The 288,358-nt window shown below is 40.6% G+C and overlaps 1 protein-coding gene across 1 annotated transcript; it reads left to right on the plus strand.

The window, feature by feature from the left end:
• The first annotated feature begins 27,157 nt into the window (after nt 1-27,157).
• Nucleotides 27,158-179,452, plus strand: KCTD8 (potassium channel tetramerization domain containing 8). Its single transcript, XM_067531158.1, has 2 exons — nt 27,158-28,022; nt 178,216-179,452. The coding sequence occupies exons 1-2, from the start codon at nt 27,158-27,160 to the stop codon at nt 178,674-178,676; spliced, it is 1,326 nt and encodes a 441-aa protein (XP_067387259.1). The 3' UTR covers nt 178,677-179,452.
• The last annotated feature ends 108,906 nt before the right edge of the window (nt 179,453-288,358 follow it).

Consider the following 288,358-nt stretch of genomic DNA (forward strand, 5'->3'; position numbering starts at 1 on the left):
CCATATGTCATTACTAAGCATAGGTTCTGGAATTAGGAGTGCGGGGGGTGAGGGAGGGGAAGGGTGCTGATGCATCCCTTGGCTTGAAGTGATTTCCATCATATACAGAGTTTACAGTTTGGTTCAATGGCTATCAGCGTCCTCACTATACAAATTGTTCCAGCACCCCTATTACTAAGGTAATTTCCTCTAACTTTGGGATAAGATCTTGATTTTGACCCATGATTTCACTGTCATGAGGTATTAAAGATCTCTATATAAAAATGATATTCTTGTGTATTTTTCTAGAAAATATTTACAAAGATAACTCATTTAGGGGAACTCATACATATTTTTCTAAATAAATCTTCTTTTCATTGGGACAGATTGTGCCCCTGAGATCTGAGTGTGGAGGGGAGCCTCTTAGCAGAGGTGCAGGACAGGTATTGGATGTTTTCAGTCTGCAGTGTGGGAAAAGTCTCCTGAATGCTTCATCTTTGTTTCCTCTTCCCCCATAGATGTTGCAGAAGATACAGTAGAACAGGACTTGAGTGCTTCATTCTGGTCTAGTGTGGGCTCAAACTGTTACCTCATATCTATCTGTCTGTTTACCTAGATTTTTAACACCAAGCCTGTCAATGTAGTAGCTAGGTAACAATGGAGCACCTTACCTCTGTCAGGGCTCCATTATTTTTTCCTTTAGTTACAGTGGGAACACTAGCATGGACAAATTTTCAAGGGCCACTAGAGGGTTAACCAATGTGTTGTCTTGTCCTGACTTGCTCCAAGCAGGATCAAAAGGTAATATTTAAATGGCTGTTAGTGTTTGTCTAAACTAGTGCTCCCTCTGTTTCTACCACAAGTGAAGCTGCACCGGAGGTGGTAATAATGGGGAAATTTTAGGAAAAGAGGCTAATGTAAGCAAGGCACAGAGAAAAGATCAAACCAAGCTCCCAGATTGCAGTCTCTGCAGCTGATAGCAGATATTTCTGGGAGTTTAGCAGGAATGCCTTTCCAGTATTCAGAGGAAATCAGTTAGTTTTTGTTTCTCTATGCTTACCATGTTTGGGTTTTATATATTTACTTTGCAGAGATCTTTGGCGTTTTTTCAACCATCAATTGATTTCTTAACTATTCCAATTAAATTCAAAACACAAATGCATGAGATTTAAATCTGGTGTACTACGAGTTGATGGGCTCTTCCTTCAAGCCTTTGGGATAGTGTTCCCTTCACTGTCTCTGGCTAAAGATTGCTTTCTCACAGTAAGAAGAATTAGAGAGTGAGATAAAAACTCCCCAGCTTGGGAAATATACATGGGGATAGTGTGAAAAGCTAAGGCAAAGAATGGGTTACAGCTGGTAAGGAATATTAGACGACAAGAAGAGGTTCTTCAACATGCCAGACAAAAAATCAAGGATGGTGTGGGTTTGCCACTCAATGAAGAAGGTGATCAGGTAACGGAAGATGATAGGAAGGCAGAACTGCTCAATGCCTACTTTGCTTCAGTCTTCTCTCAAAAAATAACACATGATCGGACGACTACAGCAGACAATAAAGGGGAAGGGATGCAGACCAGGATAAGAAAGGAATACATCAGAGATCTTCTGACCAATTTGAAAATGAATTCAATTAGTGTGGCCTGATGGATACTAAAGGATACCTGAGGATACTAAAGGAATTAGCTGAAGAAATCTCAGAGCCACTGGCAATAATATTTGAAAACTATAATAATATAACTACAATAATATTTGAAAACTCATGTATGACAGGAGCGGTACCAGGAGACTGGGGAAGGGCTAACATAATGCCCATCTTTAAACAGGGGAAAAAGGAGGAGCCGGGAATATATTTTGAAAACTTCATCCACCAGTAGGTAACATCCCTTGGTATTGTATTATTTGTCTGGCATAATGCCCAAAGGCCATAATCAACTCTTCTGTGCTAAGCACTTTACAGACACACAAGAAGACAGTCTCCATCCTGAGGAGCTTGCAGTCCTAATTGCTTGTTTTATTGCTGTTGTGTATCATCTCTGGGATGCACATACGCTTTTTCATAGGCAGACCTTTGGGTGTGATATTATGGAAAGTTTCACCATAAATAATTCTGCAAAGAATAAGCCAAGATTTTCAAAGAGACTAGTAATTTTGACTTACTTAGATTTTGGGGGACAACCTTGAGACACTCCAAAGGGGTCTGATTAGCAGAAAGTGCTGAACATCACTTCTTGAAAATCAGTCCCCATTAAAGTGTCTCAGGTTGGACATTCTAAAACTGATGCACCTAAAATCACTAGTTAATTTAGAAAAAATCTTAGACATAGTCAATACTTTTACTCTATTTACTAATGGCATTGATTATATATTGTGACAACTTGTACTAGGGCTATATTTTCTATATACCAATTAATGGCTTTATACAAGCTGGCTGATGCCGAATTATTGCCTGTACTTGTATTATTATTAATAACTTAATAACTTATGGTAGTAATGAATTACTACTATTAAGTGCAACTGTTATTTCCAATATCTAAAAACAAACAAGTTATAATTAATGAATACTTTAAAAATTGAATATCACTTATAATAAAGATCCAATTTTTTTTGTCCTTCAACCTTCTTTGGTGCCTTATTATTTCCCATCTAATTGCAACAGAGAAACCGTAGTGCAGCAGAGTATTAATCCTAAAAGATTCTATTAAAAAGGTAAATTAAAGTCAGCATTACATTAATGAGAAAGCTCAGAACACTACTGGTGAATTAACGGATAGAAAGGCACCATAATATGAATGCAAGATGAAAGCAGAAATATAAAGATGCTCAATAACCTGGCAAAAGTCTGCTAAAAAAGTGTCTTATCAAAGAGAAAGGAACAGGTTGACAGAGACACTGATGTTTCCCTCAGATTTTCTTAGTTTTATTTCTAACTCCAAGATCTGATTGTTGCAGGTGTGGTGAGGCTGTGCTGGGCACAGCATTTCCCCTTCTGGCATCAAGGAGCTGGAGTGAATCAGTCCCACTCTGGAGAATTTTTATTCTTCACTCAGGTTTTTATTCTTCCATATTTGCAAGGTGGGTCTCAGGGTAGACCTAAGGAGTACTTTTCAGCCAAACAAAAAGAAACAAGTTCATAACATGAAAAAGGGACTGCTTTTCCCTGCCCCCTCTTTGGCGGATTGTCTCGTTATTCTGGCCTCTGGGTACCAGTTTCTCACCAAGCAGTCCATAAGTATAGTTCCTTCCCCTATAGCAAAAGCAATAGTCAGGAGAAGCCTTTTATCCTGCTGCTATCCTGCTGCAGCTTATCTCCTTCCTCTCTCACTCCCACCAGGAAAGGGGGGGTGGGTTCTTAAAGGTCACAGGCAGCCCGTAATTTGACTCAGGTGTCTCCAGTTGTCCTAAGGTAACCCTCTTTTCAGCTCACGGAGAACAGGGTCTTTACCATTCTAGTCTTCATTTCCTGACCCTCATATGGCGGGATCTTTTGCCACCTGTTGAGGGTTAGGAACCCCGGTGGGCCAGTCCACGTTCCACCTTGTTCCCATAGCCCACAGCCTGCCAGGGATATTAGTTGGGAGCTCCTTCATGGAGCCGTGAGCACGGGTTTGTATCTGGCGCGGTTCACCCTTCCTTCCTGATACCTGCCCCTTTTGCGGCATGACAGAGACCCTGGCACACATCTACCTGGAGTGAGCCAGGTTGCTGCAGCCCCTTTTCCGGCTCCTCCAGGATCTTCTGCTAAGGTTCTGACTGCGCTTCTCCCCACTCCTCCTGATATATGCACACCTGATCTGTGGTTCCATGAAGTTGTGATCCTTCCTCATCAGCTTCCTTCTTGTGCTGGACAAAGTGGCCATCTATAAAATGAGGGAGAGGATGTTGGCTGAGGGTGTGCTCTGTGACTGTGGGGCCTATTTCTGTTTCTCTGTCCATTCACGTATCCAGGCACAGTTCCTTTGGACAGTGTTTGCTGGCTCCCTAGACACCTTTGAAGGACAGTGGGCACAGTCCGGGGTTCTCTGCTTGGTGTCCCCTTCAGGTTCTCTTCTTTTGACCCTTTGACCCCCTATACCTGTTCCTGTTTTTTCATTTGTTGCTTCCCATAACTAGTTGAGTCCCGGGCTCAGTAGCTCGTCCCCTTAGGCTGGGGAACGGACCTTCAGGTGTGGTGGGCTTTTGCCCGTCCCTATCCTGGAACCCAATAGGACCACTTTCTTACAGATGTCTGGGCTGACTTTGTCACACACAAGGGAAAGCAGTAAGGAGGTTAAAAGGTAAAATCTCTTCCTTTGTTTTCATTCTGGTGATTAGTTGTCACCATTTCCATGCTCCACATGTCTTTTATTATTTTTTCCCCTTTCATTCATTTTAATCTTGTTATATTTTGTCCTTTTTAAAATGTTTCCTATATACACTTTTATCTTCTGTTCACCTTCTTTGTCTATTTTTTTTCTTCTATAGAGTTACTGTATTTCTTTCCCCTGTTGTCTACTCCATTATTTTCTCCTTTGTCTTCCTCCTCATCTGCCTCTTCCCCTCAATCTATTCTCTTTGCTGGCTGGCCTCCATTGAAAATATTGCAGTATTTTTTTCACAATGTTTTTGCCAGTAAGACTCTATCCCTGACAAAGAGGAAAAATAAGTGCTGCTCTGGAGGTAGTCAGGGAGCTGGCACAACACCAGTGAACATAATACATCCCTGGCAAGGGACATACTAGATGACCTAAGCAGATTTCCCTACATCTAACGTCTATGATTCTATGGAAACAGTAAGGGAAATGGACAGGATCCAAAACAACCAACAGTGTCATGAATATCCAACTCATTTGTAGAGGAGTTTGTGGTCTCTTGGGACGTCCAGATCTGAAACAAAGGTTTCACTTTCTTTTAATAATGTTTATTTTGCATTTCATCTTACATATGGAATAATAATAAAGTATTCCCTTTGATTTCTTTAACTAAATGCTGCACTTTTATTAAAATAGATGAGAAGAGACTCTTTGCTCAAAACACCAAAGGGCAAATCCAGCCCCCTCTTTTGCTGTGGTGTAGGAGCCCTTTAAAGAGATTTCTGTGGGTGGATCCTGGATGTGCACCCTCTCTGTAGCACTGAGACTAGTTGTGCAACACAGATAGATCAGGGTATGGAGGGACTAGAGATGGGCCAGGGCCAGAGGTTAAGATAAGGCCCACAGAGTTTATTTTCTCCTGGACTGGAGCAGCTATGGAGCAGATCCATTCCATTGTGGATTTCTCATTCCCATTCCCTGTGTATCGGCCCAGTATCCAAACCAGTTCCTTGGATCAGGCACAGTCTCAAGATTTCAACCCAGATGTAATGAACCAGGAGTTAGAATCACTCTTCACCTTTATTTAACCTTGATACATCCAGTCAGTAGTTTACGCAGACTTCAGCTTAGCCCATTAGTTTCTGAAGTCCAATATTTTGCCCCACACACAACAAAAAGACATAACACATAGCAGAGACTTTCTTGGTATCTATCAGAATTTATAAAAAGCAAAATTTCCAGAGGGGTAGCCGTGTTAGTCTGTATACAGCAAAAACAATGAGAGTCCTATAGCACTTTAAAGACTAACAAATTTAATTTAACAAATGTAACCCACTTTGTCAGAAGTAAGGAATAGAAATCACATAGGAGTTATATATATACATATCCAAGGGTAAATAACAACAATGGGTAAGGTAGATAAAAGCAAAGTCCATTCAGTTAGAGTAGTTGAGGACTATTCACAACCACTGATTAGGAGGTGAGAATGTGTGAACAGTGGCAATTACTTCTTGTAATGAGATAACCATTCCAAGTCCCCATTCAGACCCAGTTTGATTGTGTCAAGTGTGCAGATGAGTTCTAGCTCAGCAGTTTTTCTTTGAAGTCTGTTTTTTAAGTTTTTTTGAAGTATGGCCAACTTTCAAATCAGTGACAGAGTGTCCTAGGAGATTGAAATGTTCTCCGACTGGTTTATGGATGTTACTATTTTTTATGTCGATTTGTGTCCATTTTTTTTTTAAATAAAAAGCAAGGTATCCTCTTAATATAGTCTTTCATTACAGGATACTGTATGCAATGTGCAGGAGGTCAGACTAGATGATCATAATGGTCTCTTTTCATCTTAAAGTCTGTGAGTAACCTCGAGGGATGTCAAGCTCATTTATAAATATGGAAACTAGATAAAGAGGAAAATTATGGAGACATTACCACTAAATGCATTGAAACAATAAACTAGAAAGAATGTTTCACAAACCAATACAGTTTGATATTTTTGTTTTATTTCCTCAATTTATCAGCCACTTAACAATATGAAATCCATAGATGATAACTTGTTTTATTTAATTTTTTTAAAAACCCCACATACCTATGAGAACTAGCCACCTGGTTAGAAAAAAATCACTTAAATTAAAAGAGGTAAGACTCCCCAAATTTAAGGCTAGTTTGTGCCATTTAAGTATAACCATTAAGGTCCCAGTATCGAGCCTTGTATTTGCATTTCTCTATGTCTCTTAATCAGTCTGCTCACATTCTCCAAATTGGTACTAGTTAGTTACATTTCCTACACTAGTTACATAGTCTACACTGAAACAGGGAATGAACAGTGCTGAACACCAGAAGAAATCCCCTCTACCTCATAGTACTAGAGGCAAGGAACAACCAGGCATAGTTCTAAAAAAATATTATGCTAGGGCTTGAGTCTTTTATTGTGATAGCAGGTTTCTTACTGTGATGCTGGCAACATTAGGCCTTCTTTGTTGAGTGTTGCAGTGCAGATCTGTACTTCTCTACACTACATAAGTGTGTGGCTTTTGGTTGCTGTACCAGCCTTTCTAGAATTTAAAAAATAAACTCCCAGTAGTCTGGTTCTTTGCCTTTTAATCTCTGCAAAGATTTTATTCTTGCATTTTCCTCTGAGTTTTTCATTCATTAAGAACAAGGCATAGGGTTGCCTGATGCATCTGTGCAGGGGAGTAAAAGGGTGTATTCCTCTAGTTGGACTACATTCACCACAGGCACAGAACTTGAGGGTCAGGGAAAAGCAGCTTTCCTGGAGTTTACCCATCCTCCCACACAGGTAGGCAGGCAGTAAGGGGGAAGGATTGGGGGAAGGATGAGCCTTGACTCCTCGCTGCCAACACTGATCAAGGCAACTGAGCTGGGGGAGAGGGAGAAGTAATGTAGGCCTTCTCAAGGGTTGACAGATTACCTCAGGCACAAAGCTAGGAGAGAAGCAGAGACCAAATCGTGACTGTCAGAGTCATAATTTGCTCTTTGGCCTGCTCCTCGGACAGTACAGTTATGAGTTGCCCCTTACTTAAGGCAGAGGGTAAAGTGGCAACATACCTCTAAATAATTAAAATGGGTGTAGACTTTGAGAATCAGAAGATATGGATCATTGGGTAAAACCTGACCCTGGGACTGAGCAGAGAAAATATTAAATATAGGGTCATTCTGATGCAGTAACATCTTTAGAAAATAAGAGGGTATCTATTCCTGAATGATCAGATACTGGATTTGTGAAATGCCTAATGGAGAGCAGAAACCACACAGTGGTCTTAAAGTTGCATGCCAGATTAAACATAATACTCTGTTGTATTTAGCTACTAATAATGCAAACCACAGAAAAATATAGCAAGGAGAAAGAGTTAAAAATACATTCTCTGGGACTGGGAAATTACAGTTAGTATATTTACAGGAAGTAAATGTCTTCCTACAAATAAATCAATACGACAGCAACTATGCACACATAATTCTCATTAATATCAATGGGAGTCTTCTCTCTTAACCCACATAGCACTTAAGATAAATAGGCTTAGTACAAACAAACATCTTTCTCTTAGGCTGCCCCTACACTTGAGATGAGCTCCCTGTTAACAATGGCAAAGCCACTTCATTGTTCTCCTTCAAATCCCTCTTTAACATTCTCCTTTCCCAAGATGCCTGCAAAAAACTTAACAGTTGAACCGCTGGCATGCTGATACCACTACATATCATAGAATCATAGAATATTAGAGTTGGAAGGGACCTCAGGAGGTCATCTAGTCCAACCCCCTGCTCAAAGCAGGACTAACCTCAACTATATCATCCCAACCAGGGCTTTGTCCTGCTGACCAGTATTGCCTCATTGCTTCCTTGTATTCCTCTGTCTGTTTCCATCTGTTATCACTTGTCTTGTACTTAGATTGTAAGATATATGGGGCAGGACTGCCTCTTTTGTTCAGTGCTTAGTGCAGTGGGGTCCTTGCCTATCACTAGGGCTCCTAGGTACTACAGTAATACAAACAATAGTAAGAGGTTCATTGATGAAGATGGGTAAACTTGGCTCCTCATCAACACACACACACAGTCCATGCTTCAGCCCTTCCTCAACTCCTGATCTATTCCTTTGCCTGTCCACCCCCAACATAGCAAGGATCTTACCATCTCTCTAACCCTCCTGATACCATGACCCTAACTAGACCTCCCTCCACTTAATTGATCCCCTCATGCTATCAGGCATCTACTTCACCATCCCTGCTAGCATTTCGAATTGCTGTTCTTACAGACTTCCTCTCAGATTTATGCTCTGACCAAACTCTCATGCTTCAGATGATTATTCTCCCCATAGTTGGGTCAAGAACTAATAGTGGGAAAGCAGGTATATGGAGAGAACAGGTCAAATATCAGTTAGGGTATCTGCAAAAGTGAGGGATTCAAACAAAGCAAATGTTAATGTGATGTTTGGGATACATGTATTTGCTCTTCTGCTGCTTTCAGTGTTGGTAACTGCAATAAAGGAAAAACAAACTGAGAGCAAGCAATGCAAAAGTATTATATGCTGTAGCTACACATAATTATGATACAAAATTACTCAAGATAGTTAAGTCCAAAGCAGACTGCAAAGAGTTACAGAGGGATCTCACAAAACCGAGTGAGTGGGCAACAAAATGGCTGATGAATTTCAATACTGATAAATGCAAAGCAATGCACTTTGGAAAACATAATCCCAACTATACACATAAAATGATAGGGTCTAAATTAGCTGTTACCACTCAAGAAAGAGATCTTGGAGTCATTGTGTTTAGTTCTCTGAAAACATCTGCTCAGTGTGCAGTGGCAATCAAAAAAGCTAACAGAATGTTAGGAACCATTAGGAAAGGGATAGAGAATAAGACAGAAAATATCAGATTGTCTCTTTATAAATCTATGGTATGCCCACATCTTGAATACTGTGTGCAGAACTGGTCGCTCCATCTCAAAAAAGATATATCAAAATTGAAAAGGTATGGAAAAGGGCAACTAAAATGATTAGGGGTATGGAAAAGCTTCCATATGAGGAGAGATTAAGAAGACTTGGACTTTTCAGCTTGGAAAAGAGACAATTAAGGGGGGATATGATAGAGGTCTATAAAATCATGACTGGTGTGGAGAAAGTAAATAAGCAAGTGTTATTTACTCCTTCTCATAACATACAAACTAGGGGTCACCAAATGCAATTAATAGGCAGCAGGTTTAAAATGAATGAAAGGAAGTATTTCTTCACATGAAGCACAGTCAACCTGTAGAACTCCTTGCTAGAGGATGTTATGAAATCCAAGATAATAACAGGGTTAAAAAAAAACTAGATAAGTTAATGGAGTTAATAAGTTAGTAAATAAATAAGTTAATGATACATCAATGGCTATAGTTAGATGTGCAGGGATTGCTGTTTGCCAGAAGCTGGGAATGGCCAACAGGATGGATCACTTGATGATTAACTGTTCTGTTCATTCCCTCTGAAGCTCCTGGCATTGGTCACTGTTGAAAGAAGAGATATTGGGCTAGATGGACCATTGGTCTGACCCAGTATGGCCATTCTTATGTTCTTATGAGAAAAGACATTTCTTCTGTTTCTTCTGCATGAATATATATTCCTTCATCAGTTCCTCCTTCCCTCCAAGTCCCTAGGGAGATGGGGATAGAGGAGGAAACCCACCGCTATCATCAGCACCTGTCTAATCCATGGACAAAAGATCCCAGATGCAACAAAATAGCCCTGTCAACATCTTCTGTTCCTGTATCAGGGTGGGGAGGAATGAACATAGGCGATGAAAGGAGAGAATCAGGGAGGGAGGATGGACAGGGGAGAATGACAGGAGATAAAGCTGGGAAAGTGAGAGAGCAGCTGTGGAGGAGGACTGAGGAGAGGTGGACACTGGAGATTATGATGGAGGAAGGTGAGATAATGAGAACTACAGAGAAAACTGAAAAACCACAGAAAAACATTAGACAGAGAGAAGGAAAGGAAGAATGAAGTGACGTAGGGAAAGGAAGACAAACAGCAAACTAGGGAGACAAAGTAAATAAAAAATATACATTAAATTCCTGTGTAGAAAGTCTGGTGCCAAAATATTGTGCTAAAATGTTTTAATATAAGTGTTAGGGGACATGATCATGTAAGAGAAGATGACTGAGAGACCTGGCCTTTGGTGGGGGATAAATGAAGGAGACCATTATGTTAACAGCTAGAAGAAATCCACAAGTTCTCCTTTCTAGAGTGGGGCCTTCTGGTTTCAGTGCCTTTGGTGTATGGCTGTTGATATTTGAATAGAAACTAGTTAGGTTTAGATTTTATTTTGCATAAAACCTTTCTCCTGAACTATCTTAAAAATCTCCTGAAATGCAGGAAATTGCCTCAGTATTTCAAAAATGCCCCGAGGTACGGAGCTCCAGACCCCTCAATTTTATTTATTCATTTTACATCAGTGCAGATTCTCCAGTCTGATCAAGTCTAAATGACAGTCTTTATTGGAGAGAAGGCGAGGAGCCTCCCCTGACTCACCCCTGCACATTGTTCATAGACACAAACACTTGCTTAACTGGCTAGCATCCTGCATGAGACAAAAACGCCTTTCAAATATACTTCTTTTGTCCTAATCCTCTTCCCATGGTGCATCCCATCACAGCAACATGAGGCAATCGCTCATCTGAGACACCATGACAGCCACCAGAATAAGTAAGTTCCCCTTCTATCCTGACCTCCTACTTCTTTCACCACTGCTGAGCTACACAAGAGAGGTGATCCTTGCACAGCTTCTGAGGTCCGCAGAATCAAAGCTGTTGGGCAGTTCAGTTCAGATCTCTAGGACTGAAGCCTTGTGATAAATAGCAAAGCTCATTATAGTTGCAGGAGCCAGTCCAGAAAGACTCTGTATGCAGACTTCAAAGCCTAGGGAACCAGCTCCTTTCCAGTTATTCAAAGGTTCCCAGCATCTTATGAGACTTTGGAAAATGAGGGTTGCAATGTGGGTGGGTATAGGACCAGTTTTGTTGTACCATACCAGATTTTCCTCTGACAGAGTTTGTATTGTAATCCCTTATCTTCTTGGGGATGTAATTGCCTTTGCACTGCAATTCCATCAGGGTACACAGAAACATTAACAACTGTTGTGTTGAAAGAGGTCATTTTCTTTTATGCCATCAGACAAAAAGAACGTTCCCCTCACTAATTTATCACATCATTTGCTTTTGTAAACCAGACAAGGGGGATACATTTTCATACAAGTTGTCCTTTTCCACCTGCTTTTCTGAGTCTTCACTAAATAAACCTGCAAAATAAATAGTATCAGAAATGTTCTTTCTTTGTTTTGTGTAACTATTGGTTTTAAGAGAAGGTTTGAGGGTTTTTTTTAAATGGCTTTGTACAAGGAGATCAGATAAACAGGGTCAATTAGGATTTTCAAGTTACATAGCCCTGGAAGCTCATTACTTCAGCTTCATTTAACTGATCTTTCAATTTATACCACTGTATAAAATATCTCCCGCTGCTAAGTGATATGATTTTGTTTCAGCTCTCTTGTTTTGCCAGTGTTCAGGTATACTCCTAAATGAATCCCAACCTCTTTCATTTATCGTCTTGTGACCCAGTCTAGGTGTTTTTATAATTAGACCTTCCCAGGTAGCAGGAAGCAGGAGCTTTGCATCCTGAGTTAGCAGCTGTGATCCCAGCTGGATGTGTTTATTATAAATGAAAATGACTCCTTAAATTTCCATTGTCTGCATGACCAAGCTTGGCATCAGATTCAGTTTCTGGACGTCACTGAAAATAAACACTAAAAGCTGTCTGAATGTTGGATCATAAAGCGTTGGATGATATAATGTACCATAATGATATATTTCTAATTAGGCTATTTAGTGCTACCAAAGAATCTTTTAAATGAATCATAACTTGTCATTTGAATGTAAATGTAGCCTAACTCAGACAAATCTCTGTATAACGAACATATGCACTACAGAGAGTGCAAATGAAGTGAAATATTTGTCTGTGGGATGCAGGTGATAGCAAACGATGGAGCATTGTTGACCTGTAGTGGTGAGACCATTTTGCTGCTCATTTAAAATAATAATAATAATGACTTGTATTCCAACCTCATTACAGAAACAAAAAATGTGCTTACATGGCATAACGCACAATAGCTGCACAGCACTTTATAGTCCCACTTAAATCCAATATTGAAGGTTTAAATGAGACTTACATCATACACAGGCTCCGTATTGGCCCTTCACATGAGAGAATTTCATCCATTAGTAGTCAGAGATCAGCCCTCTATAAAATCAAGGGGGCAGGAATTAAAATTCCTTTCCCGTAAAGTCTCTAGAGTACACTCTTACAGTTGGAAGGTTGATTGTTTAGCTGTTGTTGTTGTTTTCCTAGGTGATATTTTAGTGTGTTCAAAAAGTGATTCCTTTTCTCTTTTCTAGTCTATTTAACAGCCAATATTTCATTTTCTAGTCCCCCTCTCTGTGTAGCTCCTTGTGCTTTCAATTCTTTTTTTGTATGATTCATTGATCTTTTGGTCTGAAATATTTAATTCAAATGTAGAGAATCCCTTCAGGTCTAGAAAGGATGAGGAGTGGGAAAGGAAGTTATTTAATACCAGGGTTAAACTCTTTAGGGTTAAACTCTGTTACAGTACTCACCAACTTGTTCTCTGTTGTATCACACTTCAGAATATAATTTTGGAGTGCAGTGGTGCTGGATTAGTTTAAAGACACTCTCTCTCAAATTATAGAACCATAGACGATTAGGGTTGGAAGGGATCTCAGGAGGTCATCTAGTCCAATCCCCTGCTCAAAGCAGGTCCAATCCCAACTAAATCATCCCAGGCAGGACTTTGTCCAATCCATGAGTGAAATACCATTGATGGCAAAGGAAGTTTTGCAACGGACTTCAGTGAGGCCAGGAATTCACACCATTTCTTTACTCTCCACGTCTGTAGCTAAAACTCTCCCTATGTTCTAGTTGTTTCTCATCTATACTGCTGTATCCTCCTCTTCCTAGGCCTCCCTGAGTCCAGTCTTGCTCCTCAACAGTCTGTCCCAAATGTTGCCACAAAAGGAATCTCTCTTCCTTTACACAGACCCTGTCAGTCCCATCACCAAATCTCTCCAATGGCAATTTATTACATCTTTAGTTTAAACTCTTCACACTCATTTTCAAATCTGCTTCAGCCTACATTTATTATATAATGTCTTCATATTCCCTACATCCCTTACTTTCCTTACTTCGTTAATACCTCTGGATAGATCTTCAGCTGGTATCAATTAGCGTAGCTCCAATGTCTATCATTGCTTTCAGTGGAACTACATTGACTGGCTCTGGACTGTAAGTTCTACTGGGAAATGCTTGGCTCCATTCAACATCCTGTACAATCCTGAGTTCCTTGCCATCACCAAACAAATAATGATAATACCAAAATGACAGGTCACATAAAGCATATTCCAAGTTTTTAAATAAACTTTCACTACGTTTTTTTTCATTTTTCATTTCATTTTTTTAAAATGGAAGGGTTTAAATATGTAGCATAGTGAGATGACATCATGGAAGTATAATGTATGTCATCTTGTATGGTCCTGGGTAAAAGACACTCATCTGCAGCCAGACTGGGTGTAAATTTAATGCTATTAACTAATTTGCTAATTTAATTTAAGAAAGAATGAATAGATGGCATCCAATTAACTCTCTACTACATTTAAAACCAGACTCTTTGATAGTGGATCGCTATGAACTAAAGCATGGTGCCTACTGGGTGAATACAGTACTTTAGACTGTACTCTTTCTACAGACAAAACCTTAGCTAAATTCCTCCCTCGCATAACACTGTTGAGTTCTGGGCACTATGCTCGAGATAAATATGGTCACTTGGATCAAATTCTGCTCTGACTTACACTTTGTGCAATCCCATTGACTTTTATTGGGGATCAGATCAGTACAAAGTGATCCTTCATTGTATTGTATCGTAGCAGTGTTTTCCTTTGATATTACACTAAATGAAAAATGATGCATTTAACTTCAGAAAATGGAAATTATTCAACAGCAAGCATTCACCAATGTGCAAGCTGTGAAGAAAGTCATGAAACAGAAGAATATCTATGTATCAGATCCTAAATATATAGAACCCAAGAAAACTATACTGATTAATTTTTCTGCATTGTTCTCCAACTGAATTATATTAGCAATACTTTCTTGAAGATTTTAAACACAATGGGTGAATGGGAGGCACTTAGTGGAAAACCCAAAGCATGTGGGGTACAAAGGTAGTTTTAAGCCCCACTGATCCTGGGACCATCCAGGGACCAGGTCAACCCTTGGCACAAATTAAGAGCACCCACTGGGCTTTTTTGAGTTATGCTCCTCTGCGGCAGTCCCTTAGGGAGCCATTGCAGTAGCCTGGGATTGTCAGAGTGCTGCAGCGTGCTCACCATACTCCCTTCTGCCATGCTACATCCCTTATGCTGGGGAGCTAATTGGGAGTGGCATAGAGTTGGCAGTACCACATAGGGGTACTCCTCAGCCAAATGGTAAAGCTGGCTTTGCAGGTCCTTTGTACCACGGGAGCAATGCAATGGGTCTGTACTGGAACTGAGGATCTGGCTCAATAATTTTACATTTTAAAAACCTATGACGTGATGAGTGATACACCACATACTCTTGCTGTGATGATAGTAAAGCTTATACTCAATTAGTCTAGGACAACTATATGCATTGGGCGAGAGGGGAATCGGATTTGAATCCTTTCAGTTCACAAGACTGAGATACAGATAGAAAACAAACATGTTTAGTGTTTCATGATTTGTTATATAAAACATATTCAGTCCTTCATATATTTAAAATCAAAATGAACAAAACATTGAATACTTATTTCACTAATCAGGTCCAAAAATATGCAGGTTTATTTTTAAATACTATATTAATTCATTTATTAATATTTTATTTATAAGCATCTCTATTACTCTCATTACCTTTTTGCAGCAGGGAGTGTATTCAATAATTTTCTTGAAACATCTCTCACACTCCCCAGTACCTCAGTCCACGAGATTTTAATCATCAGAGCATGTAGCATTTCATTTTGCCATCTAATAGTACATGTGTCTGTGTTTCACCTTTAACTTTTTCTGAACTCAGTCTTAACCCCAACAAATCTGTCAGAATTGCCCTCCACATTCTCTCCTCCTTCACATTTTAGTCTTGATGGGATTTGCCACTGTCAATGTTATTCTTCTTCAAAGTCTTTTGAAACATACGGAGTTGAAAAGCTATCCTGTTCCACATCACATACATACTGCTAGCTTCATTTCTGCCATTTAATTCAATCGCATCTATTACTAGGTTAAGAAAATCTCCCATTACTGCTCCAGCTCTCCTGACCTTTCATATGCTGTTTCATTTACTCAGTCATTTCACAGTCCAGTTGTTCTTTTTGGTGAAGGTGAAGTATAAAATATGCCTGTTACTAGTTTATTCTATGAAACCTCTTCAAATTCAATCCATAACAACACTTCAGCACTAGTAACTATCAGTTCCTTCATCATCCTTCCTTTAACAAAAAAACAAATCCAGGTCTATGTCACTGTCTAGCATAGAAAATCATGCAGAAGGGAAAAAGTAGAGCCAGGATACCCATGGACACACTACCATGTCATCCCTTTTGGGGGCAGAGGGACTTGTGGGCGTGTAGTGAGAGCAGGGGATGTGTTCCTCCAGCATGTTGATGTTGTGAGGTCTGCACAGACGGGCCACGCCTCTGTTCTATCCCTCCAGAGTCCCCCTTTGCTCGGAGGTATGCCGCAAGTGGCTTGCCACCCACAACTGTGCTTTCCCTCCCTCCCTGAGACCGAGCAGGAATTAAGATTGAAACTGTCAGCGTTAGCTCTCACAGGAATTGAGTCATAATACTTAGCTGATACTTATAGTCCTTTATATCCATAGATCTCAAAGTGTTTACAATTGAAATTCTCTGGGTTTGCCATGGGCTGAAGTTCCACAGAGTGCCTCTCTGTCCCTCCACTCCAACCTCTTGCTGATTTCTCCCCTGAGAACTGAAGAGTCCCCAGCCACTTGATTTTCATATAGCATGGAATCTACCAGCTTGGTGGAAGGGTCAGAATGATGCTGCTTTGTCTCTTCTTCACACCCTCGGAATGTACTGGCTGATTTGACTGGTATTATGGCAGCTTTCTTCCCCTCTCTGCCTAAAGGTAAAAAGGGATTATGTGATCCCACCCCCATTGCTCATCAGAAAGGCCTCACCTCCCATTTTACAATCCTGCCCGCAGCATCTAATCTATATCCTTTGTTTTTAATAGCTCAGTTAATGTAATCTTCCAGCTAGGTTTAAGTTATGCCCATAATATCCCACTTCTCTTCGTACGACTAACCCTCTCATTCTCCTACTTACTTTGTGAAACTTTCCATTTTTATGAAGGCATTTTAACAGCCTTCTGTTACTGAGCTTACATTCCTGTATATTAACATCTATAAATTCCACATTAATCTCTTATATAGCACATTTCCCTTTTAGCATTTTCTTCATGAACTCCTTTTCTTTTCATTTCTTCTATGTACATATTTGCTAGAGATGCCACACTCAATAAAGATTAGGACTTCCTTGCTAATTTATAGATATGCTATTTTATTTATCAAGAGATGACCAAATCTTCCAACAGGGATCATTCAGCATGCAAAAAATGAGTTATTTGTACAATGAGATAATTCCTAAAAGTCCTTCCCTCGTCCCTCCTGCCCAATAAAATATGTCAGGTCTTGAAGAGCTGGCAGGAATTGAAAGATTAACAGGGTAGCTGGATGCTCTTTAATATCTTTAGTATACAATGTACATACCCTTTTTCTATTGGACAGTTCTTCTCATAGTTTAGTAATTACTTGCAGTTTAGTCACAGCATTATATAACTTAATGGTAAAGTTCATTTTAAATGAGAGCCTTGTTGTCTGAAAATATTTTAACTGAAAATTTATGAGACTGTGGTGGCTATTTCCATTTAGTTTTCTCAAAACTGACACTTTGCTGTCACAGGGAACAGTAACATACAACTTGGTCTGTTAAAATACATGTTGCCTTCATGAAAATTCGTATGTTTATCTGCCAATCACAGCAGTTATAATTTTTCAGTATAACAACAGGAAATAAATGAAAACGTACAGTATTATTCCTGAAACACATGATTCTCAATACTATTTTTCCCTCCCAAAGACATCTTTTTGCATTCTTTTTGGCTCAAAGTCTGTTCTCATTTACCCCAGCATAACTCCACTGAACTCAATGGAATTATTCTGCATTTACACCAGTGTAAGTGGGAGTAAAGTTTGGTCCATTGTATTCAAAAGATTTTGATTATTTTATTTGTATTTATTTACTGTCTTTTATGTGGTGGGATTACCAATTTCCAAATCCCCCTAAACGGTTCGCTACCAGAAATTTCACTTTATTCCATTTTCTTTGATTGTCAAAATAATTGTAATAAAAACAATGTCAACAGCTTCCTAGCGGTAAAATTACATTTACATTGTTACTAGTAGATACCATTGAATTTTACACGCAGATTTGTTAGCTGATTATGCTGCTCTGTGGAGCCTTGTCACTTTTATCATCCCTCTTGTATTCCAAAGCTATCATTAATTTGTCATTACAATGCATTCTGCAGGTTTCTTTTTTGAATGCAGAACCCTGCAAGATGAAGACATTCTATCTTTATGCTCTGATTTGGTACTTCAGTGCAACATTAAGAAAAAATACAAAGAATATAAGGAAAAAGCAAAATATTTATATGTAGATGTTATAATGAAAACCCCAAAACCAATATAGTTCACTGTACCATGTTGTCTCTTACAGAGGCAAATAAATACATATTACGCTCTAAATTATTATTTTATAATTACATAACATATATACCATTTAAAACTGTGCATATCAAAATTGTTCAGGCCCCACGCCTATCAAAAACATCAACATAACTGAGACAGAAACAAAGATTTCTTATCTGCCTTCTCAGTTTAGTTCTTGATCCTGAAATACAGATGCATGAGTAACTATGCATATGTGAATAGTCTCATTGAGCTGAATGGGGTTCATCATAGGTGCCTACTCTCTTACGTGCCTAAAGTATTTGCAAAATCAGAGCCAGAACCTGGAACTCCCCTTCTTTTGTGACTTATTTTATTAGTCATACTCATTGTATCTTTAATAGAAGGCTGTGGCTGACAGATAAAATGCATAACAATCGGGAAATTCAGAGTTATGGTTCCCACAGCAACTTTAGCTTTGTACCTGGCATGCATCTCATGTGTTGGTGTGCATCTATGTCCATACCTATGTATGTACAATGTGGGAGCCAGAACTTGGAATTTCCTGATATTTATGCCAGGGTCGTATTATCCATTAGGCACAATAGGCACAGTACCTAGGGCCTATGAAACTTTCAGGGCCTACGGAAAAAAAAATTTATATATAATTTTTTATTTTTATTTTAAAAACTATTTATTAATAGCTTAAAATCAAATTAGTTATTTCAGTCGGGGGGCTTATGAAGGCAAGAGTGCCTAGGGCCTACGAAGGTCTTAAAACGGCCCTGATTTATGCATGTACATTCTCAATTATATAACTTTATGTTAACAATGCTTATGTATTACATTTCTCTAGCTTTTTTCTTAATAAGGAAAAACTAAAGATAATTGCCCAATCTAACCAAAATTAATAAACTACATCAGGTAGGAAAAATCTGCAGTCAGTTAGATGGAGTGCAGGATTAGTCGCTCTTTGTGTAGAGTACATGAAATCACCAAAGTACACACTGCTGTGTCAATTTCTGCGTGCGACTGAAGACATATGCCCACTCAGACACCTGGGGCCTGATTACTAGAGGTGCTTAGCACCCAAAACACGAAGTGAAGCCACTGGAGACTGTGAATGCTCAGCATCTTAAGAACATAAGACTGGCCATACTGGGTCAGATCAATGGTCCATCTAGCCCACTATCTTGTTCCCGATAGTGGCCAGTGCCAGATGCTTCAGAGAGAATTAACAGATGAGGACAATTATTGAGTGATCCATCCCTGTTGTCCAGTATCAGCATCTGGCAATCAGAAACTTCGGGACATCTACAGCACGGGGTTGTGTCCCTCACAATCTTAGCTAATAGCCATGGAGAGACCTAGCCTCCATGAACTTACTCAATTATTTTTTGAACCCAGTTTTACTTTTAGCCTTCACAACATAGGAACATAGGAATCCCACATTCCTATTACCTGTCTCTTCCTAATAACTGCAGTCCCCTCCCCTGGAGGGATATTGTCAGCGTGACAGCATCTGGAAAGAAAGTCTCAACTATGGGATTGTTTCCCTCTGCTACAGTTTGATGTTCTCCTTCTCTGAGATTTTCCTCCTCCTCAACAGCACAGAGGCTGTCGGACTGCGGGTGGCACCGCTCTGTTGTGTCTCAGAAAGTCTCCTCTATGTATTTCTCTGTCTCCTTTAGCTCATCCAGTTCAGTCACTCTGGCCTCAAGGGCCCATATTTGGTCTCTGAGGGCCATGAACTGCTTGCACAGAACACTCACATATGCCACTCGCCCACAAGGCAGGTAATCATACATGCTGCATTCAGTGCAATAAACTTGATAACCCATACTGTGCTGCTGGACTTCTGCCTGCATTATTTTCACTCTTGCAGAATTTTTTGGTTCTGTTTTTTCTTTTTTTGGAGGGAAGTGGTGTTTATTGTCCTGTGTTTAATGTTAGGTGTGTCTGACTTTCATGCTCCCTCTCTAAACTCCCCTATTTGCTGCTCCTGTTTGCTTGCTCCTCCGGTTGCTTAGGAGATGACTTTTTAAACACCCTTCTCCCTGCATAGTTCCGCCCCCTATTAAGGGATTCTAAAGGGATTAGGGAGCAAATGATGGCAGGCTACAGCCTCTTGAGGAAGCTCTCAGCCTTGCCTAGCAGACTGCTAGGCTCAGCGCACTCAAGCTCAGAATTCTGGCTGCTCCAGCACTGCTATGTGAGGCTCTGCTCTTCCTTGCACATCTGTACGGATACACTCAGAACCTGAATTTGAATTGTGCATGAGTATCAGGGAGGAACCTTAGTGGGAATCGTTGGGTGACTTGATTCCATGCATTGATGATGCATGTATGTAGGTGCCAAATGCCAATAAAATAGTCTGATGCAAGTTCAGTGCAAATCCTCATCAAAATGTCTCACTGCTGTAGAAACTAACCAACAGTCTGGCTAGACTTTTGGGAAAGTGGCTTTTGAGATTTGCACTCTTTCTGTCGTATTTAGTTTTACTACAGTGATGTTCGAGAAGGGGAAAAAGGAGATTTTATAGGTCCTTCTTCATGTGACAAACATAATGACAATCTCATACACTCCACACACATTTGCTTTAATAAAAATGTTGTTTCAACCGAAATATTGTTTTAATTATGCTAAATGGGTTTGGAAAAACATGCCTTTTTATGGGTATATTGTGATGCAATAAAAGGAATAATTCAATCAGCCACAGTATCACAGAACTGACTTTACTGCAACCTTTATAAATGATTTTGGACCCTAAGAATACATCAGCCTTTACAGATGTAAGCTCACATAGTCGTAATAGGAAATAATTCAGGCAAACTCATGCAGACACAATACAAAAGAGCTTACTTTACAGCAATCTTTGTAAACGCTTTTGAAACATGAGAACACGCAAACCATTAAAAACCAAAACTCCCACAATCCTTGTGTAGCAAACTTCCCAAACTTTTCTTGATTAGCCTGTCTGGTTAAAGTTAACATTTGATTTCTTGTGGACCATGTGAAATCCTTTTGAATTCCAAACACAATAAAATATAGATATAGCAAAGTTTTTAACCATACCTAATTTTAGAACAATCAGTAACTGTTGTGCAAAATTAAGCACTCGGGACTTTTTCAAGGGGAAAAGGCAGTATGCCGCATTTATTGACAAAAACTAAAGTAATAACTAACTTAAACCTACACACACACACACACACACACACACATACACGCGCCCAAACATACCAGAAAGCGTTCTATAGTTATATATAGCTACCAGTCCTGATTGTGGCTTGAGATCGTAGCTAGGGTTCGTTGCTGGAATTCGTGGCTCGTGGCAGCTACCTGGCCAGGGAAGCTGGGCACGAGGAGAGCAGGGTCCTTGTCGGGCGCGCACCGACGCTCTTCTTTAGATGATATGTAGAACGCTGTTTTTCCCCCCAAAGCCTTGAAATCTCACCCAGTCTTTTATAGGTTTTTCAGTTCTGCTGTGTCACGTCGCTTCTCTGTGACCCTTGATTGCTGGTACAATAGCAGACGTGACTTTCAGCTTGTTCTTTGATGTCTTTGATTAAGTTTGATTAAGTTTTTCTGGGGTGGATCCTTCTTTGCTTTTTGGGGCTATGTTCACACTCTTCAGCCTAGGATGGACTTCACACTTCATCAGGACAACTTCATCAAGACAAGCTGGCAGTTTGGGTCTGACTCACACACACATACACCCTCCATTCATACCTTGTTCAGATAACTATCTTATTCATCTAAAGGTTTAGAAAGGGTTTGACACAAGATGGAGTACATAGGGTCAAAATGGGGTTTTTACACAAGATGGAGTACATAGGTCAAAATGGGGTTTTACATTCACAATATGGAGTATGACTGAGAGAAGTTCAAATGTTACATGATATCAATAATAACCATATAGAGGTTGACACAAATAACAGTATGAATAAGGATATGAATAAGGGTATGAATAAGGATATGAATTAATCTACAGGGTTACAATTACAATTAAAAGCTATGAATTAAGCTACAGGGTTACAATTACAATTTTATTCCTACATAACTATGTACTCTACAAGGGAAGTCTGTTTTTTCTTGAAATTAAATGTGCATGCTAGTTTATTCTCATTTCAGTCCCACCCGTGTAATTAACCAATCTATAATATTAATCTAAACATATAAAATGTTATGCAAATTTACAATACTGCTTAGGGTCCTGATCCTGCAGATTCCCACACAAGTGGCTTTACACACATGAGCAGTCCCATTGAACTCAAAGGATTACTCATGAGAGTAAAGTTACTTACATAAGTGCTTGCAGAATTGGGCTCCAAATGTTTTATTATAATGTAATATAAACATACTTATGCTGGCAATAAATGAATTGGGCAGTTAATTTTGCACTTTAATCTACATTTTTGTTGTCATTTGTTGGAACACCAATCATGTATGATTTCTATATTTACTACAGTGCTAAACTCTGTAGCATATTTATCATTTGGGACTTTTACTGCATGATAAACTGCTCTTCAGGCTTGACCCTACAAATCCATACACAGGCACAACTCCCACTAACTTTAGCAAAAGCCTGCCAAAGCAGCATAGGACCAGGCCCCTTACTAGCAGGGCATTCAGGATGTATAATTCACTCATACATGAAGGCTATATAGAATTTTCATAGTTCCTTTCTGTCCAGAACTATGACCCAAATTTCAATTGCACTTTTTGTTCTTTGCCTGAAACGTGTAAAGAATTTTGTTAATTTTCTGTTGCTTTATTTTGAACTTATATACGAAACAGGTTAAAGGTGACTATACATCTTTCATTTATCAATTTAAATTCAAATAAAGGTATACATGCTGTAAGATTGTAATTACCTTGGACTATAACAGTGAATGAATATTAAAATTAGTGTCATTCAACTATTTTCTTTAATCTGGATTGCTTTTTTGTGGTAAAGTCATTCCTCTTAAGAAGAATTTACTTCCAAATATTTAAGTATTTACTTAATTATAAAACTAGTTAAAAGCAGAGCTGGCTGAAACTTGAGAAAAAAATAACGAAAAATTTTCAACCAGCTTTACTTGATTGAGCAATAAATCAGACAAAAGCAGATCTTTTCATTCCTACCATATTCTGTTTCCATTTCAAAACTGGTGGAACCGAGTGAGGTCATAGCAAAATTTCCTCTAGTCATGCCGTGGTTCCCAACCTTTTTGAGTGAAAGTACCACTAGTTAACACTAGGTAAAATATGCACGCCCCCCACCTCCCCAACCCACCCCCTCACTGGCCATAAACACACATAACCCCTAAAAACACATATAATGATAATAACACTCAATTATATTAATAATTAATAATAATAAATTATAATAATATAATAATAAATTACTCTTACCTGAAGATAAGCCATCCATGGTGCAGCCACCACCACACGCCCCGTGTGGCCTCACCTCTTCCCGTCCCTAATGGATGGAAGGTAAGTGAAGCAGCAGGGGCTGGCAGGCTGGTCGGGGCTGCTCCAGGCCCCTACCGGTGTGGGGTTGCTCCACTCTGGCTGGGTGTCCGGCCAGCTTGGGGCTGGGGGAGCTGCTCCTCCAATCTGGCCGGCACAGAGCCTGTGGCTGTTGTATCCCACTGGAGCGGAGCTCAGGGCTGCTGCTCCCTCGCGGGGGGGGGAGGGGGACTGCTCCTCTGCTCTGGCCAGTGCGGAGTTCGGGGGCCCGGGAGGGAGAGAAGGGGCTGTGCCCAGCTGGCACAGGACTCAGGGAGGCTGCTCCTCCACTCCAGCTGGTGCAAGCTCAAGGCTGCTGCACCCAGCCAGCCAGAGGGTCAGGGGGCTAAATGACCTCAATATTACTGAAGCCTCATGGACCCCCTGTAATCTTTGGCACCCCCCCAAGGGAGTCGGGCACCCCAGGTTGGGAAACGTTGCTCCAGTGCTCTTTCTTCAATCAGGAGCCTTCACTTAATAGAGGCATAAGATTATTTATTTTTATATATTTATTTCTTTATTTGTATTGAGTTAGGCCCAGGAACCCCACTCATAGGCCAGGATCCCATTGTGCTAAGCACTAAGCAAACACATAACAAAATGATGCTGCTTCCTCTTCTCCGCCTGAGTATGCTGTCTCCATACCATTTGTACCTGTTCTTGCTCCTTTAAAGTCCTTTGAACTTTTGTCACTGACTACAGTGGGAGCAGAATTGGACTTTAGTACCTGGATCCTTAGCATAAAAGAAACATTAAGCCAATCTGATGAGGGAAAGTCAAGTGTGATCTTTAATAAATTAGTGACTAGCATTAGGTATAAAGATTATTCAAATTACTGAGGCTTTGACAGAGCATAATATGGAAGGAGTCTCCCTCCTTCCTAATAATCCTGAAAGGAAATGTGCTCCTTCTTGGTGTAATATGTTAACATCTATTTTACACACATCTTTGCATAACTTTGACGTAAGTATCAAATGAAACCTGCTGAACTCGGGAAAACCTACATGGTGAACGATCTTATTTACATTGTTCAAGTTAAACATCCTTAGAAGTCTAACTGAAGACTGTTAAATATGTAATGCTTCTGGAGCCAGAGCACCTTGGAGGCTGAGGGGGAGGGACGGGGGGGATGCATTATTTCCTTAATGGTAGCTGGAGGACAGCAGGCAAGAATAGGCATATTGCCTCTGGGAAGAAGAGCAGGTAAAGAGAGAGAGGTTAGCTCCCTAAAATCCTTATTACACTTCAGTCCTACACTGCAACATCCCAGCTATTTCATGTTCCTGTCCTAGGTCTCTTAAATAGAAATCTGATGCAATTGTCAATTGCAAAAACCAGCCTTTGAAATCCATGGCACAACTCTCATTGACTTCAGAGGAGCCAGTATTTTAGCCAGGCACTAGAGCAAAACAATGAAATCATTTTCACTGGTGACTAAAAAGGGCCAATAAACAAATCAACCCCCATGTCTGCCAATCACCCAGCCATTTGAACAATGATCTTTCTGACCTTCATGAGAATTTCAGACAAAACAACCCAGGAACATTGGAAAAGACAGGTAAATACATTCCATTTCTTGTGAAACACCCTTTTCTCTAGATCATTCATTCTTAGGACCACTTATCAGTTTTTTTAAACCCACAGTTAGTGGTCAAGATCACACTAAATCAAGCCTTGTAAAAGTAGTACCAGACATATCTGAAGTTTAATCCAAACTCTGTCACTCCCACCCACTCCTTGTTTCTGTAAAATGACTGATTGAGTTTTTTATGGTTCTCCTTGACATTTCCAGAGCAGGCACTTGGTGATCAGTGCTCCCCTAGTGGTTGGGTGAGAAATGCCAGAGAAAGATACAAATGGGATCTATCTCTGGCTTTTGCACCCAAGCTCTCAAATTCCATTACCTATATGGAGAACAAGTCTATCTCCTATTATACAAAAATACCTTGAGCAACAGCACCAAAATAAAAATTAAAAAACAAACCCTAGATGTGGCCTGTGGATCTTGTCAGTTGCTGGCTCAAATTCCCAAATTCTATTAGCTAAATAGAGAACAAGTCTAACTGCTCCTATTCTATGAAAAAGAATTCCAGACTGACATATCCAAGCGCAACAGTCTGTAAATGCCAAGATCTGGCACCTGCAGTCTGATGGGCCCAGCCGATTGAGGCCTCAACCGCCCTAATTCTACCATACAAATAAGGAACGTATGTAGAAACTCATTTTACATGAAAAAATCTAGACCCCCTACATCCTATCATGAGAGATTGCAAACATACAGATTGGGAACCCAAATCCAGCCAGCTTTGGGTTCCCACTTTGCAAATTCCATTGCTTAAACAGAGAACAAATTTGGCTGCTTCTATACCAATAAAAATTCCAGATGGCAGAGCAACCAGGTTCAACCAAAACCAGGATCTGGCACCTGGATCTTGATGGAACATGCCATTTTTTTGTCTGAATCACCCAAATTCCATTGCCTACATAACAAACATATTTAGCTGCTCCCACTGCACCTTGAAAATCCAGACCCTGATGCACCCAATTGAAACAGCACTGCAAAAACTCAGATCTGGCATCTGGATCCTGCCAAATTTTAAGCACAAAACCAGAAATGGAATAGAGAAGATCTATTGCTTCTTCCATCCCATCAAAAAAAAAAAAAAAAAAAAAAAAAAAAAATCTGCCCCACTCCCAACATAGCCTGTTATAAGAAAGATGGGAAAAAATATTGGTCACCGGTAGGTAGCCTGACGGATCTGGCTAATTTTTGGTTGCATACCCGCAATTTTAGAATTCAAATTTAATAGCTATGCAGCTTCCCCTAGCACCAGAATAATTTAAGCAGTAGAATTTTGGGGACTCGGGACAAAACCTGGCAGGAGCCGGGTTTTACCCACTCCTAGTAACACCGCCCAGGTTGCCCCTTTAAGTGACAGCTGTTTGCAAAGTTCCAGCCAGCCACTTCTCCTTGCCGCCTGGGCTTGACGTCAGCGCCGCTTTCCCGAGCCGCTGCTGCTGCTCAAGCACAGCGGGGAGCTGAGGCAGCGCTAGTAGCAGCCACAAGAGTCAGGGCTGCTCGGTGCCAGAAGGAGCCGGTCCCACACACGCACATCACCGCTCCTCGCACTCCTGGAGACCGGGGGCTGCACGGCACGTTAAAGGGGCTGCTGCTGCAGCTGCTGGACACAGCTGGGGCGCAGAGGGGAGCCCCTGCCTTGGAAGAGCCCTCCAGCTGGGGCGCAGAGGAGATCTGGTACCTGAGGCGAAAGAGCCCTCTTTGGGGGCAGGGAGTGGAGCCCACGCCTGGGAAGACGCTTGCAACGGGGAAAGGGAGGGGGCGCACTGAGGGGAGCCCCGCCCGGGAAGAGCCCTCCTGATGGGGCAGTGAGGGGGGCGCGCCCCCGGGCAAGTTCCCTGCAACTGGGGCACGGAGCGGGGCGCCCCCGTGGGCCGAGCCCTTCCACCGCTGGCGGGGAGAGCCCGCCCGCCTGAGCCGAGGCGCGCCGTCCAGGCAGGCGAGGGGGGCTTTTGCTTGGAGGAGGCAGAGCAGCTCCCTCCGTCCGCTGCAGCCATGGCTTTGAAGGACACGGGCGGCAGCATCCTGCCCATCAGTGACATGGGGGCCTGCGCCGCGCCGTCCGGCTCGCCCTTCCCCGAGGTGGTGGAGCTGAACGTGGGCGGCCAGGTGTATGTGACCCGGCACTCCACGCTGCTCAGCGTCCCGGACAGCACCCTGGCCAGCATGTTCTCCCCGTGCCGGGGCAGCCACGCGGCCACCAAGGAGCTGCCCAGGGACAGCCGGGCGCGCTTCTTCATCGACCGCGACGGCTTCCTCTTCAGGTACGTGCTGGATTATCTGCGGGACAAGCAGCTGGCCCTGCCCGAGCACTTCCCGGAGAAGGAGCGGCTGCTGCGGGAGGCCGAGTACTTCCAGCTGGGCGAGCTGGTCAAGCTGCTGTCCCCCAAGGTCACCAAGCAGGGCTCGCTCAACGACGAGGGCTGCCAGAGCGACCTGGAGGACAGCACCTCGCAGGGCAGCGGCGACCTCCTGCTCCGGGCGGCGGCCGGGGGGGCCGCCCTGGAGAAGCGCTCGGGCTTCCTCACTGTGGGCTACCGGGGCTCCTACACCACGGTGCGGGATAACCAGGCGGACGCCAAGTTCCGCCGGGTGGCCCGGATCATGGTGTGCGGCAGGATCGCGCTGGCCAAGGAGGTGTTCGGGGAGACGCTCAACGAGAGCCGGGACCCCGACCGGCCACCGGAGAAATACACCTCCCGCTTCTACCTCAAGTTCACCTACCTGGAGCAGGCGTTCGACCGGCTCTCGGAGGCCGGCTTCCACATGGTGGCTTGTAACTCCACCGGCACCGCCGCCTTCATCAATCAGTACAGGGAGGACAAGATCTGGAGCAGCTACACCGAGTACATCTTCTTCAGTAAGTTGTCCACCTCCTCGCACGACTACCCGGGGCGGCAGGCCAAGGGCCTGGTGTGGGCGCGCGTGTGTGTATCATCGTAGGGCTGTTGTTTTCCTCCCCCAGGACTCGGTCCGGGTTGCCATGTCCAGGAGCAGGGTCCAGTTCTGAGTGTGATCTGTACATGACTCATTGCGAAATCCTTCCGTATAAGATACTTTAAACTATTCACCCCCTCCTCCAAGGGAGGGAGGGAGACAGACACTTGGCAGCCTCTATCTAGAAATGTAGAAAAAGGACTAGCTGCCCCCTTCAATCCCCACACGGCAGATCAAATCCCACTTAGTTTTGCTGCTTCTTGGGACAAAGCAAGAAAACTGCCTAATATCCCCCTCTAAAGTGCAGCCAGTCTCCTAGAATCAAATCAACCCTAACTGAGGTGCCTTTGGAAGAAATAGTAGATTTTGTTCCCTCTGCTTCTAATTTGTTCAGATCAGACGCTGTTTCCCCTTTCAAAATGCCCATATGATTCCTCCTCATACAGTGTGTTCAGTTCAATCATTCAAAACTCATAGCTTTACAGTGCAGTGGCGTGTTTGTTTATTTGCACCATATGTAAAAGCACTTAATATGGAATTTGTAAGGAGAAATTGGTTCTGGGTCTAGTGCATAGGCACTGGCTAACAGCAGGGCTGATGCTTGACAGGTGTTATCAGTGTTAGGAAGCTGGGGAGAGGCTCACTTTTGTTTGTAGAATCCTTAGAATTCCACAAGAAATCCTTAGATATTTTTACATCATATGTCAAAAAGAGAGTTATCGTTAGTCAAAAGCTGTCTAGAGGAACAATCATTATCTTTGCCTTTATCTCTTCTCTTTTCAAAGATGTACGTGTGTTTGGGAGAGAGCAATCATGTCTGATTGAGCGTTTCACGGTTTTTGTTAGGCTTTGCAAAGCCTAAGATTAAAACAGCAGTGCTGGAAGTAAGGAAGGGTTTTAATATTTTATCGCTACATTTCCTTCCGTTCTCATTAACTGCAAAGTAAACAGACTCCATCTGGGCACATTTTCAGTGAGGAATAGAACTGAACAGTAATGAGAGAATCAACTTTCCAAAGGGTATTAAACTCTAAGAAGAAAACTCCATGGCATGTTCACGGTCCCTTAAATAACTCTTTTATAGTGCACTGTGGTATACTTACAGATTTCAGGTCTTTTGAAAATCGCAAAATGAAATGTGGACGAACGTTGTTAGACTGCACACTTTAAATCACACCAAGTGCAGTATGTAGGACGATGACTAGAGAGTGATTTGGACTAATGAAAACACAGCTGGATAGAAAACACAAATCATTTGGCAGAGATTTTTCTTTCAGACACAAGAAAGCCTTAAACCTTTTAATGTGTTGGAGGGTTGAGTTAAAATCTGTGAAAGATAATCGTTTTCCATTCAGTGGCTTCTCCTGTGTCTGTGTGCTTTCATGCTTTTTGAGCACAGGGAGGAATGTTTTAGTAAAACATTTGCCTATGGGATTAGGAGGTTGATACAACCACTCCTAACTTCTCCAGTAGTGAGACTAAATTAAGCAACCTGTTTTGTGTCCAAAACTATAGCTGGGCATAGTGTTTAACAGAGTGGATAGACTTCAATAGCTTGCCATCAGAGGGGAAATTAATTTAATAATTTATACTACAGTGTGTTATGTAGATGGTCAGCACCATCGTGCTGCTGATCAGTTTTCAATAAGATAGATAACCGAGTGTATTAAACTAATATTTGAAAATTAATTTCCAAGATCTATCAAATTGCACCGCTTCTAACTAAGGAGACATAAACACTGAGTTTTAGCAGGGCTTTCGTTTCACTTTTCTGGATTGACTCTGTAAACTATTTTTATAATGATTAGTTTGTGTGTTTTGTGTTGGGGGAGATACGCATAGATACTTCCAAATATGTAAGAAATTTCTGAAGGTTGTTACTGAGACTGTGAAAATATCCAAAGTTCTGTTTGTTTCAGAAATAGTTTTCCAAGTATGAAAAGTTCCAGAGGGGTAGCTGGGTTAGTCTGTATACAGCAAAAACAACGAGAGTCCTATCTGTGATTTCCACTTCATGCATCTGACGAAGTGGGTTGCAGCCCACGAAAGCTTATGCCTGCAGAAATTTGTTAGTCTTTAAGGTGCTACAGGACTCTGGTTGTTTTTCCAAGTATGTAATTATATATTTGTGTGTGGGCATTGATCCAATAGTGATGTTTAAAGATTAATATTCAATAATACAGTACACTGATTGTCTTTTCACATTTGAATAAAAATCAAACAGAAATATTATGGTTCTATTAACTATATTTATTAACCCATATATTTTCTTAGAACTTTAAGATCGTTCATGTTCACTGAAGCACTGCAGACTTAGAATATTCATGACAAAAGAGTAATCTTTATTTTTTTGGTCAGAATGTCACTTTACCTTTAAATAATATTGGCTATAGGTGTGATAAGCCTCATGTGGGTCAAGAGGATCCTGTACATGGAGGGCTTACAGGATCAGACCCTATATTAAATTAATGTCCCTTAGGGCAGGGCTCGACAAACCTTGGGCACAAGTTCACCATGGCGCCTAGGAATTTTATTTTGGCACCTAGTATTTTGCCCAGTGAAAGACTGGGTCCTGGGGGGAGTGGCTGCCACGCTCCGGCCAGGGCGCCACTGCGTCCATGTGGCGGAGGGGCTGGGAGGGGGGAGCGCTGCAGCTGCTGCGCTCCAGCCAGGGCACCCAGCCGCTGGGCCCACATTGTGGGAGAGGGGCAGGGAGAAGGGGCAGGGCCTGGAGGGGAGAGCGGCTGCTGCGCTCCAGGAAGGGCGCCCCACCTCAGGGCCCACATTGTTGGAGATGGGCGGGGCTGGGAGGAGAGAGCAGCTGCTGCGCTCTGACCAGGGTGCCCCGCCACTAGGTCCACGTTGTGGGAGAGGGGCGGGGCCAGGAGGGGAGAGCGGCTGCTACGCTCTGGCCAGGGCGCCCTTCCGCCGGGACCACATTGTCTGGTTCCTTAATTTTTGGGCTGGCTCCTGGCTAAAAAGCAAATTTGTCGAGCCCTGCCTTAGGGTCAAATCCTTGTCCCATTGAAGTCAAGAGGAGTTTGCCACTGAGTTCAGTAGGAACTGGATTTGGCCTTTAGTGCCTGATCCAGAATTATTTATTGTCCCAAACTCTATTTGTAGCTTTCTGTTAAGTGATTTTCATAACATTTTTTTTTGGAGTATGCTGTGGCAATCATATATGTTACTGTATAGAACAGTGCTCTGCTTTAAATCATTGGGTAAATTAATCCTTGATGTTATTCCACTGGCTTCAGTGTAATTACACCAGGGTTGAATTTGATCTCGTAATTTTTTTTTCCATTTTATTAATTTTTAAAAATAGAACATGTGGTTAATTTTTTAGAGTTGACACTGGCAACTTAAAAATTCTCCTCCTCTCTGAGGATTTTATTTTTTACCTACTATTGTTAAAAGTAACTCCTAAGATTCCTACAGCTGAAAGAGATTAGAGAAAAATGCTTTTCCTATTTTTTTCCTGTTTTGGTTTATGCATTTGATTGAACTTTGTTCAGAGTAATTTTATGGTTTCCTTTGTATAATTAGACAATTTTCCTTTCTGGTTTTGTGGGGCTTTCACATAGCAACAAGGGAGACGAAAAAGTGTTGTAAAATCACAGAAACTGGCAGACAAAGGCCCAGTGAGCTACTTGAAACAGATTTTAGATCATTTTTTGAAACTGACTATGTTTCAATTGGTGTAGTGTAATTAACACCTTTTGTTAAATTGAATAGTCTGATTGGTTACCTTGCTTTAGAAATGTAAATACAAGATTGTGCCTGGCCTAAACACAAGTATGCAATGGGGGAAGGGCTATTCCTTGCACCCCGCCTTTGTCCACTCACCTGGAGTGGAAAGACTGGTCCGGAGCATGGATACTGCAGTCTTTTCAAGTGTGGCACAGTAGCCACACTTCCGCTATGCATGTTGGAACATGATGAGGTGGCATTGTGCCTGCTACAAGGGTGATTTTCCCAGAACTCTCACTGAGGAGGCTGGCTGGTAGTAGTCACATGGCACTCAACAGAGAGTGATGCCCTAAAGGCACAAGAGCCCTTCATATTTTTCACAATTAAAACACTAAAATAATTGAGTCTGACTCAGTTATAAAATTTTGTATTTGTAATTTTTCTTTTTGTCCCACATTCAAATGTTAATTTGGTGTTATGCAGGAAAGAAGCCTAATTTTCTGTTATATATTCATACTTTCATCTTTCAACAACTTAAAAAATCCTTTAGCTATCTTGTTGTTCATGTTAGTGTCAGACTTACCGGGCTCAGCGTTAATAATTGTACTCTAATAATAAAATAATCACATAGACTTCTCTTTTGAACATTAGTCCTCAGGATTTGTAGACTGTGGACCTTTAACTGTTTTCTAGGAATGGCAAGCTATACATTGATTAGTAAGATATATTGATCCATTAGATTAGTGAGAAATATACTTCCCACCAGCTTCCTTAGGGCCAGATCCTGCCGTTGGACAAGCACTGATCACCCGTAGGGAGCTACTGATGTAAGTTTGAAGGCAGAATTTCTCCTTTAGTCTGTGCATGGTACCATTAACGTCATGCTTTCACACTTATTTTTGCTTTTCATTATTAGTTAAACTTACAGTAATAGTATATATACCTCCAGCTTTACTAGGTGTTTTAGTTTGAAATAGTCAGCTATAATTTTAATACAGTTAGTCCTTTTTTTAAATCTTACTGCAGATAAAATCCACTTATGACTGTGGTTTATTTATGTAATTTAGAGAATACTTATCCATAGTTGGGTTGATTGTTGCAATCTAATTTTGATTCAAGAACCAAAATTTGTTTGACGCTGCACACGAGGAAGTTGTATTACAGCCTTTGTCAACATTTCCTGTCATTTCTGTCATTCCTCTTCAGTGTTGTCCATAACGCTAAAAAATCAAGTTCTAGTGTCCCCAATAGTGTGTAGGCTAGTAGGTATGTAATGACTGCTTCATTTTTGCTATATGACCAACATTTAATTTTAAAGTGTGGCTCAGCTCTGAAAAGTGCTCAACAGATCTGTTCCTTGTAAGTATTATCTATTTAGTGATCAAAAGTAAATTATTACTTTTTATTCATGTTGGCACTGCAAAGCCTGTACAGCTACAGGAGAGTGCACTGCATCCCCCCACCCCCTCTTCCCACATCCCCATACCTTAAATACAATCCCCCTATGAAACCTAAATTCTGTTTTATACTTGGAAGTTATCTGTCTCCCCCATGCCCTAGATGACATCAGAGTGACACAGCTTACTAGGTATAATGAGGCATGCACATGGAGTTAGGGAGAGAGAAAGAAGGAGCCTCAAGGTGGCTCCTGCAGTACACTTCCAAGCCATTATCCAAAGGCATTAATTGGCTGGGTGTGCATAGTATATGATGATCATTAGCCTTCTCTTTCTGTTGCCTCACAAAAGTGTTTTTCATATTAAAAGAGTGGGCCAAAGTTAGTTTTTCACTTGAAATGACTGCAGGCAATGCAATGCTGAGATCCTTCTGCTGGTTGCTCACTTCTCAGACAAAGAGCTCTATCTGACTCTTTTGTTTCTCTTGGTGCTATTATGTAATATGGGATTGCTTCCACATGCTATTACTGTACTTTGCTCTGGAAAACCTAATTGGTCTTAATGGATTTCACATTTAAACATCTGCTACTCAATCTGAATTATGGGTGTTGAGAGCATGATGCTCTTCTGCATTGACATGTTATTATAAGAAAGATCCAGCAATGCTCTGTGAAAAACTTGGACATTTTTTTTCTGTTTAGACATTTTTGTTTCACATATAACATGTTCTACTTTCTGCTTCCCTATTTTCATTTGTAACCAAGTGACACTTGCATGGATTTATGCTGCTTGTTTTCCACCTGCAGTCATAGCCCTCTGTGAGATCACTATGCTTGCTGTGGAAATTGTCACAAAGAAGTGATAATGACTTCATAATCAGCAGGGAATAACCAGCAGGAAGAGATGAATTTTTAGGAAATAAATACTGTGTTTTTATAAAAATAGTCCTTTTGTGTTCATAATAAAAAAAGAAGAAAAACTGAAAAGTGACATTTTAAAAGAGGAAAAATGCACATTGGTAAAATATTATGTGAGGTGTCAGCTTCTGTTAAAGTGCCAAATCCACAGCTCAGTGCCCAGCATGAGTACCTGGGGTGGGCGGGTCAACAGAAATCTCCAGAGCCCTCTCCAGGCCACAGAGTGATAGCAGAGCCATTCAGTGGAGATTTCTCTAATCAAAAGGCTAAAGTAGCATCTATGAGCTCTTATGTAGCACCACCTTGGAAGAGAAGACAGGTGGAACCACATAGATGTAGATCTTTCAGACCCATCCTCTGACTCACAGCAGCCTGCCGGTCAGAGAGTGTGCAAAGAGCAGAACTCCATGCCACACAGATGGCAGACGCCTTGTGCAGTGCCCCTCACATCACCTCCACTCGCCCCATGCAGATGAACCTCATTGGTTTTGCTATCTGAGGAACCTCCATGGACCTAGAAGAAATTTGGCTCTATATGTGGAATATACTGTACTATATCCTGAAAGTTATTAGCTTGCAAAAATAAAAACAAGAATATTGCTTCTCTGTGACAGTGTAAGATAAAGTTCTGTCAGAACCATCACCAATTTATTACTTCCTATGAACCCATGGTTCCAAACTCCCTCACTGCTGTTTGCCTGCATTTAAAACCGACCATACAGTGTGAAAACAATTCAAAATTTCTGATCATGTCAGAATCTAGGCTTGTTGGTTCTGTAGGACAGTTGTGCAGGACCTTTCCAAAAGTATGTCTGGACATAGCCAATTTTATCAGTCTCTTAAGTTTTACAAAAGAAAAGAAAAGTAATTATTGGATATCCTGCATTGCTATGGTGACAGCTGACACCTTGATTCAGTCTAAAAATAAATAAATTATGCATATCCTATCTCTTGTCATTCTTCCAAAACATAAGTCTTTGAATGCAAAGGGATGATCAAACTATGCACCCGTAAGTCACTATTATAGGAACATTTCTTTTTCTGCCACCTTAAACAAACCAAAATGGTATATCTTATCAAGTCCAGCATTCTGGGACATTCATTTCATTTGTTAGTCAAATAAGAAGGAGATTTGGTTTATGTATTGATTTCAAACCAGGCAAGAATAAAGAATATTAGTGTCCTTGAATACAATATTGTGTTTACGAGTATGTTCTTCAAATAAATGAATCAAACATAAAAACAATAAATTAAATTAATTGCTGCAATTAAAACTCTATAATGAACCTTTTTAATTTTGTTATACTTTAATAAAAACAAGTAAGACCTAACAGATGATTTTTTAAAAGGATGTTGGTAAGGTCCAGCTTTGATAACTTCCACAAAAAAGTCATATTTAAAAATAGGGTATGGTCACCTCTTAGTTTGGAGAGAACAAATGGAATTTTTGTGAGTTACTTTAAAAAATAAAATCAGAGGTTAGACTGACTGGGAAAAAAACATTCTTATTTGCATCTTATAGGCTAAAAAAGGTATTAAATGACCAATATGTAAGTTGATAACTCATTTTTATGTGTGGCACTGGAAACCATAGGCACGCTGGTTTTGATGTCATTCCAGAAATGTACAGTCTGTGGATGAGTCTACTACTGGGAATAAAACTAGAATATCAGGGAAGCTGACTTTGCTGGATTTGTAACATTTGCTGGATCTGTAATATCGTCTTGTAGAACTGCTTCTTGATGTCAGATCACTTCAGTGTGTTTGCAAGGATTTATCATAATACTTGCAGGGAAATTTTTACTTTTCCATAGAGGAGTTTGTAAACCATATTATATTGTTATTGAAAACATGAACTTCTACAAAATTACTGCTCAGATACTGAGATTACTGTAAACAAAACAGACTTTTTCTTGAAAACATGACAGTATCTAATGTTGATTCAGCCACATGATTTTAAACATTCTTCAGAAAAATAGTCAGGTTCTTGTAACAAAGTTTCACTATACCTTAGTTTTCCAGGTATCTGCATGATATCTGCTATTCTACTATTGGTCCTTCCCTGTGCAGCGAATGCTATATGTACTAGACCATGAAGAGGATATGTGTGGTGAACAAAGATTCACTAGGGATTATATAGAGTGAGATCATAAATATAAATTTACTCTGTAATCCCATGGTTAAGCATGAGTCCCCAAAAGAGAAAGACCAACATACCAAACTGAGTATGATGCCGTTTTAAAAGGTGCTAAAAGTATTTTTTTTCGAGATCATAGAAAGGCAGCTAAACATAGGCTCATCCAAGCCTTCCTCCTTAGCCATCCTTAACACTTTGCTGCTAACACAGTTTAGTCAAGGAGACCAGAAATACATACAAACATTTGCCTGTTTCATCAGTTTAAAGGCTAGATCTTCAGCTGTGTCTTTAAGATGAGAAGGGAGGAGAACAAAAGTGGCTGTGTACATCTTTTGCACACCTCCAATCTCATGGACAGCTCCAGGCCAGTTTGGCCCCTGTATCATTCAAAGCCGATTTAGGACTGAGCTAAATTATTCTAGTTTGTAGCAGTCCCCAAGGTGCCAACCCCCCACCAGAGCTACGTAAGGAGGCCGCAGTCTGGGCCAGGATCTGGACCAAAGTTACCAGCCCACTTCTCCATTTTCCAAATTGAATACTCTCCATGTCATCCTGTTTAATTGTTGAAAATGGTCACATAGCATAACATCCTAGCCGTGCCTAAACACAGGCTGATAGTTTAATTTCCAGAATGATCTTAGCCTTTGTTTCCTTACAGAGTGGGAATCCTGTAGTCCTTCCAAACGAAGCTCTTTTGCAAACTGGGTCAGGTCCAAGGTGGAAGAGTATGTTACATTTCAATCTTTGCAAAATTATGGTGCAGTCTATTTGCTTGAACCTACCAAAAGTATCACAGTGTATTTCTGGGAATGTGTTTAACGCTAGTTTGACTGTTTTGTGGGTTAGGCTGATGTAGCTGCAGTGCTTGGGGGTGTGAGTTTTTCACACCCTTGACCATTGTAGCTATGTCAGCCTAAGTTTGAAGAGTAGAGCAGGGCTGAGGGAGGACTTTGCACTACCCACAAACTGGCAGAAAGTGGCAAAAAAGAGCTGAAACATCCAGGGAGAAAGCAAAAGGACTCAGCATTGAATCTGGTGAAGCAGCCCCTAACTGCTTATTTACAGGGTCCTTCGATTGGAACCCAAAGTTCTTGGATTGGAACCCAATGATGGATGGCCTTGGTTCCTCTACCTACCCCAAGGAAGGGGATGTAAAAGACCATGGATACAAAGGAAGACAAAGACTTTTGAACCCAGGCTGGGATAAGATTATTAGACTTGTTTTATTGGACTTTTTATTACCCTGGAAGGGGGGGGACTATACATGATCTGATTGGAGGGCTAAGTTGTGAGAAGGGGTGAGCCACCCCAGGTTCCGAGTAGCTATTGACAGGTGGTGCCAGTTGAAGAGAGTGCTACACCATGCTTAGCCATGAGGGGGTGCACTGGCTGGTGGGTGACCACCCTATACTCCTCAGAACTTCCTGGAGGAACTAGGAACCCAATGCTGTTCTCTTCTCACATGAAGGCAGGACTGCGACTTGCATCCCCTGGAATAAGGGGCAGCACATACCTGTGCCATCCTAGGAGAAGTCCAGGCAAGTAATAGTCACAGTTTCTTCCCTAATTTCCCCCTTACTCCAGACGAGAAGGAATCATTTGCTACTGATCCTTACCAGGAGCAGATTACCCCTCCTCACACTTCTGTGAAAGCTGTGCCCATTAACCCACACCTCTCCACCCACTCCTTGGCCACCTGTGGTGGGGAAGTAGTAGCTGTACAGATGCTGCTCTTCCTCCCCCTGCAGAAAGGCTGTACAAGAGAGTACAGAGGTGCCTAGGAAGTTATAACATGACCAGCTCAAATGGTCTAAACTGTGCACACAGATGCCAGGGATTTTTTAATTGAATTAGCTTGACTTGATTGAACAAACTCAGTTGCATAATGCATCTTTTTGTCCATATAGAAAAACTGCTTGTTTGCACAATGTTTAGTGCAATGGAGAGCCAGTGCTGTTTCAGACCCTTGGGCACTATTGGAATACAAATAGTAAAACATAAAGACCCTTAACGTGTTTAATTTTAGAACTTATAAGGAACTCTGATATTGCAGTGGTGAGCTCATTGGAAAATTTTAGTTATCTAGAACCCATGGATACAGCATGCTGACCATTCCTTGGAATGAGTGTAACACATTTCATTCAAGTGAACATCAGTTAAAGTGGCCCTTCTGTGAACGGGCTGAGGTCTGCCTGCTTTTAAAATACTTCCTCTTTTTTCTTATACACTGTACTGTAAAATTTAAAAGATACAAAATTAGGAAATTGAAGAACTTGAATATTCCTTCGCTCCACTTCCCTTATAGACTTAGCATACGTGGTTCAGATGAAATGTTTACTATACTGAGTACCACTTTACAGTGTTAGAACAGTATTCTGTGTACTTAAAATTGCCTAATGTGGGAGCCTCTGAATGGATCATGATGTGGATTGCAGTCACTTGCACACTAAGAATTAGTTTTAAGTATTGTGGCAGCTTCAGCTCAGAATAGCTTTGCATGTGCGTTAGTTCTAACATTCTGTTTATGTAGTCATTCTGTTTTAATATTGTTTTTCACATGCAGACATTTGGCATACAATTAAACATACTGGATCTCAGTCCCCACTCCCTTACATTAGCGTTAAACCAGTGTAACTGCAGTCATTCAATGAATTTTTCATTTTTGGAATACATTACTTTACAAAAGAGAGAGATCAGGGTTTAAAAACAAATAATCAAAACCTTATGCTCACAAAGCCAATTCAGTTAACATACTTTAAACATAATTCCAAACAAGTTCAAGTGATACAGATTAAAAATACTTTATCTGGCCCACAGTAGGGGGTATATGATGTTATAGATGACAAACAAATCATTCATCCAGCTCTTTGTTACTTCTCTATTTGACTATGGGAACTTTCTTTTCTCTAGTTTCCTCCCACTCCTGTAGTATCTACCAGACATAGATCATCTTCCTCACCCAAGCGAGTCAGCAACAAATTATATGTATTTTTATAGCTTGTCTTGTACAGGGCTATTCCTGGGATACAAGGATATTCCTGGAAAATTTTGTAAATTATAGTGAAGTGTGGAGGGAGTGTTATTAAGGTTCAGTGAAGTCAGGAAGAGAAGCACATGCAGCCTAGTTGTCAGAGGTGACATTATAATACTGAATGTATAATGAAATGTTTTTAGTTGCTCTTCCTCATGCAACAATCTATCAAAATTATGAATGCTTGCTATATAGCAACATCTCATGACATGGGTGATGGCTCCACAGATGTGATAATGATAAAATTGAACTCTATGGTAATTAAATTACTAATGTTTCAAGATTGCACTTTACAGGGTGTCGTGTCAGCCAAAGGAATTACATAGTGCCCAGTGGACTTAGGTTCCTTTTCTAGGTTGGAAAAGAACTTTCCCTAATTTTTCCTGTCGCCATTTATATTCTGTTTTATGCTGGGATTTTAAAATATCTAATACTGAGTAGAAAATAAAGCCTGATTTGCATTTGTGTTTTTGACAACCTTGTTATCATTCATGATAATTTTCTGAAAACTGGTTGAGCATGAACTGAGTTTCTGCATGCTCATCTCTCACACATTAAAAATATATATTTACAGTAAGTAGTTTTAATTAGTTTTTTCTTGATGGGTCTACTAATTTATATACATTCAAACAGTGATTTTCAAAGAGTGAAACTAATACTGCACTTAAAATGGCAACTACCAATTGACTTTTTGCAAATCACATCAATGAAAAGAGAGAACAGGGTCAGAGATCAAAAATCTCTCAGTGCTATTTAAAAAGCATCTTGTAGGACAGTAAACTGCATGGAGGGAAAGTACTGATTTTGACACTATTTAATCAATACTGGGGAAAATGCTGATTACTGCACCACTGTTCTACTCTGCATGTTCTGTGTTTTGTAAACAGCTGAATTCTGACACTTTTTCATTTTTCCTGAAGCACAAGTAGCTTTAGTTATCTTGATGACACTGACAAAGTAAGTTGAATCACGAACTGGAAGCTGTGATTCTAGTGGGGGGGATGATGGATAAAATCTATGTTCCAAATCTATGGAAAGAGACAAGAATGGGCACAAAGGGAAGAGAAGCCTAATTATACCTCTCAGGGTTGCTTTTTAGCTCACAAAAAGCAATGGCAGTGTCAACAGCAATAGAAACAATAACCTAGCTGCCTGGAAAGCCAGATTGTAAATTTTGCACACCCCTGATTTATGTGTGCAAGCCAAAAATATATATTTCTCTGATTTTCAAATTCTGGACCTCAGTGACTACCAAGAGAACCTACAAGATAGTCACAACACTACTGTCTTTCTGAATTTTATCACCATTTATGTTAATACATGGATTCAATCCTGTGTACATGTGACAAGTTAAAAATGTGAAAACTTGAATGAATATTGTTCGCTTTTGTCGAGTCTATAAGTTTCATGCTGTAGTTTTGTTTATTAAAGGGGAAAAGAATATGGAAAAAACAGATTATTTTATGTAGTTTTTGGATAGTAGAGCTGTCTGGTATCTAAACAGTACAAAACTGTAACTAGACTGTTTTTCAATAAAAAAAGGCTAATATCAAATTTTCTTTAAAAATATCGGAGAATTATTTCTGTAAATATGGAAAAAAATTTGGGAGGAGGTGTTGGCACAGCTCTGCTGCTCTTCTCCTTTCCCATTCTGAGCAGTTTCTGCTTTTGCTATTTCTATCTGCTCTTATATTCATGCAAGCACAATGCATTTCTCTGCCTCTTAATTCTGTGACATTGTGCCAGAGAACTTGCAGTAAGAGAAAGCAGAGGGGTGTGAATGCAGGAGTAAAAGTGTTCAAAATCTAGTACTGATGTTAAAACATATTTTAACTAGAGCATTTTAAGAGTTCCTGCATGTGCATATTCTTAGATAGAATTATTCTAAATTGAGCCAGTCAGATGCATTGAGAAAGTCTTCTTTTAGTTAACAAGAAACCTTTCTAAACATCTCTGGTACATTGACAATACAGGAAAAGATTTTCAAAAGTCCCCAAGTGACTTTGAATCCTCTCCTATTTAAACTCACTTAGGGATTTTACTCATAACCCAGAGAAAACGCAGTTAACTAGCTATTTAGCCACCACTTTTTAGCCAACCCTCAACCTAATATCCGGTACTTACACCCATGTGTACATCAGATTACATACCTAACTACCTTTTAGCACCTGCAACTGAGGTAGTTAGGCATCATAATTGGCAGAATTATGCTTATAAATAATAGCATCTATGTGACAGGGTGATGGGAACAGCCAGGCTGATTCAGCCCCCTGCCACTGGTGCCCTAATAAGAAGAAATGGAAAGAGGCTGAGTAAACCCTGCAGGGGAGGGACTGATAAGGAGCAGCTGCTGGGCTTGTTAGGCCAGGCTCCAGAAAAGCTCCCAGGAAGGAAGTGCAGGGGGAGGGCAAACAACCAGCAGAAGGAGAAGCTGCAGCAGAGGGAGAGCGTCCCCTGACCCGTGGTGGGAGCAGAGGGGCCCCTGGGGCTGTTAGGCTGGAGTGTATATTAGTAGATGGTGGCGTGTAATAAGTTGTAAATAAAGAGCACTGGTGGGAGCACAAGGCTGACGTCCGTGCGTGATTTGTGGGCACAGAGGACCTGACCAGCAGGCCGGCCTGCGCGAACCAGCTACAATCTACAACTTCACTCTCCTCCACCCTTGACTCTTTTGCCCCTGTCTCCCAGTGCAATGTGCCCTCCCAATCCCATGCCAACCTCATCCCTTTCATCTGCTTCCTGCACACCTGGTCTCACACGATAGAGCATCTCAGGTGCAATTCCTGTGACCAGGCTAACTTCCTCTACTACGAATTCATTCGCTCCTCCTTCAGTTCTGCCATCTTCCTTGCGAAACAACTTTATTTCTCCAACTTCATTGAATCTCACACCTGCAATCCCAATGGCCTTTTTCACCACCTTTGACTCACTTCTCTAACCATCACCTCCTCCTGCCTCTGTTGCTTTCTTCGTGTAGGATCTCATCTGTCTCTTCTAAGGGAAAATTGACAAAGTACCTGACCTTCCTCGTCCCCTCAGCTTGGCTTCTCTTCCCTGTGGCTCTCATCTCCTTCTCCCCTATCAAACATGCAGATATTTCTCATCAACTTTCCTCCTTTACCCACTCCATTTGACCCAGTCACCCTCTCCCATCTCTTGATCTTCCTTGGGCCCACTCTCATCCTCTCCCTTACCCTTCTCCTTAACCTCCCACTCTCCTCTGGCTCTTTCTCTTCACAATATTAGCATGCTATAGTTTCTCCTATCTTAAAAAACTCTGCTGTTAGCCCCATCTCCCTTTTCCATTTCATCTCTAAGTTTATTGCATGTGCCGTTTACAATCTCTTTCTGGAATTCCTTTCCTCCAGTTCCATCCGAGACCCTCCAATCTGGCTTCTGCCCCTTGTACTCCACTGAAACTGCTCTTGCCAAAGTCTTCAGTGACTCTTCCTGGCCAAAGCTCAGAACCACTACTCCTTCCTCATTCTTCTTGACCTGTCTGCTGCCTATCACACAGTCTACCATGCTGTTCTTGAAGTTTTGTTCTCCTTCTGCTTCCATGACCCTGTCCTCTCCTGATTCTTCTCTAATCACTCCTCCTACCCTTCCGCTTAGACCCAACATGGCTAAAACACTAGAACTCTTAATCTTCCCCCCAATGTTTCCCTGCTACTTCTTTCTTGATCATTAAGGATAACACCACCATCCTGCCTATTACTCAGCCTCTAACCAGGGTGTGACTCAGATGTCTCTCTAGGACCTTATATCCAGGTTATGTCTAAATCTTGTTAATTCTTTCTGCAAAACATCTCTAAGATACAGCCCTTTCTGCCATTTACACAGCTAAACATCTCATCCAGGCTCTCATCTCATGTCTCAATTGCTGCAACATACTTCTCTGTGGACTTGACAAATGCAATCTCGGCCCCCTTCATATCCATTCAGGATGCTGCTGCAAAGATCATTTTCCTGTCCTGTTGCTTTGATAATGTCACCCCTCTTTGCAACCAACCACTAGGTCACCCTTCTCTATCACATCAAACATAAGCTGCTTTTTTTCACTTTCAAGGCTCTTCATTGCCTATCCACACCCTATATGTCATCTGTCATTCACTATCAAGCTGTTGACTGTCATCTCCAATCAGCCTATCACAGCAGCCTCCATCACTTATTTGTTAACGTTTCAAACAAGGACCTTCTTGCTTTCTCTCATGCTGCTCCTCAGAGTTGGTTGGAGGTTCCCATACACATCTGCAAAACTAACTCATTATCTTCCTCAAAACAATCTTATTTTCTGTGATGCCTACAAAAAACTTCATAATGGTTAGGCTTCTGGTGTGCTGAGATCACTGCCTAGAATGCTAACTAATAATGTGTTATTTCCTTGTCCTCCTCTGTCAGTTGGTTTGTATCCACTTGCCTCTTGTCTTACACTTGGTCCCTGCCTTACAAACTGTCTCTGCATTTTGCGTCTGTACAGAACCTTGTATGTTGGTGCGACCCCTAGGCACTCTGGTAACACAAATTATAATGTGACCACATTTAATTGTGTGAGTGCCATTTTTTCCCTCCAATTAGTGGAAGCTAGATTGAATCCTGGTTAAAAATCAGAGCCAGATAGTATTCAGATAGCATTTTATTAAGATGCTATTGCCATAAATACGATAAATGAAATCTACCTGATCTGTGAGAGTACATACCTGATGCACCATTTTTTAGAATAAACTTTTTTGTTTTTCTGCTTTGATTAGTACAACATGTCACAGAAGAGACAGTGAAATTGCTGATCACCACCAGAACCATATTTGGTACTAATTGCTAATTTAAGGAGCGAGGCTAAGGTCTGACCTCTCTTGAAGGTGGTCCATTTGTGTAAGGATAGATGCTTATTGGTAGGGATGTATGGGAAAAGTTGCATTGTTCCTGAATCTAACCATTTTTATGACTATAAGCAGGTAATATAGGTCCCATATTGCAAAGACGTACATTCATTCTTAACTGTATGTGGAGTGAGGAGTGCTAATGACCTCAGTAAGACCACTCACATTGCACAAAATCAAACACATGCATAAATCTTTCCAGGATTAGGATCTTAAGTCCTAAGTCTCTAAATGCCAGGGCTGTTAAGCTGGCAATTTTCATGAGCAGTACAAGTTCATGAACATTTTGAAAATATAAAATAGGAATAGCTCCTAAGATTTTTTTAAATCAATTCAGTGCTTCAGTTTATCCACTTTTAAAACTGGAAAACAGAAAGACAAAAGTTCTTGCTTGTAGGTAGGCAAAGAGGTATAAACATCCCCAGGTTGAATAAACTGAATGGCACACTATTCCCGTATCCCAAATCCTGCTGTTAAATATTGAAAATGAATTAAAATCAGGCTGCAAGACATGGAGCAGAGTAGAAAATCTGCAGATGTCTTGCTCCTGGCATATGGTAACCTGGAAAACTCACTTTGGAAATTAAATGATTTCAGGTGCTTTCAGATGTGTGTGAAAAATAAGTTGTTAGTACTATGGGTGATATGTAGCTATGGACAAACTAATCTTTATTGTGTTTAAAATGCATGGTGTTTGAAAGAGCTGTGTAAAACTGGTTTTTCTTATTGGAAATGTCTTTCACAGTTTGACAAGATTTGCCATCCTTTTGCTATTTTTAATGTATTTTTTAAAAAAGAAGGTTATTTTTGTAGTCACAAAACTACTGATGAATAGTTTTTATTGTTTTTTATGAGCCAAGGCCAACATTTTAATAAATAATAATCTAAAATTAGGCTCCTAGATCTATACTTAGGTACACCCAAAAGTGGATAATTTTCTAAAGGCTCAGTGGAGTTCAGTGGGAAGTTCCAGGTGCTTAGCACTTTTAATTAGTAAGCACTAAGTAGATTTAGGAGCCCAAGTTGAGGCTGCTAATTTTGAAAAAGTTGTCTCTAGTGAATAGCCAGTACTCACTCACTCTTGGGGAGAAACTTCACCTATTTTACTGTTGGCTACTTCTGTTGATTTTGGAGGTTTAACAATAGAGAAATTATGGCATTTTTACTGATATTCCCACTATTTTCTAGCAGTGATTAGTTCTCATTCTGTAATTCACTTAAAGTAATCGGTCAACCACAGTGAAATTACTGTGCAAGTACAGTGGTGATAAAAGTGATCCAACACATAGTTACTCTTTCAGATGGAAATGCCATAATGTTACTGCAAAGTGCCATGTGGTATTTAAGTATAACTCAGTTGTATTTGAGTATAATTCAGTAAGTGAAGCATATTAAATGTTGCACCTTGTAACCCTATAAAAATTACTGCTTTTGAGCTAGTTAACAGATTTACAAGTTACTTATGTGTGTAAGTAGTTTTACTGAGCATTTGTCTTTTGAAAACACTTCACTTCCGAAGGAAGGAAGAGTGAACTGTCTCAGATAAAAATAACTGGACCAAATTTTATTTAAAACTCTGACTTGAATATTTCCTAAAGTTCAAAAAGTCAACTTTGTATTTTAATTGTTATACTTTGCTGCATTTCCCACTTATTGCTACAGAAACAGAAATGCTATTAATTTAAAGAAACTTCAAGAGAAAAGTCTTGCAAGATTTCTGGCCCAATTTCTTAACCACAGAGATTTGGATAAATTTCAGATACTAATAGGAAAGGAGCCTTCAAAATCTTTGTAACTAACTCATTAAGATAAGAACATAGGAACTGCCCCATTACAACAGACAGTCTAATCCAGTATCCTTTCTATAATAGCAGCCACTGCCATGTGCTTAATTGTAAAATTCCAGTAATGCAGCTAAATGTAAAGAACCAGTAATGATATACTAGAGTTAGGGAAAAGGGAGAGCACAGCTTCTTTCTGAACCCAGGTGATCAATTCATACTATTCCCTACCTCTTTTTTTATAGTAAATTTGTAAACCTTTTGAATCTGGGTACAGCACATGCATACCAAAGCCCAGGAAGTAAAAAGTATGGGATAGAAAAAACAGCCACTGCCGTAGGGATGCCAGTCCTTCAGGATAGTCCTGGAGTCTCTAGGAATTAAAGATTAATCTTTAATTAAAGATTATGTTATGTGATGAAACCGCCAGGAATACATCCAACCAAAATTGGCAAGCCTACACTTGGGCCAAGAAACATACGCTTTCCATGATTATCTCAAAGTCGTCTCCTCTCCATCATTTTGTAGACTTTAATTATCTCTCTATAATCTTGGCTAGCTGTGTCCTAACTGATTTAATACAGTATGCTTTGGCTATCTCACCTGACTATGTTCCATGAAAAAGGAGTTCTGTTCAAATTTGCTGTTGTAGTTTAAACATCCTTACTTTTAGGATGTGAAATCTATTTTTAAGCACTCGACATCACAGTGTGGACATTTTTGGTAGCTTCATTTTATCAGAGCTTTTTATAATTTTGAATCATTCCTTTTAGATGTCTGAGTCTTTTCTTTTCCATGAGTATAAGATCACTTTTTTCATCTTTTCCTAATAGCAAATATAGCAAACCAATATTATTCAAGCCTAGAATCATCCTGCTTGCCCTACTTTACACATTTTACAAATATATGGCAGGCAGCCCTTTTTTTTTTTCACTTTTGATGTTTTGTTTAGTTTTGAGTTGCTTTAATATGACAGTTCAATTCCTGCCTAAACGTTTCAGCTAGACATTCCTCCTCCTCCCCCACACACACTCTGACACTGCTTTCATTTGAAAAAATAGTTCAAATTTCTTTCGATAAAACTGCAAACTTTCTTCAACTGTGGATGAATCAAATATGAACAATCCAAAATTATCTTTAATGGTTCTACTTGAACTGTATTAAGATGACCATAAAGACTGAATGTTGGTTAGTATCTGAGGTTATAAAAAACTATTGGAGGGTAGCAATGGTTAAATTGTGATGTCAAAGTTACGCAGTTTGATCTCCTATGGTTACATGTAAATGTGAATAGGGAAATTCCTATTAAAACAAAGTGGGAGTTAATGTTTAAAAGAGACATATGTCCATATGGAACAGACTATAGATGTCTTTGAAAACGATAGAGACCAGGAGGTGAATCAGAGAGTTGATCTATTCCGCTATATGTTTTATTTATAAATAATAGAGTCAAAATCCTCATCTGAATTACACGGAATGGCCTTGCTTTCTTAGTTCTCACTAGTTTACAGAATAAAATCACCTCATAGTCTGGTATAATTGGCAGTCTCTACTCAATAGAGGCCCATGGCTGGAATAACATTTGGCATAATGAGGACCAATAACTATTTATTTTCTTGTTGCAGATTGTTTAAAATCTTGAATTGTTCTTTTCTCCTGTATAAATAATACAGTTATTAAGAAAAAAAAACCCAACACCTTAGCATATGTAGTGTGACATGTTTCACAACTAACACTGGTATTACAAACTCTTGGGCTCCTTTTTAAAATCTCAGTCTAAAGGAGATAAGCACCAAGCTACTCTGAAAATCCCAGATTTAAGGTTTGACCATGGTCCTATTTAAGTCAATAGAAACAGTCACATGAACTTTAATGGTGCAGGATCAAGCCCCTCACAACTCTTCACTTGCATTAGCACTCTTTCTGCCAGCCTGCATAATATACAATGCACATAGGAGATAAAGACAGTGTCCTGCAAAGACTTACACACATGCTTAACTTCAAGCGCACAAATAGTGCCTTTGGCATCAGTGAGCATGTAACTATTTGAAGAATAGTGTTTTGTAGAAGTCTTGACTTACACAGGTATGGCAAAACAATGTATAATGTGAAATGATCCCTTCATGGATGACATTGTAGTCTGTTCTTAAGGCTGACATGCCATAGAAAATAAACTGGGTGTCTATCCTCTTGTCCCCTTTTTTTGCTTCTTTGATGTATAAAGAAGGCCTAAAAGCTACCTCTCCTCCCATTTTCCACACTGGGATTTCCGGCCTATCCTAAAAGACTCTCTAGTAATCGGGGAACGAGAGAAATGATATTACAAGAGTCAACCAAACTAATTCTTTGGGGTCAGAAGGAAACTTCACCTATGTGCAGGTTGTTCCATAATTGTCTACCATAGGATTTTTCACATCTCCCTTTGTACCATCAGACACAGGGCACCAGACTAAATGGACCACTGGTCTGATCTCGTTTGTTATTTTCTATATTCCTAACTATACAGACTACCTTAGCAAAGCATCTGTCAAGAGGATCGGACAGCCTTTTTGCCAGCCGGAGATGGGAGAATATATTTTTTGATTCCTTGGGTTACCTGGGGACCCATATATAGTAAGGAGTCCAACTCTCTACACTATGTTAATAGCCACAGGGCTGATGCTGTCAGTTGTGGTCAAGTACATGGTACCCACCAGTTCCTTGAACCATTTTCCCCTCCTACTTAGTGCACGATTTCCAACCTAGAAGAAGCATGTTTTCTTTTGTTCTAAACATTCATCTTGGGTTATTAGTTGTATAATTGTAACTATAATTATAGTTGTATAGTTACCATTATATTATAATTACCATTATAAAATAACCTTGTCAGGCTTTAAATTATATGGTCCATAAATGACAACATGAGATATGTGCAGCAACTTCCACACTTGTTTAAAACATGAAGAACCTTTTTGTGTGCTGGTGTAAATGATATAGTCCTATTGTCACGAGTGAGATTTTCATTCACTTCTGCTAATGCTGAATTACGCCCAGAATCTTTTAAAATACACTACATTAGAGAGCAGGAAAGACTATTCAAAGTGCAGCAAGATGATTTTATTATACAGTAAATTACACTGGTTTACAGCCAGTTATCATGAGACGTGCAGTAGAAGAACAGAATTCTATTGTGAAATATGCATAATGAAACTATTAACTTAAAGAAAATGACTACATTCTGATTTCTGATGTTGAACTGTAATTTATTAATACCAATGTCAAGAAATGCAGTAAAATATTTGGAGTCCTCTCAATAAAACTCAGAAACCAACAACTCTATACATTAGTATAGTGGTTCCCAACCTGTGGCCCCGGGGGCCAAAAGTGGCCCGCGGCTCCCCTCCCACTGGCTGCAGGAGGGAGCCTGCCTAAGGACCCAGGTTGAGCATGTTTCCACGGGGCTAAAAGACCAGTGCAGGCTCCTTGCTGCAGCCAAGGTGATGGGAGATCAGCGCTCCCCTCTCCGTGGCTGTAGCAGGGAGCGCACCAAAGTGCTTCGTCGAGGTCCATAGGCTCTGGGGTCCCTGCTGGAGCCAAAGGGAGGGGAGATCAGCGCTTCCCTCTCCCGGCTCCAGCAGACAGCAAAGCCCTCTGTCTGGGTCCCTAGGTGCTGGAGTCCCTGCTGGAGCCAGAGGGAGGCGAGCATTGATCTTCCATCCCTCTGGCTGCAGAAGGGAGCCACTGCTTAAGGACCCAGGTGGAATGCATAGGACTACAGGACGCATGCGGTTTCCCTGCTACAGCCAAGGAGATCAGCGAGGAGGCAGCTTCCTCGCTGAACTCCTTCCATCTGCAATGGCAGGGGCCTGCTGGTAGAGACTGGTGGCCCTTCAGGGTTGTAAAAATGATAACTGTGGCCCTTGAGCCAAAAAGTTTGGGAACCACTGAATTAGTACATTTAACATCCTAGTATCCTCTTTGGAATACTAGAACTGAGTTCAGTCCATTAGACCACAGTTAAGATCTTTTTGTTAATTTTATATTGATGATAGCTAGTGATAAATGGAATGGATTTCCAGTCCTTGAAAGCTTCAGGCTTTGAAGTTTTACTAGAATGTGCCTTAACCTGAAATATGAATATTTTTTCATGTTGGACAAGCACAATCACTTATAACTGGGAAGGAGTAAAATTCAAAGGATATTTATGAGTGTACTAAATTCTAGGGTTTCTTTGTTTATTACTTTGGTTGCTAAAAGTTGACACTTCGACTCTTTTCTTAAGAAATATTCCAGACACTTTTCTTTGTTTGAGGCTGTCACTTTCTGAAACAGTTCTGTGATGATTGCTTCTCTGTACACTCAGAACTAACCTCTCATTCATGTCTCTTTAATTTCCTTTTTCTCTTCTGATATACTCAGTGTTCCAAAGCTCTTCACATAGGCTACAGTGCAGTCATGTTAAGTGCTGATGATCTTTTAGGTTTTGTACTGTCCCGTGTTATGACAGCTTTTGAAGCTTTGTCTCTGTTTTTACCTATGGAATGCCTATTTGCACACTGCCTGTGTTCATATAGGAATTTGAATATGGAAACGAAGCTTTGAAAGCTTCAGAAATGCTCCATGAGTGTGTGGCTCATCAGTGAGTTTAAAAGGACGATGGTAGTAAGGTACACAGCACTTTGCAGGATTTGCAATACAAGCTATTGTGAGAGTTGCAGGTATGCCACACTTGAAGTGGGAGTCTTTGTTATCCAATTTGGGGCTTGTCTTCACATACAGCACTACAGCAGCACAGCTGTAGTTCTTTACTGAAGATGCTACTAGGCTGATGGGAGAGCGTCTCCCTTGTGGATTTTTCACACCTCTGAGCAACATAGTTATACCGATATAGGTCTGTAGTGTAGACCTGGCCTTGAACTCTTCTCTACTTCCGTGTGGATTAAGCGTAAAATTTTCAAAAATATGTAAGAGATTTAGGCTCCTAAGTACCATTTTCAAAAGTGCCTAAGTCCCATTGATGTTCATTATATGATATGATTTTAAGTGGACTTAGGCTTCTAAATCACCTAGATTCTTTGAAAACTTTACTCTGTGTCTAGTTCTTCACCTCTGTCACTTCTCATTATCACTTCCTTGACAGTCTTTAACTTACAGCTTGATTTACCATTATAAATAAATGGCCACACTAGTGCACTTTCTTATGTTTGTCCCTAGCCATTTAGAATCTTCCTATACGGAAAGTTGGATTAGTCTACATTTTCTGTAATACTCTTTTTTTAAAAATACAGTAGTCATGTTAGCTATTTTCCAGTGCCATCTTGCTATATCTCCTGCTTCGAGTGAAGATTAAAATATTTTGTCTGTTGGTTCATTTATTTTGCCAGTCTGAATCTGAAGCATCTCGGTTTTAGGTTTGCCTATAGGATCTCAATTTCTATCTCGTTTGTTCAAGCAGAAAGTAGAGCATAAAATATTGACTGATGCAGATATTTAAAAGGCACCTTTCAAAGACATCATCTTCAAAATCATGCTTTCACTGGACAGATTAGAATTAAATTAACATTTGACCCAAGACTACTTGGTAAAATGAATTTATCTTTTAGATGACTGACTTTAAATTAGGTGGCTTATCAAGAAGACACTGTACTCTTTTCTTGCCTTTACCACACTTCTAAAATGATTGCTAAAGTAAGTCATCAGGAATTTTTACTATTAAAATCCTCTTATGAAAATAAGCTAAAACTAGAAGATATTGCTTACAGCAGCTGAAGTATGATGTGTATTAATAGAGAAGTAAACTAGAAAGACGTTGGACAGATCATCCGCTGGTGTAAATTGTTATAATGCCTCTGAAGTCAATGGAGATGTGCAATTTACACCATTTGAGAATTTGTCCCATTAAGAGGTATTCTATAGCTGGACATGTAGAGTGAATTTCAGCATCTACACTGAGCCTGTGTTAGGCTAGACTCTGTGGGGAAAGAGCCCAGCATAGCTCTCTTTCTGGTAGTTACAGTGGAAGTGACTGTGTCTTCACCACTGGGTCACCTACATCTCCTCCGAGCAGGTCTAGATGACATGGTTGTACCAGGGCTGAATGAAGGCAATCTGGTGTCCATGACACAGGGCCTAGGGGTTGCACCTTTGACGTCTTTCACTATGGCTGGGTCCCGATTTGGATTAGTGATCACTGCGGTCTGTCTTCTCTATCAAAAGGCATGAGACCCTTTTTCCCATCCAGGAGTGACAGCTGGCCCCCATTGGGAGAAACAAGGTGGCATCAGGGGATCCCCCACCTTATCCTTTGGGATGGCAGCAGGAACCCTCCCTCACTCCCCTCCGTACTCATCCCAGTGGCCAGATGGTATCTGCTTGGGTTGGTAGGCCAAGCCCACTGCTCTCTTCTCCTTCTGCCACACACAGTCCTCTGTAGCGCTGGTATTGGTGAAGTCTTCGGAGTAATGATCTTGGAGATAGCCCATATTAAGGCTATTATTTCAGGCTCTCTGTGGACTCTGGTGGATGTTACTACATTGGTTACACTTTTCCAAGCTTTTCTTCACAATCATGAGGGCTAGAAACCTTCATTTTTAAAAATGAAAGTTGATATGCTGTTATCGCACAAATCTAAGACCTGGTGCCTGAGGCATAGGCCTGGGGTGCCTATACCTTAATTGGGACTGTGTGGTAAAACTTTCAGTGCCCTGTTTATACTATTGCTCTCACTGTTACTACTACCTTTAGAACTGTGTGCCAGCAGCACAGCAACAATAGGGATGATAGGGTAATTCCAAATAAAGCCTAATGTAAACAAAATCTGATTGAAAAACACTGTTGAAGCTGGCACACTACATAAAATTAATGAAATGATGTTAGCAGTAGTCTAGTGGTTGAACTTAGTTCTAGTATTCCAAAGACCAGATAGTGTGGTGTTTATTTATTTATTTATTTTTTTTTTTTGGGGGGGGGGGGGGAGAAAGGAAGGGAGAATTACCTGTATATGTTGACGTTCTGTTTTATTCCTGTTCTATCACTGACACACTGTAATTTGGGGCAAGTCACTTCACTACCTCATTTTTTCCATTTATAAAACTGGGAAATTTTACCCACCTTTGTAAAGAGCTTGGAGAATTTTGAATAAACACTGCTGTTTATCTGCATAATATAATTTTTATTTAGTATATTAAATGATCAAAGAAATAGCTCAGAATCCTCAGATTCCATAGAATGGAGAGAATATTTAGAAAGTTAATTATTTTGGAGTTTTTATAACAAAACAAACTTGCTAGATTATTACAGTAGTATAGAAAAATGAAAATTGATTTGGTTCTGGTTCAAAACCTGTTTTAGGTCAATAGGTTTTTTTTGTTGAGTTCAATGTTGTTTGCATCAGAAGATGTAATGACTTGGAAAGGTACTATAGATTAATTTATAGAAAAGTCTTCAAAAGATCCTGCTTATGTACAGATATTTCAAAGCAAATATTGATTCTGAAATTGTTTTTTGTTATGTATTCCTACACTAAATACATAACATAATCTATTAAAGAAATGTCAAAATAATTCTACTTTTGTGTATGTTACTGTCCTCTTGCTGTTTACAAATATTCAGTCATCTTTTCTCTCTCTATCTTTTTTTGTGGTAGCATGTTTTACTAAACCTCCTTTCGTAGAAAAGTGGTCTCTGTGTCACTTAAACCTCTTTTCCCTCTGTTCCCTTGTTCCCCAAAGAAATACTGCTGAATTCAGCATTACTGGAGAGGAAAATGACCATATTTTAAATAAACAGCAGAATCCTGCCATATGGATTTCCAACGCCATTGATACAGCTGGGAATCTAAATATAGATATGCTGTGATGAGGGGTGATATTATGTCTCTGCACCAGCCAAGTAATCTGAAAAAGTGTGTCTCTAGAGTTCTGAAAAGAAGTAAAAACTCAAATGTCACTTGACTTACAGAGCTGAGATAGGAAACATGTTTGACACTTGGGATAAACACTGTAGGTTACGTTCGTCTCTGGTCTTACTCCATTGACTCCAGGAATGAATTTGAACCAGTATATTAGTAATATTAAATAACTTTGCTTTTCAGCCTGGGTAAGTTTGTGATTAACTAGTGTTGTACCAGACTGTGAAATGTCATTGACATTTGTGCATATTAGGGAGGAAGGTGGAGAAATTATTCTAAACTTGCCCCCAAACATTGTTCTCACAGTCTCTGTATATCATTCCACCCCCCTAACATTAGCATTGTATCAAATCAAAAGTTTTGTTTTTAAATAGTTCACTGGCACCTTATTCACCACCAAATCACTCCATTTTACACCAGTACGACCCTACCGATTTCAATGGAATTACATGATCAAAACGCTTGTGTTACACAGTGGTGACTAAAGGCCTCTGGTCTTAATTTCCATATATAGTTGTAAAGCTCTTTTTTAATTTTAAACATCAGCAAAACAGTTCATAAATATTAACTGATCCTTACAACAGCCCGGTGAGATACGTAAATATTATAGACACAGAACCTGATTCTCCACTGCCTTAAACCATGTGTAGTCACTTACACCCGTGTAGAGTTGGTGCATGTACTACCAAGTCAGATGGAATTCTTTGTATGTCCTTTGCACAAGCGCAAAATAACTATACAGATTGTAAAAGAATGGAGAATCAGATCTCAAAGGAAGTTAGTGGCAGAGACAGAATTAATACTCAAGAGGAGTGTAAAGCTGTCCTGCAGTGCCTTAAGAGTGTGAGTACCAATCTCAGGGCAGATAGTTAAGAAGCAGGCCACAATTCCCAAACTGGTTGTAGTTCTATTGTTAGATTTCACCAACCAATTATCAATTGTGAAATCCTCAAGTACTATAACAGCCTTAATATGGAGTCACAGACAGGCCCCTTGGGTACTCCTATCTATTTTGCCACCTAGGCAAGCTTGCCTTTGTGATAGATGGTCCCTTACACCGAAAATTACAACAATATTCAGGTTACTCTCAATCCCAAAACACTGGTTACTTACCTTGGATCAATTGCAATTTAGATTTTACACCAAAAACAATGCTTGTAGCCAATCCTATAATAAGCTAACTAAAGATTTCTTAACTAAAAAAAAGAAATCTCTTTCTTATTGACAAGGTTAAAGCAGGTAAAGATATATACACAACATCATTTGATTTCAATTGGCCTTATTATTGGGCAGGACCCAACACCTTCTGTAGGAAGCCAGCATTTTACACTAATTAATTATTCTTTCCTGTTTGACTTACACAATTACAAACCCTTAATATAAGTTTGTAACATGGGGTACAGATGTTCTAAGAGATTAATATATGCAGCAACCTACAAGCACTTCATAAAGTTACTAAACACATTCTGATAAACTTCACATCTATTTTAACAATGCTAACACTCAGGTGAACCAGACTAATTCAGTTGAGACTGAGGGGCCTTGGCAAGAGCATATCACAAATTCTTGATTTTCAGTCCTATCCTCCATCATTAAATTCTGCTGCTTTCTATATAACATATTAAATGTGTAAGTTATTGACACTCTTGGAATTGCAAATCTAAAATAATATATATATTTTTAATTGAAAAAATCAGCTTTTCTACACAGTGACCACTTTCATGAAAAGCTGTAGAATTATTTTTAATACACCAATTGACTCTTCAAAAGAAGAGCCAGAGACTGAAGGCTTCCTAAATCCATACTGACGTTACAGTACAATGGCTCGGAAGCCATTACATTCTATCATGTCAATGAGCTCACTATAAAGGATTCCTCTGGTGTTCTCTTGAAAAACCATGAAAAGGAAAGGACTTGGAAGTAGTTTTTTAATAAAAATTAAAGGTAAAAGAAATGCCATTGATGCAAGCTAGACATGCCATGTTGTCAACCTCCTTTTTTCTGTCTCTTTGTTGTAGTTATATTGATTTTCCACACTAGATGGCAGTACATTAGAACTTGTGTACTACAGGGGCTTAATTTACTTTGCCCAGTGGAGGCAGAAATCCTATTTCACATTTCATTTTGCATTGAGAACTAAGAGAATTGCTGATACAGGACTGGATTCTGCTCAGCTCCTGTATGGGTGTGCAAAGAAAGGTGCAAATAATTTTTTCGCCTTTGTGCAGGTCAAAATCCCACTGAGGAGTACAATCTCTGTTGCCTGTGAGAATGGGGCTATAGCTGCATACCTTTGCCTTCATCTGCTGCCCAATACTACTGAATAAGCATGGAAATTAGAGTATGGGGTGACACGAGTTACAATCTTAGAGACTCTAGCTACTGCAGAGTCTGCCCCACCTAATGCACAAAGGACATAATCTAGCCCACAATCTTTATTCTACACCTATCCTCCAAATTAGGATATGCATTCTGATTTTCCTATTCTGTGTGTTTTTTCTGTGGTTACTGAGGTACTCATCGGACTCCCATTACCATAGTATCAGAGCTCTTGACCTCATCTTTAATTTGTTTATCATTATACCTTGCCTTTGAGTAGGAAAGGTTGCTATCCCCATTTATATATGGAGAGTTGAGACAGAGAGACTAAGCAGGTTTTGGCAGAGCAGAGAATTGAAAACAGATATCTCAAGTGCCAGGCTGGCACCTTAATCACTGGACTGTCCTTCATGCATTTCTCTCTTCCCCCACACCACATTGTATCAATCTTTTCCCCTCCTCCACCGAAAGGTTCAGTTGTTGAAGTTACCTTCACTCCAGCCAAGAAGAGTTAAATGTAGCTTTCTCTAGTGTTCTTTTGATCAGTGGTGGAAGTTCTGCCAAAAACAAAGCTAGCTGTTCTCTTAAAGGGTAGTAAACTGCACTTGTGATTATTCCAGCTCCATTGGAGTCAGAGGGGAAGGATATGAGTTTGGTCCCAATCATTGATACATTGTTACTGAGTTACTCAGCTAGCCTCCTCCTTTTATTCCTTTTCTCTTCCTCCGCTGAGTTTATTTGTCCTTAGGCCAGGTCTACACTACAGACTTATATCAATATAACTACATCGCTCAGGGGTGTGAGAAATCCACACCCCTGAGCGACATAGTTATGCCAGCTACCCCCTGGTGTAGACAACACTAAGTCTGTGGGAGAACTTCTGCTGTCAACATAGCTACCAACTCCCACAGAGGTGAAGCTCTCCTGCCTGCGTAGGAGCATCTTCACTTAAGCGCTACAGTGATGCAGCTGCATCAGTGCAGCTGTGCTGATGTGGTGTTTTAAGTTTAAACGTGCCATTAGTCTTCCCCCCTCCCCCCATAATGTCATGGTTGTCATTGTCATCAGCAGAGGTAAACATTCAGCTTAACTGCAGGGCTCTTTAGACCAGCCATTACCAGGTGACATCATCATCACATTCCGTTTAGTAAAGGGCAATGGTGCAAACACTCACTAGCTATAGTTTATACAACTTTTCCTTCTGCTAGTCTCTCCTTCACCACTGCAGAAGACCAAGCCAATGCTCCTGCACACAATACCTTCTTAGCACAATCTGTGGGACTGTCACAGTGGGACTGATGCAGTTCCCATCAGTTTGAATCATCTTCTGCTCTTCCACTGGGGGAATATTCTGTGAAGTAAACTAGTCACAGGGTAATCCTCCCCTACAGGTGAAACACAAAGGAAGAGGAATAGACACATTTCTTATATAGAGAGCTGTTTGGAAAATTGTTAATATTTTCCACACAAAAAATTGGAGAGAAATGAAGAAAAATAATTTTCTTTAATTTCTTCCCACTGTTTTCTGTTTTTTCATTGAAAAAAACTATATTTCTACAGAAACAAATTTTCCAGGAACATTTTCTTTTTGAGAAAGGCCATTTTTTGTTGAAAGAACTTTTTTCAGATAAAATTCTTTGATCAGCTGTACTTATTGGTCTATTTCCACGAGCATCTTCAGGATCAGACTTGTGCTTATCTTCCTGCATGTAGCGCTTCAACCTAGCAGGAGCAGACAGTAAAATGGATGAGACTCGGGCATTCAGGGAACTGTGGATAGCAGGATAGCAGTAAATGCACCTGTGAGGTAATTTGAAAGACATGAGTAAGGGGGAATGAAGGATTCATGTGCTGAATTTAAAACTACTATATATTGCTAGTTTAGCACCAACCAGTGGAGCTTTGATGAAACTGCAAACAGAAAGACAAAAGAACAGACAAAAGGCTGGAAAATCATAACATGGCAGTTCTGCATACTTCTTTTATTGGCAGTATTTATTATTTTTTTTACATGATATCAAAGGAGCTTTCAAATATTTTGGACTTGATGATTCTCTAAAACACAATTCACATAAGGATTCCTTTATAGGTGCTCTTTGGAATAGTAGATTATAATGGTCCCAAGACATCCTAGTGTATCATGTCAGTATGAAATTAGGAAGCTGGTACCTGGATCCCTTATTAGAGGCACTTTATATATTAAAAAGTAGTCACTATATATTAAAACTGAAACATGGTCTTTCAACTTGGAATTCAAATGCAGGGTGTATATTTACAGTGGGCGAAATGCTGAGGACTTTAGGCTTTACTCAGAATTCAGTTGGGCAAATTTCCAGTGAAGCTACCAGGAGATTCTCTGAGTAGGAAATAAGTGTTAGTGTGGTAGAGTGCTACTCAGCTGTCTGAAAGCATTCTATGATAATTTTTCCATTCCAGGTCTTCAGAATTTGGCCCCTAGAGAGCTAATGATGCGCCAAGTTTCACATATAGACCTGGAATGGGAAAAACTGTCAAAGAATGCATCTGCTGAGTAGTTGCTAGGATGCACTCATACAAATGTATCCTAAATCATAAGATCTTCAAATGAAGTATTCCCTAAATACAAAATTGTACATTTCAAAGTCACTGCTGTCTGTTGCAACAATAGGAGGTGAAGCATGGCCGTAGAAGATTAAAATGCTTCAGATGATGCAGCGTGGATGACGGAAATATCGGCAGGTTATGATTCTTGGGGACATTGACTGTTGTGATTTTCCTTAATTTAAAGTCTATTTCTTCAGTCACAAACAGGATTGTGTCTCAGTCCACATTTATGGGGAAGGTAGTGCATCTGCCATTTGAGGTGCAGATGCGATTCAGAGTGGAAGTGAAAAGCTAGTGGTTCTTCAGTTGGATCCTTGACGAGGTGTGTGTTTGGGACATTGGTGTCCTTCCACCTTGCTCACCAATGATCTATAGCAGAAAACTTTGAGCCTTTGATCTCTTGCCTTGCAAGTGAGAAATGTTTTCTGGATTTGAGTTGGAACTTCAGTATATTATTCAGGTCTTCATGTATTGGAACGTCCTCATTCCCTTAAATACAAAGGAACTCTCAAAGGATTTATTCATCACAGCAGATTTGTGGTGGATGGATGTTCACCATTATGGGAAGTCGCAATTGTGACATTGATTTTATTATGCCTGGAATAATTGGCATGGTGATGTTGAGTCAACAACTGATGAGTGAGAGCTATGTGCTCAAATGGGTGAGCAGTGTCATGTAGTAGTGAAACGCCAGTGAAGAGGTCTGTAGAGCTTTTGCATCAGTTCCCCAGGTTGTTCCTGTGAGTTTCTAGATGAGATTTACATGCATATTTTTCAGGTGCTGGTGGTATGTAAGGCTTTGATCTAACATCACACCAAGATGTTTTCAGGTGGGATTGTATTTTGTTTGCTGACCAGAGAAGTCCATGTGCAGTTCCACCCTAGCCTTTCAATTGTTTAGATGAAATGCTGACGTGACAGTCGTGGTGTGATTTGTTTTTAGCTTCCAACATAAGAGATGCTCTTTCATGGTTTTAAGGTCCTTGGTTAAGATTTGTTCTATGATAGGTAAACCTTTGCTTGTGTAGTCAGAGCAATGTCATCAGCACAGACAGAACTATGTGATGACGTTTGGGGAAGGACACTGATGTAGATATTAAACAGGATTGATGCTAGGACTGATCCCCATGGTAGGCCATTGTTGAGGGTGTACATGGCCTGCTTACCTGGTCACAAAGGAAAATGTGAAACCTTTGGTTGGTCAGAACTTGTCCAAAGAATTGTATCATTCCATTGCATGAGATAATATTGCTGGCTTTCCAGGAGAAGGCCATGCCTCCATATGGTGTTGTAGGTGGCAGATAAGGCCAAGAAAGCTGCTCCAGTCTTGAGTTTTTACTGGAATCCTGCCTCATTGTGTGTTGTTAAGTCTAATACTTGGTTGGTACAGCTGTGGTCTGCTTGGAAACCCACTTGTTCATTCAGCAATGTTACTTCTACAAGTGGCATGATTTTTGCCAGTAATATCTCCATGAGCTTATATGACATGCAGAGGAGTGATATGGGCTGGTACAGTGAGAAATTGCTGGTTGGCTTCTCAGCTCTGGCAGTGGCAGTGGATCCTAAGGAATGGATATTAGAGAACAGTGTTGCCAGCCATTTCTTTCTTCGCCATGGTTTTTAAGAAATTCTGAAGAGACTCCATCAGGTCTTATGGCTTTCGTGAATGAGAGTGCCTTGATTAGCTCCTCAACAGTGAAGGGAGAAGATTAGGAGGCTGTAGCCTAATTGATAGGTTTAGAAATCAATTGTGGGCTGGTAATTTAAACTGCAGTAGTCTGAGAAAGTTTGGCTTCCAGATTGGCTAAAGTATCAGGATTATCATCAGAGTAAGACACCCGATGAGCACATGAGAAACAATTTAGACAGATTAGGTTTTCCTTTTCAAATAGGACCAAACCCACAAACACTAACTCGGGAGAGAAGCATAGTACAGAATGTTAATCAGCATGTGGTCATCCATCTGGCATGTCCCAATGTGCCCCAGAGTATACAGGCATGGAAGCAGCTTTTAAAATGGATTGTGAAGACCCCCACTTTACTGTATACATATTCATAATGAGCTCAGCCCCTTATCCTTATCTGTGCTTCCACACCCTATTAATGATGGGGGTCCTGTCTCCTACTTAGTTACGTCACACTCAGCATTTACAGTAGTTAGTTGCCATAGCCATCCTGCAGTTAAACATCTGTGAGTTTCACTTATTCCCATTTCTTAGGACTGCCCTAATAATTGGTACCAGCTGGTATCTTGTGATTTCTAATTCCATAGTCATCAGCATTTAGCAAATCTGCTTACGGCAACACTTTATCTGGTGACTCTAGTTCACTGATTGGTTAGTTACTTGTGTCAGCCTATTGCGGCCTTAGGCCTTGATCCATTTGGCTAAAGTAGCTATCTCACAGGCGTAGGGCCTGTAGGTTTTTGCATTATAGCTTTAATCAATACGATATCTTACTTGTAAAACTTAAATATACCTTATCCCTGGCTACAGGGGCTGAGACAGGTAGTGAGCTGACTATTTGCAGAGCTGTCTGTGCACTTTGCTTTTAGTAGGTTTGTCCCCTGGTGCTTTTGAGTTCATAAGGAGAGAGGGAGATAGTGACTGGAAATAAATGGAAACTGGAACTGAAAGAGTGGAGATGGACTGAGAAAGTAAGAGACTTGGAGTTATAGGGCAGAAAGTTAACTTGAAATAAACAGATACGGTGTTCAGAGTTCATGAGTTCAGAGTTCAAGAAGACCATGAGATGTAAAATAAAACAATAAAAAAGAAATTAGATCTTTTTTTTTTTTTTTTTTTGCGTTCTGGTTTTTGAGTCTTTAAAGTTCATATTTTCAAGCCATTCTCTGCCACGACAAGGGCTACCAAAAAAAAAAAAAAAAAAAAAGCCTCATTCAAAAACTGACTGTTTCAAGTTTCAGTCACTTAAACTCATATGGAACAGCTCAATTTTATGTGATGCCTCTAACTTACTCACTGATATAAGCATTCTAGTAGCCTGAGGCTGGGAAAGAATACTGCCATAAACACATTTTTTAAAAGAAAATTTGACTGAACTTGCATACTCTTGGGTATATAGTGCATGTAGCTTCTACCTTATTTTTTTAGTTTTATTTTCTTTGCAACACCAACATCAAGTAAGCTGGAAAGGCAGCAAAGGGGAATATAGGAAAAGAAATTCCACCTTTACTCTCATTGGTCTCTTCTAGATCTACAGTCCTAATTGAGATTCCATCACTACTGCTTGGAGGCCAAGGAATTGCGCATCCTGTCTGTCACTGTGGGATTCACAACCACTGAAATTCCTTGCAAAATAGGCAAGTGTTTTTGCAGCTATTTCATGCACTCCATGGAAACTTATTCCCACCTGCAGTTTATTGCATGTTTCTGCCAAAGTACAAGAAACAGATGGCTTGCCGTAGTAATGCAACAAAGCTGTAATGGATGGTAGGTCTCAAAGATGCCACTTAAATAATTTATTATTTATTAGTGAAAGCATCAGATGGTTCCAAGTCTGTTTTTAACATGAAATATAGATGCTAATTCATGGTGGGAGAGAGAGGCTGTAAAATCTCTAGGATAAATTGCTTAAGACAATATTCTTTCATATGGACCAGGATTTGGAGAGCTTTTGGGTGTTTTAAAAATATTTGATCGGGAGTGAGCAGATGATGGATTGGAGATGGCTACTGGGTAAAGGCCTTTGAGAAATCTGGAAAAAGACCACTATTGAGAGAGTAACGGAATTCCTTCCAAGAGACAGTGGTTTGTGATGTGTCACTAAAGCTGCACAAATTGAAAAATATAATGAAGCACGGTACCCAGGAATAAAAGGCAAGCATTCTAGGCAACATTGGTCTTCCACATTAATCCCACCAGGTGCAAATGTAAGAAAAGTGCCATATGGGTAGCACGGTGGTATTCTCACACTGACTCCACTAATCAGTGTGAATGATATGCAGATCAAGTGGCTGTTTAAAAGAAGGCAAGTATACTGCAGTCTTTTAATCGGAGTCGATCAAAAGGACACAACATCCACCCTTCTAAAAATATAATAGAGTCCTGTTAAAAATTAGGGGAAAAAATCTGACTATCCTATTGGTATTTTTACATCCAAACTAGAACCATCCAACTGACATCCTGTAGAATTTTTATTACCGCAATCCAAACTGCATTCTTCCAGAAATTCAAATCTCTTCAAAGACTATTCCCCTAAAATGTAGTATAATAAAACCAACTGGAAACCTAGAGGTTCATCTAATCCAACCTTTTGCCTTGCCATATAGGCATTCATACCATTTTATTCCTCAGAAAAAAAATTCCTAGGGTTCTTCCTGAGACGGAAGTCAGGTTTACAGCTTTTTAACTATTGCCTTCCTTATCTCATTTACCTTATTCCAGGCCTGAAATACCATCTCCATATGGAGTGATATTATTGTTTATTTAGTTTTGGAGGATTTCTGGAATGGTTCCCATTTTGTCCAGGAAATTATCAATCAAGTTTCCCAGATTGCACTTGAGTCTACTTTCTGCCATAATCTGGAAGATATCCAGATTCCCCAAGCCTGGTACAAGCTTCCTCTCATCATCAGCTTGTCTTCAAATGTTTTTCCTGTCATAAATATACCTGCAACATCTTTATTTAGCTCTTCTGCTATTCTCCCAGGCTCTGCCTTTTTCATTCTTAATTGGACCTACAGTGTTCTTCCTTTAATCACCTTATTTCCCTTTATATACTTAAACTATTTTATTATTCCTTCCAATGTGATGTTTTCCTTTTACTCTTCTGTCTGCAGTTTTGATTTTCCTCCTCTACATTCTGACTTTTTTGTTGCTGCTTTTGCATCACTGTCTTTTATGGATACCTTATTTTTAATATTTCCTCCATTACCTTATGATTTTTTCAATGTAGCAATCTCTTTTTTCTTGTGTAATTATTTCTAAATGGAATCATTTGTTTTCTGAATTGAATAACACCAATTAAATTCAGTGCCTTCCATGTAGAAGAGTTCCAGAGGGGTAGCTGTGTTAGTCTGTATACAGCAGGGGTGGGGAACCTTTTTTCTGCGAAGGGCCTGATGGTGGTACGCGGAAGACGGCTGAGTGTCCACCGCCGAAAAGGGGCAAACGGCTGCAGGGTTTCAGCGGCGGGCACTGCCCCCCCCACATGGAACCCCGCCGCCACCGAATTCCCCGCCGCCGAATTCCAGCCAAATTCTCCGCCGCCGCCGAATTCCCTGCCGCCGCCGAATTCCCCCCTGCCGCCAGGGCCGGACCAAATGGTCCCGCGGGCCGGACCAAATGATTTCGCGGGCCTTATACAGCCCGCGGGCCGGACGTTCCCCACCCCTGGTATACAGTAAAAACAATGAGAGTTCTGTAGCACCTTAAAGACTAACAAATTTAATTTCAGCAGGCATAAGCTTTCGTGGGCTTCATCTGAGGAATTGGGCTGAAGCTCATGAAAGCTTATGCCTGCTGAAATTAAATTTGTTAGTCTTTAAAGTGCTACAGAACTCTCGTTGTTTTTACCAGTTAAAAAGTAGCTAACCTTGTCTCCCTGTCACATGTATTGTAAAATACAATCCAGTTGGGTTTTACCCCTTCATTCCTTCAAAATTAACTTTTTTTTTTAAATGGGGAAAAAAGTTGTTTCTTTTACCCCATCTCTCCTCATCCTCTCCCCTTTAACTTGAATAAACTCAAATACGGGTTTCTTGTTTACCATTTCCTGAAGATTCCTTTACTTTCACTACCTTTTAATATTTCTTCATAAGGTCAAATTCTATTCTGAGTTGCACTGATGTAGCTCTAAGAGCAGAATTGAATCTGACACATACTTTGTTAAATGAAGCTGAGGATTGCTTCCTCTCTGGTTGTTTTCATTGCTGTTTGCATTTAAAAACTACAAAAGAGTTCCCCTTTATTCTGGAAGACCTAATCCCACTAAGTAAAGCTGTCTCTTTTGCTTTTTCCATGAATGGTGGTCTGCAACAGACTCTTATCAAGATATTTTATTTATATCTACTAGTTGCTGTCACGGGCTCAAAGCTTCAATGCAGCCCCCAGCCTGAGAAGCTAGACTGGTTGCTAGGCAGATGTAGGAGGGGCGGGGTTAAGGGGGAGTAGAAACCTTCCAGTGGCCATAGAGCAGTTGTGGAGCAAGTAATTAAGGCAGTGGTTTCCTACCTATTTGCCATTGTGGGATGGATATGCAGCTCTCTGTGTGATGTGGGCCACATCCACACGATATATATATTACCTGTATGGCCCTGCGGATGTCAAATGGGCCGCTGCTGTGTGCTGATTGGGCTGCAAGCAGCTCAAGGGCCGCAGGTTGAGAACCGCTGCATTAAGCGTTACTACAGCCCAATAGCTAAGATCGCACTCTCTTTGCCACCATTCCAACCTCCATAGCGTGAGCAGTGGATAATCTGTGCAGGGTTTATGTATTCTAGCTTTGACTTTCTTTTCTTCCTACACTGCTGTGCAGGAGCCCCATTGAGCAGATATGCAGCCTGCGAGTCCCCCTTCCCCTATTGTGTACAGCAGTTGCACTGTCAGAGGACTCTCACCAGCCGTTTTTATGCCTCTGTATTCTAGGACAGATGATGATTTTCTTTTTTTGCAGTTATTCATCTAGTGATTTCTGCAAAGGAATTCTTGGTCTGTAAGAATTATTGCAAGCAGTTCATTGTGAGTATCTCATACTCAGAATTAGAGCTGTTTTCATTGGACACATAATCACATAAAATGTTTCTCTTCCCTGATTGGATGAGTGTAAATCCTAGAAGCCCTGATTCAGCAGAGCAATTAAGCATGTGCTTCAAGTTTATCATATGAGTAGTTCCACTAAAGTCTATGGGACTACTCATGTGCTTCAAGTGATGCATGTACTTAATTGCTTAGCTGAATCAGGGCCATAATCATGTTTCTGGTGTAAATGCTCATGATTATAAATTTGAAATTTACTTTCTCAGATTATTCTGCCATATTCACACTAAATACCCTTTCTAAAATAAAAATAATATTCCTTTTAGTACATGTATTAACCAGGTCTTGAGAGTGCAAAGAGGAATAGGGCAGGAACATATCCTAAGAAAATCTGTTTTACAATGTCTGTCATAGAATCATAGAAGATTAGGGTTGGAAGGGACCTTAGGAGGGCATCTAGTCCAACCCCGTGATCAAAGCAGAACCATCCCTAACTAAATCATCCCAGCCAGGGCTTTGCCAAGCTGAATTTTAAAAAACTCTATGAATATCTGTAGAATCTTATGTGAAGAATTCATCCAGCTCTAGCAGTAACCCTTCTTCAATGTGTGTAGGACAAAAAGGCCTGATTTTCCACTCATTGACACAAGACTTGTGTTGTTGTAACTCTGATTTCAAGAAAGTAACTCTAGATTTTCACTGATGTAAATAAAAGGAGAGTCATGGTGTGACACTCTGCACAGTTATCCAGGGTTGCAATAAAGCCACCACTTCCTGCTCTTAGCGTGAAGGAGTCTTGTCTGTGCCTGCTGTGAATCAGCTCCCTAAAACCAGCATCCTCTGGCAGCACAAGCACTGCCTGCCAGGCCTCGGTCTCTCTGCACAGGTAGCGATAGGCAGACACCAGCCCCTAAATACTTGGCAAGTTCCCTGCAGTGTCCAGCTCCTTATCCACTGAATGACCACAGAATTACCAAACCTGTTGTTCCAAAAGGAACAGTACACACAAGTTCGTAAGTTTCAACTCAGCACCATCACTTTGTTTAACAACACAGCACTTAGGTACATTTTTATAGTGAAAACAAGAATAAATTTATCAAAAAAACCAAAGATTTAAGTGGTAGCAAGTAAAAATATTAGAAACAAATGGTTACATATACAACAAAATGATAACATGCTTTCTAGAGGCTAAACTTAACTAACAGGTTAACCTCCTGTCTAAAGAAGTTTACCTCACCCAAAGTTCTGTTCAGTGTTTTCAGCCAACCCTGGGTAAGACTCCCTTTATCATGAATCAAAGCTACTGTCCTTTTACTTCTTCAGTGAAGGGTGCCCGGGTGTCTTCTCTGTCCACCGAAATACACTCAAGCAAACCTTTCTTGTACGACCAAATAATGTTCTCATCCCCCTGCTGTTTTTCTCTGCCTGTTAGATTCTTTCTAAAGTCTCCACAACCTTTCATTTGGATTCAGTTCAGACTGGGGATGGGACACCCATTGTGAATGAGACCATACTCAATTTACATGTAAACAGCTAGCTGGATATACATCTCTGGTCTGATAAGAAACCTGTTTTTTACCTTTTCTGGTGATCACCCCCTCACGCACCAATAAAGATAATAAGAGCATATTTTTTGTATATATACGTAATTCCTTACACAGCATCTGTGCACAGATTTCACAATGATATTGATGACCCATGTGGCACCCGCTTTCATTTGAGACCTCATATGACACTTTTTGGTGAACTAGAACGTATATGTCAAATCCAAGAGTTCCCTGTCACCCCTCTGCGTCCCCTTGCTAGCTGGCATTAAAAAGTTCTTGGGTCAAACATGGCCTAAGCATTATTTAAGATTTTCAGAAACACTGAGCCTTGGCCTGACTTGGTAAAACTCCCTCTGAATTCCGTGGAAGCAGAGTTTGGCCAGTGCTGTGTGTGTATGAAAATCATACTCCTGAATTTAGATTCAAGACAGCTATTGAACGTTAAATTAAATTGTTTAAATTGCGTTAATTAGGAGTTAACAGCTAAGATCTGTGGCATCATTTTTAATCCTCAACAAAACTCTGTTTTAATATCAGTTGGCATTTATATTAACTTCCATCTCCTATTAAATTGTTTATTTTTAAAAAAAATCAGAAGTAGAATATTTCACAGCTTCCTCTATACCGCACAGTTTGATGTAGCGAGGTAGACATGTGCAAATGGATGATACATTTTAGTTACATCTTTCTCACCAGCTTTTATCTGCCTTCTTTTGTCAAGTTTTGCAAATTTTTCTGTCAGAAAATCTCCCTCTATCTCTCATTACTTATCTAACCCATAGTACTTGAGCACTGTGAACTGTTCTTTAAAAATAATCTAAACATCAAGATGTATGAAAGACCAGTCTGTTTTTTTTTAACTTTTATTCTCTTTTAAAATGTCCATTGTATTTTTAGATCAGATTGTGTTTGTGAGGATGAGGAGGAATTTCAAGTTTTTCTTCTCTTCTCCCTTGCGTAGAAAGTCCCCTTCCTTTGTCTAGTTTTCTCTCTAAGTGGGGTGGCTATTGCAGCAGGAAGCTCTGTCCACCCAAGGAAAGCTGACAGTGGTTGCCAAAATCAGGACTTGTAGAGCCATCCAACCTAGCCACCCTGAGGAGTGTAATGACAATCAGTTGATTTCAGTGCCATCATCCTTAACTAAGTGTAACATGCTACTTGTGCTCTGAGCTATCTTGCAAAATTACCTCTATTGAACCATCAGTTTGCCTTTTTTCCCTACTTGTTCCCTTTGATCCATATCCACACAGATTCTTAGATGTTTAAGTCCCAATCTTAGGCACCACTACAATCTGCAGAATCCCCGCTTAGCTGCTGCCTGACAATGTAGATGCTTAAACTCATTTGGTGCCTAAGTTTTCAGGGTATAAATTTCGTAGGCACCTATGTTTCTGCTTGTGGGCATCTCATCTTTGAAATCTGATTTAATAAGTGTGAGAAAAAGCTGCCTATGCAATCCAGTTCCATTCAAAACCTGGCTGGAAGTGGTGCCGACCTTATAAGGTTTAGCCCAGTGTTTAGAGAACTAATCTGGGATGCGGGAGACAAGAGTTCAGTTTGCCCCTGAAAGAATTTGAAAAGGGGTCTGCCTGCTCTGCGTGCCTTAACCACTGGGCAATGGACATTCTGTGATGGGTTTCTCCCATTCTTTCCTGTTGAAGTTGTTCAACTGTGAATAAACAGTCATTGGAGCAGGGGGAGTGGACCCTCCATCTCCCACTCCAGGTGGGTGTCCTAATCACGAGACCATAAAGGTGGGAGACCCTTGTTCAAATCCTTTCTCCCCCTGAGGCAGAGGTGGGAATTGAACATAGATCTTCTGCATCCCAGATGAGTACCCTAACCTAAAAAACTGTTCATGCAAAGGTTATCTGGTATAAGTCCAAATAAATATTAAAATTGCTAAAAATTAAGGTTCCCAGAGCTATTTTCACTTATCATGTTACATTTTCTATTCCTGTTTTTCTAGTTAAGTGTTTAGCTTAATATATTACTGGGTATTCTATAAAAAACTTATACTACAAAAGACACAGGATGTGAAATAATGCTTCTGGAAGATTAACTTTTGCATTTCCTGAGTGTAACTTTTACTTTGCAAATTTAATATTGAATTAAGTTTGCACTTAAAATCATCTGTATGAAGACAGCAAGAGCATCAGAAAGGATTATAGTTCAAGAGGAATTAGTTTTGTGGGGGAGGGGAAGGGGTAATAGGAGCATCATACTCAATCTCTGGTATCCTAAACAGTCTGCAACAAAAGACAGAACATATTTAACTAGAATATCCACAGTATTATGTACATAGCAACTAAAAACAGAACTGGCATTTTAATTTAAATACTCAGAATAGCCAGTCCAAAAAACCCCACCACAAATAGCACACAAGTAATTACTGTTTGTCTTGCTCTGAAAATGTATTACTAAGAATCCTCTATTTCAGATGTTATGTTGAGTGAGTCTGACTATTTCACATAGCTGTCTGATTTGCGACTCGGCTCAGATTGCTTTGCTCCTGCCTTATCAAAGTAGGAGCTGTAGTTTGAGCCCGTGCTGCTTTTGCTGTGATTGGCATCAAGAAAGCATGCTAGCATGCCAGCATCAGAAAACTGGCTGAGATACTTGTGTTAGAGACAAATAAGCAATCCAGGGAATGGTCAGAAACAAAACTTTGAGACCAAGAATATAAAGGCAATTGAGGGATGGAGCTCTGTTTCTATTTCTTTCTGTTTTTTCCACAAAATATAACTTTTTAAATGAAGCAATGTACCTTATACAAATCAAACTAATGGTACAAATCCAAATAAAATTAACAGTAAATTTTAAAAATGTGTTAAAACATGCTTTAATTTTGAACTTCATGGGATAAGTCTGTTATATCATTTAAATTGTTAGTCCACTTGCTTTATTTGATATCGCAAGTGGCAGATGTGTTCCATTTTGCCAAGTGAAATTCAAACACTAAAAGCTTCTATTCCATTATATATACTTACTTCCATGCCTTATAGTCAGATCCTTATTAACATTATTTACTGTACCAAGAAGGCTAATCTTAAAATCCTTTAGAAACAGCTGAAAGTTCTTGTGTGATACAGTGAAGAAAGGGGTAAAATTCTGAATTTGCCCTTCCTCTTTTGAAATCTGCATCACACTGAATCTTCCTCTTTTCTGTTTATATTTCTCAAATGCATTTTTTGCATGTGTGGTTCATTCATTAACCCATGTAAACTTAGATTATTTTCCAAAAGCCATAAGGGTCTGGTTGCTCTCTATTGGGTCTGCTCCATCATTACTCCAACACTATAATTCTACTTTCCTTGGGCTGTACATATACTACATACAGTATTTGTGAACTGACTGAAGATTCTGAACTGACAAGGAAATGTTGCTTCTTCTTAGAGAAGTTTTCAGCTGTTTCTAAAGGATTTTAAAATCCACTTTCCTGATAGATGGGCAACATATTGTCTAAAAGAAGAAAAAAAAAATGGAACTGCTTAATAGTTTTCCATAGTAACATTTGTACCACATTTGCAAAAATTTGGTTTTTATTATAAAATCCTGTAGTCTTGTACTGCATAGATCAACTCAGCGTTATGAATTGTGCTTCACTTTTTCTGAGTTCTGACATGTAATGGCAGTGTAAATGCCTATCAATATGACATGCGTATGAAGGCTATTCTGTTCAGAAACAATCTCAAAAGACAACTTTAACTTCACATTGTCATGAAAGTTTTATACTTCCACTATATTGTAAAGTAGAAAAATTGGCAATCCTGAGCTTCATTTTTTTCCAAAAGGAAATCCAAGAAATATATTTTAAGAGTGTATGAAGTCTCAGAACATAATTTTTTATTTGCTCTCCCATTGACTTCATATATTTTTAATAATGTTTTGGGCACTTACTGAAAGTTTGGCTGCGTCTGGCAACAGAATGTTTATATTGCAACCTAAGAATATAACTTACTCAAAGTACTCAGAGGGAGGTGCCTACTTCCTTTTCACTTCCTAGAAGTGATGCATCTAGAAAAACAATAGCTTCTGTAAAGCTGATTTAAATCCTCTAAGTACCACATTGGGGACCAATACTACAAACTGTTAATCATGTGAGTAGTCCCACTGGGTAAGAGTTTACAGGCCTGGACACTTAATGAGTACAAGTACTAGGAATTAGGTACAGCCTAGTGCATTACTACATATTCTAAAGGGTATCTGTAAGTAGTAGGTAACAAATAATAATAGTACTTGGCATTTATATAGCACATACTCATTAAAACTTCAGATAGGTTGAATTTATGCTGATAAATAAAACCCAGACCTTTGCCTAAAATTCCACACTGAATCTCTTTGAGGGTCAATAAAGTGTGCAAAGCAAACCAGAAACATAACCTTTCCCCTTTCCCTTTCAAACCTCTGAAAACAGAGCAGCAGTGCAAAGCAGCCTTAAACCTGACTTAAAGGGACACATGGATTCTCCAGGGCTAGGAGAATCCTCATGTAGTGTATAGTCTCCAGAGAAGCTCTTGCATCCCTCCTTCCCCCTGTTGCCTGCTGGATGTAGGGCATGGTTGGGGGAAAGAAAGGAATGGCCCTCAGCTAATGAACATTATGCCATATGGAAGAACACAGCAACTGATGGCAGAGTTTGGTACACCCTAAACTGGGATGGGCATAGAATAACCGGATCTAAGAATCTGGTCCATAGTTCACACTGCCACTAGCCTAGTCACTCCCATGCTAGTAACCTGATATGTGTCCTTACAGATACTACAAGCGATCCCTGTATAATGCAAGGAATAGTCACACAACATGACTGGCTAGGATTTTGTCAATACTGGCACGGCTTGAACCAGACCAGTCTTTTCTCAATTACAGTTATCTATTCAGGGAGCACAGCAGGTGATAGTGGTTGCTGGGAACTAAAATAGATCTTTAGTTTCTATCAATGGCGTCTGGTGAATTTTGGAGCAAGTGGGGAGATTTAGGGAGTAGTTGGGAGGAGCTTAGGGCAGTGAAGGGTGTTGGGAGGAAAACAGGGGCAATGGGGGTCCTGTCCCTCCCTGCCTCCTCTTTATTTGTGCCTAGCTCCTCCTCCGTGCAGGGAGCTTCACTGTCTGAACAGCCTTGCTACTAGGCTCCCAACGTCGCCCAGCTCCAGTTCTAGCTTCATCTCTGCCCTGGGCTCCATTGAATGACCTCCCCTTTTCCAGAGCCTTGGAAACATGAGGTTGGACATTGTCTTATATTTTTCAAATGCAGTCATGTCAAGTGTATCTCCCTTCACACAGATTTCACCACCGCTTTCTTTTAAAGCCTTGGGAATGTAGCCCTTTTACATCAGCTCCTAGACTTATTTTAGGCATATGTGATATCAACCGTTGCTGATGTTCAGGAGAGAATTTTGTTGGGGAAGGCATATACAAATGGTAGAACAAAGCTGCCAACAAAACTGAACACTTCTTACTCTGAAATAGGATGCGAATTTGCTACAGTACATAGCTTGTCGTTTCTGGCGTATTTTTATAGGCAGGCCAGCTGGCATTCTGATTGTCACTTTACTGTATGTAGATTAAGTATGATGTCTGGAGGAGAGCAGCTGACTGCTAGGCTTTCAGAACTATCCGTTAGATGCTTCTTCTGCATGTATATTAACTGCCGAAAAGGCTGTAACTGAAACTATTTCCCTGTTCTGTATTGCCGCCTTAGTAATGTTTATCACCTAGAGTGCTTTATTACTCAAAGTACTGTAAAACATGAAGCTTCACAACATTTTTGTCATAGGAAACTAATAGTGTCCCCATTTCAGTACTACACTATTTGCCCAATCAGTGTGAGAGCAAGGATTAGAACTCTGAAGGTTCTATCTCCCATGCCTGTGCTTAGTCTACTATAGCATATTGCTTGTCCTGCCACTTAATATGCAGCAGCTGACAAAGATGATGAATCAAACGTCAATCTGGTGTTTTCATCAATGCCCGTGTTTCACTTCCATATATACATACAAAGTTAGTATAATGGTGGTTCTATAGGTCCATAGCTTTGTGGCAATCTTGATGTCACAATCTCCCCACAGAGGCCCTGGAAGGATCTGAAAAGTGGCATCACCTCTCCTATATAATCGTCCACATCTTTCAAGCATTTTCACTGTCTATGGCATTACCCAGGTATTTGACAATTGCCACCTGCTCGATGTCCTGTCCAGATAGGCTAATACTTAGCTGATTGTCATTTGGAGTTTCAGGCTGCTTGGTGGTAATGGCCAGGAACTTCATTTTAACTGAATTAATAACCGGACCAATGTGTGCTGGTTCTTGCCTGACCAGTCTGGCCATCAGCTGCAGCAATTCACCAAACTGTGCCAACAAGACAATGTAATCGGCATATTTGAGATCTCAGAGCAGAGTGGTATTCAGCTCAGTGTCCAAGAGCTGCCTCCTCAAGCTTATCCATCAATGTCAATGGTAAACAACAATGGTGACTAGAACCCTTGCCAAACTCCTGTGGAGACAGACTGCTATGCCATGCATCTGCCATTAACTTGAATGTAGCTTTCCATTCCATTATAGAGCTCTTCCATCAATTACATTTCTATCATTACATTATCTCCTCAGATCCTACAAGCTTGCCTGATGCACTGAATCGAAGGCTCAGGGAAGTCTATAAAAAGTGCCGCACACGAATTGTTTAAATTTGGCCATCTTCTCTGTCTCAAGATAAAAAACTGTCTCAAGATAAAGATCTGGTTGACAATAGAAAGACCAGGCTGAGGGTGCACTGAGAATCCTGGCCTTTGCCAGTGTCACAAAATGCATCGTTGATTCAAGATATTAACATTGAAATGAATACTTTCCCTGGAACAGATAACAGCATAATACCTCTGTAGTTGTTACGTAGATCCTTATTGCCCTTTTTGAACAAAGGCAGAATAACACCCTTCTTCCAGTCCTCGGATGACATTAGTGTGCCAGATGGTCTGAGAGAATCCATGCAGCCAGGTTACCATCAGTGCCCAAGCATAATTTTTTTGGGCCCAGTACAAACTTGTAACACGGACCCCCTCCCACACACATACCCATGAGGGTGCAGCCTGAGCCGGGCCCCCCTAGGGCCTCTGGGCCCCAGTGAAGTGTACCCTTTTTCCCCTTCATATGGGAGCCCTGGTACCACCTATCTTCAACAATTCAGTGATGATATTAAAAACTCCTGGTGCCTCCTACACTTCATCAGAATTGCTGGGCGGCCATCTGAGGCAGGAACAGATGTGTACTGGAGCAGTGTGGAAACGGGCTAGTGTGGAAACAGGCACAGGCTAGAGCGGGAGCATGCTGGAGCAGGAGCAGGAGTAAGGACAGTCTGTCAGAACTACTGGGCAATGGCTTGAATCAGTTTCAATATCCATGTTTTCCACACTGACTTAATATTTGCAGCTACATGGACTGGTTTGTCCTTTAAAGTCACATAAAAATATTTAAGTTATAGTCCACATTTTACTTGTCCTTCTGTTACTTGAAGCCAGAGATACCCATTAAAAATGAAATACCGTGCTTCCAACTTAAATTGAGCAACGATTTTGATATCTGCTGTGCGTGTTCAGAGCACTGTTCCCAACTGTGATATTAATATTGCATTGTTTATTAGGAAGGTAACTTGCTGGCTTACTTCAAGTTAAAGGCCAGGATTATGTCCCACTGAGATAATAATGGCATATTTCTTTGCAGAAAAGTATTGGTCTAATTATTTTTTTAACTGTACCACAGTACTATGTGGTTGCATACATTACAGTTAATGTGACTTTAGTATGCATTTGGCACCAAATTATCATTTTGTTGATATACTTTCAGATCTTAAAACAGCAAGTCATTGCCGAATACATTCTTATTCTTGAACTTTAACATAAGGACACAGGACAAAAACCTGCATAGAATTCTTGAAGGCTGGAATGAGTTTCCTCACAAAATACTTTAATAAAATAAATATTTTCTCTCTCATCACTAATTTTCAAAAACAGTTGCAAATTAAATGTTGTGCTTATGTAACAATTCTCCAGAACATTGTATATTGTACCCTATCAAAAGTCCACTACTTCCAGGTCATTTGCATTCATTGATTATCCTGTAAATGCAAAATCACTCAGATTATCCAGATGTTGTTATATTAAAGATTCAAGCACTTAATCAGCCATTGCTTGGTTTTTAATGTTTTGACCTTATTCCAAAAATGTTGACATTATCTCATAAAAGAAAATGTAATTGAGATAGAATTTGACATTGAGTGAAAAAGTAAAATCAACATGATCATGAACCAGCTAGTTTGCAAATCCAGGGATACCCTTCAGTCATCATATCAGATGTTTGATTGCTGGTGCCATAGACTGTGGGGAAAAAATATTTTTTGATCTCTCAAAATAGCTTGTCAGTATGCTTCCTGTTTCATACCTGAGGAGACCTAAAGTTGCTGAATACTCCTGTGAATGTTAATAGAAGTTGAAAGTGCTCAGCACAGTACAGGACTGTGCTGAAAGTGAAGAATGACATGAAGCACTTGCAGTAGAAAAGAAGGGAAAGAAATTATAATGGGGAGATGGTCAAAGCCCACAGAAGTCAGTACAAATTGCTTGATAAGGTAGAAACTTTCAAAAATTAACAAAACACCAGCAACAGCAAAAAACAACCCTTCCCTCCCCCCAAAAAAACCCATAATAAAGCAATAGCCATATTACTGGAAAAATTACTTTGGAAGAAATTATTTCAGACTTTGAAACAGAAAGAAAAATATTCCGCAAACTAGTATAATTGTTTAGAAAATGCTAAGTAGCTGTAAGACTGAGTTTGAATTGCTTGCTATCTCTAATTTGATACACATGATATAACCAGAGAACATTCACAGGCATAAGTTTGCCCAGAGGATGGTTCTTGTTTGCAGTGGCTTGCCTAAAGGTTTTGGAGGTGAACAAATTTGTGTTACTTACCTCTACTGTATAGATCTAATCTACAGGTGACAGGTTTAATAGATGAAAGCCCCCCATCTAAAAAGCTGTTTTTTTCCTCTTCACATTTCTTATGTGTCATTTTGCAAGGAGACAATATACGAAAAGTTAAAATAAAATGAGAAATGCTAATTTTCAAAGCTATAACTTGCATGTGACTCCAGAAACAGGCTTGCTGCTGTGTTTTGATAATGGAATTAATTATCTCTTCTAGTGGCAAAAAGACATTTTTACTACAAACTTGGAAGTTTTGCTTGCCTTGGGCTTTTGATGCAAAGTAAATTTTAACCATCGTTGCAATGTAATTCTGCTGCAGAAAATTGATAAGGCTGTATATTTTAGAACTTCACATGGAGTAAATGCACTTTGCAATAAATAGGAAGTAGCGTCAGATTCGAATTTCACAGTTTTTTCAAATCTCTTCCAAAAGTAAATATTAATTCTACTCTATGATATTTGCACACTTACACTGATTATTTTAAAATTCTCATCCACTGTTTTGAATGGATATTGCTTATCTATCATTCCCATAGTTAGAGTGGCAGCATTAAAAAATAGACACACTTGTTTGCTCGGGAACAATACTTAACTGTAGCAGAAGGTATTATTGGCACTATCAGATCTGAAGCTTTGCACATTGCTTTTCAATCACAAATTCCACCCTGTATTTTCTGCGATATTTTCTGTATCTATTTGTAGAAAGTATTGTGAATAATTATTTGAGAATGGAGAATAGGAATCCATTTACAAGACATGTTTATGTTGCTTTTAGTTTATAGGACCATATATATACTAATATGATGTGCCATTTAAAATAAAAGACATTTTAAATGGTAAGTATAGTTGCAGATGTTTGAAATATATTGTAAAATATGACATCAAATCACACTCCCATTGAGTTTGAAAAGCTTTACATTTTTCCTATATCTATAGGACTTCCATGTGTTTGTGTTTATTACACCATTTACTGTCAGTTTAAGGTAGCAGAATTTCCTGAAATCTTTTGGATTTTCTCCCTGAAATGTCTGTAACTCAGTTGTTAGTTTAATTGATGTAAAACCTCAGTAATCATGACAGGACTTATACATAGTTAACACCATCAGTGATAGTGATAGTATTGCATCCAGTGACAGAAACCATGTGAAATACATATCTAAAAGGTTAAAATCTACATTTTTTTCATGTCTTTGTCAGAGAATACCTAAGTAAGAAAAAAGAACAGCACATTCTGAATAATAATCTTTTCCTCTGGCATTTAGTTCCACATAATATGCTAAAATGATAATTGCCTTCAAAATACCAAGCACATTTTTCTGTGAAAGACTTCCAACTTTTTCATCTAATATGTAATGCAAAGGCTACTGTTGAAATGGAAATAAGGTCGTATCAGGATTTTTGCCTTAGTCCACCTGTAAGTCAGTCCACTTGCATATGTCCCTCTGGACTTTGGTGTAATGTGCAAGCTGGTCTTTTTGTTATGAGGTCAGGGCATTTTCTTAATAGTACTGCTGTGCCTCCAATATATTGCCAAAGATTCTTAAAAGCCTCCCCCTTAGTCCATAAGCCATATGAAAAATTGTAAGAATTGCACGTCTTCAAGTGCTTTGATGTTTCTGGTAAGACCATAGTTAACATTTGTTTTCAGAATATATGGTAAGAAAGATAAGCAAAAATTTCATATTTAAATATTTAGTTTGCAGGATTCTTCATCACCAATAGTTTCTCCTCTGACAATAAACTATTTGTTTTCAATTCCCACTTTTAATAATCCTTAGTGATTATATATAAAGGATGATTAAAATGAGGAAATATGTACTAGTGGTATAATTTCAATGTAAGCACTCTGTAGATACCAACTCCTCATTCTCATCCACCTTCTTCTCAGTTTTGACTGCTGGCTCTCTGTCTTTATCTCATCAGACAGTGCCACACTTTTTCTTGGTGACTTCAACTTGCATACTGATGATGTATTTGACGCTTTAGATGCCCATCTTCTCACTCGCACCTCCCTGTATGATCTGCAGTCATCTGACTCACCAAAAGTGGCTATTCATTTTACTTGTTCTTTACCAAATACTACTTCCCTGAATGCTCAATAATCAAATTTCCCTTCTACAGCCATCACTGGTCTCTTTCATCATTGCTCATTTGTCTCCTCTCTCTTGCTCTGTCATCCAGCCATCAGAATTAATGACCTCTCTTCCACTCTCCTCTTCCTTCTCCCTGCCCACCATTCAGAGTCTACCCACCATAATCGGTCCTTCCTTTACCCTTCTCTTCCTTAGTTAGGTACACCTTGCCAACCCCAGCCCTCACTCACTTCCTATATCTGTTTCCTCTGCTACTGTTCCCACACAAGTGAGCATCTCTGGAAATTAATTCTGACAGTCCAACAACCATGCTGACTTTCTACTCCAAGTTTGTTTTCTCCTTCCCTTCTGGCATTTTCCTAGTCAAATAACTCCATTTCTTTCCCCAATTTAGGATTTAGTGGTCATAGTGGACAAACAACTCGGCTGAGCAGTGTGATGTAATGACAAAAAGAGTTAATGTTTGGATATATAAACGAGGGAGTAGCACATAGGAGTTGAGAGGGACTTTTTTTACCCTCTGTATATGATCTTGGGTGAGAATGACCCTAGAATACAGCATAGAATTTTGGTGTCCAGTTTATAAAAAGGATGATGAGAAATTGGGGAAAGTGCAGAAAAGAGCCACAAAAATGATCCAAGGGCTAGAGAAAATGCTTTGCAGTGAGAGACTAAGGCCTTCTTGTCTACGCTACACAGTTTTGTTGACAAAAGTTTTTTCGTTGATAAAACAGTGAAATGCTCCTCCCAACGATGTGACTCCCCTGCTACCTGACATAATAAAACCACCAAGACGAGTGGCATAGGGCTTTCTGCAATGCAGTTAGAGCAACGCAGAGTCAGTGTAGACACTGCGCTTTGTTATGTGGCCTCCAGGAGGTGTCCCACAATGCCTATCCTGACTGCTCTGGTCAGCAGTTTAAACTCTGCTGCCTTGAAGATACACAGGTATGTGCCCCTCCCCCATGTAAAGGCCCAGGAATTTTTAAAATTCCTCTTCCTGTTTGCTGGGTGTTCACAGTTCACACAGCATCTTCCCAGATGACTATTCTGGCTTTCTGCAGCAGACGTGCTCCCATGTGGAGTACCAGAGGTGTTGGATATGCTGGGTCTATAGGGAGAGGAAGCGGTGTAGTCACAGCTTTGCTTCACCTGTAGGAACTTTGATACCTATGGGCTGATTGCTAGTGGCATGCAAGAGAAGGGGCGCGAAAGGGACACACAGCAGTTGAGGAGGAGTTGAGGGAGGCATATCAGAAGGCAAGGGAGGCCAACAATCACTCTGGTGCGGTGCTGAAGACATGCTGCTTCCACAAGGAGCTCAATGCCATTCTTGGCAGTGACTCCACCTCCAGTGCCAAGAGCCCCGTGGATACGTCGGGGGGACTGTAGGCAACAGCCAGCAGACTCAACCCCAAGGATGAAGTGGTGGACAAGGAAGTGGAGCTGGAGGACAATGAGGAGCACATGACAGGGGCGTCTGGTGGCGTGGCGAGTCAGGAACTCTTTCTGACTCTGGAGAGGTCAACCCAGTCCCAGCACTCTGGCATGCATGATGTAGGAGAGGGAAGCTCCAGTAAGTGCTCATTTTGCTTTGGTATCGCATAGTGAAAGGAGATTGAGTTCTCATGTACTTTGTTATATGGTAGAGGAGGGATAAGGGACAGAAATTGACAATAGTGCACCTAGGCAGTGAAGGCCCAGCAGAAAAATTGGTTAACGTACCCGGGGATGTCCCAGGAATCCTCCTTAGGTATCTATAGGAAACTTTCCTGTAGGTATTCTATGGCTATTATACTCAATGCCCCACCCAAAGTCATCTCCTCACTTTGGTGATGGACATACCTGCTACAAGTCTGTTCCAGGATGCCCTTCCTCTCATCTGTGCCAAGTGTACAGTCATAACGGTGTCACTCACAGGCTGGGGCACTCACATGGGAGATCACATGACACGAGGCACATGGACCATGCAAGAGGCCAGGATGCACATAAAGATACTGAAACTTGGAACAATGCGCAAAGCATTCCTCGTGTTTTTACCAGCTGTCTGCTCTTGCCATGTCCTTGTCATGTCAGACAGCACTACTACAGTATACTACATCAACGAACAAGGAGATACGAGGTCCCCAGCACTGTTCATGGAAGCAATACACTTACGGAAATGGTGCATAGCACATCATATCCTTTTATCGGCAGTTTACCTGCCCGTCACCTAGCACGTGATTGCAGATGCCCTAAAGAGGAATTGTACAACCGACCATGAATGGGAGTTGCACAACATGGTAATCACGGACATCTTTGGCCACTGGTGGACGCTGGCTAGAGACCTCTTTATATAACACACCAACACCAAGTGCACCCAATATTGCTCAAGAGGGGGACTTGGTTCCCACTCACAGGGTAATGCTCTGGTCATCAATTGGTTGGACCGAACAAACTATGCTTCCCCCCCACTACTCCTACCGCATGCATTCCACAAACTCCGGTGGGAGAGAGCGACGGATATTCTGATTGCCCTGTTCTGGCACCAGTTCTGGTTCCCTCTTCTCCGCATGTCAAAATATCCTCCACTCTTGCTCCAGACATTCCTGGGACTGCTGACACATCACAACTAAGGATTCAGGCACCCAGATATATGTATGGTATATGCAGATATATATAGGCAGATATATGTATGGTAGCCATATGGAGTTCGGAACACACCTTTTTCTCCCACTAAACTCTAGCATGTGATTCCATGACAGATGCCTCATTCAGCATACAGGTCCTCCATTCTATGGTTCCATCATTTTCCTCGCACTCTGTCCTTTCTAAGTACTGCTTCTCAATCACCCTCAGTGCAACAGGGATCACCACTCAAGGAAGAAGGGGAGGTTACTTACCTGTAACTGGAGTTCTTCGAGATGTGGGGTTCCCATCGGTATTCCAATCCCACTCTCCTTTCTCTCTGCTGCAGATCTGATAGGTCTGTGGTGGAGCAAAATGATGAGGCAATACGGGGCGCATGCATGGACTGCCAAACGATACTACTTTCAAAAGCTCTGGCTCCGGGTGCATGACTCTCAGTGGAATACAGATAGGTACCATACATCTCGAAGAACCTCCAGTTACAGGTAAGTAACCTCCTCAAACAATGTTACCTCTTCTCTACCAATCACTCGCTCCTTCTTACCATTCATCAACACAAATTTCTTATTTCTCCTCCTCTAGTTTGTCCATCTGCTACTATGTCCCCCATTACAGCCACTTGACATTGGTTAGGCAAGGGGTGAGCTGTGTCTTCTGCTTGTCTGCTAAACCCCATTCATTTTATTGTTACTTCATCCTCCCACCAAACTCCACCATGTCCATATTGTCCAACTGTCATGTCATGACTCACACCTAGTTTTGTAAGCTTTAGGGTAGAAATTGTCTTCTTTCTTCATTGCCTTACTAATGCCTAGTGCAATGGGGCCCTGAGTCTTGACTGAGGTACACAGATCCTTCTGTAATGATAAGAAGAAGTAATATATCTACTTCTGTTTTTTTTAATTTATCTAAAATGTTCATGGATTGTTGCCACAGCTGGGCACAAGATCTACATTAAAAGCTACAACATTAATGAAAACTATCCACAGAATACAGCACTCACCTGACTAGCACCCCTTACCCACCATAAGCACAACATCACCACTGATGATCCATAGTGAAATAAATATGTGGATGTATAATGCTGGCAGTGTGTTTAAAAATGCCTCCCTTCTAGCAGGTCAAATGTGAAGTGTGTTTCACTGACACACTATTGGAGATGGCTTTTTCCCACGTAGCTATAAAGGAGGTGGGAATGGTTCTTTCAAAAGTAATGTGGAGAGGGAATGACTGAGGTGGATTACTTCCCTAGCCTTTCACCTTGTAGGAGACTTTGAATTAAGTCATAAGTGTAAAGTAATTTGATGGTTTCAGTTGTCTGAGGTACAAAAACACTACAACCCAGTTTGGCATAATTAGCAATCTGTTTGCAGCAGGCCCCCAATGAGAAAAAGGTGATGATTTGTGGAAAAACTTAACTTACCCTACTGAGGACAGCTGTTTTGTTTCAGGAACACCAAATTCACTCTCAGAGGTTAGAAAACTGGAGTGCCCAGATGATTAACTTTAGTGGCTTAGATGAAATATAGGTTTGACTGCCAGCAGTGTCAATAAGATTACCCTGATAACTATTTACTAAATCTTTTCAGCATGAATCTGTATTGTCTTTATGAACTATATCTGTGGAGATTTACTTTACATAGCAATACTGAAAGCTTGATTGAACTCACTGTATTTCTAACATGAAACCTTTCTGGTATACCTTTTGTTATCTAAATATGCAGCATTGCAAGAAGAAAGGAAAGTACAGAGCTCTTGCATTAGAAGCCTGTTATTTCTTATGTTCTTTCATATAATAAAATATTGAAATTATTCAGTTATGTATAGGATTTAATCTGAAGTTGTTGCAGCAAAATAATTTATTGATGACATTATGGACACCGAAAAGAAACGTGAATAACAATCATAATATATTATTGGGAAACTATTTTGTTTTTGTCGTAGCTATGATTTTTCTTTTTGTTTATTTTTTTGTGTGTATGTAGATCAATTTTAAGTTTACTAAAGTTAAGTCTAGATACTGAGAGTAGATGACATCTGTGATATGGTGTCCTTTTGTCACATGTTCAGATATGGCCCAAATCACTAGTAAATTAAAGTCAATGAGAGCTGAGCAACTAACTCCCATTTGTGCCTTTAAGAATCTCCCCTATTGTCATTATGTATGTGCTTTACTGTACTAGAACTGCTGCTAATGTTTCAGCTATGGTACCTGTGATGAAACTTCAGGGCAAATTTATGCCCTTGAATGTACACATGCAGTTTTACTTGTCTCTAGTAAGGGAGGGTTGCATATATTCAAGGCTACAATTTAGCCCATAGAATTTATTACTGAAAAACTATTTAATATTTTTAGGGTAGAGTAATGAAACTAATTGTCATAACCTCATATGGGCCCTCTATCCACCGTGAACAAAAAACACCAAAAGCAGATGTAGAACATTTTATATGGCAGCATCAAGAAAATCAAAGATTGTCTGCTGGTGGAAACTGCCATATTGGGCAAGATAATGTGTAAATTGTACTCGGTACCTTAGATTTTATGCTTCTCCCATATATAGCCAGAAAAAATCTCTTGATGCTAAACATCGGAGTAAAAGAGGCAGTTGGAGGCAAAAAGCATCCTTTAACAATCATAAGTCAAATCCCACTGAGGAGAATAGAAAGGAGCATAAACTCTGGCAGGTAAACTTTGTAAGAACAATAAGGCAATCCAAAAAAGAATTTGAAGAGCAAGTAGCAAGAGAGACAAAACACAATTTTATTTAAAGTGCAGTAGTGTTAGTCACTACAGGGCTTGAACCCTTGTCCATGGGGCTTATAAAGGCTAGATAATCCTATCTTTCCACCTAGTGAGCTGTTAACAGTTCCTGCACTAGGAGCTAAATTTTAACAGAGGATTCCAGTCCTGGGATCTGATTGGTGGAACCCTGGGGATCCTGATTGGTCCCCAGCCTCTATTTAACCCAAGCACAGGAACAGGAAGTTGCCCATGCAACTGTGACCCAGTTGTGTGGACAATGTCACAGTCATGCTAGTTAGAGCCAGGAAGCCTGCCAACCAATCAGCGGGGACACTGGGTGACTGAGATGCTGAAAGGGCACTCAAGAAAGACAAGGCTATTGGGGAGAAGCTAACTGAGGTCTTTGCACTGGTCATCCCTGCAGAAGGTGTAAGGGACATTCTCACACCTGAGCCATTGTTTAAGTAACACATGTGAGGAATGGTCCCAAACTGAGGTGTTAATAGAGGAGATTTTAGAACAAATAGATAAATCAAACTGTAATAAGTTACTAGGACCAGATGGTATTCACTCAGAAGTTCTGAAGGAACTCAAATATGAAATTGCAGAACTAGTAACTGTGGTAACCTGTTGCTTAAATGAGTCTCTGTACCAGATGACTGGAGGATAGCTAATGTAACACTGATTTATAAAAAAGGCTCCAGAGGTGATCATGGCAATTACAGGTGAATAAGCCCAATTTCAGTACCAGGCACATTGGTTGAAATCATAGTAAGGAACAGAATTATCGGACACACAGAAGAACATGATATGTTGTGGAAGAGTTAACACAGTTTTTTTAAAGGGAAATCATACCTCACCAATCTATTAGAATTCTTTGAGAAGGTCAGCAAACATATGGACAAAGGTGATTTAATGGATATCCTGTGTCTGGACTTTCAGAAAGTTTTTGACATAGTCCAACACCAAAGGCTCTTAGGCAAAGTGAACAGTCATGGGATAAGAAGGAAGGTCCTTTTGGGGGTCAATAACTGGTTAAAATAGGAAACAAAAGGTAGGAATAAATGGTTAGTGTTCACAATGGAAAGATGTAAATAATGGAGTCCCCCAAAGACCTGTACTGGGACCAGTTTTGTTCAACATATTCATAAATGATCTGGAAAAAGGGATAAACAGTGAGGTGGCAATATTTACATATGATACTAAATTACTCAAGAGAGCTAAAGGCAAAGCAGACAATGAAGAGTTACAAACAGATCTCACAAAACTGGGTGACTGGACAACAAAATGGCAGATGAAATTCAATGTTGATAAATGCAAAGTAATGCACATTGGAAAAAATAATCCCAACTAGACATAAAACGATGGATTCTAAATTAGCTATTGCCACTCAAGAAAGAGATCATGGAGTCAATGTGGATAGTTTTCTGAAAACATCAGCCTTTTTTGATTGTTGAAGCACATTGAGAAAATAGAATGTTAGGAACTGTTAGGAAAGGGATAGATAATGTGACAGCAAATATCATCAGGCCACTATATAAATTCATGGTACACCCACACCTCGAATACTGAGTGCAGTTCTGGTTTCCTTATCTCCAAAAGGATATATTAAGATTAGAAAAGGGCAACAAAAATGATTAGCGGTATGGAACAGCTTCCATATTAGGAGAGATTGAAAAGACTGGGGCTGTTTATCTTAGAAAAGAAGCGATGAAGGGGGGATATGATAGAGGTATATAAAATCATGAATGGTGTGGAGAAAGTGGACAGGGAAGTGCTATTTACCCCTTCACATAACACAAGAACCAGAGGTCACCCAAAGATATGAATAGGCAGTGGGTTTAAAACAAACACAGGGAAGTATTTCTTCACACAATGCAGTTAACCTGTGAAACTTGTTGCCAGGGAATGTTGTGAGGGCCATAAGTACAACTGCATTCAAAACATTAGATAAGTTCATGGAGGATAGGTCTATCAATGGCTATTAGCCTGATGGTCAGGGATGCAACCCCATGCTCTAGGTGTCCCTAAACCTCTGACTGCCAGAAACTGGTACTTGATGATGGGATGGACACTTAATAATTGCCTTGTTCTGTTCCTTCCTTCTGAAGCATCTTGCACTGGCCAGTAAGAAGACAGGATACTGAGTTAGATGGACCAGTGTTCTGATCCACTATGGCCATTCTTATGTTCCTTATATTCAGATTGTAGATTCAAGCATACTTTTCCATAACCTCTACATGTATATTTTTGGTTAGCATTTGGAAAAGAGATTTTACAGACAACACATTAATCCTATAACTGCACATTGCTCCCAAGAGAAAATCTCTTATCAATCGAACTTAAATCAATATGCTTTGTTTATGTTCTACTTAAGTTTAGTTTAGCCATCTAAAATCTATCTATCGATACTATTACATTTCACTTTTAACTTTTGAGGAAACCCCATCATTACATTTTAAAACTTGATTATTTTACTATTTAGAAAATTTTGAAGCACCAAAGCATGCCACCAGTATTATGAGTAGAACTAGTAAAATAACTCAAAATTTAATAATTTATTTGGTAGAATATGTTTTTCTCCTTATTCATTAATATTCCACACATAAATTGTGTTTGTCTCAAATTTATTTGTTCAAAATGAATCACTAATTTATATTCACTTCATAATTCTTCGTCTGTGGCTTGTCAGAAGTTTACTGCAATCATTCAATATGTAAAATCTGAACTGTTTTATTTGGACACATAGGATGTTTTTTATCCCTTGACTGAAACTCTGAGAATTATGTCTGAGTGCAAATAATTGAGACTATGATTTTGAAATTCACTTTCTGTGAATATCTGAAGACCTATGGCTCCTGATATGTCCACATTTTCATTCATAGAGTTGTCACAGTACGTGGTCAGTAGTACTGGGATTCGATTATTGGCTATTCACTAACAATTGAATTTAACAATTCCTTTTAACAGTGAGTAAATACAATGAAGCTTTGTGACTGTGAAAGAAGAGTTTTTGGTATAAATGTGTCAGGACAGGGCATGGGCAGTCTGACCTAGGGGTTGGAGCAGGAGTTGGGAGTCAGGCTGGATCATAAACGAGGAGGTCAGAGTCAGGGGCAAACCAGGAGTCACGTGTCAGTCCTACCAGGGGATCAGTAGGAGCAGGTATTGCAGAGGAAATAGTCCTAAGTAGGGAGAACCCAGCTGTATGGAAAATGTCCTGTTCATGTGCTTGGTTTAAATAAGAGTTGGGAATCAGTAATGGTCCCCAGTGTTCCACCAATCAGACCTCCGTACTTGAGTCCTCTGTTCAAATTCAGCTTCTGTTCTCGCAACTGATTAGCTGGTCGCTGGATGGCAGGTTGGAACTGCCTAGCTGTTAAGAACCCTGTAGACCTGGATTCAAGGCCTGCAGTGCCTGACATCACCTACTCTCCAAGGGGTGCCCTCAGGGCAGTGTGGGGTCAGGCTCTTTGGGGTGATTCCTAGGGAATGCTTGTAGGAGTGTGTACATTTTCCACAGACTCCCAGGTGCACTCCTCAGGACCATACCCTGCCCAGCCAATAAGATACCAAAGCCTGCAACATTTACATTTAGAGTCCACAGTCTCAAGAACCAGGTATTCCTTGTGACCCTGTACCTGTACTGGTGGAGGAAGTGGATGGGTCATATGAGGGATAGGGTTTTCTTTATAGGGTTTCAAATGTGATACATGAAACAGCAGGTGAATCTTCAGAGAGCGGGGTAGTTGGAGTTCCAAAGTAACTGAATTAACCTGTCACAGGATCTTAAAAGGGCCACATAATTGAAAGTCCAGCTCGAGAGTAGGTCTGTCTGTGTGGAGTTGCTCTGTGGAGAGCCATACCTTTTGTCCCATTGAGCAAGTGGGGCCTTGCTGTTGATGCTGATACACATACCATTTATAGTCTGCTGCTTTCTCCAGGTACTTCTTCTTGCACTCGACAGATCTGTTGCACTAGATCTGAGGTGGTGGGAGAAGATCCAGGTAATTGCAGGTGGAACTTGGGATGGTATCTATACTTGGTTTTAAAAAGAAAGGTGGGGCGGATGCTTTGACCCATAGATATATGATCTGCGTTGTTGTAGGCAAACTCCATGTCACAGAGAAGGGATGACCAATCGTCCTGGTGAATATTGATGTAGCATCTTAGCTTGAGACTCTGGTTGGCCTTTCTGTCTGGCTGTTGGACTGGGGATGGTAAGCATAAGAAAGACATGTGCGGACTCCCAGCAGGTGCAGGGCCTCATGCCAGAACAAGGCTGTGAACTGAGACCTTGATCGGAGGTGATGCACTCTGGAAGGCTGTGGAGGCGGATTACATGGCTAATCTGTAGCTGGGCTGTCTCTTCAGTGGAGGGGAGGCCTGAGGTCCACTAACACTAAAAATTGTTGTAAATCTGTTGGACTCTGGTAATTCTACAATAAAGTCTATGGCGAAGGTTGAGGTGGGGAGTCCAAGGGCTGGAGGAGACCACTGAGCTTCTGGCATGGGTTTTTGGCCAGGGCACAAACATTGCAAGAAGAAATGGACAACTATATTGTCAGGCGCATCCAGGGCCACCAAAGAAGCAGCATATTAGTCCTTGAGTCTTGAAGCACTCTGAGTGTCCTGCTAGGGGAAAAGCAGGGCATAATTGCAGGACGGCTACTCTTGTGGGTCCTGGAGGCACATAGACATGGTTCCTTACATACATGATCCTTTCCTGGGAGTCATATGGTTGTTTGTTGATAGCTAATTTGTCAGGTGGAATTTCTGAGGCAGAGGCACAGCGTATCAATCTGAGTATATCTTGGTGATGAACTGCACTGAGAATGTTACAGGATTTGAGAATGAGGGTTGATTCCTGGCTGGGGCCTTGTGGGTTGTATTGTGCCTTCAGGACAGGGCATCCACCTTACCATTTTTGGATTCAGGGCAGTATGTGATAAAGAAATCAAATTGGGCCCACTGAAGCTGCTATTGTTTTAAGGCTTTCGTAGATATTCCAGGTTTTTATGAAATACCTAGAATGGGTGGCGAACTCCTTCCATTTTGCAAAGGTCCCTTTTATTGCCAGGAGTTCCTTATCATGTATTTCGTAATTTAGCTCTGTAGGGGTGAGCTTCTCTGAATAATAAGAGCATGGAGTAACACTTGTTTGGGACCAAGTTGCTGGAAGAGTACAGCCCCAATCGTCGTACCAGAGTCACCTTCTACAGTGAAGGTTGGTATCACATTGAGGTGAGCCAATATAGTGCTGTAGTAAAGGTGAGTTTCAGCTGATTGAATGCACAAGAGACCAATGGAAATGGGCGTTTTTCCAGAGGAGAGTGGTAAGAGGGCTTGATTTGTTTTGAAAAATTCAGGATAAATTGTCGATAAAAATTGGCAAACCCCAGGAACTATTTCAGATCATGTACTGTGTTGTGCATCAGCCAATATTGGATGGCTTGTACCTTGTGTGGGTCCATCTGGATCCTTGATGGGGATAAAATGAAGTCCAAGAATTCTATGGAGGCCTGATCAAAGGCACATGTCCTGAGCTTGGTGTAAAAGCCATGCTGTCATAAGCATTCCAGGACTGTTTGGATCTGAATGATATGCTGTTCAGCATTGTCGGAGAAGATTAATATGATGTCTAGGTAGACTACTATGTACTGGTCCAATATGAGTCAGAACACATCATTTATAAACTGTTGGAAGGTGGCCAGAGTATTTGGTCAACCCAAAAGACATTACAAGGAATTCATAGTGACTATACCAGGTCCGGAAGGTGGTCTTCCATTTGTCCACTTCCCTGATTTGCACATGTATGCCCCCTGCAGATCCAACTTGGTGAATGTACAGGTAGCCCACACATGGTCCAGCGGCTGAGGAATTGGGGTAATGGGTAACAATTCCTGATAGTTATCTAATTCAATGAGTGGTAGTCCATGCAGCGTCAAAGACTGCCATCTTTCTTCTTGATGAACAGCACTGGTGCACCAGCCAGCAAGGTCGACTTGTGGATAAACCTTTGAGCCAGGTTGTCCTGGGGTTATTCTCGGAGTGCTGTTAGCTCAGGTTCTGAGATGGCATAAATCCGTCCAAATGGTATTTTGGCTCCTGGCTGCAACTCTATTGAGCAGTCATAGTCCCGATACAGAGTTAGGATTTCTTTTAAAAAACATCAGCATGTTCTTGGTATTTGAGGGGAGTTCAGACACAGCTTCAATGGAACTGGTACATCTATGCCACGTCATTCCCATCTGTATCAGCTGTGAAGCAGCGAAATTGCGTGGCATAGACTACAGTGCCCTGCCCCTCTTGGAGCTTCCTTAGGACAGTCTTTGCTGTTCTAATTCAGTGTGGATCATCAAACTGAACTGACGTGGTTTGAAGGAAGACCTCACAGTTTGACAGTATTGGGCTGTCATACTCCAAGAAGGGGAAGACACAGTTTAATGCTTCCCTGGACAGCAGGCTGATGACCAGGCTCACCTTTGCACAATCAATAATATAGGACTGAGGATGCATCACGAACAGGAGGCAGCACTGGTTTATAAAACCCCAGAATCAATGGCAATTACCATCAAACCATTCTGGTAGCTCTATCGGGAACAGGGCTGTGCAAGCCACATCTGGAGTGCAGTGTTTTCAGCATGCAACTGTGTGACTTGCTTCTGTAATAGCTGGTTCTCCAAGATTAGCTGAATGATTCCCCCTCGAGTGTGTCTGGTGCTCCCAAAGGGTTAGCCAGGTCCATACTGCTGGCACTGGGCCTACTCCTGTGCCTAAGTGATCCATGTAAACTGTCATGACTAATGGGGTGAGTGGACTGACCTAGTGGTCGGAGCAAGCGTTGGGAGTCAGGCTGGGTCAGATCAGAGTTTGAGAAAAACCCCCAGTATTCCACCAGTCAGATCTCAGGACTGGCATCCTCTGTCAAGAGTTCAGCTTCTATGCTGGCAACTACTTAGCAAGTCACTGGATGGAAGGTTGGAACGAACTAGTTCCTAAGAGCCCTGTGCACCAGGGCTGTTCAAGAACTGCAGTCGCTAACAAGACGTTTGTAAAGTTATGGTAGAGGCAAATGAAACCTGAATAGCAGAAGGGAAGGACAGATCAGCAAATCATAGACACTGAGTGTAACTGCGTTTTGAAAATTTTTTTAGAATTCAAGAGAGAGGGCAGTTCTCCCCCCTACCCCATCTCTTCTTCAGAATATCAAAGAGAATACAGCACTTGACCTGTTTACTCGTCCATGGCAGTGGCATTGATTAATGTCTGATAGGTTCTAGACGAGCATCTGACCTTGAGGGTGATAAACAATCTTGCTATATGCTTTTACATTTTAAACAGCATCAAAAATCTAAAGGTTAAAAACATGGTTCTGAGTTAGAAAAAGTGATGGTCCTGTCTGCCTTTGAATAGAAAGGTATTTTAAAGCTCTCTAGCCTTGCACACTTAATTATTTATATTTTATGTATATATTTTTTTCTAAACCCATACATTTGCTGGAGATATTAGACATGAAGAGGGGTGTTCTTATACTGTCTTTCCAGTAATATTCATAATTTCAATTATCATTTCAACATACTACCCTATAAGAGATTTATTTTGTTTGTTTTTTTACTGCAATATGACTGCTACACACTCATGGACAAACTGGGAGATGAAGGCTTCCTGCTTCATTTGGTTGAACTTAGTGGTCCCTGACTTCAGTGGAACTCCCCATAGGCAACAGGGTTTGCCTGGTCAGGGCCTAAATGATGCTCAAAACCTAACCTCTTACAGTGGGTTTGAAAATAAAAACTGGCTCAAACCAGTCCTGCACTCTGCTGCACAAAGCATGAAATTTTATAGCACGGTGTACCCTCGGTCACTGGTGATTTGACATACTGGTAACATGCAGACAGCTCTCTCTTTTTCAAAAGCACAGACTCAGTCTGCATTTACATGACAATGAAATCGTTTTGAAAAATCTAGCTTTTAAAATAGAAGGCAAAATATTGCATAAAATGAATTTTGAAAAAGGAATCAAGTGTGTGAATCAATTATTTATGTCTATCCTTCTTGCAGCTTGAAAAACCTTTGGCCCAGAAAAATACAAATATTGGCAATTTGAGGCAATTGACAAGACATCAAAGGCAGAGCAGTATAAAGCCCCTCCCCCTTTATTTTTAAAGATAGCCTACTACAAATTTGGCGTTTCAGACATTTAAAAAAAATCAATATAAGTGTTTACCAGATGAGCTCAATTCTGCTTGTATGGATACAAAAACGTAGGATACCACACTGGCAGAGAATGGGACAAATGATGCCAAAGGTTCACAGAGGATTTTTCATTAAAACTCTCCAGCAGAAGATTATTTCTGCATTTATTAGACAAGCCAGGTTGAAGCAAACTGAAATTTTAAAAGTAAACGTCTGGAATCATATTTTTTATGGCAAAAGTTACAATAAATACATACATTTCCTCCATGTAGGAGGTGTCAGTGTATAAAGCTGATAGAGCCGGCTCTTGTGCCACCTCCTTGTCTTGGCCATGGTGTAAGGAGTGCGCCAGGGATAGAGCGTGTGTGGCTGGAGCACTGATACACTCTGCCAATTCTCAGCTAATGGATAGTTCCTTGGAGACCTTAGGTCACTTTAACATGTCATAGCTGGGGCTATGCAGGACAAGAGACTCAGGGTGCTATCTGACAGCTCCCTGCCCACCCTTCTCTTCTGCATACCCTCCCACACCATGCTAAGCACTCCTCCGTCATGTGCATCTCCTGTCTGCAGCTGATCTAGAGACTTTAGTCCCTAGCTTTAGTGCTTAGCAAGTAGTGATTAGTAAACCGTGGTTTTATGTAACAGAATTATGTTCATTTTTAACTCTATGTATAAGATTTAAAATAAACATTGCAAGATATTGCATGCAATAAAAAGCTGCCCTTTGTACAAAGCTGGAGAAGTTGTTATAGACAAGTTAAATCTGTGACTGTGAGAGGCTTCATTCTGGAGGCAGAGTGGCTTAGGGGATAGGGCCCTGAAATAGAATTCAGGAAATCTGGATTCAATTCCTGGCTCTATCCCTAGTCAAACTGGCCTCAGTTTCCCATCTGTAAATTGAGTATAATGATACTGACCTGTCGTGTAAATTGCTGTTGGGTGATTATGCAGGATGGTTTAACAGTGTAGTTTGCCAGCTCTGAGTCTTGTGCTATTTGGTGAGTGTTCATTTTTTTTAAAGACCCAGCTCCTAGATTCATTTGATTACCTGAGAATCTGAACATTCAGTTTTTTAAAGTGACTTTCTTGACCTCCTGGTTGTGGAGAAAAGTTTGAAATCATGTATCAAGTGCACATTAAAGGGTTAGAAACCAGAGGACAAGTAAAATGAACCCCCATTTTTTAAAATCATTATTTGTAAGCCAATCTTGTGATTTTTTTTTAAGCCCTGACTCGTGACTTTGAAAGCTTGGAGTTGGCAATAATGGACTTGAACAATATTTTTATTACCATAAACTGGCAATTAAGACCCTGGTCCTGAAATGTAATCCACCAGTGTGGACTCTTGTACTAGACATTGACAGGACAGAGTCTAAAAGAACGTACATTGAAGAAGGGCCTGTCTACCAGGGAATGTCACCAGAACAGCTTCCTGTATGGAATAAATAAAGGACTTCATTTGCGAATAATCACTCTGCTTTGTAAGTGCATTAATTATTTTGGAATGAGGTGCAGACAATCCCTAAGTCAATAAGAACTAACAGTTTTAATAACACTTACCTCTACTCGCTGCACACATTGGCAGCAAATCACTGAAATCTGGCTCTCTCTGCAGAAATAGGAAGCCATGAGTTAAATCCTCAGGAAAGGTTAACAATCAAATGAATTGTCTGATTGTTTCCTAAAAGAAGTTTCAGCTAATTAACTTATCTGAATGGCCTGATTCTGTGGCTTTCAGCTCTTTTTCGTGGTGTGGGGAATCGTGAGTAATATCAATTATCTTACCCACCCACTGGAAACCTTGGCTCCAGGGGACCAACTCTGCATTGAGTGACTTCAGTGGGCTTGCATGGGTGCAACGGAAGGCAGAATTTAGCCACAGGCTTCTGTTTTTGGTATGTTTCTCTATTTATCTTTTTTTTTTTTTTGTCTGATCCTGATGTTCCATTTATACAGAAGACTGGCATAGCAGATTGCAAGCAGCTTGCCCCAAGCAGAAACAGCAAACTTACTGTGCAAATTTGTAATTATAACTTACCTGAAGCTTCTGTGAATAACAATCCCATTAATTTGATTTTTGAAACTCTAAGATTTTAACCAGACAGGAAGTTTTAGGTGCACAGAATAGCAGAATTGGGTGCACACAGAGACAGGGTGGGTGAGTCTGAAAGAGGAAGTCTAAAACTTAAAAAATGGCTTTTCAGTAATTCTACTAGCATAATATGTCTCAAAACAGAGGGCAAAGTATTGAAGCACTGAAGTCATTGAACACATTTTTTCACACCATTAAAAAAGTGCGTCATTATTGCAAAAAACCTCACTGAAATGGAATACGGTGTTTTACATCTCATTCAGGGGTTCTCAAACTTTTTTTCTGGGACCCCTTTGAAAATATTTCAGGCTGTGATGACCCCCCATACCATGCCAACCCCATCCATGCCATGCTATCCTTACTTCTGTGCTGCTGCTGGGGGCGGCACTGCCTTCAGTACACTCAGCCAGCAACCGCTGCCCTTTGGCCACCCAGTTCTGAAGGGCTTTGGTTGTCAGTCATGCACGGGGCTGACAGCCACAGCAATGGCATGTGTGAGGGCTGACAGCTCGCGACACCCCCCCCCCCAATAATAACATCATGACCCCTTGAGGGGTCCTGACTCCCAGTTTGAGAACCCCTGCTTTGCATATAGTGATAAATAGATCTAAACTTTATGATCAAAGGAGAGGTTTTCTTTAGCAGAATTCCATTGTATATGCCAACATAGTCAGAACCCAGCCTTGTGACTGTAGAAAAACACATAAAAACAGACAAAAATCTTGAACTGTGCTAATCCACTCATCTTCAAATTTGTGCAGTAGAGATGTCCTGTCCCCATTTCCCACAGATATTTAATATTGGAGAGAGTGCTTTATAGTGAGGTCACATACTATGTTCCCTCCCTCCCAGATCTGAGCATTTATGGACCCTATCTTGATCCATGCATGCCTGTGTTGTGGTATATGTTTTTCTCATTATGTTTCCTTTATTTGTAATAGGAAATAACAGAAATACAATGGTAAAAGCAAATGTAAAGTTCAGCAGTTGCTAAGCTTGTATAGTGTGTATTCATATGATAAAAAATCCATATTCTAGCAATTTTGTATTGGGATAATATTGGCCAAACTCAGCCCTAGTTTAAGTGTGCGCATTTCCATTTGCTTTAATGGTATTATGCCCCCTGCCATACTATAGCTGAATTTGGTCCTGTAAGTTTGAAGGTATTTGGGATCTCGGTCCCACTGGCATCAACGACAAAACTCCTTATTGTTTTCAGTGGGGCCATCTTATCCAAGGTATTTAATAAGTAAATACATCCTTAAAAATAACCATCATATATTAATGCAAGAATACTTCTTTCTTTAATGGGATGAAAATACAATATATAAGGAGGTTGATTGTGTAAACTTCCACTACAGTACCAATGTCATATATTTGCATATATTTATATATTTTCCTCCTCCAGAGTTCTTCCTTTGTGATTTTTTTCAGCCATCTGATACTGAGTATTTGTCTAAAGCAGCAGTTTATGAACACTTGGAATTTAGATAGTAAGATTTTAATGAATCTCAAGATTTCAGCTCATATAGTAAGACTGACTTTACAATGGTGTTAAATATTCAAAGTTCATTTTGGAGGGCAAGATTTCTGTTTCTCCTGATTGTCTTTAGAGTTACAAAGGCATGTCTGGCTTTCACTATTCTGGCTTTAATGTCTTTGTCTGTTCCACCTGCTGCACTTACAATGCTGCCAAGATAGGTGAAATATCAGATCTCTTCTATGTCAGTGTCAGAAATTGTTACTGGTGTTTCTTGTTATGTGTGGATTCTCATGGTTTTAGTTTTCTTGGTGTTGACTTTTAGCCCTACTAATTATGCATAAGCCTGGAGATGATTTGAAACAGAAACCAACAGGACAGGAAACTGTGGAACAAAAATGGAAATGGCTAGGTCATAGATGGTGTTAAAACCTGAATAACATAAAAAGACAAGCATTGGACTGGAACCCCACGACAAGCAGTGATGAGGTAGACCAAGGATAATATGGAAACTCACAACAAAAGCAGAAATGAAAGCTATCAAATGAAATGGGGAGAAGTTAAGATTGCAGTAGGAGACTGGTAAAGATGGAAGGCAGTGATGAAGGCTCTATGTTCTACCTGGACTAGAGAGGCTTAAAAGAGAGATTTGTATATTTTATATAACCAACAAACAAATTAAACTATTTTCTGTTTTAAAAATATGCATCTATTGCTAAAATGGCTGCAAAAAGATCTTTTAACAAATTAAATATCTATCTGATTTATGTATACTTTTTACTTCTCAGTGTATGTAAAATGTGCCCATTTCACTTTTGTCATCAGAACTTCCTCACTTGAGCTTTAATACCCTAAAAGTGCTTGGTTATGGAGAACAGCAAATATAACTTGTGCAGGGTTGAGCCATGCAAAAAGAGACTGGTTTCATCAGCGGGCAATTAAGATAGTAAAATTCATGACCTGTGAATTTTACTCATTAATTTTATAAATAACATTTTTGTTTTGTCTCTGAGACTCAAAGGTCAGATTCTTCAAGGGCCTGTGCAATTAGCACTCATATTCCAGAGGGGTAGCCGTATTAGTCTGTAAACAGCAGAAACAACGAGACTCCTGTAGCACCTTAAAGACTAACAAATTTCTGTGGGCATAAGCTTTCGTGGGCTGCAACCCAACTCTTGCATCTGACGAAGTGGTTGCAGCCCACGAAAGCTTATGCCCGCAGAAATTTGTTAGCCTTTAAGGTGCTACAGGATTCTCGTTGTTTTAGCACTCATATTGTTTTCCAAAAGAATTGAGGGAGTTCATATCCTCACTGAAAGCACTTAGCATCTTACTGGATATGGCCCCAAATCTCTGTTGGAGCCTGTTAGAAGAATAAATCTTCCCTGAAAATGGTGTAAATGTTCATTTTCATTCCTGTGCAAATTTGTTTCTTACAACTTTAGAGATATCTGGGGCACATCAGAAATTAACAATAAATAGATGAAATAGAAACCGAGGGCCAGATTTTTAAAGGTATTTATGTTCCTAACTCCCATTGGAATCAGCGGGATTTAGGCTCGTGAATACCTAAGACTTGTTTTCTAGTCATTCAAAAGAATTGAAAAAGTTATAAATTTGGAATAGAAATGTACAGCTGCAAGGGGACTCAAGAGGTCATCTAGTCCATCTTCCCATGCTGAGACAGGATTGAGGATACCTGGGCATGTGCTGATTTTACCTGGAATCCATATCCACTAATCCTTTCGGAGATCTGTTCTAGATTAAAGTCACATATCAGACAACCAAAATATGATGTATGCTAATATTTTTAATTATTTTATAGAAAGCTTTCATTCTCTAGCAAAAATGTAGTAAAAGGTAATATCCATACAAATAGTGTTAATAACAGTAAGTGTAATAAGAGTAAATAAATACAGTATGATAGTTGTAATTTATGACAATCAAAAAACAGTCATCTTATATTGAGAAATTCTACAATAGACCTATTGTCTATGGTAAACACAGAATAATGTTACGTCAGGCATCACCAGCTGACACTGTTACATGTGTAACAGTCTTCTAAGTTCCTTTTTTTCAGCATGTAAGACTTTGCTCTTGGGAAGACATGCTGCTTGTTTGGGTGATGCCAGGTTCTGGTAGAAGGTGAGGTGACAGTTTGCTATCCACCTTGGTCTCTGATTAGTGTCAATTTTGGAGGTGAAGTAACTCCATGGACCCCAGGTATGGGTGCTGGACTGAGATTCCAGAAGGAATTTCTCTGCAGGCCATTTGACTATCCCGTTTCAGGACTGATATAGATATAAATAAAACAAGTTACACTTACAACATATCCAAACTCCATATCACAGATTTCTCCTCCACAGGAAATCACCCAGCAAGGCCCTGCAATTTTGCAACCGCTCAGTGCACGGGGTGATACTGGTGTCAGAAGAAGGGGCAACGATAATAGTTCCTTTTACAGAAGGAATAAATATATTTTTTTTCTACTTATATATAACATAGCAAGTACAGGACAAGCCCCACCAAAGTCAATCTAGTTGGAGTGACACGAACAACAAACTATAAATTCTTGGTTAGTCTTGAATGCATATCTTTGCTAGTACAGGTTTGTTATAATTACATGACCTAGAGAAGTACTAACAATAGTATCATGAGCAAACCAAGCTATCTGGCCACCTATCTAGGTCCTTATAAGGCCCCACTTGTAAAGGATGAGATTCTAGGCCCCTACAGCTATGCAAAATGATCTATATAGTCTTCTGAGGATTCCTCTGGGCAGGGATTCCTCAGGTGGCAGAAAGGTGACCTCAGCGCAGTTGAGAATTCAGCCCCAAATATTTAAAAAGAAAAATAACCATGCAAATCTGTCTCTGTCTCTCTCCTTCTCCAGAATGTCTGAGTAATAGCTTTATTATAGGAGTTTGAAAACATAGATTTATTTATATGCATGTCTTTCTGTGTGAGAAGAGTTTTTTGAGAGAAAACCAAGTCCTTGTGTTGATACCTTGTGAATGTTAGCTTTCCTGCATTCACAAGTCTCACAAGTCAGAGGAACATAGCTGTTAGGAGAGATTATAATATTGGGAGAGAGATGTGAAATTTTGGTTAGGTGGGTCCAATCTCATGGACATCTTTGAATATCAGGACAAAACTTGAACTGGACTCTGTTCTGATGCACTTGCTCCCCATTGAATAATGCCCTGTCTGTGGCTTGCATTACCAAGCAGATGGGCCACTACATTTTAGACCAGTGTGTGGCTCCATTCCCAAAATATGTGTTGCAATAATTAATCATGGAGGTCACACGTATGTTATCACTGTAGCCAAGTCTGCGTCTGGTAGAATGAAGCATAATTTCCAAGCCAGATGGAAATGTTTATATTTTTGCTACTGAGGATATTTGGGTATCCACTAACATTGTGGAATCCCAAAGGCTGTGAACCAATTGGCATGATGTTGATTTATTGATGACTTGTGCATATGCATGAATGACTATGCTCTGTGAAAACACATTCTAGATGTAGAGTGGGGAAGTAAATGGTTGCATAAGAAACTTTACTGAAACATCAGTACTGGTGATGTTTGTATAATGCAGTACAAGAAGACTTCTGTTATCCAAAAGATAATCTGGACTCCAGTGGAAAAATCAGTGGGTTAATGGAATTTAATGGAGTTACACCATATGTACACCATTGCAATTAGATCAGAATCTGGCCTTACCTTTCTAAAGCATGTTATATTCAATTTAATTGGCAGATTGGCAGATTATGGACATAAAGCTGGTGTAGGGGCCACAGGAGAATCATTCCTGAGTCAGTGGATTCTCTAGTGATGTAGAGCTGGAGTATTGGCTCTAATGTTTCCTACCTTTGTGCTGCTGGCATAGGAGGTGTGGTCAGGGCTTCCCTACCCCCAACTAATCTCCAACTGGACCATTAGCACCTTTATAGCTGTTAGCAGATGGTGAAGCGGAGAGCAGTCTCATTATCTTGCATCCAGAGACTAGAAAGGACACATTTGCATGTACCCCTTCTAACCTGCACTGGGCTCTCTGGTCCATAGTATGAGTATATCCCAATGTCAAATTTTATATTTTAAAATTTGCTTCATGTTCTATTCCTACATAACTATGCAAATGTTCTTTTTTTCCCAAAATATAATTAAACCATCTAATAATATACTTTATTACTTGGCATACTAGCAATATCTGTTTTCTGGAGGGAAAACTTGTTGGGGCAAGAAGGGGTTACATATAGTTAAAAGTGCTATAAAATTGCTTAAATTAACATTTTGAAAGTCAAAGAGCCAGGAACCTTGGGCTGTACAGTAATAAATATTGCACATCCAAGTTTGTGAGCAGCTTTATGACTGTTGCTCTGCCTTATGGCATTTGGAAGTTCGGAACATTTTTGGAAAGCGTGCTCCTGGCCTATTAGGGGAAGACCTTGGTCCTATCTTTGGGCAACACTTAGTGCCATATTGGGCTTTGTTAGTATCTGCCTGCTAACAACCCTGAGAGCAGGATGATTGGTTGTGTGTGTGATTACTCTGTAAGAAGGCAAACAGGGAATATATAGGAAAAATAGTAGAAAATATCACTGCAAGGCAGTTTAAGTCCCCAGCACTGCTTACATACTTGCCTGATAGCCTTAGGCACTGCTTTTGAGAACCTGCTGTGACATGTGCCATTGATCTGGGAGGTGATCAGTAGCTATAGTGAGGAGGTGGGTGGGTGGGGAAGGGAAGGAAGGGACATGGATATACCTAGACAAGGAGACAGCTGGACAGTGCCCATTGCAATGATTGGTCCTCACTGGAATGGAATAATAAATATTCTGTATAAGCTATCTCTAGGGGTGAGGGTGGGGCAAGAATGATCGCTGGACTTGTAAGGACAAAAGTTGAAGTATAAAATGTACTTGTACTTTTATAAATGGACTCAGTCACAATCAAGCACACTAATAGCAACAAGTGCTCATTAGCAGCACAATAATCATTCTTCACACACAATTAAGGGCAACTCACAGACTTAACAGGCACTATAGGGTAAAGTCAATAAAAACAAAATTGAAGGCAAATTCACCCTTAATTATTTATTGGACAATATTAGGGCAGCATACTTCTCTGTGTATATGGTCTATTATGTACATTTGAATTAAGGAATGAGAACGCTGTGTAGAAATAATACGAAAGTAAAAGGACTCTACTATTCTTGGCAGGTTGAGAAAACATGAGTCAATTGTAGGGAACTGATGCACCACTAATTTACTCCATTGAAATCAAGATGTAAACCTGCAGCCACACAACATTGAATCAGATGCTAGGTCTTCTTTCTCAATAATGCATTGTTTTCTTCTCTCTGAGATGTTTTCCCTTTCATGTAATCTTCAGTCAGGGATGGAGTTGTATACTTTGGTGCCATGCTAGCTCCTAGATTTCCAGACCTGAACAAGAGCTCTGTGTAAGCTTTAAAGCTTGTCTCTCTCCAACAGAAGTTTGTCCAGTAAAAGATATTACTTCATCCACCTTGTCTTCCCAATCCTTGTGTGCCAAGACCTTCCCTTTCCTCTTTTGAATCCTTCATTAAACCCATGTCTTATCTGTCATCTACTTCCTGGAGCTCTATAGCAATACTGTGTCTGCCACTATACCTCTTAAAAGGGTCTACAACAGTGTTTCTCAATGACCTGTCCATGGACCAGTGCCGGTCCCTGTGTCTCCCTGACACAGTTAAGGAAGGCAGCAATCCGGTCTCTGGTATCAAAAAGGTTGAGAAACATTGGTCTAGAATATTTCCCTCAGATTCCTGGATTAACCATGGCCCCATCTCCTCCTATCTGCTCTCTGCCTCTTTACACAGAGGGCGCAGTCCCTGCATGCCAGAGAGCATGGGAACTGCAATTCTTTCCATCTGATGCACAAAGACAATAAAAGAGCAGCAGTTGCACCCTCGCCCAGCCCAGTGTACCTGCCAGAAGCCAGCCACAATCTGACCCATAGCTGCATTAAAAAAAAAAAAAAAAAAAAAAAAGCAAATTTACAGCAAGCTGTTTCTTTCATATTTGAAATGTTGCTGGGTGATTTGAAACAACTAATAGCAATAAGCAAGATCAAACATCAGGCTGCTTTAAAAGTGAAAGAACTGGAAGCAATGGATCTATAGATGGCTCTATAAAAAATAGATATCCCGCCCCCCAAAAAAATTTTTCAAACTGCTTAAATTGACTATGAAATGAGTCAGGCAGTTTTGAGCCCAAGTAGTACCTGGTTTTTAAAGGGACAGGAATCCTTCATGCCAAATAGTCTTAACTACAGAAGCCTTCATGTGGTTCACCTGCCCCTGACTTTCCATTTCACCTCACTGAAGGTAATAGTTATCTTCACTGTTTCAGAGGTGGGAAAGTGTTTTAAGTTAAACAGAAAAAACTCTGGCACTAGGATGAAAACACAGAAGCCACGCAGAGTCTTCGGTGGGTATTCAAAATTAAACAAGTATTGTATTTTAAAACTTTAAATAAAAGGTTTCTCTCTCACAATCAGATTGCTGTTATATACTGTCTGCAGGTTGCAATTGCCAGCAAGGCTTTGTGTTATCCTTTCATTACAGCAGCAGCGGCAGCATAGTGATAAGCCCAATTCAATTCAAGAAAGTTCCTTTATTCTGAACTGATTTAAAAAGGTGTCAAGTTTAAAAAGCTTGTCACAAATATCTTTAAAAATCATGGAGAAATATTTGAAGTGCCCTCAGTAATATTCCCTTTGTGAATCAAACATATATTATAACCAAGGGAATATTAGGGGGTTAGCATGAGGTACATATCTCCTGTGAAGTACACGTCATCTAAATGACATCCTTATAGCATATCTATCTACACACAGTATTATCCCATATATCCATTAGTCTAGTTACTTATATGTCCCCCAACTCTGTAGTGTGCGATCAGCTTGCAAACATTAATCAATTTATCCTCACAACACCCTTGCATTAAAATGATAAAATACATATCAGTAAAAATATAAAGACTTCTTGGACTGTCACCAAAGGCATTGCCAGGAATCTGAATTTTCTTAGATGTTTCTGCATAAAGCACAGACACAGGTTCATATATAATAAATTGGATTTGGCCACAAGACAATTTTCCAAGGAAAATCAGCATAGTTTATAAAAGTGAATATTATTTAACCATCCCATTTTTAACACATTTAGTAGAAATAAAGAACAGATTGATGTGTGAACTGAGTACTCGAGTTCTCTTTCTAACACACACACACACACCACGGGCTTTGAATCAGGCCATTAATATCAATGAGAGTGTTTCCATTGACTTTAGTAGGCAATTGTAGCACATATACTCTTTAATGATTAGTTCCTCCACCTCTAGTTTCAGCCTTGTATTTGAGATTCACAACTCAACATAGCTTGCTCCCAATGAATTAAATGGCGAAACTAACCCTCGAAGCGCAGTCTAACACTCTGGGCTAACGCTAAGCACAGAAGCGTGCAGCATGCCCAAAGGGGTGACCATTCAGATATGTATCTGCCCTTCTATTTACAAAAGAAACAGTAATTTCAGATGCTGTTTTGTCATAGTGTTTCATTTTACAAAAATTTCTAAATAGCTAATGTTTAAGGAAATTCACAGATCTAAATCAGCTGAACCCCAGGCCAGTGGTTCTCAACCAGGGCACGCATACCCCTGGGGTACACAGAGGTCTCTCAGGGAGTACATCAACTCATCTAGATATTTGCCTAATTTTACAATAGGCTACATAAATATATATAAAGCACTAGTGAAGTCAGTACAAACTAAAATGTCATACAGACAACGACTTGTTTATACCACTCTATATACTTTACACTGAAATGTAAGTATAATATTTATATTCCAATTGATTTATTTTATAATTATATGGTAAAAATGAGAAAGTAAATAATTGTTCAATAATAGTGAGCTGGGACACTTTTGTATTTTTATGTCTGATTTTGTAAGCAAGTGGTTTTTAAATGAGGTGAAACTTGGGGTAGGCAAGACAAATCAGACTTCTGAAAGAGATACAGTAGTCTGGAAAGGTTGAGAGCCACTGCCTCAGGCAACTTACTAGTTACAAAAGCACAACCGAGTAAATGCTTAGGTTCCTGATGATTTCCTTGCAGTGGAAAATGAGGGCTATGTGATTTTGCCCTGGCAATAAATGGAATTCTGTATGAAGAACTATAGATGGTGGAGGAAGTCTGTGGTCACTCAGATTCAAAATAATCATTCTGTGAATGGGTTGCCACTATATAAAGTTTATCATCTCTGATGTCAAGTTTTGAAGGTGGAAGCTTGCCTCAAAGTAGTAGTTTTGGTGTTCTATCTCTTCCTTATCCTTCCTGCAGGTCTCAGTTGTTTCCTGCCTCTTCACAATCCATTTTTTAGCAATATGTTTTTCCCACGCCATCAATGGATGGATGTGTCAGCCATAGAAGGGGGCTGAAGTGTAATGTTTATTCACCAAGGGCTTGTTCCTGCACCATTCAAGTTCATGGGAGTGTTTCCATGGACTTGAAAAGGAGCCAAATCAAGATGTTAGGCTCCATTATAAGAAAACTTTGCCCGTGACAACAGCATTCATCACTCCATTAGAAGCAGTTGTGCTAGATCATTTCCTCCTCCAAGAAGTACTCTGCCATTAAGTGTAAACTGTGCACTAAAAGCGAAGCTCCAGAGAACAAAACAGATCTCAGTTTCAATGTTTATCCAATTTTTTGAACTTATGCAAGGACACAATTTCCACAGTTATTGTAGCTAGATGGATCTTACCCTCTGTCTTGAAATCTCATGGAGTAGCAGACCTGCAGTGCCAATTGAAGGAAAAATTGCATTCTACTAAAGTGCTGGAGTAACATTTTCAAAAGCATCTAAGTGATTTAGTAGCCTAAGTCTCATTGCAAGTCCATGGGACTTAGGCTCCTAAATGCCAAAGTCATTTTTAAAAATAGGACTTAGATTCTTTTGAAAATTTTACCCTGGGTCTCCCCTAGGATGGAAAGGAAAGAAGTATCAGAGGAAGAACTTTGCAATGCCACCAAATCGCACTCATTTCATCTTCCTGCAAGCTTCACTCTTATCTCTTTTCCTTCCTGGTTCATGCTGAAAGATAATCATTTTGCCAGCCGAATGAATGCATTTGGGTAGTGCCTATACAACATTGGTGTGGGGCTGTGTGCCTCCCTGCTTAAAGTGGCCATCTACAAGACCAGAGAGAGGAGGTTGGCTTGGGGGACGCCTGCGACTGTGGGGCCTACTTCCGTTCCTCCTTCTGTCCATGCATCTGGGCAGAGTTCATCTGGGCCGCATCTGCTGAATCCTTGGCTACCTTTGAGGAGCAGTGGGCACTGTCCGGGGTTCTCTGTTCAGTGTCCCCATCAGTTTCCCTCTGTTTAGCCCTTTGACCTTCACGCCCATCTCTGTTTTTTTCATTTGTTGTCCCCCTTAATTAATTGAGTCCAGGTTCAATGGCTCCTCCCCTTAGGCTGGGGGAGGCGTTTTCAACCCTGAAACTCAAATAGATCCTACCAGCGGAGGAAAATTGGGGAAGAGGGATGAGCAGTGACACACAGATACTGCTGACCCCACCCAACACTCCCTAGAGGGCTGTGAGGGGGGGCGCGAGGAGCAACGCTAGGGCTCCCTGCATCCAGGTCACTTTCCCCACCTGGGCTGTGCTGTGAGATGAGCATCAGGAGCTGCTGCTCTCTACCCTCCCCTTACACAGTCCACGTGGGGAAAGTGACCTGGATGCAGGGAGGCATGATGCTGCTCTCATTCCCCCCACCCCCTCCAGAACTCCCTAGGGGTGCATGGAGGAGTAGCGTTCAGCAAGCAGTAATACCAGTCACTGTACGTGCAGGTCAGTTTCCCCAGGTAGGCGTTGGCGGGTATGTGCAGGGGTTAGGGGAGAAGGGAGCACAGTGCAAGGGTTATAGGTGAAGAGGGGGAGTGTAGGGGGAGCCCATGGGAGCCAGGGGTGAAGGGGGGGCACCCGTGGGGGCCAGAGTGCTGCACTCAGAGGCGTGCTGTGTGAAAGAAGTCACCAATACAAAAAGTTTGAGAACCACTGCTATAGAAGTTAATGCATGAAGTCACAGCTTTAAAACAATGCAAACAATGCCTAGGAACAGTTAAAATATCTAAACCGTTCTATACTAAAAGTAGAAATGTGTATTTTAAAACTTCTTGAAAATGCTATTATAAGGTTCCTGGAATTGCAGATGAATTCCATAGTATCTCAGTAGCATGCAGGCCAGTAGGTACAGCAGTGTGTGAATGAACAAATTTCTTGCCATCTGGAATATGAGTGAAACACCTGACAATTCCATTCCCTCCAGGAAAATTACAATTATATAAAATGTTTAATCAAAGCTGTTATACCAAGCATGCTGTGAAAGTGAGATCAACACTGGAATAGAAAATTAAAATAACTTTACATTAACTTTACTGTTTTTAGCTTTAAAAAAGATACTTTGTGAGAAATTCTAAGGTTTTCCTCATTTCATCAGTGGATTATTAAAATAATTATTCAACAAAATGATGTCCTTCAGATAGCTTGCGTGCTAATATTCACAGCAGAATTATGTTCTGAGATTCAATTATTCAATTTCCTTACGTCCACTGATTTATGACTTTATTGGTGCTTGGCAATTCATTTTCTTTATATGTATTCTGATTCTTTCATTCTAATGTCTGTTCATCTAGTGTACATTTAATTTATATAAATAATGGTTCATGTTTCATGTACTGTGTACTTAGTAATAACATGAAAGGACTCCAAGCTTGTGAAACTAACAGGCTCTTTATTAAGAGAACTATTTACAGAGATAAGCAGCAGCTCAGCTAGCATTTTATCCAGGTGAACACAGTCAGACTTCCAGATGTCTCCTCCATATTCTTCCCTCCTGCAATCTCCTCCCTCCATGTTCCATACAAGTTGCAACATATTTTTTTAACAAATATTTAGGGCTGTTAATTAATAGCAGTTAATGCATGTGATTGATGCAAAACAAATTAATTCGATTTTTAAAAATAGTTGTGATTAATCACAGTTTTAATTGCACTGTTAAACAATATTAGAAAATCAAATTAAATTTATTATAAATATTTTTGGATGTTTTTCTAAATTTTCAAATATATTGATTTCAACTACAAAACAGAATACCAAGTGTACAGAGCTCAGTTTATATTATTATATTTGATTTTTACAAATATTTGCACTGTAAAAAAGATAAACAAAAGAAATATTATTTTTCAATTCACCTTGTACAAGTCCACTCAGTCCTACTTCTTCTTCTGCCATTCGCTAAGACAAACAAGTTTGTTTACATTTAGAGGAGATAATGCTGCCCGCTTCTTATTTACAATGTCACCTGAAGGTGAGAACACGTGTTCTCATGGCACTGTTGTAGCTGAGATTACAAGGTATTTATGTGCCAGATAGCTAAACATTCATATGCCCCTTCATTCTTCGACTCACAGGCTTAAAAGTTTACATTGTTTTGTTTTTGAGTTCAGTTATGTAAAAAATAAAAATGTATGTTTGTAAATTGCACTTTTACAAAAGAGATTGCACTACAGTACTTGTATGAGGTGAGTTGAAAAACACTATTTCTTTTATCTTTTTTTACAATGTAAATATTTGTAATAAAAATAATATGAAGTGAGCAGTGCACACTTTGTATTCTGTGCTGTAATTGAAATCAATAAATTTCAAAATGTAGAAAAACATCCAGAATATTTACAATAAATTTAAGTTGGTATTCTATTATTGTTTAACAGTGGGATTAAAACTATGATTAATTGCAACTACTTTTTTAATCGTTTGACAGTCCTACAAATGTTGTTATTGTGTCTTTTGTGCAAGTGTTTACCAATTTGTAGGGGCCAAAAGTTATTGGTAGGTATTCCATTTTAGGGGCGTGGCCTTCACTGCCAGCCCACATCAGCCTGTTAGGCCTCATAGGCCTTCAAGTGTGCTGGTCTTCAAACTAGTTTTCCTCTTCTTTTTTGTGTTATCACTATTGTTGTGGGACTTGCTTCCACCTTTTTGTGACTTTCCTTCTGTTGGATGGAGTCCTGTTGATCCTCTGCGTTGCTCAAAGGCCTCATTTCTTCTGACTGGCCAATGGCAGTCCAGCTGATGGCTGAGGCTTCACCTGTCCTGGTGGCCAGCTGTCTATCACTACTTCACAGCTGTCTTTGGTGTCATCTCTGCTGCCATCCTGTAGCTACCATATGATCTATGTCCTACTGCAGCTTTGACTGTTGCCTTTTGCCATTGCTTTGTGTGTATTTAATGGTAGGACTCAGATCTATTTTGCTTTGCAGAATGTCTTTGACCTCTTTGTCCCAGAAACAGAAAGGTACCCTAGATTTAGGCGCCACTGTGATCCACAAGACTCCTGCTTCACTGAAGCCTAACACTGTTGGTGCCTAAATTTACTTGGTATCTAAATTTTTGCTGTAAAATCTCCCTAGACACTTAAGTTCCTGACTGCTGCCTCACCCTGTGCCTATCTCCCACCTGTGCCCCAGTGTGGTCCACAAACCAGGGGAAGCTGAGTGTTTCTCTATCTATCATGTCTTCAGGGCCCGATATGGTAGGCATGGTCAGAGTTAAAATCCAGCTGGTAATGGTGACCTTATCACTTTTAGCCCAGTAGAGCTAAGTAGGAAAGCAGGGCACTTTCCTGGGATGTTGGAGAACCAGGTTTAATTCCTCTTCTCCCTCTGTGGTCTCCTCCAAGGCACTTTTAAGTCTCAGGACTCTAGACATCTCCTTTCTGTGGGCAGGAGCCCATCTTTCTCTCCCTCCAAACCAGAGATTTAGAGTTGCAGACCCCTTGCAGTTCACTGTCCTTATCCCAGTAGGTCCAGCACCTGCTGTTCTGTTATCTCCCAGGGACTAGGATAGTGTATGTCAGTGACCAGCAAGCATAGTGCATTTAATTAGGACAAAATCACCACAAAGAAAACATATAATAAAACAAACAGTATACATGCATGCAATGCTTACTGTGTGTCACCCATCTTCCATATGGAGACACTGATAGGTTTCGACAGTCCATCAAACTCTTCCAGCAAGGCTTTGCCCTCTTGCTTGAAGTCTCATGCCAGTTCAAGGATCAAGTGAGGGGCCCAGAGTCAATTCAGACTTGCACTTTATAGAGCTAGAGGTCTTTGTTCCCCAGGCCTCCTGAAAATGCTAAAACCAGTCAATGCTCCTTTCCCCAAAGGGCAAAGCTTCAAAGGTTAGGTATGTGCATAACCGGTATTGGAACTCTGCATTAATCATCCCTTTAAAGACCCCTGTCAGTGATTCCAGATTACACAGGAAACCCCCAGCAGGCCAAGAAAACAGCAATATATATAATATGTATTGATACAAAAGTCTATGAATATTCTGTGAACATAAGAATGGCTATACTGGGTCAGACTAATGGTCCACCAAACCCAATATCCTGTCTTCCAGCAGTGGTCGATGTCATATGCTTCAGAGGAAATGAATAGAACAGGCAATTTTCAAGTGATCCATCCCCTGTTGTCCAGTCCCAGCTTTTGGAAGTTAGAGGTTTAGGGACATTCAAGGCAATAGGTTGTGTCTCTGACCATCTTGGCTAACAGCAATTGATGGACCTATCCTCCATGAACTTATCTAATTCTTTTTTGAACCCAGTTATGCTTTTGATTTTCACAACATCTCCTGGCAGCGAGTTCCACAGTTGACTGTGTTTTGTCTGAAGAAGTACTTCCTTTTGTTTGTTTTAAACCTGTTGCCTATTAATTTCATTGGGTGACCCCTGGTTCTTGTATTATATGAAGGAGTAAATAACAGTCCTATATTCACTTTATCCATACCTTCCATGATTTCCCTTAGTCGTTTCTTTTCTAAAATGAATAGTCTTAATTTTTGTTTTCTCTCCTCATATGTAAGCTGTTTCATAACCCTAATCATTTTTTTTGCCCTTCTCTGTACTTTTCCCAATTCTAATATATATTTTTTGAGACAGGGTGTCCAGAACTGCTTGTAATATACAAGGTGTGGACATACCATGGATTTATAGAGTGGCATTATGATATTTTCTGTTTTATGATCTATCTCTTTTTGTAATGGTTTTTAACATTTTGTTAGCGCTTCTGACTGCCAATGTATATTGAGTGGATATTTTCAGGGAATTATCCATGATGACTCTAAGATCTTCCCATTCAGTGGTAATAAATCATTTAGACCCCATCATTTTCTATGTATAGTTGGGATTATTTTTTCCAATGTGCATTACTTTTCATTTATCAACATTGAGTTTCAACTGCCATTTTGTCACCCAGTCATCCAGTTTAGTGAGATCCCTTTGTAACTCTTCGCAATCAGATTTGGACTTAACTATCTTGAATAATTTTGTACTGTCTGCAAACTTTGCCACCTCATTGTTTATCCACTTTTCCAGATCATTTATGAATATGTTGAACAACATGTGTCCTAATATAGATTCTTGGGAGACCCCTTGCTATTTACCAATTTCCTTTGTGAAAACTGACCATTTATTCCTACCCTTTGTTTCCTATCTTTTAACCAGTTACTGATCTCTGAGAAGGCCTTGCCTCTTATCCCAGGACTGTGTACTTTGCTGAAGAGCTCTTGGTGAGGGATTATGTCAAAAGCTTTCTGAAAGTCCATATACACATGCTTGTTCACCCCCTCAAAGAATTCTAATAGATTGGTAAGGCATGACTTCCCTTTACAAAAGCTGTGTTGACTCTTCCCTGACATATTTTATTAATTTATGTGTCTGATAATTCTGTTCTTTACTATCATTTCAACCAGTTTGCCAGGTACTTAAGTTAGATTTACAGGCCTATAATTGGCAGGATAATCTCAGAAGCCTTTTTTAAAATCAGCTTTACATTAACTATCCTGCAGTCACCTCGTACAGTGGCTGATTTACGTAATAAGTTACATACTATAGCTAGTAGCTCTGCAGTTTCATATTTGAGTTCCTTCAGAAGTCTTGGGTGAATACCATCTGGTCTTGACACCTCTATCTGGAATGGTTCCTCAGATTTCTCACCTAAAAAGAATGGCTCATGTGTGGAATCTCTCTCACATCCTCTGCAGTGAAGACTAATACAAAGAATTCATTTAGCTTTTCCTCAATGGCTTTCTCTTCCTTCAGTGCTCCATTAGCACCTCCATTGTGCAGTGGCCCCACTCTTGTTTGGCAGGCTTCCTGCTTCCTATGTACTTATAAATTATTATGCTGTTAGTTTTTGTGTGTTTTGCTAGTTGCTCTTCAAATTCTTTTTGGCCTAATTATAATTTTACCCTTGATTTGCCAGAGTTTATGTTCCTTTCTATTTTACTCAGATGTATTTGACTTGCATTTTTTAAAGAACGCTTTTTTGCCTCTATAACGGCCTCTTTTGCTCTGTGGTTTAGCAATGATGCCATTTTTATTGATCCTCTCACTGGATATTTTATTTATATAGGTTATTTTATTTCAGTATACATTTGTTTTAAGTCTCTATTGTGATGTTTTTAAAAAGTTTCCATGCTGCTTGTAGGCATTTCACTCTTGTGATTGTTCCTTTTAATTTACATTTAACTAGCTTCCTCATTTTTTGTGTTGTTGTTCTTTTGGAAGTTAAATGCTACTGTGGTGGGTTTCTTTGGCATTTCCTCCCCCACTACAAGTATGTTAAATGTAATTACAGTATGGTCACTATTATCAAGCAGTTCAGCTATATTCACCTCTTGGACCAGATCTTGTGTGTCGATTAGGACTAAATAAAGAATTGATCCTCCCCTTGTGGGTTACAGACTAGCTACATTAATGAAGCAGTCATTAATGTAGTCTGTGTGCCCTAGCATCTGACACATCTCAGAATAATAGTTTGAAGTTTTCATGCTTCCAATATCTCATATCTTTAACATCTCCCCATCAGAAGAGGAAGAGGTTAACCCCTTCATCCTGGTGGTAGCAATACAATGCAAGGGAAGAAACTAAGTCACATATTCTTCATAAAAATAAATCTGAAGTTCCCCAGTTCTCCACACTCCTTTCTGTAACGTCCAAACTATGCTTTCATCTAGGTTCGGGCAACTACTCCCTTAATTTGCCTCTCCATGTCCTGCACTCATCTGCATCCCAAAAGAAGGTAAGAGATACTGCCCTGCCTTCTGCAATTGCACTTCTCTTGAGGAATGGACATTTCTCTTCCTCAGTACAGGCTTACTGTCTCACCTAAGCTGTCTGGGGGAGAGGGTGGAAACAGATATGAGGTTTATCATAGGAGGAAACTCAAACTCTCACCCTACGTAGCAGAAGTGCTATTATGTTAACTTGCTGCACCACTGAAGCTGCTGGTCCTCTAGCAGACCTGTCATTGAGAAGAAGGGTAAGGCACATACTGTGATCTTAGTCCTGTGAGCTATGGTGGTATTGAAGATAGCACACAGAATGTCAGAAGATTACTTCTCATTTTTAATAAAGAATTATATGGAGCTTTGAGCTTGACAACATAATGACAACATTTCAGGAATTATTTTAAATGACTTCAGTTCATTTGAAATTATATTAAATAAGTTAATGTTGCCAGATGTTTGCTAGAAACAAAATGTAATATAAAAACACTGCCAAAAGAGTGTTCATTTTCACTCTCAAAGTACTCTGTGTTTCCAATGTCCATCTGAAGAACTTTGAGATACCAACGGCACATTTGTTTTCAGAACTGGATCTTGAAAATGCTGCAATTTACATGTATGTGATACATTCAGCCTTTGCAGGGGAATGCTAGCTGAGCCAGCCACCACACAAAGCACAGTTCAATAGCCAGTCTAGAAATAGTGCTCTTGTTTTTAGTGCTCATTTCAAAGAGTGATAAGCAAGTTTTAAATATCAAGTAATGAGGGGTCTCAGGACAGCAGGGTAAGCTTTGACATCCAGCTTATCTCTGATGATTGGTAAAGGGAGGTATTGAGAAGTTCTGATTCTGTAAAGATTCAAGTCAGGAAAATTCCATGTGGAACACAACAATTTACTTCTCTCTTATCTTTTTATCTTGTTGTAATATGCTGCAATGACAGCAGCTCTTACTGGAAAAATTGAGAGAGCCTTTCTTAAAGGGCAAGACAGGAACACAACAGAGAAGTTCCAAGGCTTACGTAACACTTAAGAGTGTGGCCCTGAAACCTGGATGTTTTATGCTAATTAACCAATGACCTAATTTGCATAATAATTTAATATTCATGGGCTCTTACAGAAAGGAGAAGCCATAATGAATCCCAAGATCCCAGACTTTCTGCAATGGGGTAGCTCAGCCCAGGTTCCAAATACCTGATTTGCCTCCATGGGAAACAACACCAAACCTTCTGGCTTCTAATTCCAATAACTTTGTGAAGTTCACTGGCTTATAGGGGTCCAAATGAACTCCCCTTGGGATCTCTATAAATCAGTGATTTTTCAATCCCACTTCCCCTGCCCCCTCAGATCTCAGTATAGATGGTGGATATTGCCAGGATCTTTACTTGGCTCCCTTTGGACCTGAGTGGGTGAAGCAGTACCATGATTTTCACTCCTTCCTCTGCTTGCAAAGAGGCAGGAGCGGCGGCTGTGGAGAAATAGGGGAGGGCAAGAGAAGATGAACAGATCTCTCCCCCTCTAGCATCAGCAGTCATGTAGAATGGCGGGCCCTGGATCTCCCTTTCTCTGACTGGTAGCTCACCATTGGCCATAGAGTAAGTAGGGTCCCAGAGCCCTTTCCCTCAGGTTGTGAGAAGAAGCATTGGCCATCAGGCGATGTGGTGGTCAGGATGGAAGAATCATAGTGGCCTACCACCAGAAGAAGGTGTGGTGGGTGGAGGCAGCCAGTTGAGCATTTAAGGTAGTGTTGAGAGGACCACTGCTTTGAATAGGCCCTGCTATGACTGAGGTGAATTTCCTGTGTCTGTGGTATCCCCCGACCCCTCCAGTCCTTCAAATACTAAGATACTACTCTTGTTAGTAGAATAACATCATGGCTTCACATGCCACTACTTGTATGTTCTTTTCCTGTTATTGTTTTTCCAGTGACAAACTGAAAGTCCATTAAAACCAATCTAATAACAAGTTTGCAGGGTCAGTTTAAAAAATACTTAAATTTCACTCATCATGAATTCTTAAAGAGGCAACTCTCAGATCCAATAATGGATTAATATTCTTAATACAATTAATATTAACAAAAGAAGGAAGGAACACAAGCCAAGATAAGGAAACAACAGATAAAATAATATTTAGATAAGCTGGGTTCCCATAACACCTCAGCCTGTTTTCTTCATGGATTATAAAACCAGAAGGGATACTGTGATCATCTGGTCTAGGGGTAGCCAATTATTTTTTGTCAAGGTCCTAATTTCTTGGTCAACGTATAGTCAAGGTCAAGACTCCAGAGAAACATTTTCTACACCACAGTAACAATAACGATAATAACTAAATAAAGTATTTCACAGTCTGTTCAAAAGCATCTGGTGGTCCCCTGATCTAGAATGACCTCCTGTATAACACAGCACATAGAACTTATGCAAAATAATTCCTGTACACATATCTTTTGGAAAAAACATCCAATCTTGATTTAAGTACGGCTAATAATGGAAAGTTCCCCTTAAACTTTGGGTTGTTCTGATGATTAATTATCCTCACTATTAAAAATGTGCACCTTATTTCTAGTCTGAATTTGTTTAGCTTCCACTAGCCATCCATTATTATACCTCTGTCTGCTAGAAAAGCGCCTTATCAAATTTTGTTCTTGATGTATTTAGATCCGTAGATTAGATTTATAGACTGTGATCATGTCACCCCTTAATCTTCTCTTTATTGAGCTAAATAGACTCAGGGAACTCAAACTGTCACTATAAGGTATATTTTCCAATCCTTTAATCATTCTCTTCTCTGAATCCTCTCAGATTTATCAACAGCTTTCTTAAATTGTGGACAGCAGAACTGGACACAATTTTCCAGTAGCAGTTGAACCAGTGCCAGAATGAGAGGTAATATGGCCTCCCTACTCCTGTTTAATATTCTGCTGTTTACACAGCTAAGGATTGCATTATTCTTTTGGCCACAGTGTCATACTGGGAGCTCATTTTCAGCTGGTTCTCCACCACCACCCCTTCAACTACCCTGGGTTTCCAATGACCTGGTGTTGGTTACCTGCTGTCACTACCAAGCTTGTCACATGGAAATTTTACCTTGGGGACACTCCCTTATTCCCAGGAGTTTGGGTCCCATGGTAGCTAGATGATTTTGAAGACTGCTGCAGAAATCACTATTCACCACAGCTCCAATCCAGACTGAATTAATGAATGTGTATTTTATTATTTACAATTAAAACTTATAAATGAATTTTGGTACTGATCATCTAGAAATACCAACTGTCCTTGTCAAGCCCCAGAAAGTCTTACTTCATACCCCAGTTCAGGCTTCCTTTTGGAGTGTGATGTTCTCCCAATCTGGTCTCTCTGCCACCCTCTTGGCATCCCAGACCATTATCATTCCTCATGGACCAGTCACTGGACTCTGTCAGAGACCTTCCTTGTCAACTTCAGCAAAGCTGGACCAAAACCATCCTCATCTGACAGGTCCCCATACTTCCCCTTCCAGTGGTCCTACTCCCACTGCTGACTTCTAAAATAACATTCTGAGGTAACTTCTAGCAACCCAAGGGGACCTTACAGACAGAGTCCTTAGGTTTGAGACCCCTACCTCACTTCCACCCACATATTTTATCTCCCACTTACCTTATACCTAAAATAATATAAACACAACACCTTTTCTAATGTTCTGTACAACCCACAAGTCTTTTTCAGAGTCACTGCTTCTCAGGATAGAGTTCTCCATCCTGTAAGGATGAACTACATTCTTTGTTCCTAGATCTATAACTTTATATTTGGTTGTATTAAAACACATATTGTTTGCGTCCAGTTTACCAAGTGATCTGGATCTCTTTGTATCAGTGACCTGTTCTCTTCATTATTTACCACTCTCCCAATTTTTATGTCATCTGCAAACTTTAGCAATGATGATTTTTTTCTTCCAGGTCATTGATAAAAATGTAAAATAGTGTAGGACCAGGAACTCATCCCTATGGGATCCCACTAGAAATATACCCTCTCAATATGATTCCCTGCTTACATTCCCTTTACATTATGATTCCCTGCATTACATTTTGAGAGCTATCACTTAACCAGTTTATAATACATTTAATGTGTGCCATGTTAATTTTGTATCATTCTAGATTTTTTTAAAATCAAAATGTGGTACTAAGTCCAATGCCTTATAGAAGTCTAATCAACACTTACCTTTATCATCCAAACTTTTAATCTCATAAAAAAATCAGTATAGTTTCATAGGATCTATTTTCCACAAACCCATGTTGATTAAAGATGGATAATTATATATATATATAATTATAATTTATAATATTGTGATAAAGTCAGGCCAGAGGGCCTCAAAAGGGCATACTAGGGCCAGTGTGTAAGCCTAAAAATGCCCAAAGCCCTTTTTCCTGCAAGCAGAGGAGAGATGATTGCAGGGCAGTTAGAGACACCTGGATCCAATGAAGGGCTAGTCCAGGTGTACTTAAACCCTGCCTTCCCTAAATGGACGGGGGGAGAAGGGGGGGGGGGGGCGGTGTGAGAGCGAGAGAGTGAGAGAGAGAGAGAGTGGGGGGGGGGGGGGGAGGAAGAAAGAAAGAAGGAAGCTGCCAGAAGGCTTGTGGCAGCTGGAGGAGAAACTTCCCTCAGGCTAATAGATGGTGCTTCTCTGCAGCCAGAGGGGCAGTGAAGGAGACAATCCTTGGCCCCAGCTGGCAGGAGGGACCCACAGTAAGGTACCTCCCCTGGCCCCAGGGGCATGTTGAGGGGAGAGGACAAAAGACTTGTTCAGCCTGGGGAGACGGGGTAACCGGAGACTCCCTGGCCCACAACAAGGGTAGAAGTGTGAGACCCACTAGGGTGAAGCTGGCTGTTTGCCACAATATATATAATTATATTATCCTTCTTTAATTATTTATTAATAATCCTGTATCAATTGTTCCATTATTTTCTCTGGGATCGGTCAGGCCTCAAATTATCCAGGTCATTCCATTAACCCTTTTAATATTGGCACATCTTTCTTCCAGTTTTCTGAAACTTCCCCAGTGTTCCAAGACTTACTGACAATCAACATTAACGATCCAGTAAACTCCTGAGCCAGCTCTTTTAAAACTCAAAGATGCAGGTTACTCTCAACTTTAACCAGTGCAGAGCTGGAGCTCCACTATAAACCCTGCTAACTGTTCACCTACATTTTAGTGAAGTATCAGAACCATACTGGGAGGTGTTGCAATTGGTATATGTTTTGGAGGATGGGTGAAGTATGGTAAACTGGGCTTTTCTACTCATGCTGAGATAGTATCTTTGAGACACACTGTATTTGAAGGTATGAAAGGCAGGATATCAGATAGACTAGAGTAGGGTATGTTGTTGAAGAAAGCCATCAAAATTCAAATGATATCATGGCAGTTAATGACATTTTCAGTATGAACATCTTATAACTTCAGTACTGAGGTAATCAGAATAGTTATTTCTTTTTATCTTTACTGGGTTCATTGTAAGGTAGGTAAGGTTTTGTAGTTAAATGGGTTAGGTATGATAGTTTGCCAGTACCAAGGTTGATTGTGAAGTGGTTGATATGTTGCTATGAAATCAGACCTAGGGTTGTTTGTAGAATCTTATCTGGGAGGTTCCATGAATGTTAACATTTGGTTTTGGTATCACTTTAAACTTAATTTTTGATTTAGTGTCAAACATTTGAAGGTCTGGTTATTCAAGGTACACTAGGGGAGGTGTAGAATTCTGCCAAAACCTGGCGAAATGCTACCAGAAAACCTGGCAGAGATCTCAGATGTGCCTGTATTTTATTTATTCATTTACATTTATATCAAATGTATATACCTTCTTTCCAAAATTAATCATCCAGTCTTCAAAAGCATTAAGTTTTCAGTCACGAGTAGAACGCAGTCATGGAAAACTTATTCACTTAAACTTAAAAAAAAAAAAATTGACTGATATAAAAATGAATAAAGGAGAGTCCCTCTGGCCTCCTATATTTATCTTTTTATCTTCCAGCTCCTACAGTAAACTACTGGAAAATGCATCTGCAACTTTCCTAGGATGTCAGCTGTGAAGTGATTAAGGTAGTCTGGCTAAATAGTTCGGCAGTAGGAGTGTTTTGTGGGTTTCTTGGCTTTGGGTTTTTTTTTTTTACATTTTTACTTCCATCCAAAAGTTGCAAAGACTATTGATAAAGTAAAAGAGAAGGAAATGTCTATAATTGTGACATACCAGGGTACAGAGTAAGGAGCAGCTCTGTCACCCCTGCCCTGCAACCTTGGGTGCCTTTCAATGTCTTGCTGAAGTAACTCTTACCGGTGCCGCTCTCAAATAGCCTTCCAGCATGCAAGCCACACCCTGAGTGTCGATGTGTAACTGCAGCCTGCCAGCCACACTGGGTTACACTCTGGCTCTCACCCACCCTGGTTATAGTGCAGGGTAACCCCGACAACACACCCTGTCTCAGATTTCCCCCCAGAAATGTTCTGTACTGCCCAGCCATCTCCTGGACAGTACAGATTATATTAAGTCTGTTATTCCTTTAAGAGAATAATGTGCACACAACTTGTCACCTCAAATGGAGTTACCCAGACACTTAAGTTTAAACACACTGTAATAGATAAAACAATAAAACAAGGTTATTAACTACAAAGTGATTTTAAGTGAGTACAAGTAATGAGGGGGTAAAAGTCAGAAATTGTTACATGAAAAATAAAGATAAGACTTTACTAGTACCTAATTTAAATTGTATCAAATTTAAGCAAAATTTCTTACCACATGCTTTCTGCAGATTTAGTGACCAAACCTTATAGGTCAGGACCTCTGTCCCAGAGTCCCACAAACGTTTCCTTTGTCATTTCAGGTGCAATGAATGCAAAGTGCAGAGAGAGAGAGGTGCCTTTGGGTGTTTGCCCTCCTTTTTATAGTTTCAGTCTCTTTCTAGAAAAAACAGTTCCATCTGGGCACTAGGAGACACAGACTTTATGTGGAAAGATGTTCCTTGCTGTCTTTTTCTCACCAGCTTGAGCTTTCTTTGTTTTCCTTCCTGCTTGATGACTCTGTTTGCTTAATTTGCATTTAAGCAGTAGAGCACACATTCCTTTGTTTATGACAGACCTATTTGCCAACTTCTGTTTGGGCAGGGTTGTGGGGTTTGGAACGTGTGCTAATAACACCATAAAGGGGAATTTTATAACTTTATATACAATGCTGTCATGCATATTTTTATCAGGACAATACTGACCAGTAAATTATGAGTTTTTGAATGATTCCTTACAAGCCATACTTTGTACAAAGATTATTACAATAGTGTGAAGGGTGTTAAATACCGAGGGTACAGTCTGTCACAATAATAATTTCAACTCAAATAATTTCTGCTGCAAAAAATAGACAGTAGGAGACTGAAGAAATGAATGAAAAATCAGGATTTATGCCACTACTTTTTTTCATTTTGGGATGTACGTGGACAATCCATTCTCCCTGGGCCCCATATAAAGCAAAAGAGCGCTTGATGAGGCCCCTTCCAAAAATCCATCAGTACTGTTCCCGTTTCAGCTGGAAGGATTACAAATATACTCCCAAAATCTTTTATTGGTAGTTGAAATATTCTTTACAGTATGTCCCTCACCTCCTTCTTCTTTACATATCCTCATAATTTGCTTGGGTTTGTTTTTCATCTTTTAATTCTTCTCTTCCCAGATTGTTTATAATGTTTTAAAGCTTCCCTGTCATTTAATCAGCTATTATGTATTTTTATAGCACTGGCAGTGCTGGGCAGTCACTGAACTGGTTTTTACATCCATCTTTAACCACTTTCACCTCCGTTGCCCTTTCCATTACTTACAGCTAACTGAGAAGGATTTAAATTTCTCCCCATCTGTGTTAGATTTCTAGCAATCCGTTACACTTCCCTCATGGCGTTTTCACATTCTTTGTATTTCTTCTACTTAAAATCTGTTATCCTTTAAATCAAATGTTTCTGTTCCTTCTTCCTGTAGTGCTTACCTTACTAGTCCTACTTGCTGGAACCCCTGGTAAAACTACTTTAACATTGTTTAGTGTGATCATGCACAAAACAAGACAGTAATCAGAACTAAGATCAGCTTCATCTCTAATGCTGCCAGGCAAGTCAGAACATCCCGAATGCTCCTTACAAAATAAGGTCAAAGACCTTAGCCTAGAGTTCCAGTAATCAAATGTAAAATCAGATCCTTTTTGCTAAAAGATTTGGGCCTGCTCAGTCTAACCTACCTATCTTGCTGTATAAAACCAATTAGAAGTTAGAATGTTTTATAAATTAAAACATATTAAAGGGTATAGCCTCAAACAAAACTAAAAATCTCAATCAGGCATTCATTTCCTACCCTGATCCTAACAATGACGGGCTTCCCAGGATCTGCATACGTCACACCTTTTCATAAATGTCTGTAATTGCTCATTCATTCTTGGCCAGTATACAGTCTGTCTGGCTCACCTTAAGCAACCTTCCATTCCCAGATGTAATGAATGAACTTTGTGCATAATCTCATTCCTAAAAACTCCTGGAATAACGGTTCTCTCTCCCTGAATTGTAATGTCCAACTCATCTGTTATCTGAAAGAATGGTGTTATCTATTTAGGTACTTGGTCTTTTGTCTCTGGCCATTCTTGTAGGATCCTGAGTATCAATATCTGCAGCATTCTGCTTGCTGTGTACCTCTCTGTATCTCTTTCAAACTTTCTCCTGAGATAGGTAAGTACTGTGGCCTCTACGCATCTCTTCTTGCTGGGTTCTGGCAGGTATGCACAGTTCAAGGTGTCCTCCAACACCAAGTCTGTGCTTGGGCAATACTTGATCTGTATGTCGTATCTCTGCAGTCACAACATTGTCCACCGTAAGCATCCTGGTTCATTGAGGACTTGTTTTCTCCAAATGCTTTTGAGAGGTTTATGGTCAGATTGTATGTCCACAGTGTGACTGTGAGTGTATTGGTGGAATTTTTCCATTCCAAAGAGTATTACTAACAACACTGTTGCAATTTGAGCATAGTCCTTCTCCATCATGGACAATGCACTGCTTGCAAATGCAACAGGATGTCCCCCTTGCAGCATGGTAGCCCCTAGACCCAACTCAGATGTATCACATAGCAGCATCAGAGGTTCCTCTGCATTGTAATATTTCAGAATGGGCATCTTCCCAATCATCTTTTATTTTATAGAATGCTTGCTTGTGTTGGTCTGTCCACTTGCATAAGATGTCTCAATGTGTCAGCTATCTAAGGATCTCGCAGCTCTCAGATAAATGGTTGCAAAACTTTGCTAAATAATTAACCATTCCCAAAAATCTTTGGACTCCTTTAACATCGCTGGGTCTTGGCATTTCTCTAATTGCCCGACCTTTCTCTGGGCCTACTTTCAGACCTTTGGAGGTCAACAAATGTCAATGTATGGTACCAGGGTACTCAACCTGAGCTTGTCTAAATTTATAGTCTAATTTATAGTCATGATCTTGCTGTTCTCTCCCACTATCAACACATTGTCTGCTGTTGGCATGCCCCCGTCAAGCCTTCCAGTGCTCAGGTCAGTCTGCTCTGGAATATCTCTGGTGATGAACTCCCTCTGATTCCCAGTGGTATTCTTAACCATCAGTATCTCCCAAATGGAGTTGTAAAGGTTGCCAATAAACCGGATTCTTCATCCAGTTCAGCATGCCAGGATTCATTTTTTACATCACATACTGTAAAAGTTTTCACTTTACACAGATCGAATAATAGTTCTCTATTACAGGCAAAGGGAAATGGTTCCATTTCAAACCTTTATATAAGGGTTTGGGTCTATGTATATTCTCATTTTTCTTGATGGCTTTCTTACCACCACAAGACTGCTTATCCAGTTTGTGCTCTTCTCTATAGGCTGTATGGTTCTGTGATTCTGTAGGCTCTTGTATTGTATTGACTGCAGTAATGCAATAGTACTTTTCTTTTTTGGCAGTTTAACTGGCTTCACACTGGTGTCAATCTCTATTTTATAAACACCATATAGCTTCCATCATCTTGAAATACTTCTCTGTACTCTCTCTGCTTCAGGGTCCCAGTTAATACCATCCAAGGTATCTTCAGTCACCTTCCTATCTACTTTCATTAGGTTCTGAAACTGTACTTTTGTTAGGTTCCTGGCTTGGGCGACTTTGCTGTCCAGAAGAGGTACTGCTATCTCATCTAGGATTACAAAGTCCAGTCTATTTTTTTATTTTTTTTTGTTCCTTGGATTCCTTAATTAAATTTTTTATTTCCCCATGGGCCTTAATGATGTCTGATTATATATTGTCAACAGCTGGTTAGTCTCGTCCAACTATATGTAGGGTTCACCAGACTGATTAGGATAATACTAAAATTTGTGTCACAATCTAATCGAAGTCGTATTACTTTCTTCCCACTGCATACAGTTGTTTTGGGTTCTTACTCAGATGTTCTTGCAGTGTGCCTACCAGCTGTTTAGTCACCTACATGCTGTTCTTATACTCAGTTATTCTCTTCAGTTAATTTGTGTACCTTGGATTTGTTTTTCTTCTGTCTGGACTACACTTAACTGCAAAATGTGCATTTGTCACAGATACAGCATTTCCCCCCATAAGCTGGACCCTTTTCTTTCTGTCTTAAATGTTTTCTCTCCCACAGTATTTGCATGTGTACTGTTGTAATTTACTGATGTTGAATCTGGTTTTGATTACTTTTGGTTATGTATTGTATAGACAGTTAATGCTGAATGCCCTCCCAGGGCTCTAATCCTCTCTTTGGATAGTTCTGTGGCCCTAGATATCTCAAATTTTTTCCCCAAAGTTAAATCAGCTTTCCTCAGCAACCACTCATATATTTGTGAGTCTTGTACCCCACACATTATCATAGAATCATAGATTAGGCTTGGAAGGGACCTCAGGAGGTCATCTAGTCCAACCCCCTCCTCAAAGCAGGACCAACCCAAACTAAATCATCCCAGCCAGGGCTTTGTCAAGCCGCACCTTAAAAACCTCTAAAGGATGGAGATCCCACCACCTTCCTAGGTAACCCATTCACAACTCTCCTAGTGAAAAAAGCTTTTTGTAATATCCAACCTAGACCTCCCCCACTGCATCTTGAGACCATTGCTCCATCCTCCCTGGAACCCTCTTTCAGGTAGTTAAAGGCTGCTTTCAACTCCCCCTCATCCTTCTCTTCTGCAGACTAAACAAGCCTAGTTCCCTCACCCTCTCCTCATAAATCATGTGCTCCAGCCTCTTAATTATTTTTGTTTCCTTCTGCTGGACTCTTTCTAATTTGTCCACATCGTTTCTGTAGTGGGGAGCCTAAAACTGAACACAGTACTTAAAATGTGGCCTCACCAATGTTGAAGATGACTTCCCTCGATCTGCTGGCAATGCTCCTACTAATGCATCCCAATATGCTGTTAGCCTTCTTGGCAATAAGGGCACACTGTTGACTCATATCCAGCTTCTTGTCCACTGCAACTCCCAGGTCCTTTTCTGCAGAACTGCTGCCTAGCCAGTCAGTCCCCACTCTGTAGTAGTGCATGGATTCTTCTGTCCTCAGTGCAGGACTCTGCATTTGTCCTTGTTGAACCTAATCAGATTTATTTTGGCCTAATCATCTAATTTGTCTAAGTCACTCTATATCCTATTCCTGCCCTCCTGTGTCTCTTCCACTCCTCCCAGCTTAGTGTCATCTGAAAACTTGCTGAGGGTACAATCCACCCCATCCTGATCATTAATGAAGACATTGAACAAAACCAGCCCCAGGACTGACCCATGGGGCACTCCGCTTGTTACTGGCTGCCATCTAGACATTGAGCCATTGATCCCTACCCACTGCGCCCGATGATCTAGCCATCTTTCTATCCATCTTATAGTCCATTCATCCAACCCATACTTTAACTTGCTGATACGAATATTGTGGAAGACAGTATCAAAAGCTTTGCTAAAGTCAAGACATATCACGTCTACCGCTTTCCCCACATCCATAGAGTCAATCAGGTTGGTGAGACATGACTTGCCCTGGGTGAATTCATGCTGACTCTTCCTGATCACCTTCCTCTTTTCCAAGTGCCTCAAAATGGATTCCTTGAGGACCTGTTCCATGACTTTCCTGGGGACTGAGGTGACACTGACTGGTCTGTAGTTCCTGGGATCCTCCTCCTTTCCTTTTTTGAAGATGGGCACTATATTTGCCTTTTTCCAATCATCTGGAACCTCCCACAATCACCAAGAGTTTTCAAAGATAATGGCTAATGGCTCTGCAATCACATCGACCAATTCCCTCAGCACCCTTGGATGCATTGCATCCGGCCCCATTGACTTGTGCATGTCCAGCCTTTCTAAATAGTCTTGAACCTGTTCTTTCAGCACTGAGGGCTGCTCACCTCCTCCCCATTCCATGTAGCCCAGTGCAGTAGTCTGTTTTGTCTCTTTTCAATTAATCTTTAAATTTCCAGAGTTACAGCTGGCTGCTAGCATTTGTAAGTCGATGCTGTACTTATCTATGCCCTCCAAGCTGCTTGATCCCAAGTAAAGAAATTCTATCTTTCCACAGTTTCATTCTTCCTGGGTTTACAGTGAGTATCATAACAGCCCATTACTGGTTCTAAGGTGCATTGAGCTTGGAGAATTTACGTGCACAAAGTCTTACTTATCTCTCTCCCACTTTCTCCAGTCAGGTAAACAGATTTACTTACACAGCATCCTCTTTATCTGCCATAACAATATCAATATAGAGGTTAAAGTCCTCTTTCCAATTCCCCCATGCCTGAACTAAATTCTTAGCTCGCAGGTTTAATGTCCCTGGAGGCTTCAGCCCCTCCATTTTCTGTTATCAGCCTTGTCTTATAAACCAAACCAGGTACATTCAGAAGTATTCTGCTCTGTGCAGAGCTCTGAATGGTCTGTTCTTCTCTCTAAAATTTGATTACTGTTGCCACTGTTTTATTCTTCATTGTGTCTGGATAATCTGCTATAAAAAGATCTCACTCTGATACAAGTTCAGTTAAGAAACTCCAGATTTATTATGGCTGCTTACAAGATGGCTTCTCCAGCTTCCTGGCTTCTCAGACACTTCCCCAACAGGTGTCATTTCCAAATGGTTCCCTCCAGGAAGCAGCATGCTGCCTGAAAGTGTCTGCTAGCACTTTAACATTGTTCCATAACTGTAAAATCCTTGGAAAGTACTTACATTCAGAGAGGAATCAGCAGGGAACACAGAGAGATGCAAACCCATGAAAAGTCTCTATTGAAGTATACTAAAACCAGCCAGGACTGGCTGAGCTATCCCCTAATAGTCTAACTCTATTGCTATGGCAACAAGCTAAGCTCTGTTGCTACGGCAACCTAGGCAATAAGGCAAGACACAAAATACACAACAATAACTGAGTTCATATATTCAGTTCAGGGTTTTAGATGCTTAGACCCTCTGATAATCTGAACTGATCATCTTCCTATCTGAATGGTGATAAGAGCTCAAAGGCTGTTTGTTGTCAGAGATTTAAAGACCAACTCATGGCCTAGGAGCCACTAGGTGGAAACTCTGTTAATTAGTGCTCTAACTCCTTTCATTTGGCAGGCACACTACTACTTAAATAAAAGACTAGCAGAATTCCCTTGCTATCACCATCAAATTTATACTTGAATTCCATCAGGACTCCCTCGATTATTGGTGGAATGAAGTGAGGATTCCTTAGATGCAAAAGGCACTATTGCCACTGAGGGTACATCTATGCTGCAGCTGGGAGCCTACTTCCAAACGTAGATAGACACGCACTCGTGCTTGAACTAGCACGCTAAAAATAGCAGTGTAGCTGGTGGGAGGGGAGCATGGGTGACAGCTCAAGCTAGCTTCCTGAGTATATACCCAGTGGGTCCGGACAGGTTTGTACTCAGGAGGCTAGTCCAGGCTCTGCTGCCTCTTCTACGTCTGGCTTCAGTGTTATTTCTAGTGCAGTAGCTCAAGCAGAGCTTGCACGTGTCTGTCTACTCATGCTGGGAAGAATGCTCCCAGCTGCAATTTAGGCATACCTTAAGAGAAGGATGATGTGATAACCCTGGTAATTGCCAAGGAATGGCAAAAGAGAGAAGAGACAACCTTGGATAGTCCTTAGTCAGATTTTCCAAAGAACCTATTACACTGGGTGCTGAGCACTTTTGAAAATCTGACTTATTTAGGTGCCTAATTTGGAGCCAAGATCTCTTGAAAATCTGGTCTCAGTTCTGGTGCTGAGCACTTGAAAATCTGGTCCTGAGGGTCCTGAGCTCTTTTGAAAACCTATGTTTAAGAAGTTGAATCCGTCTTTTTTTATGACTCTAAGCAAGGGTTTGATTTTTTTAGTGATTGCACCCAATTAGCACACAAAACTTTATGATCTAGAAATTAGCCTACAGGCAGCACTCTCATTCCAACCCTGTGCCAAAATTCCATTGGCTCATAGACTTAGTCTGTATCAGTGATATTCAATCTTTTTTCACGTGTGACCCTCGTTTCTAGCTGAATTTGTCCTGGTCTCTTGCAACTGCATATTATTGTGGTCATAGGAAGAATGCGTGACAGCTTTTGGGAGGAGGTTGTCAGAGGGACAGTTGTAATTGAATACAACCTGCGGTGAAGTTTTGAATTTTGAAAAAAACAGATGTTTTTGAAATTGGCTTTTTGTGAAAAACGTTCCATTTTTCTAGTGTTGGGTATGGGAATTTGTTGATGATGATGGTTTTGCTTCCTCCATTATTCTACCCATCTGGACAGCAGTTATTTCCTGGGAAAGGCACCATTCCCCTCCAGATGTGATGGAGGGAAGGGGAAAAGAGCTTCATTAGGGTTATGGTGGAGGCAGGACAAGGGCAGAGTAGTGGTGGGAGGGCAGCAGAAGGAAGTGGAGGGAGACAAGAAGCTTTTCTATAACATCCATTATCTTGTCATCCCTAAGTCCCAGGGAAAAAATCCTTTTCTCACTAATTAGGATAGGACCCACGACACATGGACTCCTAACCTATCTTTGGGTTGTGCTGTACAGGCTGAAACACACTGCCCAATTTCATCCACCACCTTTTCCAGGTAGGGCATGGCTTCTCAAACTGAACATCAGTTTCAGGTGATGACAAGAACCTTCCCTCTCTTTGTAATTGGAGAGGAGTTGGGTCCTGAAATATTTTGCTTTTGTAACGTGGTGTCACTATATGGAAAAGGTTGAGACTAAATGTTGAAGTGAATTTTGACTGAAAAGGAATTGTAATTCTAACCCAGCCTATCATATCCTGTTTTAAAAACAGTGAAGTATTATTAATCCTCATCTGGGTGAAGTAGTTTAGATTAAAGTATTCTCCCATTGTAAAGCAGAAATCTGTACAAATATGTTTGAGGGTAATTATCAGGTATAAAGAATATCACCTTCAAGGCCAAATCCTTAGAGACACTAACTGAATTTTTTTCATTTTGGGAATTAAGAGATTCTGGACTGGGTGATGGAGCACCTGTTTTAGGTCATCTGGCCCTGTTGCTTTACTGATTTTCGTTGGACATCCAGACGTCTCTCCTCTTGTAATTAGGATTCTAAAACTGATTTTTTTATCTGGTTCCAGTAGAAAGACAAGAGTGTATCTAGAAATAATTTTGTTTTTTCAAGGGTATTTATAGATTTCTTGGTAAACTGTAACTCCTCCCTACTCCCCCCCATATTTAAACTATAGAGTCAGAACTGTTTGGTTCTCTTTGTGGCAGCTGTTTCATAATCCAACTTGACTTTTCCTCTTGCTCTGCGATGCTAAAAATACACTCTTCTCATGCCAGCAGAAATTGTACTTATATACTCACATACTGCAATCTTGCATGTTTAGACTTGCTGATTTTGAGGAATTGATGAAAACATTGCCTAGGTCACTGAAGAGATTTCAAAGTCTCTGGGACTTTGGTAACCAGATGAGTTTTGAGTTCAAATATTTTCAGCAAGATTGTTTTCTGCAATACTCCTGTTATGTCTGTTAGACTCAAAAGATACAGTACACATATCTGGAAGGATAAATGTTGATCTTTATAGGGTGAAAGAGGGGTCTTGATTCTCTCAGTTCCTCTATGAAGGAGGTGAGACTGAATTACACATGATATAAATGTAAGTTCTTTTCTTGTCAAATCCAGCCACTCTCTTTAATGAATTTGCTCCTTTCATCAGGTCAAACCACAAGCTTGCTACTTTGGTAGAAATGGGGCAAATTATTTAGTAAAAACCTTTTTTTTCCACCCATATTTATTATTTATATGGGTTTCATTATTCTTGCCTGTTTGGAAGATTTGTGTCTCTGTAGGGATTTTTTATTTTCAGTTTCAGCTTCCTTTCCCGTAAAGGGTTGTACCCTGTTATGCTAAATTTAAAGAGCCAGCTTCCAGCTTATTAGCGGGAATGAGGTCCTACAAAGGCAACAGAGAGGAATATAGTCCTTAAATATAAGACAAATCACGTAGATGGAGCTGGAAGGCTTTGAGAGAATTCTGGGAAATTATTTCCTTCTAAAAATAGCTAAACTTTCTAAGGTTCTGGTTGTCCTGCCTTGATTTTGGAAGGGAGAATAGGCCTCTGAAGTGAGGGGTGGACTTAGTTCATATTTTATCTTATTTTACTCAGCTTTTTATTATTTATTTGTTTGTACACTGGCTTATGCCATCAGACTTTGTATTTAAACTTGCAGATAAAGGGACAAATCGTTATCCCCAACTAACATCCCTTTTTACTGCCAGAGTGGTGCAAAAAAAAGGAACCATAAATCAGCCCTAAGGGGCTGATGGGGGTTCCTCAAGCATGGAAAAAACCTCAGCTGGTATAAAGCTGGCATAGCTGACTTTGTTAGCTTCTGGAGAATGTAGCACTGTGTCCAATCCATGTCTGCAACTGTCATAATTTATAGGCTCCTTAAATTATGCCAGGGTCCATTTTGTCTACCAGTGGCCTCAAGATTGAGGGAGCAGAAATGTGCCACTTTCCTTCTCCTGCCCCATTAGTTCAGGATGAGTACAGCTGTGGACCTAGCCCCTTGTCCTGAATCTCATACTGTCCCTTTAAAATGCTTTTAGCACCTTTCATTATAAGAGAGACAAGGACTCTGAATCACTTCTGACTTCACCGTGAAGTGCAATTTGTGTTCAGACGTTGTAGACTCAGAAGATTTTAGTAAAGTAATACTACAACCCTTTCTTCCTCCGAGCCACTTTCAAAAAGGAGTGGTACACAAGTCACTAGAGTATGGTTTGGTGTGGGAGTAGGCATTATTATCATTGTTCCCCTTAGTTTTACTGCACCCAAAAGTGTGCTAAGCTGTTTACAGTACAATTAAAGATGCAGTCCCTTTCATTAAAAGCTTACAATCTAATTTTAGTTTCTAATTTTTTATTAAAGATAAACAGGTATGACACAATGAGTTAAGTTAAGAAAAAGGCTTGGGGAAAGGACAAAAGATACAGTTACAAATTTTATGCAACAGAACATAATTAATACAACTAATGTCATTAGTACAAGAGAAACCTTAAATCCTATTTCTAACCGTGTATGACTTATTATTGTGAATTAGATCATCCAATTGTTCCTTTGACTAGGCCATGCTGTTACTGGTTTGGATAACATGAATATCCTTTTTAATTAATAACTTAAGATTGAGTTAAAATATTTGTGACTATTGAACTGGGGTATATATTGGTCAAGGTCCATTTCTTTTGGAATACCATCAATTTTGAGTTTTTTTTCTCGAAACTGAGACAGGAATAATAACATTGTGCCCTATGATGGCTTTCTCTAGGGAGCGTAAAATGGAAGTTATCGTCAGTAACAAGACACATTAGAGAGCCATATTGATAGTTTTTATGGTTAGCTGTCACACAGTACTGTCCCATCATGTTCATAGATCACTCTTACAGCCATCTTATGCCACTTGGTGAACAGTACCGGGCAAGACATAGTATAGTAGTGGCTAGCTCCCTGGTCTCATTGGACTCTTCTTCCAGTTCATCATATCAACAGACCAGAGTTGTTATGTCAAACATAACACCTGCATATGTACAAATTCCCTTTTACAGAGCAACAGGCCATCTCCAGGCTTCCTTTATAAAAAGTTTCCTTCCAGGTAACCTATTGAATGGACAGATGCCAATTTATCAGATATTATTGGCCAGAAGGATTAACCACAGGCAGTGAGAAGATAAAAGAAACATAGAGAAGACTGGCATAGTCACTGAGATGTGGCGTTACCAACCTCAACTTCCTGATACTGTTAAATGGAATTAGTTTACACATCTGAACACAGGCCCAATTTATGGTCTGATTTCCCCTGGCACATTAAGGTCAATACCATTTGGCCATTTGTTTGTCTTTAATTAAACTAGGCACTCTGTTTTCCTAAATATTCTTTCGTACTCTATCCACAGCTTGTAATATATAACTACCACAAGCAGTACAAATTATTTCCTTACCCAGGCATTTATCTTTCCACTTTGTACTATTAACATTGTGCTCTGAGCTAGCTCGTCAATTTCATTTGTTATTGATTTAAGTACTATATCAACTTCCTTATAATTCAAAAAGCTAATCTTTTTTTTGGTATTCTCTCTGTCAGCCCTATTCCAAATTGACATTCCTGAGTCAAAAAGACCCAAAATAGATTCATTAATTTTGTTTAAGCTTGTGGTGAAGCAGAGAAACCACCCACCAGCATGGAAACAGTTAAAGAGAACCTTTGGGCCCAGCTAGCCCCACCCTCATTATACCTGCAACCAATGCCAGCCCTGGAGGGGAGCCGGGCTCAGTTCAGTGCTGACTGGCGAAGAGGCAGGAGCTAGTTGCCTCTGCCTGAGGGGAAAGATCACTAGCCTACCAGCCAAGGCAGCCACCAGGCATCAAACACCATCTTCCTGGCCAAAGAAGATGGAGAAAGAGGCCTAGAAGCACCTGGCCTAAGAGGAACCTGGGTTGCTGAAGTGCAGAGACTTTGTGGGGGTTCTGACCCTGCCAGACTTATGACTGACATGCCCAGGATTCACCAGGGGCACCACTAGAGACAAGCCCACAGGAATTTGAACTATAGGGACTATGCCACAAAGTGAAGGGGCAGTGGGAAGTAGGAAGGGCAGTGGATGTAGACTCCTTGCTGAGAGGTCCCCTACTCAGGGACTGACTTACACAGGACCTGGGCTGGGACCCGGTGGCGTGGGAGCGACTAAGTTCCCCTACTTTCCCTCCTTAAAGACTGAGGCACCTCAAACATAGAAGCAGGGCGCAGGAAGTCAAATACTCCAACCACTAGGCGACTGGCTCTCCAAGTCCCCTGTCAGAAAGCTTTGTAACCCTCATGTTCTAAAACTTTGAGAGGAGGATTGAATTTCCTGACCCCAGTGGTATTTCTTATTTGATTATGATATACACCCAATTTTTCACATAGCTCAGAAGTACGCAGTCTAGACTCATTTACAAATGGAATTTACAAATTCCAATTTTTGCCATATTCCAGTGTGACAAATTTAAAATCATAGATATATGCATAAACTGTACATAATTAACTAAAGTCCCAGGTATCGGAATAGCAGTAAGTTTACTCTTTGACAGTGGGTCAACTTTTGGACATGAAATAGGCTGTGCAGTTGTTGCCATGCTAGTCACTGTGAGCTGGCCCATCATCCACATGGTAATTATTTTCGGTTTTGGTACATGGGCCCTGCAGGTCTCTTTCCTTGGAAAAATGCTAACATATATTTCATAAAATTCTTGATCTTCCATTAAGTTCTTAATGAACATGTACCCATTGCTAATGAAACAATACACCCGATCTCTATTTACACTTTTCATTGTATCTTATAGAACATTGTTATTTCTGCCATTTATATAATCATGCTGTCAGGCTGTCTTGTCTTTTCTGTAGTACCCTCTCAAGAGCCTCAAATAAAATCTAGATTTCCCCTCACCTGTGTTCCATATAGGAGATCAAAAGGGACAAACCTGATGGATTTCTGGGGTACACTTCTGTAGGTAAATAACAAATAAGGGAGCAACATACCCAGTCATTCTCTCGCCTGATAACATACATCTTCAACATAAGTCCATGCGCCATTAAATCTTTCCAACAGACCATTAGTTTCTGGATGATAGGGGCAGCCTATCTATGCCTTACTCCACACAACTCCCATAACTTTTTGAAAACTAGTTGTGAAATTTGCACCATGGTCTGACAAAATTTCCCTGGGAAAACCTAGTTTGCTAAAAATGATGACTAGGGCAGTAGCCATGGTTTGAGCTTCTATATTAGATAGAGCTGTTGCATCAGGTTATCTGGGGGGCAGAATCCACTACAACACATATATATTTCTTTCCATTTCTGGAAGGTTTGGAGAGAGGTCCTACAAAATCCAAATACACTCTGGTAAATGCCTTCTTAATAATGGGCAACGGCTGCAAGGGTACCCTGCATGGTCCCTTTAACTTCTTTTTACTGTCTCAGACATGTGAGACCAATTGAAATTCTGTTTAAGCCTGTCACAAGTTCTTTCCAGTCCTAAATGTCCAGCAAATGGGCAGTCCTGGGCTAACTGCAGCAACTTTGTCCTCTAATTATCAGGAACCAGCACCTGCTTGCAAACCGCACCAAGACACCTTTTTTTACTTATGGGAGTCTCTCAGTACAACAAACTGCCTTCCTCAGTCAGGGTATTATTCTAAGCTGCAACCTTCTCCGGGTTCAGGAAAGGATCAGCCCGTTGAGCCTCAATAAACTCCTTTTCAGTCTCACTTAAGTTGAGAGCAAATTTTGGCAAAGCAATGAATTTCATACCCCTCTTCTGAGGACAAACTGGTACCTTCAGTTGACAAAGGACTGAGGGCATTTCTGTCGCGCTCGCAGCCCTCCCTACTGTCCACAGACAAAGCATGTGAGTGAGAGCTGCACTCTTTCTTGCTGCGAGTTATGACATTAACCTGCTTTGACATGGCTAAAATATTAAAATATCTGCAGGAAGCTTATTCCTAATATCTACAATATTTCCCTTAAAATTCTCCCACTCGAGGTGGACCTTAGCCAGAGGTACAGTTATGGAGAATTCAGCAAAAGCTAATATATTTAAACTCTTACCATGAAGTTTGTCTTCCACTCTCACCAAACTTTCCTTGATCAAAGTGACTTGGGATGCTGTGTCCTTCCAGCCCTTACAATCTATATGCCAGTTATCTTAGCATTCTTAATAAATTCTTCACTGTCTTCCCAAAACTCAGTCCTAATATAATGCCTTTCACTTCCTCTTCTGCTGCCTCTGAGGCATTCATTGGTGGAGATGTGGATCATGGGGTTACCTTAATTTTGGGGCAGTTTGGTTTTATGTGGCCAAGAGCCCCACAGTGATGGCAGATTACCTGCCAACCCTTAGGATAGGGGGGTTTGAAATCTAGGCTCCCTTGTGGGTTTTTTTAATCGAAATTGGGGTTAAGATTATTCCCAGACCTCTCCTCTCTCTTAATTAGGTGAACAGGGGATTTTCTCCCCACCCTTCCAAGCCCTTGATTCAGCATATTCAGCAGCAATCTCTGCAGCCTCCAAAACTGTGAAAGATTTGTTGTTACAGATAGCTGCCTTTACCTCATTTGCAACTACTCATAATAATTGTTCCTGGACCATCAGGTCAAACAGTTTTTCATAATCACCTTCAGCCCCTGCCCCCATTATCCATTTCCTCATAAAATCCCATATTTTATGCATATATTCAACATATGTGATATTGTCAAACATTTTAAGATTTCTGTATTTCAATCAATAGGACTCGGGGTAGTCTTTTAAACCTTTTCAATACATTTTCTTTACATTTCTTATACACCATAGCATCACCGTCTTCCATATATAGCATACTTAGATTTTCAGAAAACCTTTGACAAGATCCTTCATCAAAGACTCTTAAGCAAAGTAAGCGATCATGAGATAAGAGGGAAGGTCCTCTCCTGGATCAGTAACTGGTTAAAAGTTAAGAAACAAAAGGTAGGAATAAAGGGTCAGTTTTCAGAGTGGAGAGAAGTAAATAGTGGTATCCCACAGGGGTCTGTACTGGGACCAATACTGTTCAACATATTCATAAATGATCTGGAAAAAGGGGTAAACAGTGAAATTTGCATATGATGCAAAACTACTCAGGATAGTTAAGTCCAAAGCAGACTGCAGAGTTACAAAGGGATCTCACAAAACTGGGTGACTGGGCAACAAAATGGTAGATGAAATTCAATACTGATAAATGCAAAGTAATGCACATTGGAAATCATAACCCAATTTACATATAAAATGATGGGGTCTAAATTAGCTCTTACCACTCAAGAAAGATCTTGGAGTCAATGTGGATAGTTCTCTGAAAACATCTACTCTATGTGTAGCAGCAATAAAAAAAACCGAACAGAATGTTGGGAATCACATAACGCACAGTCAGCCTGTGGAACTCCTTGCTAGAAGATGATGTGAAGGCCAAGACTATAATGGGGTTAAAAAAAAAACTAGATAAGTTCATGGAGGATAGGTCCATCAATGGCTATTAGCCAGGATAGACAGGGATTGCTGTTTGCCAGAAGCTGGGAATGGCTGATGGGGTGGATGATTACCTTGATGATTACCTGTTCTATTCATTCCCTCTGAAGCACCTGGCATTGGCCACTGTCAGAAGACAGGATACTGGACTAGCTGGATCATTAGTCTGATCCAATATAGCTGTTCTTATGTTCATATCATTAAAACTCGTCTGGCTTCCCCAGTTAATCTAGTCAAGAAGATAGACATTCATTTATCCTCTGGAACCTTATGGATCCCACACAGTCTCAGTCACAGTCAAAGGTGGACAGGAATTCTTTTATACAATCAATTTCTTTATAAATTGGGCAGACTTCCTCCCACTCCCTTGTATTGGGGATGGGGGTGGGTTTAGCGGTATACTCACTGGCTGGGGAAGCTCTTTTCATTGCTCCAGTACTCTAAGCTGCTATGTGTGAGTTTCCATATGCTTCTGGTGTGCCCTATCCTTGGCTTCTAGTTGTTCCATGTGTCTTCAGTGGCCTTTCTCCTTAGCCTCCTTGGCTTCTTCGGTTTCCCTAATTCACAGTTCTCCCATCAGTCTGTCGTGCTCCTTTTCTTCCTGGGTTCTCAGGTGCTGCAATCAGACCAATTCCATTGCAGTTGTCTTTGTGGAATCTGGGACAGGAGGGTGCTTGGACGTCTGGTCAAAATTTATGAGCAAAGCTCCTAGTTCCTGATCTGGGTTTTTTTGTGTCAAGATCATCATATGACCGTGGTTCACTTATTGTGACTAATCTTTAACCTTTAAAACTCTAAATATTAAATTTAAACTTTTAACAGTGCTGGGTTATAATCTATAAATCTAGTCGATCTTTGTCATGTAAATCTGGTTGACTATACCAATGGCAAGCTGTCTGGATAGACTCATGAACGTGGGTGCCAGGCTCACGAATGTGGGTGCCATCCTCAGGGCAGACTGTTAAGAAGCAGGGCACAAACCCAAATTGGGTGTATGTTCTATAATTAGATTTCACCAACCACTTAACAAGTGTGAACTCCAAATGCTCTGTAACAGCTTTAATACGGAGCCACAGACAGTCCCCTTGGACACTCCAGCCTACCTTGTCACCCAGACAAGCCTGCCTTTGTGATAGATGGTCTTTAATATAAAAAATCACAACAATTTTCAGGTTACTCTCAGTCCCAAAGGACCAGTCACTTACCCCACATCAGTTGCACCCCAGATCTCTTACCAAAGACAATACTTATAGCCAATTTTGTAATAAACAAACTAAAAATATATTAACTAAGAAAAGAAATAAGAGTTATTTACAAGGTTAAGGTGACAGCCTTAAGCAGTCACAAAATGAGGTTTATAAAAATAGGTCATATTTTCACTTTATAATAGTGATATAAAGTTCATCTACTAGTAATTTCCATTGTTTTTCTCTTATTGTTTCACGAAGTTCTGTGAGTACTCTAAACCATTATACTAATTCTTTTAACATAATCATGAGAGACAATGGGAGTACTAGCTCATCTAAAGACTGTTATGAGATCACATAGTTACTTAATTTTAGTAAATAACATCAATCTTGATGATTCTTATACATTTATTGAGTCACAATATTAATGTGAATTATCTTATTTCCTAAAGGTGACATGGCCAAACTGAATTTTCATGAGGGCTCGGAATTAAGAGACAGGGTTGGATTGGTGAACTGGGGCTGATGGATTTGCTCCATGTGTAGGGGCAGCATGGGAAGAGGAACGGAGGTACGAGAAGAAAATAAAGAGGGCCTCAAGTCTGGCTCCATTATTTCACAGCTATCTACCAAGTGTCTGATCATTTTTTTTTACTATTAATAATTGTAATTCTTATAGTTAACATTATAGGTCAAGAAAAAAAATCAATATATCATCTGTCCTATAACTGTCTCAACTTAAATCTAATCAAGTTCCTTCATAAAATGGTTGATTATATTGACTGATCTCAGGGAGATTGCCTTGTACTAGCTCAACTAGAGTATTTAAAAATAATTCTAAAAAAGCCTTATGCAGGAACCTGTGGGTTTGCGGAAAAGAGACCCTGTAAAATGTCTTATAATACCAAAATAATAATATTTGAATGGGTTAGCACTCTATCTGATTGATGAAAATGGTGGAGTTTAAGCTCCTCAGATTTTGGGTTGTAATTCCAATATTATCTGTTTGATTTGTTATTTCTCAGTATTACAGATATAGGTACTGTAACTACAGATGTGCTCACTTCACTGATAACAAAGGATAAAGGGTAAAACTTGAACACCAAGCATTAACTCACTTAATATAAAATTAAGTAATGTAAGCCACTGAAGTTATTTTTATAGGTTTCCAGTATCAGGCATTTCCTTGGGCCTCTGGAGGAAATTTACCGATCGCTGTGATTAAAACCAATATGTAAAATTTGATTCTCCCACATCCTTTTGGAATATCAGTTTTCAGAGTTAATTATCAGTGTTTAAGTCCTTCATTTCTTTAATCACTTAGGACCAGATTCTACCACCCTTACTCTCCTGGTGATGATACATGAAGTATGGTACTACTGCACACAAGCAATGGTGGAAGAATCTGGCCCAATATCTATTTTAGATTTAAGTGGTTGTAATTCTGTAAATGCCATAGTGATCTTGTCTTATATTACTGATGCTCTTTCACTAAAGTTTTGATTAAAGTAAATACTTTTTAAAACAATTTGCTAAATGGCTAAACTTTATAACATAGGTAGATTTTGACATTGTCTCAAACTTTGAAGGGCAGAAATAGGACAATATTTTAAAAAATACTGATGGTTGCTCTTGACCCAAAACACTATTAGCTATAATATTTAATATTGAAAAAAGCTTCTAATCAGCGTGCACTCACTATTCATTTTTCATGTATATAAGTACAAGCAAATTTGCTTTGTACAAATGTTCATCTTGTAACAGATTTGTAATTAAAAATAATTAAATTTCTTTTGAAACAAAATCCAAATTTTTCATGGTGTAAGTTGTTTAGAAAAGTTAGATTGTTCACATAGGAAACACAAACAGTACCATCTAATTGATGAACGATGTAGCTCAAATATCAAATAACCAGTCAACAGCTTACAAGCAAGCCACAGGCTGAAATTTGTTCACCAAAAAATAAAATTAAACTAAATTAAAAATTAAGTTACTAATGAGTAAAAGTCATAATTCAGTCTGCCTGAGCTAATTTGTTAACAGGAAAAAATTGGCTCCATTCACCAAAGAAATTGCTTATTGTGTTATTTGATTCACCCTAGTTGATCTTAGTAAAATTTGAATTGGGAACCTTTAAGTGAAAGGCTCAGTATTATAGTCTTAGGAGTCATCCAGTTTCCAATAGCTAGGCTATATGACTGTGTTCTGTAGATAGAATATGCCCTATATGTACCTTTACTCCTTTAGGAAGGGGACTTTCTAAATATTTTCCATGACAGCGTGTCCTTTGTTATTTTCCCATGCCAATAAGAGGTGACAACAGTAATGTTATTTACAGAATTTAGGCCATAAGTCTCTGAAATGTTTTCATATTTATTTAAACAACGTAACAAATCCAGCCTCTTCTACAACTTTTACATAATAATGTCCCCACAATTGTTATATTTTTGTTGCAACCAATCCTGTACCCTGATTTCACATCCTACCCTCCTCCTACCTTCTTAATTTGTCTTAAAATCATTCCACTTTACACCTGCCATCTTCTGAAGAACTCTTATCTCTACTGTCTCCAGCCTTCCGATGCCTATTTCATTTAATACATCTGCCTCCATCTATTGAGTTCCCAGGGGCAGGTGGGTGCAAATCTGCCTGCATCTAAAGCCTTCTCAGAATAAGTGAGGAGCCACTGAACCAAGGGCTCAAATAATGTTGGGGGGGGGGGGGAGGAATAAATGATAAACCAGGGATAGGCATGAGGGTCACGAGCAGGGATACAGAGGAGGACACTGAGCAGAGAACCCTGGACAACACCTACTGTTCCTCGAAGGTATCCAGGGAACCAGTGGATGCAGCCCAGAGGAACTCTGCCCAGTGACGTGACTTCAGGGAGGAGCGGAAATAGCCCCCACAGATGCAGAGCACCTTCCCATCCAATATCCTCCTCCTGGTATAATGGATGGCAACTTTGGCCAACACCAGGAGGAGGTTGACGCGGAGGTCCCATGAATATGTGGGGCCACAGATGGGGTGTGGAGAAAAGTGCAGCCAGAATCTAAGCAGAAGGTTCTGGAGGAACCAGAAAAGGGGCTGCAACCAGGCACACTAGAGGTGGATGTGCACCAGAGTCTCCCTCCTGCCGCAGAAGGGGCAAGTGTTGGGAAGGGGGGGGGGTGAACTCACCAGGTACACACCAATGCCCACAGCTCCATGAAGGAGCCACCCATTCATATTCCTCGTGGGCCATGGGAGAAGGGTGGAATACAGACAGATGGTAGAAAGTCCTGCCAAGTGGTGTCAGGGCAGGACACGAGGGTGAGGAAGTGAAGGGTATGGAGCACGAATGTGTACAGCTGTTTCCTAGGTGTGGCTCACAAACGAACTGGCTGCAGGTCACACAGCCAGCTTAGGCGGTACAGAGAGGGTGGCTAGGGGGTCTTGTAGGGCAGGGGCCCGATGGCGAGGTCTGCAGGTCTTGCTCGAGGAAGGTCCGAGAGGCAAGTGGTAAGGCTGCCCTAATCTCCTGGAATACGCGCTGGAGGACACAAAGGGTGGAGAGGGGCGCCAGCCAAGTGTTGGGTGATCCACCCGGTCCCTCTGGTCATAGTCCTGGAGGTCTCCGATCCTGGTGGTACCTGCCAGGAACTACCTCTGGTGCACTGAGGGGGACTCCACCACTTGCACACCAAGCTCTGGGGGTTGTGTAGCAGGGGCTCTACGAAGTGGTCTTCCCTGTCGGCAGCCACCACGGACTGGGTTGCTGAGACCAGCTTCCAGGTCCAGAGGAGGTCCTGATAGAAGACCGGCAGCCCAGAGGTCTCGCGGAAGACCCCTTGGATAGAGGTAAAAGAACTGACAGTCGTATCAGCCCTCAGCCGACAGCCCTCAGAGGTGGCAGACTAAGGCATGCACCAGCGCATTCCACACCAGACTACCTACACCATAAAGGAGTCTCTGCAGGGCCTGAAGGTGGAAGACATGGACCTGACTGCAGAGGCAGAGCAGGCCATGTCCCCTCTCCTCCAGGAGAGGACTCAGAATCCCCGCAGAGACCCAGTGCAGCCCTGGCCAGAAGAACTCCAGAAATGTCTTCTGGAGATGGACCAGAGTACCTAGGGGCGTGCTCAGGGTGTTAAGCGAGTGCCAGAGCATGGACAGGACCAACTGGTTAAGCACAGCTGCTTCCAGACCATAGAGCAATACTGTTAGTGCACTGGTTTGATAAATTATCACTTTGCTACCAAACATAATGTTTTTGTCAGTCCATAATTTCATATCCTCCAATGTAAACATTTATCAGCAGAGGGTACAGCCATATGCCTTCCCTAGTTAACATATGGTTTTATGATACAAAGGATTTTCAAAGCAAAGTGTAAAAAGAAAACATTTAGGAATTCACAGTATTTTTCTGTACAAACCAATGATTTAGATGATGTGCTTTTTATAACCATAGACTGTGGTGTGCTTCATAGCCTCCAACCTACAAAACTCCTTGCAGCTTCATGCACTCTACAATTTTTTATTCAAGCAAAATTCATTAAGCTTTTAAAGTGCAAATCTTCAGAATTCTTCAATTCCTTTTATGAAGGATTAGCAAAATAAAATGGTTGCAGACATATCTACAGAAAAACATAATTTTCAATCATGAATACAAACTTTAAGCCTAGCATTGGTAATAGCTGTTTTTTCATCACAGAATTTATCTGAATGTGGATACTGGTTAGGTAGAACAAATGAATGAATTATATACCTCAAAGGAAAAGCATTTTCCTTTTGAATATTTATAGATGTTGAATTTATTTTATTAGAATACTCATTTATATTATATGGAGGAAATGTAGATGAATTAACAAAATAAACTCATATATAAAATTCAAAATAGTTCAAGCAGACATCAGATTCAACATCAATCCATTTTCCATTTCCTAAACAGATGTTTATTATCCACATTTTCTATTAGAAAGTAAAATACTGTTTTGCTTACAGTATAAAATGGCAGAATAATCAATGATATAGTAGGTAAATGCCAAAGATAGCTCTACATCAATACCTCAGATATAGAGGTATTCTGAACACTGTTCTGGGACCTAAATTTCTGCTGTTGTGAGACATGCATCACATAGTTTGAAGTAAATAACACTAAATGTGGTCATAATAAATGATGGGGGCCATCAGTGTGTATGCACTGTTCTTATGGATTTAATTTTCTATATAACTGGTAGTGCCAGTCAAAACCGATTACAATTTTTGACTGAACATGATAAAAAACTGACTAAATTTTTCATTAATTTTTTTGCTATTTTTTACTTGCTGTAATAAGTGGTAGTTTTAGCAATATGACAATTTGGTTGTCTTTACCTAAAAAGGAATCAAAGGAAAAGTTAAGGAAGTGATAAGTGATATATGTGGATTAGCAAGGGAGTAGTGGTGTTTGCAAAGATCGCAATCACCATATGTAAATTTGCAAAGTCTTTGAGGTACATAAATAATTTAGTAAACCATTAAAAGAGCCTTTTTAAAGTGCCCATGCCCTAAATTAGATAACAGGGAGAGTAATGCAGGGAAACCCAATAAGAGTATTGCAGTGAGGCCACTAATTTATTGAAACCTAGACGCCAGAATATAAACTGAGCTGAAGAGGGTCATGCATAGCTAAGCAGCCCTGAATCACAATTAAGCACATGTGCACAGACACACCATTTCCTATGTACAGTCAGCCCTTTTTTACGGTGTGCTGTTTAGATTAGAGATGCTAATAGGAAAAGGGCTTGAGAATTACCAGCAGATAAACTGGGCAGTAAGTGTTATTCATTGCTTGAAATCAGTATGCTCTCTGTTTCAGCAAACTGTTAAAATAATCTTCCTTTTGGGTAGTTTGTGTGGTTCTTAAAAGATTCAGTACGTGCATCAAAGATATAGTAATAGCAAATTTCAGTAACTATCAGCCAAGTGTTTTCTCAGATGGGTTACTCTGTCACACATTGGTTAGATTTAATGGTGTTTCAGTTTCTCTTTTACACAAACTGCTTGAAACAGAATCTAAATGCCAAATCTGTCAGATATGCATATGCAGTTCCCACTGAACTTGACGACAGTCTTGAGGTAGATTTGGTTAAACAATTTGTAAAGACTGATTTATTTAATGATACATTTTTTCTGTTCAGAATTTTCCACAAACATCACAACATCATCAAATTTATTCATGGTATGAAAATTATTTGCCAATAATTCTTGGTCTCTAACGTGTTTGTAAACAGTTTATTGCACAATTCTTGTGAGAACAAAGACTAATTAGCAGGAGCTGGCCAGGCTTTTAGGTATCCATCGCAGGCCTGCAGAGGTCCTGTACCCACGTTGCTTGAATTAAATGTGACTAAGTATCTTTTTTTTAATTTTATTAAATCACAAACAAAATAAAAAATAAGAAAAACCAAGGAAACATATTTTCAAAGCTAATTTGCTACTAATAATATAAAAACTAAACTAAGCATAAAGCACTCTATCAAATCAAGGGAAAATAAACAAGTTAGTCTCAATGTTCGATTGGAATTCAGTGCTAAAATGAATTAAATTGTCAAATTAATACCAAAAATAATCAATCCTTATATAAATGCTCAGATGTCTTAAGAGTTGATTATGGATGCACTACTAAAGAATGTTATCAAAGTCAATAAAACCTAATTTGAATGGTTATATATCTTAAAACAGAAACCAAACTATCAATTGTCTAAACCACAACCTCAGAGCTAGTTATGAAGCTTATGTGCTAGACTTTAATTCCTATGTGATGGCTAAACCCTTCCTTTCCCCTTTGTCTCCCACCAGGAATATGATCACTCTTGGATAAGAAGAAGTTCAATAACTCTGATTTACCAGAGATTACAGATGACAATCTCAAGTCTCTTAGGCCCTTTAAATGTAGAAAACACTTCAAATAATTTTGAGGCAGTATTTAAGACTGTTTAAACTTGGGGAACATTTTCAGCACCTTTCCTGTGTGGACTTCATTGGTGCTATAATACTTATGCATGCATACAGCCTTACTTTCACATATACACTCTAAAAATAAAAAGGCTTCTGAGGAACTGGCATGGTCTTATCTAGGTGAAAGATCTTAAGATGTCATTGATTCACCTGTTTATGGAAAGTTCCATATTAAAAAATCCTATAAAAATAGCTAATTGGAAAAAAAACCCTCATAACAATCAGTCACTCAGCATTTATCCTTCAGAAATGTTAAAAATAAATTCAAACTTGTAATCAGTTTAATTATCTCAGTTTCTTATTCTTTGCACTTCTTCCTTTCTATTCTGGAGCGAGGCTATAGGTCAAACAGTTTATCTTCTGAAATCGTCATCTTGATAGGGAAGAATTACTTTTAAGCTTATCAAGATGGAATCTATTTAAACATAAAATGTAAATTTCTTTATAGATCTGTATTTCCTTATAAGCTATTCTTCTCACATTTTGATATTTGTAATTCAGAGTCTGAACTGTATTGATTGGACATGTTAGCCATAACTCTTAAAATCAGGTTTCCGATACAAATAGTCATGTAAATTGCTTTGTAACCCAGACTGCTACCTCTTCACTCCAGAACTCTGCACTTATCACTGTGAAGAATTATCTTATTTGACAAAGATAACCTGACATGGCCTCATGGTCACCAAGACAAACAAGCTGAGAGAGAGCCTAGAAACACATCCCCCTCCTAAAAATTGTTCAACTCATTCGCACAAGAAGTACAAATGGCAATCAAGGTCACTTCCTGAAACTATGATCCTGTCCTTCCTGTATTGCAAAAGAGAATATAGAACACCTAGAACCTCCTATTGACAGAGGTGGTCAACATTCCTGTCACGCGGGTTGGCTTGAGTAGAGGGGCATTTAATATATTGTGTGACATCAGTATGTCAGAATCATGATGATTCGTGTGAGATATATCATGTCAGGTACTGTTAGAAGGGATATATCGTGCTGAGTAAGATAATAATACGTATGTGCATGTAGTATATGTAAAATGGAAGTTATGGATGTATTTGATATTTCTGTATGTCAATTTGGGCTGGCTATGACACACCCCAGTCAGAGAGGCAGCAAGACAATAGCCTGCTTAATGGCCCATTAAGACACTTACAGAGGCAAGGGGCCCAGGAAGAAACTCCAGGCACACCTGAAGAGTTACCAGGATTGGCCCATGTGACTCTGTTCCCCAGGCACACCTGAAGAGTCACTGGGATTGGCCCATGTGACTCTGGACTCCAGTTTGGTTCTTGTGACTGCCCACAGGCCGTATGGCGGGGGAGGGGGTTTATAAGATCAAACCACAGAATCCATTTTGTCTATGTTCCTGTCCAGCTGCAGACACACACCTACCTCTGGAACAATTCACCTTGCAACTGAACTGAAGGACTTAGACCCATCCAGGTACTGGATGTGAACCAGAGGGAACTATACAAGCCTGCAACTCTACATTTCTTCCAGAAACCTGATGTATACGGACTTTTAATCATTTGTATGTTTGTGATTTGCTTTGACCCTTTAACATTTCTCTCATGGTTTATTTCTTTCTGTTTACAATAAACCTTTAGTTTTAGTTACTAAAGGATTGGCTGGCAGTGTGGTATTTTAGGTAAAATCCAAACTTATATTGAACTGGTACTGTGGCTGACCCCTTGGGGTCAGAGGGAACCTTTTTAGTAAAGAGCACAGAGTTTAAGTAACTGGTCTCTTTTCTGGACCTAGTGCTGATTTGGGAGCCAGGAACTGGAATGCAGTAAAGGGGGCTGTGGGCATTTGTGGACTGGCTTCTTGATATCCAGTGTGGGGAAATCAGAAGCAGTTCACCAGGCTTCAGTGTCACCCACCAGCACGGGGAGAATCTGCTCTCCTTTTGCAGCCTGCCCTGATCTTGGCATTCTCAGGTGGCTACCCTGGGCACAGATGGGTCACAACTCCTTCGAGGGGAATCGACCACTGATCGGAAACTGTGGAATTACTCTGAGTACTAAAAAACAAAACAAAACACTTTACGCTAGAGGCTCAGCAAATTGCTGCTCAGTATATAACCTCTTTTTTTCTAAGAAGGTAACTGAAAATGTGCCAAAAACCAGTCTCCAACACTATCTGTCAGCTGCCAGTAACATGGATTCTTCTCAGTCAGACTTCAGGCCAGAGCATAGCACAGAGACAGTATTTTTTGCTCTGGTTGATGACTTCCTGTCCCTATACTAGGGATGTAAATCCATACTCATATCTTTAGCATTTGATAATGTTAAACATCAAATACTCAGGTCTTTTTTCCAAGAGGCTGCAGGAATTAACAGAAATATCCCGGAATTATGTAGATCATTCCTCTCAAACTGAAGCTGGAAGGTCATTATAAGCAACTCTTCCTTCATCACTAAGATGAAAAGCAGATATCCAAAGATGAACCCAGGAAAGCCTGAGGTGATGCTGGTATCATCATTGATAAATTTTGCAGATGACACAAAATATTGCGGGAGTGATAAATAGTGAAGAGGACAAGTCTCTGATTCAGAGCAATCTGGATTGTTTGGTAAACTGAATGCAAACAAATAATATATGTTTTAATATGGCTAAATGTAAGTGTATGCATCTAGGAACAACAAATCTAGGCCATACTTACAGAATGGGTGGCGGGGGGACTCTCTCCTGGGAAGTAGTGACTCTGAAAAAGATTTGGGGATAATGGTGGATAATTGGTTGAACATGAGCTCCCAGTGTGACGCTGTAGCTAAAATAGCTAATGCGATCCTGGGATGCATAAACAGGGGAATTTTGAGTAGAGAGGTTATTTTACTTCTATATTTGGCCACTAGTCCAACCCCCGGCTGCAATACATCCATAATTCAAAGATGTTGATAAACTGGAGAGGGTTTGGAAAAGAGCCAGGAAGATGATTAAAGGATTAGAAAAACATGCTTTACAAAGATAAACCAAAGACTTCAATCTATTTAGCTTAACAAACAGAAGGTTACAGGGTGACTTAATTACAGTCTATTAATATCTGTGACACAGAGACCCAATGGTTTTTCACTACTGTGTGTAAGCAACACTTGTTAGGGCTGAGATACTCATTACACATAACACTGTTAAAGGTGGCATGTAATGTTTCAATGGAAAACTAATAACTCACTGATTAACTCATAATATTCATGAGTGATGTATGTATGCGATATGTACAAATAGTTATAAATATATGCTGGAATTATGGTTGTTTGGCAAGTAATCCATAAACCCAGGCTGCCTTAGACAAAGAATGTGTATTTACTTGTTTGACCAGCCTGGTCTTCAGGCAGATACAATTAAGGTACATTTACCAAAAAAACCCAAAACAAAGCCATCAAACTAGGGAGGAGAGTGGGGGAATAGCCTCTTAACTATAAAGACCAAGGGTCTGAACTTCAAATGATAAACAACTAAATCAACTGACTGTATACAATATTACTGTATTATAAAAATGTATCGAGTAAAGTCTTTTCTGAAAACCTGTGACACACTGGTGATTAATATCATTGTGAAATTTAGGCATTAATACTGTATGGGGAATTATGGTTACTCATTAATATTATGCTTTAAAGTCTGTGATCAAACACATGGAGAAACAGGTTTTCTCCCAGATCGGAGGGAAGGCATCTATCTTCTCCACTGCAAATTAGGCAGTGTGGAATCAAAACATTGGAAGCCCTATTTACATACTAATCAGCACGGAAATGGAGACTGCACTATCAGGAAGCATTTCTGTCTCTTGAAGCAGGGTCAGTGAAGTTTGGGAAGACAGCATGGCATCTACACTCCAGCAGGAGAGAGGAGCCTTGTCTGGCTTACTTTTCAAATAATATATTTTAAGGGTTTACTGGACTATAAAAAGAAAGGGGAGAGAACCCCATAGCTAACCATCACTTGGGCGATTCAAGGGGCCAGAGCTCTTGAAATCACAGAACATTGAGTTCAATCCTTCAAGGGGGTTGAAGTCTCTGGGAACTGAATACAGGTGAAAAAACCTGCTTAGGCAAAGATTGTAACTTGCTAAAGTTCAGTTTTTAGTCTTGGAAGCATGTTTTTACTTTTGTTTGTAATCCTTTCTATCTTTACTCCTTCTATCTTTACTCCTTGGTATCAATTTAACCTGTGACTTTTTGTCTAATAAACTTGTTTTACTATAGGCCAATTTAGTGCTCTGATTGAAATAAGAGTGTAAACTAATGCATTGCAGTGTATTGTCTCTTTAAAGAGCAACAAAATTAACTTCTGTGAGCTTTCCAGGAGGGGGCAGGACACTGCAGGGAGACATCTCTGGGGAACTCAGGAGTTGGGGTTTACTGTTCGTTTCTTGAAAGGCAGTGTTTGGACTGTTAGAGTCCCGAAGAGTTTGCTGGCAAGGCAGACAAGCTGGTGTGTCAGGGAGTTGCCATACAGCTTAACAGTAGCAAAACTCTCACTTATGGAGGCTGAGAGGGGTAACACAGTAACTCACAATTCTGGGTAACCCAGCAGATTGTCACATAGATGGCTTTGGGGAAATTCAGCACTGGGTGGTTGTCGGGATCACTCTGCAAAAAGTAAATGGGTGGTGGAAGCCAGGGTGCGACCTAAATGCTTGTGTGCTTATTGTTGTTGTCAGGGCTGTGAGCCATATCAGCATAGCATTGAAGGCACCCAGAGTTACAGGGCAGGCAGTGACACAACCCCGTTCGCATCTGGGTTCAACCAATATCTTCATCGGGAACAAATATTTAATAATGGGCTCTTCAGTCCAGTGGAGAAAGGTATAATGATCCAGTGGGTGGTAGTTGCAGCTAGAAAAATTCAGACTGGAAATGTGGCATCTATTTTGAACAGTGAGCGTAACTGACCACTAGAACAGTTTACCATCAGTGACATTTTTAAAATCAAAATTGGATGTTTTTTCTAAAAGATATGCTGTAGGAATTGTTTTGGGGCAATGCTATGGCCTATGTTATACAGGAGATCAGACTAAATGATCTCAATGGTCCCTTCTGGTCTTGGACTTTATGAATCTAAGAAAGAAATGCCTCATTGGCATGCTGAAGATGTCTCCTCTGAAATGTCCAGTCTCTGTCCTCAACTTACCTTTTTCTACCTATCTACCTTCGGGTAACAACAATTGCAACAGTAATTACTCTTATATTATTAAGTCTAATAAAAGTAAAGTTGGAGTCCTTTTGGACTCCTCATTGTTGTTTCTGGATCCCCAAATATCCATGGCATTAAAAATGCCTACTTTCATCTGTGACTACTTAGAAGGTGTCACCCATGCTATTGGACTGAGACCTATTCATGGTAATCCATGCATTTGTGACCTCAAGATTTTGATGATTGCAATTAATCTTTTTTTGGAATGAAACACCATATACCTCCACCTGTTACTAAAACCAGTATTCTGTGTCTGTTTAGCAGCACAGTGCTCTGCCCTCTACACAGGGTCTCTGTTGAAGACACAGTCCAGCTGAAGGTACCTGTCCTGATATTCAAAGCCCTCCATGCGATTCAGCCTGAAAGAGCCCCTCTCCTTCTGAAACTTTGACCTCTTCCAAGAGCTCTGTTTCACTGGAAGCATGACACTGTTGTCTAAAAGAAGGAGAAGACAGAATTTTCTCAGGACTATAGACCCCAAAGCTGCAAAAGATGAAGATAACTTTATTACTGCCAAACCTGAATACAAACTTCAGATTTTTTTCTTAGCTTTTCCTCAATCAATTTTACACACAAACATTAAAAAAGAAAAACCTTTAATCAAATAATTTTTCCTACAGGCTGTAAAGGAAGGAGGCGAGAGAGAGCAAGAGGTTATTATTTCTATTTTTAAATACTTTTGATAGTACAGTGCTGGGGTGATCAGTAGATTAGACTACAAATTGAAAATTCACTTTCTGCCAATATTCTCCAATTCACTTAAAATTACTGTTTTGCCTAACATTTCTATCATTAAAGTAATTTTCTAGAATATGAATGTTAAGAGAACACAAAAGAGGGGCAAAAATAGTCAGAGTGAATTAATTTAAAATTTCAAATAGGTATTTGTGCTTTTATGCTCAGGTTTCCAGAGATTCCATAGAAAATACAGCTGTACAAGGCATTTAAAGGGAAAGGAAGGTATTGCCCTTTGTACTGTATCTGCAAAATGTCTAACGACTTACAGTATAAAACAAAAAAGAACCACATCCAAACCAGTGCATGAAAGCTTTCTGAGGAGAGAGGAAGATTTATTATTTGCTTATGACCAAAGCAGGGTCATCAATACTTGTGTGAATATCAAGGAAGGAAAGTGGCCCTCCCAAACAGCTCATGTCATATCACAATTACACAAAATTGATTTGTAAATAGAAAACTCCTGAGAATCATTTTACATAAAACCAGTCTTAGGTATTGCAATTTTTGTTTGTATTTTAGACTTGAAAAGAACATATACTGTGTACCTCTTACGTCTTCCTACGATGCAGTGGTTCCCACTGAGAGAAACTTTTTTCTTTTGCTTCAGTACACTTGCTTCATCTATTAAAGACTTTAAACTTTACATTCATATTCATCTGACATATTTTTTTCAATCAGGCTGAAAGCAGCTGTGTTAAAAAAAAATCACATAATCTTACTTGCGTCAGCTAGCAAAAGTTTAGTCCACATATATGTCTATATTTAATTTCTAGTCCCATTTCCAATATAGGTTTAATTAAAATATCCATTTTCCTTCTTTGCTCACATTTCCACCCTGGATTTTCTGTTATTGTGTGTCTCCTCTTTCCCTGTCCTCCACCTCCCAGACCTCAACCCTTCCCTCGCCCCAAAGCTTATCCAATCAGTTCTGCTCTTCATTCCAGTTCCAACTTCCCATTCATATCTTTATATACACCAGTGTGGGGAAAATTCATGTAGAATAAACTAGGGACTCCACTCCTGCAACTGTTAGCACATGGGCAGAATTCTGTGCTCGCATGGAGCTCGACTGAGACCAATGGCGTTCCATTTAGATGCAGCAGCCCACCCAGATGCTATCAGTTGCAAGACTGAGGCCTAAGCACAGAATGCAATCCCTATCAAGTGTGCCAATCTACCACGCTTTCTTGATTCAGGCCATTCTGAAAAATACCTCTTCAGTGAAGCCAGTACGAAGTGAGATGATAATTTAAAAAAAAAAAAACCAACCCACTACATCAGTAGCACTTCTAGATTTTCATATGTGATCTCTTAATGGTCTTGTAATATGAGACATTGATCTTTCTCCAAATTGTTGAACAAGAGTATGGCATTCCTTAATTTACCCAAAGACTTTTCTTAGCTTTTGTAAACCAACCCATGAGTGGTTCACAGCAGTCAGCTGATTTCCCTGGAAATTTGTCTTTTACATGACTTATTGCTTGCTGAGAGAGAGCCTAATTAAATCTAATGGACTGCTGGTACACAGTTATTGGAATATTGACATTTTATCACGAATTAGGCTGTATTCTTTATCTCATTATCCTGTTAGCTTGCTTTTTATCACTTTACCTTATAGGATTAGGAAATGGTTCTTGCTCTATCTTTTGACTGATTTTTTTAAATCAAGGTTGGTTTGTTTGTTTTAGAGGGGGAAGATAGGAGCTTTAAGGGTCAGAAGATAAGTGTATGATCCATTAAGATCTGTACTAGAAAATACTAATCATCCTATATTTCTATCTTCTACTCTGTAGCTCTACCCCTTTATTCTCTCCTTTTCCAAAAATATGCCCTCCTTCATGAAGTAAGCTATTGTATGCTACATCTGCTTTTAACCTGGGAAATATTTTCCATATTCCAACCCATGTTGCATCCTGAATTCTAAAGCTTTTCTCAACTTTAATCCATGACAGCTTGGTTTTGCATGCTGCTGTGAGTTCCACTCCTGTCACTCTTGCCCTCTTGTATGAACATTTTCTTGAAATGATAAGTGTAATATTATCTATGAGAGAGATTCTCTAGCCTGGTGTGGTGTGACTGCTGTGCACAAAATCTGCCTTTAAAGATGGATTTGCCTACTCTGGTAAGATCACCACAATATAATGATCCTCAGGTGGCAAAGAGCTGGTGTAGAGATATCTGATACCCATCACCCTCCCTGCTGTTGGTCAGTAAGGAAAAGCTGGAGGAAAGGTATGGCTGTGTGTGTCCTTTTCTGTGTTTTCAGACACTCAGGGCTGTTACAGCCTGACATAGGAGAGTAGCTCTCCTGCTGTTCAAACACAACACAGGAGGGGGCTGGTCTGCACAGCACTGCACCAAGATCAGGGCAGTGCAAAAATGAGCTTAAGCCAATTTTGCACACACACCATGACTTGGTTTATGTGCAGTTTTGCCATATGCCAATATCTGGCCCATAATTTCTTCCGTGCCAAAAGTATGCATCGTGTTTTACAAGCCTATTCATGTAAAGTGTGAGGTAGATAAATCAACACAGAAATGCAGATGCTGAAGATATACATGGAGTAGGGAAACTGGGATCATGCTGCATAGGAATTTGAAAAAGGGATGTAGGGCTGAATTCACCCCCAGGGTATTGATGGAGTTGCACTTGCTTATATCAAGGACTAATATGTAAAATCCTAATGTTCAAAAGTCATTGTAAGCACTCTTCATAGTTACTTTTACACAAGGTACAGTACCTGCCAAGTACATAGATTGTTTTGTTAATGACTGTGTACTGTTCACTGGTGAAGTGCGATGCTCATTTATCTCTTCTGTTACTCTGAATCAATTTTCAGTAAACATTATTGATGAAATTATAGGAAGTCAGAAGCATGAACATTAGAGAGAAGCTGGGATGAGATTGAAATATTTGCTGCATGTCAGTAGATTTGCCAACCAAGAACATTACTCTTGGGCTAGAAGATTATCGCACATGTCAGTTCTCCACAAAAATTATGGAATATAAATTAATGGCCTGCACGTGATCGGCTAAGATCATAATTTTCTGATTCAGTACTCTATGATGAAGGAACAAAAATAAATGTTTCTGAACCAATAAGAGGGAAATTTATTCATTACAATTCTATTTCACTGATATTGCATCAGTGCCCAAAGGTTCCATTCAGGATCACCGCCCCATTGTGCTTGGCTCTGTACAAACACATGGGTTGCATGGTCCCTGCTCTGGAGAGTTTGCAATCTAAAAAGACCAAGACAGAGGATTGGTAGGAGAAGGAGTACAACATATGAGCAAAGAGATGCTGTGGTCTCCAGAGCAGCTGGAGGAATTTAAATCTTCACTCTGTAATTCTGGTGTTATTGGCTGATTAGGGTTTGCATGATGGTAGTGGAAGATACCCTTTAGGCCCTATGTTCCTAAGAGGGACATTTTGGTTCTGGTTGATACTTAGACTGGCTCCTGACTCATCTATTGCTCCTGCTGTCTTTGCAGGGAAACAATGGCTTTAAAACTCTGCCTTCAGAAGGACATATGGTAGACTGTCTTTCCAATTAATTGACATCCACACTGAGCAAAAGGCATGTAATACAGATGCCTTGGAGAGACGTGGCATGCCATGCAGATGCACTGGGGAGACATGGGGTGATTTACTAATTCTAACTACACAGGAACTATATAGTTATTGTATTTAGCTAAAAGTAATGGCTCCACATTAATTTATGAATTCACATTAAACAACTTGTTTTACTAATGTCTCTGAAATATAGTTCCAGAGGTGTAGCCGTGTTAGTCTGTATACAGCAAAAACAACCAGAGTCCTGTAGCACCTTAAAGACTAACAAATTTCTGCGGACATAAGCTTTCGTGGGCTGCAACCCACTTCGTCAGATGCAGTTAGTCTTCAAGGTGCTACAGGACTCTCGTTGTTTCTGAAATATAGATATTTAATTTTGTACTGCCATCTAGCCAGGCATATCCAGATTGTGGTGGTGAGGGATTGGTTCTTAAATGATAGAAAAAGTCACTCAATATCATAACATATTGTTATTCTCATGATTGTTTAACAGCTCATCTCACAGTTATATTAGATATAGGAACAACAACAGCAGAAATGGCAATATAGGCAGCATGCTCCACTAGCTGATATATGTTACTCACTTTGAGGGGCCTGTGTGGGGAGGAACCATAATATTGACTATGCTGAAACTGATAGCCTGTAACAGTGACCTGAAGTGATACGAAATCAATGATATGTAGAGCATACGTGCACCTTATTATTTTGACAAGTTTTTACTGAAGGCTGGATGTTCTGTCACTATGACCAAATAGACTAGCTTGCCTTTGCCAAATCTGTCTTGAAGTGATCAAGAATGCAACATATAATATTAAATAACTAATCCATAGAATCAAGGAAAGTTTGTAGTATACAGCAACTGTTTTGTGTGGGATTGCCTTCTCTCCCACTCCATTATCCCAACAGGCAAAGAAAAGAGTGACTCCATCATCTGAAAGTAGTGAAATTCACCTGCAATTTGTTACACTTCACATCTTTTCTATTGGAAGGACCAAATAAGCTCAGTAGCAAGAGACATTCCTTTTCCCTGCTCAATCATATTTTATCATGGTTTAATTTTTAGCGGCCTGCTTCTTAATGGCCTTTGGTAATCTGCCAGTTACATGCAAATCCACTGTTTTGCCCAGCTCTTTAGTACTGCAGTATATGGATAAGGCAAAACTAAGATCACAATTTGACCTATTTCCCTCTTCATAAAGTGGTTAAAAAGATTAGAAAAAATCCATACATGAGGGACAGACAAAGAATAGAAGTGAATAGTTAATGTTTATTCCTGCTATCTCCTATTACCATAGTAGACAGGGCAGAGTTTGGTAAACACTTGTACTTTTGAGAATTGTTACACAGAAGGATTGGCAGACACCTGCAGTTGAATACCAGAAACAAACATATCTGCTCTTTGTTTTTACAGCACGGTAATTTCTTCCAAATTAGCATAAGAATGGTTGATGACCTTTCCTTGAAAACTAACAAAGGGACTGGACCACTGAATTGTTTTGTTTTCACTACTGGGCTTGATCTATTGTTCAGGCCTGGTATCAAATAAATTTGGAGCACTATCCATTCCTGAGAAGAGAGTACCATCTCACAGTAACACACACATACACAAGTGATAAGGCTGATAAAGCCTCAACAGGAGTATTGTGTCCAGTTTTGGGTCCCGCATTTCAGGAAGGATGTGGACAAATTGGAGAAAGTCCCAGAGAAGACCAACAAAAATGATTAAAGCTCTAAAAAACATGACCTATGAGGGAAGATTGAAAAGAAAATTGGGTTTGTTTAAGCTGGAGAAGAGAAGACTGAGAGGGGACATGATAACAGTTGTCAAGTACATAAAGATTGTTACAAGGAGGAGGGAGAAAAAATGTTCTCGTTAACCTCTGAGGATAGGACAAAAGCAATGGGCTTACATTGCAGCAAAAGTGGTTTAGGTTGGACATTAGGAAAAACTTCCTAACTGCCAGGGTAGTTAAGCACTGGAATAAATTATCTACAGAGGTGATGGAATCTCCGTTATTGGAGATTTTTAAGCGCAGGTTGGACAGACACCTAACAGAGATGGTCTAGATCAGTAGTTCTCAACCTTTCCAGACTACTGTACTCCCAAGGAGTCTGATTTGATTTGGGTACCCCCAAATTTCACCTCATTTAAAAAATATTTGTTTCCAAAATCTGACATAAAAATACAAAAGTGTCACAGCACATTATTATTGAAAAATTGCTTACCTTCTTATTTTTACCATATAATTATAAAATATATCAATTGAAATATAAAAAATGTACTTACATTTCAGTGTACAGTATATAGAGCAGTATAAACAAGTCATTGTCCATATGAAATTTTAGTTTGTACTGACTTTGCTAGTGCTTTTTATGTAACCTGTTGTAAAACTAGGCAAATATTTAGATGAGTTGATGTACCCCCTGAAAGACTTCTCTGTAACCTCCAGGGGTATGCATACACCTATTTAAGAACCACTGGTCTAGATAATGCTTGCTCCAGCCTTGAGTGCAGGGGACTGGATAGAAGACCTCACAAGGTCCCTTCCAGTCCTACAATTCTATGATCTATGATATGAAGAAGGATTTCATAGTGTTTGAGTCAAGATTGACATTGATTTATGAATAGGGTGGGGGATGCCTGAGGGTATGATTTAGTGGTCTTAGCAGTATGCATGAATACCTACGCTACCTGGAACTGCAGGACTGATTCTCCTAAATTCCTACATGACCCTTTGTTTTTCTGAGTTAAATTTAGATGGATAAATGCTTCTTAGTTTGTTTTGTGTCTCTTAGATGATATTGCAAAAACTGAAGTCCAATTCCTAAATCCTTTACATGGTCATCACCCCAAAGATCGACAGTACTATTCATAAGACTAAGAATTTGCCCCTGTTTGCTTCACCAGTATTGTTCAGCATTCTCTGCTCCATTTGTCCTCCTGACTGACGGCCATCTAGGTGTTTATACTGCCCCATCATCAGAATATCTGAGCATTATGCAGAGTAGAAAAATAAGTCAGGATGACACAACACCCTACTAAATGGATGGATGCATTTCAATGGTGAAGTTTATTATCCTATGCATATAATTCTTAAAGCTCTTTAGAATCTCTCTACTTGAAAGTCTGTATGAAAATAAAGCACTATTATTTATCCTAATTCTCAGTGCAAGACAGGTAGTGTGAGAACCTTTTAAAAAGATGGACTGTAGGGGTAGCATTGTGAAACGCTTGTTTGAATCAAGCCATATGAAGTTAATGCCAGATTAATTTTAAGATCAAAGTTTTAAAATAAATCTTCCAAAGAATACTATAATATTAAAGATAAGGGGAAAACAAATATAATTTAGAAATTCAGTCGTATCTTTTATTTTTTAACTGTGCAACTACTAACCAGGTTACAGCCCAAAAAATTATGTTGCCATTGTTTTGTGTACTGTTCCTATTGAGAAACAGATTTCTCTGCTTTGTGACATTTTCTTTTTGGCTACTGAAAATAGAAAAGGACAGCTGCATACCTGGATTTCGGTTACATTCATACAGTGTTAATCCTGAAAAGGCATACTTCTCACAGAGGGGGTTAGTTTACTGCTGAGGATCACCATTCTGTATGTGTCATCGCTGCTCAGGTCTGGAATCACAAACATCATGAATATCAGTCAGTTGATCTTTATTTCTGTATAAACTGAGCCCAATGACAGGAATTCTCTTGGCACAGGAATGCAATTTATCTTTCCAAATGCTCAAATAAACACAATAAATCGGTCCAAGATGCTGTATCACAACCTGCCTCCCAGGGCATGTCTATGCAACGATAAAAGCCTGGTCCAGTTTAGCTAATTTGTGCGCAGCACAGGCTGTGAGGCTCTGATACAGGCCAGCTGCGGTGGATCTTTTATTGCGTGGTGGATATACCCTTAGCTACTAATCCCAGGCAGAAGTCTATGGGAAGAGAAGTCTTCTAGTGGTCCTAAAAGTCAACAATGTTAAATTTCTTTTGAACCAATGAAGGGAGTGAATTTCAGACTCTCCACCGAGGAAGCCCAGGCAACAGGTTTCTGATTTTTAGCTCAGGGAATGCTAGCTCAAACATTCTAGCTGATTTCAACTTCTGTGGTGGGACAAAGTGGAATTCAGTCTTGAATTCAGCCAGAAGCAAATAGGAAACCAGTAGTGTAACATGCTTTCTGTGGCTAGCAACATTAAGGAGGCAGGCTGTGCCAGCTTCAGCTCTTGAGTGGCCTTCAGCAGCAATCTGGCCCAGAGCATAAATAATTGTGATGAGGTTCAGCTCTGAAATAACAGCTGTAAATACCTAGCCAGATGCAAACAGAAGAGTACTCTTGGCTACTGATGCATACCAGCTTGATTTCAGAGGAGGTCATGTATAAAACATCATCCTCAAATTGTGAACTGCTTGAACAAACAATGGACAAACCCTCAAGAAGGGGCAGAAACCAAAATTTTTATATCTTCTGGGACAGATTCTCTACTATGTTCCAATTCCTGGACTGCTCAAATTGCACAAAGGTAGTGGAAACAGCCCACAAATCCCCTGCTTGGAATTACCTTGCATGGAGGCATCCCCAACATGCATAGAGTGTCCATAGACAGCTGGTGCAAATTGGAGCAGCCTACTGTAACCTTCACAAGGCCTGGTGCCGAGAATCAGAGAGTCGTAACTGGCTCCCTGTCAGGCCCGCTCCCACTCTGCTGTGCCCAATGGAAGTTGAGCACAGTAGGGAATCTACACTTCAAATCCTTCTTAAATCCCACTGACATTTTACCTTAATTTTGGACTGGGTGAAAGGAGACAGAGCTGTGTGTTGTTTGCATGCTAGTGACCTCATCCACAGCAGTCTGGCATACATGTTGAACAGGATGATTGTGTCTAACGTACATATATACATGTTTAACAAGTTTGTATGTGTGCAGACAGATGAACCTTTGCATTGATTACCCCATATGAGAATTCCCTTGAGGCAGGTGAATGATTACAAAAAACGTTTGAGGCATCTACCAGTCAGGGAAGATCAAAATCACTGAAAAGCAATGTTGTTCTTCCCAGCCTGGGTCAATATGTGCCTCAACAAAATCTTGTGGTCAATATATGAAAAGTTGCTGATACTGACTTGTAGTGTAGTATATCCCAAGGAGATCAACAAGTAAAACTATTTAATTTATTAACTATTTAATTCTTACAAAAGAAACTGACATTATCTGGATGCATGTTCTGCAACATGTTTTAAGATCACTATTTGCCTGATGGACTGAGATTGAAAGTAGTCAGTTCTTTAATATCTATGTCTCTCTGATAAGTTGTGAACTTCTCTTTTACAAGTAGTGGCTATAATGATTGTATACATTCATAGATTCCAAGGTCAGAAGGGACCATTGTGATCATCTAGTCTGACCATCTGTATAACACAGGACTTAGAACTTCCCCAAAATAATTCTTAGTGCATATATTTTAGAAAAACATCCAATCTTGATTTAAAAATTGTCAGTGATGGAGAATCCACCATGACTGTTGGTAAATTGTTCCACTGGTTAATTACTCTCACCATTAAAAAATTATGCCTTATTTCAGGTCTGAATTCATCTAGCTTTAATTTCCAGCCATGATCCATGTTCTGCCTTTCTCTGTTAAATTGACAAGCCCATTATTGAATATATGTTCACCATGTTGATACTTACAGACTGTAATGAAGTCACCTTCTCTTTGTTAAGCTAAAGAGATAGAACTCCTTGAATCTATCAGAATACAAATGTTTTCTAATACCTAACTCATTCTCGTAGCTCTTCTCTGAACCCTCTACAATTTATCAACCTCCTTGAATTGTGGGCACCAGAACTGGACACAGTATTCCAGCAGGAGTCAGACTAGTGCCAAATACAGAAGTAAAATAGCCTCTCTATTCCTACTCAAGATTCTTCTGTTTATACAGCCAAGGATTGCATTAGCTTGTTTGGTCACAGCATCACCTTGAGAGTTCATGTACAGCTGATTATCCATCACAATTCCCAAATGTTTTTCAAAGTCACTACTTCCCAGGAGAGAGTCCCCCATTCTGTAAGCATAATGTACATTCTTTGTTCCTAGATGTATACATTTATATTTAGCTGCATTAAAATGCATAGTTTGCTTGCGCCCAGTTTACCAGTCAATCCAGATCAGTTTGAAACAGTGACCTGTCGTCTTCATTATTTACAACGCCCCCAATTTTTGGGTCAAACTTTATGTGTGATGATGTTATATTTTCTCCCAGGTCATTCCCAAAAATGTTAAATAGCATAGGCAAGAACCAGTCTCTGAGGGACCGCACTGGAAATACAGCCAATAGATGGTGATACCCATTTACAATTACATTTTGACACCTATCAGAGTGGGTCAGTTTTTAATCCATTTGATGCGTGCTATATTAATTTTATATCGCTCTGGTGTTTTAATCAAAATGTCATGTAGTACCAAGTCAAATTCCTTATAAAACTCTAAGTATTTTATATCAGTGCTATTACCTTTGTCAACTAAACATGTAATCTTATCAAAAATAAGATATCAAGTTAGTTTGACAGGATCTATTTTTCATAAACCCATGTTAATTTTCATTAATTACATTATGCTCCTTTAATTCTTTAGTAATTGAATCCTGTATCAGCCACTCTATTATTCTGCCCAGGATTGAAGTCAGGCTGACAGGCATATAATTACCCAGGTCACGCAGTTTTCCCTTTTAAAAAAATTGTCACAATATTAGCTTTCTGGAATTTCTCCAGTGCTGCAAGACTTATTGAAAATCAACATTAACGTTCCAGCGAGCTCCTCAACCATCTCTTTTAAAACTCTTGAATGCAAGTTATCTGGAACTGCTGATTTAAAAATATCTAATTTTAGTAGCTTATATTTAACATCCTCTAGAGATACTAGTGGAAATGTAAAGAATTATCACCGTCATTTGTTGAGGCTGTATGATCTGTTTTTTTCCCCAAGTACAGAACAGAAATATTTGTTGAACACTTCATCTTTTCTTCATTATTATTATTATAATTCTACCATTTCCATCTAGTAATGGACGAATACCATTGTCAGGACTCTTTTTGTTCCTAATATATTTTTAAAAACTCCTTCTTATTGTCCTTAACTCTGTTGGACATAGATTTATCCTTATGTTCCTTTGCTTCCTATATCAGTTTTCCACAATTTTTAATTTCTGGTTTATATTCATTAGTATCAACTTTCCTTTTCTTCCATGTTATATATTACAGCTGCCTTCCCTTCCCCTTTAAATCAGGTGATCTTTTTTAACAGTACAGACTTCTTCCTCAATTGTAGTTTTTTAGGCATCTAGTATCATGTTCTTAAATGATTCCCATTAATCATTTACATTTTTCTGATTACATTCTTCCTCCCAGCTGATTTGGCTAATAATTATTTTTAACTTTGTGAAATTGTCCCTACTAGAGCACCAAAAATATTTTACTTGTGTGAGCTTTATTCTGCTTGCAAATTAAAATGTGATCAAGTCATGATCACTTGTACCTAGGATACCGTTATTTTTAAGTTCTGTTATTACTTCTTTATCTGTTAGGATAAGTCTAATAAAGAATCCCCCCACGTTGGCTGCAACACTTTTTGAGTTAGGAAATTGTTATCTATAATCTATAATCAATCCCTTGATTAAATGACAAAGAGAACATACTCATCTAGATTTTTGCATATGTAGTAGCAATGCAGAGCTGGTTGAGAATGCTCAGACTTAAGTCATGACATTACATTATCATGCTTAAATTCCTGTTTTTCTTGCAAACCAAAAATGTTGTATTATATTATAGCAACCTTGACTAGATAAATCTGTTGCATCTGCATTTCCACCAAGCAACATCATGTGAGGTAGAACCTCCATCATTACCTTCCCCAGACCCTTTCCTTCCCTTTCAGGAGAGAGAGGTAGCAGTGATAACTGCCTCAACAGATTATGTGGCATCTGGACTCGAGGTGAGTTGTGTGGAAAGGAGTTTGACTGTTGAAAGCAAAAAGTGGGAAGAGGAGGAAGTTGGTTACAGTGAGTTGATTCAGGGCAGGAAGAGAGGAAGTAGTTAATAGCCTGTTCCACTAGGAAAGGTTAAAGTGGACATTTTGAATAATGGGCTGAGCTTGAATAGCAGAAATATCTGATTCAGTGGAGGTGGCAACTGCAGGTCCATAGTTAGGCAGTGAGTGAGGATCAGGGCAAAAGCTTTGAAAAAGTCACCATAAGAATCATAAGGAAAGGAGAGAACAAACACATTTTTAAAATCACATACATGCACAGAACCAAGCTCTCTAGGAGCAGATGAGGTGATGAGTAACTCCATTATCTTTGCTAGGGTTAATCTAGATTCACATCAATGTACAACTGGTCAGAATTTGTCTCAATATATCTAAAATGCATCCATATAAATGTGCCAGAATTGAGATGCTCATCACTCAGTCCTACAATAGCAGTAGGAAGCAAAATACTTGGTGATTGTTGGATAATTACACCTTCACTTGCTGTGGGAAAGAAGCAACATTTTTCATGTTGTTGGCTATATTGTATCATGTAATACAGTAAATAGAGATGTAAAAAGTCTTTCAGATGTGAATCACCAGTTTGCATTTGCATGATCTTGTCCCTCTCTAGTTTGTACATGTAAAAATTATTCATACTTTTGTCCCTCTCGCTTTCCTATTCGTACACATATAAACATTCAAAAGCGTCAGACGGATATTTCAAATACTACCTAATGAACAGTAGTTATATGTTCTGTTGTGCCACTAAAATAGGAAGTCTATGGAATATCTCATAATGGAACTCCAAGGTCATATCAGAAATAAAATATTTAAGATTAACCAAGATTGCTTTTACTCAGGTCAGAAAATGGGTGCTAAAATATTTCATAATCCAGAGATTTAAATACCACTTTTACTCTACCATATTTTTGTATAAACAATGTGATAAATTTATAGCAAACTGACATAACAGTCTACTTTATTGTTTTTTTGAGTTTCTGATTATAAACTCCTGTAAGAAGGCGCAACTAGAAAATCAGCATAACAATGACAGAAGGTGAAAAAGACACTACTAGGATTATTGTGAAAAGAGTTTGCATGTGAGGAAAAGCCAATGACACTTGGCTTTTAAATGGTTTCATGAATAAGAATTCCACCCTGGCTGCTGTTCTCCATATGGTTTTGTTTGTTTTCTAAATAAAATCTGTGTGACACAGTGAAGGTGGAACTGAAGGGCAGAGACTAAATGGGGTTCCTTGCCACACATTATTATCACAATATGCATCTTGTAATCCACAGTGCTCACAATCAATAGGGAAAGAGTGGATGAGTCATGAGGAATTCCCTAGAGAAACAAAGACAAAACATAAATAGAAGCACACCATCTTTCAAATCAGATGTGATTTTTCACCTATGGGCATCTGCTCTTTGAAGGGAAATCCTAAAGCTTTCATTTTGTAATAAAAATCCTGCCAAAAATTCATCTCTCATCTCTGACCTTGTTTGTAGCAGGAGCAGCTCTCAAGCCCTGCTGTGCATGCATATTAAGAACACCACAGAAAGCTAACTCTTAACAAGGCATTAGATACAGTATCTCATGCAACAAATGTGAGACTCCATCTCAGCATATTTTCTTCTTTTTTTTCCAGTTTTGTTTAAGCTTACTTTAAAGCTAAACAAAGCCAAATAAAAAGAGATTGTTAAAATAATGTCTGCAGAGTCAAACTCAAATGGAAGAGAACTATTAGAAACAAGGATTCTGATTAATAGATCATCATCAATCCTTTCTGCTCCATCTGGTTGACAGAATTTTAGCCTGTTATAACTATCCTTACTTTTTTTTCTCAGTTTGTCAGACCCAAACAGTTTTGCAACATGATATGTACTGGCCAGTTTTTGACCAGCCTGGCTGTTTTTTTTAGTGCCATGACAGTTACCAGTCAGAAGATGTAATTTGCTGGGTTTTTTGCTATGCATTTGTGCAGCTGCATGTGCAGTGATCTTAACTACCAGCTACACACATCATGACTCGGAGAATGCCATGGCCTGCTGACTAGCACCCAGGTCCCACTCTGCATGCATGCAGTGTGCTGGGGGAGACACAAGCCAATGGGGAAGTGGCTCCTTAGCCAGCCCCCAAATTCCTCCAAGTCTATGTAACTTTCAGAGATCTGAGCCCTCCCAGTGGTTCTCCCCAGCCCAGGAACCTGACCCCACCCATGGACTGGCTGGTTTTTCTATGCCTCAGAAGTGGCAACCTTAGCATTAAGTTCAGTGGAATTACTCATGATCTATGTCAATGTAAGTTTGAAGAGAGTCAGATTTAATGATGCTGCAGGGGTTCCTCTGAATGGGTGGGCATAGATGGACAAGAGAGGGCATGTGGCTCCCATCTCCTTTTTATATTGCTGTGTAGAGTACAGCCAGAAATCTGGAGCTCGTGTAAGTGACTGGGCTCTAAACAAATTCTCAAGGTTTGTGGTTTCACCCATTCTTTCAAATCAGCAACTGGTCCAGGGATAGTCACTGGAGGGAGCACACTGGACCTCCAAAAATAAAGTCTAGGGGCAACCACCCAACATCCCTACCTAGGGATTCCATCCATCCATTTCTACCTACCTCAGCACTCTACACAGTACTGCTGTGTACATTGCTGGTACCTACACATCTGCTGATGTGGATAACACCATGATATAGCCCTGTTTATGTGTCCAGCAGCTGCTCTTGTTATGTAAGGGTGTTGAGTGTGGCCTGACAGTTCAAAAGGTCATTCCCCTCAGGCAACAGTGCAAGGCTCTGAATGCTGGTCAGAACAGAAAACTGCCTGCTGCAACTGGGAACGTCTTTGGCTTGTGTGCTCTTAGTTAGATGTAAGGTTAAAAATAACAAACCATATTTAAAACAAGCCCTCCTTATGTTAATGTAGGAAAAACACTTCTTTTTATGTGGATGAGATTTCAAAATAATAAATGTTGCAAAGCATATGACTATTACAGGAAAGAAGAAACATCTGTTTTAATACCAAATCAGACTTATCTACATTTTTTGTTCATATTTTATATTTTTGTGAGTCTTACTTAATTGCACAACTAAAACTTAGGAAAACTATCACTGGTGGAATGGAATGAAAATCCTAATTAGTAAACTGAGTAGTCCTGAGTGAGCTTGTACACATTGTAAATGGCTACTTACAAGTGTACATTGAGTGGTGCTATTGCAGCATTGCTTTTTTCTCTGAGACAATATCCCCAAGTAGTGGTTTCACCCGCTGGCCAATCCTCCTTTATGCTGGTCCAGGCTGGGAAAAGAAAATAAGGCAATGTAAATTAGTTCTGACTTATGAAATTGCAGAATAAACAATTATTGTCTGTGCCTTTGGATAAATTCAGATGCAACTATTAGAATTATAGCAATAACCTGCAAATCTGTTTTCACTGGGAGGGAGATTAACTATGGGGAGAGAAAACTGTTGCAGTTTATTTAGCAGATCTGCGATTTTAATATAAAAGTTTTTCTTAAACAGTATCTGTCCCATTTCCAAGCTGATTTTTTTTCAGGGTGTTTTCTCATTTCCATACTTCTTCATTAGGGTTATTCAAAACTTAAAATCAAAGGAATAATAGCTTCTCTATGCCATGCTTTGCCTATTTGAAATAGTTCTGAAATGTTTTCCCAATTTTTAATACTAATGCAAAATTGTATAATATATATATATATATATATATATATATATATATATATATATATATAACACCTTCACATTCTACAGTCTCGTAGAATTCTTTGTGTTAACTTTATTCCTACTTTTTGTATAGCTAAATTATATAGATACTATTGGTATTTATCTCATTATTGTCAACACTCAGTTTTTGTGACTCACAATATTTGGTGTTTTTCTTAAAGCCCCAGCTCTTGCGGTCATTTGAGTATATGAAAGATTCAGCTTTCTTTGAAAATATTGCCACTCTTATCTGGTAGCCCTTGACACTCAGTTTGCAAGAATCCGGTCCAGAATTTTTATTATTATTTTCGGTTTTAAAAATAATTCTTCCAAAAAAAAAATAAAATAAATTCACACAAATTGTATGGTGGCTATTTGCTTCAAGAAACAACGTTTTATTTTTTAAAAAATACCATGGTTTATTATAATTTTTACTGCAGCTAATCACATAATTCATTGCAAATAAATTATCAGATTAATTTCACCCATTTTACTATTCACAAATGTGTCTACAATCTTGATTTCTACAATGTATTTTTCACAAGTATTCACCACATAGTTTAAATAAATATAATTTCAGCTTGTGAGTTGTGCACAAATTATTCAGATTTGACTTTTTGCCGTATGTAATTGGACAACTAAATCACATGTATTGCCTCTGATCCCTGATTAGATTACTGAAAGTTTTAAATTAGGAGAATAATGAATTCTGACTCCCTGGCAGACCTCTTTTTCTGACTCTTTGAGAATTAAATTGGCAAAGCAGAACATCTAACCCCATGATTGTACACCTTTAACAGATCAATATTTACCCATTGTTTCTAGCCAGTGATATCTGAGGGTAAAACTCATGCCTGTGCAGAAGGTACCGCTTAAGTGGGTCAACGGAGCAATTTGATATTTGGATGCTAACTTGGAGCCCTCGCCCTTAAATTTCATTCTTGGGTACGTTCCTGATATCTGGGCATTACCTAGTAACAAGGCAGTGTGGTTCCAACATGCAACTTTGGTCGCTAAAAAATTAATTCTGCAAAAATGGAAAAGTCGATCCTCTCCGAATATTGAAGCCTGGCTCATGGATATGGCTGACCACGTAGCTAACGAATGACTGTTGGAAAATTCAAAGCAATTTGGGCTGACTTTTTAAATATTTATGATTAACATAGACCCTGAAGTTAGCTCTGTGGCTTCCTCTCCTCTCCTTTTATCCTAATCTTCTTTAGTTACTTTGTGTATTGTGAGGAATTTGGTATTTCGGTAAATTTGATGTATTTGGAAAAATAAAAAATTATAAATAAAAAAAGAAGGCACCATTTAAGTCCCGTCCTCTTCCTCCTCTGTCACAGACACAAGTTTCTCATCTGCTGTCCCTGCACTTGCCCAGTGACAGCATCCCATTCTGTATCTTGATCGTCCTTGCACCTATTCTCATCCCCTCCCATACTCTTCTCTTTTATCTCTCTCTCTCTCTCTCTGTCTCCTGCCTCTGGCTTTTTCCCCTCTGATGGGGTTTACAGACCCCACACTAAGATAAAAGGGGTGGTGGAACAATATGGGTGAAGAAGGCCCCACCTCTCAGTAGCTGCTGGGCATATTCTCTATGGAGGAGCTACTTAAAAGGAAGCTCTGGTAGTCCAACATGTGGGAAGCGTGGAGGAGAGACTGGCTGCAAGAAGGCAGACATGCTGCAGCTATTGAGGCAGAGTAATCAACAGGGGAAGGACTGAGACTGTGATTAAGACTTGGCAGGGATCCCTCTTCCCCCTCTTAAGGGAGGGACACCTGGATTCTTAGGGGGAGCTAGGAAGCAAACCACCCCCTGCCACCCCACAAGCTGATGCCCTGAACTACTGAGACTGTGGAAGCAGAAGGCAGGGGCCATACCCCAAACTGAAGGGAAACAGGGAAGGTAGGAAGTGGCCCAGGGGAGGCTGTGTCAGCCAGAAGGGATTGAGCCACCCCTCACTTCTCTCCCCTTGGGCCCTGGGCTGGGACCCCATGAAAAGGAGAGCCCGGATCCCCCTACCCTTCCATCTTCCCCTGGCCTACTGAGAGATCCCTGAAGATCGGGGAGGAGCAATGAATTGTGGCTTGGCAGCCAGGCCCCCAGACTGCCTGGAAGAGCCACCTGAAAGCTTGGAGAGACTGTTTGGCTGCAGCCGGACCGCTAGGCCTGGTGGCCCTGAGGGAAGCCTACTACTCCCTCAAAGTACAAGCATGCATTAGTCTCTCCTGTCTGAAAGAAAACTACCCTTGACACCACTTGTCTCTCCAACTATCACCCCTTCTCTCTTTCATCTGTGAGCTCATTGAACACATAGTTTATAATCGCTATTGAGGTCCTCTCCTCCAATTCCATCATAGACCCTCTCCAGTCCAGCTTCTTCCCCTTGGACTGCACTGAATCCATTCTCCTCAAAGTCTTTAATGGCCTGTTCCTAGTTAACGGTCAGAACAAATACTCCATCCTCATTCTCCATGATCTGTCCGCCATCTTTGATACCATTGACCACATTCTTCTTAAAATTTTCTCTTCCATGACTCTGTCCTCTCCTGATTCTTCTCCTGCCTCTCCAGTTGCTCCTTTAGCATGTCCTTTGGAGGACCCTCCTTATCCCCCTCCATCTTCTGTGGGATATGTTATTGATCCCCTTCTCTTCTCCCTCTATATCTTATTTCTGGGTAATCTCATCCCCAAATACAAATTCAACTACTTCCTCTATGCTGGTGACTCACAGATCTACTTCATTTCTCCAGACCTATCTCCTTCTGTCAAAACTAAAATCTCAGCCTATCTCTCACATGTCCTTGTGAATGTCTAGCTGTCAGCTCATGCTCAACATGACAAAAACAGAGCTTTTCATCTACCCACACTGCAAGCCCTCCATGCTACTTCCATTCTTGATTACCATAGACAATATCACCATCTTGCCTGTCACTCAGGCCCATTACCTGGGCATCATCTTTGACTTAGACTTCCATCTAGGCCCTCACATTGAGGCTGTATCTAAATCATGGTGATTCTTTATCCATAGCATCTCAGATACAGCATTTCCTATCCATCCATACAGCTACAACTTTTGTTGAGACTCTCATCATCTCATGTCTAGATTACTGCAACATCCCCTCTGGCTGTGGCAAATACAAACACACCCCACTCGTGTCTATTCAGAATGCTGCTGCAAGGATTATTCTCCTGGCCCATCATTTTGATTATGTCACCTTCTCTTTGCATCCTTCCATTGACTCCCTCTTCTCCATCACATCAAACACAAGCTACTTGTCTTCATTTTTAAGGTCCTTCATGGCCTATTCTTACCCTGTCTATCATCTCTCATTCACTATAGCAATATCAACTCCTCCCTCTGATTGCCCCACGATTCCTTTCTCCATTACTCATTTTTAAATTTTCAAATAAGCACATGGTACTTTCTCCCCACCTGTGAGGGGCAACATGGAAGAGTTCCTTGTAAACATCTGCAAAACTACTTCCTCCTTCAAAACCCTCCTTAAAACTCTCCTTTTCTGTTGCGATGCCTGCAAAAACCTGACAACAGTTTGGCCACTGGTGTGCTGATACCAATGTGTTCCATGCTAACCATGTCTCTTTGTTTCCTTATACGCCTTTATCTATCTATCTGAATCCATCTATGGTCTCCTGTCTTATACTTAGTTTATAAACTCTTTAGGGCAGAGAGCATCTTTTTGTTCTGTGTTTGTACAGCACTTAGCACAGTGGGACCCTGGTCAAATAGTAGGGCTCTGAGGCACTATGGAAATACAAATAAATAATAATAAGTCCCATCTGGGCTCTATTTTTATTACTTAAGTTAGATTTATTTGGTGCCGAGGTCTTGTATTGGACTTATGCCCATGGGATGAATTTCACCTTCAGATAACGTATAATAAGTATATATAACTATAAGAACATATTGTGATATCTCAAATATCACTGTAGGGTAACTTGATGACTATTGACTTTTTAATGGTGATCCATAGTCCTTTTCTCTTAAATTCTGTTAATTTTATGTTACTGAAAATCTTACAGTGTCTTCTCTTCCTCTGCAAATACATGTGTCTTTCTGTTAACATATTTAGGGCCTGATTCGTCACGGTGTTACTGCAGGTTTGTGTTGTGCAACTCCATTGATTTCAAAGGAGATACAGAGGTGTAAAACTGGAACAACTCAATAGTGAATCAGGCCTTAGTCTTTTGGGGTTGTATATACATTACATTGACATGTTTTGGAACTTAACATTTTAGTTTTTTTATGTGAGGATAGGATGCTGTTTGCACAGTGACTGTCTGTACAATAAATCCTTCCTGCTTGCATTGTTCTCTGTCATTAAAGGCAGTAACTTTACATATTTTAACATAATGGTTTTTTATTTAAAATGCACATAATAAAAATTAGGTTGTTTTTTACAAAATTAATCAAGAGAAAGCAATTGTTTACTTAAAGTGGATGTGTTGAATAATCCATAAAGCAGATCTAGCAGTTTGGACCTACAGTTAATATGTTATTATTGGTACGTGTTTACATATTTTAGGATGTAATGCCCCATTGGTTTCAAATTCTGTTACTCTATTTTTCTGTATAAGACCTTAATGATAAAACTAGAGATGGATAGTGCTGCCTACTGTTAAAATATTTGGTTTCAATTATATTTCAGGCTAGTGACATGAAAGTTCAAAAGAACCACAACACTGACTATATCCTTTCATTAGTTAGTAAGACACTGAAAGCTCTCAGCAGAAATTTCTGACTCAATGACAGGATCCTTGCAGATTGAGAAGTGCCCTTTATCCAGGGGGCCAGTGTTACGGGAACAGAACTACACCAATATAATATGGGTGTTTTGTGAATGATAGCCCTATTACTAGTTCTTGAATTCTGAAGATAATTCACTGTGAACTCTATTCCTTCCAGTTGATTTAATTCTCTATTAGTTCTCAACAACCAAATGTACAACAGGAATTTGATTCAAGAGTATATTTTCCATTGTTCTACATTGCCCATATTGTCTAAAGTGCTGTCATTAGTACAATGTAACACTAGATACAGACTGCCAAGATCAGTGTTATCTAGTGCATGATTTCTCTGTGAGCCATTTTCTAATACCAGAGTCCATGCTTAGTATTTTGACAAATCTCCATTAGCATGTTCTTACATGTAATGTAAGTTCACATTAACATTACTTTGGTTACCCATGTTTGTAGGCAAGAAATTATGAAAAATGAAAGAACAGGTGGTGAAGTTGAGACATTTTATCTAGGGCATGCAAAAGAATAACTGACAAAGAAAAATGTGAGAAAGCCTGGGAACTGAAAAAATTAGCAAAGAAAAATTGAAATTATATTTTAAAAGAAAGGAAAAAGAGGGCAATAAGGACTGAGCTGATTTTTGTGTACTGTACAATGCTAATTATATTGCAAGAACAAATTACAATAATAGGACCTTTGACAATAAAATAGAGAAAAACTTCACATACAAGTTTTGAATAAAGATTTCTTAAAACAAATTATTAAGGCCAGGATTCTCAGACATGGAATGTCTTAAATTCATATAAAAGCATCTAAGTAAGTGGACTGATTTTCACGTGTGCTGAGTAACCAGAAGCTCCCCCTGAAATCAGAGGTAACTTAGGGTGTAAATGTGATTGGATCCTTTATTGTGGTGATTCTTGCTTCAACTTAGGGCTGGTTGGAAAACAAGAATTCTGTTTCACAGAAATTGTTGAGGCTTTGGAATTTGTTTTTGTTATGAAGCAGAATGGAAATAAGACCTTTTGACATTTTTTATGGACAAAACAAACAGGATTGTGAGAGTGTGTAAGAGAGAGACCCCCTCCAAAATAGCTAATAAATAGACTTGTGGTTCGAGCATTTATGTGGGATGTGATTCAGAGTAGGGACTTGAATCTGGGACTCCCACATCTTTCTCTCAATGTCTCTTGGTGAAGCCATTCCATTTGGTATAAATAATGAAATATTAAATGGTCTACTGAAAGCGAGGCTGACTTTATAGCCAAGTGGTTCGGGCCCTCCCTTGGGACATGGAAGATCCAGGTTCAAGTCACTGCTGCAGTGCAGGGAGAGCTATTCTGGGACAGGTCTTCCTCCAGAAATTCTATCCTGGACCTGAGAAATCTTCTGGGTGGAATTGTTGTTGTTTCAGATACGTTTCTGTGAACATTTCAATTTTCACAGATCAGCATTCTTTAATGAAAACACAGTTAATCAAAAATTCCCAACTAGCTCTACTTGTGTATACATGATAAACTTATTACCAAATTTGATGTGTAAAAAGAATGTCCCCTCAGGGCCTGGGAAGACATGCTGCTGTCCTCTAGAGCAATGTTTTTTTGTCTTTTTCAGGTTGGTGACTTCTTTCTCAAAGTCAAAAATTTTGGCAACCCCTTTATGTTCACTAGTAAAGTAAGCGTAAAATATGTATCTATGATGACAGTAAGCCTATCTCATTTATTTGTATGTGTGTTTTGAGAATTTGACATGGAATACTTAACCTTCAAGGGTAAGGGCATGCAGGGAGTGGGGAGTGAGATTTCCTTGCTTAGTTGTAATAAAATGTCATGGCTCCCACCCCCCACTTACCTTTTGTGACCCCATCCCCCACCCCCAGGGTTCCGACCAACTGGTTGAGAAATACCGCTCTAGAGCATTAAACTACAGTTGTCCATTAGGATCAGAGTGCCCTGAATCCAAATGTAGTCCACTTCTTGTGTTTGTAATAGACAGGCACTGGTGGATTTTGATTCTTCCTGACTTGTCTTTCAGTGTTTCTATATTAAGTGGCTTTATTTTTACATTTTTCCCACCCTCATTTCCTTTCTTTTTATACCTTCCACCACAGCATTTTCCCAACTCCCTGGAGTGTGTAGGAAACCATCTTGAGAGAAGGTACTATGTCAGTGTTCTGGCCTTCTCCATCTCCCAACAGTAAATCATCTTCAATGTACTTCCTTTCTGTTTGGTTGGATGTGCATTACTAAAGCTTTCCCTCAGTTTTATGCTTGCCTTGTGTAACCTACTTGCCAGGAAATGTCATTTTTCAGAATAGACATAGTATTTTTTAAAAACATATACCGACGTTACTAATCAGACATAAAAACTAGACACTCTAAGGACTCCTTGTTGAATTCACTGGAACATGATGACTTGCAGGTAAAACAGTTTCACTCAGTGTTTTCATCTATGTAGGTAATGCTGTCTCTAATGAAAAAACACTTTTGGAAAAGGAATAAATCTAAAAAAAACCCATGTGTGATGTTCTGAAGAAAAGATTACAGTGGATAGTGGTGTCCATTGTAAGTCCTGTCTTGTACCAAATAACAAAAAGTTCCCCTCTTTTTATACCTAGACAGTATTACTATGTATAAATCAAGAGCTACATGGTGCTAATTGGAAATGAATGAAAGTCCCCATACAGATGACTTTCCTCAGAGAGTTCTTATAACCCATTCCATTTTACCTTTTCAAAAAGATGTTTGGGAGAGTGTTTTAAATATTATCTTGATTCCAGTTTAATACCAGATGATAGTACAGATGACAAAAGTTGTTGCCTTTTAAAAAAAAAAATTATACAAAGCCCTTATCACTCATAGGCATGTGGTCCTAATCTTTAAGATAAATTGATTCTTTCACTTCAAATACCACATAACTATTCACACACCATTGAGTTTAACACTATTAAAGGGTAATTTCCCCTGAAGGAATTGTGCCCACTGCAGCAACATTCTACATAGTGAATCTTTTTATCATACCAAGGCAGGTAAAGACATTAAAATAAAAAGCTTCAGCAAGTGTGCAATCAAACCCAAACTCTTCATTTTGAACTGTCCAAGTGTTCAAGCAACAAATAAACATTCCTGAAAATCTGAACATTTCTGCACCTAATAACAAGAGCTGACTTTTTACAGCCCACTTCCACATTTTTTGTTGATGTTATGCAAGTGAAATCTCTCTCCCCTGCAATGAATACAGTAATATAGAACCATAATTTTTGTGGAAAAAGTCATTCTGTCCTTTTACCATTTGAATATAATAAAACCTAATGGAATAAATCAAGGGACATATTTTGCCTTTGCCCATTTTCATAATCTTCATAATATTTTTGTTTCCCACCATTTCCTTTAGTTTCTCTACAATGATTCATTAAGCACTTTATTATTACAGCTTTTGTCTTATAGCAAACATGAAGGTTACAGTAGGGCTTTTGTTACAGAATCAGAGAATTGTGGGACTGGAAGGGACCTTGAGAGGTCTTTTAGTTCAATCCCCTGCACTCAAGGCAGTACTAAGTATTATCTATTCTAGACCATCCCTGACAGGTGTTTGTCCAACCTGCTCTTAAAAATCTCCAATGTCGGATATTCTATAACCTCCCTAAACAACTGCAATTTACTCCAGTGTTTACCTACCCTGTCAGTTAGGAAGTTTTTCCTAATGTCCATCCTAAAACACCCTTGCTACAATTTAAGCCCATTGCTTCTTGACCTAACCTCAGCGGTTAACAAGAACAATTTTTCTCTCTCATCCTTGTAACAATCTTTTATGCACTTGAAAACTGTTATCATATTCCCCCTCAGTATTTTTTTCTCCAGAGTAAACAAACCTAATTCTTTCAATCTTCCTTCTTAGGTCATGTTTTCTAGAGCTTTAATCATTTTTGTTGCTCTTCTCTGGGCTTTCTCCAGTTTGTCCACATCTTTCCTGAAACGTGGGACCCAGAACTGTACACAAGACTTCAGTTGGGGACTAATCAGCACAGAATAGAGCGGAAGAATTACTTTGTGTGTCTTGCTTACAGTGCTGCTAATGCATCCCAGAATGTTTGGGTTTTTTGCAACAGTGTTACACTGTTGACTGATATTTAGCTTGTAATCCACTATGACCGCCAGATCCCTTTCCATGGTACTTCTTCTTGGGCAGTCATTTCCCAATTTCCCATTTTGTATGTGTGCAGCTGATTGTTCCTTCCTAAGTGGAGTACTTTGCATTTGTCCTTATTAAATTTCATTCTGTTTAATTCACACCATTTCTTCAGTTTGTCCAGATCATTTTGAATTTTAATCTTATCCTCCCAAAGCATTTGCAACCCATCCCAGCTTGCTATCGTCAGCAAATTTTATAAGTGTACTCTCTATGCCATTCATAGATCTTCATTGATGAAGATATTGAACAGAACTGGACCCAGAACTGATCCCCGTGGAACTCCACTTGATATGCCTTTCCAGCTTGACTGTGAACCACTGATAACTACTCTCTGAGAACAGTTTTCCACCTAGTTATGCACCCACCTTATAGTAGCTCCATCTAGGTTGTATTTCCCTAATTTGTTTATGAGAAGGTATGCAAGACAGTATCAAAAGGCTTACTAAAGTCAAGATATACCACATCTACCGCTTCCCTCCATCCACAAGGCTTGTTACCCTGTCAAAGAAAGCTATCAGGTGTTTGACACGATATGTTCTTGAGAAATCATGCTGACTTGCTTATCTCCTTATTATCTTCTAGGTGTTTGCAAATTGATTGCTTATTTATTTGCTCCATTATCTTTCTGTATACTACTGAAGTTAAACTGACTAGTATGTAATTCCCCGGATTGTCCTTATTACCTTCTATATAGATGAGCAGGTACTTTGCCCTTTTCGAGTCCTCTGGAATCTTTCCTGTCTTTCATGACTTTTCAAAGATAATTGCTAATGGCTCGGATAGCTCCTCACTCAGCTCCTTGAGTATCTAGGATGAATTGGATTAGGCCCTGGTGACTTGAAGACATCTAACTTGTATAAGTAATTTTTAACTTGTTCTCCTCCTACATGTACTACAGGTTGAGAAATTATGCTCTAGCAAAGGGTAATAATATATAGTCCTGATTTTTGTTTATGCTAAGGCTCCTTTATATTGCCCTGACACAGTAAAAGGGCCCTAATTACAATTATATCATTTACATTTAAGATCCCTTTCTTCTCTCAGAATAGTGTAAAGGAGCCTTAATGTAAATGAGATTCAGGGACATATAATGTTTCCACTATGGAAAGATTAAGGGTGAAATCCTGCAATGCGTGTTTTGCCATTAACTTCAATGGCGCCAGGTTTTCATACTAAAACTTTTTGCACATACACTGCTTAAAAAAAATTGATGAACTTTGGGAGCAGATCCTCAGCTGCTGTCAAATGTTTTTTTGGTGAAAAATGTTTTTTTGACTAAACAAAATTTTCCACAAAAACGTTTTCATTGAAAATGTTCAGGATTTAATTAAAAAAAAAAAATCAAAACTCAGTTTTCTTCTTTAAAATTGAAAAACCCAGAGTTTGGTTGGCAATTTTTTGTTTTTTGACAAAAATGCAAAGTATTGATTAGAAGTGTTTCATTTTTTGTCCAAAAAAAAAAAGAATGTACTGGAAAAATCATTGGTACCTGACCACCTTTAGTAGCTAACACTTTATCTAATCTGTTTATTTAACAGAAATATTTGTTTCCTGATAAATTTTCCATTACTGTATATTGGACACATGTGATGTGTTGAATATATTTTATTTTCAAATGATCATGATCTTTATTTCCATCTCTATATTTATCCATATGTGTCATATTTACTGTAGCTTTGGCACTGTAGAGTTAAGATTCTTCTGCTGCTAACACCCTTTTAATAGTTGATAAAATAGATAACATGTAGTGTTTTAATGATCTATGCATATTCTTACAACTTTTAGGAGTACAGTAGAATCTCAGAGTTAAAAACACCAGAGTTACAAACTGATCAATCAACCACACACCTCATTTGGAACTAAAGTACATAATCAGGCAGCAGCAGAGAAAAAAAATAAAAATAAAATAAAAATAAAAAAAGCAAATACACTACACTACTGTGTTAAACATGAACTGCTAAAAAATAAAGGGAAAGGAGACATATAAGACATACTGTATCAATAAAAGAACTGTGAGTGGAGGAAAAAGATCAATACCAGACTCACTACTGTAGACACAGTAAAAGCAGCATTTGAAACAAATGTAATATGTTAAATTATTGAAGTTCAGAGTGGGTGTATACTAAACAGAGAGAAGGCCCAAGCCAACTCCTTTCTTCTCCAGTGCATCTGCAGAGGAAGCAGCCAAGTTATTTGGATTTGAATATGCTCACCCTAATTTTGAGGCTGATCTATGAATGTTAAAGAAACAAATATTGGTCTCGAAAAGTAAAGTATGAATAAGTGGTAATATCACAATTCTTCTAGTGTTTCCAACTTGACTTTTTTTTTAATTGTAGGAAACAATGCTTGAGAGAATCTTCCATAACTTGTTCATATAGTTTAGTTTTTTCTGTTTGTGAATTGTCCATGAGCAGTTTGTTTTTCAGAATTATTTAGTGAATATTTTCAGCTAATAATTCTTGGTCTATAGATTGTGGATAATTCATTGAAATATTTAGTATCTGAAATTCCGTATTTGAGCTATGTTGGTTAGTTATTGTTGAACATATAGGTCCCAAGGGATTGTTTCCGTTTCCCGTTTGGACGGGCATACTCTTGGAATCAGGTTTGCAGTGCAGGTAATTACATTGAGTAATTCTAGTGTTCACTTCCCATTAATATTTTCTAATATTTGCTTGAAATAGATAGTTTTATCTGTCATTTCTATCAGTACATTTGTTTGATGGAATATACATGGAAAGCAAACACAAAAAGAGGAGCGTGAACACGGGCAAAGTAAATTAGATTTTTTTAAAATGAACAAATATCCAGGCAAAAATATGTTCACCCAGTTCTATTACAAAGTATAGTGACATACAAAACTGCCTTTCTGCCTCCCTGGAAAACAACACACAGGAGACGTGGTAGATGAGGTAGATCTCACAGGCACAGATTTAAACCGCTTTCTAGATTTTAACCTATGTGTGAATACATCCCTTGTTGAAGATCCTGTATGTTCTACCATTACATCTTAAAGCATTCATTTTGCTAGTGGCTGCCGCTAGAGAAGCAGATGAGTGAAATTCCAGGCAGGTTTCAACCGCGACAATCTTTTTTTTAAGCAACTCTTTAGGTAAGATTTTTTGTTGTAAAGTTGGACTAAGTGGCATCCTGGGTGCAAGTGGTAGTTGTTGAAAGGGATTGTGGTTTTTGATTTGTTTGCTTGTTTTTCTTAGTCCAAGTGATAGGAGGCCCTCAAAAGTTCCAAAGGCTCTGTTTGGACTCGAGCAAATGCAAATTTATCCACAACTTCTTAGTTTGGAAATTGGGCTAAAAGTATTTTGAAATTGGGCTCTCATGAGATTTCAGTAGTTTCTGATTTTACTCTGGCTGAATATACTGTAAGAACAACCTCTTCCTCTATAATGTTCATTTTTAATAACAAACTTTCAGAAAAAAATGAACATGTATATAGAGAGAATTAATTTTGAGGGAGGACTTGTTAATTTTTGAAAGGAGAGAAACTTGAATATGTCTGAAAGTCTTAGGCTATTCAGTGGAACATATTGGATTCAATGTTGCAAGGTATAAGAATCAGAATGCCAGTCCAGAAAAAAATATACACACGTTTAACTTTAAACTCTTGAATACATCCACGGAAGCACCTTGCAGGATTGAGCCCTTAGAAAGACAGTAATAGTAATGAGAGTTGAATTGTAAATTGCCCCACAAAAAATCAATATCTAGATTATTAATTTATTACACGAGGGGGGTGGGAGAGAGAACAGTTGGAAAGTTCAGAATGGCAATAACAGAGAACTTTAATGTCTTGTCATACAGTAGATTGTGCTACATTTGGAAAAGAAAGTTAAGACAAAAGGATAGATTTTGACATCAGTTATACCAGTGTAAATCAGAGAAAGCAATCCTCCAGATTTACATCGGAAATCTGATGCTTACCTGAAATCAGATGCTAACTCTGTGGGTGTCAATTTTTGTATAGGTAGAAATCTGATATGAAGGATTCTGAAGCATGAAATAAAGGCAACAATAGACACAAGGCATGTAAATCAACTTAAGAAGGGGGTGGATGAGTTTTTGGAAGAGAAAGAGGTGGGAAATTGTTTGGGGTTAAGATAATAAAGTGGGAATTGATTTGTATTTTCTACAGTTAGTAAAGCCGGAACAAGCCATGATGGACCACTGACTCTGCTTTTGGATTTTGATAATGTATTGTTCAGTAAGTGGTTTATGGTAGCATGACAGGGAACCTAAGTAGGTCTTCAGATGTTGACTAAAATAAAAAGAAATGCAGGTTTGCGGAACACTCTTAAGACATCGTTTATTAGCCTTGTATTGTTTTTGTGCTGTACTTCCTACAAAAATGACATTAATCAGTATTCCCAGGCTCATCTGAATGATAAAAGTGCATCATCTTATAAACGATACTAACCGTATTTGTGCTGCTCTCGTACTTTTTTATAATTGTAGTTGAATTTTCAAATTTATGATTAGAGAGTAACAGCTGGTAGCTGAAAACTTTCTCCTGGAGTTATGCCAGTGCATCTCAAGACTGAGTTGTAACACCCCTGCAGTTCCAATGGTGTGCAAAGATGATAATCAGTTACACTGAATTTTTCTTAAAAGAGTAGTAGCGGTTCTGGGAGTTGCACAGCTCCTGTATTAGGAGCTAAAGGCCAGATTTCCAACTTGGCTTTTAAAAGGCACGTAACATGTAAGGTGTCTAATTACCACTGAAATCCCACTAGATACCTATCTTTATGTGCCTAAATATCTTTGAAAATCTGGCCCTAAATTCTGATCCAAAGGCCGTTGAAATCAATTGAAGTCTTTACATTGACTTAAGTGGCATCTGAAAGGGACCCTAAATTGAGATTATTACATTTATTTCATTAGTGACCAGATGTAGACTTGAAACCAGGCCTTCAGAGGTGAAAATGCTCTATGTTTGGTAACTGTCATCTGTTTATATATTTTACTTAGAAGTTTTAGGCAAAAATAATATTTCCTCTGGGTAAAGGCCAAGATTTGATTTTCAGCAGTGCAGAGCACTGAGCAGCTCTTTTTGATAGGCCATTTGATGTCTTTGTAATAGAATAGAATGGCCATAGAATAATAATCTTACTGCTAATTTCAGAGCACCCTTTTCCCCTGCCAGCTTGTGCAGCTAGAGATGGGTGATTGAATTCTGAACTCACATCAGGGTAAATCAGGTATACTGTAATTCACTAAAGTCAGTAATATTAAACAAGTGTGCGATAAGAATCAGATCCTGAAACTGTCCATTAGTAGAAGCACATATAATGCTACCTATATAATATTATTATTTTGAGTCTGGCACTTCAGTGCGACGGTGACATCTATAGAACACAGTACTTACTATTGGATATTTGTTAAAACGAAATAACCTACAGTTTATGAAAACATAACCAGAACCCTAGAACCTTTTTACTTAAGCAAAGGACAAATTTTGCAAATTGTATGGCATTATTTTCCTACTACTCCAACAATTTAGTTTTTCATAATAAGCTACTAGGAATATAATGGCAAAATAATTCATTTAAACGTGCCTGGTGGAATTTCTGGTTCAGATAATCTGTCAACATTATGCACATTGTATTGCCTGCAGAAGAATCCAGGAGATGAATTTATTCTTGTCAGAAATATATTTCAGTAGGGAAAATATTGTGCTAACTTCACATTGAACAGAAAGTTAGGCTCAGACTCTCAGTTGGGATAAAATGGCATAGTGCTAGTAACTAAAATGAAGGCCCACACCAATTTATGCCAGCTGACAATCTGACCTGTAGTTTGAAATAGTGCATCACAACATGGTGTTAAAAACTGTAAAAATAGAGCCCAATTTTCTGTTTAAGTTGCTGTCCAGTTGATGTTTATAAATTCTTTTTTGCTTTTTGTAGGACCACCTCAGAGAACGGTGTCTCCCAAACAAGAACATGAAGAAAGGAAGCATGACAAAGTCACAGACAAAGGAAGCGAAAGTGGGACTTCCTGCAATGAGTTGTCCACCTCTAGCTGTGACAGCCATTCAGAGGCTAGCACTCCTCAAGAAAATGCTGCCAGCACCCAACAGTCGTCAGCACACCAGCCAAATACTCTAACTTTGGATCGTCCATCAAAGAAGGCCCCAGTGCAGTGGATGCCACCACCAGACAAACGCAGGAACAGTGAACTCTTTCAAACTCTCATTAGCAAGTCTAGAGAAACAAATCTTTCTAAAAAGAAGGTATGTGAGAAGCTGAGTGTTGAAGAAGAAATGAAAAAATGCATTCAAGATTTTAAAAAAATCCATATTCCAGATTACTTTCCAGAGCGCAAACGGCCATGGCAGTCTGAACTCCTGCAGAAATATGGGCTATAGTTGATCGCCTTTCATAAATTATCTCTGGTGCATTTGATGTTATTAAAGTTGCCACTATCCTACTGCTGTCCTCTTTATTTCTTTCTGTGAACAGTGGATGTCGGATAGTACGTGGTTTCTTTAAGAAAATAAAATAAATAAACAAATATAAGATGAATCTGGTCTAAACCATTTTACATTAGTAAAACAAAATGTGCATGATCAAGAAAGTTGGTTTTCGTTTGGAACTCATCAAATAAAAAACCTGATCATCAGATCACTGCTCATTTTATGTCATCAGTAAAAAACAACTCAACCGTGCTATGGATAAAGAGAAACAGGGTTTTAAATTTGATAGAACTGGTTGCAGAACCAAATCCCAATACTCTTTCAATGTTAACGCAATAAAACAAATATCTATTTTGCATGAGCACAATATTACAAATAAATCACACAAGAACAAGAGGTTTGTCTGTTGCTTGGGTAAATATTTGTTTAATGCCAAGCCTATAAGCGTAAAATGTCTTGGGGATTGAATTTGCTTTGTTCCAGATCTGTGATTTTTTTGTGTGTACAGTGTTCTGTATGTAAGGATGGTGTAAATATGCCTTATACCGTTTTATTATTGCACCAACATTCATCTATTAGTGCTTGTCAGAATTATTTCTGTGAAATGCAAACTTAATGGCAGATTGTGAAAACTGGTTTGATGGTCTGAAAGTTTCTGTTATCATGTTAGTCAACAACATTGGAGAAAAATAAAAAAGACATTAATGTATTTATTAAAAAGGACCATCTGGTAGATTTTCTCGGCTATTATTGTCTTCTTTGAGTAGATCTAAGGCTGATTGTTACAGTTTGTGCAGTGTTTCCATAACACTTCTGTTCTGTTACTGAAAAAAACAAAAACAAAGAAAATATGTTTCAACAGCCTGTGAGTAATCTGTGGAGTGCTAGAGTTTAATTAGAGTTTAGAACAGAGACCCAATAAGCCACATTATTGAATTTAAAAGCACACAACCAGCTCTGATAAAGATGTCAAACAGTGTACTAAAGTAATATTTCAGCTGACAAAACAGAAAGCAGTTCTGACAACTGTTGGAAAACTTCTCTTAAAATATTTGATTACAAAATATGAATAACAGGGTATACTACTTACAAATGATGAGGTTAATATGAATATTCAACTCTAGTGTAGACAAAAACTGAATTCTCAAACCAGATATGAAAATCAATATCTTTTTCACCATAACACAAAATCTCTGATTAAAAAACCATGGTTTGAATCAATAAAAGTGTTGCTGGAGCTTGGAAGAGAGCTACTAAGGAATTGGCATATTTGTGCACGATCTTTATAAATGATTACTACTATCATTATAATCATAATTATATATATATATATATATATATATATATATATGTATTGTTTCGAAGATCTATAGATGTTCTTACAGAAATGTAAGAAGACATACTTCTGTTCTTAATGATCGTTTCAGCTAGATTTACTAAATAAGGGCTGTACTTCCCAGGATCATTCCCAGCAACTTTGCTGCCTCCACGTCCTCTGATATAGTAGGTAATTTTGTTATAAAAATGTCATATTCTTGATAACACCTCAGCCCCTTCATTCCTTCAGCAGGGATAAATACTATATAGATCTAGTAACTATCAAGTTCAAGGTCTCAGTTCTTATCTTTAATGCAGTCCATAAGATGGGACCAGGATATCTAAAAGCCCATCCAGAGCTCCAGGATGAAGACCATGATCAACAAGTACGCTCCTCTGGCACAATGGAACTCTCTACCACATGGCTAAAGCTGGTCTGGGCAAGAGACAGAGGTTTCTTGGGGTCTGGTCTGAGATCGAAATGAACTCCCCCAGGAACTAAGAACCATCACAAACCCCATCACTTTCCGCTCCAAATGCAAGATGCATTTCTTTGACCCTAACATAAATACATAGCAACATGTATAAAAAAACAAACAAAAAAATATCAATATCCCATCAAAACAAAGCATTCCATTGCATACATTTTTTAACCCTGGAGAGAGGATGAGGGAAAGAACACGTGTCAGATGTTAGTTGTGTTGTTTAAGGGACTGCTGGAAAGCTCTCAGACACTACAGTGATAAGCATGATATAAGAACCAATGTAGAAAAGAATAACTTGTTCCTCTTAAATAATTTTTTTCCAGCAACTTCTCTTTTGACAGAGTTTTCCTTACCTGAAAGAGCAAGTTGGGATAAGTTAAAATCCCTTGCAGTAAAGATTGATTCAAATAAATCATTTGGCTTCTCTACAAGGTCCTTATCTTCCTTATTTTCTTTTTTGCTCCTTTCTTTATATTTGTTTTTATGTCTTTGGCTATTCACTCTTTAAGGGTGGGACATTCAAACGTGTTCAATATTGGTTTAACATCCCATATTACATGTAATGGGCAATATACATTTTAAACACCTGAAGTATATTGATTTATTTTTACAAATGTCTTATGTTTTCAGAGTTTATAATGCTCAATAAGAGAAAACAGAAGCACAATTGCGGGCTCCTATAAAATTTTCTAAATGGGGCTAAACTAAAGCCACTGGTAATGCAGAATGGAACTGTTGGCTCATTAAGTGGTGTTTAACACTGAGAGCATGTTAAATCAATGCACCAGGATTAGTAATGGATGCCGATAAGTTTTGGGGTGGAATTCCAGGTCTCTGTTTTAAAATATAAGGCCACAAGGACAAGATTTTCAAAAAAGCCCTGAAGGCCAGATTTTCAGGTGCTCAGTGCACATAATTGGTGCCAGATTTTCAAAAGTACTCAGCTCTCAGTAGCTCCAATTGTGAAACTTATGGCCAGATGTTCAAAAGAACTCATCCGCTGTGCTAAACATTTTTGAAAAATCTGGCTACTTTTTGGTGCCTAAATGGGAGCAGAATTCTTTTGAAAATCTGTCCCCCAAATGCTATGATATCTGCTAACTGGAGAGACCATCTTTTTCTATGTGATACTACAGTTAGATCAGTAGGTGTGCTTGAACTGGAGTCCCCTGTGTATGATGAGTGAAGCATTCATTGTGAGGAACCTCTGACTCTAGAATTCACTTCAATCCTTAAATAAAGCTGGTCAAAACTTGGAATTTCTGTTTCATGGGAAACACTGAAATTTTGAAAAAAAACTACTGTAATGGAACAAAAGTCAAATTTTGAAATTTCCAACAAAATGAAATTAAATAAAATTGTTTTGGGTCAATCAGAATGTTTTATTTTGATTTCAACTTTTATTTTTGATTTTATATTATTTATTTTCTATTGTATGTATTCTTTTTACTTTATTTTGATATTAAAATTAAGGTTTAATAATTTTAAGTTAATAATAATTATTATATATAATAATATACAATTATAATATAATAATTTTCAGTTTATTTGGTTAATTAGTTATTGACATAGATAATGGGTATTTTAACTGGTATTCTAAATTCTAATAGAGTACTGCAGGAAGCAGTTGTCAATCCAATGCTATTCAATATTTTTATTAGCAATTTAAAGGATGGTTGAAAATCTTAGCTGGTACAGTTTGCTGATGACAACTTAGTGGGGTAGTAAATAATTAGGAGGATAGATTACTGTCACAGAGTGATCTGAATCACTTGGTTAAATGGTCAGAAAATAGCAAAATACATTTTACTACAGCCAAATGTGAGTTAATACATCTGGGAACCAAGAATGCAGGTTATACCTCTCGGATGGGAGACTTTGTTTGAAAGCATTAATTCAGAGAAGAACTTTAGGGTCAATATAGATATTTGCCTCAACATGAGATTTCAGTGCAATGCTGTGGCTAAAAGGGCTGATGAGATCCTTGATTGTATAAAAAGAGGACTATCAAGTAGAAATAGGGAAGTGATTTTGCCTCTGTACACAGCGTTGGTAAGACAGCTATTAGAATACCGAGTCCAGTTCTGCTCTCCACACTTCAAGAGGGATGTGGTAATACTGGAGAGAGTTCAAAGGAGGGGAGCCACAAAAATGATTCAGGCAGGGGCTGAGAAAACAAGCTTTTGTAATGTGAGGTTTATTGAAGAGACAGCTGAGAGATGACTTGATCACTGCGTGTAGGGCCTCACACATGGAAAATATAGTGGGTGGCTTTTCAGCCTTGCTGACAAAAGCAAAACAAGACCTAATGGCTGAAAGTTGGACAAATTCAACCATGAATTAAGTCACACTTTCCTATCAGCGAAGGTAAACAAACATTGGAACAGCTTGCCAGGGGAGATGGTGGACTCACCATCACTTGGCATTTTTAAGGCAAGATCTTTCTAAAATATATGCTTTAGTGCAGTTTCTGAGCAAAATTCTGTGGCCCATGTATGTGGGTAGGTGGGGAATTAGGCTCATTGGTTCATTCTGGCCTTGGAATCTATGAGTCCTCCTGTTCATCCCCTGCTGTGATGGGCCATGGGGAGAATAGGATTGCCTGCATTGCCCTCAATGTTCTCGTAATGCTTGGAGCTCAGCTTTAAGACAAGGGCTATAATCAAATCTCATGCTTCTGGGTTTCATCCAGTCACCTGCATGGGTCAGGAAGGATTTTTATTCTCTTGGTACACAGTTGGCTAGATGTATTATGCTGGAGATGGGACACCAGATGGGTTGGATCAGTGTGCTCTCAGGTGGTACAGAGAATCCTCTTTGTTAGATATCTGGCTATTTTGTCTTGCTTAGGCACTCAGGGTAAAACCAATTGCCAGATTCAGGATGGGAAGGAATTTTTTCCCAGGTCATATTATCTGGAAACTTTAGCAGAGGTTGGGGGGTAGGTTCCCTTCCTGTACAGCAGGGGAGGTTTTTTTTTTACCTTCTTCTACAGTGAGGGTAGAGATTGTCTGCTGGGAATACCAGGGCAGCTCTCAGCTAATCAATTCCCTGCCATTGCATAGACCTGAGGCATTTTCTCCTATTCTTTCATGTGGCACACAACAGTTCAGTTTCCTGAGGACTGAAATGCTTTATTTTAACTAAAGTCATTGGGTTAAATATAGGGATATTTTGGATGAAACTTTAATGGCCTGCAATATTCAGGAGGTCAAACTAAATGATCTAATTTTCCCGTCTGGCCTTAAACTCCATGAAACTATGACATTGGAAATCGGTATTCTAAATGATAATTGGAAATGTGTTTGGTACTTGATACTTGCTTTGCTCATTGCTTGTAATTGGTCATTTGTAATTGGTATTCTAATTGTTAATTGGCTTGGTAACTGGTATAATATGTACAAATATTTAAAATAAAATAAAAATAATATAATTATAACAACATTAATAGTATAAAGGAATATAAACATTTCAAAATTAAAAGTTATTGTGTAATGAAAAAGTGAAATGATCTAGTCTTTTTTTCCTATCCTTATTTATATTCATTTTGATTTTCATTTTTGATTTCAAAATCAATATATTCCCACAGAATGTTTCGATTTCAACTAATTGTCATTTCTGATGGACAAGCATTCCACTGGAAAACTTTCAACCAGCTCTAGTCTTAAGTAATATTTTTTACCCATTTCAGTATCTTGCAAGGACCATCTCTTTTTCTAGGTAGTTGGTAAAAAAATGTGAGGAATTTGATTAGTATGGGCCAGATCTGGTATTTCCTCCACAAATAGTCTCATTGATTGAGATAGTAGTCAACATGAGTAAGGGTTTCAGAATCTAATCCTACGTTTTCTGTGAAGAAGCTTCATTTTATTGTTCTTGAAGTCTACCTTGATATTATGTAAATCAGTGTTCAGGGCACCTAGAGGATGGTATGTGTGCCTATGATGCGTGCCTATTTTAATATATTTTATTAATCTAACTAAATAAAAATAAACAATGGATACGGTTTTGCTATAGAATGATGCTTATGCCTTTAAAGTGAATGGCCAACGCACATAATGACAATTAATTTATAATGTTGTTCTTAAGGGAATATTTTTTCCTGCCTTCTTCTTGCTAACATATCAGTCCTAGGTACTGTCATTTTTCTTTATTTATTGCAATACAACCTTTTGATAGAAGAGTTAAACAAAGATGTTAGACAAAAATCAGCAGTGCCTGTAAGATTAGCCTAAAATTGATTCTGAAACAGAATCGGTTTAACAGACTTAAATATGAGCCTTCCATTACCACAGATAAAATAACTAGTGCAAATTATTTCAATAATTAAGTTTAAGAAAACTATTTTCAAAAGATATAGCTGCTTGAAGCTAATATTTTCTCTGAAACATGCCCCCCCCCCTTTTTTTTTGCTCTGGGTGCGGACATGCACTCCTTAGAGAATCAAAACGTTGCCATGCATTAACCATTAACTGCTGCAGTTATTACTGCTAGAAACCTACTTTAGTTTTGTGTCATTCTATTTAACCAAAACAAATAAAGATTAAAAAATTGCTGAATAATAACAGTCAGTTGTGTCTAAAAAAAAAAATCTGCTTTTGCAAATTCATTTGACCTACCAGCACTGTCTTCCTGCCTGTATAACTGTAAAGAAATAAGTTGCACATTTTTAATGGTGAGGGTTATTAACCATTGGAACAACTTGCCAAGGGTTGTGGTGAACTATCCATCACTGGCAATTAAAACAAAATCAGATGCTTTACTAAAAGATATGGTCTAGTTCTAACAGGCATTAATTCAGGAAAGACCTATGGTCTGTGTTATACGAGAGGTCAACCTAGAAGATCACAATTATCCCTTCTGGGCTTATAATGTATGAAAGATTATGTGTGTGTGTGTGTATATATATATACATATATATATATATATATATATATATAATTGTGTTTTCCAGCTCTCATAGGATATTTCTAAATCTTACGAGAGTTGGAAAACACAATTTGAACATATTTGATAATCTGGGGCCAATGCTGAGTCAATTCTGACAGATGCTGAGTGCCTTCAACTCACTTCTTATGAAGTGCTCAGAAATTCTGAAGAGGTTCTCAGCACTTTGCAGGATCAAAGCACTGGTTTGGTTCCCTTTAAAGACAGTGTTTATGTATTACATCAGCTTTTATAGTATAGGCCATCACGTATCTTCACTCCTTCAAGATCTGACTTGGAAAAACTTTGAAAACTTCTATCTAAAAGCAATTTTAGTCCTATATAATATTTTGTCTTCCTCTCGGCTCTTTTTCATAGTTACTAAGGACATTCTTATGATTAATCTTTTACTTAAACCTTATCTATTCTATATGTGAAGTCACGGAGCCAAATTCAGAGTGTAAACGGTATTACAGGCTGCAAGGGTACAAAGAGGGAGAATTTGAGGTGTTGCGAGACTGAACACAATCACAGCTGGTGAAAGGAGACAAAGCACAGTGTAAAGTCATCTGTGACAACATACCAAACGTCCAAGAAACGCCCGTTCATACTAAAGGCAGCAAGTACATTCAGCATGGCCCATTCAGCCAGTGAAATGAACCATAAAGCATTTTTCAAAGACAAATGAGCAACTGACACAAGCAATGTCAGACTACTATCAATGAATGTCCTCTTACTGGTATTTTGCTGGATCCCTGTGGTATGCACAGCCAGTCTATTGTTCAGAAATCAGACTGCAATCAGACCATCTATATGCATGTTGTACACCAAAGAACATTAGTTTTCATTTACTTCAGAGGTAGAACATATACATACCTCATTAGAATTGCACTACCTTTTGCCACATCTCAATTGGACGCATAATCTTTAATTAGTTGTATCAAATCAATTCTGATGTCACAATGGGTGAAATTCTGCCTTTTATGCATTCAAATTTCATGAAGGGGAGGACAGATCTGCAGCTCCTGGACCTCTGCTGTTTCATCACAGCATTCCTTCTCAGAAGCAGGGCCCACAGTGGAGCAGACCCAGGAGGTGTACCCACTCCCATTAGGATCCTCTTCAGCCTCAGGTCTACATTCCATATCTTAGCACCGAGCAGACAGCATACCCTTCTGTTCTCTGGGTCAGCTCTGCTTACAGGACTGTCTGTTCTTCTAAGCAGGAAGTCCCCAATCATGTAGACTTACCTTTTCCTGGTAACAGTGCGATTCTCTGGCCTATCCCCTGTTCTTTCTGGCTGCAAGGCATCTCGTCTATTATTCTCCTTTGCAATCCTCTGCAACTGTTCCTGTAGGCTACTGGGGCTCTTATTTGGTGGTATCTCCATTGGCTCATCCACTCTTTGTATAGGTCTAGCTGCTCTTCTCTTCATCCTTGCCCTCCCACCTTCAGCAACCACCTGCTGTGCCCCTTCTTCGTTTTCCAGCTCCACAAACCTGTTTCTGAGCTCTATTTCTCCTTCACTAGCCCATCTTTTCCTCTGCCGGGTTCTCACAGTCACATGCTTCCACAGGCCACTTTCCTCACCCAGCATTCACACCTCAGAGTTCGTTGGTCCTGCTTCCATCTGAAGGTCTGGGTTTTTTCCTTCAGCCTCCTCATTCCTTTGCTCCATCATCTGCTCGAACCCCCTTCTAAATTCAACCAGAGTTTCGACCTGCATCTCCAACCCTCGAATCTTCTCTTCCATCAGCTTTATGAGACGGCACTTCATACAAACAAAGCTCTTTTGAGGTATCCCCTCCATGAGCATGTACATCCACAGCTTCCACATCCAGTCATCTTCATTGTCTCTTCCACTACCTGAGTTACTAACATTACCACCTCTGTATCTGTCATAGCCTTTCCCCCTAGTTCTTGTCAGTGAGAGACACAAAAACAAAAAAACCCCACCAAAACAACCCCCAACAAGCACGCCAACAATACCAGAACACTACATACTCCCACTCAAATTCCCAGACTGAGTGGCTACCTGTATAGGCCTCCTAATTAGAGAAGCCACGCCCCCTAATTAAGGTCAGCTGATCTCAGTACAGAATAGATTAATACTAGTCACAAGAAGTAAATTAAATTAATATAAACAGAAGTGGGAGCACTCATAGGAAATAAACAGCCAATAAACCTTCTGAAACAACATATAATCCTTTAAACTAGTATTGCTTTTATCTACGAGTTGTTTAACAGGCATGTAATTCATTAATGTAATATGATCAAATCATAAAGTTCCAAAAGTTTAAAATATTAGGGCCCTATTTTGTTTTCAGATTGCAATGTGGTCAGTGGGAGCTGTGTGCACATATAACCCTTAAATAGGTTTGTCTTGCCTAAATCCTTCAGTGCTGTATATCAGTGTCTTCCCAAACAATGTAAGCCATATGTACTTAATGTGAACCCTATTTAAAGGCAGCAAATACTGGAACATTCCACCTTCTCCTTATTAGTATACTTTGCTAGATTTGTATATGATAGCATATGATATCTTCTGAACTGATGACCCTCCAAAAATTCCCATTTTCCCCAACTCTTTCTGAACTGCTTTTGAAGCTTAAACTATATTCTCTCATGATTTCACGTTCATGTCTGATGTAAAAACATATTCAATTTCACACAAATAGTAACTGACAGTACATTCTTATGGGCTCAATACCACAGGTATTGAGCAATCTGGCCCTGACTCAGCAAAGCATTTAAGTATACCCTTGATTTAAAGCACATTAATGGTCCCGCAGAAATCTCTAGCTAGGGCTGCTGTACTGGTAAAGCCACTGTAGCCCTGAGGCTACAGTAATCCCTGTGGAGCTGCTACAAGGAAGAGCAGAAGGAAGATAGAAGGGGGAATGATCCTTTGTGACACTGGAGATTTGGAGGAGTCTTAAAATGGCTGAACTCTGTCCCCTCAGCCCTCCAAATGTCCTCAGTGAAGAAAACCTTAACCTCTTCCCCGTGCTGACAGTTCTGTTTCTGTATCAATGCTCAGTATCTTGAAGAACCAAAGATTATAGAGAAAGATGTTCCTCCTTCACAGGCTTTTACAACACTACTGAAGCATGTCAACATGAAATACCAAAGCCACATTCTCTTGAAGAGTCCTTAAAAAGAATGCCAGCTTCACTTCTATTTTCTGATGCCACATCTGTGACGGGTAATCACGCTGGATTTACATAAATAATTGTCTGGAAGATGAATTCTTTTTTTCTTCTTCCAAGAACTAATTGAGGCTGTGTACCTCAAAATGAGGACAGCATTCTAGACTTTCTGTAGCCAAGACAAGCACTTCCGCACATAAATAACGCTTGACATTAAAATAAGAAATGGTTTGAAATGCAAAAAAACAGATGAGGGTTTATTTAACAAGGGCTCTTAGAATATATTAAATCTGTTCTACCCATATTTGTGATACTTTCATAAGATTATCTTCTTTATATTATTATTGTTAACTATTTCCTCTTCTATGCACCAATTCTTTCCTTAATCTTCTCTGCTATGACACTGTCTCCATTTACTATCCTCAACTATCTCTACAGATATACCCTCAGCACACCTTCCCCAAGTATTGTCTTTGATTTGATAGTACTTCTTGAATCAAAGGGGCAAATTCCGCCTTACTGTCAGTTTGTTCTTTGTAAGGAAAAAATTGTTTGTTTTTACAAAGTGTGAGTGGGATTTCCAAAAGCACTGAGGCCCAGATCCTCGAAGGAACTTTGGCTTCTAACTCCCACTGGTATCAGTGTCAATACCTTTGAAGATCTGGGCCTCACTGTTGGGCTAACTCTGTCACCACTGATCTCAATGGCAAAACTCCAATAGGAGCAGAGTTAAGTCAGCAATGGGCATTTCTGAAAATCCCAGGCTGAAAGTTTAACATTAAATACATAGGGCTCGATTCACAAAAGAATTTAGATGCCTAGCTGCCACTTTAGGTGCCTAATCCCAGAATCAGGCCCCAATGGGATTCACAAAACTGCCACAGAGCTACCACCAAACCCTCTAGGCATCAAAATTTGCTTATTGTCTAAATTTCTGCATAAACTCCCTAAGGGCCTATGTTTCTGCCTCTGGGCATGTGCATTGCTACTCCCCTGTCGGTTTCTAGACACCAGAGTCCCACAGCAATACACGAATAGTGGGAAGAATTATTCCTCCGCCTACCTCGCCTGGGGAGCCCAGCTGATAGGCAAGCACAGAGCGGGGAAGAGGACTGCCATCATAACTTTTAGCCTAGTGGTTAGGGTACTCACTTGGGATTTGGAGACCGCCATTTCAGGATTCTTTCCAACTGAGGGGGAGACAGCATTTGAAGAAGGATCTTGCCACCTTTCACATTCAGACCCTAGCCCCTGGAATATAGGATATTCTGATGTGGGCCATCCTCAATCTCTCCTGTTGAAGCTGTTCCACTGTGAATAGATAATGCAAGAGTCATTGGGCCAGAGAGAGAGAGAGAGCAAGCATGAGAGTGACTCACCTGGGAGATCCAAGATCCAACTCTCTCTTCCAGTGAACTTTTAAAATTATTTATCCACAGTGGAACAGCTTTAAGAGGAGAGACTGAGGGAGTCCTCCCCGCCCCCCATCAGAATATCCCATAACCCACCCAGGGTTAGGAAACTCACCTGAGAGGTTGCAGATCCCTACTGAAATCCCTTTTCCCCCTCAGACAAAGGGGGGAGGGTACTTGAATTGGGGATCTCCCACATCTCTAGTGAGTATCCTACCCGCAGGGCTAAAAGTGGTAGTGATGGAACAACAAAAATGGCATAGGCACCTAATATTTAAAGAGGGCTTGCTGCAGAGAATGCCATGCAGAGGGAGATGCCTCCTGCCAGCCTGGAATTCGGTGCTGAACTCCCTGAGAGTGGTGGGTTTTAAGACACAATCCTCTCCCTTGTCATCTTCCAGGGGGAAGCTGCTTAATGTGCTGGCTTCCATGAATCCCATTCTGAGGCACCTTTCTTCCCATTCATTGTATAGGAAGTCCAGCTGCCTTACTCAGGCTTTATGAATCCCAGTTATTTCAAGGCTCCTAAAAGTTAGGCATTGTGATGCTCAGCACAGCACGCCAAAGTTCTTTGTGAATCTAGCCCTGAGATCCTAAATTTGTGTTAAAGCACAGAATTTCCACTGCAGGTATTGCAGTTGAACCTACAGGTAAATCAGTCTTTCAGGGCCCCTATTAATTTTTGTTGCTTTTCTCTGAACTCCTTCTAATTTATCAATGTCCTTTTAGTAATGAGGTACTCACATTTGAATACAACGTTCCAGGTTTGGTCAGACAAGAGCATTAGAGAGAGAGACTATTAGCTCCCTGCTCTGTGGTATGATACCTCTGCATATGAAATCCAAGGTTGTGTTATCTTTTTTTAATGCCACCATATATTACAAATTCAAATTTGTTGCCTGCATTCACCCCATAGATCTTTTTCAGCATTGCTGTGTTCTAATTTCTCCTTCCCATTGGAAATATACGGCATAACTTTGGGATTACTTCGCACCAGATTGCGTTATTCCAAATTCAGTCACATTTTGCTGTATTCGCTCATGTTTCTAATATCTTTAGATCTCCTTCTGTTGTTAAATTTCATTAACATGCTGCTTATTTCAACTTCCAGGTAATTTGTGACAATGGTGAATAAAGCCAATGGGAGAGATTTTCAATGGCACAAGGGGGTGATAGGTGCCCAACTCCATTGACTTTCAGTAAGAGTTGGTCCCCTAACTCCTCTTTCTGTCTTTGAACATCTGCAACTTGTTTACAGTGCCCATTAGGCTCCGCCCCTCAACTTGATACAGTGCCATTTATCTTTAGCCATTAAATCTCCTGCCATTTTCCACTCCATATAATCTAAACTAATTTAGATTAGTTTTATAAGTAAAAATTTCCTAAAACACAGCACTAAATGCTTTACTAAAACCCAAATAAATTACAGGAATGTTCTCACATTCCCTTCATCCTCTAATTTTGTAATACTACAAAATCACATTTGTTTAACATGATCTGTACTTTATAAACCACAGTGTTTATTGTTTGTGGTTATCTTACCTTACAGTAATCTTAATCTGATGTTGTGCTGTGCTGGAGTGAAGGGTGTATCAAGGGACTCCACACTGGCCTGACCAAGCCTGAGTACAGGCAGAGAAGTACAAGTGGTTCTGTGGTCCTGACCAATGCAGCTGCTAAAATGGGCAGGGTTCTTGTGCAAATCAGTTGCCCATAAAACACACATAGATGACTGGCCCTGTATATATTTTGCCCCTCTCTCTTCCCTGCAGTGGCTTTGGTGAGGCTACCCCAACTCTGAAGCTTTAGTCACCACTGTGGAGCTTCCCTGGGGAAGAAAAGCAAAAATAGGGGGAAAAGGATCCTCTGTGGTTTTGAGGATTTGGAGGTGTCCTAAGGGATGGAGCTCTACTACTTCTGCCCTCTGATTGCTCTGGGATGGGAAGATCCTCAGCTGCTTTGGGCCCATCTCCCCCAGCTGACAGTTTCTGAGCTATCAGCCATCTCTGTAGGCTGTGAACTCCCAGCTTATTCCATATCCACTAGCTGACAAGCATTGGGCAACATCTTACCCTGTCTTTTGGTATGTCAGCAGTGGCATAGCCCCTCACCCACCATCAGAGTCACCTGCAACTACCATGCCATATAAAGCAATGGAGGTAGTTTCATAGATTTCACGTGCAGGGTACAGGGTAAGGTGCAGGACTTGGTCGCCACATGAATGGTGGCTGCTGAATGTGTCCCTGCCCACCCTCACAATTTCATTTCCTCAGAGTAGCTGTGGGCCCTGGTTAGCCTTCAGAGGCCATGCGGGATCTGTACCATGGGAGATTCCTGTGTCAAGTTATTCAGGGATTGTTTTCAGTTCACAATTTACCAAGGATTGAAGTTATACATCTGAATCTATGTTTTCCAGGATGACCCTTCTTCCCAGTTTTTTGAAAACTTTTACTGTATTTGTTTTTCTCCAACCTTCTGGTACTTCCTCGATCACCCGAGAATTTTCAGAGCGACTTATTAATGATGTAAATTTAAATTAGTGTGCTAATTTTTGTAGTACCCCAGGAGGAGGTTATTGTTAGTTATTTTTTATTTTTGCATGAGAAGCATGGTTAGTGCTTTACAGGAAAGTATAAAGACATATCCCTGCTCTAAAGACAATTAAAACTGACATAATAGTATGGTTGAAAAGAGTACAACACAAATGCAATGTGAAATGAGTGTTGGTCCCAAATTGTTTTGGTTGCTTTTCCTTAGAATAATTCTCTGTAAGTTTTATTTGAAAATGTAGGCTAAATAAGCTCACAACACCTTCTCACTGCCTTGTTTTCAAGTCAATGGGACTAATTGTGATTAAAGCAAACAATATCTAAATCTTAATGTTTTTCCTGTGTAACTGTTTATGTTTGTTTGGTTGCCTTTTTCCTCTACATCTTGTTTGGAGGCCTGTTATACCTCGTAATAATACTTTGCCCTTTCCTCTTTTTGCTTGGTCAACTGTTTGTGTCCTAAACATGGAAAATCCATAATAAAAATAATGAGGAATGAAGAATGTGTGGTTAACTTAGGCTCCAGTCTTGAAATCTGGTGTGCTATCAAAGCCGGTGCCTGAGACTCTGCGCAGATATAAAGGTCTGCCTGCATGGAATAGATTGCAGAATTGGGATCTGAAAAAAAATAATGCTTATGCCTCTTGGATATTCCAGCCCTAACAATGCACACATGTTCTGATGCTACTGACTGATTGCCACAGATTCCAAGGCCAGAAGGGATCACTGTGATCATCTTTTCTGATCTCCTGCATATGCAGACCATTGAATTTCCCCCAAAATAATTTCTCTTTGAACTAGAGCAGATCTGTTAGAAAAACATCCAATCTTGATTTAAGAGATGCCACTGATGAAGAATCCACCACAACACCGTGTACATTGTTCCAATGATTAATTGCCCTTGAACTAGCAAAGGGTGGTGTCAATCCATTGATCACTGTGTTAGGAATCCAACACATTTCCACTGTGCCACTCTGCTCTGTGGTGGAGAGCCTGCCTGCATGAAGATTTCTATATTACTATGATGCTTCTCAGCGAGATTAATAAAATACAAAATGAATGATTTATCTGTAGGTTAAGTCAGCTGCACAGAGAATAAAACTATCAGGAGGTTCTTCATGAGTATATATATACCATGACATGGGTGTAACTCAGTGAGATATGTATTTAAGCAGTGAAGCAAGACCAGAATATTACAGCAGTAGTAAAATAAAAATATAGTAGACAGATGTTTGCTCATAACAAAATGCTTCTGTCTTGCTACAGTTCTGGGTGGTAATAAAATAATAATTTCCCTGTTTTCCAGATTTCATTTTTAAGCTAAGGAAAAGTGAAGCTGTGCAAAAACTCCCCTTTGATATCTCTCCTCACTGTTCATTCCTTCCTTCCTTGCATTCTAAACAGCACATGATTATTTTATTCCAGACTAGAAGGTTCTGAGCTTGAACTGATAAAGGACAAAACTGAAGCTACTATCCTCCAGCATGGCAGCAGTCATCTCAAAAATAGTTCCTATTTCAGACTCAGCAGAGACAAGCTGAGGGTGCTTTGTTAAACTGCTTCTGTAAATATTCAGTTTTCTGGGGGAAAATTATTTGGTCTAATATAACTAACGTAAACTCTACTTTACAAACCAACCTATGTGACAGGATAAAGGAAAGGGAGTTTGAGGTCAAAGAAAACTTTGTTAACCTGGAATAACTGGCCTAAGTGATGTTATTGGACATGTGTCCATCAGTACATAGAGAAAATGTCTCTTTCTATTGTAATATTATAAATGGCTCATGATAGAAATGCATTGAGACCTAAATAAGTTCTCATAATATTAGCATTAGTTATACATTTCCAGATCCCTTCTCTATTCACTAAATATCCTCAGACCTTTCCCCATTCAGACATTAGGCTGGATTCTCATTTACATCAAGGCCACTTTACACCACCTGAAGAGAGTAAGGGATCTTAAAGTGGATTTAAATGTAACTGAGACCCATATTAGGGCCATTTTTACTGTCAGATTGGTGTAAAGAGGCTTTAGTGTAAATGAGAATCAGGCCCATTGCTTTTACATGACTGGGGTTCCCAGGTTCTACACTAATACAAATACTGGATAATAATAATATAGCCACAGTAATTTTATTGATGGGTGGGGGTAGATAAAAAGATTGCTTTTCATACAGACAATTAGTGTCAGCTGTAATTCAGCATAAAAGTGTGAAATGCAAACTTTAAAAATATTCCAAAACTTAATTAAGTAAATGTGACCAAACATCTAGAAGTTTACTTAATTGACCTTAATTCAATGATCTAAAAGACTATCAGACCTTTAAAAATGAATTTGTTGACCTAAATTGTGAGCAGACATTTACCATCTGTAAATAACATTTAATTGGGTATAACAATTGATGTCACCTGGGAAGATGCCAGTTTACTAATCTGTTAAAATATATATTCCTTTATATGTTAAAAATCTTTGTCTGTGAAGACCACCATTTTAGACGTGTTTCTGTTCCGTCCAAGGGAGGTCTCCTAATGTAAAGCACATAAAATAACCTTTAACAGCTAATGAATGATACTTTATTATTATACTGTTCGCTACTTTCTAGCATTTCTTTGACGTGAATGCCCAACTTAACATCTATCAGCTTTTCCAGGTAGGCAAAGACTTGCCAAATAGACTGATGAATACGTGATCTATAGATAGTAGTTGTAATGTGCTCTGAACATTCTAATGGGTCTTCTGAGTATTTATTAGATTTCCTTTAAATCTTACACCCCACCCCTGAAATGAGAGAAAATTGCACAGGCCTTTCACTGAAAAATCGTATATACATACATAGTTATACATGCACTTGCTTGGGGGTAACCATATCCAAGAGGATTTCTGGAGTTCTTATACATTGTTCGTAAAAAGCTTTGCTAAATCAAACAAGTTTCTTAAATTAAAACTAAAAATAAAAAGGGGGGGGGGTCTGAAATTAAACTTTCACTGAGCCAGATTCTTCTCTCAGGCACGCTACTATAAATTCTGATTAATCCCATTGAAGGCACTGCTCTAAGAAAGTAGAATTTGGGCCGACGTGTGGTACTGTGACAGGCATAATCATGCCATATGCCTGTTTATTTGATCACACCCCACTCTCCAAATAGGGAACATAAGGTGCTCAGCTCCTCCAAGAGATGAAAAGGCTGCCTCCACATCATTCTTAGCTGCTGCCATCTTCATCTATGTGGAGCTTCCCCTAAGTGCAATATTATAAGCTGTCTACTTGTTTTATAGCAACCTTGAAGCCATGATCCCTGGTAAGTAAGATACAAAACCTTTCCTACCTAAATATTTGTAAACACAGTTGGTGATATCTAGTGCAATCATTGGCATCAGCTAAAGGCTGTTTCATTTGTTTTGCTTTGTTAAAGAAGCTGACTGTACCTAAAATGCCTAAAATGTTACGTTGCCTCCTCATTCTGATGAAAAGATGCCACGTGTTCATTCCTGTGTGGGCACTGCTGAATGGCAGAAGATCACTTGCTCTACAGAATAAATCTATATGCAAATCCAGAGATTTAAAAACCCACTCTCGGTGGCTCAGGTGGTTTGAGTCAATACAAACTAAAGCTAATATCCCAAAAACCTTTGCTAGGAGAACATTTTTATCCTTTGGTAATGAGACTCCCAAAGCCCTGAATAAATGCTGACGTTTTTGGCAAGTTTAAATGTTTGCTAAGATCCCAGTCAGAAAATCATTCAAATAATTAAGGATTAATTTTAAACTTGCATTTTTCCGCATTACTATGCACTGCAAGAGTGTACTACAAACATTAGTATCCAGTTATTGGTTCATAATGTGATGCCATTACTGTGTCCCAGCTCAAATTACCATTGTAATGGCTACTGGCTTCCAATAACTTACTCCACTGCAAGATTTCACAAGGGAGGCACAGTTTATGTGAGGCACCACTATAAATGTCTTGTAATATGCATAAAAGACCAAATTGTACATAAAAGATTGAACATAGTCTGAATGCAAAGTCTTTGCAGTCCCTGCAGCAGCTGTTTTCTTTCACGAAGGCCTGAAAGTAATGGCTTGGGAATTGCCTAAATACAATATATTATTGATCCCATAAGCAGATCTGTCAGAGCCACTTGTGGCACCTATAGTTATCATTATGTACTCCCCCTGTACTTCCTGGTCTGCTCATTTTTCCTTCACTGATTTTGCATTGCCACTACCGGAGTGTCTCAAGACTTTGTAGGACTGGTATTCCCTTTGCAATGCAAAGGCACCTGAGGGGTCCTCATCTGCAGAGCTGTTTAATACTGTGCTGTTATACTCTCTTGACCAGTCTGATTTCAGTTACCAATTTCCTTAATGGCATTATAATAAAACTTGGTTCCCCATTGTCCATCACAATTGCACGTCTTTTTCATTTCCATATTTTAAAGTTTCCTTCTGTCTAATTCTTATATCAGCTGGTACAATAGACCTGTATTACCAAATGCACACCATATATCAGGGGTGGCCATACTGTGGCTCGTAAGCCGCATGCGGCTCTTTTAGAGTAAAAGTGTGGCTCACAATTCCCGCTATGTCCCCTCCTTCTCCATCTACAGACTGGGGTGGGGAGCTCGGAGCTTCTTCCCTGTGTCAGGGTGATTAGGCTAGAGGATTCTGCCCAACAGGGAGGAGGGTTTCCGGGGGTCAGTAAGTTTGGCCATCCCTGCCATATACATTTCCTTTACATTCTAGCCCTTGAAGGAAGTTTTTATTTGAACATTTGTATTTTTTATTTAGGATTCTAAGCATCTATTTTTTCACTATTTATAGTTTCTATTACTCATTGTCTAAACTGTGATTAAATTAATCTTTGAAATATATACTAGACCTAATCCATTTTTAAAACAAAAGATAGTGTATTACTTTAATAGAGATGTGCAAGTCAGATTACCACTTCTTTTCATACAAAAATATTTATTTATACATATATAAAATTCAGATGACTGCTCAATCTATTAGGGAAAATTCTCCATTTAATTTTTCTGTCATCTGTCTATGTCTGTGATCTATATCTCACAGTCAATAACTCCTTCTCTCCCGTATCACATTCCCTGTCAACTTTCTTCTCTGTAATTTTAAATGAAAAAGGCCACACTTTTTTTCAATCTAGGCATAATCTAGGAATAATTTTATGCATTTTTGTTGATGTTAGGATCTGCAGCAATCCTTCCATATTTATTATTACGGAAAACAAGATCTCTGGTAGGACATTTTTAAAATCAGCAATATAAATAAATTATTTCTTAACCTCTTATTACATTAACAGTCAATTGTTTCTAATACCTCCAATATGTTCTCCATTTCCTCTAAGGTAAAATACATTCTGAGGTTAAATTTTGTTCTTTTTACAAAACGTGGAAAGAGAGAGAGAGGGTATGATACTGAAGAATAAGTATAGTTTTACACACTTCATTTAAAATATTTTCTACAAACATTAAAGAATGTGGGTTGAATCCTACTTGATTTACATATCAAAAGACCCCAATCTTTGACTTCAAATCAGTGATCCTACTCATGTGAGTAAAGATTCCTCACCTATCAAGATTCACAGTTCCCGTTGCCGCAGTGCAGTGAAGATGCTGCGCAGAAGGGAAGCACAGCAGTTGACGGGAGTTACGCAAGCTACTCTGAGATGAGTAAGGCTGAGATGGTAAGCTTCTGCTGAGCATGCATAAATGCTATTAACTTCAGCATGATTTGCAGGTGCACAGCAGCTGTCCAAACCAGCCCCACATTTAATAATAATAGTGATACCTAGCTCTTACTGTTTGTCAGTGGATCTCAAAAACAGGTAAGAAAGGGAGGTAGGTGTCAATATCCTCATTTTACAGAAGGGGAAACTGAAGCACAGAGTGGCGACTTGCCCAAGGTCACCCAGTAGGCCGGTGGCAGAGTTGGAAATAGAACCCAGTCCAAATCTCTAGGCTACAGTGCTGACTCCAGGGGAGGCAGTGTGACCTAGTGAATGAAAGAACAAACAACTTGGGACAAATGTGTAGTTATGCAGTTTAAAGCACTACTGGACAGTACTCAGTTACTGGGGTGATGTATGTGGTATAAGAACCTATTTAGAACACACAGAAGACCTCAGTCCTATTCCCATCTCTGCCTCTGGCCTGCTGGGTGACCTGGAGCAAGATACTGCACTGCTCTGCGCCTCAGTTTCCCCATCTGTAAAATAGGGATCATGATACAGACCTGCTTCAAGAAGTGCACTTGAAAAGTGTCTTGTAAGAGCTAGTTATATTATTTATTATAATATATAGTCTCTTATTGTGTTCAGTATTGTAGACTCTGGTCCAGGTGTTCCATCCAAGATTGCTTCTAAAACCTGATCAGCACTGATTTTGTACCAGGATAACTATGTCAGTGAAGGGGGGGTGATTTTTTTTTTTTTTTAATCTGAAATCATTATACTGGTAAAAGCCCTATTGTGGACATAGTTAGACTAGTACCAAGGTGTCTTATACCAGTATAGCTTATTTCCTTTCCTTTACAGGAATAGCTATATTGGTAAACTGGTACAACTGTGCCCACACTATGGCGGTTGTACTGCTTTAACTATAACTTTTATTTTAACTTACAACTTCAGTGTGTAGATAAGGCCTGGGATTTTTTTTTAATGAAAAATACCATTTTCCAGGTTTTATTTCTCCCTAAAAATTTAAATCCAAAGATGTTCTTACTAGCAATTTTTGCCATTGACAGATGTATGGCACATGTCATTAATTCCTGGAAGGGTTCCTCATAAGGTAGCATGGAAAACTACTATGAAGTTAGCATTTCCTGCAATTTCATACAGCGAGGAGCTGTTTGAGAAAGGAAAACTGTCTGTTTCAATCAAGTCATTAACTCTGTTTTGTCTAGGGAAAGAAAGCTCTCTGATTGAAATAACAATTTGCTTTTCAGTGAAGTGTTGTCTAGTTGGTGCAGTGTTAAAATCAGCAAAATGCAAAATGAAAATGATACAAATATTGCAGAAACACAAGCCATTTATCTTCGTAAAGACTAAGCTACTGTTCCACAGGAACAATTATATTTCAGATAGGATATGGGGACATATTTATATTAGAAAAAAAATCCAAGTTTGAAAAGTCAGCAAAGAGTGATTCAGGAAGGAACACAAGATTTTTCTTGTTATTATTTATTATTATTTTTCAGCTGGTGGATGGAAATTTTAAACATCACTGTTTAGTTTAGTAATTAAAAGTCATTAATGTCTTAAACTTAATCTGATTAATGGGGCATTCTCATTGCAAATTTGTTTTCTTTACTGTAGGAAAAAGACTGAGCATCAGTAGTGAGAAAGAAAATTAGGGCAGCCGGAATGACAATACTTAGACTAAATAGTCTAAAAGTAGAATCTGACAGAACAGATTAACAGTGATCAAAACAATAACAAGAGTTGTTTTTCTGGACTTGTCGTACACTGGCGAGCTTCTTTGCTAAAACCAAGATAGAAGCCATTCATGAACTTTCTGGAGATTCCAGTCAAAAACATCAATAAAAACCAAGAAGTATGACACCCAACCACCTGTTTTTGATCCATAAAATCTAGGCTTTAATTTCTCTTCCCCCAACCCCCAACCCCATGTTGTTAAAATCCCAACCTGGCCCACATTTTGTGCAACTTGGGCATTTCGAGACAGCTCAGTCCTGTTGAAGTTAATAGGAAGACCTCCATTGATTTCACTGAGCTTTGGATCAGGCCCCTGGCCTTCTGCTGGGACTTCGTTGATTCCTTTCATTCAACGATAACACTGGACAAACAATGATGACTATTCCTGGAGTGACAGCCACACCTTTGCATTTTAACTTTAATGTTAATAGCAACCTTAAATTAAAGTTAACTGACCCTTTTGTTTATTTATTAATTTCTTTCTGACAGGGTACTGGCAGACATGGACTAGTGGTCTGATCTGGTATGGCAGTATCTATGCTCCGCTGTTATTTGCAGGGTTTACCTTTCAATCAGGAAATACAGTAGTGGAGATTATTGGTACGGTAGGTCTGATTTGCTCATTAATTACGTATGGAAACATACTTATGTCTCCATAGGTAAGACTGCAACTAGGGTTGCATTAGCCCTATTGTTCCCCATCCACCTATAGCTTTGGATAGATAAAATGGATTGGAGTGAAACTTGCTAAGTTTTCTCTGAAGACAAAGGAGCATTTTTTTGTAACGTTTGCAGGTGAAATGGTCAAAATCTGCTTGAATTAAAGGTCACTAAAAATTGCCCTTAAATTCTGACCAATCTCATAGACTTTTTAGAACACCCGAAGCTCAAATAGTCCCTGCCTGTCTGGGTACAAAGTCTGATTTAAGTGATAGGTTACATACCACAGTTAGCAGTTCTGTAATTTCATGTTTGAGTTCCTTCAGGACTCTTGGTTGAATACCTTCTGGTCCAGGTGACTTATTAATGTTTAACTTATCAATTTGTTCCAAAATCTCCTCTATTGACACCTCAATCTGGGACAATTCTTTAGATTTGTCACCTAACAAGAACAGCACAGATTTGGGAATCTCCTTCACATCCTCTGCACTGAAGGTGGATGTAAAGAATTCATTTAGCTTCTCCATAACGAACTTGTTTTCCTTGAATGTTCCTTTAGCACCTTGTTTGTCCAATGGCCCCACTGATTGTTTCGCAGACTTCCTGCTTCTGATATACTTACATTTTTTTTTGCTGTTTGTTTTTATATCGTTATGTAGTTGGTATTCAAATTCTTATTTAGCCTGCCTTATTATACTTTACACTTGATTTGCCAGAGTTTATGGTTCTTTCTATTTTTCCTCAGTAGGATTTGACTTCCAATTTTTTAAAGGATGCCTTTTTTGCCTCTAACTGCTCTTTTACTTTGTTGTTTAGCCATGGTGTCATTTTTCTGATTCTCTTACTGTTTTTTTTTTTTATTTGGGGTATACATTTAATTTGAGCCTCTATTATGGTGTTTTTTTAAAAAAAATTCCATGCAGCTTGCAGGCATTTTACTTTTGTGACTGTTCCTTTTTAATTTTTGTTTAACTGGCTTCCTCATTTTTGTGTACTTCCTCTTTTTGAAATTAAATGCTGGGCTTCTTTGGTATTCTCCCCCAAGGATATTAAATGTAATTACATCACAGTTACTATTACTGAGTGATTCAGCTATATTCACCTTTTGGCCCAGATCCTGTGAGATATTTAGGATTAAATCAAGAATTGCCTCTCCCCTTGTGCATTCCAGGAGTAGCTGCTCCAAGAAGTGGTCATCTGTAAAAAGTACAACAAATTTTCTCCCTGATTGATGAGACAAAGCCAAACAAATTACAAGATATCAGTGACACAAGGCAAAAATCACATTTATTAAAAGAAAGACAGAATAAGATGAAATAATACAAGATTCTGGGTGACCAATGAGAGAGAACAGACGAAAGAGACCAAGGTACTCAGCAGGCACGAAGTATGGATGCTTGTTGCTTTCAGATGAGAGCTTCTAGGCTCCCAATAAATCATTTGCTTAGGACGTCAGAAAATTGTTTAGATTGCATCACTGAGCATTTAAAACCCAAGGGCTTTTACAGACCTTGGTGGTCCCATGGTGGTCTTTTATTTTTTCCTAAAGTGCCAATTTAACATATATAAGAGTAAAATAAGATCTTCTTGTTTACACAGGGCCAAGAGTTCATTAGGAGTGGGGGTTTTTTAGGCTGAAAAAGTATCATATGTATAAGTTTTTCCCTAAATAAATGGCTCCCAGGTGAATTTTGGTGAGCATTACTGGATGAAAAATGAGGAATTTCTAACTTTGTTTTAAGGTGAAATGTAGAAGTTTTGGGGACAGAAAGATTATTTATTTTTAGTTTTATTTATAATGGTCACTTTAGAAAGCTTTAGGTTTTTTTCATTTAACTTAAGAGTTTCTTAGCTAGTTTCTGTTTTTTTCCCTGCTTAGTGCTCAGCTTTAATGAAACAGAAATTTCATAGTGCATGTAGGAAGCCACCGTGGCCTCCCACGGAGCCAGAGCCTGGGGAAGGACCCGAGAGCTCTGATTGGCCCAACGCACACCCTGCCCCAGAGTCTGCCCGGCAACAGGAGACCCGGGCCGTGATAGGGCCACCCGGCCAGGCCAATTGGCAGCCACGGGGCGGAGCCCCAACAGGAAGGGGAAGGATAAAAGCCTGGCCCCTGAGCTCAGTAGGGCCCAGACTGCTGCCAGAGGCGGACGTGCTGCCCCGCCAGCAGAGGCCTAGGCCAGAGCCTAACCGCCGACGAAGAACCCCGGCCCCACCTGGGCCCGGGGATTGGATAGGGCCCTCGAGAAGCTGGACTAGGCAACCCGGCCAGGACGACTGGGCCGAGTTACCCCGACCCTGAGCCCGGGGCCGTACGCTGGAACCGCCAGACTAGGCCGAGACCCCAGAGCGGCCCGAGTGGCGGGCACCCCCGGAGGCTGGGCTAGATCTGGAGGAACTGCCGGCCGCCGAGCCCCTCCCTACAGCGGGGCTGGACTTGGAGGAGCTGCCCGAGGCTGAGCCGCTCCCCACATCCAACGACCTTGAGGAGCTGCCCCCTGAAGAGGAGCTCCCTGCCTTACCTCCGGTTGACGAGGAAGGACTGACGGCGCTACCCCTGGAGGACCACCTTCGTGGCACGGAGGAGGCAGGTACTAGGGTCAGTGGGGAGGAAGTAGCCCAGGGACAGCCACGACCTGTGGCTGAAGCCGCCGTATTGCCGGTGTGTTGCGGCGGGAGCCCCGCCGGCACAGTGGCAGCCGCTTCTGCCACTGCTAGGGCCCTGAGCTGGGACGCAGTGGAGACGGGTGGGCCTGCGTCCCCCTCCCCTTCCCCCGTTCCCTAGCCACTCCAGGAGAATTGCTCTCCTGACCCCGCCTGAAGCTGTTATCTGCCTCTGCTCACCCTGCCTAGGGGTTGGAGCACTAGACTCCTGGTTCGCTCGCCCTGCCTGAGGGCCTGAGCGATCCGCCTGCTCACCCTGCCTAGGGGTTGGAGCAATAGACTCCTGGTTCGCTCGCCTTGCCTGAGGCCTGAGCGATCTGCCTCTGCTCACCCTGCTAGGGGTTGGAGCAATAGACTCCTGGTTCGCTCGCCTTGCCTGAGGCCTGAGGCCTGAGCGATCTGCCTCTGCTCACCCTGCTAGGGGTTAGAGCAATAGACTCCTGCTCGCTCGCCCTGTCTGAGGGCCTGAGCGATCCGCCTGCTCACCCTGCTAGGGGTTGGAGCAATAGACTCTTGCTCACTCGCCCGGCCTGAGGGCGAATTACCAAGACTGATCTCTCGCCAAGAGCGAGCTATTCCCCATGTAGGAAGCCACCGTGGCCTCCCACGGAACCCGAATCGCCTACAGTGCAAAATTGGAAAACGTTCAGTACAAGAAGGAGCCTTAGCTGTCAGACTCTAATAATTGTTAATGAGAATCAAATGACTAATTTTATACATTCTACCCAAACATTAACACTTTGCTCCTAAACTTTGACTATTTTCCTCTTTCATATACATAAAGATGTCCAAGAAATTTAGTTTTAAACTGAACCCATATCCCCTGAGTTCCATTCCAGTGCCTTAACCATAAGACCATCCTTCCTTCTAGTACCTCTCTTCCTTTCCATCTCATTATCAGGTTTCTCCTGATGGTCTAAATTTTTCCCTCCCTAATGTCATCCTGTTGCTCTTCAATTTATCCCAGTGTACCACACACAGTGATTCTCCTCTATGTTACTTACATGCTTCAAATATTCATAGGCTGTTCGCCTGTCTCCCACTTAGCCACTGATTAAACAAGACATACAGTAGTCGCTAGTGGGTGGCAATATACCATTATGCTTTCTTTTCCTGCCTTTATATGTCCCAGATAATCACATATCAACATCACTTTCCTCTTCTTTTTGCTTTTGTTTTCCTTTCAGTGTTTTTCTCTTGGTCTTGACTGAGCTGCTGTCTGTCCTCTATCTATTGTCAGTGTGCTCCTCAGTTGCCCACTTCTCAAGGTGAAGAATACCTGGTATTGGAGCACGTAGGTTGAGATGTGTCATATACGATTATCTTCTGCTCTTCTTATTACTAAATGCCCATCTCACTCCTAGTTTTTCAGTCTACTTTCTTGTTCCACCATAGATGTCCCAACCATGCCGAGATAGCCTATTCATTTGGTTTTGCTTCTTTGCTTCATTTGGTTTTGCTTCACTAATTTCAGCTACTGTTCAAACTCCCTATATGTCTTCTTGCACAAACAAAAATCACATTGCAAATGCACTTGATCCTGGTCTTTATTCAGGAAAATTTTAGTGTCTGCTAGATTTACAGGATTAGCCCTTAGCCCTGAAAACACTTAGGTATGTGTGCAACTTTACGCACATGAATAGTCCCATTAAATAAAAATAATGTCATCTCAATTCACGGCTGCCCCTTTTTAAATACCACTGTTAAAGTAAGAAAAAATAATATGAGGAAACTAATATTAAATCACATGTGATAAGGTGTAATATTATTGTACCTAGATATTGAGGCATTTATATTATATACCATTACGTACTGCTGAGAGCGCCCCAGTTTCTACAGAGAGTGAAGTAACCATGAACTGGCAATCTTAAATCTGAATTTCCTTCATTTTCCCTCCTCCCCTCATTTATTACAATCTTTCTGCCATGTACACATTTTCATTATTATTATTATTATTATTTAATAGAGAATTCTCTTGGAAAAAGCTTTCTGTGCAATTTTTGATCATATTTTCTCAGTGTAGAGTAATTGTGAGTATGTGATACAGTACAACAAGCCCTTTTTTGCAGAATGAAGGTAAATAAGGAATACAAAAGCAATATTGGAAGAAGACATTAAAAACTTAAAAGCTGGTTGTATGTATTAAATATAGTTGTCCCACTGCAATCTATTCACCTGACACTATAGGGTATAACCTCAAATAAAAGCAAACATACTGTAAATAAATATTGTAAAATAAAAATAACAGTTTAAAGTTCATCTTCAAAACCTGTGCAAAACCCACTTGATAAAGATGACACATCAGAAAAGCATAGCCTATATAATATTACACACATACACATGATGTTAAAAGAACATTATTAGAGTTGCGAAGACAAACACTCAAAAGTTAGAATATGCCCAAATTAAGCTTACCTGTTTAACCTTAAGTCATTCCCTTTGTATGATACAGTCTTTAATTACATGATTACATATTATTTTTTTCCCACAGCACTTCTGTCTCATTCAATACACGGGACGGGAGTGTGTGGTGGCGGAATGGGGGCGGGGGGGGGGGGGAGGTGCAGAGGAGCAGGCAGATATTGATGCTTACCTCCTTTGTAAAGTGCTTTGAGGTCTACAGCTCTTCCTGTAACATATCAGTATATTCTGGACCTAGAACTGGCATATCTGGCCGTGGCAGGATAACCCTGTTGCAAGGGTGTGATGGTCACTGGGGGTACCCAGTGTTGTGAAGCACCTTGCTACCACCTGTCCTCAGTGTGAGGGAGCCTTGTCTGTGCCTGCCAGGAGTCAGCTCCCAGACACTCGTGGGCACAGACAACACAAGCACTCCCGTCTCAGCCCACACAGGCTCTGCTGTCCCTCTTCAGGTAAGCGATAGATATACTTCACATCCAATTCCTCTGAGCATCCCCCTGGAGTGCCCAGTCCCTCATCCACTGGGCTCTCACAGAAATATCAGAACCACTGTTCTCAAAGAAACAGTGACACTTTTCGGTGAACTAGAAGGTAAATTACAGACCCTGGGGATCCCTGTAGCCCATATGTCCCATGTGCCCTCTGCCAGTTAGCATTAAGAGGTCCTTGAGTCATAAAGGTGTAGCCTATTGTGGCCAGCATAGGGGTCTCTACATTTTCCCTGTCTCTCCTATCGCTGGGAAGGGGCGATAGCTGAAGGAAAGGGAGTATGGCTGGAATACATCTATGTTGTGCTGATCCCTCACTGGAATTTCAGCCTCTTGAGGGCCATTAGTTGCTGAGGTAAGTTAAAGCAGCTCACGGACTGCTCTAAATTACTCTGGAGTACCTGCCTTACACATAGAAAACCCAGGATTAGGGAAGGGCAAAGATGAGTTTTATGCCACTTTGCTTGTGTTCAAACGCACCCCCTAACTGCATTATACGGTTCAACCAGACTCCAAGATCCGACCCTTTGTCTATAAAATAAATGCTGGTGAATTAAAAAAAAAGGAAGACAATTTTTTCATTTAAAAAAAAAATGAATGAAAACCAATAGAGGTATTTGACAAGGAGGTGATGTGGTCATGCTTTATCTGTATAAAAAGCACATATGTTTTCTGTTCATGTGAGAGACAAAAAAAAAAATGAGCTGAATATGGATTTCAGCAGAGGTCAAATGAAAAGAGTGGCATGTAGCTGGTGATAAGAAGAACATGTAGCTGCTGATAAGAAGAACTGCAAACAATGGAGACATGGAAAGAAAAGGACAGCTCAAAGCCTAACAGGAAGATGAGTAGGTTTGATAGTGGAGGCAAATGGAAGGTGTGTGTTGAGTTAAAAGCACTAACTGGAGATTTTTTTTTTCAAACCTGCATCGCTGCACTATAAAAAGGGGTGCATTACAGGGAAAGAGTGCATGTGGTATAGCACTATCAATTTTCATAGCAAGAAGAGCAAGCAAAAATATTCTGAGAAACGTTTAATTAGGCATTCAATAAAATGCAGGCACACTTGGCAAAATGTGAGTGCAGTGTACATTACTCTGAGAACTAGTGCAGGGGGATGGTTCAGGGGGCTGAGTCTGGAAATGAGAATCAGAGAAGTAAACTGAGTCAGGCTGTAAAACCCTACTACAAATGCTTTCACTTAGAGAAGAACCCGGGGAGCTTTCCTTCTTCCTCTTCGGATTTTGGCTGAAGTGAACAACACTTTAGACCGTTGCTTTGGAATTAGCTGAAGGAAAACTACACTTTATCCTGGCGGTGACTTTGGGGTTTGCTTGTAGGAAAACCTGTTGTATTTGTGTCTGGCCTTTAAAAGGCCAGATGTTCTTTGCATTTACTTTTACAGTAAAGCACACCAAAAAATGTGTTTAAATTCCAAATAAGGGTGCAGAATACTTTCTTTCTCAGACCCGCATGTACACAGACACTATGCATAAAGTGGCAAAATTTTGCCCACACTTCCTATGTAGGCACAAATCATAGCCTATTTCCTGTTGATATAGGTGGAAACAATACTTGCATGGCCAATTGCCCCACATTTCTAAATCACATCATCATAAAGATCTGAAGCTACTTACACCCCATGTTGAATATATCCTGACTGTTGTGCCCTCATTTTCATCAAATATGTATTAGGAAAAAGAAAAGTGGTGAAGGGCTAAGGAGAGTCTAACCTTACAGGTGCAGAATTCAATATACTAGCAACAAATGTTTTAAGCAATTGTTTTAACAGTGTTTGAAGAAGCAGGCAAAAATATTTTTAAAAACTTGCAAAAAAGATAATCTGGAACAGCAAGGCCAGGAAAATTGATGCAGTTGGAGGAAACAATAGGTTAGCAGCAGACCTGAGGACATGAAGAGCTGCAATAAAGAAATAATAGCTTCTAGGACCCAAAAATATATTCAAAGTCCACAGCAACCAACCAGATCTGCACTCAACACCAAGGAAGCCAGAGGAGTTATTACTATCAACTTCCCCAGATATGGAGTGATTTGTCACAGCTGCATATTACCACAGCCAGTGTGAGAGACCAGTTATCTGGCATGTATTGTATATACTTGTGCTCATATGTATTTAGTGGACAGTAACTCACCATCACTGTTGGATAGGATATGCATATGTATCTGTTTAGGCATACAATGCTATAGACAAATGATACTGTGGTAAGTATGAAGTGTGGGCTGATTCCCTGGGAACTGGCTCACACAGTCAGAGGGAGAGCCAAACACTAGCTTTTGTGCCATGTCCTAGTGAAAGACAAAGCAGGATCTTTCCTTTTTGTCTCAAAAGCAGCAGTCCAGAGGATGAGGCAGAGGAGGCCATAAGGTCCTGGACAGATCAAGCAGTGGTACCTCCTGACTATCCTGGCCTGAACCTATGGGAAAAGTTACTTTAAATATACACATAGAAGTAGAAGTGGGGAACAGATACACCTTCCTCCTTTTAATCCTGGGTTTTTTTGGATGTAACTGAGAAAGCAATAGCACAAAAGTATGGTGCTAACACTGATGCACAAAGGACAACCAGAGACACTTTGCTCCTCAGTTTTCTGTACCTTTCTGTCAGGAAGTGAAGTGGGATGTTGCCATGGCAGCAGCAGCAGCTCAGGGTGACACTGTTTCCCCTATGAAACAAGATGAGGAGAAGGGAAGAGCAAGATCTCAGTTAAAGCTCCAGGGTTTCTATGGAACACTCCCATAGAGGGGCTGGTGGCCATTGTGTTTTGAGTGCCCATGGGGAGAACTATGATTCCTTGTGGGTAGCCACATAGGGTTCCAGGAGAACAAGTTTCTGTGCCAATTACTATCTATCTAACCTCTGTCTTGCACATTTCCTGGGTCTCTGTCCCTACAATAGCTAGGTGTCTAAGGAATCTAGGAAGTAATAGAAGGGAACAGGAGAAAATATATGCAGTATATTTCTCAATCATATATGTACATGTACATATATCAATCATTTTCTATGGTGACCAATCTGTATCAGTCATTCATATTTTCTATTTTGTGAAAGCTTTCCCTATCTGATATCAGGGGTCCTCTACTCCCTTCCTTTCTAAAGGTTGGATCCTTTTCTGTCCTTCCTCCTCTTGGTGAGAGTGACTCTTCTCCCTGATGACTCCTACACATTTTTTTTCTTATACACACACCCCTATCAGTGAAAGGGTGGAGAGAGATGCATTTGTGGGTGGTGTGGTGCTGCTGTGGGGATGCGGGAGGAGGAGGAGGAGGAGGTGAGAGTCATCTGAGCCCGAGCTGCTCCCAGGCAGGCTTTGAAAGATCACAGTTGCATGCAACCTTTTGTTCATAAAGTTGGTGGAGGGCTACTAGAGACCAAATCTGCCCCTATTACTTTACAGAGTTTAAATCCGCTCCATGTGGCTAAGTGACAAATCTCCCTAGTAAATATTTTTTTTCATAAATAGGTTTGTGAATATAACAAGATGTGCTTCCAGGCAGTTTTATTCTTTCTATTTTAATGGACTGGACAAATCAAAGAGTCTAGGACTCAAGAGGTGAAACATCAAAAGAACATGTCTTGATCAGCATTTTTACAACATATTTTCTTTAAAGACTAGCAACAGCGCATTTGCAAGCAAAGAGGTACACGGCTACTGGGAGTACCACTGATTTTTTTCAATAGGTCTGACTTTGCATCAATAGTAATCTAATGCGAATTGGGGCCATTACCATGCCAATAAATTAGACTGCCTTTGCAGGCTTGTGATAGTAGATTTACTTTTATCAGTTTTGTGCACAATGGATCAGGAGAGACGGTTAAAAATCCATCGGCTCTAGGAAGATTCAAGGGACAAAAGTGGCACAATGCCTATCCAGAATTCCTGATGTGGTTGGTTCAGCTTATGAAGTTGCTATTTAAATTTTCTTTCTTTCTTTCTTTTCCTGCTAGTAAACTTTTAGATTCATCACTTTCAGTTTCAACATTTTCACAGCTAGGAAACTGGACGGCATTTTTTTTATTTCACTTAACAAACTTGTATTATCACAAACTCCTACCTGAAGTCTTTTCATATAGACCCCAGAGAGAGCGAGTGAGCAAGAGAGAAAAGGCAACATTAACTCAGGAGGGAATCTGGCACTTTAAAGAAACATCTGCTTCTAGGGCTGCCCATTGCCCCTGGGTGACATCAGCAGTGAAGAACACCTACCCCTGCTGCTGGTGCCTAGAGCCTACTGCTTTTAGGTTTCCATAGTTACTACTTAATGGTCTGATGGTAATTGTCTTTTTCTTCCCCTGTCCCTTTTTAATGGGGATTGGGAATGTAACAAGGTGGCTTGTTCTTTGGGCAGGAGAGCCTCGGGCTAAGTCCCAGTCCTGATTACAAGGTGAGCCTCACCTGAGAGGAACCAGGTAATTCAGCTATAAAAGGCAGCTGGATGCTATTGAGGCGGGCATGGAGAGAAGTAGCTGGGACTGCTTGATGTAGGCAGAGGTTTGGCAGTAAACTAGTGTAGCCCAGGAGACTATGAGTATGTCAACAAGGTGTTTTAAAACCTGTGACAGCAAGTCTCAGTGTCTGGGTCTACAGACTGGGGCTTCCGCTAGGTGGCATTAAAACAGCAGTACAGATGAGGTGATGTGGGCTCTGAAACCAACCCTTTTCCCCCGAGCTTCAGACCAGTTGCATGCTGTGGGTCTCTGGCACCCAGGGGCCAATGCTTGCATTTGTGTGGTGCCCCCCCACCCATCTGGAGCTGACAGCTTAGTGCTGAGCTGGCCTGCTAGGGAAACCGCCCCCCGGGGGACTTGAGGTGTGGGTGAGGTCCCCTGCTGCCCCTCAGTGGAGCACCCTGCAGGTCTGACTCTGGCTGAGCTGTGGGTGGGTGGAGTGTGCATGAAGGAGGCTGTGAGTGCCTCCCATAGACCTCTGAAGGGCCTCACTGGCCCCGGCCCCCCACAGGTTTGCCACTGCTTCAGGCTCCAACCTAAGCCTGAATGTCTACAGTGCTGTTTTGAGCACTGTAGCACAAGCCCTACAAACCTGAGTCTGTACAGTGGGGCCCTAAGGGTATGTTTACACTGCAATTAAAAACCTGCAGCTGGCCTGTGTCAGGCTCATGGGGCTTAGGCTGACTGGAGCCCAAGCTCTGGGACCCTCTCCTCTTGTAGGGTCCCAGAGCCTGAGCTCCCACCTGAGTCTGAATGGCTACACTGCAATTAAACCAAGCCCTGCATCAACTGACCCAGGCTAGCTGCAAGTGTTTAATTGCAGCGTAGGCACATCTGAAGATTCACAGCCGTGAGCTTTCGAACACCGTGTAGATATAGCCTGTGTGGAGCAGGCGCTGATGAAAGACGTTTGTTTTTGAACTTTTGAGTTCTGTTTTTGACAAACTGTTGCCAGGTTGGCAAAGAATGAATTAAAGAGCTTTGGACTGGGATGTGGACTGGCAACTGAGTGTGTTCTTCAAGGGCCCTGCTGAAGGGTCAGTAGAGGCGGGTGGAAGCCACTATAGGACAGGGAGTGTTAGCAGGTTTCATTGTACTTATTTAATGTCTGGTGTCTTTACTAGGAAGTGGATAAAAGGAAGGAATGGGAACATATTCAGCATTGTTCCAGACCATCCTAGAAGATTTAGCTTTTTATATTTATTTTGTTATGTTATAGTTGAATTTGTAATACTGCCGTCATTTGTCTTAGTTGGGATATTTGGCTGAGTCCTTGGTTTTGTAATGTCTCCCAAAGAGACAAAAACCTTAGAAAAGAAGGCTGATCCTGGAATTGGATGTCAGCCTGGGACGTAAGGCAGCCTGGCTCAGTTTCCTGTGGTGCCATGAACTTCCTGTGTGACCTTGGACAGTCAGCCTCTATGTGCTTCAGTTCCCCATCTGTGAAGTGGGGATAACAACACTGCTTATACCTCACAGGTGAGGATAAATGCATTGAAGATTATGAGGTGCTCTGATACTGTGGTAATGGAGGGCCATTTAAGTACCTTAGACAGATAGGATAGGTGTTCTGTAGATCGAAGAGTCTATGGCTAGGACTTCCCCAATGTCTTTGGCACACTTCTTGTCACAGTCATCCTTAGCAGATGGAGCTCTAGACACTGGAAGGAGGGTGCTGAAGGAGCTGAACACCCTCTGAAACCAGTGGGAGGAGTAAAAAGATACTTGTGAAAAGGGGAAGCCAAGGAAGACTGAGGCAGCACAGGGGTGGAAGGGCCAACCCATGGGGGGATTTTGGAGGGTAGTAGCACAATGAGAGATGGGGCAGTGGGCATCTTATGGGGGATGGAGCAAATAAGGTAGGGGTATATGAGGGAATGGCGTGGAGTAAATAGGGGGGCCAGTAGCCACCTACATTAGGGAGGTTGGGAATTCTGGGAGCCACAACCCCATACTTGGACCTCAGTGGCAAGACATAGAGCTTCTCTGTAGGAAGAGAAGCAGTTTACCTCCTCTACTGGGCTAAGGGGTGGAGAGCAGCTACTCAAAACTGGGAGGCTGTTTAACAGATGGTACCAAGTGAAGTTTGTGCTGGTAGATAGTAAGCACCACAGGTCCTTTTTGGGGAATGCAGTCATAAAAGCCAGGGATATCATCAGGATGCAGTGTCAGATGTTTACAGCTTCAGTGCAAAAAGCAAAAGGAGGAGTTGTATAAACACTATATAAGGGACTGGGCACAGATTGTCTGTCTTAGTGGTTACAGCTGGGCTGGGGTTAACATGTTAAGGACAGCTACAAAAGCAGAGGTCAGAGGAATGGCTAGAGCTGGGTTCAGTAAGCAATAGTCAGAGTTAGGCTGGGGCTGGAAACTGGAGGTTAGAGGTAGTACCAGGCTGGAATCAGAAAGTAAGAATAGGGTCAGAGTCAGGCTGGTGTCAGAGACTGGAGATCAGACAACAAGATGTGGGCTGCAGTTGCAGCAGGCCAGAAGTCTGTGTGGTTACCCAGACAACTTTCTGGGGCACCCTCTAGGATTAGTGTACTTGACCAATCAGAGGGCCTCAGGTTGCTGTCACTCCTGGACCCTTTGGGTGCCACAGGAAGTACTATCCAATCTCCGTAGTGTTCCCTGGATGTGTCTCTGTTCCTGCCCACGTTGTGGGAACATCAGCCATCCTAGGCTCCACAGACCTGGCTTCTTACCTTAACCCCCTCTTCAGGGGTGCCCTTCCTCTGGGTTGGCACCAGGCTTGGTTTGTCTGGGTTGTCTTTCTGAAATCTTTTTGCCAGTTCAGTGGCATGGTCGTGGGCAGTGGGTTTCCAGGCATGCTCTTCAGAACCATAGCCCTCCCAATCAGTTAGGTAGTATAGTCTCCCTCCCTGCAGTTTAGAGTCAAGGATAGCATGGACTATATATTCCTCATGCCCTTAGACCTGGATTGGCAGGCTGGCTCTTGGGACCAATCAGGAAAGGGGTTTCTGCTTCAGGAGGAATACACGGAAAACAGAATGTAGTTTAAGGGACCTAGGGAGCTGCAATTTGAAGATGATGGGGTTGATTCGCTGACAAATCTGGAATGTCTCCAAGGAGTTGGTGGTCTGCTTGCAGGATGGCGTATTCATAGGGAGGTGTTTTGCAGCCAGACAAACCATTTGAGAGCTGGGTCTTTCTGGCGTTCATGGTCTGAATACTGCTTGTAATCCCTTTTCACCTCTTTGAGGTGGTCCTTGAGATCCTCCTGGATAAGATGAATGTGTGGGATCCGGTCAGCACTGCTGAGTTTGGGGAGGCTACTGGCAAGGCCAGGTGGAAGCAAGGGTGGAACCTATAACTTTCAAAAAATGGGGTTCTGCCTCATGGAAGTGTGGTCAGCATTCTTGCATGAGAACTTGGCATAAGAAAGGAGGGAGAACAAGTTAACCTGATAGTTGACAAAACATTTTAGATATTGCTCCAATATTTGGTTCATCCTCTCTGTCTGCCCATCTATCTGGGGGTGGTAGGCAGAGGATTTAACCAATTGAGTCTGAGGTAAAAATGAGACTCCAACTCAGTTGTGTGCTAGCAACCTCTGGCCAAAGGGACCTGGGGGGGTGGTGTGTCTCGATGCCAATTATTTGTGTTTTTAAAAAAGGAAGGACACATCATGATCAGTGGAACTGGAGACAGAGGGCCCATGTTCCCTGGAGAGACTGTTACTGAGGGGACATCAGTGGAATGGAACATGAGGAATTGGCTGGAAGCAATTCAGCCACATGGACAGTGAAGTCCACAGTGTTTAACACAGCTCCAGTTGTTTAACATAAGCTGCATTCAGCATCACTCTTTGCAATGAAACATTACTAGAGGTAAAAATAAGTTAAGTTCTCATCTATCTTCTTACCAAGTTTAATGTAAATAAAAACCAATCGAATATACTATATATTATACAATTTAAAATAGAATTTAGTATAGAAGCTGTACCTTTGTTATGCAAGATGCTGAGGAAAGTAATTAAATGGAACAGTATATGTGGCAGAGGAAAGTAACTAAATTGTCACTTAATTTAGAGCCACATTTTCAATTCAATTTCTCAGGATATTAATTGCTATAAAATTAATTTATATAGGGCTCAGTCCTTCGGGGTGCTGACTTTATTGGGAATTCTGAGTACTTATAGCTTCTAGGATCTGCTCAGCACTTTACAGGATCAAGCTCCTTAAAAGCCATATTATTCAGGGCCAAATAAATGAATGTCCAGTTTCCCAAATGTGGAGAATCTGTATCTATATTCCTGAAAATATAACATGATTTTCAGCTATAGTAAAGCCAATGAAAAAAAATAACTAGTAAGGGCCTGACTCTGAATCCATTAACTCTCATTGGTAATCTGGATTAGGATCAGGCTCATATGTGACTGTGTGCCTTGTGGTCCTTTAATTTAATCTTAAATTAATAGATTTTATGCTGATTTCAGTTTAAACTGAAACCATTTTAAATCTGGGGTCATTCCATTAATAAAAACAGTTACACCACTATAAAACTACAAGTGAGAGAATGAATCTGATCCTGATACCTTCATGCCGTATGGTCTTTTGTTCAGTATTCCTGAGTCTGAACTTCCTCCTACTGAAGTCAATGGGCATTTTGTTTTTGACTTCAACAGGAAAAGGATTGGACCCTTGTAACTAAAATCTGTATAAATAAGTAAAAGTGCCTTCCACACTGATGTTCATACTCTAGTAAACTCCATTAGAAGAGCTAATCTCATTCTAAGCACTTAGAACACAATACTTAACAGAAAAAAATATAATCAATCACTTGATGATATCCCACAGACAACACTACCCATCAATGATGTGCTCAGAAGGCAAGAAGACTCAGACGAAATGTTTACAGACTCTGTTTTTCCCCTTATAAACTAAAGTGCTGTAGAGATACAACATATTGTCAAAAAGATAGATATGTACACTAAACTACAGTATAGCTAATGGACAACTTTATGAAGACAGCAAGACCAAAAACTAGAAGAAACACATTTAATTGTAAAGAAACTTACAACTCCCCCCCCCCCCCCCCCACACACACACATTAAAATATTGATACCTGTTTAACCTGTTGGAGCTGCGATCAGTAGCCAATCAATATACATGAAATTATTTGTACCAGTTGTGGAGCAATTAAGAATCAAACTTTCTTATTTTAAATAGTATGTAACAGAAAATAGTGTAGAAAAGAATTAATATGCATCTAAATTTGTATTTATTTTCAATAGAACTTGAGCAATTTTATGTCAGGCTGAAAGGAAAGTGTTGGACGTTTACTTTATATATTGACTCTTTACAGAACAATAGGTAGTTTCATTTGATGGAATACTTTTTTAGTTCATAGGAGAGAACAGACAATGTACACATAATAAAGAGAAACATCACCTGGTTACCATCCTGCTGGTGAAAACACTTGTGTGTATGTAATAACTGGGGTCTGAGCAAACTGTTAACTCCCACTGAAATGTATACGTGTTACTCTCAGGCAAATGATGAAACAATTGGACCACTCTATTTTACATTCAGATATCAGAATCTTTTGTCATTTAAGTGCTGTTTGTTGTGTAAAAAGATAATGTCAAACTTCACTGGGGTGGTTGGATGTTATATTAAGGCACTGGAAGTCAGTGAGGATAGTATAGAATAGACAGAGTAGCTTTTGCATCTTTCATATGTGGACTAAATAGTAAAAATCACCTGGGGGGGGAGGGGGGAGGGAATAAAAATGGCAGCAGAATGCTCGGTCTAATATGTAAACATATATAGCAATGGAGTAGCTTTTGGGAGCCTTTGAATGGAAGAAAATAACAGCCCAGATACTTGTTTTAATGCAGTGTTATTGTAGCCATGTTGGTCCCAGGGTATTAGAAACAAGATGGGTGAGAGAATCTTTTTAGTAGACTAACTTGTTGGTGAGAAAGACAAGCTTTTGAGTTTATGCAGAGCTCTTCTTCCAGTCTGGGGAAGGCACTCAATGTCACAGATAAATACAAGGTGGAACAGTTTGTTTAGCAAAGCACATTTCACGGGACCATTGGTTAAGCAATTGCAAATAATGAGTAACTATTAATGGAATCTTGTCAGTTTGGATGGAGGTCTCAAGTGGGGTTCTAAAGAGATCTGTTCTGTGTCTGATGTTTAACATCTTTAATAATGACCTTTATGTAGGAAGAGAGAGCATATTGGTCATGTTTACAGATGACACAAAGCTAGGGTGGGTTGCCAACACTGGAGGATGGAGCTAAAATTCAGAGGGATCTTGATAAAGTGGAGAACAGGGTTGTAGACAACAAAATAAAATTCAACAAAGACAAATTTAAGATGCTACACTTAGGGAAGAAAAACCAAATGGGGAATAACTGGCTTTGCAGCAGCACTACTGAGAAGGAGCTGAGGGTTGTGGTGGATCTCAACCTCAACATGAGTCAGCAATGTGATGCTGTTGCAAAAAAGCAAATGCAATTGTACATTGCACTAACTGAAGCATAGCATTCAAGTCACAGGAGGTGATAGTACCGCTCTACTCAGCATGGATTAGGCCTCAGCTGGAGTACTGTGTTCAATTTTGGCCACCAACGTAAAGAGAGGATGTAGAGAAACTGGAAAGGATCCAGAGGCGAGCAACAAAGATAATCAGAGATGCAATGCAAGCCATATGAGCAAAGGCTGAAGGAACTGGATAGGTTTAGTTAGAAAAAGAAGAGATTAAGGGGGGACTTGATAGCAATCTTCAAATGCTATCAAGGTGGCCATAAAAAAGATGGAGGAAAAATTGTTCTCTCTTGCCACAAAGGGCAGGACAAGAGCCAGAAGGTTCAAATTACAACATAACAGATTTAGGTTAAATCTTGAGAGGGAGGTTGCAAGGCTATTGTAAGGGGGCAGGTGTTGCTGCTGCTGCCTTCAGAGCTGGGTAGTTGGAGAGCAGCGAGCAGTGCAGATGTGAGGGTCACAAGGTATGCAGGGATCTTTTTTGGGGGGTGTGGGGATGGCTTTGAGTGGGCAATCACCCAGGGACCTGTGGTGGGGTCAGGGGATGCTATGGTTGCTATCCCCACCCAAAGCCAGCCCACGGCCCCTTTAACCTGTAAGCACTGGATCTGGAGCTGGGGAGGGGTAGGGCTGGGATGAGGGCACTGGAACCTTGTAAAAATGGGGGAAGGAGCACTGGTGCCAGAACCAGGGGGGCAGGGGCCATACCCCACTTTTTAGTATGGGTGTAGTTTGGGGGACAGCATTGCCCCCGAAACTGCAAGCTTCAGGTAGGCATGGAGTGGTGCCAGCAGGGGCTGCACTTCATGGTGGGGGGAGCAGATAACAGTGATCAACTCCACTGCCTCTCTGTGCCTGCCTGAGGCTTGCAGTTTGCTGGAGCAATATCATCTCCTGACCCCCCAAAGCTACACCTCTGTTAAAAAGTGAGGGGCATGACACTGATCTCCCTGGTGCCCATGCCATTGGCTGGGTACGCCCCAGCCGGGGGCTTCTACCATTTGCTGGGCTCCAGCTGCTAGTCTTGGCTGAGCTGGGGAGGGACAGGACTTCCTCTTCTCCTGCACGGGCCGCTCCTGGGGCTGAGTCAGACCCAGGTCCAGGCACCTCCCCTGGCTGCAAGAAGCTCCACAGTTGCTCCTTGTGCAGCGGCCCCTCCCCCTGCGGTTGGGAAGAGATGGGGACGGGAAGCTGGGTGGGGTCCAAAGCTTCCTGCAGTTGGGGGATGTTCCCAGAGGTGGTTATGACCCAGGCCTGGGAGCAGCACCTGCAAAAGAAGAAGCTCTGCCCCGCCCCAGCCCTGCCAGGATTAGCAACTGGAGCCATTGCATGGTTGGAGCCATGGCTGGGGGCCCCAAACCCTGCCCCTCCCTGGATAACTTCATGGGGCAGACCAGATTTCATGGTCCATGATATTTTTCAGTACCATGAATTTGGTAGGCCCCACTTATACTGGACGTGGAGCTGTGGGGAGAGCAGATGGTGGGAAGTAACCCAGGGAAGGTCATTCCAACGGCACTCCAGGGTGCTGAACGCTGTTGACTGTCATAGGATCCAGGGTTGGAGTCTGGTGGAGTGGGAGGGTCTGGGCTCCCCTACCAACTGCTCCTGCTGCAAGAGGCTCAGAAGCCCCATTCCAGTCTCACCTCCGCCCCCCCCCCCCCCCCCCCCCCTCCCCGATAAGAAGAGGGCAAACCCCAGGTGAAGCTAAACCCATCCTCGGGTGAGAAACTGGACTGAAAAGCCATCTCACTGATAGGTAATATTGGGTGCGCTACCCACTAGGCTATTGGTTCCCAGCCTGTGGCCTGCAAGCCAAAAATGGCCTGCAGGGTCTTTCAAAGTGGCCCATGCTTCCCTTCTGCTGGCTGCAGAAGGGAGCTCTGCTGCCTAAGGACCCAGGCGGAGCGCATCGCTGTGGGGTTACAAAACCAGTGCAGGCACCTTGCTGCAGCTAAGGGGATGGGAGATCAGCACTCCCCTTCCACTGGCTGTAGCAGGGGGCATGGCAAAGCGCGCTGCCTGTGTCCCTATGTGCTGTGGTCCCTGCTGGAGCCAGAGGGAGTCCCCCTGGCTGCAGAAGGGAGCCACTGTCTAGAGACCCTGGTGGAGAGCACTGGGCTACAGGCTGCATGAGGTTTCCCTGCTGCAGCCAGGAGGATGGGAGATCAGTGAGGAGGCAGCCTCCTTGCTGAACTTTCGTCTGGCTGCAGTGGGAGTGTGAGGGGGGACGGCTGCTAGTGGAAGCTGGTGGCCTTTCACAGTTGTAAAAATTATATCTGTGGCCCTTGAGCCAAAAAGGTTGGGAGCCACTGCACTAGGCCATGTGGTCTCCCCAAGGGCTCTATTACAAAAGGATATACATTAAGCAACAGTATCTTGTATATGATACCACAAGGGTGCTATTCATAGATTTCAAAGTCAGAAGAGACCATTATAAATATCAAGTCTGTCTTTCAGCATAATAAAAAAAGCCACCAGATTTCATCAAGTAAATCCTTCATCAAGGCCAGTGACTTACAGTTGAACATATCTTTTACGAAGACATCCAATTTTGCTATAAAGATGCCAAGTGATGGAAAATCTACTGTATCCCTGGTAAATTGTTAATTACTAGAGAATAAGATCTAGTATCTCTAGAAAAAAGCAGTTTAAAATGTTTTTTTAAAGGTGAAAATCTGATCTCAGTTGCAACACATACACTCAGTCAAAGTCAACAGGGAGACAAAGATTTAAATGATAGCAAAAGTTAGACTTATGCTTTAACTTTCTTAATGTTTTGGTTAAATTATCATGTGAATAAAAATGTCCTCATTTGCTTTTTACTGTTCAGAACTTATTTATTTACTGGTTGAGAGTCAGTTGCAAAAAGTTGTTGTTCTAATGTGGATTCAATTTAAAAATCAAGATTTTTTCCAATGGCTTCTCCTCCCATGGGATAATTCTAGGCATTTGAAAGTGAGTATGTGTATACAGTAGAAAGTTATCCAATTTGTATGTTTGTAATGATATACCATAAGCTATATAATGCATTATTGATTTTAAAAGTCGTTATAAATATCAATGTCTAATTTTGCTACTTGCTCCATGCATTAGATCTCTGGAAGCTAAGATGTCATTAGTATATTCTTATGGCCTTATAACAAACAAAACTAAGACCAAAGAACACCTCATGGGTGCAAGACAAGACTCATTAACCATTTTAATTTCCACTTGATTAAATAACTTTCATGATCCATGTCCCTCCCCAATATGCCCTTCTTCTGTCAAAATTCAAAACCTCTTTACAGATTTGCCAAGACAACTAAACTCTCAGTTTGACTGGGGAGAAAGAAGGTTTAGTGGGATTGTATGATTTTCTCTGACAGAGCTGCCGTCGATGCCATCATATTGGGATATGTACTTTACACTAAAAGTAACTGAATATAATGATACTGAAAAAATGCTAGCAGTCTCTTCAGAACTATGGATTTATTTTTACCCTACATATAGCTTTGGGCTGTCAAAACTATGCTTTCTTAATCAGGAATTTGATAAAGTATACTTTGTATAAATTGCACAGATGTTCTTAGTTTAATATAAAAATAAGAAAACAATAGCAAATATTATAAACTCAGATTGAATTCTATATTAAATATTTATTTCTGCTGAATTCCTCAGTTAGATAATGTGTTCTGTTTATAAAGATTCAGTTTGAATCCTTTCTGTTGCTGTCATGTTGACTTGTAATGGAGCTAGGTTCAATTAATATTAACAAGTGGGAAGGAACACAAGCCAAAATAAGTGAAATAACAGGTTAAAGAATATTTAGATAAGTTAGATGTATTCAGGTTAGTAGGGCCTGATGAAATACACCCTAGGGTACTTAAGGAGCTAGCTGAAGCAATCTTAGAACCATTAGTGATTAACTCTGAGAACTCCTGAGGGATGGGTGAGGTCCCAGAGACTGGAGAAGGGCAAACATAGTTCCTTGCTTTAAAAAGGGGAACTAAGAGGACCCAGGGAATTATAGACTAGTCACTGTAACTTTGATAATTGGAAAGATACTGGAACAAATTTTTAGTCAATTTGCAGGTACCTAAAGGATAACAAGGTGATTAGTAACATCATCATGGATTTGTCAAGAACAAATCATGCCAAACCAGCTGAATTTCCTCTATTGACAGGGTTACTAGTCTAGTGGATGGGGCAATGCCGTAGATGTGATGTATCTTTGTTTTAGTAAGGCTTTTTTCACAGTCCCACATGACATTCTCATAAGCAAACTAGGGATATGTGATCTAGATGAAATTACTATCAGGTGGGTGCAAAAATGGTTGAAAGAAAGCACTGAAGTAATTATCAATGGTTCACTGTCAAACTAGGAGGATGTATGTAGTGGAGTTCCATGGGATCTGTCCTGGACCTTGTACTAGTCAATATTTTCATTATTGAGTTGGATAATGCAGTGGAAAGTGTGCTTATAAAATTGGCAAGCTGACATCAAACTGGGAGGGGTTGCTAGGACTTTAGGACAGGATTAGGATTCAAAATTATCTTGATGAATTGAATAATTTGTCTGAAATCAACAAGATGGAAAAGAAAAGTGCAAAATACTATACTTAGGAAGGAAAACTCAAAATGGAGAATAACAGGCTAAATGATTGTATTGCTGAAAGGGATTGGGAGATTATAGTGGATCACAAATTGAATGAGTCAACAATATGATGCAGTTGTGACAAAGGCTAAAATTCCAGGGTGCATTAATTATTAACTTGGATGAAAGAGTGGACAGTATTTTTATAAAATTTGTGGATGATACCAAGATGGGAGGGGTTGTAAGCAATTTGGAGCATTAGAATCGGAAATTATTTTGGGAAACTTATCTTTTACTGAATTGTTAGTTTCAGACCAGTGCAAAATACTACACTTGGGAAGGAAAAATCAAATGCAGAGCTACAAAATGGGAAATAACTGCTTACACAGCAGTACTGAACAAAAGGATCTGGGGCTTATACGTGGGTTACAAACTGAATGTGAGTAAGCAGTGTGATGCTGCAGTGAAAAAGACACATGTCATTCTGGACTGTATTAACAAGATAATTGTTCTGCACTATTTGGCACTGGTGAGGCCTCACCTGGAGTCCTGTATTCAGATCTGGGTGCCACACTTTAAGAAAGATGTGGATAAATTGGAGAGAGTCCAGAGGAGAGCAATAAAAATGAGGAGGTTTAGAAAGTATCATCTGTGAAGAAAGGCTGAAAGAATTGGGTATGTTAAATCTATAGAAGAGACATCTTGGGGAGGGGGGCATGAAAACAGTCTTCAGGTATGTATAAGGTAGTTATAAAGAGGACAGGGATCAACTGTTCTCCATGTTCACCAAGGGTCGGACAAGAAGTAATCGGCTTAGCTTGTACCAAAGGGAAGAAAAACTCTCTGATAGGTTCGGTTTGGGATACGGGGGTTAAGCGAGACAGTGATGATTCTAGGGGTTTGCTTAACCAATAAACCCTTTATTTTATAATAAACAATTCTATCCTTATAATAAACAGTTCTATTTCTACAATAAACAGTTTCACAGCAAGCAATTGCACAGCAAACAGTGAGAGCAAAGGACAGGGGAACTCCGTGCACGAAAAGACAAAATGTGCCACCCAAGACTTTAGCGTTTTGTGATCTTTCCTGGATCAACGCGTGGCTGCCAGCATGTGACACTAGGGTGCCCAGTTTTGGAGTTCCCCAAAGAGGTTACAAGACAAACACAACAGAAAACAGTTAATCCATACTCACAAACATTATATACAGGTATACTATGCTGGCCAAATTCAGTTGCCGTTTGCTTAAGATACTGCAGACGGGAGAGAGCCACTGTGAGTGATCAGTTCACAGTGAAGCGGGCTAGTGAAGATGCGTCAGCCCGCCGAGCCGACAAGACCAGGGGATATGCAGGATGCCGGGTGGATTCAATTCCTCTCTGCCTTCTGCCACCTGGGTTTGAACTTTTATAGTTTCCCCTGGTCAGCAGAGGCTAAGCCCCATTGGTTGCTATTTGCTGCATGACCTTCTAAGGTCATGGCTGGAGTTTAGCCAACCAGGTGCTCCTGATTTCCTGGGCAGGTATGAACCAGCCAACCAGGTGATTACAATTATCCTGGGCAGTTGCTGACCATGCACCAGCAGGTGGGGTCACTTCATTTCCTTATAAGGAGACAGGTACATGCGGCTCGTGCTGCTGAGTCAACCCTCCCTAGGCTGCCTCTTTATCCACGTGGGGGGGGCAGTGCATGTGGTGCTGCAGACGCCACTATGCAATTCAGTCCCCACATGCCCCCTGGCGGATGCCAGCGCCACTTAAACCAGGTCACTGGACTTAAGTCCTATCGGAAGTAAAGCAGCTAATTCTTCTGTCTGCAAAGTCTTAGTGACTATGGCAACACCAAATAGTTTACGAGTGAGGATTTTCAACAACATGACAAGTATAACAATGGCTACCAAAATCATAACAGCAGACATTAACAATGACAATAACCAAGATTTGGCTGAGGGAATACCCAAAAAGTTACTAAGCCATCCCATCATTCCCCAGGTGCACTGTTCATTTAAATCTTTAACAATCTGGTTAACATCTTCAATAACTTCAGACATTTCCAGATATATCAGGAATATAAGTACAGCAGGGTCCCAATTGATCCCCCAGGGTGGCACACAGGCCCCCTTTCTTAGCTAGGAGGTACTCGAAACCCAATCGATTTTGGATAACATTTTTGCATTTGGGAGGCTTGGTCATTAAGAAGCCCTAATGCTTTGGCTGTTGCATTTCCCAGCTTCTCAACTCCTTCAGTTAACTTTTGGAGTTGATTATACTTAGGGTGCCCCCTATTGGGAATGTGGCTATTACATAAGGAACAGTACTTTTTAACCAATTAACAAAGTCGGTCCATGACCGCTTAGCTCTATTATGAGGATGCAATGGGAGACCGTCCCAACCAAGATATATCATACCAGGGACAAGCCCAACAGAGCCAATGGTACAACGGCCCTGAAAGGTAAGAGGTAAAGTTGTATAGGCATTGGGGCCACAGATCCAATAATGTCCAGGCCATAAAGGAGGGGTCTTTGGGCTTGTTCATCAGGAACACTTGTGGTTAGTCGGGGTTTGATGCATCTGGTCTCCTGGAGTGTGAAAGATCTGTAAGGTCTATCACAAATTTTAGCACAATCTGCACTAACATTGATGTGCTTTGTCCACATGGAGAAACCCCTTCTTTTAAGTTGCCAACTCCACATTGCACCTAATAAGTCCAAACAATAGGTGGAGAAGTTGAAAGTGGGTTCGTTGATCCCACGGTTAGCAGGAGAATAACAAAGTGAAGACAGGTTAAACCCTCCTTCCCTGTCCATTACAACATGAGATCCATTTCGATGCATTATGGTGGTTGGAGTGATAGTCCAAGTACAGTTTCATGAATAAAGGGCAGCGGGACCAGTCCATATTTTTTGATGTAGCTTGACCTTTACAGTCCATGTCACTTCTGAAAGGCAGCAATAACCAGGTTGCCAGATGACAAAGAGTTAACTGAGAACCACATAGGCTTTACCAAACCTAAAAACAGACCTGAAAAACAGAACTGGACATAACATGTTAGTTGATTCTACTTAACCAGTAGCCAATGACTGTTCCAGTTTCTGAACATCATCCTTGGCCGTGCTGTGCCATTGTGACCCGTCCATACCCAGGGTACATACTAAATGCCCCCTCCACACAAAACCGATGCAGAAAAAAGAAAAAAAAACAGGCTGTCTCCTTGCAAGATTCACTATGGAGGTAACAATGTTATACAGTTTTTTACAAACAGTTGTAAGGGTTGGTTTACTATTGACACATGCCTCACCACTGGTTGTTCTGTTACCTCTACCTTACCCTCCTGCTGGGGCTAGGCTTTGGACCCCCACTCTGGCCCCCTGCAAAGAAACATTTTTTGTTGAGCCCTAACAGACTCATTCCACATGTGGCTCCAATGCAGAGCCATTCCAGGCTCGCCCAACTCACTTTCAGCTGGCCACACCCGAAAGGAATTTTCCTTGCTTACAGCCATGGGTGGATCTTTCCCCACCCTGTAAGGCAGGTAATTTGCATCAACACCCCCACTTGCTAGTTCACTGGGTTCCAAATTAACTGCTATCCCTTTCCAGTCTGGACTAGGTTCTAAAGAGATATCCACCATTTTCACTAGCATCTCATAAACAGGGTTCTGATGTTCCTTTATTGCCAATCTCTGACCCCATATAGTATCAGATGTACCTGAGTTCAGTAAGATATTATAAGATATATTCAAGGCATTCAGAGGTGAGAGTTTGCCTACCACCCCCTGTTTTCCCAAGAGATCAACAGCACATCTGTCCTGCTGTGTTGCTTTAGCTGCCCAAATTTCCCTTTGAAACTGAGGCACTATTTGCTCACTTACAGAGCTAACAGCCTGGAGACATTCAGGTTCCAACCTCATTGTCTCCCCACTAAAATGATCAAGCACAGCCATTTGGTTACAGGGCTGTTTTAGCTCTCTAAATATCTTCACCCCATCTGGAACCTTTTCCAAGGTATCCAAACTGAACTTTTCTAAAACAAAGTCAGTGGATTCATTCACATTTGAAAAACCTTGGCAGTTAGAAACTAAACCACCTTTCCCCACATCTAAGCTGTCCCGTGACTCATCCTGAGCTGACTTAATCAATTCACTTTCACCCCCTTCAGTTGCAGAAAACTGAGAGGCACACCCTATCTGCTCTTTAGATGGATGATTGGAACTAAACTCTCTCTCTGCAGAGAAACTGCTCTTTTCAAACTTCCAATCATTTGAAATTTTCCTTTCATCCAAGCCCACATGGCTGTTCACAAACAAACTTTTGGAGATTGGGGTGGCTTTCCCCATTGGTAAATCATTGTCCCCAAGGGACACAGGCTTAGGAACCTTTCCCTCCTGGGTCTCAGTTGAATCCAGAACCACTTCTGGTATATCAACTGATAAATCCTGCTCCAGCACAAGCTGAACAGTACTTTCTGCCTGCTTCACAGATAGTACACTGGGGATCACCCCCCCAGCAGATAAACTGCTACCTGTAACACTGAGACAGTTTGAGATTTCTTCCCCTTTAACAAAGTCTAACTGGTTTGCTAAACTAGGATCTTTTTTGATAACTTTGGTGTTAATTATTTGTGGCATACGGGGTCCTGTGGGAATCCACTCCAGCGTGGGATGGCATCTTAGAAGACACCTGAGCTGTGAGTTAGTTAGCTCAGCTGCCCAGGTCCATTCTTCGGATCCTGCTGGGCAAACAAACTGGTGCAGGCGCTTATCTTCGCCACCACTGGTCTCATTCATATGATGAATGAGATGTGCCCACGCTTGCCCTATCCTTAGTGGATCTTCCCAGGGACATCGGTAACCATCACTATTCTGCTCGACCATCCCGTATCCTGGTCGTGACGCCATGTGGAAACGGAGAGAAAAACTCTCTGATAGGTTCGGTTTGGGATACGGGGGGTTAAGCGAGACAGTGATGATTCTAGGGGTTTGCTTAACCAATAAACCCTTTATTTTATAATAAACAATTCTATCCTTATAATAAACAGTTCTATTTCTACAATAAACAGTTTCACAGCAAGCAATTGCACAGCAAACAGTGAGAGCAAAGGACAGGGGAACTCCGTGCACGAAAAGACAAAATGTGCCACCCAAGACTTTAGCGTTTTGTGATCTTTCCTGGATCAACGCGTGGCTGCCAGCATGTGACACTAGGGTGCCCAGTTTTGGAGTTCCCCAAAGAGGTTACAAGACAAACACAACAGAAAACAGTTAATCCATACTCACAAACATTATATACAGGTATACTATGCTGGCCAAATTCAGTTGCCGTTTGCTTAAGATACTGCAGACGGGAGAGAGCCACTGTGAGTGATCAGTTCACAGTGAAGCGGGCTAGTGAAGATGCGTCAGCCCGCCGAGCCGACAAGACCGGGGGATATGCAGGATGCCGGGTGGATTCAATTCCTCTCTGCCTTCTGCCACCTGGGTTTGAACTTTTATAGTTTCCCCTGGTCAGCAGAGGCTAAGCCCCATTGGTTGCTATTTGCTGCATGACCTTCTAAGGTCATGGCTTGGAGTTTAGCCAACCAGGTGCTCCTGATTTCCTGGGCAGGTATGAACCAGCCAACCAGGTGATTACAATTATCCTGGGCAGTTGCTGACCATGCACCAGCAGGTGGGGTCACTTCATTTCCTTATAAGGAGACAGGTACATGCGGCTCGTGCTGCTGAGTCAACCCTCCCTAGGCTGCCTCTTTATCCACGTGGGGGGGGCAGTGCATGTGGTGCTGCAGACGCCACTATGCAATTCAGTCCCCACACTAGCTTTTATTTCAGAATACTCAATGCAATATAAGGTACTAGATAACAGAAAGCACATTTTTATACACCTAGCTAGGGTATTTGATGATTTTTACTCTCTCTTAAGGAAATTATCTGCTTTAGGGAATGCCTTTAAATATATCAGAGTGGAAGGATCATTACTTTGTCCGTGGCTCATTTAGTATATAATCTCATTTTGGCTTCAACCATCAGTGAATGGTAATGGATATTGATCAGTTGTTTTAGCAATGGAATAACAGCTTCAATTTAATGACTGTGTAATAACATTATAATGGCCAAGGCTGGGGACAGAACATGTTCATTATTTCACAAGCCATACAAATCAGCATTAGGCTTTTTTATGTATTTTCTGTATGATTTAATTGTGCACTGAGTTGTACTTTCAAATAAGAAACATGTACAGTGCATAGAGAATTACTTTGCATTTTAAAATTGTACAATAAATAGCCTATCCACATTACCATTTTTATGCACTGAAAACTGATTGCTTTTTAAATAAACTTAGTCCTTTATTTTTCTTTAAATTTTTAAAAATGCATTACAATTTAACTAAACATGCTGCCAACAAAAACACATGTAAGTGACCAAACATTATTAGCAAAAAACCTACATATGCTTCCAACATAAACAGAACTAACTGTAAGATTATAAGAAGTTGGACCTATCCATTACATCGGTGAGGCCGCATTTGGAGTATTGTGTCTAGTTTTGGGCCCCCCACTACAAAAAGGATGTGGAGAAGTTGGAGAGAGTCCAGCGGAGGGCAACAAAAATGATTAGGGGGCTGGAGCACAAGACTTATGAGGAGAAGCTGAGGGAACTAGGCTTGTTTAGTATGCAGAAGAGAAGAATGAGGGGGGATTTGATAGCGGCCTTTAACTACCTGAAAGGGGGTTCCAGGGAGGATGGAGCTAGGCTGTTCTCAGTGGTGGCAGACGACAGAACAAGGAGCAACGGTCTCAAGTTGCAGTGTGGGAGGTCTAGGTTGGACATTAGGAAAAAGTTTTTCACTAGGAGGCTGGTGAAGCACTGGAATGGGTTACCTGGGGAGGTGGTGGAATCTCCATCTTTGGAGGTTTTTAAACTGTGGCTTGACAAAGCCCTGTCTGGGATTATTTAGCTGAGGTTAGTCCTGGTTAGCCCTGCTTTGAGCAGGGGGTTGGACTAGATGATCTCCTGAGGTCCCTTCCAACTCTATGATTCTATCTCAACAGTCAATCTCCAGATTTACTAGACCTGCTAATATGACACACAGGAGCAGTATTCTGTTGTCAATTAACCAAACTTTTCTTTAATTAGTTAGAAAATATTTATTTCCTAGCTTTTTCTGTAGCAGCATTACTTCCTCTTATGCAATTATAAATAAGGTTTCTTTAGTTTAAATCTTCTTTGGTTTCACCTGTTGAAACCATACTTTTTAGCATATATTTTTAAAATGCTGTTCCTCCAGCACCTTCTTCAAAAAGGCCTGTGCTCTGACACTCCTTTATTGGACCAACATCTCGTATCCTGGAACCAACATGAATATAATAACAATGTAAAATATTATCCTGGGAGGCAAGGAGTTAAGCAGAGTTGTGCGAGAACCAAAATTTCTGTTTAATGGAAAATTCTGTTATTTTAACATTTGTTTTCATTGTGAATTGGAATGAAAACAAATCTTGAAACTTCTTATGCAATTAAATTTAAAAAAAAATTGTTTGGGGGCAACCAAAATGTTTCATTTTGATTTTGACTTATAATATAAATATTAAAAATTTCAACTGTCATTTCAAAATGGAAAAGGAAAATGTTCCATTCCAATAATGCAAAACTCCCTGTTTTTGATATTTTTCTTAAATGAAAGTTGGCCAAAACTGACACATTCATGGGAAAAGTTTCCATTTCCATAAATTGGCATTTTCTGATTAAAAAAGCTGAATTTTCAGCCAGCTGTAGAGTTGAGAAGATTTTTATGTATTTAACGTTTTTAATCAATATTAGTTCTAGTTCTCGTTTAATCTTTCACAGGCTCTTCTCAAGTGGTGAGGGCAGCTGAATAGCTTTCTAAGAACCCAATTTTCTTTTTAATCAGCATGAATAGGACATTTGAATCTTGTTTCATCAAACTGTTTTGGTTGAATCCTTTTATTTTCAGCTCAATCCAGACTTTAAGAGCTGTACCTATTATTGGCCAAACCTGCTGTAAGATATTGGACGGAGAGGAACCAATTCAGGGAGGTTATCAACTTGGAGGTTGACTTCCACAAGGAAGTAGGTGAGCTACTAGAAGAAGGCAGGAATCAAAATAAAAGATAGGAGGAATAAGGAAAGTGATGTCTGAGCAAAACAGAGGGGTATACAGGAGAAGATCTGCATTAGCATGTACTTCAAAGGAGGAAGAACAAAGGGTAGGAAAAGTAGCAGGAGTGGGGAAAGCATGAGGCTTTGTCTATGTTACAAAGCCTCTGTTCGCATAGCTATGGAAGCATAGCCCCCTCATATAAATGCAGCCTGTAGTGGAAAGTGAGAGCATGAGGCCTGAACCAAAGTAATAGTCAAGCCCTGTTGATATAAAGCAAAGTTAGCAAAAGTCAGGCAGTGAGCAGATGTCAGGTCCTGTTACAAAACATGCCTGTTTGCAAGTTCACAGAACTTGGTACGAACAGGGCTGGGAGTGCAAAAATACCAACATTCCTAAGAAGTGCTAGGCACAGGATACTCATGCAAACATTCCAGAAGGGTGGTACCAGAACAACCTGATATACAGTATAGCATAAACGCACTCTAAAGATAACAAGGACACATTGATCCCTACTAAAGATAAGGTCAGGATGACAGTATGAGTGATAGAGATGTTTTGATTGAACCAACATGTGCAAGGTAGGGTGGAAACTAACCACATGGGGGGGCAATACGTAACTTGTTTATATCTGTGTATAACATAGGATCTCAGAAGGCGTGTCTTTGCCCAGCCTATGGGGGAATGGAAAGTCCCACTGTTCACTGAGTCGCATCCATTGTCATGGGCATACATTAGCACATGTTACTGTAGACATTGATCACGGGAGCTAGGACTAAAATGAGTCAGCGGTATTATTGGGCAGTTTGAATGAGGTCGGCTGTACTGGCTACCTGGCCAGAGCCAGCACAACACACACACAGCCAACACCTGATGACACAGCCTACAGAAGGAGGTTTTTCTGCTGGTGTAGGAGCGCCACCTCCCTGAATGATATTAGCTGTGCCAAAAGAAACACTCTTCCATCACCATAGCTATGTTTCTACAGGGGGTTTTGTCGGCATAGCAATGTCAGTCAGGAGTACGGCTTTTTCACATCCCTGACTGACATAACTATGCTGGTATAAATTTTAAGTGTAGCCCAAACCTGGATCTACATCTGTTGCCACCAGGGCATGGAGAATTTGGGAAGGAGCTCCACTGAATGACAGGATAGAAGAAGAGGTGGAGTCTGAGTAGGAGAGCCAGGTATCTGTCAGTGCAAACAGATGAAAGGAGCAGGCAATAAGAGATTGAGGGAGATACTGAGTTTGGGGAGGAAAAATTGGAAGATGATAGAGATCAGGAGCCAGAAGATGAGGATAAGAATCCATGGTTCAGTTAAAGGGGACGATCCGGTTTAAAGGAAATATTAGATGCTCAAGGAATGCAGGATCAGACTTACGCAGAGTTAAGTGAATAATTCCCAACACATGACTTATCTGACAAATGTAGACTTTCCCCCCACCCCCTTCTGTGGAATATCCATTCATGGATAATGGTTTCCTTCAATGTATTGCTGAATAACTCTTTGAATTATTCACTATATGAATTGATAGCTTAAATTTTCTATATTTATGTGGCCATATATGATACATGCTTCTGTTCCTTGACTGCAGAAGGGCCTGATCAGAACAGAAAGATTCCTATTGATTTCAGAGGACACTGAATCTGACCAAAAGACACCATCTGGTCATGAGTTCTTAATAGGCACAGGGCTCCATCTGCCTAGAGCTCATTGCAGGATTGGTGCCTTAGTGTAAAACCCCTTCTAGCATGAATACTTATATACATAAACTTAAAATTCAGTTTCAATGAAGATGCAATCAGACCACTTTCCAATTTGTTTCTCCAAATACTTGGGCTTGATAAAGTTTCTCAAACATTCATGGAAAATGAATACAAAAGACACAAACATGGCAGGAACAAACTTTAAACTGTGAACAAACATTTGAAACAATAGTTTTTAGCTATTTGCCAGGCTCTATCCTTATATGAATTTTTGTAAGGGTTTTTTCACCCCACTTTGCCCAACCCAGATTTACATAACCTTGTTCTTGAGCTTCTGCCTTTACGGATCTTAAACATGTTACAAAAGCAGCTGCTGGAAAGGACATTCAGGAAGTCATAACATTTCTGAGCGTGCCTATTGAAAAATGTAGAAGTACGGTAAGACTTATTTTACTTTTATATGAAATATCTGAATCATATTTCAGCTTCAATACTTTACCATTAATAATTTTCCCATTTAAAGAACATTTGTCATATTAACACTAACCGCTAAGCCATATTAAAATGGCAGAAATACAAATGTTCCCTTATTAAAATATGTGTAACAGAGTAGCTGGCCTCTTAAAGGCTGGAGGTCCTGGGGCTAGCCAACCCTGATTATTAAAGAACACCTGGGTTGGATCAGGTGATTCCTTATAAAGAGCATCAGGAAGTTGCAGGGAGAGGGGGGAAGTTCAGGAAATTATAGGAAGTGAGTAAGGTGCCTGCAGGGAAGATCCTGATATCAGGGGAGTTTAGAGGCCAAAACCCAGTGAGAGGAGGCTGCTGTGGGATACTCTGAGTAGGTTTGACTCTGGCCTCCAGAGGCAGCAGGCTTGGAAGAGCTGGGAGGATTGATTGTGAGAACAGAGTAGGATGGAAGAAGAGTTCTGGTTGTGATCGAAGATGCTAGCGAAGTGTGACCTTTTGTGGTGTGGTGATTAACTGTATCTGGGGACCCTGAGGATAGTTTTGAACTGTTTCTGCTATTAAACCAGCCCCAGGCAGGAGTGAGAACCTAGAGAAGCCTGTGTGCAATTCTTAAGAGGCTGTGAGTGGAGGGACAGAAGTGGGGTGCTGCAGTAGGTGGCAGCCCTGCAACTATATGTCTTACAAAATTAGATCCTGATTTTGCAGACATATATGCACAGGTGTGATTTTTATGCATGTGAGTAGATCAACTGACTGATGTATTTGAGTGCAAAAGACAGTTCAAGCACTTTTTCATGAATCACTTCAGTACTATAGTATAGTCACCAGGTTAAACATTGCACATCTTAATTGAAATATTTGAGTTTCCACAATTTTGAATTCCTTTTTATAAAGTCTGATTTTACGCTAGGTAGCCCAGCAAGGTTCATTTGCTTGTGTTCAGCACCCTTCTATTGTATATTGGTATATTGTATCCAGTCCTGCACATCCTACCATTCTAGTTTTTCCTGCAGTGCAGTAGTGACTTATTTGCCACTTGCCCTAAATGAATTAATCATCCATGTTGTAATTTGTTCATACATTAACACTGTGAGCCTCTTTCACAGACTGATCACTTTATGCTTTCATTATACACAGTGATAAACACTATGAAAATAAATGAGAGAATTCTAAAAATAGTAAGACCAAAAACTCTATCATCATGCCCTGACAAGCGGAAATAAAGACAGCATAAGCTAGAACTATGCTTTTCATTTGTAAAAGTAACATTTTTCTATACAACTAGCAACACTTTACTGTAATATGACCTATAGCAACATTTTGTTGAAGTGTTTTTGAGTATTAAATGCAATAAAGCTGTCTGTTACTTTCCCTGAGACTATGCTGAATGGAATTGTCTCAGCCATTCAGATTGCAGGAATATTACATGGTTTGTGACCCACAACTTTCTGGTTTCACATGAATTATGTAACCTGATTGGCTTATAGGATCTGAGCTGCATAATTACTATGCCATCACCTTTCAATAACTGTACACCATGAAAATATTTGCTCTGATTGGGTGAGAGCTATTAGTAGGCAGTTGGAAGGCAAGGATCTGCATAATACCCTTACAATTATTTTGACTATTGAGCTGTTTATTTTTTACTAAGATAAACAATATTAGAGTATTGATTGTACATTAAGAAGAGCATAGAAAACATACAACCTCAGCCCGAATTCTGCAAGTGACTTCACATGGGTGGATTCATGCACAGTCACAATGACCCATCATTGGGTTGCCAAGTGAGTGTAACAGGCAGACTGTGTGGAGTGATTTGTAGGGCCTTAAATCCATTATATAGCAGTAAATTGTCTTGCTAAACAAGTGAAAAAGGTAAGAATTAAAAATAAAGTTAATGGTTCCACAATGTTCAATTATCATAATGTAGGCTCCATTAACTTTATTTATTATTTATATAAATATGGCCTTCCTTTTTCAGTGTGTGCACATTTAGGGAGAACAGGAAATGGAAGCCTGGTTTTAAAAAATGCAATAGGAATACAAAAAGTTAATCATTAAAAGCTGTTCACAAAAGAGATTTGCAGCTTGCATAGCTTCCAAATACAAGTAAATTAAAGATACTGTGTTATGAAATTTTCTTCTCACTATTAAAATTCAGAAAATTTTAATCTAAAGTTCTAATGGAAATAAATAATCAGGACTTATTCATTGTACAGGAAACAAATATCAAAACAATCCTTTCCCCAGAGAGTTTACAATCTAGAAGACAGGCCAGGAACACTAGGATGCCCTGGGAGACTCAGACATTTTTGTATAATGCCTCCCTTTCTTAAGGCCTGATCCCCATTAAAGTTGATGAAAGGACTCCTGTTGATTGACAATGAAATTTAGATGCCTAAATCACATAGGCACTCTTGAAAACTATACCCCCACTCACGGTAGTTTGCTTTTCCATTTTCCTTAATCATCCGAAGATGAGGTTAGTCAGCATTTTTCTTTTTGTGTGAGTTCTGAGCAGTGATTTTTTTATTTGATTTTGTTTGCTGAGACTAGTTGGAATGCTCTCTCACCTTTTCAGAAAATTGAGGCCATATATTTTAATCCTGTTTTCTTAACCCTTTTTTATATCTTATCGAGTCTCTTCAGCACAGATCCTGCAGGTAATAGGTGCCTAATTCGCACTGAAATCACTTGGATTTAGGTGCCTTAATACCATTTGAGGCTATGGGCCTTCATATTTTTCCTTCCCTAACCCTTTAAGAAGTTATGTGATTCCAGTAGCTCTTAAGATTTTCCCATCAAGTTCCTGCATTCTGGTTTTTCCATTCTGAAAGAGCAGAGTTGTCTAAGAAACCTGTAGGTGGCAGGTTAATTTGCAATCTTTATTTCTTGCTACAATTACTCCATTTTCAATTTCTACTCAAGTTAACCTAAGTACTAAATCATTAATTTACTCTTGTGTAGTAAGACTTCTGAGTTTATTGCTCCTGTTTTATTATTTCCCACACTTTTTCAAGTTGGACAACAGAAGTAAAAATTTAAGGCCTGAGCGTGTAACCATTGCTGATAGTGGTGAGCATATAATCATCACCACTTGTGTAGGTGTGAGCACTTCTATGAGTGAGGCTGCATTATTGGGCCTTGTCTGATTATTCAAAGGAAGTGAATTAGTTAACATAGTACCATGTTGACCAATTAACACAATCTAATTTATTTCCTCTTAAAATGCTATTTCTAATTTCAGACATATACATAATCGGTAAGTTAAATATAGTTACCCTGACCATGAAACATTGAGGGTCCCTAAAATTGAGGCAAATTTACATGTTTCAAAAAATACACTTTGCATAAGTTTAAAAAAGCCTATTCTTAACAATTAAACAATGCTTTATTTTCATTTAACAATATTAAATGCAGTGTTGCCATCAGAGTATATACAATCATATGACAATTGCTGGTAGATTTGGTCAGGATATACTAGGGTATTCTCTACTGTGAGCATTGGTGTTGAAAAAGATCTGTGACACATCCAGTTCCACAAGTGGTTCAATCATTGTCATATATAAGCTATTTCCTGTTGCAATCCTTAGCAAGGAGTACATTAGGCTAGTCAGTCACGTCTAACTTGATATATCTGCCTATGATCACGTTCATTGCCCTTGGATAAAGTAATTAGGCTTTGATACTCACGGCTAATTCTCAAATAAACCGATCCAAGATTCTTTATCACATTAGTTGTTACATTTTAAGATTATTCAGGATTGAACAGGTTTAATCAGATTTTGCACTTAGGAATTTGTTTAAAATCCTAATGGAAATAAATACTGTCATAGACAATAGGTTTCTTAACCAGGTTGTTTTTAAGAAAAACAAGTCTATAATTAGAGGCTTTGACTGTTTGGAACAACACACTGGAAAAAGAATTGTAGCAATCAACAAAGAGTGGTCTAAATAATCCTCACTATCCAGATGACGTTATCTAGTGATAGCTATAAAACATTTTGCTATTTTCTGAAAACTGAGTGCCATTTGATAAGTGAATAGAGAGCCTGAGCACACGTCATACTAACTGGTTAGGTTATTGAGAGAGAACTGAGTAATAGTTTGTTTTTGACATGTTAAAGGCACAGGGTGTTTATAAATAGGTCTAGTAAATTTGAGGACTAATTTAATCAGGTTGTCAAATTGATTGGTCTTCTCTTCTTGTGGAAATCCTTATATTGAGATATACTCCATAGAAATATCTCCACTATTTTGATATTGGCTCATAACACTAGTCGTGGTCCAATACTAACAAAGAACACAATTCTGAAAAACTGGCGATCTTTAGGTTTCCTGAATCATTTACAAATGTGATCACATTTGTAAATATACCTGGCATTTGAAAATATTTAATGACTATCACAAACAAAAAAGAATGGTGTCCTGTGGATTACTCCCAAGTAGCCAGTGGTAAACTTTGGTATTCCAAGTTAAATGATCACCCAAATCATATATGGTTTTGTTTTAGATTACAGAAATATTTAGTTAAAGAATAGCAAATAGATTTCCAGTTCAAATTTGTGAAACTTTCAGGATTCATAAACATTTTCATAAGTACCTGGAGGTTGTCTGAGCACTAGCACATAGGATTTGATCCTACACTCATTCAAGTAATTAACTAGAGATCCCAGAAATAGCTACAGAATGAATGATATTTGCAAATCTGTATTCACTTTTCTAGTTGAGATTGTCCTAAAAATTGTTTTTAAGGGAAAACTGAAGGTGAGTAATGGAGGCTTTTTAAGGAAAGAAAATCAGGAGTTGGGCTACAAGAAAACAGACTTTTTTTAGGAAAGCCTCCAAAAACATTTTTGGCAGGGAGCAACAGTGATGTGTAGGTAATGAGATTGCATTAATGCCAAGACACCCTGAAGAACCTCCAATTTGTGGGGTTTTTTTCTATTAACACATTACAGATTTGTGGTGTTCATGGTATTGGCTCAGATTGACTGGCAGATCTGGTAGGGATCTAATCTGAGATTTAAAACACTTTTGAACAGCTATCCAAGCATCTAAAATGAATTGAAAATAAGGACACAACTAACATGAATTAACTGGTAACTGACTTGTAGTTCTCTGAACCAAATATAGGTTTTCTCTTCGAGGCTAACTTTACGCAAAACATCACTTTCAGCAGTGTGTACGGTATATGTAGCTACTCGCTGCAGTCAGGGCCCAAGCATAATTTTTTTGGGCCCAGTACAAACTTGTTACACTGGCCCCCTCCCACACACATAATGGGGGTTGCAGCCTGCCCTGGTAAAGTGTACCCTTCCCCACCCCATGTGGGGGGTCTGGCCACAGTGAAAAGCAAGCTGTCACTTCATGTCAGTGAGGAGTTCCCCTCCCCTGCTGGAACCTTTCCTCATTGCCTTTCCCTGGATTGGGACAAACTCTGGCAGCAGGACAGTACGCCACTAAAAATAGCAATGTAGATGGGAAGGCAGGGTTTGGGTGATTGGAGAGCAATGTAAGGTGTGTACTCAGGTACATAACCACACTCTTCAGGTGTGCCTGTACTCTACTCGCCTAAGCCACGCCTCACCAACTACACTATTACTTAAACCCATGATGGGGGGGCTACCCAAGTATATCCTCTGTGTGCCACCAAAATAAACTATGCAGTGTAGATGTAGCCCTACAGAGGTGGCCATGCCTTCTGCGTTAACCAAGAAATGCAATTTAAAGAGGGTGGTAAAGATTACACTGAACTTCAGTGTGTCTGAGTACCAGAGCACAGTCGAATTTTTATCAAAGAAGCTTAGACTTAAAGCAAAGGAACACTGTAGTTTACTATTGTCTCAAATGCTGCCCACTATGATGAGATAAAGTCAAGCAAACACAATAGAAAGACTCAGATGCATTCATTAGAAATGAAAAGCTATCAACCATTGACTTTTAAAAAAAAAAACTCATAGGGCTTCAGTGAAGATTCAGCAGCTGAGAATCTGGCCTATAGAATTAAACATTCCCAGTGTCCTTTAAAAATCCATACTAAATTCTAAAAAATGGAGGAAAAATTATTCCTGTCTCATTCTGACAAAATCTGATTTTATTATTTTAATTGGAAACATGCAAAGGAGTTTATTTCATAGGCGATTCCTTATTTCAGTGTGTATAAAACAGTCACATTGTGCGATATTGTAAACAAATGATGCATCTGTACAACAGTTATACTGGGTGGCAAAATACAAAGCAGTATAATAATGGGTGCAATGTATGTCAAACAATGTGGTGTTGTATTGAAGCAGTGGCTACTGCTTTTTCTTGGGATTGAATTATAAACTTTAAAATGGTCACCAAAAATGTAATCGGAGAAAGGAAGCTTTATAGAGTTGTTGGCATCCCTAGTAAAAAAGGACTATTTGTAGTAGCATGGTGTTTCTATTAGACATATTTCCATACCATGTAATGAAGTCCTAGGCCCAAATCCAAAAGCCCTTAAATGTTTGTTCAATCCTTAATCAAGCAAAATTCTCATGAGGCCAAAACCCAGAGTCCTTATTGATGGTTTGTATTTTGTCCTCGTTTATGTGCTGATAATTCTTGCAAAGTCAATGGCAGAGTTAGCTGGAAAATAATCCCCTGCCCCATGGAAATTTTCAATTTTTCAGGTAAATATCAGAAATTGAAATATTTCATCCAAAAAACCCAATCTTTTTTTATTCAAAATGGTGCCATAGTCCCTCATGGGAGTTGTAATTCAGATGCCTTATTCTCCCATTCTCCTTTATGGGCCAGCTCTGTGGCCAGACTATATTTCCCATGTTGCACCACTTGCTCCCTTAGTAAGGGGAGTGTGGCCATCATAGCCATTCCTGGCTATGGTGCATCATGGGAGACCAGACCACTCAGTCTATGGATGAGTGGGAGCGTAAGGCACCTGAATTGCAATTCCCTAGTCAACAGCTCAGGTGTAGTTGTGGAGGTACTTGGCCTCAAATGCCTATGCGCAAAGCAGCTCACCACCCCCTGCTGCAGACAACCCATCTTTAAAGGGAGGAAGCCTGATTCTCTGACTCAAACAAGATACCCAGTGAAGTTAATGGGAGATATAGATGTTTAAACTGAGTAGAATCTGGCCCCAAATAGGTATTAAAATACTTCTCTACATTTTACGGGGGTGTGATTTACTTTATTAATGTTTGTGAAGTGCTCACTGTTCAAAGTAGTATTTTCATAAATTATCTTAAATTTCTACTTCTAGAGTCTAAGGTGTATTTTAAAATAGCTCAAATTATTTCCAGTGAAGTAGTTTAGATTTTAATGTACCTTTGTTTCCTGTCTTTTTTTTTTTTTTTTTTTTTTTTTTTGGCTTATTTTGTTAAGCAAACCTCTTCTTCCAACCCAGTGCTATAAAAGCTCACCTAGACCCACAATAATTTATCGCCTGCTTTCTCAGGAATAATGAGACAAAGTTGAATGGTGCCCATAACTGGAGCATTTAGCAAATTCTTTGGGTAGCAGTAAAGATGAGCAATCCAATGAAACTTTCTTTTGCATCAAGGAAGCTATTGCATTGCTTATACTTAGTACTGTCCTACTCCTATTGTTGGATTGTTGGAATAGTATTGTTTGAAAACAAATGTAGTCTGTTCATACTGATTTTCTTTGTAGAAATAGAACTGAGACACAATGTTAAATTTCCATACTTTGCTCTTATGAGGTGGATGGTATTTCTACAAGAAATACCCTTAAGAACATTTTCTTCAATAAAATACGCTTGATTTATTTTGATTCAGCAATAGTTATTTTTCCTTGATGCAAAACTGCAGTCAGAGTGGTCTAATTATTTTGTTTTTTCAACCTCTTAAACTTTCTTGGATACTGAGCACTTTGACAGAAAGACAAACAAATTGTTACAGCGAATCAAAAAAAACCAGATGTGTTTGCCATGTATATAAGTACATGTAAGGACTCCCACAATAGCTGTGTGCTATAGGCAATGTTTTATAGTCTTAATTATATCACCACTGGAAAAATCAGTGGCTGTGTATCTAAATTCATTTGCGCACATGTTTTTTTTTTTAACCCTGAGGAATAATATGGTAAATAATTGCATCTGAAAACTAAAATACTGAGATTTATGTCATGCCAGTGTTTGTTTGTTGTAAAATTGACTTCCAACCAGCAATCCAATATCTAGTAAAAGGCTCTGATCAGGCAGGGTTATAATGTCACTGAATGCTGCATTTGTTAATAGCTGCAAGTATTTTTCCCCCCTACTATTTAAGGATATTGAAAAACTTGTTAATAGGAGTGGAAATGAGCTACAAATGACTGTATATATTGTAGTGGAGTAATTCAATAATTGCCATTTGTACTGAAACCGAGCAATGAAAAATAATGTACTGTCAGGAATTTTTTTCCTCTTAGAGTGTAGTTTCCCAAGTGGACTAGTGAGAACCCCATTGCTGAGCCATTTAAAGCAAGACATGATGAATCAGAGAAGAATATAGGGAACAATGCAGCATTTGCACAGGGTTGGATAAAATGACCTAGTAAGTCTTTTACATGTATAACATCTATTGGTCAGATCTGGAAGTACTTGCTCAGATTCTGTAACCCTTATGCATGTTGAATAGAAATTACTTTTTATGCCTAGTCACTTCCCTTATGGAAAAGTATTATAGAACATAGTGGGATTAAACCATTATGGTGCTATTGAAATATAATCTCTCCCTGTTTTGTCTCACACTACTCTCTCCCATGGCAAGAGTGGAAGCTAGCTAGGGGTGTCCTGGGACAGAGACCCAATTCCCAGCAAATCATGGCTTGTCATGTGGCAATTTCCACTCCCCAACTCATGCTGAGAGAAGGAGTGAGATTGCTTTTTATAGAAATGCCTTTTGGGCCCAGTCCTGCTGCCACTGAGATGGATGTTAAATGGGATTGGGCCCTGGTTCAAGCACAGGGGGAAATAGTATTTTCAGTTCATTTTCTCCTGGTATAACTTATTTAGGAACATAGTGCCTACTTTTGCTCCTTTATACCTCAACTGGTTTAACTATCTGAGGATATGTCTTCACTTATGGTGGCACTGTCGGCACCACCAGATTGATTTTTTTCAGGATCATCAGTGGAGACCCGCTCAATCAGGAAGTCGACTGAATAAATCCACTCCCACAAAGATTAACGCTGTGCCGACGGGAATGGGGATGCCGTGCTATTTAGGAAGTTGACGGGAGATCTACAAGCTATGTAGAGTAGCTTGCACATCTCCCGTCGACTGTTGCCAAATTTCACCAGCAGTGTAGACCAGGCCTCAGTGGAATAGGAAAAAAACATCCAACCTCTGAGGGCGGGGAACACACACTGGGGACAGTTCTATACTACGTATGCTGCATCAGTGCTGCTGTACTGACACAGCTGCACAGCTTTGAAGATGCTCTAAATTGATGGGAGAAAACTCTTTCTCTCATCAGCTTAGTTCCTCCACTTCTGTGAGGGGTGGGAGCTACGTTGGTGGGGGAAGCTCTCCTGCCAGCAAAGCATTGTCTACGTGTGTGGCTAACGCTGTTATAACTATGTTGCTCAGAGGTGTGTATTTTTTACACCCTGAGTGACGTGTGTGTGCGTGCGCATGGCTGTCTTGGTGTAAGCTGTTTTTTGTTTTTTTTTTTTTGTGGAAGGTCAGATGCTATAGCTGTCCATGTAGGAAGTCAAATTTGCATCTTATTACAGAACACTCTGACAAATGTTAGCTGGTAGGATTAGCTTCCATTGTTGGGCTCTGATTGTCTGTCTTACACCAGGGTAAAGCCAAAGAGCCCTCAGTTTATAATGATATTTGTCTCTTGCAGTATGTGTAAGATTTCTTAGTGATGGCAGTAAATTCCTAAATAAACCACAGGAAAGACATACGGTAAGAAACCTAATTCAGTCTCCATGGTATCACCGTAAAATCTTAAGAGTTCTGCAGACTCCACTGAAAGAATGAGGATTAATGGTAACGCTCTTTTTTTCCCCTTACACTACTTGATCAGGATAGCTGTCATGTCTGAACTTTAACCATGAGATATAAACTACCTCTGTGCATGGTAATTTATTTCCTACTATTTGGCATGAACCATTGTTAATGTATGAGGAAGACCACATAGATGGATTGCTTTTATGAAATGTTTATAATACCAGTTCCAGGGAAATGGTCATTAGATTTGCATATGCAAAAGTACAAAGTCCATCTGATATGAAAGTTAGTCACAAAAAGTTAGCAATTTTTAATGCAGTGTTTTGAACTACTGTATGTATTAATACTTCCATCAGCATTACTGTGGAGATAAATTTAACATCTAGCTCCTTCAGTTCCAAGAGAAGGCAGGGTATGTTGTAGGAGAAAATTAATAAAATGAGGGACTGCTTAGAAGGAGCTCATTCACTGGTTCTCTGCTAAAGTATTTGGTGTCTGGAGTCTCTATTCTTACACTAACATTGCCAGTTTAAGTTACTGGGCCCAGATAACACATAAATGTAATTTATCTTTTAATCTGTTTCACATATTGGTGCTACTTGTGGATGGATTTTTGGCAAGTATCCTTGCAACAGTTAGAGGAGATGTCAAATGAGGACAAGTAGGAACATGTCCTAGTGAGGAGGGCTTTACGCTAGGTTTGACAGGGCAGGTGATAAAAGCCCCTGGGTAAGTCAAAAACATGGAGATCTGGGAGAAGGGTTGGAATCTGAGGGGGAGCATGGGCCATTATAGCAGGGATAAGGAAGGAATTAGAGAATATATGGGGGAAATCAAATCAGTATCTTAGATGTCTGTATACTAAAGCAAGATGTATGGGGAATAAGCAGGAAGAATTTGAAATGCTAGTTAATAAACACAATTATGAACTAGTTGGCATCACAGACTTGATGAGATGATACACCTGACTGGAATATTGGTACAGAAGGGTACAGCTTGCTCAGGAAGGACAGGCAGGGAAAAGAAGGATGTGTTGCCTTATATCAAAAATGTATACAAATGGACTGAGGTTGAGATGGAAATAGGAGACAGACTTGCTGAAGTCTCTGGGTAAGGCTAAAAAGGGTAAAAACAAGGGTGATGTCATGGTAGGGATCTATTACAGACCACCTAACCAGGAAAAAGAGGTGGATGAGACTTTCTTTTAAACAACTAACAAAATCATCTAAAGCAGAGGACTTGGTGGTGATAGGAGACTTCAGCTACCCAGGTATCTGTAGGGGATAATAACACAGCAGGGCACAGATTATCCAGCAAGTTCTTGGAATTGTGACAGGGTCAGACTAGATGGCTACCGGAGAGTGCTACTATTTGATTTCTGTTTGTGCCTGCCCGCTGCTAAAGGCCCCTTCTCCAGCCTAAGGGGAGGAGCCACTGGACCCAGGACTCAATTGATTTTGTGGGACAACTAATGAGAAAACAGGAAAGGGCATGAGGGTCAAACAGAGAGAACTGGAAGGGAACACCGAGCAGAGAACCCTGGACAGCATCCACTGCTTCTGAAAGGTGTCTAGGGAGCCAGCGGATGCTGCCAAGAGGAACTCTGCCCGGATACGTGAACGGACAGAGGAAAAGAAATAGGCCCCCCTGAAGTCGAAGAGCACCCCCTCAGACAACCTCCTCTCCCTGGTGTTATAGATGGCCACCTTGGCCAGTGCTAGGAGGAGGTTGACGAGGACGTCCGGCGACTTTGTGGGGCCCCAGATGGGGTGTGCATAGAGGAACAGGTCCTGGGAAAAGTGTAGCCAGAAACTCAGCAGGAGGTTCTGGAGGAGCCAGAACAGGGGCTGCAGCCTGGCACACTCGAGGTAGACGTGCGCCAGGATCTCCCTCGCCGCAGAAGGGGCAGGTGTTGGGGTGAGGGGTGAACCACACCAAGTACACACCTGTTCTCACTGCTCCATGAAGGAGCCACCAACTGATGTCCCTGGTGTGCTGTGGGGTCAGGGTGGAATAGAGACTGGCCTACTGGGGGTCCTCGCCCTCCGCAGGTGGTATCAGGTGCCACTATTTGGTTTCTGAGCGGGACATGAGGGCAAGAAAATGAAAGGTGTGGAGCATTTATGTGTACTGCTGGTTCCTAGGTGCGGTTCAGAAACAGACCCACTGGAAATCTAGCAGCCATCTCAGTTTGTGGGGAGAGGGCATCTGGGGGGGCATGTGGGGCCAGGGCCTGATGAAAAGCTCCAGAGGGCTAGGACTGAGGGAGGGTGAGGAGTGCCCTCTCTCAGGACCTGCTCGAGGTAAATCCGAGCAGCAGGAGGCAAGACTTCCCTTGCCTCCTGGAATACGTGCCGGGAGGTTCAAAGGGTGGAGACCCCCATGCACCAAACCAACACCTGGGGATCCACACAGTCCCCCCGGTCATAGTCCAGGAGGTCTCTGATCCTGATGACACCTGCCAGGACCATCCTCCTCTGCACCAAGGTGGCCTCCATCACCTACACTTGGAGTTGGGGGTTGTGTAGCAGGGGCTCCATGAGGAGGTCCTCCCCCTCAGCGACCACGATGGACCTGGAGGCCAAGACCAGCTTCCAGATCCGGAGGAGGTCCTGGTAGAAAACTGGCAGCTCAGAGAGGTCTTGCAGAAGACCCCTCGGATGGAGAGAAAAGAGCTGCGGGTCGTATCGGAGCCCTCAGAGGCGGCGGAGGAAGGCGTTCGCCAAGTGGCTCCACGCCGGACTACCTGCACTATAAAGGAGTCTCTGTAGGGCCTGGAGGTGGAAGATGTGGCTCTGGCTGTGAAGACAGCACAGGCCCTGCCCTCATTCCTCCAGGGGGAGACTCAGGATCCCTGAAGAGACCCAGTGAAGTCCTGGCCAAAAGAACTCCAGAATTGTCTTCTGGAGGTAGGCCAGGAACCTCAGAGGTGGGACCAGGATGTTGAGCCAGTGCCAGAATATGGACAGGACTAGCTGGTTGAGGACCAGTGTCCTCCCCTGAAGGGAAAGGCACCGAAGCAGTCCTGTCCACCTTCGCAGCCAGTCAGACACCCTGTCCTCCAAATCTTGCCAGTTCTCTGCTGGGGAGGATGGGTGGCAGAAAGGTAAATACCCAGATAGAGCAGTGGACCTGTGCTCCACTGGATGGCTTGAAGCACGGGTGGAAGGGAGCTCGTCCACAACCCAGCCCCCACCATCAGGCCAGAGCTCTTGACTCAGTTGAACTGGGCAGAGGAGGCCACCGAGTAGACGGTCAGGCAGGCCTCGAACTGCACCAGATGCCTGGGTCCTGGACCATGAGGAGTATGTCATTGGAGTATGCTGACAGGACAAGCCTCAGCTCTGTCTCATGGAGTACCAACCCCATCATCCTCTGGCGGAGGAGACAGAGGAAGGGCTCAATGACCAGAGCATACAGCTGGCCAGACAGCCTTGATGCACTCCTTGCCCAAAGCTGACCGGTTCACTCAGGGTGGAGATGAGCCTGACCAGACACTCTGCAGAGGCGTACAGCACCTGGAGAAAGCCAATGAAGTGGAGCCTGAAGCCAAATGCCTGCAGGGTGCTCCATCCATTTGTGGTCCATCCTGTCGAATGCCTTCTCCTGGTCCAGGGCCAGGAGGGCAAACAACAGACCATCCCTACACCTGAGCTCCAAGAGGTCCTAGAGCAAATAGAGGTTGTTGAAGATGGTATGGCCTGGGATGGTGTAGGTCTGGTTGGGATGAACCACGTCCTTCAGCACGAACCCCAGCCTCAGCGAGATGGCCTTGGCTATGATTTTATGGTCCGTGCTGAGAAGTGAGACAGGACGCCAGTTCTGAAGGTCACGGAAATCCCCCTTCTTGGGCAGCAAGGCAAGCACAGCCTACCTGCACGAGAGGAGGAACACTCTGCTGCCTTCAGACTCAGCCCAGACGATGGTGAGGTCCGGGCTGAGGACATCCCAGAACATGCGGTAGAACTCCATGGTCAGCCTGTCCGTGCCCGGAGATTTATTCATGGGCATGAGGCGCAGGGCTTCTGGGATCTTGGCCAGAGTGAGAGGTAGCTCCAGCCAGTCCTGGTCACCCATGCTGACTGGGAAGTTCATTGCAGAGCACCCTGCAGGCGGCGGCTTCGGTCAGATCTGGGGAGAAGAAGCTAGTGTAGAAGGCCGTGGCCCTTCCACACATCTCCGCCGGATGTGTTGGGGGGTGCCATCCTCTGCTAAAAGGCAGGTTTTTTAGCCCCCCTCTGTTTCTCCAGGGTGTAGAAGAAGCAGGAGCTGTGATCCATCTCCCGAAGAAGATGGATGCAGGATCAAACAAACAAACCCCAAGCCCGAAGGTCTTTGAGGGCCTGAAGCTCCTCCCGCTTCTCCCGGCACGCTCTGCAGAGGGATGGATCCTCGGGCGGGTGGCCAGATGCCTCTCCAGCTCTAAGACCTTCCACTCCACCTGCTCTATCCCTACATCCCTCCGCTGGCTAGCCCCCCCACCCCCAAGTGTAGTCGTGGCAGAAGAGCCGGGCGCACACCTTCCCCCCATCCCACCAGCACCACGCCAAGGGAAGGGTACGCCTCTATTCCCACCAGGCCAGCCAGAACTCCTGGAAGGATGCCACAAAGCTCATGTCCTCCAGCAAGCTATTATTGAAATGCCTGTAGGCCAGCCCTGGCCTCTCCACAGTGAGAGAGGCCATCAGTCACCATATGGTGATCTGAGAATGGGGCTGGCCGGATGCTGGAGGAGTGGGCCTGCGAGAGATGGTAACGCGAGAAATAGGTCGCACCACTCCCAGTTGGACCAAATCTATCCTCCCCCACCTGAACAAAGGTGAAGACGTTGTCCGGGTAGTGGTCGTGCCAGATGTCCACCAGGGAGTGGTGATTTTCAATTTCCCAGAGGAAGTCTGCGGCAGCCTGGCAGTGCTTGGTTCCCATGTGGTCCTGTTCCTCGAGGGTGGTGTTAAAATCCCCATCCAGGACCAGGCACTCATGAGGATCCAAGGTGCTGTGGAAAGTGGATGCTTGCTGGAAAAAACACACCCGCTCCGGGCCCGAATGTGGGACATAGACATTGACCAAATTCAATGCTAGCCCCTCCATATGGACCCAGAGGTGCAGCAGGTGACCCGGCATGACCTTGGCAACCCCGAGCACATCGGGCTGTAGGTCAGGGGATAACAGGGTGGCCACTTCTGCTGCTGGGGTGGAAAGCTGGCTAAAGTACACCCTGTCCCCCAACTCCAGCTGCCAGCTGGCCGCAGCAGCTGGATCCATATGGATCTCCTGCAGGAATACCACAGGGTACCCTCCTTCCCAAAGGAATTAGAGTACCTGGCACCTGTGGAGACCCATCCTACATCCCTGGGCATTTAACATGGCAAACATGGTTGGAGCCATGAGGCGGGCTGGTGTGGATCCTCACAGGCAGGAGTGACAGAGGCCCCCATTGGGCCCTGAAACAATCCATGACTGACCCCGACGGTCAGCAGGGAGTCACGGAAGCCCCAGGCCCACTGGTAGACCATGGTGTCCTGCCTCCTGGTCCCTTTGCCCTCCCTCAGTATAGCCCTTGCTGTCCGGAGGAGGAGGTGGAAGTCCCCCCAGAGCTGCAGGGCGAGCTGCACCCTGTCCTTAGCCCCTCGGTAGTCAGCCAGGAAAGCATGCCGCTCATCTCGCAGTGCAAGAGGGTCCGGGGTTGAAGGATCCCAACCATCCTCTGGCCGGGTCCCTGTGATGGTCCTGTGCCCAAAAGAAATGGGCAGATGGGTCAGATCCCCCAACGCAGCGCCAATGTTATGGGTGCCGCACTGCCCAGCTCAACCCCAGGCACAAGGGACGGCAGCAGAGGGAAAACAGCAGACCCGTGTGGAAGGGTAACTGAACTACCCGCTCCCGGGGGCTGGCAGATGTAAGGGGGAATGACACAACCACAGGAGTGGAAGCAATATGGGAAGTGGATGGGGAAGGAACAGCAGTGATATCAAGGGCAGGGGCAGGGCTAGGTTCAGGGACAGCAATGGGAACCGAGGCAGGGAGGGGCTGGGATCAGGGGTCCTGGCAGCTGAGCTACCAACATGCAGCTGCGCTTGACCCGGCATGGGGGTCAAGGGTCTGTGTTCAAGGGGAGGGCTCTCACCAATGCCAGCAACAGTCGGGAGGTGATTTGGGTCAGGACCCTCGGGAGGGGTTGAAGGCAGTTGTCCCACCACAGACATGGCCCCAGAGCCCAGCTACTCGCTGCCGGCCATCACCTTGAGCAGCTTGGTGTCCACAGCCGGGCAGGTGGAAGAGTCCGGGGTGACTCAAAGGTGAAGGGGGGGACAGCAGTTTGGGGAAGGGGAGAGGGGGAGGAGGTGGGGGCGGCATAAAGACACTGAGATGAAGGCCTGCTAGCAGGGGCTCGTCTTCCCCCTGGAGGACTGGAGTCAGACCCAGAGACTCATCTCTACAAAAATGGAGCCAAAGACCCCCCCTCTGCACCTCGGGGACAACCCCGCCGGAAGCAGTGGTGTTGGCAGTAGAGGAGTCAGGGGAGGGGTGGCAAGGGGATGGGGAAATCTCCCACTGGGGTAAGCCCTCTCCAAAATGTAGGGTCAACACAGCCACCCACACCTGCATGGGCCCTGCCCCAGAACTCGCTGTGGTGGTGATGAGGCCCATCCATTCACCTAGGCAAGATGGGGGGCTGCCCCCACATCCCGAGCAGAGGTGGAAGCAGGCACAGGAGGAGGAGGAGAGGCAGCCACGGGGGCTGGGCAGTTAGAGTCATTGGCAGTGGTGGGGCTAGCGCCCCCCAGGACTTCGGGAGCCTGGGCACTTCTCCATGCCGGGCCAGGGGGCAGTCCCTCCAGATATGCCCTGTTGCTTGGCAGAGGAAGCATCGGGCCTCACCTGAGGAATAATGAATCCGATATTGGGCCTCTTGATAGGGCACTAGGAAGGACCCCTCGAGGGTCTCCCCATCATGCACTGCTGCTGGCGGCAGCTGGATCTGGATCTGCCGTCAGAGGGACAAAATGTGATGGAGGGCAAGGTCCTTGCAGCCCAACAGGGGAGGGCTGATGATGGAAATGGGTTTCCCCAGAGTGGAGAGTAAGGGGAGCAGGGTGGCATTAGGGAGGAAGGGTGGGATGGAGGTAAGCACCACCCATATGCCCAGGTCCACTATGGGTTTGAGCGGGACATAGGTACCCTTCACCACCAGGCCTTTTTCTACTGCCTTCTGGGTGGCAGCCTCCAATGCCAGAAAAGACTATCTTTCTGTACATCTTGGAGGCTGCTGTGATAGCCGAGGTCCCCAACACCCGCGCCAACGCCTGCATGTAGGTCTCCATGTGGGGTGAGGCAGCCACCAGGAAGCAATGGATGCCATGGCTCCTGGTCAGGGTGGGGAAGGGGCCCCAGCCACTAGAGATGGTGCTAGAGGAGGTGGTGGGGGGTAGATGATGGGGCGGTGGCTGGAGGAGTGGCGAGTACGTGGGCGTATGCCCTGGGGGCTGAGACAGAGGCACCCCCAGAGCTGGTGGAGAGGGTGGCCCTTACCGCAAGGGGCATTGCCTTCCGAGCAGGGCTGTTGCCCTTCTCTTTGCCCTGGCCCTTCCTCCCAGTCAAAGAAGCTGGAGCAGCAGCAGTGGAGGTCCCCCCATGCCTGCCGCTGCCAGTCCCATACAGTGGTGGCAGTAGATCCAGCAGCGGCGGTCAAAGCAGTAGCTGCAGGGGTAAATGGGGAAACAAGCTGGGGTGGGGAGACAGGGTTGACCAAAGATGCCTCCTGATCCATTTGTGGGGATGGACAGAAGCAGACACTGGGGGGTGAGCAAGGGCAAAGGGGCAGGTCAGGGCTGACCACTCCTCCCTGCTAGGATGTAGGCAGGGGAAGAGGGTACTAGCAGGGAGAGGTCGCAGGGACAAGCACCGAGGGGGCTGGGAAGGTGAGGGGCGGGATGGCTAACCTCTCCTCCCTGCTAGGCTGCGAGCAGGGGAGTGGAGTGCCAACAAGGAAGGGTGTCGGACTGGATTTGGGATCTGGGGAGTGCCAGCTCCTCTGTCTGCACTGGGAAGTGGGGTGGAATTACAACAAGATCAAGGGGTGCAGTGAGCGGAGGGTACAATGGAAAAAATGGTTGGTGGCGGGGGCTTACAGGTCCTGAAAAATACTTGGGTGCTCTAAGGAGGTGAGGCAGAGTGGAGCAGGGGCAAGCAGCAAAGGGGTGGGGAAAGGATCCAGCACTAGTCAAGCGTGGGGCAGGGAAAGACAGCGGACTTCCAGGGATTGGGGCGGGGCAGGGAAAAGCAGCAAATGCTGGAGGGTAGGGGCGGGGTGGGGGGGGGAGACAAGCAAAAGTGTGGAAGGCTCAGGGCAGGGCAGGGACTGGGAAACCAACAAACACGCAGGGGCTAGGGTGAGGCAGGGGAACTAAACAAACGCGAAGGGAACCTGAGGGAAAATGGACAGCAAGGGGCGGGTAGGGCAGGTTGCAAGGAAGGGGGGCAAACTGCTCCAGGGCAGCCAGAGGGCAAAGCAGAGGGTGGGGGGAGTCCTCCAGCCAAATGTAGCTGGGGAAGGGAGGGAAGGACTCAGGTGTGGGGGGGAGAAAGCACGTGCACCCAGGTGGGCCTGGGTGGTGGAATATGTTCTTGCTGCTGCAACAGTCCCAGCTGTCACAGGAGACAAGCGGCTGAGGTGAGGCGATGAAGGCAGTGGCTGGGAGGTGGGGGGAGCAGATGGATCAGGGGGAGGGTTCCATGCTGCTCCCCCCCTCTCCCCACAGCAACAACAGTACCTTTCCCCACCACCACCACAAGAGCAGAGATGGCACAGTCACTCAGTCCAGAAATGAACAAACTCCCTGAACTTCTAGCGGTGCAGTCCTGAGCACTTCCCCATCAGCAGTGGTGGTGTTCCTCCTCTCCCTCACGGGCAGTAACATGCAGTGGCGGGCTCCCAGGCAGCAGTAGTAGCAACAGCAGCAAGCAGCTGGCCAGGAAGGGCCTTCCACAGGTGGTAGCAGCAGCAGGGGTGGAGTCACTCACTGCCCACAGGAAGGGAGGCAGGACAGCAGAGCCCCCAAATGGTAGTGGCAGCAAAGGGTGCAGGGGGCCTGGCCCCCACAAGAGAGTGCTAGCTCGAGGGCCAATGGATCAGCCACCAGTGTGTAAACAGGCAAGATGCTGTCAAGAGCCAGGAGGGTTTAGGAGAAAGAGCAGAACGCTGGCAGAAGAGAATCCTGTAGGTACAAACACTGGGGGAGGAAAAAATCCTGCCTGAAGAGGGCAAAGCACTTTCCCAGGCCTGGGGGTCTAAAAGAAGAGACCCTGCCGAAAGGGAAAGATTGAACTGGACATTTGGTTTGGGCATTACCACGCCTGTGGGGCTGTCAGAGGTCAAAAACCTTCCCTGGCAAGGAGGCCAGGAAGGGCCCCTGTCTGAGCAGGGTACAGACGTTAAGTCAAGGGGCACAGGGAACCCAGGGAAGCTAGCAGCTTCCTGAAGCCACAACTGCTACTTGTTGGGGGCTGGAGTTGAGGGTGGGACTAGGCCCCCCTACCTGCTACTGGCTATTCACTGGAGGGGCAAGAGCCCCAGAGAAGAGGCAAGGGCCTGTGAGAATCAGAGACAGGACTGGGAGCAGCCATCTTAGAGAGGCTGTATTACCCTCCTCCACCACTAGAGGGTGAAGCAGTTCCCTGTAGTACCGCTAGAAGGAAGTGCTGGACCCACGGAGGTAGAGGATGAGCTTTGTCACCAGATGTATTGGAGGCAATGTTTTATTTCAGAAGGTGGAGAAAACTACTAGGGGAGAGGCTGTTCTAGATTTGATTTCCTCAAACAGGAAGGAACTGGTTAAGAATTTGAAAGTGGAAGGCAGCATGGGTGAAAGTGATCATGAAATGGTAGAGTGTGTGATTGTTAGAAATGGTAGGAGGGAAACAGCACAATAAAGATAAGTGATTTCAAGACGGCAGACTTTAGCAAACTCAGGGAGTTGGTAGGCAAAATCACATGGGAAGCAAGTCTAAGGGGAAAAACAGTTCAAATGGGTTGGCAGTTTTTCAAAGAGACATTATTAGGGGCACAAGAGAAAACTATCCCACTGCATAGGAAAGATAGGAAGTATGGCAAGAAACTGCCCTGGTTTAACCAGAAGATCTTCAATGATCTGAAACTCGAGCCCTACAAAATGTGGAAACTAGGTCAAATTACAGAGGATGAATATAAATAAATAACACAAGTATGTAGGGACAAAATTAGAAAGGCCAACACACAAAACAGGATTAAACTAGCTAGAGAGATAAAGGGTAAGAAGAAAACATTCTACAAATTTATTAGAAGCAAGAGGAAGACCAAGGACAGGTTAGGCCCATTACTTGACAAGAGGTGTGGGGGAAGCTATAACAGTAAATGTGGAAATGGCAGAAGTGCTACATTTTATTTATTTATTTATTTTTACTTTTTTCACCAAAAAGTATAGGAGTGATTGGATGTCTAACCTGGTGAATGCCAGTGAAAATGAGGTAGGATCACAGGCTAAAACAGAGAAAGAACAAGTTTAAAAATTACTTAGACAAGTGAGATTTCTTCCAGTCACCAAGGCCTGATGAAATACATCCTAGAATATTCCAGGAGCTGACTAAGGAGCTATCTGAGCTATTAGCAATTATCTTTGAAAAGTCATGGAAGACAGGAGAGATTTCAGATGACTGGAAAAGGGCACATATAGTGCTCATCTATAAAAAGGGGAATAAGGACAACCTGAGGAATTACAGACCAGTCAGCTTAACTACAGGACCCAGAAAGGTAATGGAGCCAATAATTAAGCAATCAATTTGCAAACACCTGAAGATAAGAAGGTGATAAGTAACAGTTAGCATGAACAGTTAGCAAGAACAAATTGTGTCAAAACAACCCGATAGCTTTCTTTGACAGAGTAACAAGCCTTGTGGAAGTAGGGGGAGCGGTAGATGTGGTATATCTTGATTTAGTAAGGCTTTTGATACTCTTGCATGATCTTCTCATAAACTAAGGAAATGCAACCTAGATGGAGCTATTATGAGGTGAGTGCAGAACTATTCTCTGGGAAAGGTTTTCCAACCGGTTATCAGTGGATAACAGCCAAATTGAAAGGGCATAACGAGTAAGGTCCCACAGGGATCAGTTCTGGGTCTGATTCCATTCAATATCTTCAATGATTTTTGACATAGGGAGTACACTTAAAGTATGCAGTTGCTACCAACCTGGGAGGGGTTGCAAGTGCTTTGGAAGATAGGATTATGGCTCTGATGTCCTCTCAGCAGTGTGAATTTGAGGGGTGGCTTATTCAGGCTAGAATGGTTTCCTAAGAATAAATGTAAATAGGACACGTACTTACATTTGTAAACATAATTGGGATAAGCCGAGTAATGCACTTACTTGTCAAGACATGTCTGCTCTGTAGTTGAGGTGAGGGTACAAGAGTTCAGCATTGCAAATGTAGAGTGAGCAGGTAGGGGGTAGGTGGCAGAAGGGAGAATTTGGAAGCCAAAAGAGCAATTTGAATTTCAGTTCTGAAATGCAATAGAAAAGAAGCAAGTGAAGAGGTGATATGATAATTACATGTTCCTGCAGATTACTTGGTAAAATACTTAGTAGGGCCAAGAGTAATTACTGTGTAACCTACACTAGTTTTAAAGGAGAGAGAGAATCCTTTATTTATTTTGTATAAACATAGCAATTATCATATAATTAAACTGCCACCACCTAATATTTACTATGTAATCAAATGACAAGAGTTACTATGAAGTGTGCTGAAGTGAAGGAGGAACATGACATCCATGCTTTGTAGCTTCAAATGGTGCCAAACTAACACTTACAGCAAAGTGTGAGCAAGGGAAATGGAATGTCTCTGACTCAAGAATGATTTTCAGAATGCACTAGGTATAAACCATAAAAAGTTGATCACTTTTTTGATCAGTCTAAATTTTAGACTGAGCTTGAAATCATCTTGTTTGGCTCTTTACTCACTCTTCATTCAGGTAAATAAGATGTAATAGCTAAGCTGTAAAGGGACACATTTTACCAATCACTGGGCATACGCAGTTCTACCCTCTGACCGGCACATGTAACTCTTATTCCAAGTCCTTTGCCTGGATGAGATGCACAGCTCCCATTCCAAATGCTGTTGTTGGATGGACATGTGTGGTATTTGAAATTCTGCTTTCAGATAAGCCTGTTGCTTAGTACTTAATGGGCAGAATTTGGCTTTTGGTGTAGAATGGCATGAAATTCTTTCACTTCTCTCTTTCAGTAAGACTTCTGTTTTTCTTCCTTCAACCAAACTTTGCTTTCAAGTGAATCTATATCTGTATTGTCAATAAAATTAGCAGAAGAAAATAGTGTTAACTCTCACATTACAAATTACTATGCAAATCATTACAATTACACCTGGACCTGCTAAGCATTTGACTATGTAATCTGTAGGAACATGCAACTGTTATCCCCATTTTTTTCTTAGGCCCTGTTGAAGTCAGCAGGAATCCACATAGGTGCAGAGGCAGGGCTGGATTTAGGAGCAGGCAACCCAGGTGACTGCCTGGAGTGCCAGGTTTTGGGCAGGCACCGGGCTTGGTGTGCTGTTTTTATTGTTAGTGACAAAAGGGAAAATAGAATGTTTGAAGTAAAATGTTGTAGGTATTCCATATGTGGATTAATTTTTCACTAACCTCCTAGAAAGTTCTGAACCTTTGTAGAATCTTCCAGACTTTCTGAGAATTACATTTTCCTTGAACAGCCTAGAATGTTGTCAGCCATGCCCTCACTTCAAAATGCCATTGGCCAGCCTTTGGATCTCTGTGACGCCATGCTTCCGTTTGCGATGGCAAAGTCAAGAAACGCAACCTTTTGAAATAAAGGACTAGGGTTAACATTCTAAGGCTGTCACCTACTGTAACATTATTATTGGTCCATCCAATGTTGATGCTCAGCTCAATTTCTTGATGTTACTACATTTCACTTATTCTTAAAATTAAAAAGTTTCTATAAGCTTAGAGGAAACAACATTTTTATTTGCTTTTATATGGCATGGATAAAGACAGATTTACAAATCCTAGCATACAAATGTATTGTCTTATGACAGGGATGTACATGTAAATCATGCATCAGTCATCATGAAATGGCTACAAATGCAATGAAAAATAAAGTATTCAAAAGTTTAACAAATGGAGTGGGGGACGCCAAAGACTCTCTTCACCTGAGGCATCATTTCGTCTGCGGCCAGTAATAAATTATTTTAAAGTGTTTAATTATTAATCTTATTTGCAACTTATTGCAAGCTTTTATAGCTTGAAATATATACCATAGTTTATGATTGGATGATAGTGTTTCAACATGTTGGAGGGGTAACTGTTCATGTCATAATACAACTTGGCAAATAAAGAGTAGTCAAGTTGCTGAGGTTGCAATTCAGTCCTCCACAATAGTTTCCAGTGAACTAAAGTCCTTGTTTCAAAAATATTAACACCTTGAAACAAGTCAACAGAAAATCTATTACTGAACAGGGCTCTCAGACCCTAGTTTCAATAAATATTTAATGAAAAGTTGAGAACCAAAATAAATTATATACATAAATAGAAGCATGTTTGTGGTTTTTGTTTTCTTAATTTATAGTAGAGGGTTTCCACTGGTAATATACACCTCAGCTTCATGGAGAGATGGATGAATTCACAGATATATTTGCATTTGCATCAGATACCAAATTACAGCCCCTGTGCTGTCAGACACCACTTTCTGGAGAGCACCAGGCAGATCCTATATTTTATTTGAGCCCATTTTTGAAATGGTTCATTTGTGGAGTGAGAATCCCAGAGAGAAAATAAACTTTTTTTTTTGTAAAGATGGAGGAAATAACTAATGAATTTCCAAGCAGCAGTGGGACACTGAGTAAACCAGACCTTTGTCTTGGACCTCTTAAAGGAACAAATATAGAAGTCATCAATCTTGAAAGCTTATTTTTATTTATCATTATTCCTATTCACTAAGGCAGCAGTTCCCAGACATTTTCTCTGCAAGGCCCCATGTTCAGATGTGGTGTTTCCAATACCCAAGACAGCATGAATGTTGTAGTTTAAAAATGTCTTCCCTGCAGTGTGACCTCATATGAACGGTTCATGCAAGGTCATGTTGCAAGGAGGATACCATTTTACTTTACAAAACATCATCCTCTGGATTGCATAATCTCACACACATACAGTGTGGGTGAGGTCATGCTGCAAGGAGGGTGCCAATTTGTCAACCAAAATAGCATCCTCCATGAGACACGACCTCGTGCATATGGTGTGTGTGCAGTCATACTGTGTGGAGGATGCCCTTTTACACTCGGGTTTGCTGTGACCCCACCTGCTGAAGTGACCCCACTTGGGGTCACGACCCACAGTTCGGGAACTACTGCACTAAGGGCTCAATCCTGAATCTACTGAAGCTGATGCCAGTGTTTCCTTGACTTTAGTGAGCGCAGGATCAGTTCTCTTGTGCTTGGTTTTCATGGTGGCTTGGGTCTGCAAAAGCCTTCTGATCATCCCCTCTGCTTTTTATTCACACGAACCAAACAAATAAGTACTTTTTTTTTAACAAGACACTGACAGTGTTTTTACTATCTTAAGACATCCCCAGCCCATTGTGCTGCCAGGGTCTCCTTCTTTAAGGTCTTAATCTTTAAGAGGTTACATAGCTCCTTCATCAATTTTGATGTCATGTTGGGCCCCTGCTTGGTTATTTCCCTGGGTACCATGACCCAAGCTTCAGCAGCAGGGGTGGAGGGGTGATGTAAGTGACTGTGCTGGCTCGAAGAAGAAAGTGGACTATGCCAGCCAGTGTCCTGAGGCTATCACCAGGATGCACTGGTACTCAATCATTGTCTTCTCCAATGGTCCCGACCACCCATAAATGCTGGCTGAAGAGCCCCCTCAGCTGCACGGCTCGTGCTCGCTGTGACGAGTCTTCCCGCCGCCTTCTCATTTAAATGTTTGATTAATTCACTAAATGGTGAGACTGCTGCTCACAGTTTAAACCTTTAAATGTTTATCCTGTTACATTCCTAGTCCGACCCAAGTTGTGGTCAGATTGTGAGTCAGGGACAAACCCTGGATTCACCGGAGCATGCTACCCTCAGGAGTCTTTGGATCCCATGGGCAGGGAGTTCCTGGGTCTAGGCCCCAGTGTTCTGTGGGTCATCAAGATGCTGTAGGACCAGGAATGCTTCCGGGTCATCCCCAGAGCCATCATCATGAGCTTTACCAGGAGGCTGGCAATTGCCAGAGGATTCAGGTCCCTGCCTCCTGGTTCACACTCGCTTGTTGGGGTGACAAAACGGTAGCAACTTGCTGGACCAAGCGTCGCTGCTGCTCACGGTATTGGGCTGCCAGTTCCCAGATGAGCTGTTGCTGTCTACCTACTTGGTAGTGGTGATGAGCATCCATGTGCTGGAACATCTGGGTCTGCTGCATCTTCTGCTGGGCCGCCTACTGTTGCTGGTTGTCCAACAGCTATTTCAGCAGTTTGTCAACCTCCATTTTAATTATTCCTCTGTCTGTTTTGGGCTCTCTGTTGGTCTCACTGCGGACCTGTCATGATGCCTGAATTCCCCACCAGTTGTCAATGGATCTGGAGTCCACTGCTATCCTCCAAGTGGAGCACGCTTGACCCGGACAGTGGGGTGGGACCTCCAGAGCTGCTTTTCAACCCTTTGCTGTCCAGTGTTTATGCACCCCTATCACAGGGAGTTGTTACGGTTTTCTTTTCTCTCTCTCTGCAATACAGAATCAGTCAACCATCATGGTTCCCGCTATGTGCACATGTCTGCTTATAAATCCCTGATTATGTACACAATCAGCATATGGTGAGTTGAGATCTCTGCTTATTGTTTGATGGCCTGCTTGTTTCACTTTTACTTTCTGCAAGTATTTTTGTCCCATTCACTTGCTACACCTTGTCATATCCTAGATTGTGGGTCTTTAAGGCTCTGTACAGCACTTGGTGCAATGGTGATCTGATCATTGACAGTCCCTACTACAATATAAGTAATAATATTAAATTCTCAAACGTGAAGTGGCCATAGTGGAGAGAAGAATCAAGCCCTCTAGATTTAATCTATGGCAGAATCCACAATATGACACAGTGCTGACACCCTGTCAGGTTAGTGGTTACAGTCAAATTACACTTTCTGACTCCATTCTCATTCTCTTAAAATGTATTATTGCCTTCAGTGATGTTCTGAATAGGATTGGCTCTGCGCTGCTATTATAAACCCTGTTTACAAGTGTTGCAAAATGTTGTTCTATGATGGAAGTTGGCATCCAACTCTCCTACCACGGACAAGAGATTAAAAAGAGACTTCTCCTCTTGGTCAGTTCAGGAAACTGGAAGAATCCTGAGCAGAATGTAGATCTAAGCTTAATATTTGGGCGAGGCCATCCTTGTGCAAGGCCAGTGCAGAGATCGATTTGCGGTATACAATGGGTACAAACTCTGCACCCCTGCTTTGCTTCTCCACCAGCTCTGAGTTACACAAAGTGCCTTTCACTGGCTTTCCCAACCAGTGCTAATTTCATGCTTAGTGAAAAATATGCTTGTTACCAAATAGAGCTCATAAATGCCTAGAGCAGAGTGGCCTTGCCCCTTCAGAGTATGTATATGCTGCAACTGGGGGCAAACCTCGCAGCCTGGGTAGACAGACTTGTGCTATCAGGGCTCAAGCTAACATGCAAACAGTAGCTGTGTAGCTATTATAGCACTGGTGGAGGCTAAGGCTGGCCATCTGAGATCAATCTTCCTCATCCTCTGGGTGGCTAGTTCCAGTGGAGCTGCAATGTCCACACAGCTATTTTTAGCACACCCTAGCCTAAATCTGTCCAACTGGGCTGGGAGGCTTGCTCCCAGGGGGCTGGGGCTGGCCATCCTTGTTTAATTAGCCATGCCCTACCACACCTGTACTGGGTATAGGACTTACAGGGAGGCAGCAGAGCAATTAGGGGCTGGCTGAGGAGGAGAGCAGTTGCATGGGATTGGGCTAGAGAGCTGAGTCACCGGAGTGGAGCTAACTCCTGGGGAAGGCCTGTGGAACAAGGAGTCAGTCTCCAGGGAGACAGTCCTGGAGCTAGTGTTCCACAAGAGGAACAGGGTGCTGAAGAGGATCCCAATAGAGACAGGAGGCTCAAGCCAGGTGGGGAGGGAAGTTGTTTTGGAACCTTTTGTTTTATTTGTAGTTTTGGAGTTGTACCAAGGTGCCAAGAGACAGGGCCTAGGACCTGCAGCTGTGTGAAAGAAGAGTACCATTCTCTTTCATTTAGAAGGACTTTGCTGCTGGCCAGGGAGAGCTGGGCCCAGGCACTTGGAAGAGGCCATCTGGGAGAAGCTAGCTTGCGACCTGTCCACTTGCAGCTAGACTTGGATACCCCAGACGGGGATTGAGTTCTGAAGCAACCTGGCCAGAGGGCTGTGCCATGGAAGACCCAGATGGAGGTGACCAAAAAGAAAGCCCAGCAACCCTGCACCCAGCCACAAAATGCGTCAGCCAGTGAGTCGTTTCTGTGCATGTGGGGCTTGCTGTGGGGTAGGACTCTACAACAGTGCCCTATATGCACCCCTTATGTTAATCGGTGGGTCTGATCCAGCAGCCTTTGCATTTAAAAACTCCTGCAGTATGACTTTTGAGCCTCTGTGAAGGCTCAGTCTTGTGAGGTGTTGAGCACCCTCTATTCTCATTGAAGCCCCTGTAAGCTGAAGGTGCTCAGCACCTTGCCAGAATCAAGTCCTAGGCCTGCAGAATTGCTTTGAAGATTAATACATTTATTTTTGACAAAATGTGTATTTTATTAATTTGTATATAAGCACCATTGCAAAAATGAAATATAATCCTCAGTGTGGTCTAATTGTTTGTTTTTAAAAGGAATGATGTAAATAGTAGCTGATATGAAATGGTTTCTGCTCCTTTGTAAATTTATATTAGAATGACTTTGGTCAGAACACGTTCAGAGACCTAAACCTGGAATGCGTACACTAATAAGAGTTTTATCTGCAAAACTGAACAGTATGGGCCAAATCTTCCTGTCATTGAAGTCAACAGGAGATTTGCCATTGACTTGAGTGGAACTGGGATTTGTGCGTATTTTAGTTTAAAAAAAATCAGATGAGTGTCTTCTGTTTGGCTGTCTTCAGATTAATTGAAATATAAGATGAAAGTATAATTATACTCTTTGATTCTTTCTTTGAATGTGTCCTTGCTTCTTGGAAGAAATCCAGCAGTTTTTTAGGGTTTATTGTTCAAATAAGATAAGATAGTTGCTGCCTATGCTAAGGGGAGAGCAAAGAGGAAAAGACTGAACTTTTATGATATGATGTTCCTTGAAAAATATATTGTACATTATACTAATTGTGTGAGATTGTCTCTCTTTATTCCAAAGGAATATCTCAGAAAACCATAAGTTTTAATTCATTTAAAATACCACGTTTAAGTATTTACTTCAGCAGCTTTAAAAGAATTCTCTTAATTCCAGGTAAACAAGATACAATTTAAACAAATGGATACATATATAATGGGCCTGATTCTGAATTCAGGCAGAAGTCCTAATCTATTCAGTGGCCTAAATGAGAAATATAGCATCAGGTGCAATAGGCTAAAAACACCTCCCTATATATATATTTACCAACAAACCCAAGAAGGCCCACAAACCACTTTTTTAGGAAGGTGCCAAGAAATTGAGCGGAGGGGGAGTTTAAATAGCATGGGAGTATTAATATAAGCACGTTAGTTAAATGCAGAGAGGGCCCATTTTAGGAAAAATTAATAAATATGTCACATTAGAAGCTTGATCTTCTAGTTAGTGTATGTGTGGAACACCCTTCAAGGCAATGAAGGTTCTGTATGCAGCAGCTTCAGTACTGGGCCCTAAGGTTATGAGAGAAAATAAAAAACCCCAAAAAACTTGGAGTGAAATACTGTCCCAATTGCAATCCAGGGCAAAGTCCCCACTGACTTTAGCAGACCAAGAATTAACCCAGAAAGTTACCCAAGTTAAGTTTGATGCTTAGTTCTGAGTTTGTCCTGGTGTAATAAAGAAAAATAAAGTACAAGGAGCATGAATTTAAAGATGGTGAGACATTTTTAACTGTGGACTTTGTTGGCATGTGTCAGAGGTAACGTTAATTAAACACTCTAATCTCTTTGCATTCTTCTTCCTTCTGAACCTTCTCTGTTATAAACACTGTTCAGCTACCAATTTTATTCTTCTCAAGTCCATTAGTAGTGGTCAGCGGCTCTTGCTTTCATTGCCCATGTGATAGCACAGAAGTTTACTTGAACCTCATCGTTTGTTCCTCCTAGCAATTTTATATTATTATTTTACTTCAATTAATGGAAAAAAGGCAACAAGTTACATTAAAAATTGCTACACGAACTCGTCAGCAGCTTTAGTGCATTTTTAAGACTATATTACTCATACTGATATAGGTCAAAGGGCATAATAGGGTCTAAGATGTATTTGCAGTTAACTTAATAAAATATTGAACCAACAGTTCAAAATGTAGGTGTCCCAATCCAATTTTTAGAGCACCTATAAAAAAATAGCCTGCTTTATCAAAGATGCTGTGCAGCCACAGCTCCCAATGAAATCAGTGGGATTTTTCACAGTAGTTAAAATTTCTGTCAGTGCTGCTGAGTGTGTCTGTGTGTTGCTCCTATGCTGTTCATGGAGCTCTGGTGTTAGCTGCACCAGCAGAGAGAGCAGTTTGCTGATTCAGCAGACCTCAATGTTAATCATAAAGAGAGCCCACAGGCTCATTTTGGTGATGAAGGTGCTTGGCCAGGTTTATGTCTACAAAGCCCAGTACTAGTGCACTGGCTCAGTGCTCACAGGTACACTAACATGTACACCAATGACGAGGTAGCACCTCAATCAACAATCAATCAGTGGTGTCCCCAAGGCCTTCCACTCCTTTTATACATTGATACAAATAAGTTATGTATTACATTCCGCATCTTTCATTATTATCTTGTACCTTGTAACTGCTAGTTCAAACAAAACATCTTCTTCCATTATCCTGTCATTCCATCCTTATCTTACAAAGGGTCTGTGTGTCCCTCTATCATCTCTTAGGGATTTGTTTACATAGTTACTGGAGAAGTCCATTGTTCTTGTACCATCCTCTCTGATCAGAAATATGCATACATGATTACTGAATACTTGGTGTGTTGTTATTCTGCCAAGGCCAGGACTATTTGGGTCACCTCCTTTGGTTCACACTATTTGGTTCACACTATTTGGTTCACACACTGGTTCACACTCAGGCTTCAGCAAGGCCTACAAGAACTACAGCTGCTAGTGGGTGTTTGAAGGTAGGAACTCTGATGTGTGATGATGGAATCCCTAAAAGGTAGACTGCAAATGCTCATATCACACTATGATTTGTCAGGGATCTGAGTGATGTAGAAATCTTAACTGGTAAAACAAGTAAAATCCTTATTCATGAGCAGGGGAAGGGAGGGGGAGACAGAGGATACATATTGTGTATGCTTGATAGGAGCACCTGGAGTTTTTGTGCTTGTCTTTGGGAATGGCAGGGGAACCCAGAACAAAGACTAACTGTATTCTCTTGCCCACCACCCAACTCTAATGGCTATGGTTTTGCCCCCACCCTTTCCTGGCTCCCTCGAGGAAACTAATTAAAGTATTTGGCTTGAGCCCTGAAAAGCTCTTGAGTAGCCCCTGCAAAGAACTAGACCCATTCTAGGTCTTGGTATTTATCAGTGTTTTTACCCTGGTACCATGCCATTGCCAACACAGCTACAGGGAAAGAAATGGATTCTGTTTGAACATGTGCATCAGCAGCAAAATTAAAGGGTCCAATTTTAGAAGCTACATTATGTCTACAATTACCTCTGAGCTACTTTGTAGTCCTGAAAGATAAAGTGACCCCATATGTACATTGACACAATCATTAATTACATGGTCACATATTGCTTGTTCTTCAAGACTGCTGTCTTATTCAGAGATCACTGAATGAACAGGATGGATGGTGAATAAGAAGGGGTGTTTTCTTGTGTCTGAGGCACTGTAATGGGATACAGAAGCACTGAGATAATCCTGGCTCTGCCATAGACTTCTAGCTCTAGCATAATGCATTCCCTACAAAGGGCAAAATAAGCTTTGTATGAGCTGCCTTAATTCTGGCATTACCTAAATTTTTAGTGTTAGACTTTGCAACCTTAATGTTCCTTTAACATTATTTTCATGCATGTGTGTGTGTGTTTACACACTTAATTTACATATTTAATGTGCCTCAAGCCTAAATCTACCATTACCTTTCTGAGAATCTGTTAATATAGGGCTTTAGGCACCTCCAAAGTCAGCAGGTTTAATCAAAAAAGATGCCTTCAGAAATTATAGGTTATTACAAAAGTTTGAATTCCTTCCTAAAAAATCCTATTATCTAACTGGACTTTTAAATGTCTCTTTCAGGAAATGTTTAATGAAAAACTAGCAAACAGAAATGGAAAAATGTTTTTGTGTTTGTTGGTTTGTTCTCTCCCCCAAGAACTTATAGCACAGGGTGTACAGTGTCTCAAGGTTCATGTCCAAATAAGTATGTTCATGGGTATCATTATAATACTATGGATGAGTTGGCACATGCAATGGATATGATAATGCGGCCCACTTCTCCCATGCCACTAGATGAACTTTTGGAAAGCACCGGAAAATGGAATGTGTATTAAAAATCCTTTTTCAATTATTGGGTCTCCAAAGAAAACCCCAAAGAGTAAGTGAACACATTTTCTGCAAAGATGGATGGAAAAGGCAAAGTAATTTTTACAGAGAAGTAGGACAGTGCGGAAACAAACATAATGTACCTTTAACTTGGATCTACTGCTGCTTAAGTAGGCAGAGGACTTAATCCTGGGAATTTTGAGCACACTGAGCACACTGGGAGTTACAGAATCATGCCCACATACACTGGGAAGTTATATGCAACAGAGTAATATTTCATCTTCTTCTTTTTTTTTAAACCTTTAAGAAAGATAAAGGATGTTCTTGTTATTATTATTCTTTAAAAACATAAGAATGGGCATACTGGGTCAGACCCATGGTCCATCTAGCCCAGTAACTGTTTTATGACAGTGGCCAATACCAGATGCTTCAGAGGAAAAGAATAGAACAGGGAAACTTCAAGTGATGCATCTTCTCTGGTCCAGTGCCAGCTTCTGGAAGTCAGAGGTTAAGAGACACCCAGAGAATGGGGTTCTGTCGCTGACCATCTTGACTAATAGCCATTGATGGACCTGTCCTCCATAAACCTACCAAATGCTTTTCTGAGCCCAATTATACTTTTGGCCTTCACAGCATCCCATGTCAAGAAGTTCCACAGGTTGACTGTGCACTGTGTGAAGTACTTCCTTCTGTTTGTTTTTAATCCTGTTGCCTATTAATTTCATTGGGTGACCCCTTGTTCTTGTATTATGTGAAGGGATAAATAACACTTCCCTATTCAGTTTTTCCATCCCATTAATGATTTTATAGATCACTTTCATATCCCCCTTAGTTGTCTCTTTTCTAAGCAGAACAGTCCCAGTATCTTTTAATCTTTTTCCTCATATGATCAGGTGGTTGGTGGTATATTCTGACTGCTATACTCTTATTGTTCAAGCATGGAATTTCTAGCCATAGAGATTCTATGATACAGTTTGAGTCATTTAAGGTTTTTACTATATTTGATTCTATGCTTTCTTTCACATATAGTGCCACTCTCCATCAGCCTGACCTACTCTCATTCTTATGTATCTTGTACCCTAGTATTATCGTGTCCCATTGATTATGCTCATTTCACCAAATTTCCCCAATGCCCATAATATCCATGTCCTCATTTAATGACATGGCCTTTAGTTCACCCATCTTTGTATTTAGATTTCTAGCATTTGTATATAAGCACTTGTACATTTTGTCAATATTCAATTGCTTGCCTTCATGTCTTATGTTTAAATGGGACTCTTATGTTTCCTATTCCTCACTAGCTCCTACTGCCCTTTACCAACTTCTTTCCTATCCTCTTTACTCAGATATACAGTTCCCCCTTTAATAAACTCATCCCTTAGGCATGCCTCTGCCCGAACCATGTGCTCCTCTGCACCTGTTGGCTTTCCTCTAACCAATCCAGTTCTGTTTTGGTTTAGGTAGAGCCCATCCATCCTGTATACCATTCTTTCCCAAAAGGTTTCTCACTTAAAAAGCCTTCTCCCTACACCATCATCTTATCCATGCATCGAGACCCTGCAGTTCTGCCTGTCTTTCTGGCACTGAATGTTGTATGGGAAGCATTTTGGAGAACGCTGCCATGGAAGTCCTGGACTTTAACCTAGCAGCCTTAATTTGGCCACCTTTGTATTATGGTAGTGCCTAGCAGCCCTAGTCATGGACCAAGATTCCGTTGTGCTAGTTGGTGTACAAATACGGAACAAAACTGCCACAGAGAGCCTGCAGATTACGGCAAGAGACAACAGATGGATGCACAATAACAGGGGAGGGCAAGTAAACATTAAAACCATATTGGTCACCCTGATAGGTAGTAGTATCAGCACACAAGCAGCCTAACAAATACCAATTCCCTTTGTCTATTTTGACAGAAGGGATTTGTTGGTTCCATCCCAGTTGTGCTAGCACTTCATCCGGCACCCACTGAAGTCAATGGCAAAGCGTCCATTGACTTCAGAGGGACAAGAACTGGCTGGAAGCATTAGATACTATATAAAAGCACAGTGTAGGTTAATGTTTGCTTTGTTAAAGAATTCCCTCACTGATTGCTTCCCCAATCCGGTTGGCTATGTTGTGTGTGACTTTTCAGATCAGATCTGATTCCTGTGCTTCTAAGCAGAGACTGCCTAACGTGACCATAATAGCGAAATCTATATTTGATAAACATAACAAAATAAGAGTTATAACAGATAGGAAGGAATCACACAACAAAAAATTAAAACTATTGCAGATAATATCAATGGTCAAACAAACAGGTAGGTAGTGATGCAGGCCTGGAACGTGCCCTTGGTTTTGTCATGAAGGGTCAAAATGCAATAATGGTTGCCAACTCTTGAATGCAAGTGCCCCCCCTCCTTTGAATTTCACTGCATTTGAAGACAAAGAGAGTCTCCAAAGCCAGCAAACAAAGACTAGGACTGTGGGGAGGCAACAAACCACTTGTATAATTCTATGGAACAAGGTGGCTTGGTCTTTAGACATGGGCTGTTTGAGCACAGTCTTATTATCCCCCCCACCCAGTCAGAGGTGTGTGCATGAACACGCTAGCTGAAAGGACATAAGTCCTATCGTAAGAAGTACTTTGCTGGATGTTTGAGTATACAGAATCATAGAAATGTAGGGCTGGAGCGGACTTTGAGAGATCCTTTATTCTATTATATTTTGGGATGTGACTGTAATCAGTAAATACTATAAACCATGCTTGCTCCTTTATCTATGCTCAGTTTTCTTTGCAAAAAAGGAAATAACTATTTTTAAAGTTCAAAGCTGCCTGACTACTTTTGAAGTCATGTCAACACATTCTTAGGGAGCGCTATGATCTAGGCTGCTGTCCCCCAGGAATAAAAGTAAATTAATGGAAAATCAGTATGGTGCTCTCAGCAATGTTGCTTTCAGTTTTTCTTTGTGATTTGTCATCTTCTGTGTGTGCGTGGAGGGGATGGGGGCGAATGGGAGGAGAGGCAGAAAAGAAGCTTGTACTTTACAGTGCTAGCGTATTTTGTAACACTCGTTAAAGTCTGCCGTATCTGAGCTCAGGTAACAGAAACTGAGGCCTTGATGCAGCAAGCTATTCTGTGAAGGGAAAACACCTTGCAAAATTAGAGCCTGAGTTAAGATTAGCAGCCTGAAGTATAAGAATATAGCACAGAACTCTATTAACTGGAGAGCTTTGGGCTTGAAAATGTAAAATAGATTTGAATTTACATTTTATGGTTTTCCAGGTTTCTAAAGGGCACAGGGCTAGCCAGCTTTCAGAATAGTATTTTACATGCAATTATTTCTGATTGAACAACTTCTGTGTTCTCATCAGCTATCTTTATTTACCTATGGGGAAAGATAATTAGACCACAGTTCATAATATGTTTCACTCTCGCTGCGAACGTAAGTTACACCATTAAATCAAATAACTCTACCACATATATTTTAAAAATAAAGTAGGAGAATTCAATAACTTTCTGCAATTTGCACATACTTTTTATAATGTCCTAATCTCTTTTGACCTAACAATCTTCCAAACAGATTTAATTCTGCCTTGGCTATGGAGTTTTTATCTGAGTATTCCATAGAATACTCGCTGCTCAGATGTTCTACATTCTTAAATGATTGGAGGGATTACTGTTGAGTGATAGACATCAGTTTCTTCCTCCTATTAGGAGCATGGCATGCTGCTTTCTCAGCATTTCCATTCCCTGAGAGACCGAGGAAGAGGAGCCTATAATATATCACTTGTGACTCCTCTCCTGGTTATATGATATTAGCTGACATCCATGTGATAATTATATTGAATTATTGTAGCTGATTAGGGATAGCAAAACTCAGTTCAGGAATAAAAGGACATGAAAAGAAGAGTCTTAAATCTTCATACTGTGCCTTATAGGAAAGTACAGCTGCTGGCTGAAATCTTTGGTTCTAAGATGGTGCTTAGATACCACCGTGCAGGATTCAGTATAAGAAGCTAAATCTTTAGCAATAAAAGCTAAACTAATGTTGGGGAATTGCTGATGATTAAGGATAAAATTATGTCATGGAGGTCACGGAAGTCACGGATTCTGTGATTTCCAGAGACCTCCATGACATTTTCTGCTGCAGCCCTGGGACAATGGGGCCCACCACGGCTCCCAGCTGCCACTGCCAGCCCCATGTCTCCCAACCAGCATGGGCGGCAGAGGGCCCCCGTAGCTGCTGCAGATGGTGGGGGCTACCCAAGACCCACAGCTCTGAGCGGCTATCCCCATATGGCGGTGAGGGCCCCTGCAAACCTGGAGCTCCCAACCGCGGCCCTGCAGCTTCCAGATGCCCTGGGCAGCAGAGCCAGAGCTGTCGGCTGCAGTGGTGGCAGGTGCTGGACCCAGCCTCCCCCAGTGGGGCTCAGGCTCTCATCACCCCAGTCAGTCCCATTTTGTCACAATTATTTTTAATAAAAGTCAGGGAAAGGTCACAAGCTTCCATGAAGTTTTGTTTATTGCCCCTGACCTGTCCCTGGCTTTTACTAAAATAACCGTGACAAAATCTCAATCTTAATGTTATTGCCTGGCTACCATATCTGTAAAGGACTTAAGTTGGGAAATTGTAGCAAGACTCTGTTTTGTTACAGTTTGTGTCTGATTTCCTTCCTAATTTCCATTCTCCTTCACATTCCAACCTCCATTAGTGAAGAGAAAAATAATGTGCCATTTCATTTTTTTTTAAATCATACTTTAAATTGGGCAGTGACTAGTGGGGCTTTAATCAAGGAGAGATGGGAAGACCAGCCATTCAACTGCTGAATATTGAAAAGGTCAAAGTGCTCTAGTACACTATAATTGATGGATTATCTCAGATACTCTAAAGATTAGCACTCTGGTGGGGAAAAACGTTAACTCTTTGGAAAAAGTCAGAAAATTAATAAAAAGTTAGTCACCTTTGACTGAGACGAGTGTTCAGAAAGGTCTGTTTTGCTCTTTGACTTTATATGTGCATGGATACTTAAATACACAGAGAAGACAACAATAAAGCACTTAACATCTTCATAGTGCTTTACAAACACTGATTAATTAACCCACAGCTCTGTAAAGTAGTTTTAATATTTTTCCTGTTCACAGGTGAGAAACTGAGGCAGAAGGTGAAATTTTAGCCCCACTGAAGTCGATAGCAAAATTCTGTGGACTTCAGTAGGGCCAGAATTTCAGCTGCAAAGTTTGTGTTGATTCTGGACACTTTATGATCAGTGTGGATACCAGTGAGACACGGTACACCCAATTTGCGGATCAATAAAGTTTAATGTGCAAGGTTTTCTATAAATATACTAGTTAGATACAAAGCCTAAAATTAACTACAATATATCATACTCACTAAGCCTGGAGAGCTAAGCAGTTACTCAGAAGGCAGTATACAGGAATGGCTTTCTTCAGGGGCCCCTCCAGGGAGTCAGTGGATCCTCTGGTCCAACCGGCAGCACCTCCTGCGAAGTCAGGTGTTGATGGAGCGCCCCCCTTTGTCTAAGTGGTGACTTCTTATATCCTTTCATAAACAGCCTTCACCTAATTATCTCTCTCATTAGCATATATGCTAATTACCTACATTGGGTTTCCACTCTTAACTACATTCCATTCTCACCATGATATTTGGGGTCGTCAAAACAACACCTGGTGATAGGAGGGGTGGAGTAAAAGTATGCCCTTTGGCAATAAAACAGTGTACCCCCCAGATGTTCAAGGATAACTTGTTGTTCCCATCACTGTTATCTATGTGCATCTGCAAGCATACAGTATCTGTATTTGGTCTTATTATGTGCCGTGGTATGCAGAAACTGAGACATCTGTAAGGTTACTCAGTAGTCCTATTCATCTCTGCCAACTGGAAAATGTCCTGCTACAGGGGTCAGAATAGCCAAGCAAGCAACTGAAGCTATGCTAGGCCTGTAGGACAGTGGTCAAGCAACTCAAATTGTACTGAGCCTCCAACAGTTTGTAGTTTACACATGGCTAAAGAGGAGGAGGTGCACTAAGGGAGATAGAGGTTTGTGGATATGTACGGTCAGTCCTTTGCATTGTGTTGGAGTGTATGGTGTATAAAGTGTGAGAGAGGCATCCATGAGAGAGGATGGGTGCCACTACATTTCTTTAAATAAATTGTAATATATAAATATTATGCCAACAATTTTGATAACGGGACTTTCTATTGAAATCAATAGAGATTATGCTAAAAAGCAGATGTCACAATATAGACCCTGGTTAGGAAGCATTCCATGGACCCAGAAGGTCTAAGTATGACAAATGTAACAAAATACATATCAGTACTGGTGTGATACTGCAATCTGCTCATGTGTTCTTCACATTTAAAAAATGTAGTGACCATGTGCACTCACATTACAGAATCTGGCCCTGTAAATTTATTCTGGCCCTTTTACTTTGCTGGAGGCACAGAGAGGCCAGAAAGCCCCAGCTGAGGATTCTCTTGGTGTGGGAGTGTCTCTATCTGTAATACAGCTGGCGTTGCTATATCCTACATTATCCCCTCCATTGTTTCCAGTGTAGGGGTGTGTGGGAGGCATGACCAGAGCAGTATTGTGCTTTGACAATCTTCAAGTAGTGGGTAGCCTCTTGGGGTCCGTAGCCAGCCAATGGAAAATAGAACTGTCTCAAGGCTGCTCTAATCTATAACAAGGTTGGTGTCTGCATAGAACCAGTTTCAGAATCAGCAAGATACACCTGGCTGCTTTGTGCCCCCATCTCAACTGCCTCCAGTGGATCATGGGTACAGCTGAGAATCTAGGTCTTGTACTCAGCATCTTACTAAAGTTTACTTCACTGATGCTTCTGTTTCCCATAACTGCCTACTCCAGTTCTCACAATAGGGACTCTGCTTCCAGAATTTAGCCCACTATGACTGGCAGGATGGAGACCACTTTATGGTTTCTTACATTAGACTCCTCTATTGTTGGAAATTACTAACTTGATTTTAAAACACATTTCACTAACTTCCATTTAGGTGAAACAGATCAACTCCTATAGGGATATTTTTAATACAGCAGTAGTAATTAAAAACGTTGTGATGGTTGAGCAACTGCAATAAACAATAATTAAGCACAGAAAATCTGAATCTGATTAGTGGCATAAGAGCATTAATACATTATCATATTCAACAAGATTGATTGACACCCTCTCCCAACCAGCCCCCTTCTCTGTTCCTTTTCTATGTATCATTAACCAGTCTCCCATGAAAGGAGTACTTTGGAAAAACAAATAAACCTTTTAACATCAAACCTCAGTTTCTTCATATTGTCAGCCCTGTGGATGGAGAAGTCACCCCAATAAAACAGTACTGAATATACATGTGGAAAGAGAGAAAATAATGTACAAAACACACAAGAAAATGAAAAAGAATAGTGTCTGAAATGCTGTGTTAATATTTCATTTGAGCAAATAAGATTTTGAAATATCAACCTGTCCTTGTAGGAGCAGCACTGGGCTCCTGTAAAATATATCAGACTAACACTACTGAGATAGCATTTACTAGCTCTTTTCACACAATGGTACTTAGCAATACCATGGAGTCTCAGATAATCCTAGGTGGAAACTGCTGATAAGTGTTGATCATTAAACATATGGTGCCCCCACAGAGGGATATGGTTGTGAGGGTTAGGTTTGGGGTCAGGGAGAGACCCTGGGAGTTTTTTTGCCTTCCTCTGCAGAATGGGGCTGGGTCACTTGGAGGCTTAAACTAGTGTAAATGGTGAATTCTCTGTAACTTGAAGTCTTCAAACCATGATTTGAGGACTTCAGTAACTCAGCCAGAAATTAGGGGTCCATTACAGGAGTGGGTGGGTGAGGTTCTGTGGCCTGCAATGTGCAGGAGGTCAGATTAATGATCATGATGGTCTCTTCTGACCTTAAAGTCTATGAGTCCTCAGTCCAGGGAGCTCAGCCTGGGTATTTTACCTCTCTCTGCTATCGGTGCCTGACCAACCTGACTGCCTTCTATGATGAGATGACTGGCTCTGTGGATGTGGGGAAAGCGGTGGGCATGATATACCTTGACTTTAGCAAAGCTTTTGATACTGTCTCCCACAGTATTCTTATCAGCAAGTTGAAGTGTGGGTTGGATGAATGGACTGTAAGGTGGATAAAAAGCTGGCTAGATCATCAGGCTCAACGGGTAGGGATCAGTGGCTTGATAGCTAGCTGGCAGCTGGTAAGAAGCAGAGTGTCCCAGGAGTCGGTGCTGGGGCTAGTTTTGTTCAACATCTTCATTAATGATCTGGAGGATGGGGTGGCTTGCATCCTCAGCAAGTTTTCAGATGACAGTAAGTTGAGGGGAATGGTAGATATGTTTCAGGGTAGGGAGAGGATACAGAGTGACCTAGACAAATTGGAGGATTGGGCCAAAAGAAATCTGATGAGATCCAACAAGGACAAGTGCGGAGTCCTGCACTTAGGACAGAAGAATCCCATGCACTGCTACAGACTGGGGACCGACAGGCTAGGCAGCAGTTCTACAGAAAAGGACCTGGGGCTTACAGTGGACAAGAAGCTGGATATGAGTGAACAGTGTGCCCTTATTGCCAAGAAGGCTAACAGCATATTGGGCTGCATTAGTTGGAGCATTGCCAGCAGGTTGAGGGAAGTGATTATTCTCCTCTATTTGGCACTGGTGAGGCCACATTTGGATTAGTGCGTCCAGTTCTGGGCCCCCCACTACAGAAAGGATGTGGGGAAATTGGAGAGAGTCCTGCCGAGGGCAACAAAAATATTAGGGGGCTGGAGCACAAGACTTATGAGGAGAGGTTAAGGGAACTAGGCTTGTTTAGTCTGCAGAAGAGAAGAATGAGGGGGGATTTGATAGGAGCCTTTAACTACCTGTAAGGGGGTTCCAGGGAGGATGGAGCTAGGCTGTTCTCAGTGATAGTAGATGACAGAACTAGGAGCAATGGTCTCAAGTCACAGTTGGGGAGGTCTAGGTTGGATATTAGGAAAAACTTTTTCAGTAGGAGGGTGGTGAAGCACTGGAATGGGTTACCTCGGGAGGTGGTGGAATCTCCATTCTTAGAGGTTTTCAGGGTGTGACTTGACAAAGCTCTGGCTGGGATGATTTAGCTGAGGTTGGTCCTGCTTTGAGCAGGGGGTTGGACTAGATGATCTCCTGAGGTCCCTACCAACCCTAATTTCCTCTGATTCTAGGTCAGCAGCCAGAATTAGTCTGTGGCTCCCAGGGAATCTATTCTGTGCCCAGGAGTTAGGAGCATGGTTCCTCTCCCAAATACATCCCCAGAAGACAGAGAATAGACACGTCCTACTCTGGCTTGTTAATACCAAGAAGGCTCATCATGCTGGATGTGGTAACATTGATTCTCAAGATAAACACACATCATTTGAAATTTAAGCTTGGAAGGTTGAACAAGTCCTTTCAGAATGTAATGTTCATGTAATGTTGAGAATGTGTGGCATAAGGACAGGTTGGGCAAGCAACTGGATTTATTTTCTTGATGGAAATCTTCTCTGTTTTGCTATTTTTTGGATATAACCTAATCCAGTCTTCATTTGCTCCATATTATTTGAGGGGTTGGGGAGTTATGGCGGGCCACTATCCTTGGTTGACGGTAAAGGTGATATCTTGGAATCAGGGGTCTGAACTGCAGCACTGATGTCAGTGCTCTTTTAATCTCATGGCAGCAGGAGCAGCAGTGTTACGAAAGCTCCTGAATGTTGCGGTTTCTTCCAGCAAGAAAATAAGCGGGATCATTTGGCTGAGACCAGTGTCATTGTAGTTCAATAACCTCATCAAGAGATCTTAGAGTGGTTGCAGACTGTCCACAAGACTGCAGAATGGCAGTATTAGATACAGATTAACCTTCCCCTATCAACTTTCTGCAGCACAGGAAACTCAATAACTTTTTCTCTCTTGCCTCGAGTCTTTCAAGCACAAATATTGCTAATAGTAAAATGTGTCTTTTTAATAACACCCAAAGCTTTTAAAAAGGCCCTAACTTGTTAAATAGACTTCTTGCTTTTTAAATTCAGATGCTGTTGAGGGGATGTTAAAGGTCCCAGAGAAGTCTACCACACTATTAAAGTTATGGCACTGTACAATTGTGTACATATGGTACATAAATATTTGAATTTTTATTTAGTTATTCAGCAATTGCCAGACTTTAGAGAGAGAAAAAAGTTTTCCACTGCGATTGACTCTTCTCCAAAGCTTAAGTAAGAGTCAGAGACACCAATTTTTACTTTATTTGCCTGATTCTGGACATAGCAACAGGGAGGCAAAGTATCAGCAATATTATGCCACTCTTTGCTAAACTTTGATTAATGTTCTGTAATCTGCAGAGCCTTTGAGAGTACAGCAGAGAGCAGTGACTGGCCAGCTGGTATCGTTCATCTTCTTCTTTATGATTTCTGTGTTTTTCGTTATGTTTATCTTGACTGAACCTTGTTCATGAGTAGGACATTTTTGAATATTTGGCTGGGGAAATACACTGTTGTCGAAAAGAAAAGGAAAATATATGAAAAATTACAAGGAGGTTGCATAGTACGCTCTGATAAAGTAAAATCAAACCACACAATATATCTACACATCGACCCCAGATTTGGACAGTGAAAAGCAGAATTTGGATCTACAAATACAATAATGTTAGAGTACCATACTCTAACAGGTTAACTAAGTTATCTATTTTGACCTCACAGTCATACGTTTGTTAATTATCTGCTATTAACACACTCACTTTATGTATCCTGCTTCCCAAACAAATTTGGTTTAATGTGAATGTAGGATGGGATAATTTGACTTCCTGCAATCACAGAAGACAGCTCTGAGTGATACATGACATGAAAATGAATAATCCCTGCCTTGCTCACTGGGAATAGAGGTTGCAGTGCAGTTATTATGCTGTGGTATTCACTGCCAGGTATTAGACACAGCAACATAAAATAAATCTTTATTTCTAATAGTGTTATCAATTATTCTTATACACATAGTAAAGGAAAATGAAATGAAACATGAGATCCCTTAACTTCCTCCCAATCTTTCCCCTTCCTCTATTCCCTGTCACTGTGGTTAATTTCACAATATTCCTAGTCATCAGGTTAAAGTCTAAGCATTACATTGTATTTCTTTCCTTTTCCACCTATGCCCAGATTGCTGCTAAATCCTGCTGTTGCTACCTCTGTAATATGTCTAAAATGTATACTTTCCTCTTTATCCCTATAACCACAACTCTGGTTCAAACCCATGTCCTCTCAGCTTCCTCCTCCTCTATGGCTTCATTTTACACACAATGCATCCTTCAAGTCTAGCTAACATGTTCCTCGCCCATCTACCTGTTTTTGAATACGTGCATTGGCTTCCAATTTCTTTAATTAAATTCCCCTTCTAGGTCCTGCCCAGTTCTTTATCTGCCTATTCTCATTTACCCTGTTTGTGACATGCACTCTGCCAATCCAACACCCCTTTTTACTCATCTGGTCCATCTCTCAAAAGCAAAGTAAAAGGAAAGCCCTTTCCTCACCGTCCCTTTGTCAGGAATAGCCTCCCAGATCTTTTCTGCCATGCAACCTCACTGTCCCTTTAATTCCCAAAGCCGATTTGCATCTTTGGGTATTGATGCCGTCTTGACTACTCCTGCTGGGGCTAAGACTGACGCAAGAGATCTCCAACTGGCTGCCTGCAGCTGAGCTGGCTTCCCTGAGCATCCAGTGTAGCCTCCAGATAGCAACAATGTAATTCAATAGCATGAGAGTCAGCCCTGTACAGGAAAATAATCATGGAACTGACAGCAAGAGACTCCTTTAGAACAGTCTATTGGAAAACTATTTTCTAATATGGTGACTGTGAATCTGTGGAAGCAGATGTGCTTCACCTCTACTGAAATGAGTAACTGTTCCAGGATCAACTCATTTCAGATTTTGATTAAGCTACATTTGGGAGTGCCCCTAAAATCATCCTGTCATCCCTCCTGAAAATCCTAAATCCAGCCCTATCCATTGTGATGCAATCAGAATGGACAGGAGTTGATTATGTTTGTGGGTCAGGAGTTGTTTTAAAAACAGATTTTGCATATCCATTCAAAATTGCTAAGAATTTCTGTAGGCCTAATTCTTGCTCTTCCTTTCCTAGAAGTAGAAATGTAGAGCTGGAAGGGACCTCGAGAAGTCCTCAAGTCCAGTTCCCTGCACTGTGGCAGTACCAAGTAAGCCTAGATCATCCCTGATAGGAATTTTTCCACGTGTCTTTAAACACCTCCAGTGATGAGGATTCCACAACCTCTCTTGGAAGCCTATTCCAGAGTTTAACTACCCTTATAGTTATATAAGTTAACCAATTAGATCATGTCTCCTCTTTCTAGGACGTAGTAAGGATAGTAAGTGTTCCCCTGACTTCAGGGACTATGGCTATGTCTACACTGCAACACTAATTCGAATTAGCTTAATTCGAATTACAGAAAGCGATTTATAGAAAGCGCTGCAGACTGTCCACACTACAGTGTTTGTGCTGGTTTCTTGCGTCCACACTGGTCAGCCTTAATTCGAATTAGAAAGCAGTGCAATGTGGGAAGCTATTCCACAGTGCAACTAACCATAGAGGCTGTTGTGATGAGTGTCATCATCCCAGGATGCAGCGCTGCTTCCCCCACCCTCTTCCCCCACCCCCAAACAAACGGGAATTTCATGCTGTTTTTTTTAAAGGATTTTCATGCTGTTTTTTTACTCCCCCAATCGCCATTGCTGCAGGCACATGGAGCCAGATGAACTATGATCTCATTTTGACCCTGACAAATACATCGCAGCTTATCCTGGATTACTTTAGAACTGTATGCTGTTTGCCTTTTATGCTCCCCCCACCACCTCCTGTATATTGCTTGCCTTTGATTTTTCCCTTCACCAAACGAACCCCCCCACCTGTATCCTGTTTGCCTGTTATGCTCCCCTTACCATCCCCTGTATATTGCTTGCCTTTGATTTTGATTCTACAGGTGTCTGTAGAATGTAAGATAAATAACAACGAAGTTAGTTAGTATATTAATACAGTGATACAAATGTTTCCATTTCACTGATGGAAAAGCATGATATAATGTATCCACATGTAGCACTGTGAATAAACTCTTAAGAAAGTATCAATTTCCATGACTGGCCACTGAAACAATGTAGCAAAGAATTTCCTCTCACTGCGGGCATTTAAAACGCATTCACCATGCGGGGATGGGGTTGGGTGGTGAAATCTTTCAAAGGGACAAACTTTAAAGGGCTAAACTTTCAAAGGGACAAATCTTAAAGGGACAAACTGCAAAGGGCTTGCTGGGCATTGAAAACACATTCACCACGCGGGGGGAGGGGGTGAAATTTTCAAACCCTTAAAGGGAAAAACTGCAAAGGGCTTGTTGTGTGTGTGTGGGGGGGGGGGGGGGGGTGATCGCAGCTTGGATTTTAAACCCATTCACCACATTCCTGCCCATCAGTTCCCTGAGGGAGTCAAAGTCCGCTTTTCTGAAGTCCATGTTCCGTATCCTGCTGTTCTCCTTCCTTCCTTTTGTCGAATTAAGCCACCAGTGTAGACCAGGCCTATGACTGTGACTTATCTCTAGTCCTTTGTGCCCTTTTCCCTGTTTCCTCCCTCCAGTCCCTCCACATGGGTATCTGCACAGAGACAAAGTATCATCGAGCCTTATACATGGAAGACAGTTGTGCCTCACATGGATAGGACTGCAGTAGCTGCTGCTTAGGCTGCGGGTTGGGAGGAGGTAGGATAGAGGCACAAAGCAACAGTCAACCTCAGATTAGTTTTTGCCTTTTCAAAAGACAAACAAATGACACATCTAGTTGTGTGTGACATATTCCAAGCACCACAGATTCACTCTCCCTCCAGAGAATCTCAGATTAATGAGATGGAAACTGCAGTCAGCAGATTCTTGGCCATCAAAAGGCTCCAAACTTGCACAGACTAACTACCCAAATACCCATCTGAATTGTACCTTATTTTCCAACTTAACTTATTGTTAATAGTGGAGCCTTACTTTCAGTTTTTATTTTGTTGTTTAATATCTTTTTTTCTCTGCTCTCTACCATAATATTTTGAAAAGAAAAAGTATTAGTGACTGCCTAACGCATATGGCAGTGTCTATAGTAATTTGCAGGCAGAAAATCAAATTGCTTGTGGACTGCAGATTTTCACAGTATTTATGCATGGCAGAGGTCACCTGCCACAAGATCTCATCTCCATCAATTGGACCCTGGATAATTTCATTAATTCAGCAGAATCATTCTGATGTAACTCTGATTTAACTGACCTCAGATTTTGGCCCATAGTTTGTATTTAAGTATAACTAGTAGCAACGAAATCTCTCAACTGTGCTTTATAGATGAAATATAATAATGAAAAGCAGCTGGCAGTACCATAGGAAACCACATCCAACAATCTGACACACTGTTCTTAGGGATGGAGAGTGGCCAGGCCACTAGAAAGATGAGTTACAGGAAGAGAAGAACTAGGTTAAATTTTTGATGCAGTAGTGCTCTAGATGAGTCAGAATTTTATCATTGACAAGTTAATGAGGCCCAAGGTTTCTTTCCATCCAGGTACTTATATAGCTCCCATCACCACAAAATATGAGCACTTTTTGGACAGGGAATTCAGGGAGAGAGATACAATAGCTGTCATGTTTGCACAAGAAGTCAACTGTCCATATACCCCTCTAAAAGTTGCAGAATGCTTCCTTATGGAAGTTCGTTAGCTGAGGGCATGGTGGCTACTTTTTTGCCAACACTTTGGGATGGCATTAAGAGGCAAGCACAGGAACTTATGTGAGGTGAATAAGATGGGAGCTTCCCTCTATCTGTTCCTATCTTCCCTTGCACAACCTGGTCCTATGGGTTACTCCATTTTTTTATTTACACTTGCACCCAAAAAAAGATGCAAAATCTTCTTCCATTCTTGCTTGAAAAATACATATGTTGTAGAAAAGAACTTGATTCCCAGTGTTCAGACACCAGTCTGAAATGTGAAATACCAATGTGATGAAAAAATTTCAGTGTTTGGATGGAAATGAGAACATCAAGTGTAGTAGTGGCCACTGGAAATATAATTCTGTCAGAGGGCATAATTTTTTGTAACTATTTTACAGTTAATTGTCCTTGGCTCAAGGAATTTGCTTGATGCTGGCACCAAGGTTTTTGTCTGCAAATAAGTCTCTCAATTTTGTACCTAATGAAGTATTGTGAGCTCTGTTGCAATATTCTCACAATACTAAGTTTATTGATCCTTTGAATCTGCCAGAGCTTTTTTATTCAAGTCCTTTGCTATTTGTACTCATTTTTCCGTTAGCCTATTTGAGGGTGAATAGTAAGGCCTTGATGTGGTGTGCTTGAACTGATGTCAAAGAGAATTGCTAAAATGAGTCACTTCTGAATTGTTGGCCATTATCTGTTATTAGCTTCTCTAGAATCGCCAGCCAGCAAATTGTGATTTACAGTGTGTTATTACAGTGCTATCAATGCAACAGCTCAGTTTAAAAAAAAAACAGTAGTCCACTAATACAAGGCAATCTTTTCCATCTAATTTAAATAGACTTGTGCCCACTTTGAAACAAAGGCAATCAGGAATCTCATGTAGTTTTGGTGATTTATTTGCACTCTGTTTCCTGTGTTCATACTTGGACACCTTTTTTCATTGTTAGCAGTCAAGCCTGGTCAGAAGAGGACACTGTGGGCTCTGTTTACACTTCTCAGTATCCAAATGTGCATAATGAGTTTTGCTTAGCGTTTTTGACCTCCTATCATGTAATGTTTTGACACATTTTGCTTTGTCTAGAGTCCCATCATATCTGGTAATTTTATCTTTATACTAGTGACTTTTTATGCTTGTAAGTGCCTGGACTTTTCTTGCCAGATTCCATCTAGAATCACTCTCTCAAAAATTTAGCAGGGTTGGATCATTTTGTCTCTCTCATTTCAGCTAGTCAAATTTTGTTTCAGAAGCAGATAGTACCTGAGTTGAATTTATTTAAAATTTTTCTTCCTACATCTCCTTGCTTTCACTAATTAACAGAGCTGTCTCTCACCAGCACACCAGTGTGTCACATCTTTAATACATCAAGCATGTTGCTTTGCCTCTATAATTCCCTTATCAAATACAGCCAGTACCCATATAATCAAATTCTACCCTACCTATGAAAATGACTGTATATAATTCCAGTCTATCTACTTTATTTATCTCTAATTATTTCTAATACACCCTCACCGTGGTAGCTGGGTGCCTATGATACGGAGTAGCACCGGGTCTAAATCTGTGAGAATTTAATTAATAGATTTTTATAATAAGGCAGCATTTTCCTAGGCCAAACTGGCAAACATGAACTCTGTTTACCCAGTTAGTAGTCCCTGGAATGGTATGGCAACATGGCCATGTGAAGAAAACAGCTAGGTTTATATATATAATCCATTGGCTTAGAATGTGTGATCATGTTTCCCTCTTGTGCTAGTCACAGGAACCAGCACAGTTTATAACTTGCAGCCAAAGAAATTCTTCTTTAGCTGAAATGATAGAGGTCTCAGTACTGAAGATTCAGAGTTTGTTTTCCCCTCAACCTCTGTCTATCATCTTTTGTGTGCGTTTGTGTGTGTGTGTGTGTGTATGCATCTCTGGTTTGATACATATTATCAAACACACACAAATTTTTCTAAAAGGATTGATCTAATTCCTACTGAATTTTCAACCAAAAGCAGACCACTGCATATGGACCCAAACTTGAACACTGGATCTGGCATTGGGGAGTTCAGCTTCTGATCAAAATCCAAAGACACAAGTCTTGGGCTCATTTCTAGTCATAAGTAATTAAATTCTTATTAGTATATTAACATTCTGAAGGTGTTTAGGTATGTAACTAGGATATATAAGAAAGTTATAACTAGTTAATAATTATTAATTGATATAGTTTTTGTGCTGCAATGTAGATATTTTCTTACAAGCTAATTACAAACCTAAACAATTCATGAAAATGTAATGTACTGTGATGCAATTTTGAATCTGTCACTTGTATATAATTGATTTATCTGAATGCAGATAGGTTAGTTACACACTCTGGCTTTCACATTATCAGGAGAAAAAAATCATCCAACCTCTGTCAGCAAATGCGAGTCATCACTAGTCATAATTTCCCAGGGAAGCAAAGAGGCACCTGTCCTAAACTAATTGGACTGTTTAATCTATATTCAAGTTTACTGAAAGCACTTCATTCATCTTTTTTTTAACAGGAATTTTTTTTTCCAGATTAAAGGTTTTGTAAAGAAAATCAGACTTTATTTCTCAGTAAAATTTTCAGCAGTATGTATTTTTGCATCCTACCTTATTTTCAAATTGATCTTTCCCAGTTAGGGCTAGATTGGGCTAGAGAAGGTATCTAGGGTTTATTCTTCTCTCCTGGCATTTGCCTCTCCATTAATAACCCTGGAAGTAATTCATTGTACAGTAGATACATATATTGTCAAATCCTGAGGATTTTACTAGCGGCTCATCTCAGCAAGGTGCTTTACAGAGTTTACAGTAGTACAGCTAGAGCTGGGCACAAACTAGAATTTCTATTTTGTGGGAAACTCCACAGTTTCAAAATGGTTTTGCTCCAAATGGGAACAAAAGGAAAGAATTACAAAATTTCCCACAAAACTGAAATTTTCAAAAATAAAGCACCATGAAATGTTTTGTTTAAATAAAACTGAAACATTTTGCTTTTGAGTTTTATTTTAAATAAAAAGTCCTTTCAAAATAAAAAATTGAAATGCTCCATTATGAAAATATCAAAAGAACGGTCCCAGATTTTTTTCCCTAAATGAAATTTCATGGGAATTGACAAATTACTAGGGGAAGTTTTGATTTTGATGCTCTGTTGAAAAATTTGTGACCAGCTCTAATTACAAAAATAGAACTTCAGTGAGAGGTGACAGCACTGTGCCTCCTCAGGATGAAATCTTCCCCCAGGAAGTTTGCCTAACTAAAGACTTGTCTACATAGTGCATTAGTCTGCATCAAAGGGGATGGAAATTCTAGCATGTTGTGCCCTAACTGGCCTGTGCGGACCCTGCTTGTGTGCACTAAAAGTTTCCCAGTATGCACTACTATGGTGAGTCTCCTTTCAAACAGTACTACATTAATGTGCATTAGGGAACTTTTAATGTGCTCCAGAAGGGTCCACAGGGTCCAGTTAGTGCGCAGCACGCCAACACACGTTAGAATTGACACCCCTCTGGTGCAGATTAATGCATCGCATAGATAAGCCCTTAGTAAACATGAAGACTGACTATGTAAATACTTCTGTATTGGACTCATGGTCCTCATTCCAACTCTTTTATTCTGGGGTTTTCCCTTAGCATAACTTGCCAATTACGTTGATGATTTTATCAAAAATAAAGCTTTGAGGTAGATACTGTGTTGAAATTACCAAAGCATTTCAGCAGCTCTAACTCTATTCCCCTTCCAGCTTCCTTTATTGGGTGATGTAACATTCCTATTTTCTCTTTAGGAATGCTGGAAAGAATTACTATAGAATATTGGTTCTCTCTGGTTGATCTTGAAGATGAACACCACCATTATGCCTATATTACCATTTTGAAAAACATCTTACTTTTGTTGATGTTATAAACCTACTATATACTGTTCCATAAGTCTAATGGAATACATTTTCTAAATTCTGTGCACTGTTCATTGAAGAGCAGTCTATTAAATATATGATAGCTGAATAAAATTCATGATTGCCCTCTTGTCACTTAAAATATCCATCCATGATGTTTTTCTTTGTAGATTCAAGAGGAGGTGTTTCAAAGCAACTCTCTTTATAAGCTTCCAAAATGGTTTATAATAGTCCCAACAAAAGCACTCTATGCTTTCAATTGTAAAACTAATTGGATGAATTTAGACTTCTGTTATGATAGGCTAAATGGAAGGATTCAGGAAGCCAAAGAAAAATATACACAGACACATAACATATTAGATAAAGGTTTTGTGCTTTACTTAATTTCATTTTCTTTTGTCTATGGAAAGTGGTGTTTAAAATAAAAAAGAAGTTTTGGGGCTGTGATAATTTCCTTTAAGGAATCAGATTACAAAAGCATAGATTTTGATCTAGTATCTACTTACTTTTGAATTGATTACCATAACTTTATCTGAAATAGTTTCACCCAGGAGAATACAAGTATGTTAAAATCCAGTATGGTGAATGTTAAAGTGAAATCCACCCACAGAATCATTCAGCTGAAGTGTATGACCTAATAGGTCTTTTTCATCACTAAGTATGGTATTGTTCCTAATTCAGTATTAGACAATATTTCAAATCTCATGGAAATCAGCTGAGCATTCAAATATCTTTCTGGGTTTCATGCTTTTTTGTAGGTACATCAACCTGACAATTTTACAGCCACATAAAGATAGTAAGTGGGCTAATATCACAGCACCAACAGCACAAGTTTTCCTATGCTGTCCCACTAATATACCTTAACCCTAAATGAAGGGACCAAAGTTAGGTGCAGAGTATTGTAATCTCCAGGTCTGCTAAAAGATACCAGTTAAAACTGTGCAATCATTTCAAAGCAGTGCTTGTGAACATTAATTTGAATTCTGAATTTGCTGGCTTTGGCCATATCTTTTTTCACCGGCAATTCGCAAACACTAATGGAATGATATTTTTTGCATGAACATCGGAGTGGCTATTCTTTATATGAAGACCCATATTCATAAACAGACAAAGGCAGGTATTTGTTAGCAGGGACATTTTTATTCTTCAGTCATTATTTACTATTCATATTCTGTTTAAAATCATCTAGTTTCAGTCACCCAGTCAGGAATCAGAAGCTTGCTGGGCTTCCATTCTTCACAGCGTCTTCACTGCACTGCACCAACAGGAACCGCGTTCCTGTCAACACAGTGCTACACCACTTGAGGGAGTGGTTTTACTGCGTCGACTTCTGGATTGATTGAGCAGGTCTTCACTGACCACTCAGTCAATCCAGATAGGTCGATCTGACAGCGGCGACTTTGCCGCCGGCAGTGTAGATGTACCCCTAAATCAAGTTCGTGAAATTAATACAGTTGTCTTCTGTAGACAAGGTCTTAACTTCTTTTCCAAGCAGAATTGTTTAAAACCAGCGGTTTTACTATAGAGTGTAATTCACTTCCAGAGCCCTTAGAACAAAACTGAATAAATGGGCTTTATGCAATAAACTAAGCAATATTTGGTGTGAATGTTGGGAGGGGCAGAGGGAGAAGACAGACTTAATCTGTAAGATATGAAAAACATATAACCATACCATGACTACTGATTCAGTGTACGGGTTGAAATAGCAGCTGCTTCTCAATATGCTAAGTAAAGCTGTGTGGAGGATGCAAATTCAATTTCATGAAGAGTTTAGAGTTTGTTCCAATTTGGAATGAAACCTAAAAATTTGGCAATTTCTATGAAAGAAAATTCCAAGAAATATTTTGCTTGGGGTTGATTTGAGACTTTTGTTTTATATTATTATATATAATACAAGCACTGAAACAAAGTAATTTCAAAATGAAAAATTCAAATGTTTTGTTCTGAAAGTGTCAAAACAGGATGTTTGACATTGTTGGAAATTTTCAGGGTTTTTTCCTAAAAAAAACTTCAGTGAAATGTACATAATTTCATGAAGAACTTCAGTTTTGACAATTGCATTTTCCAATGACAAATGCTTCCATCAGAGTTTTTCTCACTGAAGGGTTCCCAACCAATGCAGTCATATAAGAACAGATCCAGCCATTCCTCCTCAGGCATACATCCAATGATCCGTTCTAAGTCATTATATTCAGATTAGGTGAAGATGCCACTTTCCTAACAAACAGAAGGCAGAGAAGCTCTGCAAAGCTCCTTTAACACCGAGGACCATGTAGAGGCATCAGCCACGGGCTGAATTTTACTTAGCAAATAGGCACATTCAAAAATTAAGATTTTAGAGATTATATATGAGAATTCCAAAACTGATCCATACTAAAATTTTATCAGTTCAGCTGATCGACACAACATCTTACCATGGACATATTGAAAACTGTGACCTTTGCCCAATTTGCCAGAGAGTAAAAATGTATTAGTGGAGCATATATTGCTAAGATCCAGGGCAGGGCCAAGTTCCAAGGTAAGCCTAAATGAATTAGGGAGATTCCAAGTTGATGTAATTACGTTTTCTTCCAATCTCTTCAATGTACATGTTATGCCAACTCAGACAATATCGCACTCCCTTAGTTTCACACTCATGTAGCAACATGAACTTATATTGCTCCATACATATCATCTGAGTTTGGTCCACTGAGTCTGAGTGTAAGGGAATCTAAAGCTACATCTACACTCTGAGCTAGGGATGTGATTCAGGTCTGAGTGCTAACATGAGTATAAATAATTGCACAACTGCCAGGAGCACGGCAATGGTGGCACACTTTAGCCATGCCGAGTACAAACCTGCCTGCCATGGGTATGTACTTGGAATGGTTTAGTTGTGCCGTTACCTGTGCTTTTGGTGGCTATTTTATCATTTATACCCACACTGGCTCTCATCAAGCTAATGGGAGTATGGGTACAGAATCAGAAAATAGCACCACTAGCTTATAAGGTAGACATAGCCTAAGTTTGTGTCATTTACATGCAAAGGCAGAGGATGAAAGAGAGATGGCAAGAAAAGTGGAGGATTTAACAATGTAAAAATTGAAGAGACAGGCTAAGTATTTGTGATAATCTGCCTCTATAATGACTAGCCAGCTTTGAGTATAAGATTCTGCGGTTTACTAATAACGAAAGGAGTTCTTTTTTGCATTTTAAGTACTAGATTAGATCCCTGATAATACCATGACATTTGTATGCAGAATGGCACCCTGTGTGGGACTTAAATTCCTGTGTACCTTAGACGTGTAAGATGAGTTTTTCTGACTAGGAAGGTCTATTAATGTACTTAGTTTATCCAAATGAAATCAATTACAAGGGACCAGAGAAGCCAGATCGCATTTGCAATTGGCTGGCCCAAAAATCACATCCAGTGCTTTGTAGTAGCTGCCCAAAGAAGCTTACAATCTTAATCAAACAGAGACAATAGAATCAAACACTCACTACAGTGATCCATTCTTGAAGCTGTGCATGCATCTATTTTTTTAAATTAAAAAATTAAAAATTAAATTTGGGAAATATATCTGGAAGATTTGATAGAAATGTGTTTTAAGAAGGGATTTAAATGAAAGAGGGAGTACAAGGAGACGAGGTCTGTATACCTTCATTAGATTCAAACTACAGTAAATGTTAAACTATTACTGTTGAAATAGGAAAATAAGATTACGTGTAGATTTACAAATCTTCTTGGCTCACTGGTGGAGTTAGTGACAATACAGCTTCAGATATATTCTTCCTTCTCTGCCTGGATAGAATAAGTCTGATTGCTGTTTGCAGGCATGTAGAAGAATGATTCTGCACCCATGCCATTAAAAGAAATTTAAAAAGAAAGTGAAAGTGAATCATTTAATAGTTGTATTTTCTAGCTATGTTTCGCCAATATGAGACCAGTCTGTGTAAAAGGACACAGCATCATAGAGTTTGAGATATGCAAGACAAGAGCTCATTTGGCTAGTATTCCAATCATTTGTCACAGTTCAAAGCAGGAGGGACTTAGAGATACAGATTGCAGGCAGGCTTTATTAGAAAGAGAAACTTGTGTGAAGGCCCAAGGGAATCCTCCTTCAGGAGCATCTCTAATATTACTGTATTCTGAAAAAATAGAAATTACACATTGTATTAGAATCATAGAGTTGGAAGGGACCTCAGGAGGTCATATAGTCCAACCCCCTGTTCAAAACAGGATTAACCTTAGCTAAATCATCCCAGTGAGGGTTTTGTCAAGCCGCAGCTTAAAAACCTCTAAAGATGGAGATTCCACCACCTCCCTAGGTAACCCATTCCAGTGCTTCACCACCCTCCTAGTGAAAAACGTTTTCCTAATGTCCAACCTAGACCTCCCCCACTGCAACTTGAGACCGTTGCTCCTTGTTCTGTCATCTGCTACCACTGAGAACAGCCTAGCTCCATCCTCCCTGGAACCCCCTTTCAGGTAGTTAAAGGCTTCTATCAAATCCCCCCTCATTATTCTCTTCTGCGGTCTAAACAAGCCTAGTTCCCTCAGCCTTTCCTCATAAGTCATGTGCTCCAGCCCCCTAATAGTTTTAGTTGCCCTCTATTTGACTCTTTCCAATTTGTCCACATCCTTTTTGTAGTGGGGGGCCCAAAACTGGACACAGTACTCCAAATGCAGCCTCACCAATGCCAAATAGAGGGGAATAATCACTTCCCGCGATCTACTGGCAATGCTCCTACTAATGCAGCCCAATATGCTATTAGCCTTCTTTCCAGGGATTGAAGTGAGGCTGACTGGTCTGTAGTTCCCTGGATCCTCTTTCCTCCCTTTCTTGAAGATTGGCACTATATTTGCTTTTTTCCAGTCATCAGGGACCTCCCCCAATTGCCATGAGCTTTCAAAGATAATAGCCAATGGCTCTGAAATCACATCAGCCAACTCCTTCAGCACCCTCGGGTGCATTGCATCTGGCCCCATGGACTTGTGTATGTCCAGTCTTTCTAAATAGTCTTGGACCTGTTCCTTCAGCACTGCGGGATGTTCACCTCCTTCCCATTCTGTACCGCCCAGTGCAGTAGTCCGGAAGCTGACCTTGTCTGTGAAGACAGAGGCAAAAAAGGCATTGAGTACCTCAGATTTCCCACATCCTCTGTCACTAGGTTGCCTCCCCCATTCTGTAAGGGGCCCACACTTTCCCTAATCTTCCTCTTGTGGTAACATACCTGTGGAAACCCTTCTTGTTCCCCTTCACATCCCTTGCTAGCTGCAACTCTAATTGTGCTTTGGCCTTCCTGATTTCATTCCTGCATGTTCGAGCAGTGTTTTTATAATCCTCCCTAGTCATTTGACCAAGCTTCCACTTCTTGTAAGCTTCTTTTTTGTGTTTAAGTTCACCAAAGACTTCTTTGTTAAGCCAAGCTGGACGCCTACCATATTTGCTATTCTTTCTGCACATCGGGATGGTTTGTTCTTGTGCCCTCAATAAGGTTTCTTTAAAATACAGCCAGCTCTCTTGGATTCCTTTCCCCCTCATATTAGCCTCCCAGGGGATCCTGCCCATCAGCTCCTTGAGGGAGTCAAAGTCTGCTTTTCTGAAGTCCATGTTCCGTATCCTGCTGTTCTCCTTTCTTCCTTTTGTCAGGATCCTGAACTTGACCATCTCATGGTCACTGCTGCCTAGGTTGCCACCCACTTCTACTTCCCCTACCAAATCTTCCCTGTTTGTGAGCAGCAGATCAAGAGAAGCACGGCCCCTAGTTGGTTGCTCCAGCACTTGCACCAGGAAGTTGTCTGCAACACTATCCAAAAACTTCCTGGATTGTTTGTGCTCTGCTGTATTGCTCTCCCAGCAGATGTCAGGGTGATTGAAGCCTCCCATGAGAATCAGGTCCTGTGAACTGGAAACTTTCCCTAGTTGACTGAAGAAAGCCTCATCTACCTCGTCCTCCT

Source organism: Emydura macquarii, unplaced genomic scaffold, assembly GCF_026122565.2.
Source record: "Emydura macquarii macquarii isolate MOO-44397 ecotype Brisbane River unplaced genomic scaffold, CSIRO-AGI_Emac_v2 contig_3128, whole genome shotgun sequence".
Lineage (NCBI taxonomy): Eukaryota > Metazoa > Chordata > Testudines > Chelidae > Emydura > Emydura macquarii.

Coding starts and splice junctions, on each gene's coding strand:
- KCTD8 (XM_067531158.1), top strand. CDS start 27,158: ATGGCTTTGAAGGACACGGGCGGCAGCATCCTGCCCATCAGTGACATG. Junction 28,023..178,215: donor CACCGAGTACATCTTCTTCA/GTAAGTTGTCCA, acceptor TGCTTTTTGTAG/GACCACCTCAGAGAACGGTG.